Source organism: Artibeus jamaicensis, unplaced genomic scaffold (genome assembly GCF_021234435.1).
Source record: "Artibeus jamaicensis isolate MK-2021 breed Jamaican fruit bat unplaced genomic scaffold, CSHL_Jam_final scaffold_286, whole genome shotgun sequence".
NCBI classification, from domain to species: Eukaryota; Metazoa; Chordata; class Mammalia; order Chiroptera; family Phyllostomidae; genus Artibeus; species Artibeus jamaicensis.
In genome coordinates, this window is record NW_026522034.1 from 2,566,961 (window position 1) to 2,817,987 (window position 251,027).

At 45.8% G+C, this 251,027-nt stretch overlaps 7 protein-coding genes, 1 long non-coding RNA gene, 1 other non-coding gene and 4 pseudogenes across 18 annotated transcripts; 8 read left to right on the top strand and 5 right to left on the bottom strand.

Annotated features, from left to right (window-relative positions):
- Positions 1 to 2,041: 2,041 nt before the first annotated feature.
- On the bottom strand, positions 2,042 to 5,304 carry ODF3L1 (outer dense fiber of sperm tails 3 like 1). The gene is made up of 4 exons (XM_037130904.2): positions 5,184 to 5,304; positions 4,092 to 4,202; positions 3,070 to 3,183; positions 2,042 to 2,523 (listed from the first exon to the last, which is right to left on the bottom strand). The coding sequence occupies exons 1-4, from the start codon at positions 5,302 to 5,304 to the stop codon at positions 2,042 to 2,044; spliced, it is 828 nt and encodes a 275-aa protein (XP_036986799.2).
- Positions 5,305 to 14,706: 9,402 nt separating this feature from the next.
- CSPG4 (chondroitin sulfate proteoglycan 4) lies at positions 14,707 to 65,893 on the top strand. 2 transcript variants are annotated; one of them, XM_037131128.2, is made up of 11 exons: positions 14,707 to 14,872; positions 34,348 to 34,511; positions 36,124 to 39,660; positions 40,787 to 41,269; positions 41,607 to 41,783; positions 43,399 to 43,597; positions 43,691 to 43,825; positions 43,937 to 44,103; positions 59,134 to 59,317; positions 59,614 to 60,501; positions 64,024 to 65,893. In XM_037131128.2, the coding sequence occupies exons 1-11, from the start codon at positions 14,785 to 14,787 to the stop codon at positions 64,044 to 64,046; spliced, it is 6,045 nt and encodes a 2,014-aa protein (XP_036987023.2). In that variant the 5' UTR covers positions 14,707 to 14,784; the 3' UTR covers positions 64,047 to 65,893. The 2 variants fall into 2 exon arrangements, with proteins under 2 accessions (XP_036987023.2, XP_036987015.2); XM_037131120.2 differs by lacking the exon at positions 64,024 to 65,893 and having other exon boundaries at positions 59,614 to 62,316.
- Positions 65,894 to 72,925: 7,032 nt separating this feature from the next.
- SNX33 (sorting nexin 33) lies at positions 72,926 to 86,373 on the bottom strand. Its single transcript, XM_037131095.2, has 3 exons — positions 86,134 to 86,373; positions 83,741 to 85,827; positions 72,926 to 77,960 (listed from the first exon to the last, which is right to left on the bottom strand). Exons 2-3 carry the CDS (start codon positions 85,206 to 85,208, stop codon positions 77,707 to 77,709), a joined length of 1,722 nt encoding a protein of 573 aa, XP_036986990.2. The 5' UTR covers positions 85,209 to 85,827; positions 86,134 to 86,373; the 3' UTR covers positions 72,926 to 77,706.
- A 100-nt stretch (positions 86,374 to 86,473) lies between these two features.
- LOC119038586 (uncharacterized) lies at positions 86,474 to 91,887 on the top strand. 2 transcript variants are annotated; one of them, XR_008390010.1, is made up of 3 exons: positions 86,474 to 86,835; positions 87,683 to 87,780; positions 89,730 to 91,887. It is a non-coding gene; the product is annotated as an uncharacterized LOC119038586 (long non-coding RNA). The 2 variants fall into 2 exon arrangements; XR_005080441.2 differs by lacking the exon at positions 89,730 to 91,887 and having other exon boundaries at positions 86,481 to 86,835; positions 87,683 to 87,847.
- Positions 91,888 to 92,182: 295 nt separating this feature from the next.
- Positions 92,183 to 92,316, bottom strand: LOC119038721 (uncharacterized; annotated as a pseudogene).
- A 1,182-nt stretch (positions 92,317 to 93,498) lies between these two features.
- Positions 93,499 to 94,634, top strand: IMP3 (IMP U3 small nucleolar ribonucleoprotein 3). Its single transcript, XM_037163864.2, has one exon. It carries the CDS (start codon positions 93,583 to 93,585, stop codon positions 94,135 to 94,137), a length of 555 nt encoding a protein of 184 aa, XP_037019759.2. The 5' UTR covers positions 93,499 to 93,582; the 3' UTR covers positions 94,138 to 94,634.
- A 4,964-nt stretch (positions 94,635 to 99,598) lies between these two features.
- On the top strand, positions 99,599 to 147,559 carry SNUPN (snurportin 1). Of its 7 annotated transcripts, XM_053656789.1 has the most exons (10): positions 105,316 to 105,399; positions 107,843 to 108,005; positions 110,444 to 110,591; positions 120,264 to 120,368; positions 120,896 to 120,992; positions 126,630 to 126,727; positions 139,139 to 139,228; positions 140,729 to 140,809; positions 141,807 to 141,874; positions 142,216 to 142,303. In XM_053656789.1, exons 1-10 carry the CDS (start codon positions 105,396 to 105,398, stop codon positions 142,217 to 142,219), a joined length of 858 nt encoding a protein of 285 aa, XP_053512764.1. In that variant the 5' UTR covers positions 105,316 to 105,395; the 3' UTR covers positions 142,220 to 142,303. The 7 variants fall into 7 exon arrangements, with proteins under 7 accessions (XP_036986953.2, XP_036986946.2, XP_036986951.2 ...); XM_037131058.2 differs by lacking the exons at positions 105,316 to 105,399; positions 141,807 to 141,874 and adding an exon at positions 99,599 to 99,680 and having other exon boundaries at positions 142,216 to 147,559; XM_037131051.2 differs by lacking the exons at positions 105,316 to 105,399; positions 141,807 to 141,874 and adding an exon at positions 104,938 to 105,032 and having other exon boundaries at positions 142,216 to 147,559.
- On the top strand, positions 135,395 to 135,498 carry LOC119038772 (U6 spliceosomal RNA). Its single transcript, XR_005080484.1, has one exon. It is a non-coding gene; the product is annotated as a U6 spliceosomal RNA (small nuclear RNA).
- On the top strand, positions 137,929 to 139,096 carry LOC119038553 (60S ribosomal protein L14-like; annotated as a pseudogene).
- LOC119038546 (rRNA-processing protein FCF1 homolog) lies at positions 142,534 to 153,420 on the top strand. Its single transcript, XM_053656790.1, is given in 2 exon segments — positions 142,534 to 142,618; positions 147,840 to 153,420. A coding segment is annotated over 1 exon segment (708 nt). The 5' UTR covers positions 142,534 to 142,618; positions 147,840 to 149,037; the 3' UTR covers positions 149,746 to 153,420.
- A 147-nt stretch (positions 153,421 to 153,567) lies between these two features.
- PTPN9 (protein tyrosine phosphatase non-receptor type 9) lies at positions 153,568 to 238,903 on the top strand. Of its 2 annotated transcripts, none has more exons than XM_037131025.2 (13): positions 153,568 to 154,056; positions 179,949 to 180,092; positions 183,936 to 184,025; positions 184,753 to 184,877; positions 191,129 to 191,234; positions 204,067 to 204,177; positions 206,120 to 206,448; positions 223,606 to 223,699; positions 228,355 to 228,421; positions 234,262 to 234,340; positions 235,493 to 235,643; positions 236,060 to 236,077; positions 237,018 to 237,189. In XM_037131025.2, the coding sequence occupies exons 1-13, from the start codon at positions 153,994 to 153,996 to the stop codon at positions 237,099 to 237,101; spliced, it is 1,461 nt and encodes a 486-aa protein (XP_036986920.1). In that variant the 5' UTR covers positions 153,568 to 153,993; the 3' UTR covers positions 237,102 to 237,189. The 2 variants fall into 2 exon arrangements, with proteins under 2 accessions (XP_036986920.1, XP_036986912.1); XM_037131017.2 differs by having other exon boundaries at positions 153,569 to 154,056; positions 236,060 to 236,267; positions 237,018 to 238,903.
- Positions 187,895 to 187,992, bottom strand: LOC119038749 (uncharacterized; annotated as a pseudogene).
- Positions 212,239 to 213,629, bottom strand: LOC119038710 (STE20-related kinase adapter protein beta-like; annotated as a pseudogene).
- Positions 238,904 to 251,027: the final 12,124 nt, after the last annotated feature.

Here is a 251,027-nt window from a genome sequence, read left to right on the forward strand (position 1 = left end):
CCAGCCACACCGCCCACAGGCCACCCCACTCACAGTCCTCCTCTTGTCAGGACCTCCAAGAAGGGCTCTGTTATTTGCAGAGTAATTAAATGTTGATCTTTATTCTGGAGGTTAAATAGGGCAGAGGGACACAGGAGCAAGAGGGAGAATGAAGGAAAGGAGAAAAGTAAGCCAGAGGTAAGCAGAGAGACTTGGAAGGAGAGGAGCCAGATAGAAGACTGTGGACAGAGAGGGAAGAGAGAGGAGAAGCCAGAACAGAACTCTCTGCCTGCGGGGAGCTTGGAGATGCAGCTGCTGACCCCGACCAGGAATCTAGGGACACATGCCCTCCAACCAGCTCCCCTGACCCCGAGGACGAAGACCTGGAGGGCTGGGTGGCAGGAGATCCTGCTCTAGTCAACCCCATCCTTGGGCAGCTCCTTAGTGGGCATCTTTGAGTGCTGGGTCTGGCTTATCTTGGTGGGCAGGGCCATGTGCACCCCATCTAGAGATATGACCCTAGTCTGGAGGGCTGGGAGCTAGCCAGCAGCAACTCTAACTGCAGGGCTGGGAATCACATTATAGCTCCTTCCTGAGCACAGAAACCCTCCTGGCAGAGGGAGAGTAGGAGTCATTCTCTTGGTCTGTCTACATAATTCTCCAGGGCACTGGGCAGTGTGAGTGAGCTTGGGTGGACACAGGCACATGCATGAGATAAGGGGGTGTCTGGGGGGAAAGGGGCATGCATGCGTGGTAGCAACAGGTGTTTGTAGTGTATGCTGTGGTGTCTAAGTGTGTGTTGTGTGTCTTTCCCTGTGAGTATAGTGTAAGGCCAGTGTTTGAGTGTGTCTGTTACTGCAGGGTGGGGTCTCTGCCTAGGAATGTGCGTACACACACAGCAAGCATGTACAGAGTGCTGGTATTGTCTCTGTATATATGGGTAAGGGACATGAGTCTGTGTACAACCGCTACCTATGCGCCTATCTGTGGTGCATTACTGCTTCCCTGAAAGCTGGTCCCCAGCTTTGCTGAGTGCCGCCATCCCCCCAGATCCTGTAAGCCAGTGACGACTGGCCCTCCGTGTCTCTCCAGCAATGATAAAGTGACAGAGACCAGCCCCTAGCCAGTGGCAAGGAGGGTTACATGACTATAGCTTTACCACCCAGCTGTGGCAGGGGTGACCCATGGAGTGAACCCCCTGGAAAGAAAGGAGAAAGCTCTCGTGGGCACCCTGCCGTACCTTGAGTCTCATCTCCTGAGCCCTGACCCTGCTCTCAGTGAGCCCCAACCCTGCCCACCCCATGAACCCTGACCCTGCTCACATGCTGAGCCTTGACCCTGCTCACATGTAGATAGATCCCCAACCTGCTCACAGGCTGAGTCTCAACACTGCTCACACTGAGCCCCGACCTGGCTCACATCCTAAATGAGGACCTTTATTCAGAGTCAGGCATTAATATGTCACATGGCCTAAGTTATTTTCCTAGCTCTGCACCTCAGTTTTCTCGTTTTTCCACCGGCAGTCCTTTGGAGGGGTTGAGCGTTAAATCAGAAAACCCTTATTCGATGGTGGTGCCCTATGGCTCCTCTGACCCAGAAGAGCATCGGCTGCTGCCACCAGCCTGCCCCCACTCCTACCCAACACTTTCAGACCCAGCATCACTAATTTTTGCAGCCTTCGTAATGGCATTGTCAGCAAAATGACATCTTTCTAATCTGCTGTAAAACAGATGGATCCCTAAGTTTACTCACTCACTCCCTATCACGCAGGCCCAGCCCAGTCTTGTTGAAGAGTGTGGAACACAGGACAGACACCATACCCCAGATAGGGGCTCCTGCCATGCACCCCAGTCTCCCCACCCCTCATTCAGAGCTGGGCCCAAAGGAAGCAGTCATGAACATTTGCAAAGGAATAAATCAATAAAAATATTTAATACCTTCTATGTGCTAAATACAGCAGGCACCAGCCCTGCTACTCAAAACCATGGTCAGTTGGTCAATTGGGTATAGAAAATATCATCTGTGGGGAGAACTGGGTGAGTGCAGCACAGCCTGAGGGGACTCAGTCGTGAATGTCAATGACCAGCGAGCACAGGTGGGGTGAGTGTTTGACACCCATGGTGAAAGCCGGTGTGCAGGGCTTGTGTACTGTGACCTGCTGGACATCATGGGAACCTGGGCCAGGCTGAGGTGTTCGGTCCACTGGGTAGGCAAAGCGCTTGGCCATGCTGTAGATGGGGCTGCGGTTCTGGTAGACAGATGGCTCAGGTCGGGCATACATGGCTGGCCCAGGACCTCCTGCCACGTTTTTCTTGTAGAACCAGTTCTGGTCTGTGGAGGCAAAACTATAGCAAGGAGCAGCTCGGCTGATGGGGTTCTTGGGCCCCAGCAAGCGTGGCAGGTGGTAGCTGTTGGGAGCTGGATTGGGGTCCATCACTCTGTATGGGCACCGCTGGCTGAAAGTGTACTGCGGAGCCCTGCGCTCCCCAGGAGGGCGGGTCTTCTCCAAGTAGTAGTGGCAGGAGGCTGGGATGGCGGTCTGGCCTGAAAGTGGGTGAAGGTGGGGAGCTGAGGCCTTGATCAACCTGATGGGACTTCCCTAGAGCCTCCTTAGCTTGGGAAGGGACCCAACAAAGTCTGCACAGGGCTATGGGCGAGGTGGAGGGACTTAGACCATCCTGACATCAGAATGTGACACTGTTGTCATAATATAAAAACCCCAAGTATCAGCAGAACATCACCCTTGGGCTACCAGCATTCTGACATTATCCCTGCGACAGCACCAAGGAAACGCCCTAAAATCACCACAGCCCACGAGCTCACTGGTACGGCAATACTGCTGCCCCAACATGAGCCCCATTTCTATCGTAACAATCACCCTGTGACATACATGTGGAATGGTGGCTTCAAGACAGTAAGTGCTGTGACACAGACATGGTGACATTGGTGTCTTGATGCGACATTGCAGGGAGATGCCAGCATCCACAGACACACCTAGAGAGGGAAGCTATGGCCCTTTGTCCCTGCTCAGGTCCTAAGCACCTCCACCCTTCCACCTCCCGACAAGCCCCATCCCCTCTCCCATCTTACACAGGTTAGAGAAGCGCTCGTCCATGGGTACTTGCGAGCAGCTGGACATTCCAAACCGAGTTATTTTAGGATCCAAGAAATAACAAGGTCCAGGGCTGCATGTGTCTGTGATCCCTGCAGGGCAGCCAAGGAACTCAGTCAGCAACAGAGGCTGCCCCAGAGTGAGCCTGGACTAGGCCCAGGCGAGACCCTCCTCCCCAAGAGAAGAGCTAAGGGTTCCCTTTTGATAACTTGGGATCTTGGGTGTTTGGGGAACTTTGATTTTCTCATCTGTAAAATGGGACTTTTAACATCCTCAAGAGCTTGCTTAGAAGGACAGATGAACTAACAGGTGCACAGCAGCTTGGTTCGCAGGTCAGGGATCGGTGTCAAGGGCCATAATAGGCACAGTGGCTATTGTTAGGGTTAGAAAGGGTCCCAGACTCAGCCAGGGTTTCCCTTGCTGAGGTGGGTACGTCACCCCAAAGGAGGGACCTAGCAAGCACCCTAGATCTCAGACCTCACATACCTACCCCTGCCCAGCTTTCCCTTTCACTGGCCTTGGCCAGGAGCCTCAGCTCTTCTGTGGCTCTCTGCTCCCACCCTTTCAGGAGGTTCTAAGCCACCCAGGAAGGCTTGGGGGCTGCCATCCCTACACTCTTTCCCCATCCCCAGCTATTCCTACTCAGCTGCTATGGCGGGTGCACCCATAGTAGCCAGGACTGAAGGGCCCCAGCCAGTGACCAGACAGAAGAAGCCCCCGATCTGCCAGCTGGACAGTGACAGCATTCCTTTCCAGCCCCCTCAGGTGGTCGAGTTGGGAGACACCCACATAGTCACCTCTGTGGTGGGGCGGGTCACTGGGAATCTCCGCTGACTTCCTTCTGGACCCAGCAGGTCACCTTGTTGTCCAGCTCAGGGCAGGCCCAGGTTCCCAGGGGCATACGACTACAGATAATGGTCCCTTTCCTCTCACTGCCACCCCCAAACAGGCAACAGTAATAACCCTCTACCCAGGGGAGGACGGGGGTGGGGGCGCTCACACTTCTCCCCGAGCCGCTTGTGCAGGCTGCAGGCTGGCTCCCGGAACCTGGAGCTGTCGTGGCCCAGGTAGCCTATGCAGGATGGCCGCAGGTATTTGGCAGGCCCCGGACCTGTGAGGACAGACCACCAGGTCAGAAGCAGGAAGCCCCCAAGACAGTGCAACGTTTGGGTCTTTGCTCCCTTGATGTCACCTTGCCACAAATCCCACCACCAAGCTGCGTCCTTGAGTGACAGGCAGTGCTCCCAGATAAAATGTAGTTTCTCTTGGGCAGGCAATGAATAAGAAGAAAGGAAGTAGTTACAATTAACTGAGAACTTATTCTGTGCCAAGTACCACACTAAGCATTTTATATGGATTATTTCAGTTAAGCCGCCCAACAACTCTGTAAGATAGAGACTACCACTTTCTCCATGTTACACATGAGAAAACTGAGGCTTAGAAATATCAATTTGCCCAAAGTCACACAAGCTGGTAATGTGAAAATTCTCAATCAGCCAATAGAGCCTCGACATTTAATACCATACTAAACCACCTCCCACATAGAGCAACGATCGGTCATTAACAATATAGTAAAAATCAGTGTTTTTTTAGATTTTATTTATTTATTTTTAGTGGGAAAGGGAAGGAGAAATAGGGAGAGAAGCAGCGATGCCAAAGAGAAACATTGGTCAGTTGCCTCCCATATACCCTGATCGGCAATCAAACTGGCAACTTCTTGTTCTACAGGATGATACCCAATCAACTAAACGCCACCAATCAGAGCTAAAAATTAGTATTGCTGCTTTCATTTGAGAATAAGATTCAAGGGGAGTGAGGAAAGCTAGAGCTGAGCTGAAGGCTCCAGTAAATCCCTAGCCTTTTTCCAAAGCTGTGTTCACTCATGCCTCATGCTGCCCTTCTCTCCTACCCACCTCCCCCCGAAAATTCCCAGCTGCTAATCACTCTTGGCAAAGTTCAGCTTGGAGGCACAGACCTTCTGTGGGCCTCATGGAGAGATCGTAGGAGGCAGGGCTGGAAGGCTGGAACGCCTTCAGCAGCCCTGAAGAGAGAGGAACGGGCCCAAGCTCAGGGCAGAGGGTTCTGCTCTCACCTTTGATCATTGACATGATCGTAGGGGTCTGCTTTACCTCCTCCCATGAGGGCACCTGCGCCTTCTTTTCTGGGTGCTGCCCACTGCACACAGAGTTCTTGGACCCCTTGGGCAGTTTCATGGCTAGGGCCAAGGAAGGGGCAATAGCAGCCACTGAGACATCTAAGCAGCAGACGAGGAACTGGACTTGCGTGGGCCCTGTTCCAGGTGCCCCTGCTCAAGCCCCTGTGTCCACAGTCTCCCCCACTTCAGAGGTGGTCTGGGGACTGAGAAGGAAGACAGTACTCCAGCCTGAGCAGCTGAGACCATCTAGGGTGCTGCTACCACAGGGCCCAGCAGGCAGGAGCTGGAGATGACATCACTACAGAACTTAGACTGTGAAGCCCAGTGTTTATTTCTGTCTGTTGCCATGGTGCCTGAGCTATGATGTAGGGATTCACTGCTGGCAGATCAGTTGTGGAACCCTGAGAACTTGGCCCCACTGCCCCTTACCCCAACCCAGCTACACAGCCTAAAGGGTCCCCAGGACCCTGACATTGAAGGAAGAGGGAGAGGTGGAGTGACAGGGCCAGCTCTTTACTCCTGGTGGGTATCCTAAGACTGGGGAAAGGTATAGAAAGAATGGGTCAGTCATGGGTCAAGCGTTCCTGCAGCCCACACAGACCCCTAGAGTGGCCCTTTACCCCCTACCCCTCTCGCCTATCTCCCCAGTTTCCCACCTATGACCTCCCTGTACCAAAGTCCATTTTTCCTTGGAAAAGGATCAAGCCAATTATTTCACACTAAGGTATAACTGTCTGATAGCTTCCTAGACTCTAATGGCAAGGCCAGTGTCTGTGGAAATCCATGTCTAGCTCAAGGAATACTTGCCCGCTGCTGGTATTTCGGGCAGAAAATGTATTTCAGGTATTTCAGAAGAAACAAATAAAGGAAGATGGGGGGTGTGCTGAGGCCTTAAGAAACCACTTCCTGTGCCTGTGGTCGGGAGCAGCCCGGGCAGTAGGGAGAGAGAGGAAACACTGAGTGGTAGGGAAGGTACCCAGCTGCCGTATGGCTGATGTGTGAGCCCCAGGGCCGAAGAAACGCCGGAGACTTCTTCATCCCTAAAAGCCCAAGAGTTTGGGGGGCCCAGGGGCCTGCTCGCACCCACCAGTTCATAGCTCAGAAGGGATTTGATGGAAACCAGAAGAGAGGGGTTTCCATCTTGGGAACAGACAACATTTGGCTATAGAGAAGGTGTCTGTCACAGCCCCAGGACATAGATAAGAAAACTGAGAGCCAAAAAAGAGAAGGACTTGCCTAAAGTCTCTCCTCACATCAGTAGCAGAGACAGAACCAAAATGAAACCCCGTGACTCTCTTTGGATCATAGCCTCTCATCCAATGGAGACCCAAATATGCTGTGCTCTCATTCCCACCAGCAGGCACAGTAAGGAGCAGACCAGTCATGCATGCTCAGAACAGCAGGTAGGGGTCCATCCCAACAGCAGCCGACCTGCCCACGCCCCTCACATCCTCCATAGAGGAGCCAAGCCTCTGATTTCCGGAGAGGCGAGGCGAGGCTTGGCAAGGTGGGGACTGGCCCAGCCTCCACTGGCCTGGGGCCACGGGCAGTGCCGCCTCCACACCCCCATCCTTGTCAGATTTTCCTGGAGGAAGCTGTGGGCCCGCTGAGCCAGAGCCCTGATGGTCCCCTCGTGCCAATAAGGGCCAGATGTGGGGCTGGGACCTCCACCATCTTGGTCTGGGGGCAGTTTTCTGGCATTTCAAACGCAGGGAGCCTCTCCGACACTTCCCTCCACCTGCACTACTGCTGCCTGTCCTCCTTGTGCACAGTTCTCCCAGAAAAACCGAGCCGCTCTACACCCCTGCTTCTGCTCCAAATGCTCCCCTCCATCCAGCATTCACAGACACCTAGCTCACCCCGAAGACAGCCACACAACCTTTCCAAAGCTTGTGTCTGTCTCCCATTGCCCTGCCCCTCCGAGTCCAAGGTAGAGAGGGCCCCTTGTCTCCTCAGTACCCACCAGGCAGTGTCTCCTCCCTGTCCAAAGCACCGCTCCTCCAAGGGTTCTGGCATCCGGACTGCCCCTCCTCATCTCCTCAGAGCTGCCATCTGTCCTGGCTCGGCCACCTGGTGGCCCTGGCTCATGGTCTTCTCCCCCATCCCCCAATTCCTGCCATTATCCTTGTGGCTTATGTCTCCCCAGGGACCTGCACCAATCCTTTGGCCTCCCAGTTGCCAGACCCCCTCATCTCCAAATACCTCCTCTCCACTCCCCCTTAGCCGCCCTCCCCCAGCACACCCCGGCCTCCATGCACTCCCATCTGCCTCCCTTGGAACACCAGCCCGCAATCCACCTCACCCGCACTGGTACTTACACACAAACTGCCTGTTACCACAGAGACCCTGTCCCTGACCCTGCACTTTCTCCCCGTCCTTCAGTTTCCTCTTGCCTGCATTACCCTCCTTGCCAACTTTTTTCCTGATTAATCACCAGGACTGCCTTGTCCACCTACACGAGGCAGCTAAACGTTCACGGCCTGTAAACCCTGGACTTGCCTTTGTGCCACTCAACTGCCCGTCTCCACTCCGGTGGGCTGGTTTTCTCCCTCTCCAGACATCATTTCGAGCATGGCTCAGTCCCCTCCTCACGCCTGGCCCTTCCTCCAGCCCCTGCTGTACCTCCTGCTCAGCTGAGAAATGAGAGGCCCCTCCCCACCACACCACCAGTGCCACCGGCTTCCACCGTCGCCGGCTCCCACTTCCCTCTGGGGCTGGGAAGGACCCCCCACACCCCACTACGACTTCACCCGTCTCTCCTGTCTCCTCAAGAGCACTTTGCTCTCCATAGTCCCTTTCTTTGTTTTCACCCTTCATCTGGCCCCTTACTGGCTCATTCTACATACCCTTCGTTCTTCCATCTATCACAGACCAACCCCCCGGCCCCACACACCTCTTTGTCATAGCCTGGATCCCTCTCCTCCAGTCCACAGACAAACTTCCCCAAAGTGGCATTTTCCTGTTGTTCTCGCCTCCCTTTCACACTTTCGCTCTCCGCACGCCCATCGTGTGGGCTGCGTGTGGAAGCTGCTACCAACAGACACTTTCGCCCATACCCACCTAGTTTCTCAGCAGCCCAGAACCAAACTGACTGACCTCCCTCCTCCTTGCAGTACCTCCTCCCAGTTCCAAGATGTTCTGGAGCATCCCCACTATGTCCCCACTATGCCTTCACAAGCTTTCTTCCTGGCTCTTCTTCCTCAGCCTGACCTTTCACTGTTGGCACGTGCTTATTACTTGCAAAGGGATAAACAGGAACTTTACTGGGAGAATCCTGACAGGCACCACCTCCACCGAGTGACCTAAGTTAACATCATCTGCAATGGGACAGAGAGGTGCTGTGCGCCTCCAGAGAGGGCGCGCTCTGGGCTGATGCCTGAGAAGGACACGGCATCTTCTCTGGGCTGTTCCCACCGAAGATGCACAGTCTGAATCCAATTATGAAGAAACCAGATTAAACTAAAATCAAGATTCACTTTACAAAATAACATTTCCACGGGGTAAGGAGCATCCTCCGGGGGGGATGGAGGGATTGAGCGAAAAGGAAAAGAGAGAGAACTCATGGGCAACAGGGTGGTGATTGTCAGGAGGAAGGGGTGGGGAAAGGTGAAGGAGGGTGTAGGAGGATAAATGGGGACGGACAGAGACTTGACTTGGGCTGATGAACACACTATGCAGTGTACAGATGATGTGTTGTGGAGTCCCGCACCTGAGACCTGTATAATTTTGTTAATCAGTGTCACCCCAATAAATTCAATAAAAAGGAAAATATATAAACAGAAAAAAATAGCATTCTTGAAATGTCGCGAAAGATAAAGAAACACCAAAGCACGTTTCCAGATTAATAGTAACCCCAGAGATAGGACAACTAAATGCCACTCAAATTTTCCTTTGCTATCAAGGATGTTATTGGGGAAGTTGGCAGAACTGGAAAAAAGTCTGTGGCTAGTTAAAAGTATTGTACCAATGTTAATTTCCTGATTTTAATCGCTGCACTCAGATTATGAGAAAGAAGGTCCTTTGTTCTTAGAAAATACACACTGATATAGTTAAGGATAAAGGAACATTACACCTGCAATTTACTCTCCAATAGTTCGGGAAAACACATGTATGTACATAGAAAAGAATTTAAACTCTGATGAAATATTAACATTTGGGAAATCTAGGTGAAGAATATGTGAGAAATATTTATAGTGGTCTTGCTAGTTTTCTGTAATTTTGAATTATGCCCAAGAAAGTTAAGAGAGAAAAAAGTTGATACATCACATTTTGGTCCTGGGTCTTCCTCCCATCCACCGCCCACCTTTTGACTGGGTAGTCTCTTCTCCTCTTGTTGCTTCCATACCACTATCTGCACCCCAATAATTCCTGGATACATGCCTCTGACCAAGGCCTTTTTAGGAGTTTTAGACCCACATATCTGACAGCCTGCACGCATCACCTGGGTTTCTCACAAACGTCTCAAAATCAACATGCCCAAAGCTTTTGTCATGAGATGCCCCTGAGCCCGTTTATCTCAATGAATGATGTCACTATCCATCCAAGTGCCCAAGCTATGTCCTAGGCATCTCACTTGTCCTTAATCACTAACAATCATCCAACAATCACTAAATGACATTGGGGAGCCTGTGAGCTCCCAAAGGCAGTTTCTGTCATTTACTCTTATGTCCCAAGCCCCCGGCACATGGTAAGTGCTTGAGAAGTATTGTTGAATGAATGAACGAGCAGATCCATTGCTTGATCAGGGAAACATCACTCTTTCTCAAGGGAGCAGAGTCTTACTTTCTGAGTCCCAGACACATTTTAACTCTGGCTCACTGGACTACCAGTCACAGTTGTACAGGTTTGTATTACTTATCTATTGCTGCATAACAAACTGTCCTCAAAACCTAAGCCATTTCTGTGGGTCAGGAGTTCAGGAGCAGCTTAGCTGGGTGGTTCTGGCTCCAGGTCTCTCAAAAGTGGCAATCAAGGTGTCACAAGTTGGGACTGCAGTCACCTGAAGGTTTGGGTCTGGCAGATCCATTTTCAAGATGGCACTCACATGAATGGTGACTTGATGCTGCCTGTTGGTAAGAGAACTCAGTCCTGTCCACATGGGTCCTCCACAGGCTGCTTAACTCTCCTCAAGTCACTGTGCCTGGCTTCCTCTGGAGCAATCAATCAGAAGAGAGCAAGGCAGAAGCTTCCATGTCTTTTATGGTGTCCCCTTGGAAATCATAGTCCATCATTTCTGCAATGTCCTATTCAATGTGGAAGGTGGCTACACAAGAGCATGAATGCCAGACGGTGAGGACCATCTTAGAGGCTGGCTACCACAGGTTTTTACTGCACAAGGACACCTAGCCACCAGGGTAGAAATCCAAGCTCTGTGTTCTTGTGTAGAGTGGCATACCCACCACTCCCACGGAGGCTGAACACAGCCCTGCCTGCTGGTTCCAGCTGGCTTTTGGTTGTCAGTCTTGCCTCTCCTTAAAGGGACTCACAGGAGTCATGCAGAGAGCAGGACACTGGTATTAACACTTCCCATCAACGTAACCATCAGGCACAGCCCTTCACAGCTTATGAAGTCCTAGCACCTCTGTTGGAAGGTATCATCCAAGCATCGTGGTGGTTCTACAATTTACAGGTGAGGGGAATGGTGCAAAGAGATGCAGTGACTCACCAGAGGCCACACAGAGAGGCTTGGCAGAACCAGACTTCTGGCTTCTAACCCTACATTCTTTCCACTGCCAGGCCCTGCCACCAGCTCAGACTCATGTCCCCTAACACCCACTGAAGCCTCATTCACAATCTTGAGCAGGTATTTTTCATCCTTATGGGAAGACCTCCCCAGCCCTGGACCCTGAACAAGTATATGCACAGATTTTCCATTCAAATGGGAACTGACCATCCCCCCCACCCACCCGATCTGCCCACCAGGCTCTCTCTGCAGAAAGCCAGATCTCTGCTGGTAGCGCACAGCAGGGGTTAACAACATGAGCCAATATTTAGAAATAGTGTAACCCCAGGGGAAGTCAGCTGCAGCCAGCTGGTCTTAGCCACTGTAGCCGCAGCCTTTATGGATATGGTAAGGAAGATGAGTGTCTGTTCCTGGGAACAGAGGCTCTGAGAGGCTTCTCCCACCCCCAGTCTGTCCCCCCAGTAGGGCTTTAGGCATGGCTCAAACCCTGGCCCTGGCCAAGGCAAAGTTCTGCCACCGGCCTTCCGTTCACAGCCAGCTCCCGAGGTCAGCAAACAATTTTTCAGCTCCTAAAGTTTGTAATTGTTGGGAGTAGCTGCCCCACCCCTTCTGCGCCTGGCCCCTGCACTGGAAGTAGCTCCATCAATACCTTTGGCCTAGAGCAGGAGCAAGATCACTCCTAGCAGAGGCCCCTGGTCAGAAGCCCAGGCCCATGAGACTCCAGGGCCACAGAATCAGGGCCAGAAGCCTATGTCCCCTTGCATTATAGTGGCCTGAGCTCTGTGTCCATAGCAGAAGGGCAATTCCCTGACTGCAGGACCTGGGCAGTGGGAGCACACCCGGGCTCAGGTACCATCCCATCCAGGGAACAAGCACCGCCCTTTACCAGCAAACTGGCTTTGGCCACAGGCTCCTTGGGTGGGGCCCAGGCAGCCAGGGCGCAAAACATAGAGGCATTCACAGTGCCAGGCCCTGGCCAAGGCTACTGCCTGAGCGGGCACTCCTCGTCCCAAAGCACCGAGGGTAAGAGTGACCAGGAGGCCCTGGTCAGCTCTACTCAGGGCCAGAACTTCAGGGTCCCTGGGGGCATGCTAAAGAGGCTAGAGAGGGAGCAACTGAGGAGCAGGCAGCAGGCACTGCCCAGTCCCACAGCTTGCTCTGACACAGTGGGAGGTGGTCAGGGACCAGTTCAAAAGCAACGCAGGGTCCCAACTTTCTGCCAGTCTGCCTAGCATGACGCCTCTCCACACTGCTTTGGGGTTTAAATGCTGGAGTGCAGGCTGAGCCAAGGCCAGGTCTGTGTGTGCCAGGGCTCCAGCATCACTCTTCCACTGCAGCCTCAGTCTCCTCGTCAGTGAAAAGGGAACACTGTCTCTAAACACACCACCTCCCAGGGTTGTCAGAAGACCAGGTGAATGTTTTGTAAACTGGGAGACCCAGCAGAGAAGTTGAGTAGCCACCATTTTTCTGGGCCTGTTTCTTTCCCTAGCGAGCAGCAATGTAGGTGGGGCTTTGGGCTAACCCTGACTCCATTCAGAACTGCGGCTGGAGGCTCCACAGTGGACTCCTCATAGGTGAATCTGTGTGCATAGCAATTGGGTAGAAGGCAGAAGATGGAGAGGGGGAAGAATGGCAAGATGGGGTACGTGGAAGACTCTACCTAAGTTTTTGATTCATAAATAAGCAAAGGTCTTCTTCAATCTTTTTGTCATTCCTAAAATTAAAGCTCTATTCCTCTAAACACAATCTTCCCAGCAATCCCCATCCCCATGCCCCAGGCCCAAACTTGGGCAGTAATTAACCCCGAACAAGGACCAGATGCCTTACTGACTCGGGGAGAAGGGAAAAAAGAGACAAGTTGTGGAATCAAAGGTTTTATTGCCACTGAAATCAGCTGACCACAGCCCTGCCCAGGCCTTTTAGGGTGAACTGGACAGGACTTGGCTTAGGTCTGCCAAAATTCTCATAGAACAGCAGTAACTGGCTTCTTCATCCACCCCAGAATGCATTTATTGAGTTCCTACTATAGGCAGCTGCCTCCAAAGAGGGAAGTTCAGCCTTCAAAGGGTTTTCCTTTCTGGGAGGTAAAGAGTGTAAAACCTATGCACACGGATACACAGGAGGATGGGCAGCAGGACTACAGAAAAGGAGAAACCAGGATGAGCATTTTTGAGCACTTGCTTTACACCGGGCCCTAGCCTGGCCCTCGAGGTACATTGAAGCATTTAATCCTCCCAAATCCAATTTTAGAAATGAAGAAACCGAGCCACAGAAACGTAAAGCTACTTGCTCAAGTTTGGACTGCTGAGTATTTAGCCGGATACCGTGCAATTTAGACTCCTCCCTGCCTTGTGGGCGAGTGTAGCACATCTCTCCTTTACAGAGTGGGGAACTGAGGCCCTCCCTGCATGGCAGAGAAGGTCAAGGTGGACAGCTGGAATTTGAAATCAGGTCCGGTGCTCACAACCACCTCACAGACCTCAGCCGCCACACCGGCACAGGAGGAGTGCCGGGCTGGGGGTCAGAGACCTGGCTCCAGCTCTTAGCAGCTGTGGACACTTATTCAAGTCCCATAAGTTCTCTAAGCCTCGGTTTCTTCATCTGAAAATGGGGCTCAATTTTGTTGCAAACTATAAAGTTTGTATGCATAGTGGGGATGTTACTGGTCAAGGGGAGAAGTTGGGGAGAGTGTACTTGGTGAGACTGAGGGTGGGCTGAAGCAGGCAGGTGTGACAGAGAGATTCCTGTAGAAGAAGGGAGAGCACTCCAGGGGTGCTCTGCCCCCCATTCACTGGACATAAAAACTGAGGCCAGGCAATGCTGACGTTGGGGCCAGCAGAGAGCAGGCAGAGCTTCTAGGCCCTGGAAGCTCTGCAATAATACGGCATTTTCTCCTCCTATTTGGGACACGAATGATGTTGTTGCCTGGGAAGGAGCCAAGAGGAGCAGGGCCCCAGCCTGAAGCTGTTAGGTAGGAGCTAAATCCAGGGCCAGATTTCCAGGAGGCAGCCCCAGAAATTCGACCCATCAAATTCAGGAGCCAGGAGGCCTGGAGGCCTGGTACCAACTGGTCAGGGGCCTCATCTCCTCCTGGGGGCCTTGAAAGAGCCACTTCCAGCTCTGAGTTAATTTCCTATTCCATGAAATGGGGGAGGGGTGGTTCTACCCACCTTGCAGGGTTATTTTGAGAAAATGACACCGTGGAATTGAGAATCCTTCCTGCCTTGTGGGTGAGTGTAGAACATCTCTCCTTTACAGACTGGGGAACTGAGGCCCTCCCTGCATGGCAGAGAAAGTCAAGGTTGCAACGCCAGTGAGCACAGAGCCAGTGTAAAACCTCAGGCTGGTGCTTCTCTGCGCAGAGTCCTGAGGAGACCTCAGAGACAAAGAGGCCCCAAAGCAGTGTGTGTAGTGGGGTTCTTCTCCTAGGCCTGCTGTGAGGACCCCTCCACCACCACCACCAACCCTTGCAACAGCAAAAGAAGAGAGAAGTGAGTGGGCTGGCCCAACTCATGTGGGTCCGGTGTCCTCTGGAACTTCGGTCCAAGACTTCAGAGTGAAGCCTGAGTCTGACTGAGCTGTAAGGATCCCCTGACCCCTGCATGGGGAAGAGCAGCCCAGCACGGGCCCTTTAAGAAGGTTGGAGGGGGGCAGGCGGGGAGCCCCGGCCTGATGAAACCGGAGCGCTGGTCTGCTCTGGTCGAGCCGCCTGCTCCGCCCCCCGAGTTAAGTAGGCGGCAGGCACCAGGAGCCCAGCCCACAGCAGAAGAGCCCCGATCTCTCAACTGGAGACTTTGTTGCCCAGGTTCTGGATCCTGCAGGGCTCCTCTCAAGTCCTGCCACCAGCCTGCTGTGATGCATCCAGGCCCTCGGCACCCAACCCTGGCCCCTGCCCTGGCCCTGGCATTGACCTTGGCTATGTTGGCGGAACCAGCATCTGCAGGTAAGTGAGGGGCCTGAGACATCTACCCAGACTGGCAGGAGCTGTGGCAGATTCCTTAAAGAAAAGGGGCAAGAGGGCCCAGAAGTGGCCCCCAGACCAGGAGACGAGGAGGCTGTGCTCCTGCCACCCCAGGCTGGGGTCTCCGGCAGTTCCACCAGGCAAAGACACTCTCCATCTCGGGGTTACACGGGCTCTGGTTTCCTGAGCTTGGCCCCAGAGTGGGATTGCCTAGGCCATGGCTCTGGCCAGGATTGTTCTCCATACCCAGTAGAGCCACCTCAATGACACCTGGGCTCCCTGAGCCCAGCAGGCTTTCTGCAACCACATAGTAGCCAAAGAACACCCACTGAGAAGTACCCCAGCTTCAGCCACCCAGGCCAGGAATGGGGAGTACTGCAAAGCAAGAAATGGGGAGACAGCCACTCTGCCCCACCCTGTGCTGGGTGGGGCACAGACACCTCAGCCTCCACCTCCTCCAGCTGCCTCCCAGCTCTGCTCCTGCTTCTCTTACTCCACTTGTAACCAGGGGAATTTTCTGTCTGGCTTCTTCATCACCACCTTCCTCCTGTCCTCCTCTTCCCCTTCCTGTCTTTCTCTCTCCTCTCTCCTCACTGAGAAAACCTGGTAGGTGACAGACAGGACCACCCACTCTCCAGCCTCCTAGATGCAGGGATGGTGCCCCTCCATATCCTGTGCTCCAGCAGGGGCTTGTCCCCCAGACAGCCCTGGGCAACCTCCCTGTCCCAGGCATTGGTGGCGTCACCAAAGCAGAGACTGAATAATAGTTTGCCTTCCGAAGGGTGCTAGGATATGTCCCCTCTCAGTCACAACGCCAGAAGTCCCACCACTGCAGTATTCTCCCTTTAGTTAAGGCATAGTCTAGTTATTCCATAAGAACCATGGCCTCATGTATCAATTAGTGCTTCAGCCTACAGATTTCGGGACCATCCCCAAGAGCAACTTTGAGCAGAGGAAGGGCTGAGTCTCCCTTCCAAGAGCCCAGGACATGAGAAGGGAAATGAGTCAGGGGAAGACCCCCCCCCAGCACACACTAGCATGAGTCAGAGCCAGATCCCCAGGCTTTCTGCTACCCTTCCCAGGGATCCCATCCTCCAAAATCTCAGGGCCTGGGTGATGGATTGGACCTTTAAGGAGGTGGGAAGAGGGCAACTGAGGTGATTGAGGAGGTCCATTCGTGTAGTTCCCAGCCTCCGGCCAAGGGAAAGATTCCAGTGCCACTACTTCCTTCAGCTTTAACTGAAAGCCCCTCTCAAAATGTCCTCAGCACTGACATCATGAAGGCATCATGCTGGATAATGGGGAGCACACAGAATGCAAAGGCTGAACTTGAATTCATTCAGGAGGCAGAACAGCAAATTAAAAGTCAAACAGCAATTCCTATCATTTCCTTCAAGATCCAGAAAAAAGAGTACAGAGAAGAGAAATGCAGAAGCAAGCTGAGGCGAGACAGAGAGTGACCCTTGGGCTAAGAGTTGGAGGGTGTGAAAAGGTCGGCGCTCCAGGAAGGGTCTCGGGGAGCAGAGGTCCCGAGCATGAGCAAAGAGATGTTGAGCTGTAGGCCTGGCTACAAGGCATATTTTGACCACAAGCCAAGAAAAGCAATTGCATTGGGCACAGAAACCTTAAATGGCAAAATGCAGCCCACTGCCTGCATCCTCTCGAGGAGCCACCAAAGGTTTCAGACAAGAGCTGCATGTGCCAGTGGGACTTTATAATGTCGAACTAACTCCTGCCTTTAGGAAGGACTTGAAAATGGATAGGGGGTGAGTGAGCCGGTACCTTCTCCCTCTCCCAGGCAGAGTGCCCCTCCCCAGACCCATCTCTGTCACCATGCCTGGCCTTGCTCCCTGTCCTGGTCTCTGCAATAGGGGAAGCCCCTGCCTGAGTGTGGAAGTGTGTCTCTCCAAACCACCCATGGACTCCCCTGACCCCAAAGGCCTTCCAGATCTAGGTGCCAGACGGATATATATTAGGCATTCAGGTCATGAGGCCTGAGAGTCAAGCACCCTTGGAAACCATCTAGGCCAACCTTCCAATTGTACATGGAAACCGAGGCCCCAGGGAGGAAGCAAAGTGCTGTAAGTCCCACAGAGGAGCCCAGCTGCTGGGCTTTAAGGGAGTTCCTGACTTGCGTGGGGGCTAGGCTCGGGCCACTCTGACTAGGGATGACAAGTGTGGTATCCAGCCCCTTCAAAGCACTGTGGGAGGCCCTCAGCAGAGTGACAAGCATTGAAGAGACTAGGTCTGAGCTGATGTGGAGAGGCAAATCTGGAGGTCAGAGAAAGCACGGGGCGTGCAGGGCCAGTGGCTCCTGTGTCTCTTCCTCGGCCCGGCATAGCTGACTTTGAAAGGTAGAAGGTGAGGGGCTAAAGTGGTACCTAGAAGGGAGGGTTCCTGTGTACACTGGGTGGGGGGGGGCGCTCTGAACTAACGGGGGTGTCTTAGAGAACATGGGGTGATCAGGTGTAAGGAATTGAACCAGGGCAGACTCTGAGGGTGTTCTGGCATAGGGAGGGAACCAGTGGTGATGGAGACAATCTCTGAGCCACCCACATGCTGCCCTAAGACTCTGGGGCGGGGCAGGGGCCAGGGCCCTTGACCCAGCCCACAAAGACTCTGGAAAAGCTGTTCCAGAACCAAGTATAACTGAGCCCCCAATGTTTACCCGCCGACCTGGGCAGGACAACAAGGGCCTTTCACCACAGCCACCTAGGGGGCCCAGGCCAGGTGGTCCAGGTCACAGGCCATGGCTAGGAGGGAGTAGGTTGTGTGGGGAGCTCTCAGAGGAAGTATATAGGCTCTCTCTGGGAACTGGGCGTGCTGCCCAGGAGGCGGCCAGCAGGGGAGGGCGAGTTGGAAATAACCCTCACATACACACTCACCGCTGCATACAGATGTGGGCCCACACATGCATACAGAGAACCCAGCACACAGCCAACCACACCCACAGACCTGGGGGTGGCTGCTGCCTCCTACCTGGGTGGTACCTGGGTGAGGCAGGTGAGGACAAGAACGATTTGAGCTGCGGCTCCTATTTGGTGCCTGGAGCAAATGAACAACAGCACCTTTGAGTCCAGGACTTGAGCCCACTCCCTCCATGGTCCTCTGCTCCTTCGATTCCTGGCCCTATCCAGCTCCCCTTTGCTTCCAACATGCCTCCAGCCCCAGCATCTGTCCAGTTCTGTAGAGCCAGAATTCTAGAGTTAGGATTCCTTCTTTAGGGACAGGCGTGGGCTGTATTTCAGAAATACTGTATTACCACTATTAATGCATGCGTAGGAGTAAATTTTGAATGAACTGAATTAGTATGAACAATTTTGTACTTGGATATTCTCTGGGGTAGGGGATCCCAGTTCTTCCTGCTTCTCAGGAGAGTCCATGACTGCAACCAGGAGAGAAGGTGCAGCTATGTTATAACAGGGCCCCTACCTTCAGAGATGGCCTGGGGGGAGCGCCAATCACACTGCCGCAGCCTCAGAGCCCTGCACGCCATGAAAATCCTGTTTTACAGTTGAGGAAATGAGGCTCAAGGCCCAGGAGGGGCTAGCCTCAAGTCACTGAGCACACAGACCACGGCACCAACAACAGCTGGCTTTCCAAGTTACAGCCAGGTGGACAGCCACCCACAAGTAACCTCAGGCCCCCAAGCAGGGGAGAGAGACCTCCCCAAGGCCCCTAGATCTCCGTTCTCATCTCCCCATTCCCCTTAAACACCCCCTCACCTCTCCAAATTTTCTCCACTTTCTGAAAGAATAGGTAAATACTCTTCGAGAAAGCCCACTCCTCCTCCAAAAGCTGAAATGGCAGAGAACGCCACACTTGTCTCAGATGCAGGGTAGTGGCTCTGGGGATGTCACAGCAAGGTGACTTGGTGGCATATTTTAGACAGTGGCTTCCTCCCAGTCAGCTCCTGCCCAAGCCCTGCCACTTCCAGCCTGTGAAGGAGCTGGGTCTGCCAGGCCTCCGGCCACTGCTCCTGCTAAATTGTCTCAGTGTATGTCTCTCCCATGGTTTACTCGTCGTGGTGGGTCAGCAAGACCACTTTCCCTCCCAGACCTTACTGCAGAGACTCCCCACCCCAGGCCTGTGCCCCATGGTTCGGAGGGAAACCAGGGCCCGGAGAGGGCCTACCACTCTCTCAGTCACACAGAAAGTCCTCAGCAGAGTAGGGATTGGGCCTCTCTGACCTTTGACCTTATACCCTGGTTTGGGTGTAGTCTTGCCACAGGACCAGCAGCTGCCCAAGGACAGGCCTCCCACCTGCTTTTCTCAGGGGTCTCCACTATCTTGCTGCAGGACTGGGCCCACAAGGGGCACAGAGATCACTGAGCCAACCAGGGGTTTGCAGACCGCCCAAGGCACTCTAAGGCTCTACGTCCATATCTGGGGACATGGAATGCATGTTCCACTCTAATTCATGCAGAGAAGCTCTGCGAGCATATGGTTATAGAAGATTGGGGTTTTGTTTTTGATAAAGTGTTCTATGGCAGGAAGGAAGGAAGGAAGGAAGGAAGGAAGGAAGGAAGGAAGGAAGGAAGGAAGGAAGGAAGGAAGGAAGGAAGGAAGGAAGGAAGGAAGGAAAGAAGGAAGGAAGGAAGGCTTGAAAACCAGTAAATTGCTTTGAGTTAAAACATACTGACAGCAGGGGAGATTCAGGTCAGATACAAAGAAGAACTTCCTGGCTTTCAGAGAATCCAGATCATGCTAGACCAAGGACCCCCTAAAAGCTGTCCTTCCCCAAGTGGAGTCTGGTCTGGGTGCCCAACGGCAAGGAGTAAAACAGTCCCAGCGACCTTCCAGCCAGGCCTACAGGCCCAGCTTATCCTGCCTCGGAGTCCCATTCCTGCCCTCCTAGAGCCAAAAGGAACCTTCCTAAGCATCCAGGTAGGCAAGAGCCTCATAGTACCACCTGCCTGCAAAGGCACCATGGCTGGGCTGGGACCCCTCCCCTGCTTCGTATATCAGCCTCTACATTCCAGGTGATCCTGGGTCCCACAGCCTGACTGATGAACTTGTCATCAGATAATAACCATAACACCTGGAACCCTTCCACCTTTGCCCAACCCATTCCCTGCAACTGGTTTTCATTTTTCCTCCCCACCCTTAGAGGTCCAGCTCCAGCAGCACCACCTCTGGGAGCCTTTCTAACCGTTGATTGCTAAGGCCCACAGCCTGGTCTGCCCTCCTTCTGAGCCCCTGCCCTGCATCTCTACGAGGTTACAGACCTTTCTTCCTCTACCCACACATGGCCTTTGTCTCCTGGTCCATGACTTCCGTCAGTTTGATGCCCAGTGTGCACATACACACACAGTGTGGCTCAGCGCCTAGCGTGCAAGAAGAGTATTCTCCTGCCCCTGAGACAGAAGTTCTGGGAAAAGCCCCCAACTCAGGATACATAGCCCCCAGCTCCACCACCAGAGCAGAGCCTCTGGCCTGAGCCAGCCTGCTCTCTGGGGACTTAGAGGAGGTTGGGGAGAGGAGACCCATTTCCATTCCCACTTAAGAGCAATGCCTCCCCCGGCCCCACCCTCCCCCGACCCCACATTTCAGAACAGGAAACTATAAATATCAGTGGGCCCAGGATGCTGATTCCCATGACATCAGTCCCTTCTTGTCCCTTCCCTCATGCACAGTGACTGAGACCAGCCCAGCTCTCCTGCATTTGAAGGCCAGCCAGGCAGGCCTTGGGCCCAGATACGCACATGCACACACACACACAACACTCTTCCCACCGTGGTCCGGGAAGGAACGAATCACCCTTTTTGGGCATCTCGGAGAAACTAGAAGTAAGCTCCTCTTCCACCCTCAGTTCTGACTCAGGCCCCACCTCCCCCCACTGAGAGTACTCAGCTCTGGGAACCTCCACAGCACGGGGCTGGGGGAGGAAGGAGGCCAAGCACCTAACGGAAGAGAACAGAGTTAGAGAGCCTATGATTTAACTGCAGTCCTATGACTGGATGCATGACCTTGGGCAAGTGACTCAGCCTTTCTGAGCCTGTTTTCTCCTCTCTGAAATGGACCAATAATTCCTACCTCCTCTGTTTGTTAAGCATGAAAGCCCTTTCTTTGCCTGGAGTAAAGGTTTAGTAGGTAACTGCTCCTGAGACTGCTGTCACTCTATTTCCGTCTCCTCCCAGAATGCTGGAAGCCCTCACAAGAGAGGACTTCTGCTTAGGAATCTTTCACAAAGGTTCCAAGGCGGGGATTAGATGTGGTGGCCCTGTGAGAAGGTCTGTGTGGGACAAAGTGACACAGAGGAGAGGAGGTAGTCTTCTAAGGGAGCTGTCAGCCAGCAACTGATAGCCTTCCCAGGACCCTTCAGAAAGGCGGATCGGGAGGGGGATATGCATCTGACAGACCACTGGGCAGAGACCACACACCCCTCCCACTGTGAGGAGAAGCAGAACAGCCCCTCCCAGCTCCTCCCCAAAACCTGACAGTCCCTGGATGGAGATCACTGAGCCGGAGCACAACACAATCAATGTGAGCTGAACAAATGACCAAAGGACACTTGGACCTGACCCAAGAGATGGATGGGGACAAATAGAGGACCAGGCACCAGAACCTCCTACATGATGGGGAGCTTAACCATCTCTCTTGTCCCCATCTGCCCGCCCCTTGGGGCCGCTCTGGAGGTAGGTAGGGGCAGAAGGCCAGGACCGTGCAGTGGTTCAATTGCCCAAGTTCCCATGGGGCTGTTACTACCACTCATTAGGCAGCAGTGGCTGCACAGTGGAAAACAAAACGCAGAATGAAGGAGTGAGGGACTCTCTCTGCTCTGGCCTGTTTGGAGCCCCTGGAGTCAGGGGATGAGTCCCTGGTGATGAGTCAGGTGATGTGTGAGATCAGAGTTGGTAGAGGTAAGGGAAAATGAGTCCCAGGACATAAGAAGCCCAGGCAGGTGCCAGAGGGACGATCTGGATAAGAGTCTGGCCAGGCTCTGGGCCCCCAGCTCAAGATTCACATATGTAAGCATCTCCTGCCTTCAGCACGGTAGGGTCGACCCTTCTCCACTGACCTTTGTGCAGAGCCCGGCTAACTCCCCAGCTGTGTACTCATACAATCCAGGTGCCAGCCACTGGCTGAGGCTCCATTTCTGGGCATCTGGTGCCCACGTACTTCCAGCCGCCCATCTGGAGCCCCGCTGTGCCCCTCTATGGGCTGGTACAGTTGTCCCTCCTTCTCCATGTCTTGGAACATGGAGGACATGTTCCAAGACACCCAGTGGATGCCTAAAACCACAGGTAGTGTCAAACCCTATATATACCATATTTTTTCCTAAGCAGGGACACCTAGTTTTATTGTGCTTCACAGATATTGTGGTTTGTTTGTTTTACAAATTGAAATTTTGTGGAGACCCAGCATCAAACAAATCTATTAGTGTCACTTTTCATATTATGGATAGCATTTTTTAGCAATGAAATATTTTAATTAAGGTATATACACTGTTTTTCTGGACATAATGCTATTGCACACTTAGTAGACTATAATAAAGTGTAAATATAACCTTTATATGCATTGGGAAACCAAAAAATTCCTATACCTCATTCTTTTTGCAATATTTGCTTCATTGTGGTGGTATAGATTCAGACCTTCAATATCTCCAAAGTATGCTTATACATACACACATTTGCACTTAAAGGAAACACTTTATACCTTTTCCTTTTTTAAAAGATTTTATTTATTTATTTTAGAGAGAAGGGAAGGGAGGGAGAAAGAAAGGGAGAGAAACATCAGTCGATTGCCTTTCACAGGCGCCATAACTGGAGACTAAACCCGCAAGCCCGTCATGTGTCCTGACAGGGAATCTCCCATCCACGGAGCCACAGCAGTCAGGCTGGGCCACTAATCGTGCACTGCAGGGCCATTAAGTAAAGTAAGGGTGACGAACACAGCATTCGACCTGATCATCGAGCCAGCTAAGTGACGAGGAGGTGGGGAGCACGTATAGCATGGAGAGGCTGGACCAAGGGATGACTCTTCACCCTACTCAGAATGGTGCATAGTTTAAAACTTATGAATTATTTCTGGAATTTCCATTTAATATTTTTGTATCATGGTGGGCCACAGGTAACTGAAGCCACAGAAAGCAAAACCACAAATAAGGAGAGACTTCTGTACTCAGATGGGAGCCATTCCCTCTCACTGTTGACAGCCCTGGGGCAGGGGAGATGTAGGAACCTGAACCAGCTGTGTAGCTCTTATGTGAGAGACCTAGACTGCTGTGTGGCCTTGGGCAGACTTCTGTCCCTCTCTGGGCCTGTGGGTAGAATCTTCATTCTCCAAGGCCAGCTCTAAAATTCTGAACTCAAGCTTCTTACGAACAGAACAGGGGTCTTTGCTTCTGTCCAGGGAGAGCCAGAGGCTTGTTCTGGGCCACATAGCAGCATGGACTGGGCCTGGGAAGGGGCTGAGAGGCAGCCCAGCCAGCCAGAGCTGCCTGGCGTTGGGAAATCACTTTTCTTTGTGGCACAGGGCCCTGGGGCTCTCCCAGAATAAGACTAGTAGCTCCTCTCCATCCCCAGTTCCCTCTTCCACTCCCTGACTCCAGCCCCACCCTATCAAAAATAAACCCAGACCACCCCACCTTGTACCAGCTAGACCCACCCAACCCCTCCAGAGCCAGCTGAGTCATCGCTTGGAGATGCTTCTTTTTTTAGCTGTCTGAGTCACCAGTTATGGCTTTGGCTCCCTGACACATGCCCCAGGCTGTAGCCCCCAGTGGTCCAGCAGAGGAAGGGGTCAGAAGGGAGGCTGGCAGCAGGTATGAGCTCAGACAGAGAGCCTACTCCTGTCATCCCTCCAGGCCCAGGAACTCACCCCCTAGCAATCCAGAGCCCAGACCTGCCCCGGGCACTCTGATGCTACCCTGCCCCATCTACCCAGGACAGTCCTTCGGGGATCTTGGTGACAAAGCCCAACTGCTTGGCTATGCTTCTACATCATTTCTTTGCCTCCAAATAGGTTTGGGCCTCCCACCCTGAGGTTGCCAGGAACAGAGGGCCTCCAGGTACCGGGCCCTGAGGGGTAGGAGTGGGCATGGCCCAGCTTTCTGAGGGGAAGGCCATGGAGATGCCTGATTCCTGCCCTTCCTCGCTGGATCCAACTCAGACTCTCACCGCTCTGCCCAGAGCACCAGGAGGACTTTCTGTGGGTCAGAGGCCCCATTTCAAACCTTCCCTTGCTCCCTGTATATCCCCCTCCCTCCCACACACAGGGTCAGCTGGCTGCAGACCTCTTCCCCATCCCTGTCTCTCTCTCTCTCTCTCTCTCTGTTAGCACCCCCCCCCTTGTTCTATTCTTCCCTCACCCAGTCCCGGTGGCAGTCCAAAGCGCTCCCTCTACATTGGGCTCCTCCTCAGCTCCTTCTTTGCCTTCCCGTACACATGACACACCTCACCTCCACCCATTCCCACAGGAACTCAGGGCCCCAGGGACCAATCCAGAGAGAAATTTTCCATCCTCCTCACCCAAGTCCCCTCCTTCCCCTGTCCCCAAATGCAGCTACATCCTGTCCCAGGGAATGTCAAGATCCCACAGGCACTTCCTTGGCCACTGAGAATGGGTGGGGTGCGGGTTGGGGAGGGTGTGGGAGGCCCCACCCCCAGCCCCTGTGGAGCCTGCACAGCCTCAGATCCCATCCATCTCCTGTCTGTGGCTATGGCCTCCAGCTATAAATAGGGGCTGTGATTCTATTTTCTTTAAAAATAAGCACCAGACTGTGTCACCACAGGCCCAGAAAAGCACTCCCTGGCTGGGCAGGGTAGGGACATCGTGTCCAATCCCCTGCCCCTGGGCACAGCAGAAAACTGGGAAGAAGCCTTGGAGGTGAGACCGGGTCGGGGAGAGCTAGTCAAGCCCCCAGGTGCAGCCCTTGCCAGCAGTCCACCATGTGGCTGCCCTTCTCACCCCGCTGGGCCCTCCCATCTTCCTTTCCCATCTCCCTTCACCAAGCAGCCCGTCTTGTCCCAAGATTCACAGTGTAAATGGAAAGAGGTAACAGTGACATGAATCCTCAAGCCACAGCTGAGTACCTTTGCATTCCCGATGCAGAGGAGCTCTGGGCTGTGGGGAAGGGAGGGGAGAACTTTCCTGAAGGAGCATGAGGCCATTTCACAGGCAGAGAGGAAAGAAGAGCTGGCCAGGTAAAAGGCCCTGAGCAGAGGTCATAAGCTGGGACCTAACAGGTGTAGATGGAAAACAGACCAAGGGCTGGTGAGGGTGATACATGGGGTATTCGAGGGAGGTGCACAGGAAAGCATGCGGGGCAGGAGCAAGGCCACCCTGCGCCCGACATCAGTGCTGTGCCAGAGGGCAGCCACTGAGGGCTTCTGGGCAAGAGAAGGGTGATGGACTGGTTTCCATTTTAGGTTAACTGTGGCCACTAGGAGCAAAACAAGCCAGAACATTTATTAAGCCAGGCAAGGGATGGTGGCCATCTGCCTTGTGGGACAGCACAGAGGAGCACAAGGGAGACAGAATTTGAAGGAGAATTTAAGGGTAGGATGGGCGGACCATGAGGAGGGAAGAGGAGAACGTCTGAAACAGCTTTTACATTCCTGCCCAGAAGTAGGTGGATGGAGAGGCCTTCACTGGGTGGGGAGTAGGCTCGGGGAGAGATGACACTGACTCTAGCTTGAGATGGGTGGGCTTAAGTTTGAGGGCTCCTGGGGGTGTTCCTGGTATTATAATGTCTAGGGGGCATTGGCAGGTGCCAGAGACAGAGATACGGGGACCAGAGCAAAGAGGCGGTGCCTGAGGCCGGGAAAGAGATGAACCAGGGAGTGTGGCAGGTGGGCATAGCTCGGAGGCGCCGACAGACTGGGGGGTCTGCAGAGTTAGTGGGGGTGCTGGAAAGGAACATGCGCCAAGAGGATTCAGGCCTATGGCGGGGACCTCAGTCTGGGGACCTATGGGGCAAGTGGTTAGCACAGAGGCCACCAGCAAAGACAATGAGGTCACCTGGTCTGCCTTCCCAGGCCACACCTTCCAGCCAGCCTGCCGCCCATACAGGAGCTTCTGCTTTTCCAGTCTGCTGTCAGCTCTGCCGATAGAAAATCATCCATACGGGCCAAAGGCCACCTCCATTTGGTCCTCGGATTCCCTTCGATGCTGATGCTTCCTCTGTCAGCACTTGCGTGTGATTCTGGATGACAGATGTCCTGGGCACAGGACACAGGCTCTGGGCTCTGTCCTCAAGAGCTTCCAGTGTGGCCAGACCTGTGGTCCCTTAGGCCAGAGGTAGCTCTGCTGTAACCACCGTAGTAACCACATCTTTCCACCAGCCAGTTCCCGCTGGGCTGGGTGGGCTGAGCTGGCCAGGGACCAGGCGTTGGTGTCAGTCTCCCTCCCCGGGTCCCTTTCCACAGGTGGCAAAACTGAAGCCAGAGAGAGTATGGCAGCATGTGGCTCTGAGAGTGTGTGTGTGTGCGTGTGCACACACATGTGTGTGTGCATGTATGTTGTGGGTTGGGGGGAAGCTGTGTCCTCTGTCTCCCCCCGGTCTCCTGAACATGGGACCGCTGTCTGTGGGTCATCCTACATCCCTTTCCTGTATTCAGATGGGAGAAGCAAGGCAGAGATAGTGGTGGCTTGTCTAAGGCACAGCCTGTTGAGCGCAAGTCAGGTCAAACTGGTCCAGACCTCTGTCCAGACCAACAGTCATGGCTTCCACTGTCCTCCCATCCCAGTTCACACACTCACTGTCTCCAAGCCCAGTCTGCCAGGCTCAGGGAGGCCCTGAGGCCCCTCTGCAACAACCTGCCCTCAGCTGTTTCTCATAGGAGGGCAGAGCAGAAGGGATTCTGCCGGAGCGGGCGTGGCCCCTCAGGCTCCTGGCAGCGAGCTTCGCACCCTAGATGGAACCCAAACCTCCCACCACTCCAGCCTCTTCTCTGACCTCTGAGATCTCAATGGGCTGGTGGGTCAGGGAGAAATGTTCTTCAGGACTGGCTCACTTATCACTGTTTTCTGGAACGTGCCATCCTCAGCCAGTCCTGGGGAAGGTCCCTCCCTGACACACCAGACCCAAACCCAGACCCTATCCAGCCACGCTGCCAAACCACTCATGGAAAGCCAACGCTTCCCGCTGCCTCACTCCCACCCCCTCCACCCCGCTCCCCACCCGCCTCAACCCTGAAAGAAGGAGGCTTGAGGACAGGAAGGGAAAAAGCGTGTCTTCCCCAGGCGGGGGGCCAGTTCTCACACCCAGGCAGATGTTCCACTTCCAAGTTCCACATAACAACCAACACCCCCTTCTCTGTGCATGCCCTCCCTGAGACCCACAGCATCACACTCCGCACTGCTCTTCAGGCCCTCACGCAAGTAACTGCCCTCCTTGCCTCAGTTTTTACACCTATAAAATGGGAGCAATCTCACAGGGACCCTGCTGGGAGTGGGGGGCTGGGCAGGCCCAATGCCGGGCCAGCTCTCTCGCTCTTCTTTCCAGAACCACTATCTTAGCCTGGTCAACTGAGAGGCCGGACCCATATTTCCTTCAGAGCCAGGAAAGCCAGGGGGAGGAGGATGCGAACGAGGGCCTAGAACTCCTCCTGTATAAGGAGGAAAATACGAGGCGAGGAAAAGCCTCTCTGAACTGCTCCAAGCCACAAAAGTCCCGCCCTTCCATGCCTGGAGCTTGGAAAACAGCAGGCCTCCACAAACACTCCGCTGCTGGCCCTGCTTCCTCCTGCCCCGGCCTTCCAGCCGGAGTGGACTCTGGGCTGCTTCTTCCAGATAAACCTCTCATTTCCACTCTCACATCCTCTGTGCCCCACCTGGTCCCAGGGTAGGGACACAGGGCTGAGAGCCCGGGGCACCAGCCCTGCCCCATCAGCATCTGTGGACCAAGCTCAGCACCCCATCCCACTGGTTCCCTGCTTCCTCTCCAGGGGCACTCGCCTTCCAGAGGGGGTCCCTAAATTGGCCATGTTCCTCAGTGTATGCCCCATGGCATGGGCGGCCTCTAGGCACTTGGTCAGAGGACCAGTAGCTGACGTCAGTGACCAGGGTCAGGAAGCCATCGTTCTGCCCGGTCCTCCTTGGCCTGGCAACCAAATACAAGGCCAAGTACCCTGAGATTGAGTCCTGTGGCTCAGTAGTTCTCAAAGTGAGGAGGGACAGGGCCGCCTTAACCACCACTGAGGTCCTGTAGTGTGGAGAGGCAGAGACAGTGGCCTGCCCACGAGCACAGGAGCCTAGTAGAGCCACTCTCCGCTAGGGCAAGCTGTTGCCTCCCGAGAGGAACAGGAACAGCTGCTGTATCGAGTCCCCTGTGACACTGAACTAATCTGCTGTTGTTCCTATGGCCGGGCCTTGTGGGCGCTGGCACGCCCTGCATTGTGGACTCAATCGGAACCAAGGATGTAGGCAGTGAGCGCTGAGGATCCGCGGGCAGCCAGCCCTGGCGAGAGGTGAGCCATCTTCAGCCTGGCTCTCGCAACCCCGATGTCACCACTGCGGGCAGGTTATGTTGTGCCTTTGGTCTGACATGAAGTCTGTCTTTGTAACTCTGCCCCTTGTTACTGTTGAAGGCAACAGGCATGGGGAAAAGTGAAAGTTTGGGAGAGCCGACCTTTGAACCTTGGCGGTGAGGGGGCTATTAGGACATGCTGAAGGACAGGACATGCTGAAGGACAGGCTGACACCTGAATAGACACAGTGACAGCTTCTCCATTGCCCAGGAGTCCAGATAGAGGTGGCTGGCCAGGAAGGGCCATGGTCCAGTATTCAGAGCACCAAACCCTCCCTTGTCCCGCACTCAAATCTACCACCGCCTACTGTGCAGGGGTGTGGGGTCTGCGCTGCTCTGTGGAACTGAGTCCTCATCCCAGGATGTTTGCTCTCCCAGCTCTGCAGTCAGAGGGGACAGCACAGGGAGAACCAGCCCCACCAGCATGTAAATCAGAGGGAACTTTTCACCCCACTCCTGCCTCCTCAGAGCTTCCCTGGCTTGGGGGACAGAGCACTGGGGATCTGGCATGAGGTCTGGAGAGCCTGGTGACCTTAGGGAGGGCCCAGCTGCAGGGGAAGGGCACCCGGCCCACCCCTGCTCTCACCTAGGGCCACTCACACACACATCTGTGAGGGAAAACAAAGAATCCTTCATCCGTGCTTTGGGCTTCCCAGAACACCCCACCCCTCAGCCCCTCAGATTCCCAGTCAGTGGGACTCTCCCGGTCTCACCCCCTCCTGCCGAGTCTGGAACCAGGATCTGTCATTACTGGTGACAAAAGCTATGGTGCAAGAGTCCACCGTCACCTAGAGCAGGAGCCCCTCCCTCCCCACTGGCCAGTGTCGCCCCGTCTACCCCCTTGACCCGGTCCACAGTAGCACGCACACTGCCCACATCCTGCCTTCTCCATCTCTCACAGGTTTTTCCTCCTCCATCTCTCTCAGGCCCCAGTCTGGACCCTTAAGTTCAGTTTTTGTGGAGGGTCTTTATTTTCCATTCTCAGTTTTAGTATCTTTCCCAGGCTTTCTGTCTTTCCCCAGGTCGGTTCTCCTTCTCTATGCCCATCACTCCACTATCGTATTTGTGAATGAATGAATGAATGAATGAGTGAGTGAATGAATGAATGAATGAATGAATGAATTTACATCATTCCACCCTCTCTTCCCACCCATCTCCCAGCTCCTGCTCCATCCTGGAACCAATGTGTCCCTCCTCAACACACACGTGTCCGGGTCTCCCACCACCCACCCTGACTGTGGGCCCAGGCAATCCCCACATGCCACCCTGCCCAGAAGCTCTGGGCTCCACACTCTCCCTTATAAAGCCAGGCAGCAGCAGACACCAAGGAATGCTGCCGTTGCTCATGACGCATGCTGGCTGCAGGGCTGCTGGCTGCCTCCAGGCCACCAGGAATGCAGTTGGAGCTGGCACGCAGGGATTGACTGCCAGGGAGGGGTGCGCTGGGGCGGAGGTGCCCAGACAGGTGTCAGGGCCAGGACTGCAGGTTTTCTAAGAAGTGGAGGCCAAGTGCCCCACCGCAGGCAGAGCTGTAGAGAACCCTGATGGTGTGGAACCCATCAAGCAGAAAGTGGGGGTGCAGGGCTGACTAGTGGAATCGATCAGCCGGGAAGAGGGGACCCAGGACTGAGGAGGCAAGAAGCCCAAGCCAGGCTCCCTAGACTGTTCTGGAACAAGGGTGATGCTCCCGGCTATAGCCAGGATGGGGCAGAGGGAAGAGGGGAGGCAAAGACAAAGACAGGGGGAGATGAAGAAAAGCACAGGCAGAGACAGGCAGCAGGGCGACTGAGAGGCCAAGACAGAGACAAAGACAGATGGGACAGAGCCAGGGAGACGGTCTGGCTAGCCCTAGGGACCCTGAGGACTCAGAGAGAGAAGGGTCTGCAGCAGCCCCTGGACAAGAAAGCCACCCATGTGTGAGACCCACCCTTAGCTAGCCTGGGGTAGGGACCGCCTGATAAATACATACTCTGCTCCTTGTCCCAAGAACCTGTTGACGGGCAGACAGTTGGGCATCATGATGAAAATAAGCCTCATGTTTGTGGTCCCCCAGGAGCAGGAACGAGGTTCCCATTCATAAACATCCTAGGAGTGCCCCCAGGGAGCCAGAAGAGACCCATGGAACCGTGCTCTGCAAGAGGGAAGCTGGCTTGCTAGGGGCCCATGTGAGAAGGGGGTTGGTAGGGAAGGACACAGGCTCTTTCTGTGTTCCCAGCCCTTGTCTTGGGAACAGGATAGAGCCACCCAACCCTGGACCCAGACAGCAGTGCCCTGTTTGTGGGCAGGAAGGGTGGGATATTATGGGTCTTTTCCACCTTCAGTAAATGTCTCGGATGGATGGGCGCTGAGCAGGAGGGGCAGGAACCTTCCAGAAACACAGAGCTCCTTTCACGGAGCTGGCGCAGCCTAGTCATGGTGGATAGGCACCGAGGGGCAAGACAGGCCTGGGCACAATCACCGCTCTGTCCTGGCAGCTCCCAGCCCACACACGCACACATGCACAAACACACAGCCTTACATAAATCCTAAATACACCCAGCAGCCACCCACACACTTGCACACACATGCAAATACACATCTCTGTAGCCCTGGACACATGTCTTTTTCCAGTCAGAGAAACCCCTACTGGGGGGGGCTCTTCCCACGCCTTCACTTATCCCTAGACCCTGTGGCCATCCTGCTCCCACCATTCAGAAGGACTGGCACCACCCAGGCAGCCCACAACGTGAGCTCTCTGCATACCCATGTGCAGATGCCGGAGGGACCTCCATCACTAATCCCTAGACAGGAGGAGGGAGGAGTGGAAGGGAGTGAGTACTCACTTCACAAAATAGTGAACTGGAGACCTGCACGGAGCCCTTCTCCAGCTGCTGCAGGCCTGAGCTGGTGTTTTGATGAATCATGGGTCTTCTTCACCCAAAAGAGTCCAGGGAAGGTCTCCAGGCAGTGCTAATGCCTCCTCTCTTCCCCCACCACCCAACACCCCACCAGGCCACTAAGCTTGGCTTATGCATGTTACCTTTCCCTCTACTGCTCTGTCTTCAACTTTCCAGAACCTATATATTCCTGGCAGGCTCCCACTTGTCCTTACTACCCATTCTCCTCCCTCTCTGCGCCTCTGCACCCCCCAGGAAGCCCTTGGGGATTGACCCCCTAGTTCATTACTTCTTTTTTTTTTTTTTTGATCCTCACTGGAGTACACACTTAACTAATTTTAGAGAGAGAGGAAAGGAGGGAGAGAGAGATCAATGTGAGAAAGAAACATTGATAGCTCCCAATGGTGAGTGGAACCTGCAACCCAGGCATGTGCCCTGACCAGGAATCAAACCTTCCGCCTTTCAGTTTATGGAACGACGCTCCGACCAACTAAGCCACACTGGCCAGGGCTAGCTCATTACTTCTTTATCCTGCACCCCCTATCCATTCAAAGTCCCTTTCCCACTTCCCTCCCTCCAGGACAGAGATTCTAGGTTCTGGCAACTGCAGCGCCACAGAGACAGTAAGAGGAGCAGAAGAAGGAGACCGGGAAGTAGGGGTGGTGGGGGTGTAGGGGGGACTGTCAGAGTTTCCAAAACCCTGGCCAGCAAGGCCTCAGAAACCTCCGTTGCGGCAGGGTGGAGGGGCTGCCTGGCCTACGCACTCCCGGCATAGCACAAGGCTGCTTGTATGAGTCCTTCCCCGCCTGGTCTCACTGGAAACAGCAGGGCCCAGCCCCTCAATGAGCCCATTCAGACTCCAGCCTTCTGGAAAGTACCTCTACTTCCTGCTGCCCTCCCCCTTAGGCGTGGAGAACCCAGCCAAACTGGCCTGCTCTGAGGGGACTAGAGGCAAGTTGCTCAGTGGTTAGAGCCAGCCAGCTACTTCAGTTCCTGCCTGGTCCAGAGCCCTGACCTTGGCCATGCTCACAAGGTTTATATCCACCTTTAGCAAAAGGAAGCATGGATGGGTATGTGGGCTCAACTCCCATGCAGGACTCACTCCTTATGGGTGGCAGGCAAGGAAATGTTTAGCAACAGCCTCTCTGAGAGACAGGGAGCTCTCACTTGTCACACTGGCCTCTTTCCCTGGTATATTCTCACCAGGCAACATCACCTGGCTCACAAAATCTCTAAAAATTTAGTCAGCTCTTGCCAGTTGCTATGATCTCTGGCCCACCGTGTTGGTGGCCCTGTTCTGCAGGGCCCACATTCCCCACCCTCTGCTCTGTGGCTGCCCTCAGTGTAGTGTGCTGTATTTTGTTCTAAAGAATCAGTGTTCTGCTTAGCTGGGTAGCTCAGTTGGTTATAGCATCATCCTGATACACCAAGGTTGCAGGTTCAGTACCTGGTCAGGGCACATACAAGAATCAACCAATGAGTGTATAAATAAGTGGAACAACAAATCTCTCTCTCTCTCTCTCTCTCTCTCTCTCTCTCCCTCCCTCCCTCTCTTTCTCTTTCTCTCTAAAATCAATGAATAAAATTTACAAATACGAATCAATGTCCTTGCAGATAAGTCGCCCCCATAGGTGCGCCTCACCTGTCAGTCCCCTGGCCGGTCCCTCACCAACACTGAGGTCTGCCGGGCTTGCCAGACCACGAGGCCCAGATGGTTTTTCAGTTCTTATTTGACTCGTTTAGCTTCCAGACTAAGGCTCTGATGTTTCCAACAAGTGCTGGCAATGGAGGTGATTAGAGGGGATTTTGGCCCCACCCAGGGAGGAGCCCCTCAGGTGGTGCTGGCTGCTGTAGGGCGCGCATCCCTCAGACCCTCCGGTGGCTGCCTCTGCAGACACATGTCCACCGATACAGGGTGGCCCAGGACGAGCAGGCATGTGGCTGGTGCCAGATCACCCCTATAAAAGCCATCAGCCTTTATTCACACACACATGGTTTAAGTGAAGCCCAGCAGAGATGAATCATCTCTTTAACCCCTTCCTGTCTGCCCTTCCAAGCCCTGGACATCTGCGGGACAGACTCAAAGTTATATTCGGCCCTAATCGCCACAAAGAAATAGACCAGAAACTGTGGCAGCTGGTTGGAGGACAGGGGAGGCTAACTTTGGGAAAATGCCTGGAAGGAGGTATCAACTTAAAAAACGGAGGTGTCCCTGTACGAGACAAAGGGGACTCTGCGCAGTAACCTTTCTGTCTTGGGAGGCCCACTAGCCTGCCCAGCAGACCTTCAGCATCTCCTAGGCCTTGACTTCAATATCAGACCCAGGCTTGGAGAACCCAGCTGTTGTCATTCCTTGCTTCTTGGCCATGGTGGAAACAATGGGACCGGATCTGATTGCTCATCAGGGACCATTAATAGCTCTATAGCAGGATGCAACATGGAATGATGCAGGAAGTTTTGGCCCATTTGGGGTCCAGCACTGCATATGGCCTCCATCTGGCTTTAGAACCTTTGTTCCTCGGTGGACTCAGGCCAACAAGCTGCCTCTGCCACCCCCCAAAGGCAGCTGGGAGCATGGCCCAAGAGAAAAGCAAGGATGGGTGGGCTGCCTGACACCACCACCACCAGGCCCCAGCCATGGCCCCAGCCCACCTGCAGATGTAGGGCAGAGTATGGAAAGCATGGCCAGAGTGTAAGGAGCACTCAGGAGAAGGAATCTAAGCTGGGGTCATTTGGGTTCTTCTGGAACTCCAGTCCTGCGATCTGTGAACACCAGGCAGGCGATCATGCCAATGATGGTTTCCCTTTGGGCCAGGGAAGGGCCAGACCCAGGATGGAGATTCGGCTGGAGCCCAGGGGAGGAGAGCCATTGTTGGCAGAGGCCCCTGGCCCTAGGAATCTCTGAAGAGGAGACCCAAGTTGCTTGGAATTGCTGGGTCTGGCCTTCAGAGGTAAGATCTACGCTGGGCACCTTACAGCCACATGGAAGAACCATGAGGGTGTGCCAGCATAAAACCCTTCCCTGAAGCCCACCTATCCACTTTGTAGCACCTCCCCTTCCCCAGGCAAGGGCCTGAGACTTGACCAAGACTCCTGCTCTCACACAGCCTCCTTCTTCGGTGAAAACCACCTGGAGGTGTTTGTGGCCACAGTTCTGACCAACATAGACCTACAGCTGCAGTTCTCTACGTCCCAGCCCGAAGCCCTACTTCTTCTGGCAGCAGGCCCAGCCGACCACCTCCTCCTGCAGCTCTACTCTGGACGCCTGCAGGTCAGTGACAGCTCCCTGCTGGACTCTAGCTTTCAATGGCCCCTAGCAAGCTGTGTGACCTTGTGCAAGTTGTTCTCACCTTGGGGTCTCAAGTTCTCTATTGTGAGATGGACCACAGTGTTCCAGAAGCTGTGAGTCCCTCCTGCTCTCCAGCCTCACTTCTCACCACAACTGTAGCTGGCCCTCTGGGTGCTGATAGCACTGATGGCTTTCAATTCCCTGGTTGTCTGTGGTCTGTCACTGCCAGGCCTTTTCTCACTCCACTCCTGCCTGGTGCCTGTCTCACTCACTCCCTGCACCTGCCCCCTCTAGCCTATCCTTGAAGTCTCAGTGTGAACACTCCACCCACCCACCCCCACTGCTAACCTAGGCTCTGTATAACACTGATCATGCCACAACCTTCTCATCTTTCCATTTCATCCTTCAAGTCACCACAAGCTATACTGCAAGGATTCTCTGGCACTCTCTTGAGACTCCCCACTAACCATGAAGGGTTTGAGAACCCAAGGTCTTAGTCTAAGTGAGAGCCATCTGTGTCCACACCCCACTGTGGCCTAGTCATCCACTGGTCCATCTGATGCTGCCATTGTTTCTCACTGTCATAAGGTGTCACTGTTGAACATGCCTGGTACAGCCCGGTGCTTATAACCTTCCTCTCAGTCAGAAACAATGAGGCCACACCCCTACCAAGGGGCTCCATACTTGGACTCCCAAGGTCTCAGTTCTTAATGGTCTGCTATTTCAGCTCCCCAGCTCTGCTACCAACCGTCCTGCCATCTGGTTGGGGGGAGCACTGCACCAGAGTCGGCTCTGGTGTCCCTGTCTTGTAGACAGAACCATGTTCCTCTTCTCCCCCCAAGGATCTCCCCTCACCTCAGGTCAGGGAGCTTTTCTTACTAAACCTCTACCACGCAGAGCCTCTGACTGGGCTCCCCGTCCCTGAACAGTGAGCCTGGCTGTCTCTGGGACTGCCACCCCCACCCCCGCCCCATGTTTGCCCCACTCAGGGCCCTCGGCAGAGAGTTTCCAGGTATCCCAAGGCAATTTTTCTGTCACCGCTCACCCAGAAAAAGGGGGAAGAATAGCCCAAGTTGGTGGGGCTCAGTGCTATTTGGTTTGCCAGCCTGCAAACCAAAAGGTCGCCTGTTTGATTTCTGGCTGGGGCGCATGCCTGGTTTTTGACCAGGTCCCCAGCTGGGGGCATGCAAGAAGCAACGGACTGATGTTTCTCTGGCACATTAACATTTCTCTTCCTCTCTTTTTCCCTCCCATTTCCTCTCTCTAAAAAAATAAAATCCTTTTCAAAAAAAGAAAGAATAAAAAATCCAGGTTGAATGTCTAGGACAGCATCTTCTAGATGTCAGTTCTTTGTGGGCAGGGACTGCATCTGACTCATATTGGGGTCCAGAGCTGTCCAGGCCTCCCAAGGATAACTCTGGGGAGTGTTTATGGAGTGAGGGAAGAGAGCAGGAAGGAGAGAGGGCTGGCAGGAGAAGCCCTTGTCCTAGGCCCTCCTCCGCGGACCCCTAGCATGCCTGGGGACCAACTCTGCTTTTCCAACAGAAGTGATAGACTCACGGTGCTGTCTTCCCCAATCCCTGTCTCTCCTCAGGTCAGACTTGTGCTAGGCCAGGAAGAGCTGAAGCTACAGACGCCGTCAGAGATGCTGCTGAGTGACTCTGTCCTGCACACAGTGGGGCTGAAGGTATCTGACGGCTGGGCCCGGTTGTCAGTAGACGGGCTCCTCAACAGTTCAGCCCCATTCCAGGGGGGCCCTCTGGAGGTCCCCTATGGGCTCTTCGTGGGAGGCACTGGAAGCCTGGGCCTGCCCTATCTAAGGGGAACTAGCCGCCCCCTGAGGGGTTGCCTCCATGTAGCTACCCTCAATGGCCACAGCCTCCTACAGCTACTGACCCCAGACGTGCACGAGGGCTGTGCGGAAGAGTTTTCTGCTGGTGATGAGGTGGCTCTGGGCTTCTCTGGGCCCCACTCACTGGCTGCCTTCCCTGCCTGGAGCACTCAGGTTGAGGGCAACCTGGAGTTCACACTCACCACGAGGAACCAGCAGGCACCCCTGGCCTTCCAGGCAGGGGGCCAGCACGGGGATTTCATCTACTTGGATGTATTTGAGGGCCATCTGCGGGCTGTGGTGGAGAAAGGCCAGGGCACTGTGCTGCTCCACAACAGTGTGCCTGTGGCTGATGGGCAGCCCCATGAGGTCAGTGTCCACATAGATGTTCACCAGCTGGAAATCTCTGTGGACCAGTACCCAACACGTACTTCCAACCGTGGGGTCCTCAACTACCTGGAGCCTCGCGGCCGTCTCCTCCTCGGGGGGCTAGATGCAGACGCATCTCGCCATCTCCAGGAACACCGCCTAGGCCTGGCGCCAGGGGCTGTCAGTGTCTCCCTGGTGGGCTGCATGGAGGACCTCAGCATCAACGGCCAGAGGCAAGGGCTCCGGGAAGCCTTGCTGACTCGTAACATGGTGGCCGGCTGCAAGCCTGAGGAAGACGAATATGAAGAGGACGCTTATGGCCCCTATGAAGTTTTCTCTACTCTGGTACCTGAGGTTTGGCCAGCCATGAAGCTGCCTGAGCCCTGCGTGCCTGAACCTGGGCTGCCTCCTATCTTTGCCAACTTCACCCAACTGCTGACCATCAGCCCCCTGGTGGTGGCTGAGGGTGGCACTGCCTGGCTTGAGTGGCGGCACGTACAACCCACGCTGGACCTGAGGGAGGCTGAGCTGCGCAAATCCCAGGTGCTGTTCAGTGTGAGCCGCGGGCCACGCCACGGCAAGCTAGAGCTGGACATTCCAGGTGCGCAGGCTCGGCAAATGTTCACCCTCCTGGATGTGGTGAACCGCAAGGCCCGCTTCATCCACAGTGGCTCCGAGGACACCGAGGACCAGCTGGTGCTGGAGGTGTCAGTGACGGCTTGGGGACCCGTGCCCTCCTGCCTCCGGAGGGGCCAAACTTACATTCTGCCCATCCAGATAAACCCTGTCAACGACCCACCCCACATCATCTTCCCGCACGGCAGCCTTATGGTGATCCTGGAACACACACAGAAGCCACTGGGGCCTGAGGTTTTCCAGGCCTATGACCCAGACTCCCCCTGTGAGGGCCTTACCTTCCAGCTCCTCAGTGCCCTGGCTAACAGCCCTGTGGAACGCCGAGACCAGCCCGGGGAGCCAGCGACCGAGTTTTCCTGCCGGGAGCTAGAAGCGGGCAGCCTTGTCTATGTCCACCGTGGTGGGCCTGCCCAGGACTTGACATTCCGGGTCAGCGATGGGCTGCAGGCCAGCTCCCCAGCCACACTGAAGGTGGTGGCTGTCCGGCCAGCCATTCAAATTCGCCACAACACGGGGCTGCACCTGGCCCAGGGCTCCGCTGCGCTGGTCTTGCCCTCCAACCTGTCAGTGGAGACAAATGCTGTAGGGCAGGATGTGAGTGTGCTATTCCGAGTCACCGAGGCCCTGCAGTTTGGGGAGCTGCAGAAGCAGGGGGCAGGAGGGGCAGAAGGCACGGAGTGGCGGGCCTCACAGGCCTTCCACCAGAGGGACGTGGAGCAGGGCCGAGTGAGGTACCTGAGCACCGACCCACAGCACCGCATGGAGGACACGGTGGAGAAGCTGGCCCTGGAGGTGCAGGTGGGCCAGGAGATTCTGAGCAATCTGTCCTTCGCAGTGACGGTCCAGAGAGCCACCGTGTGGATGCTGCAGTTGGAGCCACTGCACACTCAGAACACCCAGCAGGAGGCCCTCACCACAGCCCACCTGAGGGCCACCCTGGAGCAGGCAGGGCCAAGCCCCCCCACTTTCCACTATAAGGTGGTTCAGGCCCCCAGGAAGGGAAATCTGCGGCTCCAGGGCACACGGCTGTCGGAAGGTCAGAGCTTCACCCAGGATGACTTGAAGGCTGGTCGGGTGACCTACGGGGCCACAGCACGTGCCTCAGAGGTGGTTGAGGATGTCTTCCATTTCCGTGTCACAGCTCCGCCGCACTTCTCCCCAATCTATGCCTTCCCCATCTATATCGGCGGTGACCCAGATGCTCCCATACTCACCAACGTTCTCCTATCAGTGCCTGAAGGTGGTGAGGCTGTCCTCTCTGCTGACCACCTCTTTGTCAAGAGTCTTAACAGTGCCAGCTATCTCTATGAGGTCATGGAGCAGCCCCGCCATGGGAGGTTGGCATGGCGGGGGGCACAAGATAAGACCACCACAGTGACATCCTTTACCAACGAGGACCTGCTGCATGGCCGGCTGGTGTACCAGCATGATGACTCCGAGACCACGGAAGATGACATCCCGTTTGTGGCTACCCGCCAGGGTGAGGGCAGTGGTGGGATGGCCTGGGAAGAGGTACGTGGTGTCTTCCGAGTGGCCATTCAGCCAGTGAATGACCACGCCCCTGTGCAGACCATCAGCCGCATCTTCCATGTAGCCCGGGGTGGGCGGCGGCTGCTCACTACAGACGACGTGGCTTTCAGCGATGCTGACTCCGGCTTTACTGATGCCCAGCTGGTGCTGACCCGCAAGGACCTCCTCTTTGGCAATATTGTGGCCGTGGATGAGCCCACGCGGCCCATCTACCGCTTCACCCAGGAGGACCTCAGGAAGAGGCGAGTACTATTTGTGCACTCAGGGGCTGACCGTGGCTGGATCCAGCTGCAGGTATCTGACGGGCAGCACCAGGCCACCACACTGCTTGAAGTGCAGGCCTCGGATCCCTACCTCCGCGTGGTCAATGGCTCTAACCTTGTGGTCCCTCAAGGAGGGCAGGGCACGATCAGCACAGCTGTACTCCACCTGGACACGAACCTAGACATCCGCAGTGGGGATGAGGTCCACTATCACGTCACAGCTGGCCCACACTGGGGGCAGCTGCTCCGAGCAGGCCAGCCAGTCACAGCCTTCTTTCATCAGGACCTGTCGGATGGGGCCATTCTCTACAGCCACAATGGCAGCCTCAGCACCCATGACACCCTGGCCTTCTCTGTGGATGCAGGGCCTGTGCACACAGATGCAACCCTGCATGTGACCATTGCCCTAGAAGGGAGACTGGCTCCACTGCACCTGGTTCAGCACAAGAAGGTCTTCATCTTCCAGGGGGAGGCGACTGAGATCAGAAGAAACCACCTGGAGGTAGAGGGCTGGGTGGTGAACAGGAATGCGGGCCTTCCTGCCGTGTGTGCTTGGATGTTCCAGGTGTGCCTGTAGTGGTTTCCGAGTCGGGTGTACACGCACACCTTGCATATGTGTGTTGTGTGCCCGAGGGTTTCTGGGGAATTTGTTGTACATAGAGCTGCCTATGTGTGTGCATTGTGTGCATTGTGTATGTTCCACATGACATGTGCCTATGTGTACATGCTGCAACTAACTGTGCAGATTCCTGGGCCTCACCCAGACCCCAAAATCTCTGAAGTTGAGCCTCAGAATCTGTATTCTACTAACGATAATTTCTCTGAAGAGTTTTCATGGAAACAACTTTGAGGACTGTAGGCCTTGGAGACAGCCTTGGCTGCGCCCAGGCTCCCATTGCCTCAGTTCTTTTCCCAGACCTCGGGCCAGGACTCACGGTCTGGAGAGGGCTGCTGACCCCCCAGAGACTCATGGAGCAACGGTGGGCCTCCCAGCAGGCCCACCAACTTGCTATGTGACCTTAGGCCAGTCTTTTGCCCTCTCTGGGTCCTATGCTCTTGTACTGCTAATTTCTGAGCCCCTTGCAGTTCTGGCTGGCTGGACTTTGAGGCAGAATGTGACTAAACATGTCTGGCATCAGGCTGTCTTTGCCCTGGAGGAAGCAGCATTTGAACCAGGTTTTGAAGAGTCTTCTTGGGTTTCAATAGCAGGGAATGGGGAGAACCGCAGCACAGGCAGAAGAAACAGTCCAGGCAAAGGCACAGAATCAGGAACGTTAATTTGGGGGTGATGATCAGATGAGGGAGCACCCAGCAGCCCCTGGTCTGGGCTGGGTCTGCAAGCTCCGCAGAGCCTAGAGTGTCTGCGGAGTGAAGAATGGAGTGCTGTCTGGTGGTGAGAAGTGGCAATAGCGGGGGTGAGACTTGTGTGTGTGTGTGTGTGTGTGTGTGTGTGTCTGTGTGGGACGACTGTGTGTCCTTGTTCAGACATCAGCGTTTAATGAGATTATAGGTTTGTGTCACTGAATCTGAGGATGTGTGACTGTGTACATCTCAGGGAATGTGTCTCAGAGGCCATGATGGCCCACTTCTGTGCCTCTGGTGAGTCCCCCCGACCCTCTGTTAACCAGGCAGCCCAGGAGGCAGTGCCGCCCGCAGACATTGTGTTCTCAGTGAAGACACCCCCGAGTGCTGGCGACCTGGTAATGTTGTCTCACGCCGCCACTGTGGCCGAGCTGCGCAGCCTGGACCCCGTGCGGAGCTTCTCTCAGGAGGCAGTGGATGCGGGCAGGGTCCTGTACTTGCATTCCCGTCCTGAGGTCTGGAGTGACTCCTTCTCCCTGGATGTGACCTCAGGCCTGGGTGCCACCCTTGAAGGTGTCCACATGGAGCTGGAGGTGCTACCTGCCACCATCCCACTGGAGGCACAGAACTTCAGTGTCCCCGAGGGCGGCTCCTGCACCGTGGCCCCTCCGCTGATCCACATCCCCAGGCCCTACTTCCGCATGCTGCCGGACCTTCGCCTGCGGGTGCTAGAGTCACCCCAGCACGGGATGCTGCAAAGAGAGGGAGACCCTCAAAATGAGACCCTCAGTACCTTCTCTTGGAGAGAGGTATGCTGTCAGGGAAGCACTGGGGGACAGCCCAGTTCTGGGGGCACAGTGGGGGAGCCCTGGGGGTGACCAGTCTGGGGATGTGAGCAGAGAGGAAGCATGGAGCCCACCTTTGCAGAGCACATCTGTTTCAGATGCCTGGGCTCATTCTTTCTTCACTGGACAGGTAGAAAGGACCGTTCCCCATTTCCTTCATCCCTTTATTCCTTTCCTCTGGGAGAGAGCGTTGTCCCCACCTGCAGAAACTGAAGCTCTGAGGGACTCAGCCTCCTCCCCCTCCCAGAGGCAGAGTAGAAAGAGTGCTGACTGTGACTTCTAGCTCCTGGCCGGCCCATAGGTGGAGGAGCTGCTGATCCACTATGTTCATGATGGGAGCGAGACACAGACAGACAGCTTCATCCTGGTGGCTAATGCCTCAGAGATCAACCGCCTGAGCCATCCGGTGGCCTTCGCCATCACCATCCTTCCTGTCAACGACCAGCCCCCAGTCCTCACCACAAACACGGGCCTGCAGGTGAGAGCAATCTAGGACTTCCTCCCGCTTCCCCTCCCGGAGAGAGCCCAATGCACAGCTTCCCCATCTCTGAGTATTCGTTTTCCCCTCCTTAGAATATCCCTATTCTAAGGGATACACTGCTGCATGCCTCACTGGGTTGTCGGGGAGAGAGAAGAGCTATTGCGCTGGAAATGGAACACAGGTGTGAGGCTTTTCCCTCAGACACTTTGGAAGACCTGTAGACAGCCTTACGAATGGCCACACTTGGTCTTTCCAAGACTCACCCTCAACAGGAGGGATTTTCTATGGCTTAGGACCAAACTCCTGAAGAAAGTGTTTTCAAGCCCTTAAGGGCTGACTCCAGGTGCATTCCCCACTTCCACCCTCAGCAAGTAAAGCTCACAGCTTGGTTTCCCAAGCCCCTGCCCCCTACATTAGCCAGCTCCAGCACAGGCACCCTGTAGCCACAGGGCACAGCGGTGGTGTGGCTACCCAGCAGAGGTGAAAGTTGAGGCCCAGACAGATGACAGAACTTCTCCACAGTCTCAAAAGTAGTTATAGGTGGAACAGAAAGAGTGTGGCTTGACCAAGGCCACCCAGCAAGCCAACAGATGGGTAGGACCTTGAATGCTGACTTCTAGGGTGTGGGCTGCAGGTCAGCAGGAGCCTTGGAAGCTTCAAAAAAGGGCTGACAAGCTGTCTGTGACATGAACATTGGGCATTTTGTGGGATAGTATGTGCCGGCCAAGAGCAGCCTGGTGATAGGGAGACCAGCAAGAGCTGTGAGGGCTGAGGGCTGAGGGCTGCCCAAGGACCACGGGCAAGTCAAGCTCTGTGGAAGCTCAGCCACCAGGTGGTGCTATCCACCTTGTTTGCTCCAGGAACCTCTATGCAAAGTGACCCCCCTCCTAGAGCTCTAGCAGGGGTCAGCCTGGGGCTGGGAGAGGGAGCCCTGCATCCCAGAGGGCTCAGTTCTCCAGCTATGGAAGCCCCTCCCCAATACTGCTCCCAAGTTGCTACCTCAGCAGGACAAGTACCAGGGCTCTGGGAACAGATCCTGCCCTGCTGGCAGGTGGGAGGCTGAGGGGCATTCCCCTCCACTCTGAGCATGGGCGGGGGTGGGGAGGGCGTGGGGGGTGCATTTTGCATCCAGCTGTCCCTCACTCACCCTTGGGGGCTGCTAACTGCCTTCATCCCAGTGCTGCTTCAGCTCTTCCTGCCTCCCACCCACTCCCTTACCCGGAAGGGAAGCCCATTTCTAAGTCTCCTAGGCAGGCAAAGTCACTGTCCCCATAGAGTGGCCAGCCCCTGCCCAGCCCCTGCCCAGACTCACTATGGAGGCTCTCAGGGACACCTGCCCTGCCTGAGAGACAACCAGACTGAGCAGTGCTATTGATCGAGCTTGGGGGCCTTTAGGGGTGAGAAGTCTGCGAGGTAAGAGCTGCGAGCTTCCTGAGGTAGAGGCACAGGAGCTGCCCTTGAGGGACAGTCAAGATTAGGGCAGAGGGGAGCAGGGAGCCTGGGTGTGGGGGCCCTGGGACAGCAGGGAAAGGTAAATAGTGTGGGGCACTTTGTGCAGGGGGGGCCAATATGGCCCGGTGGGGGCAGAACCTTCACAGGCCTGTGTCTCCAGATGTGGGAGGGGGCTACTGTGCCCATCCCTACGGCAGCCCTTAGGGGCATAGATGGTGACTCAGAGCCCGAGGACCTGGTCTACAGCATCGAGCAGCCCAGCAATGGACGGGTAGTGCTGAAGGCGGCACAGGGCACCGAGGTGCACAACTTCACACAGACCCAACTGGACAGTGGGCTCGTGCTGTTCTCACACCGAGGTGGGTGCCGAGAAGGGGGGGCCCTATGAGGGCGGGGCACCCCGAGGGTGGGCATGGACAGTGAGACCCAGCTCTATCTACATCTGACCTCAGGGGCCCTGGATGGAGGCTTCCGCTTCAGCCTCTCTGATGGCAGGCACACCTCGCCTGGACACTTCTTCCGAGTGACAGCCCAGAAGCAGCTGCTGCTTTCACTGGAGGGCAGCCAGAGGCTAACTGTCTGCCCAGGTGGGTCTGCCAAGGGCGGGTGGCATGCCGGGGTCAGGGTGCCTCTCCAGCAGCCTCAGGCCTTGCCCTGGCTCCTGGAAAAGTCTGACAGACCCCTTTTGCCTCTCACAGGGTCTGTCCAGCCGCTCAGCAGCGAGAGCCTGAGAGCCAGCTCCAGCACAGGCACCGACCCCCACCACCTACTCTACTGGGTGGTGCAGGGCCCTCAGCTTGGCCGGCTGTTCCACACCCAGAAGGGCAGCAGTGGGGAGAGCCTGGTAAACTTCACTCAGGCCGAGGTAAGGGCCCAACTCCACAGCCACAGCTCAGGTGGCCCACTCTGCCATAGACTCACACGTGGACATGGGTACTGGCTCCAGCATCATTTGCACGCTTCCCTGGGCCTCCTGTGGTCAAGGTCATGCATGCCTTGCCCTCCAGAAGCCACTGAGCCCAAGCACACAGGGCTTACTGTTCCATAGTGAGAGAGAAGTATCACCATAAAAAACATCCAAACCTGTAAGAATTTTTATGAGTTTATTTGAGCCAATCTGACAATTGCCTGGAAGCAAAATCTCAACTGATTAAGAAAATGCTCCATAAAATGGCAGTTATTTTATACAACAGAATCCAAGGGGAAGCTATAGGGGGTTACATAAAATTCACTGATGATAGATTAGGGAGGCGAGGGAAAGCAAAGTAGGGAAAACTCTGGGATTGGATAAAAAGAATAGACACATACTTCTTTTACATAGACCAGTATAAGACACTTAACAGTTAACAATCAACATGGTAGTAAACCCTGGCTGGTTGGCTCAGTGGATTGAGTGCCAGCCTGAGAACCAAAGGGTCACTGGTTCGATTCCCAGCCAGGGCACATGCCTGGATTGCAGGCCAGCACCCCAGTAGGGGGCTTGAGGAAGGCAACCACATATTGATATTTCTCTTCCTCTCTTTCTCTCTTCCCCTCACTCTAAAAATACATAAGATCTTTTAAAAAACAACATGATAATAATAACAATATAATCTTGCTGGAGATTGTGCCCTGAGGGGTCTGGAAAAAGGTATTACTCAGACATTCCAAAGCTATGTTATCATAGGTATGAAAAGACCATAGACAGGCTCAGTCAAGGAGGATACCAGCCTAGGACGTGACTACCTGCCATGACTCGCTTTTAGTTAAGAAATTTTAATTCCAGACCATCCTATGTGGTTACTTTAGGTCTCTGAGTTTGTAAGGTTGCCATGCAAGGTACAGGCCTCCCCTGAGCTTGTCAGGTTTAATATGTGGCCCCCTTTTCGTCCACACATCCCCCTTTTGGTCATACATTAATCCAAAGCATGCATCGACGACCAACCTTTTGGTTGGATAACAGAGTCCCACGGTGTTAGGAAGCCTCATTCCTAGAAGTCTTAGTTTGTCTTGCTGAGCAGTGGACCACTGGGGAGGGGGCAAGACTATAACCCTGGATGGAATTCAAGGCTGCATTTTTCTCAGAAAATGAAAAGCAGATAAATGGGAGGCAGTCAGGTCTTAATAAAGGTCTAATGGGCCTTTATTAAGAAAAACGCTCTGGCCCTGTCTGGGGTGGTTCAGTGGATTGTAAACCAAAAGGTCGCTGGCTTGATTCCCAGTCAGGACACATGCCTGGGTTGCAGGCCAGGTTCCCAGCTGGGGGCGTGCAACAGGCAGCCTATTGATGTATCTCTCGTACACTGATGTCTCTCACCATGTCTTTCTCCCTCCCTTCCCCCTCTCAAGGAAGGAGGGAAGGAGGGAAGGAGGGAAGGAAGGAAGGAAGGAGCTCTAGATCATTTCTAACCTATCGGCTATCCTGACCCAGGTTTTGCTGTCTGTCTCACTTGTCTGTATTTTGCATCTACTATACCATTTTCTTAGTTTGAGGGCACACCATACACCTTTTCAGTTTTCACAATCTGACCATGAGATGGGTTTCTATTTACTATGGCCCATGTCCTTCCCACTGGAAGCACTCAGGTGTTATTATTCATCTGATTCCTCCTAGTTGTGCGATTGGAAGCTGTAACTTTAAGGTTTAATCAGGGCCAAGGCTGTAGACACAATGCTGTAAATTACAATTACCATCTAAAACTCCAGAAGCCAGAAGGACAGTAAGTTTTTTTCTTAAGAGAGAGAAACATTGATTTGGTTCTCCATTTATTTATGCATTCATTTGTTGATTCCTATATGTGCCCTGACGGGGATTGAACCTGCAACTGTAGCATATGGAGACGACACTCTAACCAACACAGCTATCTGACCAGAGCCAAGAGTTTCCTAAGTAAATGTCTGGTTTCTTAGCAGCAGTTATAGAGGGCCGTGTTTTTATAGCCATTTCAGCTTCTATAGTTAGTATTCCTGTTATCAATGAGTTTGGGTCTTTGTCTCCTGGATTAAAATAATTTAGACCAGGGACAATGATAAAAGCAAAGGCAGATATATTGAGGTTCTGCAGAGGGTGAGAACACTGAGATAGGACCTCAAGTTCTGTACCCTAAATGTGGGGCTTAGGGATTTTTATCTTTGGGAACACGGAAGTTGCTGGGGTTAACCAAACAGCGTATGGTTTGGCTGGCTTTTTCCTTTTTAGGAATGCTGGGGTCCCACTGAAGTCCAGGTATGCATCAATAAAGAAAGGCATTCTGGGATTGTGCAAGACTTATTATGGGATGCAGGAAGGGACTTCCCAACCGGGTATTGAGTTTGTCTCTGGGGTTTGTGACTTGGCATTACATCTGAAAAACAAACTTAAAAGAAGTCATGGTAGTTTCTGTCCCATTGTTTTAAGGCTGCCTATTGATGACTATTAGAGTTCCAATAGGGCTTGACTTAATGGAACAATTTTGGGGAACATTTTATTCTACCTGTTTCAGTCCCTGTTGGGTTAGGGGGTAAGTATAGTTCCATAATTAGGTTCTGACATTTATACATAAAATTTATTTATTTCTCTTTCTTTCTTTCTCTCTTTCTTACTGTCTGTCTTTCTTTCTTTCTGAGAAACAAAAGCCAAGTTTATTTCTTCATTTCTTGCACTTAAAATATTTCTCAATGACATCCTTTGCCCGAGACTCGGCAAGAAAGAGTAAATTTCTTTCTTTTTTTTTTTAAAGATTTTATTTATTTATTTTTAGAGGGGAAGGGAAGGAGAAAGGGAAAGAAATATCAATGTATGGTTGCCTCCTGTGTGTCCCCTGCTGGGAACTGGCCCGCAACCCAGGTATGTGCCCTGACTGGGAATCAAACCGCGGTTGCAAGCCCGCACTCAATCTACTGAGCCACACCAGCCAGGGCTAAATTTCTTTCTTAATATTCCTTTTCCACTAACTTTCTACGAAAACAGCTTATTAGGACAAACTACTTCCATTTAACTTCTCTTAAAAATATACACGTCCTTTTCCTTCTCTTTCCAATAGCATTTCTTCTAAATTTCAAAACAGAAACCATAAAAAAAGGTATTATTGATAATACAAAAGTTACTTTACACACCTTCAGCAATTATTAACATCTGGGCTGTACACACAAGGTTTGAGAAAAGCCTAAAGAACAAGTCCAGTTACTATTATTATTACTAATGTTAGCAGGCAGGTAAGAACAATCAAGCAGCCTGACCAGTGTGGCTCAGCCGGGCAGCATCCCACAGAGTGAAAGGCCCCCACTTTGGTCCCCTGTCAGGGCACACGCCTGAGATGCCAGCTTCATCTCCAAGCTCGGGGCACTACGAGGCAACCAATCAATGTTCCTCTCTCATATGTTTCTCTCCTCTCTCTCCCTCCCTTCTCCTCTCTGTTACAATGAATAAATTAAATCTCTTTTTTTACATCAAAGTTCAGCATCGATTTGTAGGTATAGAGGCCTTGTCAGTGTCTTGAGATAGCTGTCTATCTCTGATGTCAAAGGCCCCTCATCCTTGAGAAGTCTTTGATCTTCACGGTAGGTGGAGGCAAGTGTCAGAAACAGGGGAATATGTCTATTCTAGGTTAGGTGTCTGATAAGATTTCTTCCAACAATGTTGGAGAGAGTCTTTAATTAATGTGTTTTCTTTTTCCAAATGGACGAAAGTGTCCTGCTTGTAAGTTGTTGTCTTCGAGGTGTTCATCACTTGGGAGCACACTATGAAATGATTGTTACTAATTGATCAGTCTCTGTAGGCTGATTAATGAGCTGGTGATAATAATGCAGAATGTCTCCTTTCAGAAAAGTTGATTTGCATGTCCCTTCATTCAGACTCCTAGAGTGGCTGATGACTACTTCATAAGGAAAAATGCTATGTTTACCAAAAGTAGATTTCAGGTGGAGGATCAGTATAGGGAGAGCTTTTAGCCAAGGGAGATTAAAAACTTCTGAAAATTACCTAGTTGAGTTTTAATAGTACCATTTGTATGTTCCACCAATCCAAAGAAATGGGGGTGATAAGCACACTGAAAATGATGTAGAATGGGCCACATACTACAAGTGAATTGCATTATTTGCTCAGTAAAATGCATCCCTCAGTCGCAGTAACTCAGAAGGAATTCCCCAACTGGGAATTAATTTTTTCCTAATAACTACTGACCATAAGGCTGTTGCTTTCCTGCAGGGAATGACTGAACCCATACAAATCATAACTAACACATATTCGTATTCATGAAATGACAGCATTTGAATAAAATACAATTACTGTCCCTCAAACGGATCTAGAAAAAGTGGGAAATGTTCTTGAGACCCATGGAATGATTTTCCAGGGTAATTATTAGATATATAAAATCTGCTGTACACCTAATGGGCTGCAGTACCAGTAATGCTATTTACTCCATGACATCATCTTTCAGGACTCTGTTTTAGCTCATGCACATGTTAAGGTACAGGTAATTAAGCCCCAGCTGGTAAGATTGGTTTCTGACCGGGTCCAAGCCATATCTGTTTGCCTGGGACAGAGGTTCCCTCTTTTTGTTCCCATATTCTCTTTTCTTCTGCAGCTGTCCATTGAAATTATACAAGAGAGTCTTTCGTTGGTTTAGTAGAAAGCAAGAAGCAATCTCAGGTTTGGATAATTTGACCGTTTGATGTTGCCGGTCTAGCTGCAGCATCAGCTAAATAACTTCCTTTTGCTTCCATGGTGGCAGTTTGAGAATGTCCTGGAATTTTTGATAATTGCCAATTGTTTTAGTTTCTGTTTGGCACTAATAATTCTGAAGCCTACTTTCCATTCATTATGAGCTGTCCTGAGAAAATTAAGACTTGCTGCTTTAACAATATTCTAAAGTTATGAGCTATGCCAAAGGCATAGCTACTATCGGTGTAAATATTGGCGATTTGATCTTTGGCCAATGGACAAGCCCAAGTTAGAACCATTAATTAGGCTTGTTGGGCAGATCTTATTCAGTTAAAGAAGAATCTTCAATTGTGTCCACCAGGGAAGTTATTGCATATTCAGCTCAGTAATGTCCCTGTTCATCTTTCAAAGATCCATCTGTAAATAAAGTCAGCGTTATCAACAGGTGTTTCCTGTAAACTATTCCTAGGAACAAGAATGTGATCAGTAAACAAAACGCAACTGTGGATGTCTCCATCCTACAAAGAAGGTAGCAAAGTCACTGGGTTAAGACTGTTACATAGAGTTCCAGTTAGGTGCAGAAGGCAAGAGCCAGCCAACTGACAGACCGTCAGTGTGATAAAAATTTAGTGAACATTTACTGGTAACAGAACGGGGAATATCAACAAAGGAGAGCCTATAACTGTCTTTTCTGTTTGTTTGCATAACATGTCTACAGCAGAGGTGGCTGTCATGCAGGGAGGAAGCCATCTGTCTAGTTGCTGACTATCATATCCTGTAGGTCTGTGATGATCACCATGTTTGAGTTTAGACTTCTAAAGTAGTTCCTTCATTTTTATGTATAAAAAGTTATAAAGTTTATAATTCAGGTGTCCCAGAATGGGAGTTGTAACTGATTCTTTAGATTTTACAGGTTGTTTTCCTTCTGGGTTCCACTGAATTAGATCAGGTCAATTTTATTTTGATAAAACATATAAAGGCTGGGACATTACTAAAAAATTGGAATTGTCCTGTCTGGTATGGCTCAGTGTATTGAGCACTGGCCTGCATGAGAACCTACAGGTCACTGGTTCAGTTCCCAGTCAGGGCACATGCCTGGGTTGCGGGCCAGGTCCCCATTTGCGGGCGTGCAAGAAGCAACCAACTGGTATTTCACTCCCTCTTTCTTTCTCCCTCCCATCTCCTCTCTCTAAAAGTAAATAAATAAAATCTACAAAAAAAACTGGAATCCAACTGTGACTATATCCAGTCAAACCCAGGAACTCTCTAAGCTGTTTTTTTTCCCCTGCTGTTCATTTCTTTGTTTTTAGAAGAGGAAAAGATATTATTTCTGAGGTAAACAGAATCAGAACTTGTCCCTTAATATCCTGTGTCCCTTTATAGCAAGTTGTTGTAATAGGTAAATTATGTCCACTTGGGAATCTAGTAATTTCCTGCAGCATAAAAACTGAATCATCTACATATTGGATTAGAGAAGGATCTCTAGGAAATTTAACATCATTTAAATTAGCTTTTCATAAAAATTATTGGTTGATTTTAGGGAGAGGAAGGGAGAGAGAGAAATATTCGTTTTTGTTGTCCTACTTATAATATTTATGCATTCACTGGTTGATTCTTATATGTGCTCTGACCAGGGATCAAACCAGAAACCTTGATGCTTCAGGACAACACTCTTACCAATTAAGCTACCAGACTAGGCTAAATCAGCTTTTAGTATCTAAGACATGAGGTGGGACTCTGCGTATCTTCCTGGAGAATTACTATCCAGGTAAATTTGTAATCTTCCCAGGTGAAAGCAAAGGGGTATTTCTGAGGTTTTGTTGTTGTTGTTGTTGTTGTTGTCTTACAGAAATGCTGTAAAGGTGCTGTGTAAATACTTGCAGTCCACAGGAATAGCTGATAATAGGTTTTATGGGTTAGAAACTATAAGATGTTTGGGAATAACTATTTAAAGCTAGGAGATTCTGTACAGATCTCCATCCTTTCCCACTGATTTTTTTTTTTTTACTAAAAGGATAGAAGAATTACAGGGCTTGTATGCGGAATTATAAGGCCCTTTTAAAAAGTAATCTTGTATTGGGCTTAATTCCAGCTTGTGTATAAATGATATCAGTGACTGGAAAAGTCCTGAAGTTGACCCAGAACATCCTGTACAAATGTTCAGTCTCAAGACTGTATTTCTCCGGTGGAAGTTCTTTTAAAATCATTATCTTTCCAGTTGGTTCAGGATCTGATTTATTTATTTCTAAATACATTTCCCCCTCTGGAAAAAGGATATGTGGGCATCATGGTTTTAAGAAAATCTTACCTATCAGGTGAATTGGGGCAGATTCAATTAGCAAAAATATATTTAATATACTGCCACATAACATTCCCTAGTTGGAGGGGACAGGTTCTGGCTTATTTATTTAGCTTAAAAGATTTTTATTTATTTATTTATTTATTTATTTATTTATTTATTTCCAGGGGTGGGGAGAGAAAGGAAGAGGGAAAGAAACATCAATTGGTAGCCTCTCACATGCGCCCAACTGGGGACCTGGCTCACAATCCAGGCATGTGTCCAGACTGGAATCTAACCCGTGACCCTTTGGTTCACAAGTCAGTGCTAAATCCACTAAGCCACACCAGCCAGAGCCAGGTTCTGATTTAAAAACAGACATTGGTTTATTAGATAGCCCTACCATTTGCACAGAATCTTTATTTCAAGGGAGGAGTCAACTACATTTGGTTTAGTTAAGACAGATAAAACAGGCCCTGGCTGGTATGGCTCAGTAGATTGGATGCCAGCCTATGAACCAATAGGTTGCCAGTTTGATTCCTGGTCAGAGCATATGCCTGAGTTGCTGGCCAGGTCCCCAGTTGGGGGGCACATGAGAGGAAGCCAGTCAATGTTTCTGTCCCTCCCTTTTTTACTTCCTAACCCCTCTCTTTAGAAAATAAATAAATAAATAAATAAAATCTTTAAGAAAAGAGAGAGAGACTTCTGGCAAAGATGGTGGCATAAGTAGATACACTTTGCTTCCTTGCACAACCAAAATAAGGACAAGAACATATTTAAAAACAAAAAATAACCAGAACTGTGAGAAAATCATATGAAAGTCCAACAACCAAGGAGTTAAAAAAGAAACATTCATCCAGAGTGGTAGGAGGGGTGGAGATGGGCAGCTGGGGCAGGGAGGACTCAAGGCGAGGCAGCAGTTGGCGGTCCCACGTTCGACTATGGATAAAGCAGGAGGAACAACTGGGGAGTAAGACAAGCCATGCAACCCAGGGTTCCAGTGCAGGGAAATTAAGCCTGAATAAAGTTTCTAACTAAAAAACCCTGTGGAAGTTGAGAGGGCAGGAGAAACTCCCAGCCTCATAGGAGAGCTCATTGGAGAGACCCACAGGGTTCCAGAACATACACAAACCCACCTACCTGGGAATCAGCACCAGAAGGGCCCAATATGCTTGTGGATAATGGGGCAAATGACTGAAAACCAGCTAAGAGCTGGTGGCATGGTTCCACCAGCAAGTGGCATGGTTCCATCTCAGACCCCTCCCTACACACAGCACCACAATGCAGTGGCCTGGGTTGCCCCGCCCTGGTGAATACCTAAGGCTCCACCCCTTACAAAGTAACAGGTGCCCCAAGCCAAAGAAATATGGCCCAAATGAAAGAACAGATCAAATCTCCAAAAATATAACTAAGTGATGAAGAGAGAGCCAACCTATCTATCACATGCAGAGTTCAAAACACTGGTAATCAGGACTCTCACAGAAATGGTTAACTATGGTTGCAAAATAGAGGAAAAAGTGAAGGCTATGAAAAGTGAAATAAAGAAAAATATACAGGGAACCAACAGTGGAGGGAGGGAAACTGGGACTCAAATCAACAGTTTGGACGAGAAAGAAGAAGTAAACACTCAACCAGAACAGAACAAAGAAACAAGAATTCAAAAATATTAGGAGAGTCTTAGGAACCTCCAGGACGACTTTAAATATTCCAACATCCAAATTATATGGGTGCCAGAAGGAGAAGAGGAAGAGCAAGATATTGAAAACATAATGAATGAGAACTTCCTCATTCTGGCAGAGGAAATAGACTTCCAGCAAGTCCAGAAAGATCGAAGAATTCCAAAGAAGTTGAACCTAAGTAAGCACACACCAAGACACATCATAATTACATTATCCAAGATTAAACATAAGGAGAGGATCTTAAAAGCAGCAAAAGAAAAGGAGACAGTTACCTACAAAGGAGTTCCCATAAGACTATCAGCTGATTTCACAAAAGAAACCTTGTAGGCAAGAAGGGTCTGGAAAGAAGTATTCCTAGTCATGAAATGCAAGGACCTACATCCAAGATTACTCTATCCAGCAAAGCTATCATTTAGAATGGAAGGGCAGATAAAGTGCTTCCCTGATAAGGTCAAGTTAAAGGAGTTCATCATCACCAAGCCCTTATTATATGAAATGTTAAAGGGACTTATCTAAGTAAAAGAAGATAATCAAAAATACAAACAGTAAAATGACAACAAACTCACAACTGTCAGCAGCTGAACCTAAAAACAAACAAACAAACAAAAATGAACTAAGCAAATAACTACAACAGGAACAGAACAACAGAAATGAAGATCACATGGAGGGTTATCCATTGGGGAGGGGTTGGGAGAGGGGGAGAATGTGGGAAAAGGTACAGGGAATAAGAAGCATAAATGGTAGGTACAAAATAGACAAGGGGAGGTTAAGAATAGTATAGGAAATGGAGAAGCCAAAGAACTTCTATGTATGACCCATGGACATGAACTGAGGGAGTGCTGGAAGGATAGAGGGTGCAGGACAGAGGGGAATAAAGTGGAGGAAAAAAATGGGACAACTGTAAGAGCATAATCAATATAATATACTTTAAAAAAAGAAAAAATGATGAAGTAGCCCCCGTATCTATAAGGGCCTTAGTAATTTCCCCTTTTATGGTAATTTCAACTTCTCCTAAATTTATAAGGAGAAGGAGTGAGGCCTTCTCAGTCCTCAGAGAAACCATATACTTGCTCCTCTTTCTTTTCTCTTTCTAACTCCCATTTCAATTTCCTATCATTCTTCTTAAGGTGACCTGGCTTTCTACAGTAAAAACAGTCTTCTATAAGAGTCCCAGAAAACCCTAATTAGTAATTCTTTTGCTTTTGCTCCCAGAAGCTAGTAGGTAGATTCATTGGAATAGGTCAGAATAGCCTCAGGATCACATATTCTAACACTTAAATTAAATTTCTTTGCAAACCCATCAGGGTCCCAGAGAAAATTGGGGAAATCTGTAAGATTTAACATACACAGTTGGATATGTTCCTGAAACTGGCTTTTTTCCAAAGGGGGCTTCTGGAATTCCTGAATTATCCTTGTCTGAATTCCTAGTCTTATTTTCCCCCAGGTCAGTAGAGAGCAGTAGTTGAGAAGATACAGAAGAGCCGGAAGGAAAGGGAGGGGGAGGGCAAGCGTAGCCAAGGCATCTCAGAGAGCAAAGAATATAGTGGAGAACTATAGAAGGGGCAGGAATGGGGTGTTGGCATTTATTAGCTTCAGAAGCCTCCTTTAGTTCAAAGACAGTCTTTAAAATTTCTTATTAACTTTTAAAAAAACAAATATATCTGTCTTCTCCTAGAAGCTTCTAATCTCTAATCAAGATGCTTCCCTTTCATTCCATGTAATTTTAGAACCTGCATTTTCTTTAAGATTTTATTTATTTGTTTTTAGAGAGAGGGGAAGGGAGGAAGAAAGAAAGGGAGAGAAACATCCATAGTTTGCCTCTCGAGGGCCCCAACTGGGGACCTGGCCTGAAATCCAGGCCTGTGCCCCAACCAGGAAATGAACTGGTGACCTTTCAGTTTGCAGGACATTGTGCAACCCACCGAGCAACACCAGTCAGAGCTAGAACCAGCATTTTCTAATTCTGGATGCAAAAAATTAATTCAGGCCCTCCCAAAAAAGTCCCTCCATTTTGGCCATCTTCAATTGATATAATTTCTAGTTAAATCTTCCCATTTCTGTAAGTATTTGCAAATAAAGGCTTCCTATTTCTTTTGTATCTGCAGAAGTGTTAATAGCGGGCTGGAGGCTGGGAGTTTCTGGCCTTGGAGGCATGATTTCCCATGTTAATTTTGTTTTATTTTGGGATCTGAGAGTCTGCACAAATTTCTAGGGATACTGTGTGGTGGGTTGAAGGGTGCTACCTATAGGTTGAGTTCCAAAAGGCTGTCACCTCCTGAGTCATCTCAAACACTCTCATGTGTCTCAGTTTCTCTCATCAGTTGTCCAATGCAGCCAGGAGGACTCCGAGCGTTAGGTAACCAACCTTTATGAGCACATCCCCAGACAAATAAATTTAATTAGAGTGTAATTGGAATTTCTTACAGGGCTCTTACACATCATGAGGTATACTCTCTGACACTTCCGCATAGATTCTTGGTCACCTAAGAATACTCAGAATTTGAGCTGGAAGGTAGAAGTGATTTTATCTCTGGACCTCAGCAAGTTCAGGCTTTCCTTTGTCCAGCAAAAATGGTTTTCGTTCCAATTCTCAGAAAGCAATTGCAAATGAAAAGACCAAGCTAAAAAAAAAAGCCACCTATTTTTCCTATTGTACTGGGTTCTCTCAACCCTTAACCTATAGTTTTACCTCAAGGAATTAAAAAAAAAAAAACCCAGCTCAAATAAAACCAGAGCCTCTTACCTTAAAACAGGAAGGTCTGGAATTCCATGTGAAACTCACCCAAGTTCACCTGATGCAAAATGAGGAGCAGGTGGGACACAATGGGTCCCTGATGGTACCTAAGATGGGGTCTGGGTCTGCAAGGTGGTCCTGGGTGGGCTTCTTTGGAATCCTGTCCCACTGCGCCCAGTAAATATCAACATAAGAAACATCCAAACCTGTAAGAATTTTTATGAATTTATTTGAGCCAAACTGACAATTGCCAGGAAGCAAAATCTCAACTGAGTGAGAAAATGGTCCAGAGAATGGCAGTTATGCACCTTATTTTATACATCAGAATCAAAGGAGAAGCTGTGAGGGGGTTATAAGAAATCCATTGGTAACAGATTAGGGAGGAGGCAGAAAGGAAAGCGGGGGTGGGGGAATCTCTGGGATTGGATAAAAGGTAAAAGGAAGAGGCAGACAACATACTTTTTTTACATTGGGTGGTTATAGGGTAGTTAGCAGTTAACAATGAACGTGATAGTAATAACAATGAGGGCATCCCTGTTTTTTCACTCTGGTAGGAGACTGTGCCCTGAGGAGTCTGGAAAAAAGGTATTACTCAGACATTCCAAAGCTATGTTATCATAGATGCAGAAAAACTATAGACGGGCTCAGTTAAAGTTAAGATTGACCTTTGTCATGGAAGATACCTGCCTAGGACATGACTATCAAGACTCACTTTTAGTTAAGAAGTTTTCATTTCAGACCATCCTGTATGGTTTCTTTTGGTCTCTGACTTTGTAAGACCACCCCGCAGGCATCCCCTGAGTTTGTCAGGTTTAGCATGTGGCCCCTTTTTTGTCCACAGAAGAATGCAGGAGGTCAGGATAAAAAGGGTTCTGACCAGAGATTGGGTCCTGGGACTTGGCTTCCACAAGGAAGCAGCAGTTGGACTGAGGGGCTAGAAAATGTGTACTGGGTGGGGGACACGAGTGGCTGGTGAGGGGAAGCGCATGGTCTAGGGATGGAGTACGAGTTGAAGGCAGCTGTGGGGACTGTGGACAGAGGTATGAGTCTGGGGCTCAGGTCAGGGGCCAGCAAGAAGCAGAGTGGGTCCTGGGAGCTTATGAGTGGATGGAAGGCAGCCAAGTGAGGCTATCAGTGCAGTGGCAGGGTGTGGCAGTCCCAGAGCACAGCAAAAGCTATCAGTCAACACTCAGACTGCAAGGCTGCTGGTATCACAGAGCTCAGTGCTAACTGTACCTACCAGTACCAGCAGCCATCACTTAATGCCCCTTCTAGGGCAGAGCAGGTGAGTAGCTTTCTGGCCTCAGGAAAGGAGGGGCTTTGACAGGGGTGGGAATGGTTTCTTGAGTCTCTCATATTAACAGGCTCCAGGCCTGGGTTCTCTGTTCTCCTATAGCCCTGGCCTCGGCTGTGCCCCCCCTTTCTGTTCTTCCCTACTATTAAATACTCAGCAGGCACATACCACAGCGGGTGGCTACCGTAGCTGTGCACCCTGAGTCCCTGGGAGCCTTTGTCATCAAATGTCCAGGAAGTGGGAGGGATGGACCCAGCCTTTGGATCCCTGCCCCCATCCTACATTGCTTCCCCCACAAACCCCAGCGATTTGAAGGACCACGTTGAGTGGCCATCAGGAGATGCGCCGGCAGTGTCCGGGAGGAAGCTGCATGGCAGAGACCCATCTGCCCTTGGGGAAGGGGCCCAGGCAGGCCTTGCTGGTGTCGGACATCACCACTGACCCATAATATCTGAGCTGGGAGGGATAGGGAACAAGTGCCCCGTTTTGCAGATTAGGAAACTGAGGCTCACAGAGGTCTGGTGAGTTTATTCAGAGCACATGACTAGTAAGAGGCAAAGCCAAGAATGTGCTTTCTGATTGTTAGTCCAAGGTTTCTTTCCCCTGGTGACACTGCTTGCTCCCAGAGCTGTGGGACCCTCTCCACCTTGTCTGTGACTTGCTCCACCCTCACCAGACCCCTCCCACCCAAGATGCTCCTATACCCAGGCATCCAGCCTCCCACCCCCAGCTCCCAGGGGTCTTCATTTCCTTCCTGCCCCCCCTTCAGCCTGAGCCAAAGGTTACAGCTGGCCACCCTTGCAGGCCACATCTGGCTGACAAATGTGTTTTAACTGGCCTGCATATGCACTTAATATTTTTTAATTAATGGTCAACATACAGCCTTTAGGAGATTTCACCAAAATACCTAATTTCCGGTTTCCAGGCCTGTGTTCCCTCTTACAGCAGCCATCTCAGAAGCCGCTGCCCTTCGGCCGGGCTGTGCTCCGCAGTCACCGCAAGCCCGCTCTCCCAGAAGTCTCCGCACCCTCCGTCTCTGTCTCACTATTGCCCAAGGCCTATTTTTCTGAGAGAAGGAAAATAGTTCTGTGTCTTCTAAAAGGAGAAAACAAAAGATAAGCCAAGAGGACACATTTGGATCAGAAGGGGGAAGGAACTTACTTCTTTTAAAAAAAATTTTTTTTAATTTACTTTTAGAGAGAGGAGAAGGGAAGGAGAAAGAGAGAGAGAAACATCAACATGTGGTTGCTTCTTGCTTCCCCCTACTGGGGATCTGGCCTGCAACCCAGACATGTGCCCTGACTGGGGATCGAACCACAATCCTTTGGTTGGCAGGCCCGCACTCAATCCGCTGAGCTACACCAGCCAGGGCAGAACTTACTTCTTTATAGAAATGAAAACAAGGACTATGCACACATGTAGTGAGCAGTAGGTTGGCTGGACTGGAGTTGCTAAAGGCAGTGGTCAGAGGTGAAGTCACAGGGGTAATAGGGTCACAACAGAGTCTCTGCAAGTCAAATGGCAGGCTATTGCACTATCTGAGCAAGAGTTGTATAATCTTACTTTTCAAAAGCTTACTCTAGATTTTGTGTTAAGAACAAACTGTAGGGGAAGGGAGCAGGGTCCAAGGCTGGGCCACAGTTAAAAGGCTACCCCCTTAATCCAGGCAGATATGATGAGGCGTGGGGAGAGGAGAGAGGTCAGGAATGATGCCACAGTTTGGCCTGAGCCTTTGGAAGAACACAGCTGCTGCCTTCCACAGTGGGAGCACAGGGACATGGGCAAATCAGGAGTCCACGTGGCACATGCGGAGTTGGAGATGCCCACTAGACAATCCACTAGGAGCTGCCAAGGACACAGGTGGATATGAGAAGCAAGGGTTTCAGAGAGAGCAGTCCAGGTAGGAGACACTCATAAGGAGGTCATCCACATAGCTGCCATTGAGGACTGAATGAGCACGCAAGGGGCCTGCCTGTCAATGGAGAAGAGCCTCAAGGCCCAGCCATAGATGGTGGGGAGAAGTGGAGGGACCAAGAGAGCCTGTGAAGGAGCAACTACTGAGATAAGAAGAAAACCAAGAGTGGAGTATCTCTTCCTCCTAAGGCTCAAAGAAGAGATTTGCCCACAGCAGCAGAGCTCAGACTTGATACGCCTCTGGCTGTAGAACCTGGGTCTTCACTGCCACATGACGGTCTGGGGAGGTGTCGGAGTGCTCAGTGCCAGCCCGAGAAGGGGCTGCTGGGCACACAGTTCGGACCTGCCTCATCCCAACAGCGGGGGTCTCCCACAGGTGTATGCTGGAAATGTTCTCTATGAGCACGAGATGCCTGCGGAGCCCTTCTGGGAAGCCCACGACACTGTGAAGCTCCGGCTGGTCTCGCCCCCGGCCCCCGATTTGGCCACCACCCTTGCTGTGACTGTGTCTTTTGAGGCTGCCTGTCCCCAGCACTCGAGCCGCCTCTGGAGGAACAAAGGTGAGCAGCATGACAGGCTGACAAAATTAGGGGGACACTGGGAGAGGACCAGAGAGGAGGGGACACAAAGCCAGGGTCAGCCTCAGGACCTGGGATGTTATAGGGAAGGTGGGCAGATGGAGAGGCTTTGAGGTCAGAAGGGAGACATGGCCCTTATTCCTCCTGGGAATTCCTCCGAACCCCATCTTTGGTTAGCCGGTCTGAGGGGGGCAGCAAACCATGCCTTGGGGGCCCCAGTCTGAGGGTCCATGACTCTTCAGTGGACTGGACCTTCCTAGCCTGTGTTCTACCCCCAGGTCTCTGGGTCCTCAAAGGCCAGCGAGCCAAGATCACCAGAGCTGCCCTTGACGCCTCCAACCTTCTGGCCAGTGTCGTGTTGCCGCAGCGCCCAGAGCACGACGTGCTGTTCCAGGTCACACAGTTCCCCGCCCGGGGCCAGCTGCTGCTGTCTGAGGAGCCCCTCCATGCCGGGCACTCCCACTTCCTGCAGTCCCAGCTGGCTGCAGGGCATCTGGTGTACGCCCACAGTGGTGGGGGCACTCAGCCGGATAGCTTCCGCTTCCATGCCCACCTCCAGGGGCCGGCGGGGGCCTCCTTGGTGGGACCTCAAATCTCAGAGGCCTTTGCCATCTCTGTGCAAGATGTGAATGAGCAGCAACCTCGACCACAGGCCTCTATCCCACTCCAGCTCACCCGAGGCTCCCGCACCTCAATCTCCCGGGCCCAGCTGAGTGTGCTGGACCCAGACTCTGCTCCCGAGGAGATCAAGTTCAAGGTACAGCGGGCACCCCACAATGGCTTCCTGAGCCTGGCAGGGACCAGTGCAGGGCCCGTGACCCACTTCACACAAGCCGATGTGGACGCAGGGCGGCTGGCCTTCGTGGCCAATGGGAGCAGTGTGGCAGGCATCTTCCAGCTGAGCGTATCTGACGGAGCCAGTCCACCCCTGCCCATGTCCTTGGTTGTGGATGTCTTGCCATCCACGATTGAGGTACAGCCGCAAGCACCCCTAGAGGTGCCCCAAGCTTTAGGGCGATCCTCACTGAGCCGGCAGCAGCTCCAGGTGGTTTCAGACCGGGAGGAGCCAGATGCCACATACCACCTCACCCAGGGGCCCAAGTATGGGCATCTCCTGGTGGGTGGGCAGCCAGCCACAGCCTTCAGCCAGCTCCAGGTAGACCAAGGTGAGGTGGTCTTTGCTTTTACCAACTTCTCCTCCTCCCACGACCACTTCAGTGTCCTGGCACTGGCCAGGGGTGCCAACACTTCAGCCACAGTGAATGTCACTGTGAGGGCTCTGCTGCATGTGTGGGTGGGTGGGCCATGGCCCCAGGGTGCCACCCTGCGCCTGGACTCCACCATCCTAAATGCAGGTGAGTTGGCCAACCGCACAGACAGTATGCCCCGTTTCCGGCTTCTGGCGGGACCCCGATATGGCCGCTTGGTCCGTGTGCCCTGGGCCAGAACAGAGCCCAGGGACAGCCAGCCTGTGGAGCACTTCACACAGCAAGACCTTGAAGATGGAAGGCTGGGGCTGGAGATATACAGGCCAGAGGGTAGGTCCCCGGGCCCTGCAGGTGACAGTCTCACTCTGGAGCTGTGGGCAAGAGGTGTCCCACCAGCTGTGGTCTCGCTGGACTTTGCCACTGAGCCTTACAACGAGGCCCAACCCTACGGCGTGGCCTTGTTCAGTCTCCCCGAGGCTGCTCGGACAGAAGCAGAGAGGCCAGAGAGCAGCCCTCCAACTGGCGAGCCAGGCCTGGCGGCCTCCAGCCCTGTGCCCACTGTGGCAACAGGGGGCTTCCTGGGCTTCCTCGAGGCCAACATGTTCAGCATCATCATCCCTGTGTGCCTGGTCCTCCTGCTCCTGGCACTCATCTTGCCCCTGCTCTTCTACCTCCGCAAACGCAACAAGACAGGCAAGCACCATGTCCAGGTGCTGGCAGCCAAGCCCCGTAATGGCCTAGCCAGTGATACGGAGACCTTCCGCAAAGTCGACCCCAGCCAAGCCATCCCACTCACAAACTTGACTGGCCAGGGGCCCTCGCCGGGGGGCCATCCTGACCCAGAGCTGCTACAATTCTGCCGGACAGCCAACCCTGCCCTCAAAAATGGCCAGTACTGGGTGTAAGGCCTGGCCTGGGCCCAGACACTGAAGGGCCAGGAACAAGCTTCCTCAGGCTCTGGCCCCATTTCTTCCACGCCCTGGTGCTGAGTGTCCCCAGAGCCGCCGAGACCTGAGGATGCCAGGGGTGGAGGGTGCTGGGAGAAACCTACAGGGGTCTGGGACGGAGTACAGTCAAGAACTGGCATCTCCCCAGCCTGTTCCATGTGGAGAACTACAGGGGCCAAGGGCAGAGGCAGGCTTGGGGAGTCAGTCCCTTGCCCTGGAGCTACTTTGAGCTGTCAAAACCATAGTAACCTCCTACATGGGTGAGGACTCTGGGTCCTGGGTTTGTGACCTTGGGTGAGTCACCTCTGACCCTCTTAAGGATAAGGAGAAGAAAGGAAAGGGAGGGGCAGACAGGGGTTCCTGGCTGTTCCCTCCACACCAGGCCACCCCTTGTCTCTGCCCAAGGGTTAAGAGAAAACTTTTCCCTCTGTTCTTTTAGGGAGATGGTATTCCCCAGAGCAGAGGGCAGAAAGAAAGGGGCCTTTCACTCCCTGGAAGGCATAGCCAGTAGAATATGTTCAGAATGAAAATTTGGTGGGTTGCTCTAGGGACAGGTTTATTTAAGGGGGACTACAAGGAAGCTATTTAACATGGCGCTTAGCTAGCCCACAGTGATGGAGCCCCTGGCAGTGCGAGAAGGAGGCCAGTTCATTTACGGGTTGAGGGCTAAACAAACACGGGTCTGGGGCCCTGCAGAGGGTCAGGCTGGGGAGCATGTGGGGTCCGATGCCACGGACGCTGAGGTGCCTGTGTTCCCCTGACGACTGGAGGGCAGGCAGTTGGGGGCCCTTGGCTCCATGCGGCCTGGATAAACGGTGCTTCAGAGGTTCTGGACAGCCTGTGTGTTGTTTGTCTGACCATGCCCTGGACCCTTGTCCTCACCAACCTGCACACCCTCGACCCTCAACCAGCAGTGTGGCTAGGGCCACAGGAGCCCTGAACTTCTACCTCCTGAGGCCTCCCAAATCTCTGCCCCCTCTTTGTGGGATGAGACCAAGCCCTTTGGTTTAGTAGACATAGGCTAGGCCCTCTCTGATGAACTTAAAGCAAAAAAGGAAACTAAGAAATGTTCAGTGTCCAGCCCTAGATTTTTTAGCCTGAGTTTTGGCCTCCACAGCTCTACCCCTCCCCGCCCACCTCTCAAGAGGTCAGAACAGAAAAAGTGAGGAAAGTGAAGGGAACATGGGGACCCCAAGCCTGGACCCTGGTGCTGACGCGTAGGCTGAGGCACTGCACCCACAGGTGCCTCCCCTCCGCTCACGGGAGACTTTCACAAGGAAGATTTCTGCTGGCCTCTACCCTTCCAACAAGAGGCCCGAGGGGCACTCCTTCTCAAAGGCAGAGGAAGCAGCACGGATTCTGAAAACTCCCTGTGTGTGGTCTGAGAGGTTGTCATTTGGTTAGGAGTGAATTTGAGACACAGTGTCTCCAGGAGGCCCCCTATGAGTTCCCGCGGAGCCACCACCCTCTGGTTCTTTCCCTTTCTCTCCCAGGGTTGCAATGGAGACAGATTGTGGGTCCCAGGGGATAACTCAGGTAAAGTCCCCAGAAGAAGCATGAGAGGTGTCTGAGCTCTGGGGTCGGGGTAGGAGGCAGGTTTCTGAGCACAGTCAGATTGGAGGTAGACTGTCCCAGACAGCCGTTGGCTGTTGACCTGCATCTGGGGAGCAGAGTCACCTCTTCCCTGTGCCTTGATATCTCTAACATCTAACACAGGAACTAGGGCAAAAAAGAAGATCCCCTCTTCTCCACAAGCTGTCCCTGGACCACCCCTCCCTCTCATGCCCTTTACGTCTCAGCATTTGGCTGCCTAGATCCTCTCCACTCTCTCAGAAGGTTCAGGAGGGCCCCTGGAATCCTGGCACGTCACTGATGAAAGGGCCCAGAGGGTCACAGGGAGACAGAGTCGGGGAGGGAAAGGGTCACACTCAGCAAGGCAGCAGTACAGAGACCAGACCCCCAGGCCTAGCCAGCTCTTGATGCCACAGTGAAAAGCTTGCCCTAGAGGGCAGCCGGGAGCCATAGGTGGGGAGGCCCACAGAAATCCTTCCGCAGCCAGAGCTCCAAATTCTGGCCTGACTTCTGGGTCTCCTCAGCACCCTCTAGGCCAGCCTCACATGGGGCCTTTCAAGGGTGTCTACAAGCCGCACCCCATGCTTTGCCCCCGCCTCTCCCAGAAGCCCAGGGCCGGATCCTCAGGGCCCTGATATCTGGGACCAGTCTCCACCCAGAGCAACCAGTTTCCTTGGAAATGTAAGCTGAGACAGGGTGACAGACCTGCGAGGCAGGATCTGGCCTCAGCTTGGATTTCCCCCAGGGGACTGACCCAACCCTCTCCGTTCACACAGGCCAGCCTGCCCTGCCCCCAGCATCTACTCCAGCTCCTCTAAACCTCTGCTGGACAGTGGGCTGGCACCCAAGGCTTCGGGCCAACAGCTCTGCCAGGATCTCGCAAATTTCAGATATCCCCCTGATGCTTAAGGGGGTTGCTATCCACTTTACAAAAGTAATTTATCACCCTCTTCTGTTTAAGAGCCAGCTCCTCCCAGGCACTGAGGATGGAAGCCAACCTGGATACGAGTTATCGGAAATGTCTGGGAGCCTCTGACTCTCATTCTCACATACGCACAGTGTGCACTTGTACAACAGCTGTGCACCTTCAGATCTTCAGACATACAACACAGAGATAAATACCCACCTACATAATACATACTTGTACACACGAACTTTGGGGATATGTGTTTCTTGCCTGTGGCCTTCCCACAGTCCCAGCAACTAGCAGATTGAGCCAAGGGCCAAGATGCCTGCCCATCCAGGGACCCAAGGTGACATCAGCAGATTTGGGAAGTGCCCCACAGTGGGAAAGGTGGCATTGGAGTGAGTGTGGGAAACAGGATCGGGGTTCCAGAGAGATCCCCAGCTCAGGAGCCCTGCCCTGAGCCCACCACTGTAAATGGTTTAATCTCTTAGATGGGAAAGAAAGGGCTCACTTTCAGCCCCTCTCCTCATTCTAGAAGCTGACCCTTTAAGTGCAGTTGTTATTGCCGCTGTGAAACCCACCGAGCTAGAATCACTATCCTCTGATAGGAAGCAGGAGAAATGGTCCCCCACTACCACAACTGCTGACCAATGTGAACTGCGGACATCTTCCTCTGGGCCCTGAATATTCCAGATCTTAAAGGGACGGACATACCTGTGCAGCCCCCCAGAGCTCTCTGGTTGGATCTCCTGTTCCCAGCCATAACATGTGAGGGAGCCCTGACAAGTGGGTGGAGTGGGAGCTCTCTCCACAGTTCCTGGCCCACTGTAGGTCCTTTCAGTTAATGCCGTGTAGTTACTGCTATGATTATTCAGGTGTTGCCAAGCTCATTTCGTGCCAAAACTGCTATGGGAACTGCAGATAGGAATCCCTCCATCCCTTCCTGAAGAGCCCCAGGCCTGCCAGTGAGTACCTAGCACCCCATGACGTATGCCCTAGCCCAGTCGTTGGAGCTGGCGAACGAGGGGGAGCCCAGAGTGAGAGGGCAGCTGGCTCTGTCTGCATCCTTCTCTCTTTAAAAAGTGTGGGCTTCTCCTGGGAAGGGGCAGCCATGCAGCTGCCAAGCCTAGCATGCCCAGCTTACCTCCTGATCACATTTCCATTCTCAGTGCAATGAGATGCATAATTTAACTGATAGCTGCTACCCTCATAAAGGGTGCCAGCTTTTCAGAGGGCACCTGTGGCCTCTAGGATAACTTTGTGGACTTTATAGTGTTCCTTCATGTTTTAGGTGTCCTAAGTGCTCCTAAAGACAGAAGCAGCCCCTGGTTAAATCAAACAGAAGCAGCCCCTGGTTAAATCAATCAGTGGCCAGGAAGGGACTTTTCTACCTGAACACAGCCTCGCTGTGGGCTGGAGGAGCTCCCCGGCTCCTAACCTTGGAACTGCCAACTCTGTTAGCCTGGATCTGGGAGCTAACCCCAAGGCTTCCTTCTGATGGCTGATAAGGTCACAAAGGACTGAAGGGACCAGTCCTGAAGGCCCAAATTCAATGAGTTCTCTAAGTCTTTACTGCTCAAAGTAGGATCTAGGGACCAGCAACACCTGGGAGCTTGCTGGAAATGAGGAATCTCAGGTGCGCCCAGAGTTGCTGAATCACACGCTGCATTGGAACAAACTCCCAGGTACTTAGAGCACAACCAAAGAGCAAAATTGAAGACACACTAAGTCTTCTCCCTCAACCACTGAGGAAACTGAGTCAGAAGAGGCAGGGACCAGGCAAATGTCACACTGAGGCAGCAATTTTCAATCCATTTTTTCATCTCATGGCACATAAACCAATTACTAAAATTCTGCAGCACACCCAAAAATACAATTATTGCCAATCTGACAAAAAAAATAGGTATGGGGAGCAAAGGGGAGAAATCAGGACAACTGTAAGAGTATAATCAATAAAATAAAATTTAAAATATAAGTATCATTTTGATTCATTCACACCAAATAGCTATTGTGTTGGATGTTGTCATTTCTTTATTTGACAATCTAAGGGAAAAGAGGTCAGTGTCCCTGACTAAAGAGTCAGGTTCTGCTTGTTGTAAAAAACTTCTGTGGCACACGGTTGAAACTCGTTGCCCTCAGGCAATCACTCAGCCTGGAAGGAGGTCAGACCTTATGACTCTGTTCCATTGTCTTTCAGTCCACTGGCAATAGATGTTGATTGAACATCGACTAATCTCTCCTCAGCCCTTTGGCTAAGGTCAGGAGTAGTATCTGAACATCTATAACCACCTAACCCTGGGCTCCCCGTCCTTCTCCCCCACAGTCTTTTGAAGTGGCTACATACCCCATATATTGGGGGGGATAGGGTTCTTTTCATAAATTGTTTTATTTTTATTTCTTAAGATTTTATTTACTTATTTTTTAGAGAGGGGAAGGGAAGGAGAAAGAGAGGGCAAGAAATATCAATGTGTGGTTGCCTCTCACGGGCCCCCTACTGGGGAACTGGCCTGCAACCAAGCGTGTGCCCTGACTGGGAATCAAACCAGTGACCCTTTGGTTCTCAGGCCAGCATTCAATCCACTGAGCCACACCAGCCAGGGCTGGGGATAAGGTTCAGGTGTGGGGGTTGCTACTCCAGGGGCCTCCAGTGAGGCAAAGAGGGAAGCAGAGGAGGGTGAGGCCGGAAGCCAGGTCTGATCCAATAGGGAGGGTCTTTAGGAAGAGCCCACTCTCACCCTTACCTCCCAAAGACTGGTCCCTGTGAAGTGCAGCAGCTCCCGACACCCTGCCTTCTGCAACCCAGCTGGGCCTCTCCCCACCTGTCTGGGTCTCACATACAGAGTGAAAGACAAAGAGAGGTGTCCAGGCAAAGTCACCAGTTGGTCACCTGTTTCAGCCACGGCAGAGCAGAGGGCTCAGCAGAGGAAGGGGAGGAGCTGCCTGTTTGTCAGGCCTCCACCAAGCCTGGTCAGGAAGGAGGGGTTGGGCTCCCAAGAGTTCTCTGTCCCACAGAGGGTGGAAGCTAGAGACACTGCTACACTAACTGTCCCTTCTGTCCCCCAGAACAAATATCAGCCATGGCCCCCAGTCTAGGTGCTGCCCTGGTCCTGGCAACCAACTGCCCTCCCCTTCCAGGTTGCTGTGACCCTGGCATGAGTGAAGGTCCTCAGTACCTTTCACAGTAAACATAATTCATTGCTGTGCGCTCCTTCAGGGCAGTACCCAGCCTGGCCCAGGGTCAGGCGCACAGTAGATGTTCAGCAAACATCTCTCACCCCATTATAGCCCCTCCCCCACACAGGCCAAGAAGTCTCTAACCACCAATCCCAACTGGACCTCCTTTCTTGAGCTGCCACTGGTTCTCCTGGCTTCCCTCATTCCCAGGGATGCTGGCCAGGCTCCCAGTTGCTGCTCTGGCTCCCAGATCCCTTTTGGGGCCCAGGCAGAACTGACCCCAGGCCCTAAGTTTCTAAGGAGCCAGTTTAACCTATCCCTTTCAGACTCTTGAGAGCTCACTCCTCTCTCTCTATACACTCACCCATGGCTCCCTCCAACCCAGGCATCCCAAGTCTATCCACGCAGAAACCCATGGGCTTCTGCCACTTTCACCAAATCATACATGAGAGCCCACCACACATAGAATCAAAGTTGATTACATGGGGCAGGAGAAAGAGACAATGTAGAGCCCCCTCCTACTCAGCCTCCTCCTGCCCTACAGCCCATCCTCAGAACCTCCTGTGCCAGCTGATCTAATGACTACAGCCCTCACCTGACATAACCTTCAAGAGCAAGAATCACAGTAGAGTCAAAGGTACCCCGACTGCTACCCACCCAGAAGACCCTGCATGCAATTGGAGGGCTCAGAGTCCCAACCTTATGGGAGTAACTGTCACAACCACACAACATAATTTCTGGAGGCTCAGAGCCCCTCCAGATGCCAAGGACACATCTCTCAGCAGTGGAACTCTGGGCACCAAGAGAGGCATTAGGTAAGTGGGAGTGGGCCAGAAAAACCAGACACGCTGGCCTTGGCAGTGACCTCCAAGAACCAGGGTCTTGTTGCGGAAGGTGGAGCCTGTTCTAAAGGTCACTGAGCAAGCATGCGGGTAGGCACAGCTGGTAGAGTCCTGGAAGTGACTCAGGACAGAAAGGCCCCTTCTGAGTCAACCTTGGTAAAAGGTCACCTTGTGGGCATGGCGTCCAGACAGGCAACTGGGGCAGAGCCCATGAACCCCAAGAAGATTCCAGACCACAGGACCTCAGCCCCTCTGTCCCATGATCTTCCTTGAGAACCTCAGAATCTAGGAACAGAACCCATGACCTAAAGGAGGGAGGGCAGGGCTGGTGACTGTCTCTGCTCAATGAACTCGTGCAAGTCCACCTACCTACTCTAACTCAGGTGGGATCGCTAACCCGAGACAATATGGATCTAAGTCTGGAGGAGCTTGGTGCCTGCTCTCTGCCTAGAGCCCCACCCCCTGACTTTATTTCTGCCCCATTGCCCATCTATACCGGTATCCATACCGAGATGTGGCTAGCAGGAGGTCCCAGACCAGGTCCCACTTCTCCGCTGGAGTTAGGACCTATCAAAACAGAGCAACCGACCAAGACTTCTTTTCAAATGGTCTTTGTTGTGACAGCGCTCTTAGAAGAGCATCATACATAGTAAATGTTGACCATATGATTAGTGTTGTTATAATGGTGGTGATTTTGAATTGCCTATCATATGGGTCTGGCACATTCTAGATGCTTAACAAATGTTCAGAGTTAATGTTCTTGTTCTTATTATAATTTATTACAGCCATCACAATGCCTGGCACATAGTAGGTGCTAAACAAATGCTCAGTCCTCCTGGAAAGTCAACTGCCTGCATTCCCCTTCTGGAAAAGAGCACACTGAGGCATTAGTCTCTGCTGGGTTCTGGGAGGGAGAGTAAGGTGTGCAGCAAGGAGTCAAGTTCTGGGGTAGAAGATAGCAACCCCACTCTGACCTCCCTTTCTCCACCTCTACCCCACTGATTCAGAGGACCATCCCTGAGGTTGGGGGTGGGGAGGGCTGGGACCATATGGCCTACCTTGGAGAAAGAGGGCAGTATGGGATGGGTGGATTCAGGGAGGGCCAGAACACAGGCTTCCTGGAGGAGACAGGGGCTTTGGGGACCAGGCTGAAAGAAGCTGTGAAAGGCCCAATCTGATAGGGAGTGGCTTCCAGGAGTACACCTGGTACTGGACTGGAGGCATGTTCTTCCACCACTGCCCACCTTTCAGGGTCAAATCCTTTAAGATGAAGAAATGGGGGGAGGGACTGCAAAAACCCTGGGCCAGAACTTTGTACTCAGTTGCCCCCAGTCTGAGTGGCCTCCGTTGTCCTACTACCCAGGGGTCATCCTAGAAGCCTCAGGAGTTGGCCAGGAAAGGATATCCCCACCCTGCATACATGCATACCCCGTACCCCACCCAGCTGATGCCAGCAATGGTGGGCTGAGCTCCAGTGCCAGGGAAGAAGGAGGTTGCCCACTCTGCCACCTGGGACAACATAGCCCCCTATTAGCCAGAGAAGGACAGGGAAGGACTCTCTAGGCCACCCCAGCTTCAAGCCAGCCCTCCCGAGGGTGGGGCAGGGTCTGGTGCTTACCCTCTCCTATCCCTTCACACCCGTGCCTTGCTGGGAAGGAAAGGAACGCTCCCCAGAGCAAGTCCTGGGTCCTAGAAGGTGGGAGATGATGTCAGGGCGGAAGCATGCATTCAGAAACCAGTTGCTGTGGCAGCACACGTGCTCCTGGGACTGCCCCATGCAGCTGTGCACAGTCGTGTGCAGGCGTACTCACTGGCTGCAGTGGGCCTGTGCAAACTAGAACCTGAACACACCCTCCTCGGAGACCTGAGACACAGCCTAGCAGGCATCCCCAATCACCTGCTATGAGCCAGATACTGCTCTAGGCACTGAGGACACAAGCGGTGAGCAAGACAGACAAACGAAAACCAACTGCCCTGAAGGCTGCCTCCTAACAAACAGAGACATGTAAAATCTAACTTTTGCACTGAAGTATTTACAGATAAGATTGTGTGATGTCTAGAGTTTGTGGGAAGCAAAGGATCTGGGGGAATAAAATATTGCCCAGGGTTGATAATGTTTGAGTCTGGGGATCCACTGTACTGTATTAGTTTCTCTATTGCTGCATGTTTGAAGCTTTCCGTAATAAAAAGTTAAATACATACACATACATAATTGGCAGTTGGTAATAAGTATAACAAAGAGAAAAAGGCAGGGTGTGGGGACAGACGACTGACTAGAAAGACTCTTTGGATGATCAGGAAGGCTTCTCCAAGGAGATGACATGTAAGCAAAGACCTAAATTAACTGAAGTGTGAACGAAGCAGACACTGGGAGGAAAAACATGCTACACAGAGGGGACAGCAAGTATAAAGGCCCTGAGGCACAAGCAAGCTTGGCTTATGTAAGGAATAGCCAGCCGGTGGGCCTGCAGTTCTGCTTCCACAGTGAGATCAGAGAGAGGCCTTGTGGTCTATGGTAGGAGTTTGGAATCTATGCTGCAAATGGCAGGAAGCCCTGGAGGTTGAAAGCAGGGGAGGGACATAATTTGATTTAGAACATGGTTTTAAAAGGTCACTCTGGCTCCTGTTAGACTGACGTGGAGCAGAAAAGAGAGCAGAGAGCAGCTCGGAGACTGCTGTAACAGTCCAGGCAGGCATATCAGCAGCTGAGGGGCAAGCAGTGAAATGATGAAATGGGTCAGGTTGGGACCCCTTTTTAGGACCTAACAAAGTTTTGCTGGTGGAGAAGATGTGGAGTGTGAGAGAAAGAAGAGCTGAGCATGATTCCAAGGCTGGGCTGGAGCTCTGGGGTGAGAGGTAGCTCATTCAGGCTGGGAAACCTGCGACTTTGGGTGTAACATGCGCCCCACCCCCACCCCCCACCAAGGACTATACAGTCAGGCCCCGGTGCACATAGACACACTCAGCCACCACACAGCTGGATGCACACACTCCAGGGCACCAGGCATAGGCACAGACCCCACCACTCAACATCTGCTGCTTTACTCTCTCCCACATCGAAGCCCCACCGCCATCTTTCCCAGTTCAGCCTTGTCACTCACAGGACATGCCCCCCACCTCCAGTGTTTCTCTATCAACTCTCACTCCTGCCCATTCTGGTTCCTTTAGCAAGGAGGTTCCTGATTCAGATTCTTCTCAGAGACCAGTCTGGCCCCTGACTCCAGGCCCCTCCTCCATGATCAGATCCTATTCTCACACCCCAGCCTGAAGCCATACGGAAGATTATCACTCAAATATTTGCTCAGTGCTCTCTCTGGGCCAAGCCCTGTCTGCCTTTTCACCTTGACTCGAAGGCCCACAGCCACGTTCACCCAGTACCCACCACCTGCCCCCCGACTCTCCTCAGCTCCCAGCACCTCCGCATTCACTCTGCAGGACGGCCACCCCCCACCCTCCTCCCACGGTGGAGCTGCTGCACAGCCCCTCACAGGGCACTCAGAGCCTCTCCATCTGCAGGGACAGGTCAGCAGTAGTTCTCACCTGTCAGGCCGTCACGGAAGACCCTTAGCGTGATGCCCAGCACATAGTAGCTGTTGTGCACTCGAGCCCACCCTTGCTTTACTGGCCTGGGCAGCTTTGAGGGCGCAACACACCTGGGACAGTGGCAGTGCCCACAGTCATGATTTCATGTCCCTATGTAATTGTGATGACCATAACTTGAGCGATGTGGGGAAAAACCGAGTGGTGACTTTGCCTGAGGTCCCCCAGTGAATCCACAGAGGGAGTCCGTAGGGGTAGTCCGTAGGGGTAGTCCCGAGGAGTGAGCCTGCCTCGTAACCCCTGGGCCATGCTGTCCTGTGTGCAGTGGAACACACGACGGCCTGTGGCCCAGTGGGTACTGACAGATAACGTGACAGCCTGGAAGCCCCCCCGAGTCTGCTCTCACGAAGACAGGGTGGCAATACGTGCAAGGCTCAAGGTCTGGGAGTAGGCCTGGTCCCAGGCCCTGCCGTTTACCCTGAATGTGGCCTTGAAGGTCTCACCCAGTCAGTTTTCTCACCTACAAAATGAAGCACCCATATTCTTGGCCTGAACCGCTCTAAGTTTCTGCTCAAAGGCTTATAATCCTCGAGGCTCATTACTAAGTACTTGCTTCGTGCAGGCACTGCCCAGCTGACCCATTTTGTTTATGTAGCTTTTTTTTTTGCTAAAAGCCATCTGCCACTCCTGTTATAAATAGACTCATGGAAGCATGGATTAGTTAAGAAATATCCCTAAAACAAGTATGTACAGGGTAGGATTTGTGCTTGGGCTCGGCCACTTGGGTCCTGCTTCTGGATAGAGCAGGGAAAGAAGCCAGAGAGCTTATTGGTATCTGGGGGGGGGTACATCGTGGCTGTCCGAAGGAGCCGCACACTCCCCCGCCCCACCCAGAGCCCTCCTGCCACTCTGCCAGACCAGAAGTCTCCAGATTCCTTGAGGCTCCAGCCAGCCCTTCTACCTCAGGCCTCAGCTGTTTCCCTCCCAGCACCGGTGGCCCAGGACTGCACAGGCGGCTTCACACCGGCCTGGGACGCTCCAGCACCTGCCTCGTTGGGCTTCATTTCCTGGCCCCTTGTACACAGGGTGGTTATGAAATGCTGACCACCCAGCGTCCATCACAGTGCTGCCTGCACTGGGCTAACAGAGGGCTGCAGCGTCTCTAAGCAGCCTCCAGAACTCCTTGTGCTTGAGCGTGAGATGGGAGCTTTGGATTGATGGCCACAAGTCCAGAAGGGACACTGCCACCCCTGACCCCACAAGGTACAAAGGCAACTGAGAGGGCCAAAGCAGAGAAAGGACGAGCCCCGGAGGCCTCAGGATGGGAATCAAAGCAGGTGGGAAGGCTGCAGGTGAAGGGAGCCGACCAGAGAAAAGGCAAAAAAAAAAAAAAGACAAAATCGAAATTAATAGAGTTTAATTAAATATCCATAAGACAAGACATGGTCGAGTAGCAATGAACCCAACTCAAATAGGTATATATTAATGACTTTTAATGTGGAATGCCAGCAAAATGTCCTGTGTGCCAGAGTGTGGGGCTCGGCCTCCAAAATTCAAAGTGCCAGGGACCTGCCTACGGTCTTCAAATGTGCCACCCCCAAAATGTAGATGCATCCTTCAGGAAAGAAGTGGTCCCCATATGATTTGAGATTAATTTTCTAACATGTGGGGCACTGAAACAGCAAGAAAGGAATTCAGGTTGGTTATAGAAAAATGAAGCGGCGCTCCTCAGACGTTCATCTGTAAGGGAGTCCGAGTCCCTCCGTGCAGTGCCACCGCCACCAGCCTCTTCATCTCTGGGGCCTGGTGGGGCCCACCTACCCTTGAGCCCTTCACATTTCAGCAGCTGGGTTCACCAGCCTTCTCATTCTTTCCCACCTCTGAAGTAGAAATCTGCCACCCCCTCTTCCTTTGAACCTAAACGAGTTAAGGAATGAAGCCAGAGAGCTGGATTCAAGCCTCCTCAGACTCATCGTGTGAGTCTAGGCAGATCCTATCCTCCCTCTGGCCAGGTCGTGGTCTCTTGCCCATGAAATAGAACAATGATGCCCACCTAGCAAGGCTGCTGTAAGGACCAAGGAGGCTGTGGCCTCCCGTGGCCTCCACAGCTGTGTGAGAGACACCGCTTCTTAAACAAACGGGACTGCACTGAGCTTTGACTAACAAAATAAAACCTAAGGAAAAAAAAGGTTTGTGTTAAGCTATGCTGAACCCCAAAGAGGCGTTTCCCAATTGGCCTTCCTGAGCTAAGTCCGGGGAGGTAAATTTTTATTGTTCCCCATGATCTTTTTGCTAGGGCTCACCATCTCTTTCTACCCTTCCCAGTGAGAGAGGTGCCGGAGCTGAATTGGTGGGGCAGCAGGTTTAACGGGGAGAGGCAAGGAACTGAGAAGGCTTGGCTCCTGGAGATCTGAGTCAGCGGGTAGGCAGTCAGGGCGGGCCCAGTCCTTGCATGCTTGGGGAGATGGTGCAGGAATGTTCCTCCAGCCCAAGGCCTGAGCTCTGTCCACTGCATCCTGGCTCCTGTTCTTATGGACACAGCTGCCTCAGCTCTGGTTCAAGAAGTGGGAGACATGCCTGGAGACTTGTTTTGTGGCTTCATCCAGGGGACTTCGGAGGCAGCCTGAACCTATTGACTGGCCTGGGCACGGGCAGCGTGGGGGGAGGCAGGCAAGGCCAGGCCACATAGCCTACAGGGAGCTGAGCGCTAGCTTGAAGCACCCCCATCCCCGAGGAACACTGGGTAATGCAGCTGACTTCCACCAGCCACTAGACCTCAAGTTCCTTGTATGTCCACGAAGAACTGGACATTGTAGTGTCCAGTGATGGATGATCCTAGCTGGCTCCCCCAGAAGGTGGAGCAGATGTGGTCCAGGTACAGCTACACGTGTGTGACACCTTTCCTATGTGCATGTGTGACTTTATGGCAGTATATGTGTATCACCGTATGAGGGTACGACTGTGTGCATGAGATTGTGGAATGGCTGTGAGTGATATAACACAGTTGAGACTGATGCTGTGAATAGATGACATGTGTGGCCGTAGCTGTGAATGTGAGTGTGTGTGGCACTGTAGCTAGGAGTGCAACTGTGAGAGCACATGACCATGCATATGTGTGCATATCGCCAGGTGTGACTTACATGCCTATAGAGGAATTGTGCAGCTGTGTGTAGCTATATGTGCTTTGAGTTGGGCCATAGTGTCTGGGACTGTGTGGATGTGAGGAGGGCTGTGTGGCTGTGTCAGTGGATGGAGGGGCAGTGGTGAGCTGGGCCTGGGACCATGTCTCCCCCCCAGCCCTTGCGCTGCTCCAGATGTGGCACAGTGGTTCACAGCCCTCCTGTGTCCGGGGGACAACAGGATGCAGGGTCTGAGAACCACCTCTCCACCCCACATACAGCCGCAAAACAGACTCCTTCCCTGGACTGTGCCAAGACTGGGTATCAGGGGTCCTAAACCCTCAGGTTTGGTAGTTCTGTCCCAGTAGTTGCCCAGGGCAGAAAGAGAGACCTTTTTTCCACCTGTCTCCGAGCCAAATGGGAGAGGGAACTGGAGGCAGCTTGGCCCAGCTCAGTCTGGAACATGTGCCTGGCATGTAACAGAGGCCAGCCAGCAAACCATGTCACCACCAGGATACTCCCCACATTATTCTCCCAAGGCCAACAGATCTCAAATTCCCCCAACACCCCAACCCACGCATAGACGGAAATCACAGAGAGGGGCTGTGATATTCTCAGCCCCCACCATACATGATATCTCAGCCTAGAGACCTCAGGATACCTAGAGTAGGCCTGGCCAACCCGAGACTTTGCATTCTGGTTCTTCTCCTAGGTCCAACCCCCACTCCCTGAGGAGGAGAGCTGTAGGAGGCAGCCCCTCTCAAGGAAGGGATACGAGAGGGCGGTCCAGGGCAGGAAGCACGAGTGGGGACTTTCCAGGCACTGTGGGTTTAAGAAGAACATTCCCATCCCACCCAGACTGGCCTCAAGAAGGAGCCACCAACCCTCCCCCTCCCCTTGCCCCTTGCTGTGGTCAGGTTTCCCTCTGCAGAGGGGACATGAATGTCAAAGCTAAGAAAAGATTAAGGTAGGAAAGGTCCTCAGAGGAGATGGAAATGAGGGGAGGAGGGCAGGCAGGAAGGAGGGGCAAGGTCCACAGAAAGTCCCAAATCTGACCTAATTTTGACCCAGGATCAAGGGCCCATTCCAGAAGTTCCTGAGGACGTTCTGCCCTGAATAGGGAGCCCTTGCAGCCCGCTCCCCCACTCCACCTGCCCCCAGCTCCTGGGCCCCTGGCCTGGCCAGAGACCCCCTGATGCCTGGACCACAGCTCTCCTCCCTGCACCAAGTCTCCGCTGCCCCAAAAGAGCACCGTGGTTTCACCACACTCCTCTTTCCCACGTGTGCAGATTCCCATTCACGCTCCCTGGGGCAATCCCAAGGGCAGGGCTGGGGTGTCCTCAGTTTCCAACACGGAAGTTACCACACAGCTGGACACCCAGGACTACCTGGGAAATGACCATTTCTAAGCTCCGTCCCCTTCTCCTGGACCGAGGTCTCTTGGGGAGAGGAACCCCACTGATGAGGCTGTCCTGGGACATAGCCTCCCATTCCTCTCTCATGCAACACGTAGCCATAGATAAGAGCAACAGAGCCAACCCCCTGGCAGAAGCCACCGCTGGTGAGATGTGAGTGAGGTCTGGGAAGGGTGTGCATCCAGCTGGGGTCCTTGGCCACCTCCAGATCCCCAGACAGCACCTCCCACCAGCACAGCCCGCCCCTGAGCTGTTGAGGTTCTGGGGCAAATTTTGTGCCTCAGGGACAACTAGTGTTCTATCCTTCCCCCACCTTCATCTTCTCTAGGATCTAAATTAAAAAGTCATGTTTTTTATTATCTTAATTGTAAAAGGTTCATCAGGAAAAAAAAAGAAAAAATATTCAAGCAGCAGCAGCAGCCAGGAATGGCCGTGACCTCCTGGAGGGGCTAGCAGTGGCACTTGTCGGTTCTACCCAACCCGATGCTGGACCAGGCCCTGGCCTGGGGGGTAGGAGTAGCCCCCCTTGAGGATGTAAACAAATGGCCAGGACCCAGGTGGGCACTGCAGTGAGGCTAGCCATGGGTGGGTGGGCTCAGGGTCCCTGGGGTAGTAGGCAGGCCAGCCTATCTTTTCCCCTTGGGTCTCCCACTGTGCACCAGGAAGGATTCCAGGATTCACAGGGTAGAGGACCCCAGGAGCCTGGGGTGAGAGCCTGCTGGAGTGTGAGGAGCTATTGCTTAGTGAACTCAAAAATCTGGTACCTTTTGGATGTCCCCACCAGGAAGACAACAGCAGGGTCCTAGAGTCCATGACTTGTCTTAGCACCTGGAGCCCAGGGGAAAGATGCTGCATGGTCCCTAACCAAGGGCAACAGGGGCTTAGCAGGTGAATGGGGGTCAGGAGGGAGTTGGCCAGCAGCCCATTCCACAAGGGGTGGGGATTGGAGAGGGACAGGGACTGAGATGATGAGGGAACAAGGAAGATCCCTCCCCATCAAGGTAGGGAAGCAAGGTAGGAAAAATGAGGGGGAGAGGAAGGGTATTTTCAGGCCTCTGTACCTTCGCTCATGCTGTACCTCTCTTCTGAATGTCCTATCTACTGCACCCATTTACTACCTGGCAGGTCCTTGTCATTCTTCAAGACATTTCTTGAATGTCACCTGCACCATGGAGTCTTCCCTGATGGGTAAAATGAGTGGTCTCCTCTGTGAGCTTCCAGGGACCCTTATTTACTGTGGGTAATTCCGCACCACCCCCATCTGTTTCTGTGTCTGATCCCCACCTTGACTGGGGACACCTTGAGGGCAAGCATGTCACAGCCCTGGTGTCCAGCATCTGACCCCCGTGTCTGCTGAGTGAACGAGTGGGTGGCAGCCAGGAGAACAAGCTCTGAAGGCTCTAAGGTGGGCTAAGACCCTGGCCTGGCCTCAAGTGACTGACCAGCAGCCCAGGCTTCAGCCTGGAGGGTTCCCGGCCCCATTCTCACCCCTGTTGTGCCCTGACCTCTAAGGAGTAAGAGACTTCCCCAGGAGTAACCGTGACTCTTCCAGAGCCCACCCCCAGCTACTGCTGGTGTGGGAGGTCTGGAAACCAGAGTACATTGCAGTGACCGGGCCGAAGGCAGGGTGGGGCCAGGTACTTGAGATCAGAGGTTGTCGTACATGCGCAGTGTCTTCTCCAGCTGCTGGCCTACCCGCTGGTAGAACAGGATCTGCTGGCGCAGGTAGCTCTGCATCATGTGCTTGAAGTCGAGCTCACGGCGCTGGTGGAAGTGGTTCATCTCGGCTTGCAGGGCGAAGCCCACCACACGGCAGCGCCTGCGAATGCCATCCGCTTCATCCTGCACCATGCGGCCCTCGTCACTCATGCGTTGGCTCTCCTTTACCTTGGCAAAGGCGCCTGGCACAGGCAGAGCAGAGGACAAGGGAGGTTAGGGCTCTGGTCTCCCCAGTATGTTCCCTAAACCCTCCACGAGTCTCCTCAAGGGCAGTCAGCAGCCTTATCAGACAGTACCCTTATCAGCTCCAGCTCCAATACTCCCCCTGGTCCAGCCACTAGGAATCTCTACCAGGATGTCCTCAATCCTCACCCAAATCTGTGGCACTATCAGCAGCCCACACCCAAGTAGTCACAGCTCTGCTTGCTACACTGATTTCTAGGACTAGGATGTCCTAATTCAGCTCAAACATTACCTCCAGAAAGCCCCCCCAGTACCCCCACTGCATTAGGTGCTCTCAGCGCTCCCACAGCTCTTACCACCCTGTGGTTTCTCTAACTGCCTCCCTCTGGGCTGTGAGCTCAATGTTTTCAGCACCCAGAACAAAGCCTAGCCCACAGCAAATCCTGATACATGACCACTGAGCTGATCCAGCCTGTTCCTCACTGGACAACTACAACAGCCTCCCAGGGTCTCCCCACTTCAGTCCCACCCCCTGGGAGGTTTTCTAAAGCAGCTGAAGAGTAGCTAAGCTGGACACCCAAGCCTTCCCTGGCTCCCCTGTGTCTGCAGATCAAGGTCCACACTCATTCATGAGGCCCTCTGGGAGCTGGACCCTGAACCCATTCCACACTGACCCCATGTTCATCAGATTCACCCTGCTCTTTCCTAACTTCACCTCTCTGACCCCTGGATCCCTGTGCTCAATTCAGTGCCTTCCATCAGGTGTACCAGAGCTCCCAAGCACAATGCTTCCCACCCCACCACACTGCTGATTCTGAAACAGAGCCTCAAAGGCCACCTGGAGATTTCCTTTGTGTGTGTCTCCCCCACAGACAGGCTCTGGCCCCTCCTCACTCCAGCTCCCAGGGGACTAGAGGAGGCCTTTGTAATAACCAGGTGACAAATGGAAGGCAAGAGATAAACCTGGGCAGGTGACCCACTTTGGAAGAATCTGAATGAATCAACAAACAACTGGTGAATAGATTCCAGTTCTGAATTAACTGGTACTTGACTAATCCTGCACTGAAGCTAGTGGGGACAGTTGCTAAGAAGGGGGGGCCGTTTGGCAGTGGGTGTAGAGAATCCACTGTGCAGAGAATAAGAAGATGGGAAGGGATGGCACAGTGGGCAGCACCCTCCCAAGTACTTCAAAAGGATCCACTGCACAAAACTAACATGCTCACTGTCCATGCTTCACATTGCTTCTTTAAGGAGGCTTCTCAAGGGTTTTCAAAATGTATTCTTTTTACCCTCAAATTGTTTACTTCATTCAAGATCCATTTCCTAATCATTTATTATATGCCAGGCCCAGGGCTCTAATTCTGGAAATAGCTCTGGAAGCTTTTAGAACCGGCGGCACCCATATTAGTAAACAAGTACATAGCTAATTGGTTAATACTGTCATTTTGAGTGGACAGACTCAAGTTTGGACTGTCTCCAGGGCTGCTCACAGCACTCGTGAGAACCCTGTAGTCACCAGCTCCCAGCCCACTCAGTCCTGTTCCACCCCCATTGCCCAGACCTGAGCAGCAAAAGCAGCATCAGTTCAAAGCCTGCGATGAAGATCAATACAAGACTTCAGAGCAGCAGGCCAGATGCCCTGCCTATCTTCCAGGCCCCTGCCATATAGAGGAAACTGAAGCCATAAGGGAAGAAACTTGCCTAGGGGCTCCCACCTCCTTCCTGCCCCTCACATAGGAGATGCCTGGCCCAGAGGTATCCCTCCACGGCTTGGAGGTAGACATGACTTCCACTGCAGGGTGCCCATACCAGGTCAGCCAGGCGTTCGTGTGGGGCCCCCAGACAATGGACTCAGGGATTTGAGAAAGTCCAAAGGGATAAAGAAGGACTACAAAAAGGAAGGTAGAAAACAACAGGACAAAGAAACTAAAGTTAAGCTTTAGAAAAAGGAACCTACTGGAAGAGGAAACACAAACCAGACTGGATTCCACCTGCCTGAGAAAGTCCAGGGACAGTGAGGGTGGACCTGTACTTGAGAGGGTACTTCTTGCCCATGGCCTTGGAGGAAGGAAAGGCCCCTTTTGTTGATAAGGAGATTAAGGCCCAAAGAATAGAAATGAATCGACTGCAATTGCTAGGTATTCAAAGACAGGCAGACAGGCAAGGAGCCAGGGAGTAAGGGAAAAGGGGAGGCCCCACCCTGATCTCCGTCACCTCTCCACCCTGTGACTCAGATCTGGGGCCTAGACCAGCTAACACGAACATGCCCCAGAAACTGGCTGGGAGTCAGGGCTCTGGCCTGTCCAGCACCCACCCTTCATTCTAATTTGGACTCAACCTGAGAGCCGAGGACCCAGGGAGCCTCCTGCCATGGCAGTTGTCCTATAGGTGGGGTCCCAGAAAGAGGGGAAGGGAGGTTGGAGCTTCTGAGTGCTGGGGTCCAGGCATAGTCCTGCCTTAGTCTTGTCCCGCTTTTTGGAGATTGTCACCATCTGCTCCAGGTTGGGGGCAGGAGTCCTACATCCTGGTCCTCACTGTGTCACCTCTAGCAAGCCACTCTCCTTGCCTGGTCTACAGGTCTCCCAATGTCACAGGGGTCAGGTTGGACTAAATATGATGCTACTAACAACTGCTCACGGCAGAATAATGCTTTAGTTCCCACATCTGAAAAATGGGTAAGAGTACCTTACCCATTTAACTGAGATTAACTGAGGTTTGGCTGAATTAATATTCATAAAGTACTTAGGACAGCAATAAGAGTTCAAGATGCTGCGTGCAGTTGTGTGCAAACTGCTTTTTAGTCACAGCAAGAACCAGCAGGTGGGGTGGTTCATGGAGATAATTCTCTTTGTTTATGGAAGCCTAGGATGGCTGGTAGAGGGAGGGTTAGATGATGGCCCAGAACAGAGGGCCCACCTGACCCAAGGCAGGTGCCTGGCCTGCAAGAGCCACTTTACTTTGGCCAATCTAGAAGCTCCTTGGCCCCTCCATGCATGCTCTGTGATTCTGGGACTGCCTCCAGCCCACCAAGGATTCTAGGTAAGTTAGCGCTAGAGATTAGGCTTAGATAAGCCTCCCTTCCTTCTCCTTCCCCTCTTAGCTCATCTACGCCAGGCGGCCATCCCTGGGGGAGCTCCTTCCCTCATCTGTCAGGCACAGTGGACACAATGCTGTGGAGTCAGACACACCTGGGCTCCAATTTCTGCTCTGCTCAACATCCCACCTCACTGCACCTCCTCTGAAAAATGGAGGGTGCCCATTGGCCTTCCTGGCTTGGATGTGATGAGTCTTAGGATGGAGCCACGGCTCTCAGATGGGAGCCCTAGACAGTCACTGTTTCCCCTTGTTGTCCCAAGGAAACTATTATCAGAGCCCCCTTACGCCCTCAAGACTGCCCTGGTTTGGACTAAGTCCAGGGGCTGGACCAGTGGGCAGACAGGCTGGTGAGCCTCATCTTAGCGTCACCCAGACTCTGTGTCCCATTTCACTAAGGTAAACACTGATGGGAGAGAACTCTCTCAAGGTCACTGTCTCAATGTTTGTCCAAATTCTGGCCTCCTGATCCCATCTAGGCCTCCCATTTCCTTTCTTCCATGGCCTCTCCCACACCCTCACCATATTTCAGATGTCCAGACAAGCTGGACAGAATCTTGAGCACCCACTTTCCCTGCTCCCTTCTCTGAGAAAAGGCTCCAGTGCAGGGCCACCATGGGATCCCTCCTCCTTCCAGCAGGCTATGGGCCTCCAAAACCTGCCCAATCCTGTGTCAGCCAGATTCCAAGCCCCCTCCCTAACTCACCAGAACACAGGCCTAGGAATGGCAGTGCAGAGTCCAGAAGGAGAAAGAATAAGCCCAGAGGGGGCTTGCTTATTGGAGAGGTGGGCTGGACTCTGCCTGAGCTTGAATGCATCATGCCAGAGGACTGTTGGCCACCCATTCTTAGAAACACCTCAAGTGGAAAGTCAGAAATGGCCTCTCTTAGCTCTGTCTCCCTGCCCAAGAGTCAGAAAGGCCAGTCTGGCTTCACTCCCTTCTATTTCAGTACAAGCCTCGGAGCCCTGGGTATGGGGCTGCCTGATGCACCCAGCTCTGCCCTGGGTGAAAGTCCCCAGGCACCCTACAGCAGCGGTTTAGAAGCAGTTTAACCACTGTGCCCCTGCTTCCCCCTCCCACTGCCCTCATAGAAACATGCCACCCAAGGAACTGGTTGAACAGGCTTTCCAAGGCCCTAAGGCTGCAGTGGGTGTGGCTCCTCTTTGAACCAGGGAGACACCTGCCCCAGTGGGCCCCAACCAGCCAGGCCATCTCCCCTGCCCTGTCCCTGCTCAGAGCTAGATCTCAGGCATCACTGTCCTCAGCCAGACCCTCCGAGGTGTCTCCCTCCCCAACCCTGGGCCTATGGGCTGGCTGAGTCTACTTTTTCTTGTTTTATAAATCAGGAAACTAAGCCCCAGAGACAGGAAGGCACTTTCCAGGGGGAAGAGCCAAGACTAGAGCTCAGGGCTCAAGTCTCCTAAAGCTGAAAGAAGAGGGAAGGAGGAGGACAGGAATGAGGAGATGAGAGAAAAGAGAAAGTGAAAGGAGAAAGGAAGCTCGGACCTACCAAGGACGACCTCCTGGTTAAGGAGAGCAGGGCCGGTTCGCACCAGACACTCCTGGATACTGAAGACCACCTGGGGGTGGCTTTTGCTGACCCCCAGGCATAATCCAGAGGTCTGACTCCTGGCCCCACCCAGAGAAAAACTCCCAACCAAGCCAGGCCTGACCTCAAGGCCTAGGGGCCAAGGAGCCAGCCCCACGCCCTACAGTCTTCCTGAGTTACTAAGCAGCCCCAGGGAGGACCACACCTTCTTCTGACATCTGACCTGCTTGTTGTCCCCAGAACTCAGTCACCCGTTAGGTCAGGTTGGCCCCACTCACTGTTCAGGTAAGAAGACAGCTCAGGAAAGGAGAGTTAGATGGGCCGTGAGCCCCTGGTTCCTCCCCAGCCCAGCCTAGGTGCCCCTGGGTAACCCAGGATGAGTCACTTCCCTGGCAGTTCCTTGACAGCCCTGCAGTAACAGAGAGGGGCCCATCCTGTCCCTCCCCTACACAGGGTCTGTGAGAACTGAAAACATGGCCAGGTTTGGGAGGTGGCCAACATGGACGTGTGCTTGGGTAGGCACAGAAAGAAGGGAGAGTCCCAGACGGGCCATGGGCTCCCTGTGCAACCACTCTTCGGTGGACACCACCTTTCATCTGCAAAATGGGGACCAATGACCTTTGGTACACAGATTGGGAACTTGCAGTTAGGACATGCAATGGTGAGAACAGACTTTGAAGGGAGGTGAGCTTGTGACTCAGAGGGAAGATAGGCCACATTGTGCTCACTGTCTGGGTCTATAGCTGTGGAGGCTCTTCGAGGGCAAGGTCCAGGCCCTGGTCATCTCCATGTCCCCAGACCCAACCTGACACCTTGAAGGGTTCATTGTATAATGCAATGATGAGAAAGTGAGACAGAAACAGAAGAAAACAATGAGAAAGGAAGGAAAGGACAACAAGAAGGTAAACAGCAAGCTCCACGAGGACAGAGACCAGATCTATTCACAATAACATCCCTACACCTAGAATAGCACCTGCCACATAGTGGGTGCTCAACACACTTGTTGAATGAATGAACAAGACGAAGACAGAAAGACTCGATGAGCTGTTCCACCTGTGTAGGCCATGTTCACAACCCCACATCCAACAGAGTGCAGACTCACTACAGGTCTCCAGACACGCTGCACTGGCTCTTACCTTTCTGCAGGTGGATGATGTCTGGGAAGTTGGAGAGCAAACCCTGGTAGAGAGACAGCATGTCGAGCATCTGGAAGAGGTCATTCTTGGGCTGCTCAGCAAACATCTCACCAACAGCTTCATAAGTACGGCCCGTATGAGAAATGGCACTGTTGAGGGCCTCAGAGCTAAAGGGGGGGTCTAACTGGAAGGCATGACTGATGGCTTGGAAGGCATTGCCCAGCTTCTGGAACTCTTTGCGGAAGCCCCCTGCATGCTTGCGCACCAGCTCCAGCGCTACAGTGCTGAGCTGCAGGACGCTGTCATCCATCTTCTTGCTGAAGGCCTTGAAGGTATCCACACGATCCTCCACATCCTGCAGGTCCTGGTGCTCCGTGGGGATCTGGAAGGTGAGAAGGAAGCTGGCACCCACCATCTCATCCTTCTCTGCCCGGCGTTTGCCCATCTTCCACTGCTTGTCATCCAGGCAGCTGAGAAAATGCTGGAAGCCTTCATACTGGGATAACACAGGGTGGCTGGTCATGTGGTCCATCCAGAGGATGAGCCGCCGCTTCCGCTTCTCAATAAAGTCCTCCTCAAAGCGGCCTGTGGCCTGCTTCTCTGGCAGGTGGGGCACAGAGATGACAGTGAATTTGTGAAGCAGGCGGTTATAGAGCCAATCAAAGTGCTTGTAACGCCGGTAGACAGGGGAGCTAGCATGGGTGGGCGTGAGCTTGTAGGAGATGTAGCTTTTGATGCCCTTAAATTTGGTCTGTTTGGTGGGTTCCTCCACGGAGCAGGCAAATGGGTGGGGGTTGGCCTTCCACTGGGGGCCACGAGGGCCCATTTCAATGGAGTATGTCTCTGTGATCTTAGCCATCATGGGCACATCACCCAAGATGAAGGCCTCTACTCCAGAGCGCACAAAGCATGAGAAACGGTTGAGGTTGCGTCCCACCACACTACCTCGCTTGGCAGATGCCAGGCTGTCCTGTCTCTCCAGGGGTGGCTTGGGCCGGAAGACCATGTGCTGACTGGGGTAGGCACCAGGGTAGGAGAGGTTGAGTGGGGGGTGCCCATTGGTGCCCAGTCCACCAGCCCGTGGCTCCTCTATTACTGTGCATCCATCGTCCCAGTCATCCCAGTCATCATCATCGTCCTCCTCAAAGCTACCCTGGTTTGACAGGAAGCAACTGCCCCCACTGCTCCCAGGGCTGGCCACACTGGGGCTGTCATACCAGCTCACCTGGGTGCCTGGAGAGCCTGCAGGGCTGCTGGAGTAGTCAGCATGGTTGAAGCTAGTGCCAGAACGGATGATCTCCACATAAGAGGCAGGGAAGAGCCCTGTCTCACCGCGGCTGTTCTGGCCTTGGAGCCAGCCATCTAGTGAGGTCTCACTGAAGATGACCAGGTCCTCACCCTGTTGGATGTTGATTTCCTCCTTGTTCTCACTGTGGAAGTCATAGAGGGCTCGGCCTTTCAGTGCCATGGCTGGGCCAGTGGTAGAGAAAGATGAGGAGAGGGTCCTGCCCAGAACTGAGGTGTCCAGGAAGGTACCAAACCAATGCCTGTCCCAGCAGCTCAGTTTCTCGGTCCCTAAGGCAGGTCTCAGCACCCAGAGATGCTATCCAGTCTCCTACTCTTCAAAGCTGTGCCCATGGCCCAGAAACATCCTTATCAAGTCCCCCAGCACATGCCTGGGGGCAGGGGGACCTCATATCCATAGTCTTCCCCCCTTCCCTTGGCAGCCCCTGAAGGGGAGTCTCTCCCTCCTCCCACTTCCAGAGGAAAAGTCAAGTGACTTGGAGAAATCAGCTCTGAGAGGGCAAGTATTCCACTTTCCACTGGAACAACGTTCTAAAACAAAAGAGAATCGCTCCGAAATGGTTCCAGAATGCCTGCAGCTCTGGCTCCCAGCTCCTTCTGGCTCCTCAGGCCTTGGAAGACTCTGTCACATTCCTCTGAAGTTCTGCTCCTTCCTCCTTCCTACTCCTCTTGGGCCACTGGGTTTTCAAAAATCCAGAAAATCCAAGAAGGGCAATGAGAAAAGCAGTGGCTTCCTGAATCCAGTCCAAGGGTGGATGTGTCCAGCTTCCCAACGAGCCAGACTGGGAAAACAAGGACCGAGGCTTACACAACAGGCGGCCAACTCTCAGACCAGGCAGGCCAAGGGGCCCCTGACCGCTCCAGCGCCCGCTCCTCACCCAAGTGGCCAGCCCCCACCCAAAGGAAGGAAGGGAGCAACGGGGCGCTCAGGCGATTTCTGTCCACCAGTTGAGTGGCCTCTTTTGTTTGCCTAATTATTCAGCAGTTTATGAGCCTGAAGCTGACCCGATCCGAGTCGAGGACCCCGTCCAAAGGTAAGCCACCCAGCGCCCGGCGTACAGAACCCCCGCCCAGTCCTGCACGCATACACTCAACAGGAGTTTGCAGAGTGAGCTCCAGCGAGCAGATGGCGTGGCGGGCCGGTCGGCCTCCTTTCTGTGGGTCCCGCAGTGGGCGGCAGTCTGTGGCCCCTGCGCCCCAGCCCACTCCTCCAGCAATCGCAGACCCTCGGCACAGCCAGCGACTGGCCAGCTCCAAAAAGTAAAAAATAAATAAAATAAAAAAAGTCGATTCCGGGAGGTGGCGTCCTGGAGAAGGAGGAAACAGCCGCGGGGGAGGAGCTGGGCTGGGAGAGGCATGGAGGGAGGGAAAGCAGGCAAACTCACTCCTCTGCGCTCCCGGGCTGCGAGGGGCAGGGCAGGGACGCTGGCTCCGCCCAACCGGCCCTCCTGCCCCTAGCTTACCTCAGTGCAATGGCCCCTCACTCGCTGCGAGATCCGGATTCCAGAAGGAGAAGACTCGGGACTCAGTAGGGGGTGGGGGCTGGGATACCAGCCTCTAAGAACAGCCAGCCCTCGGGGAGAAAAACCTGTCGCCCTGAGGGTCTTGAGCATCTTGAACTCTTTCCTCCCCTGCCAGCCACTGCCACCTCCTCTCTTGCTAGGATCCAGTCACTCTCCCTGCCTTTTCCGTTACGCCAGTGAAGGAGAACTCTGAAAGTTTGCAAAGTGAGGGGCTGCAAGGAGTGTGCCAGAGCGGAACCGCAAGAGGCGATTAAAGAAGGGTGCCTGGTGAGTCACACACGCTCCCCACCTCCGCTCTGGTGGGACTGGGCAGTGGCGGTGCAGCCAGGGATTTTTCTCCGGGTGGGCCCCCAGAGGCAGCAGCACCCTCACAGAAGAAGCCTGGGATAGGGGCTGCTGCGGGTCCTAGTACCCTAGCCAGACAGAGCCAGGAACTGCCTTGGGAAGTTTCCTTCATGGAAGTTTTTTGAGCGACAGAAACAGGCTCAGGCACCACACCTGGTTCCTTGTTGCTTCGTGCAGCAGCGGGGACCGGGTGTTCTGTCTGCCAGCAACTGCAGAAGCGAGGGGAGAGGGGTGGTCAGGGTAGACTTGCAGCAAGAGGCAAGGAGGATTTGACCCTTCACTGACCAGCCCATCCGGAACATTTTGGATACTGACTGCCAGGCACTGTTCAGGGGCCCTGGAATTACAGCACAAGGCAGTCTGGGTTCCTGCTCTGGAGTGTTTACAATTCACCCTCTTGACCTTAATTCGTCCATTCTGTTTCTGTCTCATTCATTCCAATTCATGCACTCAAGGGAACATTAACTAAGTAGCTTTTTCAGTACCAAGACCCTGGGATACAAAGAGGAATAAGACACTGTCCTGACTTTCCAGGTGCTCAGGTGTGTCTGGAGAGGTAGACAGATGCTCCCTACCCAGGGTGACCAGTCCCATGAAATGTGCTACAGATCCCAGCCTGAATGGAGCAAGGAAGTCTTCCTGGAGGAGGAGGCATTGTGAAGCAAAAGCTTCAGTTCCTACTCCCTTCCTGGCCATGCCCTGGAGCCTTACCTACCCCTCTAGCCAGGATTTACTTCCCACTCATTCTCACTCTTCCCACTTGTTGCAGATTAACTGGCAGAAGACAGTACTGCTGAAGGTGGACACCACTGGCCATTTTGAGGGATGTGATTTGCAGGCTTCTGGCTCCAAAACTCAAATTTATTGGTGAATAGATCCAATACCCACCCTGTGCAAGGCTGGCATCTGACCCAAATAAAGTCTTTATTTTTTAGATTTTTAAAATTTATTGACTTTTAGACAGAGGGGAAAGGAAGGAGAAAGAGAGGGAAAGAAACATCAATCTGTGGTTGAAAAAATCTGAATTTTTGCATCAATAGATCGAGGCAGTTTGAGCTGCTCTTTAGGAAGCCCAGGTACCATAAGGTTAGCACTGTGAACCTGGAACCCCCAGGATGGGAAAAGAGAATGGTATGACAAGTCTGTCAACCAAGAAATTGTAAGATCTTATCCCCCTCTGTAGTAGCAGCCTTGATTCTAAGGCCTCAGTTTGGCTTAGTATCTCTATGACCAGAGCATGAATACATGTTTCTCCCAGCTGCTTTGAGATGGCTCTTTTCTGTGATCTCTCTTCTGTTCACAAAGCCTCTCTCCAAGCTAGGCGTAACAATAGCAGCTACTTCCTTAGTGCTTCGCACTGTTGTAAACATTTTATCTTTATTAGCTCACTAAATAACAAATGTGATTTCTGCTCTCACACATCTAGGGTCCTAGTCCAGCCCCATTCCCTTGAAGGGCCCCCAGCCACCACCTTGATGGTCTTTAGTTGGTTCCCAAACACTTTGGTCACACATTTACAGGCCAACGGTCTTTGATTTACTCCCACATCTGCTCTGGGTGGGTTTTTCTAACTCTCGGGAGCCACCTTTATTTCTGAGTTCTTAGGGAAAACTCACTCTTCAGCTTTGCAGACATTTCCAGAGCTTGTATCTTCCATTCCCACCCTTCCAGGGACTCTTCAAGCCTAGGAGTTACAGAGCCTCTGGTCACACATCGCAGGAAACCACTAACCTTTGTGGTTTTCCTATACTCTGCCCATTAGTTTAGGGGAAGTTCCTTTATTACATTCTCTTCACCTTATTGTAATTGGAGTTTGTTCTCTCTTTCCTGCTGGGACTCTGATTCCTGCACAGGAAACAGCATCCATCCCCCCCATCCAGGCATCAAACTTCCTTCCTTAGGAAAGGAGTCAGCAAGGGAAAGCCATGGCCAGGGATTTCCAGGATGACCTATGCAGCCCGGCAGACACACTGGACAATATTACAGTAATGCAGACAAGAGATGAGGAGGGCCTGAAACAGGGCAGGAGTGATGGACTACAGAGAAGGAAATATGGGAGTTTATGGAGGTAGGACAGACAGGCATGTCAATCAACAATATGTGGGTATTAGGGAAGAATCAACCCACAGAGTAAACAAACAAACAAACAAAAAAAGATTGATTCGTCTTCCTCCACAAGCTGCTGCCCCATTTCTCTGCTCACCTTTGCAGCAAAGCTCATGCAAACGGCACCTATACCAACCAGTTGCCTACAATGAAACCCTTTTTCTTCTTAAACCTCTCTAGCCATTCTTTCACCTTCACACTCCACTGAAACTAATCAAGGTCATCAATGACTCACTAGTTATTCTCAGTCCTCCTCTTTCTACTCAATTTATCAGTAGCATTTGACCAATTTGGTAATTCCTTCCCCTTGCATACACTTTCTTCACCTGCCTTGGGGAGACCATATTCTTCTGGTTTCCTTCTACTTGCCTGATTCATCCTCTTCTTTCCAATAATTCTTAACACTAGAGTGACTCCAGTATTGTGGTCCTCTTATCTTTTCTATCCATGTTTACTCCTTTAATGACCTCACTCTGACTCACAGCTTCAAATACCATTCATTTGCCAATAATACCCAATTTCTTTTTAAATTCTCCACCCCAACCTTTTCTTTAAAACTCCAAATTCACATCTTTCTCTTTGACTTCTCTCCTTGGAAATATACACATCTCCAACCCAACATGGCCAAGACTGAATTTCTGATCTTCACCCCCAAACCTGTTCTACTTGGCACCTTTGCCTATGTCATATGATGAGTACTTTTTTTTCAGGTGCTCAGGCCAAAAACTGGAGGCATCCTTGACTTCCCTCATTATCCCGGGACTCCTCTAATCATCATCTCCCTGCTACTGCTCCTGTCCTGGTCCTGGCCACCATCATTCTCACCTGGATCACTGCAACAGCTTCCTAAATGGTTTGTTTCCACCTCTGCCTCCCAACAGTCTGTTCTCAACATGGCATCAGGGTGATCCTTCTAAAACATAAGTTAGATGTCAATCCTCTGCACAAAACTCAGCATGAAAAGTCCTTACAAAGACCAACAAGCTTCTTTATGTGAGTCCCCTTGCCTCCCTGCCTAGCCCACTTTGCTTCAACCAAGATGGTTGTTACACCTTTTCTGACATGCCAGGCACATTCCTGTCTTAAGGCATTTGTACTGTTGCCTCTTCCCCTAGATATGCACATGACTATCTATTAAATACCACTTCAATAAAACCTACCCTGACATGCCCTATTTAAAATTATAGCCCATCTTCACCCCAAGCCCTTCTAAGTCCTGCTGAATTGTTTCAGGTGGTGCCTGCTAACATATAATTTACTTATTTATCATGTTTGGGGAGAAGGAAGTTAGCCAAGAGTCCTGCTGCAGACGTGTTGAACAAGAGCTAGAAGGGAATGAGGCTAGGGGAATATGAAGGGTGGAGATAAAGTGCAAACTGGGAGAAGATATTTGTACCATATATAACTGGTTAAGGATTAATACCCAGGATATATAAAGAACACCTTCAAATTGACCAGGAAAAAAAAAAGCAAGCAATCTATATAAGTTTGTTACTGTAGTTGTTGTAACAAATTACCACAAACTTAATGACTTAAGACAACACAAATTTATTACTTTACAGTACTGGAGATCAAAAATCCAAAGTCACAGGGCTTAAATCAAGGTGTCAGCACAGCTGTGTTCCTTCTGGAGACTTTAGGGAAAAATCCATTTCCTTGCTTTTATGGGTTTACTAGAGGATGACCATATTCCTCTAGTAAGGACCCCTTTCATCTTCAGAGCCAATAATCACATCACTCAGACTTTTGCTTCCATCATCATATCTCTTCTGGTTCTTCAGTCTCTTTCTTTCACTTACTAGGACCCTTGTGATTACAGGGCACCCACCCAAACAATCCAGGATAATTTCATCATTTCCAGATCCTTAATTTAGTCATATCTGCAAAATCCCCTTTGTCATGTAAGGTAACATACTCACTCACAGGTTCTGGGTGGACATCTTTGGGGTGGGGTGGCATTGTTCTACTTATCATACAATCTAATAGAAAAATAGACAAAAGACATGAAAAGACATTCCAAGATGGAGTAAACATATATGAAACCTTTATTCTTCAGGGAAATTAAAACTAAAATCACAATGAAATACCACCACATACTCCTCAAGTTACCAAAAATTTTTAAAAATAATTGAGAACGAGGAACAAAGGACAACACTTTCATTAAATATTTGACAGAATGTAGGAAGTTTGAACATGCACATACTTTACAACTCAGCAATTCTGCTCCAAGATATTAGAAGTTATTGTATGCATATGTGCAACAGAAGACCTACAAGAATGTTACTGCCAGCACTGCTAAAAAAAAAATAGTCCCTCCAGCCCTGGCTAGTGTGGCTCAGTGGACTGAGCGCCAGCCTGTGAACTGAATGATTCCCAGTTCAATTCTCTGTCAGGGCACATGCCTGGGTTGCCACCAGGTCCCCATTTGGTGGCAAACAAGAGGCAGCCAGTCAGTGTTTCTCTCCTTCACTTTCTCCCTCCCTTCTCATCTCTCTGAAAATGAATAAATAACATGGCTTTTTAAAAAAAATAGTCCCTTCAAAAAAACCCAAAAGGAAAAAAGATTAATAAATTGGATAGAGCCAAACAATGAAGTATTATACAGCAGTAAAAAAAACTATAGCTACATATAATTCCATATGGTGTAATTCCTTCTAAGCAACACTTCCCAAATGTTGGTGTATATACAAATTACCTGGGGATCTTGTTAAATGCAGATTCTAATTCTGTAGCTCAGAAATGGGGCATGAAATTCTGCATTTCCAATGAGCTCTCTGCTGGTCCACAAGCTACACTTTATGTGAGAAGGATGCATAGTTAGGGATGCATGTATAATGATAAAACTATTTTTCTTTCTCTCTTTTGTTTTTGCCAGGGTAGATGCTGTCCCCCACTACCAAAAATTATGCAGTGCTGTCCTGGACAGTGTGGCTCAGTTGGTTGGTGCAATGTCCTGTAATCAAAAAGTTGCAGTTTCCATTCCCAGTCAGGGCACTTACGTAGGTTGCGTTTGGATCCAGGTCCCTGCTCATATGATCCTGCTCCAGGCGTGTATGGGAGGCAACCAATGGATGCCTGTCTCTCACACTGATGTTTCTCTCTCTCCCTTCCTCTCTCTCTGAAATCAATGAAAAAAAAATGTCTTCTGTTGAGGATTAAAAAAATTTAAATTATGCAGCCGAGTTTCCCACATTTGGGGAAATTGCTGGGGTCAGCACATCCAGGGTGCCATGGATAAGCCTCGCCGTGGGAAAAACCACCTTCGTGATTATAGTATCTACCCAGCCAGGTAAGTATAAAACTATTTTTCTTTTCTTTTCCATTTAAAAAACATGTTATTTATCTATTTTTAGAGAGATGGGAAGGTAGGGAGAAAGAGAGGTAGAGAAACATTGATGTAAGAGATACATCGATCGGTTGCCTCTCGCACGCCCCCAGATCAAGACCCAGCCAAGCGACCCGGGCGTGTGTCCTGTTGGAAATCGAACCCTGTCTTTCCGTGCGGCACTCAATCTACTGAGCCATACTAGCCAGGGCTAAAACCTTTTTTTAAAACAAAAAATTCAGAATAGATACCTTTACCTCCATTTGGGAGACTGGGCGGGAGACCTGGTGATATTATCTTAAACTGGTTGTTGGGCTTATAAGTATTCATTATACGTTATAACTTACATATGATACGAATTCTATTTACCATATACCAAGTATTATACTTAAAAAAAAACATACAAAAAATGATCAGCGAAGAAGCTAGGTGGCGTCAAAAGCTTGGGCAAATAAAGAGGTTAGTCTTGCAGCCTACACGCAGGTATAGGTTAGAGAAATAACTAGCTGAAAGAGTTACCTTCGTTAACTCAATATTAGGTGTGACCAGATATCCACCCAGTCAAGCAAATTCGTTTGAGTCTGAACTGAAGGGTCAAGACTTGTACCTACTACCCAAGCTTCTCAAACTTGCTGGGTTTTATGAATCAAGTGGCACTCCTGCCAAAATGCAGATTCCCAGGTGGCTCCCATACAGATCCCGATTCTGACCGTGTAGGAAGCGGCCGCAGAACCTGTATTTCACAGGTTCACTGCAGCCCAGCCCCTTTTAGCAGGAAAAAACGTTCCGCCCTCCCGCAAGGTCCTCTACAAAGTTAAAGGAACCTAACGGTCAGCACTGCGTAAACCCAAAGAAACAAGCGCCGTCTTCCCCCTTCCTCGCAACTGGCCTCTTTAGCTCTTATAGGGAGATTATCCTAGGAGTCCCTAAAACACAGCCATCTGAATGACAAAAATCATTAACATACAGAAGACTGGCTCCGGGAAATTTAACTGGGCTCCGCCCTCCCGGCCCCGACCAGATCCGTCTACGCTGGGTCTGGGGAGGGAAGGAAAAAACCGCGAGATATAGTTTGAAGGCGTGGTCCCAATCTGGCCAATGGAAGTCGGGGGCGTGGCCACTCATCTTCCTTTCATTGGCCCAATTGTCCGAGTGGCTCTAGGTACGCGGAGGCGGAAGTCACGCGAAACCCGGAACTTGTGCTCTGCATAGCGTCTAAGGAACCTGCAACCGCTGTCATGGTCCGGAAGCTTAAGTTTCACGAGCAGAAGCTCTTGAAGCAGGTGGACTTTCTGAACTGGGAGGTCACTGACCAAAACCTGCACGAGTTGCGCGTGTTGCGGCGTTATCGGCTGCAGCGGCGTGAGGACTACACGCGTTACAACCAGCTGAGCCGTTCAGTGCGCGAGCTGGCGCGGCGCCTACGCGACTTGCCTGAGCGCGACCCATTTCGCGTGCGCTCCTCCGCAGCGCTGCTGGACAAGTTGTATGCTCTTGGCCTGGTGCCCACGCGCACCTCACTCGAGCTCTGCGACTTCGTCACGGCCTCGTCCTTCTGCCGCCGCCGACTACCCACCGTGCTGCTTAAGCTGCGCATGGCGCAGCACCTCCAGGCTGCCGTGGCCTTCGTGGAGCAGGGCCACGTGCGCGTGGGCCCCGACGTGGTCACCGACCCCGCATTTCTTGTCACCCGCAGCATGGAGGACTTCGTTACCTGGGTTGACTCATCCAAGATCAAACAGCACGTGCTGGAGTACAATGAGGAGCGCGATGACTTTGATCTGGAAGCCTAACGGGTCTTCCCCCGCCACTGCTGCATTTTATAGGTTGGGAAGCTGAGACCTGATGCTGGAGATTCTATAAGGACGCTTTTCCCGAAGTGTGTCAGCCAGTCCTAGCACACTGGAAGCCAAAGGGTACGCCCCTGTTTTCCACGAAATTTTCTTAGCTCTTGGACCATTGATAATTAAATGTGACTTTCTTGAAACAATGGGAAGCAGCTTTGTGCTGCACTGGGGAGTTATTAGTCTCTTGTTCCTTTAACATTGTGAAGTGAAAGCAAAAACTTCGCATCCATCCCTGCTTTCTCCTTATGTCCTAGCGGGACAATTTGGTTCATTTAATTCTAATTTTTGTTGCTGTTCATGATTAAGCTGTGTACTGGTGTAGAGAATTTGGTCTTAAGTTCTTATAAAATGGGTAAGCCTTTAGTGTACAGATTCCCATCCCTTGTTTAAAGGAATGCTTTTTTTAATGCTAATAAATGGTCCAGCTGCTTTGTAAGTGCAAATTTTTGCCTGTTTGATTTTTTTCACATGAGGTCGGATCTACAGGTCTCCTTGGCTCAGGATCCTAGAGAAAAGTAATAGGGTCAGCAGCTGTCTGCCGGTAAGTGAGGCCCTACAACAGGGGTGGCATGTAAGGGTTGCAGGGTGTTTGTTGTACAGGCTGAGCAAATTTGTCATTTTATCAGTCTCCTTTGGAATGAGTGTTTCTGCAGAGCTCTTTCCATAGAACTTCCTGTTGATATTCCAGCCCAATACCATATTAGAGGGCTGAAGTGTTTGCTTACTTAAGGAAATAATTGTCCTGTAGCTTGGCCATCCAGCAGTTAGTAGTGGCCCAGGAGGTTCTTGAAGATGTAGATATTACTGGGAGTGGGAGAGAATTAGAAGAGTAGGGAGACACTTTGTTTTTCACACAAGATTTCTCCAAGGAGAATAAATAGAATGGCCAAACCAGTGGAATGGCTTTTACATGTGCCTCCTCCATATCCCCTGGCATGAGGCAGCTCTTAAAGAAACAATGAAGGGAATGAGGCACAATGAAAGGATGACATTAGCAAATGTGGTTTTAAGTACATTACATATCTTAACCATTTCATCCAATACTCAAGTAGGGAATCCAATTACTGTATTCTCTACTTTTCAGGTGAGGGAACTGAGAGATGGGTCAAATTACCCCAGATTGCATAGCCAATAAGTGGTGGGGCTGGAATCATGCTCCCTTTAAGAAATTCAATGTTGACACTGCTGACACTTAGTATGTGTCAGGTTTTTTTTTTAAGGTCTCAATTAAGCCTCAAATATTAATAAGATGCCCTATATACACATGTATTTGCTACTAAAAATTGAAATAGCTCACCAAGAAATATATTACAGTTCAAATTTTTGAAAACCAGAGAATTTAATTAATACACCCTGCACTAATACTCTAGCCAAACCATGTTTTTTTTAAATATTGTTTCTACACAAGTCACTTGCTTTTAAATCTTGACTTCAGGCTTTTAAAACACAACACTGGAGACCTATTGGTGCGTGCTTCTTTCAGTCAAATGAAAAAAAAAGAAGTGTGTTGAAGTCATTCAAGTACAAACTACAGAGATTCTTTATAAATTATTGGCATCAAGGTAGACAAGAAAAAGACATCACAAAACCTCTATCATAGGTTGTTAAAATACTAATATGCAGCCCTGACTGGTGTGGCTCAGTGTATTGAGTGCTGGCCCGCAAACAGAAAGATTGCCCGTTCGATTCCCAGTCAGGACACATGCCTGGGTTGCTGGCCAGGTCCTCGGTAGGGGGCATGTGAGAGTAATCACACAGTGAAGTTTCTCTCCCTCCCTCTCTTCCCTTCCCTCTAAAATAAATAAAATCTTTTTTAAAATATTGATATGCAGTTTATCCTAGCATAGAGTAGTTTTCCCAAGCTGTTGCATAATGACCTTAAAATTACTAGCAAAAAAAGTACAGGAATGAGGTTTATGACTAAATTGACTCCATGTCATACTTATTCCCCATGCTAATATTATCAGAAGGATCTCCATGATAGAGGCAATAAGGACAGCTACATCTACATTTAAATTTTCTGAATCTTGATTCAATGTCAAGTTTCCTGTGAATTTTGTTTGTTTTTAGAGAGGGAACGTTTATTAAAGCTGGGCACAGTGAAATGAGAAACAGCCTAGGATAGAGAAGCAACAAGAGAGGCCTAGGCAGGGCTGCTTGGCTCTCTAGAAACAATATAGGAAAGAAATGAGCCAAGGTAGAGCTACTGTCAGCTCACAGAAGTCAGACACAAGGGGCTTAGTGAACAGGTTAAGGGGGGTTAGCCCAGAACAAACTGCTGCTGTCCACTGCTCCCTTAGTTGCAAGTCTCATGGAGACCCTTAAGAGTTTAGGAGTTGTACGGAAGGGAAGAAAGACATGGGTATGCTTCCAGGAGGGAGAGCATGCTTGAATGTGTGAGTTCTTGACTCCTTGCAGAAAAGGTTTCAAGATACTAGTCCAGGTGATTTTGAGAGCTTATTGAATCTGGGGTCAGTGAAACAAAGGAAGGGCTTAAGATAGAAGAGACAAGATTGTTGGGAACCGCCCTGCCTGGTTTCAGGAGCTGTAAACCCCACATGGCTAAGGCTGAGTGAGCGACCTTCAGACCACAAGCCACTAAGGAGACAAAGCTTCTCTCCCTGGCAGGAGCACCGCTTCTGATCCTTTTTTCATAACTGGCCCCCAGTGCTTGATCAGTTAGCCAATGACGGGTAAGATTCCCCAAGGGGGGAACTGCCTAAGACAGGCATGAACATGTGGAGGCACCAGGGAAGGACTTGGAGGCTATGGAGAAGGGGTGATGGACCCTCACTCCTCAGCTTTGACAAAGCCTGACTCCCCTGAGTCCCGGAGAAGTCTCTGAAAATTCCTTGACTATCTGCCTCCTCTGCCTGACTTAAGCCTGAAACAAATGACAGAGGGCGGTGTAGCCCTGTGCTGGAAAGGGTGGGCTCCCCAGGTGATCAGGCCTGAGAAAGGATATGAAGCCTGCTTGCTAAGAATGCTCTTAGTTAAATGATAAAGGCCCAAGCAGGAAATGAGTTTGTTTCCCAAGGTTTTGTAGCCTTTTACCTGATGGACCCTGACTCAGAAGAAGCCCCAATAGTTCTTTTTATGCTATCTACTGTTTGATTCTTACTGCCTGACAATGATTAATCAGCTGTACCTGTATTCCTGTGCAAATTAAACCCAATTTAAAAAAGCCTGTCTAGGCAAGGGTCAGCGCGCTCTCTCCTTGAGAGAGTGGCCAAGCTGCTCTGAGGCGCTCCCCTCTTGAGGGAGTAGCCACGTGGTCCCTTTTTCTCCACAGGACTCAGTAGTCCGTGTGAATTTGTCTCATATTTCATCCATGATGCCGCAGGCACCTCAAGCCGGTGCATGCATCACAAGGTAACAGCAACAGAAATGAGCCTAGACTGGGATGCCTACATGCAGGAAAGGAAGTCGTAGTAGCAGAAGTCAGCGGGGCTGCACGGACTGAGGAAACGAAGTTACAGAGGCAAAAGGAGGGCTCTTGGAGACAGATTCAGGGGGTTAGACCAGGATGGGCTGCCACTGTCTGCTGCTCCCCAGGTTGCAAGTCTCCTGGGAACATTTAGAGTTTAGGAGAAAGAAAGCAAAAGTACCTGCCTGAGGAAAAGGGTCTAGGGATGGGTGTGTTCAAGAGAGACTACACACTGGGTCCTTAGTGTTGAGGGTTCTTATCTGTTTGGGTTTTTAAAAGATTTTAGTTATTTCCTTTTAGAAAGAGAAGAAGCGAGGGAGAAAGCAAGAAATAGCAGTGTGTGAGAGATACATCAATTAGTTGCCTCTCACATGCCCCCGACTGGGGATCTGGCCCGCAACCCACGCATGTGCCCTATCTGAGAATCGAACTGGCAACCTCTCAGTTTGAAGTCTGGAACTCAAGCCACGGAGCCATACCAGCCAGGGCTTCTCTGTTTTCCAAAGGCAGGAATTTTAGGGGAGGATTTCAACAATATGCAATAGGTTTCCAGGTGTGCCCTTTAATATGCTGATGCATCAAAACGATCATATAGGGGAGTTTGGGATCATTCTCTGGTCGACTTCACTGCTTTACTTTTATCTTGGATTTGGGTCTAATTGAGCTTCTTTTGTTTTTTATTCCCCTGACTTAATTCGTTCTGGGGTTCAGCTGGTACTAATGGCACCAACGGGGTCTCTGTTATCTAATCTCCTTGACCAGGAGGATTTAATCTACTCACTGAGTGGTTAGGGAGGAGAGTTATAAACCATCTGTTCCTAAGTATCCTTGGTTAGGGAAGATAAGATCTTGTGATTTATTAGCTGGCTATTAATTGCTCAGCCTTATTTAACTATCTTGTCTCAGTTTCCCTCATCCCACTTGCCAAGGAATTTTCCTAGCTCCTTAGTATCCTGCCTCAAGGCAGCAGTCACATCATGGAACAGTCTACTACAGAATGTCATGTCTGATAGGAATGCCTCTGTTTTCCTGGTGTCCTGGAACCAGTCAAATAGGAGCAATGGTGGGAGCTCTGAGCCACACCAATGATGGGATACAGGGTGGGAGCTTTGGGCCCTGTAGCCGGACTTCTGGACAGGCTGGGAACTGAGATCAACCTCATGGGCAGTTAACTGTTTCTGCATGAGGGAACCTTAATAAAGACTCTGGATACCATGGCTCAGTGAGCCTCTATTGGTGGCCGTACTTCACAAATATTGTCACACATTGAAGCTGGGAGAGGTATGCTATCCTACCTATATAGAGGGGTCACAACGGGAGCTCTGCCTATGTGCTTCTCCCCTTGGTCTAATTTGTATCCCTTCTGTTTCTCATAACTATGAGCATAGCAGCTTTTAGTGAGTTTGGGAGTCTTTCTAGTGAATCTCCAAATCTGATAGGTCGGGGAACCCCCTGAACTTAGAAGTGTTGTCCAAAATGGGGACAGCCTTAAATTTTTTTAAAAAATGAAGATAGTCTTGTGTGGATGCTGTAATCTTGTAGTTGGCTAAACTCTCATAACAATTATTTTCTCGGTAATTTTCTTTAAGTCATATTGCTTTTCTTTTTACTTAAGTTCTGTTTAAAAGGAAACTGCCCAAAGAAAAGTTTTAAGGATGTTACACAGTCATGTCTGAGAGTGAAGGCAAGACAAATTGCCTTGATGCCTTTGGACTTAATCAGAAGTCCAAGGTGTTATTAAGGTGTTCTATAATAGTAAAATTACAGAATTTACAGAAGAAAGGTTCTGAAGTCATAGAAGGTGGGCCAACGTGTTTCCCCATAATTAACACCTAGTAGCATCTGCCTGAGGTGAATGATACATTCTACAGGTTATAACTAGAAGCTTTTGAAGTCAGAATATTTCCAAGGAACTTTTTTTTTGTCTCCATCCCTTCTTTAATTTTTTTTCTTTTCTTCTTATTTTTCCCTCCAAGGAACTTCTTGAAGACAAATTAGCCGTGCCATTTCATGAAAACAGGAAAGTGAGTAAGCATAAATCAAACAAGAAAGGACCCTCAAGGTAATATTGATTACTTTAATTTTTATTGTAACCAATAAAAAAGGTACTTCAAGCACTTATCAGTTCTTCTTTTCCTCTTTTTTTTTTTTGAGGTAAAATGCCCATAACATGAAATTTACCATCTTAACCATTTTTAAGTGGCATTATATACATTTACATTCTTGTGCATCATCAGTACCATCAGTCACCAGAACTTTTTCATCCTCCCCAACTGAAGCTCTGTCCCCATTAAACAAACACTCACTCCCGTTCTCACTCCTCCATCCCCTTTCCCCATCCCAATGCTTCTACTTCTGTATGAACTTGACTGTGGTGGTTACTTAAAGAAAAAATCTCTTGCACTTCTCTACCACAACGCTACTTATAGAATACTTCACTTCTGACACTCTGAGCACCAAATGTATGTGTGGGGGTGGGTCACATATCAAGCAATTCTGTCAGATGAGTTGCCTACAATTCACAGCTGAATGTCTGCAATTCAATTCAGTTCCAATACCTGGATATGATGTAAGAGTGATGCAGAGAGGTCTGATCAGATCACTGGAAGGTAGGGAGGGGCTGTAGGAAGAGGTTGCTAAGGCAACAGTAAACAGGACCAGATTGGCTGAAAAACTGAATGCCACAAGAGCCCATGAAATTATGGGTTGAGACAATTTGAAATAAAAGAAGGGCTCTCTCTTTCTGTTGATAAAAACCTTCCATTTGTACAACCGCACTTGCAGTGCTCTCCCAGTTGCTGCGATCCATTAATCACTTATTAAAGCCAATGAGATTTCCAAATTTATTCAGATAATGTTTTTTTCAATTTTTATTTACATTTTAGAGAGAAAAGGAGAGAGAGACAGAGAAACGACTTGCAATCAACCAATGCATTCATTGGTTGATTCTTACATGTGCCCTGACTGGGAATTGAATCCACAAGCTTGGGGCATTGGGATGATGCCCTAACTGACTAAGCTACTCAACCAGGGATGGTGAATTTTGTTTTTAAACAGTATATACCACATTTTAACAAATTTACTTATCTGTCTCTGGACATTGCTGTTGCTTTTTAGCTATTTCAGATAATGCTGCTATGAACATGTACATACAAATATCTGAGTCCCTGCTTTTAATTCTTTTGGGTACATAGGTTTTCTTTCTGTCATTCATTGTCATTTTGTTGTGACATCGACATGGCCTAGAAACTTTTAACTCTTGTTAATGTCACTTAACCTATGGTGAACTTAAGTTTCTTATGCAATTGACCCTTGAACCATATGGGTTTGAACTGCAAGGGTCTGTAGTAGACAGTTAAGAGAGGCATGAGCAAAGCAAGCATGATAGACCAGGTGTAGAAGGTCACCAGTGAGGAAAGCCCTGCATACCTTGCAATGGGCAGAACTGTGAAAACAAGAACTTCACCCCTGGGGCTATCTTTCTTCTCCTAGGGTATCACTGGTCATGCAGTTTAGACCATATCATTGGTCATGTGGTTTGGACTCTCCCCTGACCATATCTTTCCTAGCATGTCACTAGTAATGTGGTAGACTCCCTTAGAGGAGGAACTAGAGGGCTAGAAAATACATATTTTGCCATGTATAATGCACTCCCATATATAATGTGCACCCACGTTTTTATGTGCATTATACATGAAATTATTAGACCCCATTATTATACCCAGGGTATGTAACCATTATACCCAAGTATAATGCACATCCTTGTTTTTCCCTCAAAAATTTGAGCAAAAAAGTATACATCATATATGGCAAAATATGTAGTCTCTTAAGACTCTCACACAAGCCCTTGCCCTTAAGCATTAAGCCCTAGGGACAGTGAGGTTATGACCCACATCAAATATTATTAGGATCAAAGCCTCAGGTCTGGGTCAGTTGACCGCAGAGACACAGTTTTGGTCAAACTAAAGATGACGTATTCCATTGAGATTCTTCCCTGAGACATTTCCTAAGATCCCCACCTTAGAAAGTGGATAAAACCCTCAAGAAGTGCCTTTCCCCACCCCATTCTTTCCCGGGGAGGGTTGGGGGGCACTATCTTTCCCTCTTTCAACTCTCTCAGGCTCTTGCCTTTCTCACTCTTTCCTTCCCCCTGGTGCATTTTCTTTGCCTTTCTTTTTCCTAAGTTCCAAGGGCCCTTCTTTTGCCCCTGTAACTTGTTTCCTGAACCCATGCAGCCCAGCTGGCTCACTTCTTCCAGGCCTCACTTCTGCCTCTGTGACTTTCTGAATAAACTTTTGCTTGTATTTGAGTCTTGGCTCTGAATTCTTTCTTAGCCAGAACTCCAGTACCAACATTGCTGAACTGAGACGTCCAATTGCTGGTAACATTGTAGTGCCATTTGGCTGCTAAGGAGTCCACTTATATGGGGAAATATTTTTCAATAAATATACAGTTAGCTATCTGTATTCGTGGATTTTACATCCGGAATTCAACCTGCTGTGGATTGAAAAAATATTTTTGATTCTATTTGGAATCCTTGGATTTTGAGGGCTCACTTAAGTTATATTAGGCTTATTGTCCTTTCACTGTTCATGTTTTTTAAACTTCTTTTTCTTAGATAAGTCCCTTTAACATTTCATATAATAAGGGCTTAGTGATGATGAACTCCTTGAATTTGATCTTATCTGAGAAGCACTTTATCTGTCCTTCCATTCTAAATGAAAGTTTTGCTGGATAGAGCAATCTTGGTTGTAGGTCTTTGGATTTCATGACTTGGAATACCTCTTTCCAGCCCCTTCTTGCCTGTAAGGTCTCTTTTGAGAAATCAGTTGACAGTCTGATGGGGACTCCTTTGTAGGTGACTGTCCCCTTAGCTCTTGCTGCTTCTAGGATTCTCTCCTTCATTTTAATCTTGGCTAATGTAATGATGATGTGCCTTGGTGTGTTTCTTCTCGCACCTAAAACAAAAGCAAACTAAAAGGACAGCTAGATCAGGAGTGGAAACATAGAAATGAAGATCTCAAGGAGGGTTAGCAACAGGGGAGTGGGAGGAGGAGAAGGGGGGAGAAGGTACAGAAAATAAGTAGCATAGACAGTAGATAGAAAATAGATGGGGGGGGATCAAGAATAGTATGGGAAATATAGAATCTAAAGAACTTGAGACACATGGTCATAAACTAAAGGGGGGGTAATGGTGGGGCCGGGGGGTAGGGTGGAGGGGAATGAAGGGGGGAATAAAACAACTGTAACAGCATAATCAATAAAAAATAAATTTTAAAAAAAGTTATATTAGGCTTAAAGGAAGGGGGAGTGGGGTAGGGTGGGGTTCAGTGTCCCTAATCCCCGCATTGTTCTTAACCTATTGTGTAAGTTAAGTGAGGACTTACTATGTTGACATAAGGAATCTTCAAACCCGTAGAGAATTTTTACAAGAGTTAATTTGGGCAAACTCATGACAACTACAGGGAAGAAGATCTCAAACACTCCCAAGGATGAGATAAAAAATGTGACTACCGACATTGACCTGTCCAATTAGGAATTGATGATCAGATTACTCTGTGAGGTTACATTCCATGACTGGACTTGTCAGTTTTATTATAGAATCCCTTTTTCATACACAAATGTATACTCATAAGTGATCATTATTGGATCATATGGCAATTTTATGTTCAGTTTTTGAGGAACCACTATTTGTTTCCATAGTGGCTGCACCATTTTATATTTCCACCAACAGTGTGCGATGGTTCCAATTTCTGCACGTCCTCACAACATTTTATTTTTTCACTTATTTATTTATTTATTTATTGGGGGTTTTCTTTGGTTTTCTCTTTCACTTTTTTGTCTTCTTTGTTTTCTTTTTTTAAAGGCAGACACATTCTTTAAAGATTTTACTTATTTATTATTTTAGAGAAGGGAAAGAGAAAGAAAGGGAGAGAAACATAAATGTATAATAGATACCTCGATAGGTTGCCTCTCACGTGCCCCCAACTGGGGACCTGGCCCACAACCCAGGCATGTGACCTGGCGGGAGTCAAAGCCAGCAGTCTTTCTGTTCTGGCTGGGCACTCAATCCACTGAGCCACACCAGCCACGTCTGTAGACAATTTTATGTAAGAGTTTATCTGAGCCAAACTGATCACATATGCAGGGATCAAGTTCTCAAATGCTGCTGAGAATAACAGTTTTGCATCTTCTTTTATGCATTTGAAATTAAGAAGGGGATGTAAGGAAGACTGGAGAAAGCAAGGCTGGGATAAATTATAGCATGGTTAAGATTATGCCCTCTCTTGAGAGTTAATATCCCTTTCAAGGCATATTAGTTCTACCATTTCAAAGGTGTGTTAACCTAGATGCTCCAGAACAAGGGACAGAAGTATAACTTCTCTAAAGAATTTATAGGCCTGAGGTATGACTACCCACCATGCCCTGCCCAGTTAGCAATATATGATCAGATCACCCCTGAAAAAGTTACTTTCCATAAACCCCCTTTTTTTGTCCACACCTTGGATTCAAAATGTGCCAACTTTGTATATTTTCTTTCTGTAGGACAATAATATCCAATTTCTAGGTGAGATATTCAGCAAATTCAAATATTTTGCTCAAAAGTTGGTGTGATTTAGTAAAGGTACTTAACCTCTCTGTGCTTGTTTCTACTTCCTTGTGTTTCTTGCAGATTAAGTGAAACAATGCATGTGAGGCAGTGTTTGGTAAATGTAAGCATTCAATAAATGGTATTCCTATTTGTATTTCGCCTCTTATTAATCCTCTCCTGTAGAGGTCGCCTGTAGTTTGATTAGCTCGCCCTGTATCTTGGGCGCCTTCCCCTAGCTTTGTACTGGATGCTCACTACTTAAGCAGGAATCAGCATCCCTGCCTTTGCCTAGCCCCACACCTGATAGGAAATAGCCTCCCAAACCAAACACGAGAGGAAATCAGGTCCGGTTCCGGGGTTGCATCGGCGAACCGGGAGGGGGTGTGAGGGGTGCGGAGAGATAGTCAGGGACCCGGCACCTAGAGGAGCAGGTTGTAGGAGCGCCCTGCAACCTGAGAAGTTCTGGGGCAGGACCACAGCTGGAGGGCTCAGAACGCCCGGGACCAGGTTGGGGCTCCGGCCGTGGGCGCCAGGAGCCCAGGAGCTTGAGCTCCCGGACAAGGAAGCAGGGAGGCCCAGACACTGCACCCGAACGGCAGCAAGGAGCCGAGGATACCTTCAGCCCCCGGAGGCGGAAGTGGCGAAACTGTAAAGAATGCGCGGCGGAAGAAGGGCCGGAAACCTCTAGGCGGGGCGGGTGGGCCGGGACTAGGCGGCCGTCTTTTCCAGGCAATTGATTGGCTGGCTCCTGGCGGCGGCAGCAGCGGCAGCGGCGACGGCAGGCGAAGGCGACTAGGCACTTGGAACTGTCACCTCCGCCGGGTGAGCTCTGGTTCGAGCCTGGGACCCACCAGCTCGATCTGCCCCTCGGTGCCGGCTCTGACTTGCTGCGGCCGGCGCTGCACTCCTAGCCTCCCGAAGTCTCCCCTTCAGAGGCGGAGCCAGCCAGGCCCTCCACTCTTCTGGTCCGGGCGGTGGGGCCGGGGTAAGGGGGAATCCCGCAAGGCCATTACGGCCCCATCCCGAGGGAAAGGCAGTGGCGGAGACAGAAGTTGGAGTGGACAGAAGCTCGGTGAGAGATGCCCAGAGGGCCTCGACCCGGGCTGGAGATGCGCGGCTGGGACCTCGGTGGACGAGTAGGGGGACGCTGGTGTCGCGCGCGGCGCTGGAGCGCAGGGGAGGGGCATGGGTGAGTTGGAAATTTGGGAGTTAGTAGGACGCAGAAGCATCTGGAGCATGGGCTCATCCCGGTTCAGGTGAGAACCCTTGAAGAGGAATGGGTTCACAAAGCAGGAGCCAGCCAAGAATAGTACAGGGAGTACTATGGATACTTCCAATAGTATCCGATAGTACTATTGGATACTTCCAAGTATTAAAAGCTATAATTAAGGATTTTTGTGGTCCTGGGTACAGCAGGAATCCACAGCTTTTATTATGGAAGTGTTCAGACTTATACAGAAGTAGAGAAAAATACAGAAAGTAGCACACCGTTATGGTTTCCAGCTACTCATCATCTAGCCTCAACCACAAATGACCACCCTGGTTGCATTACAAGTGTGTTAAGCCTCAAATCAACAGAGATAATATGTTCATTTCAATGGGTTATGTTTTGCTAGATGAAAAGAGTTCTGGAAATCGATCGCACTAAAATGTGAATGTACTTAATATTACTGAACTGTATACTTAAAGATGATTAAAATGGTAATTTTTGTTTGTTTGGGTTTGGTAGGGTAAAATGGTAAGTTTTATGTCATGACTTTCTAACCACTGTTTTTTTTAAGCTCTTTCCCTTTTTTTTACCTCTTTATTGACTTCATTGGGGTGACACTATTAACAAAATTACACAGGTTTCAGATGCACAGTTCCACAGTACATCATCTGTACACTGTATTGTGTCTTCACCACCCCAGGACAAGTTTCCTTTCATCACCATTTATCCCTCCCTCATACCCTCCTCCACTCCTTTGCAACCACGACACTGTTGTCAGTGTCTGAGTTTTTTCTTTTTTCTTCTTTTTTGCTCAATCCATCCACCCCCTCAACCAGAACCTCCCCATCCCTCAGCTGTCAGCCTGCTCTCTATAAGTGTCTCTATTTTGTTCATCATATGGTATTTGTCTTTCTCTGATTGGCTTATTCCACTTAGCATAATGCTTTCCAGGTCCATCCATGCTGTCCCAAATGGTGTACAGCTGAGTAGTGTTCCATTAACCACAATTTTTAATAAGAGCTCCTTTCAAATAAAAAAATGCAGTGATGAAAATTGAGAAAAAATATCTGATTTCCAATGCACAATGGAAAGTAAGTCATTGCCAAGTAGAGGCCCATGAAGTTGTATTTTTAACTATAGAGGCTCTGGAATGGACCTGTTAGTTGGCAGTTCTCCAAGCAGTGGGACCTGGCCTGAGGTGGGCTTTAAGCACTGTAATGCCCACTAGAACTGAAGGGCTAAGCCAGTGCAGCTTGTGAATCAGACTTCTCTCAAATGTTTTATTTTCTTACCTTCTGAGGCACACCTTTAACTGTTAGGCTAAATTTGCCACCTTATACCTTTAATCACAAGAGAGTGATTGAAGTGTGAATTCACCTCTTTCTCTTCACTTTCATTCTTTAGGATCTACCTGGGTAGTCACTCTCTGATATGACCTCTGCTCTTTGTTCTCCCAAATGTACATCAGTCCTTCACTTTTTTTTATCCTCACTGGAGGACATGGTTATTGATTTTAGAGAGAGGGGAAGGGAGGAAGAGAGACAGAGAGAGAAACACCAATCAGTTGCCTCTCATCTGCGCCCCTACCTGGGACTGAACCTGCACCCCAGGGATGTGCCTTGACTGGGAATTGTACCCTCAACCTTCTGGTTTATGGGAAGACACTCCAACCAACTGAACCATACCAGCCAGGCCAGGGCCCGTCCTTCACGTTTCTGTAGCACATGGTATTAGCCAGTAGAAAGCCTTCCACGTTCTATCATTGTTTTTGTTTCTTTAGCTACCATTTTTCAAGTGAGTCCTACACAGGTAGTCCTGAAACCTTTCTTCTGCCCGTCCCAAACAAATAAAGTAGAAAATGAGAAAGTAACTGCCAGGTGTGGGTTTTTGGCTTCTTTTGTCTTCTTCCAGGGACCCCAGAACCAGTATTTTTCCTGGAGCTAAATCTTCTTAATATGAATTGTAATTTATTAGAGAGTAACAACCAATTGAGTAAACTTTGCACCAGAAAGTTATATTAGTTAATAAGTAATGACTAGTTAGAACTATTAAGGAAAAAAATTAAGTACTTGATCACATCACTGGGTAACAATGATGGTAAGAAGGAATTAATGACATGGTGATGGATGACAATGAGCAAAAGTTAGCTTCAGTCACAGGTGAGTTTGCTTAGTGACTAATGGTTAAATTTATACACTCAGAACTATCAGAAGGAGCATTATTGAAATATCTGCAAGAAATAATGTAATTGCTCAGCTGTAACTCATTGTAGCCTTTAACTTTCATTTTCCCATGAAAAGAGTTAGGATTTTGGATTAAGTGAGGTTTTTTAGGAATGTAGCCATCATGTCACATTATAACTACCTGTACATAGGAGGTAATATGAAATGAATGAACCGTTTTCTTATGTTTTCCTTTGTAGGGAAAATGGAAGAGCTGAGTCAAGCCCTAGCTAGTAGCTTTTCGGTGTCTCAAGACCTGAATAGCACAGCTGCCCCACACCCCCGCCTGTCCCAGTACAAATCCAAGTACAGTACCTTGGAGCAGAGTGAGCGACGCCGCCGGTTATTGGAACTGCAGAAATTGTAAGGGGTGCTTTAACTCCCTGGCTTTTTTTTCTAGGGTGGGCATTATTAACTGTTCAGGAGGTTCTAGGCTTGCTTCTGTAGAACCACCTTCAAAGTAGACCCTTTGTAAGTTTATCATCTTGTCCACAAGGTTGGGAGCAGTAAATCCTGGCAGAGGTAGGTGTCCTTTACACCCAGAGCTTAGGAAAAGATGAGGAAGTTTAAAAGTAAAGTTCAGCTATTTGGTAAAATTTTTCTTTTTTTTACCCTGGCAGCAGGACTGAGCTTTGTAATTTATGGACTTGTGAAAGTCACACCCAGACTTCTACTCCCCACAGTCCCTGTGTAGCTTCTCCCACATTCTGAATCCTGGCAGTGGTGTGGTCTTCCTGTCTGCCTGCAGTCCACATGTTTCTGTGGAGCTCTTGGGAGTTCCAGACAAATAATTCCACAGGGAACCTGAGGACATGTCTTCCATACATGTCATTCTCAGTGTCCAGATGAGCACACAGGGAAAGAGAACAGGATAGAAATGTTTAATGCTGGTCTGCTCTGAATGTAGGGCCTGTCTTTCTATTCTCAGAGCAACATGGGCCTCTTCTGGGTAACCACAAGGAATTGAAAGTCAAGAGCAGCTATTAAGAGCTGTATTTGCCCAGTACAGTATCACTGGGTGTATTTAGCAGAAGTAGTTCCCCTGGCCTCTGGGCTACTTGGAGATTACATTCTCAGATCATCCCCACCACCCCTTTTAATGAAAATTATAATTTATATATTTTGAATTTCGAACTAGGAATACATTTAGTGAATATTTTACCTGTTGCAAAATAATTGGTGAAAAGTCTTCCTCCTAATTCTGTCCCCAGCCATCCAGTTCCTCTCCCATATTATTAGTTTCTTGCGTATCCTTGCAAAGATATTCTCTGCTGTATGAACAAGTGTGTGGCAACCTTTTTTTTTTTTAAACAGAAGTAGAGTGTATGGTACACTGTTCTGCACATTTAGTTAACAGTGGTATTTTGCAGAGGTTTTGTATCAGTTCATAAAGTGCCAGGTATTCCATTGAACGGACAGTTCAATCCAAGCAGTCCCCTACAAACAAGCATCTGGGTAGTTTCCTTCTGTAGTGCTTAAGACAGTGCTTAGGAAATAACCACAGAAACGTACCCTTTTGCACATGTACAAGTATACCAGCTCTCCCTTATTGTTGAAACAAAAGAGCATTGTGCTTGCATATGCTCTCTGGTGTGCACGAACACATGTGTGTGTGAGAAGAAACCAGTTGAGCTGGTCTCATTCCCTCAGTGCTTGATCTCTTGGCCTTAGCATTGAAGAAACCAAGGTTAGGAAGTTATGTGGTATCTACAAATCACTTTGGAACAATTAAATTGTTTTTCTTCCTTGTCTTTTCCTAAACTTTCTACAATGTGTAGGGTTCTTTTTAAAGGTTTTATTTATTTATTTAGAGAGAGGGGAGGGTAGAGAGAAAGAGGGGGAGAGAAACATTGATGTGAGAGAGAAACATTCATTGATTGCCTTCTGCATGTGCCTGCAACCCAGACATGTGCTCTGAGTGGGAATCAAACTGGCGATCTTTTTCTTTGTGGGACGATGCTCAACCAACTGAGCCATACTGGTCAGGGCCAATATATAGTATTTTAAAAAGAGGAAGATAACAATGAAGGGAAAGAAATAAGTAAAAGACATTAAATTATAAACTAAATGTTTTTTTTTTTAAAGTTAGGAGCTAGAGAAAGGTCTGGCTTCTTCTCAGAAAACTGTATAAAGTGAAAAGTCCCCAAAGCTGTCCTTGTTTTAACATCCTCACTGCATCTTAGTAATTCCTCTCTTCAGTCCTTGGCAGCCTTTGGACTAGATATCTGCCAGACAGACAAGTGTCAGCTGTCAGCTGGGTTGGAGGTTGGAGTGAGGTCAGTCTTTCCAGCTAGTGAGCCTTGAAAGTTTCTTTAAATATTTTACTTTGCTCATTCGAAGGAAACTCTGAGGAAGGCTGTGTGTGTTCAGAGTGGGTGTCCTGTTTAGGACCTGCAAGGAGGCGGTCACTGGTTTAGCTTTACAGAGGAAATTCTGTTATCTCTTACTCCCATCAGAATCCCCCAATTTTTCCTGAATTTGGAGCCTTTGAATTTAATCAATGTGTCACATTGTAAGGTGTCTTTCTATAAGACATATAGATCTGTCTGTATAACTTTTCTTTTAAAAAAAAGAATTTTTATTTAGAGAGGGGAAGGGAGGAAGAAGGAGAGGGAGAGAAGTATGACGTGTTAGAGAAACATATATTGGTTGCTTCTCGCACGCCCCCAGCCAGGGACCTGGCCCACATCCCAGGCATGTGTTCTGACTGGGAATTGAACTGGCAAACCTTCGGTTCACAGGCCAGTGCTCAGTCCACTGAACCACATCAGCCAGGGCATGTATGCCTTTTCTTTTTCCAGAAAGCGGTTGGATTATGTGAACCACGCCAGAAGACTGGCTGAAGATGACTGGACAGGGATAGAGAGTGAGGAAGAAGAAGATAAGAAAGATGATGAAGAAATGGACATTGACACTCCCAAGAAGTTACCAAAGCACTATGCTAATCAAGTGAGTATTCCAGAGAAGATTAGGCCTAGCTATTCCCACTCCCTTTACCATGCAGTCAAACCCCACTGAAATAAATGTTGCTATAAAGATAGGAGGAAGAGGAGGCGGAAAAAAGGAATGAGACCTGCAAAGAAAATGCTGATGTTTAGAAAGTTTACAGATGAAGAGAAGAGATGGTTTTCAGTGCCATGTGCTGACCAGGGATCACTGATGAAAACTGAATAGTGGGTTTGGGAACCATTAACGCAGGCTCGCTTCTCATAGACTAATGGATTCCATGCACTTCTTTAGTAGTCATTCCAGCTGTCCTGGATCGGACCTGCCCAGCCCAGCCCAGCCCAGCACAGCACAGCACAGCACACCTAGCCTTTTCCAAGCAGTGGACTAAGATGTCAGCTTTGGATCTTCACATTCACATGGTGGAAGATGGGAGGTAGAGCTGCGTTTGAATATAAGGAGCCTGAGCAGCCATCCCAGGCCATCCAGTTGGCCTGTGTGGGGCTGAGACCATGAAATAACAGATCGCTGTCACAAACTTAACTAAGTGCCCTGTTGGTTCAAGAGAGGAAACTAGTGTGGCTTCTGGCGCCATGGGGGAAGCAGGCAGGGAGATTGTCCATTGCTCTAGGCAGTGTAGGTAATCCAGAAGGCAGGGTAGCGACCTAGTAGGGGCAGGGGTCTACCCTGCTATTGTATACTTCTTTCGGTAACCTAAGTGTCTTGTCACCTGAGAATCCTCTTCTGCCTTTAGAATATGGTTCCTGAGTGCATACCCTCCCATCCATCATCTCTGCTCCAAATACAGCACAGAGAACATCCTCTATGACAGCGTAATGTAGTTCTGTTCAGCAAGCATTGTTGAAGGCCTGTGTTAAGCTAGGCTGTGCTGTGGAGGAGGTAGACATGGGTCAGAAATATTCCTGTACTTCTAGAGTAAGTGTTGGTTATGGTTTTTGCTGTAAGAAAGTGAGGTTAACTTCCAACAGGCAAGAAAGCAGGATTGTGAAATCAGGAGAAAGTTAATAAACAAGGGGCCAGCTTTGAAGCATGGGTAGGACATCCATAGGCAGAAGTGCAGGGCATTCCAGGCAGTAGGAACATTCTGAATAGGAGCCCAGAGGTGGGAGAGGAGTGTATGGTGTGTTCGGGAGCAGTGAGAATGGGACAGCATAGGGTGGAGGGAAGATAGTGTAGAAATACATGCAGAAGTTTCACCTGTGTTTTAGGTCGTGGGGAACCACTGAGAACTTTGAGCCAGGGACAGTTGGGACTTCATGTGATGACACCTACGTCAATGTGTAGAAGGGTCTGGAGAGCAATAGGGAGCTTAGGTTTTCTAAAACGGTCTGATGATGGGCAGAGAAGGTGGGAGGGAAATGAGGTCGTGGGTATAAGAAATGTCAAAATGTTGCCAGGAAGAGTGGACAGAATTTAGCAGTGGGTAGAAGAGGCACTGTGAAAAGCAATTAAAGATTTAAACTCTGAACTGACCTCAAAGCTAGGTTCTTTGTTGACCTTGAGCAAGTGACTTAACCACTCTAAGTCTCTTGGGTTTCTTATCTGTAAAATGGTGCTTGATTCAGGATTATTAGGAGGATTAAATGAGATAGTGTAACATAAATACCCTGTGAGTGTTAGTTGCTGCTACTATTTTTTTAACAGCCATATTGAGATATAATTCACCTACCACAAATTCACACATTTCCGATGTACAATCCAGTGTTTTTTAGTATATTCATAGGGCTGTGCGGCCATCACCGCTAATTCCAGACCATTTTCACCATCCCAGAAGAAACCTCATACCCATTAGCAGTCCATCTCCATTCCTCCTCCCCCCCCCCCCCCCCCCCCCCCCCGGCTCCCGGCAATCACTAATCTCCCTTCTGTTTCTACGGATTTACCTATTCTGTACATTTTATGTAATTGGAATCATAGGAGATGTATCCTTTTGTATCTGGCTTCTTTCACTCAGATAAGTTTTTCTTTTTCTTTTAAAAAATTGCTTAAAGTAAGCCCTGGCTGGTATAGCTCAGTGGATTGAGCGCGGGCCTGCGAACCACACAATAATGGTTCGATTCTCAGTCAGGGCACCTGCCTGGGTTGCAGGCCAGTTCCGGGCAGGGGACTCACAAGAGGCAACCACACACATTGATGTTTCTCTCCCTCCCTCCTTCCCTTCCTCTCTAAAGATAGATAGATAGATAGATAGATAGATAGATAGATAGATAGATAGATAGATAGATAGATAGATAAAATATTTTTTAAATTGCTTAAAGTACATTTTATTGATTATGCTATTTCAGTTACAATTTTTTTCTCCCCTTTCTCCCTTTCCTCCCTGCACCCTGCCCCCCATTCTGCAGCACCCCCTCCATAGTTCATGTCCATGGGTCGTACATGTAAGTTCTTTAGCGTCTACATTTCCCATACTATTCTTAACCTCCCCCTGTCTATTTTGTACCTACCATTTATGCTTCTTTTTCCCTGTACCTTTCACCCCGTTCTTCCCCTGTCCCCACTGATAACCCCCCATGTGATCTCCATTTCTGTGATTCTGTTTCTAGTCTAGTCATTTGTTTAGTTTTTTTTTTTTTAGGTTCAGTTGTTGATAGTTGTCAGTTGTCATTTTACTGTTTATATATCTATTTTTTTTTATTTTATTTATTTATCTTTAAAAGGGAAAGGAAGTAGAGAGGGAGAGAAATGTCAATGTATGGTTGCTTCTCGTGAGTCCCCTACTGGGAACTGGCCTGCAACCCAGGCATGTGCCCTGACAGGGAATCGAACCGCAATCTTTTGGTTCGCAGGCCCGTGCTCAATCCACTGAGCTACACCAGCCAGGGCTATTTTATTGTTCATATTTTTAATCATCTTTTTCTTAGATAAGTCCCTTTAACATTTCATATAACAAGGGGTTGGTGATGATGAACTCCTTTAACTTGAGCTTCTCTGGGAAGCACTATATCTGCCTTTCTATTCTAAATGATAGCTTTGCTGGATAGAGTCATCTTGGAGGTAAGTCCTTGCCTTTCATGACTTCAAATACTTCTTTCCAACCCCTTCTTTCCTGTAAGGTTTCTTTTGAGAAATCAGCTAATGGCCTTATGGGAACTCCTTTGTAGTTAACTGTCTCCTTTCTTCTTGATGCTTTTAAGATTCTGTCCTTATCTTTAATCTTGGGTAATGTAATTTTGATGTGCCAAGGCTTCCTTGAGTCCAACTTCTTTGGGACTCTGAGCTTCCTGGATTTCCTGGAAGTCTGTTTCCTTTGGCAGATTGGGGAAGTTTTCCTTCATTATTTGTTCAGATAAGTTTTCCAATTCTTGCTCTTCCTCTTCTCTTTCTGGCACCCTTATGATTCAGATGTTGGAACTTTTATAGTTGTACTGGAGGTTCCTAAGCCTCTGCTCATTATTATGAATTCTTGTTTCTTCGTTCTGTTCCAGTTGGATGTTTATTTCTTCCTTCTGGTGTAAATTGTTGATTTGAGTCTCAGTTTCCTTCCCTTCACTGTTGGTTCCCTGTATATTTTCCTTTATTTTGCTTTGGATAGCCTTCCTCTCTCCATTTTGCAACCAAGCTCAGTGACTTCTGTGAGCATCCCGATTACCAGTGTTTTGAACTCTGTATGTGATAGGTTGATTCTCTCTTCCTCACTTAGTTCTTTTTCTGGAGTTTTGATCTATTCTTTCATTTGGGACATATTTCTTTGTCTCCATATGCCTGATATGTTATAAGGAGCAGAGCCTTGGGTATTCCGCCAATAGGGCAACCCATGTTGATGCCTTGTGGCACTCTGTGTGGGAGAGGGATCAAAGGGGGAGCAATGCCAGTTGCTCAGCTCTCATCCCACTTTCTATGACTTCCCTTGATTTCCACAAGTGGATTGTGCCCTTTCAGGTGCTGATTCACAGGTATGTGGGTTTAAGTACATTCTAGGACCCCGTGAGCCTCTCCAACGAACTCTCTTGAGGTTTGGAGTTCCTCCCACCACTGCAACCCCCACAGATTTTTTTACAGCCAGAGGTTTTGAGTCTTTAGTTTCCTGCACTGAAACTCTGGGTTTCAGGGACTATCTCACTCCCCATTCATTCCTCCTGGCTTACCTGTACGCAAATGTGGAATAGCCCGCTCAGCCAGCCCATGCCTTACTAGCATAGTCCACTGTTTTGTTGCGTGTCCTCTCTGTCCCACTACCCATCTCTACCCCTCTTACCTGGATGAGGGTTTCCTTAACTCCTTGGTTATCAGAATTCCATACAGTTTGATGTTCTAGCACTTCTGGTTGTTTTTTGTTTTTAAATTGGTTGTTATCTTTCTTTTGGTTGTTTGAGGAAGCAAAGCACTTCTACCTACGCCTCCATCTTGGCCAGAACTCCAGCGTAAGTTTTTCAAAGTTCATCTGTGTTACAGCATGTGTAATTTTTTGTAATCACACTTTGTTTATTCAGCCATCAATTGATGGCCATTTGAGTTGTTTCCACCTTTTGGCTCTTATGGCTTGCTATGAACATTCCTTTACAAGTTTTTGTGTGATCATGTTTTCATTTCTTTTGGGTGTATACCTGGGAGTAGAATTACTCAGACAGATGGGAACCATGCTTAATCTTTTGAAGACGGCCAGAGCGTTTTCCAAAAATGATCGTACCATTTTATATTCTCACCAGTAGTATATGAGAGTTCCAATTTTTCCATGTGTATGTCAATACTTTTGTCTGTCCTTTTAAGTATAGCCATCCTAGTGGATGTGAAATGGTATCTCATGATTTTGATTTGCATTTCCCTAATAACTAAAGATAGTTAGCATCTATTCATGTACTTATTAGCTACTTCTATATCTTTTTTGAAAAATGTGTATCCTTTGCCCACTTTTATTTTTATTTTTTAAAAGATTTTATTCATTTATTTTTTTTAGACCGAAGGGAAGGGAGGGGGAAAGAGAGGAAGAGAAACTTCAATGTGTGGTTGCCTCTTTTGTGCCTTCTACTGGGGGCCTAGCCTGCAGCCCAGGCATGTGCCCTGATTAGGATTCAAACCTGCCACCATTTGGTTCACAGGCTGGCACTCAATCCACTAAGCCACACCACCCAGGGTCTTTTGCCCATTTTTATATTACATTATTTGTCTTTTATTGAGTTATAAGAGTTCTTTATTCTAGATACAAGTCTCTTATCAGATAAGTGATTTACAAGTATTTCCTTCCTCCCATGCTGTGGGTTGTTCGTTCTTTTCTTTCTTTCTTTCTTTCTTTCTTTCTTTCTTTCTTTCTTTCTTTCTTTCTTTCTTTCTTTCTTTCTTTCTTTCTTTCTTTCTTTCTTTTTCCTTCTTCCTTCCTTCCTTCCTTCCTTCCTTCCTTCCTTCCTTCCTTCCTTCCTTTCTCTCCCCCTCCCTCCCTTCCTCCCTCCCTCCCTCCCTCTCTCTCTCTCTCTCTTCCTTCCCTTCCTTCCCTTTTTCCTTCCCTTCCTCTTTCTCATGTAGTCTCTATAGAAAATGTGCCCCGGCAGGGAAACACTGCTAAGAGAAACAGGTCAGAAATAATGTGATGATGAGTCTCACTGGGCCAGATGCTAAAGTATGAATCCATCTTTCTTCTGGGTCTGGGGCTTTAGTCTCCTGTTTCTGTGCACTCTTTACCACTCGTCTTAGGGTTTTAGACATCAAATATATGTTTACCATGTGGCTTTTCTTTTGCCAGTTTTTGAATACTTGAAATTGAACTTTGCAATTTTTTTCCCTCGCCCAAGGACATTTTTTTTCATTGCTTTCTTTTTTATTTTTTAGAGAGAGAAGGAGAGCAAAACATCAATTGGTTGCTTTCCATACATGCTCGGACCAGGAATCCTTCACACCCAGACCTGGGATTGGACCCACAACCTAGGTATATGCCCTGACTAGGAATCGAATCTGCAACCCTTCGGTTATGCAATGATGCTCCAACGAACTGAGCCACATCTGGCCAGGGGAAGCTCCTCCTGCTTTTAAGAGGCCATGTTCAGGTCTTTGTCCACCTGATGGTGTATTTAACTTCATGTTTAGATGGTGTTCCAATTTAGCATTCTTATTATGCCACAGCACTTGTGGTGTTCAAGTTGTAGATACTTTTTCGTCTTTCACCTATTTTTTTAGTAAATTCTGGGGCCTGACATGATGGGAAGTTGTGTGCTCTTGGTCAGAGTGTAAGTAAAGGATTTCAAGACTGGCGGAGGCCCACTCTGGGCCTGTCCTCGCTTGGAGGTCTATTTCTCAGTCTGCTAAAAGTGGCCTGTCTCTAGCAACTGTCCTTCGTTACTGAGGAGAACAGCCATCCCTGTGGCTGACGGCTGCTGAGTCGCACAGCGAGGAGTTGCCTACGCAGGCCTTCGCCACAGCCCGAGCTGCACATTCCCAGCAGGGGATGCCACATCAGACCAGAGGTCCTGGCAGGGGCGTATTACACCTGCTTTATGACATGATTTTCACTTCTGCCTTATGGCCTTAACACACAAACACTTATGTGGAATTAATTTCTTAAGGACAGCTATGTCAAAGTCCTATTTTTGATACAAGTTAAATATAGTTTTAAAAACCTGAAAATAGCCCTGGCTGGTGTGGCTCAGTTGGTTGGAGCATCATCCCATAACTAAGGGGTCATAGTTTGATTCCCTGTCAGGGCACATACGTGGATTACAGGTTAGGTCCCTGGTCCAGGTGCATATAGGAGGCAGCTAATTGATGCATTTCTCTCCCATCACTGTTTCTCTCTCTCCATTTCCTTTCTTCTCTCTCTAAAAGCAATGGGAAAAAATGTCTTCAGGTGAGGATAAAAAATTAAAAATAAAAACCTGAAGATAACAGAAAAGCGACAGGAAGTAGACTGGACGTAGAGGTGACAGCTGTCCCATCTGCCAGCCTCTGAGAGGCGGTTTGTGGCTGAGGTGTTAAGAAAATAGACCTGCTCACACAAGCTGGGTCTGCCCTACTAGCAGCCCTGGATGGAAGGAGACCCCTCAGTATCTCTAAGGCCCAGAATTCAGACTTCCACTTTCTCACTGGGAAACAAACTTGACACATATGTTAAAAGGTATGTGCTGAACACTAGATGCAGATAGAGCACCTTGGTTTCTACTTCTGTGAATGGACATGCCTGGCCACTCAGTAGCCAACTCTGGTGATAGGCGAGGTTTTGGGGTGGTGGGGCTGGCGGGCTGACAACACTCTCCCCCATCCCTCAAACCAGCAACACTCTTCACTTACTCAACACTTGTTTGTTCAAGCCAAACCCATATTGTCTACCAGACGTTGGCTCCTTTTTCCTTTACAGGAATGAATTGTGTGTCCTTCTGAAATCAGTTCTCAACTGTGTGGTTTGCGGAAGGAAGGGAACCTTGAACCTTGTCTCAGCGAGTGAACTTCCTGCAGAAGTGACTGAGTTGTACTACAGGGGATGAGGCTGTGGGCGTCCCACCTTTGGCCAGGCTGGGCATCACATCTGCAGGCACCAGAATAACTGAAGTGGGTGGGCCCCCGCCAGAGCCTGGTCCTGGAGGCCTCGGATCAGCTGTCCAGCTTCTGTCCTCCCCCTGAGCACAATAGCTTATGTAACAAAAAGAAAAATTTAGAGAATTTTATTATTTCTGTGCAAGTAAACTTAAGAATCAACTAAATTTTCTCTTGCCATTAGGTGACTCCTGGGTTCCTTCATCCCCTGGTCACTGGAAGTGCCACAAGTAGATGAGCTTCTGCGGAGGGAACTTCTTTCTGCACAGGGGACACTGTCTTAATGTCACATCACTGGGTTCTTTTCAGTTTTGTTTTTTTTTTAAAGATTCTAAATTTATTTTTAGAGAGAGGGGAAGGGAAGGAGAAAAAGGGAGAGAAACATCAGTGGGTGGTTGCCTGTCACACGCCCCCTACTGGGAACCTGGCCTGCAACCCAGGCGTGTGTCCTGATTGGGAATCGAAGAGCAACCCTTTGGTTCACAGCCCACGCTCAATCCACTGAGCTACACCAGCAAGGGCTTATTTTCTTTTTTTTTTTCTTTCTTTTTAAAGATTTTATTTATTTATCTTTAGAGGAGAAGAGAAGGAGAGAGGGAGAGAAATACAATGTATGGTTGCCTCTCATGCATCCCCTGCTGGGGACTGGCCTGCAACCCAGGCATGTGCCCTGACTGGGAATCGAACTGTAATCTTTTGATTTGCAGGCCCACGCTCAATCCACTGAGCTACACCAGCTGGGGCAGCTCACTTTCTTGATGGTATTGTTGGCAGCACAGATGTTTTAAATTTTGTGTAGTCTAATTTATTTTTTGTCGCTTATGCTTTTAATGTATTTACCACTTTTCTTTAAGGGAGTGTTTTATGCCTGGGGTTTAAGATTTAGTAGCAGAGATCGTGGTGATACAGTTAACAGGGCTACGGAGTGCAGGAAAAGGGATGGTGTTTCAGGGTTGGGAAGTACTTGGGCAACAGAAGGCAGTGAATTTAGTTTTGAATATGCTGAGTCTAAGCTAGAGAGAGAACAAACAGAGAAAGAGGTATCAAATGGCCAGCTTGAAATATACGTGTGGAGGGGACAGGAAGGAAATCTAGATGTGAAAAAGAAAGCAATTGGGAGGCATCCTCTTAGAATGAAGAGTGAAGCTATAGTAGATGATAAAATCCACCCACAAGGGGGCAGTATCTAAGAGAAAAAGCAAAGGGGGGCCTAAAACAGCCTCCTGAAGATTATCTATGCGTTTGGGGGAGTGTACGGAGGAATATTTGGAGGAAAAACAATAGTAGTGTGTCACAGGGACAGGGGGACGTGTGTCAAGGAGGAGGATGTACCTGGTAGCATCACAGGGGGAGTGGAAACAGGAGGATAAGGAGGTGTGTGGAGAGATGCTTGATAGCAAGGAGGTTAGTTGTGGCATTTAGCAGGGCTTGTGGGGGAGCAGTTCTAGATTGAGTGGCAGCGGGCATGAGGGAAGCAGCAATAGTTTGAAAAAAAGGAGAAAGTGGAGTAGCTTAACAAATGCAACAAGTGATAAAAGGTTTTCATTTTTGTTTTTTTAAAGCATAGAGGTTAAGTATTTTGTGGGCTAAGGGGAAGGAGATGACAGATTCGGTGGGGTTAATTGATAGGCCTAAGTTTATATAGATGGGAGGGAATATAAGTGGTGAGTGGAAGTTAACCTTTTCAAATTCATTTCACCACAGCCTCCCCTCACCCCCTTTTTGAGGCTGATTTCCTAACACCCTTTAATATAGTATTTGCGTCATTATAGTTTGGGAAATAAGGATCTAGTTTAAAAGCATTTCAAGGTCAAGGACCTTATTCATCTCTGAGGTATAGTCCTTACAACATAATTATGGTAATGGTAGGTGGGTGGACAAAGAAAAGGAAGAGGGTTCCATCACCTGGATACAGAGGGTGAGGTAGTAAGAATGGGTATGAATTCAGTTAATGAAGGTGAGAATTTCAAGTTCACAGTGAGTGGCCTCCATCCTATCAGTTGAGCAGGAGATGAGCTGACTGCTAAGAATAAGTGGGGTGGAAGTTCCACTGTCAGTCTTTTCTGCCCTCATTCATTAACGTGTATTTTCATTGTAGATGTAGGCTGTGGATTCTTTATTACTGTAAATAGTGGAACAGCACACTCTTGTTGATTTTTTCCCGTTAATTTTTAACACCATATTTTGTATTGCCAGTTGATGCTCTCTGAGTGGTTAATTGACGTCCCTTCAGATTTGGGGCAGGAGTGGATTGTGGTCGTGTGCCCTGTTGGAAAAAGAGCCCTTATTGTGGCCTCCAGGGTGAGTAGCTGCCTCCTTTCTCTATGCCACCTCCCCAGTCTGTAGCAAGAGGGATTCCTTTTTTTTTAAATCCTCACCCAAGGATATATTTATTGATTTGAGAGAGAGAGAGAGGGAGAGGGACAGGGGGGGCAGAGAGAGAGAGAGAGAGAGAGAGAGAAACATCAATGTGAGAGAAACATTGATCAATTGCCTCCCATATAACCCCCAACCGGGTATCAGACCTGCAACCTCTAGGTATGTGCCCTGACTGGGGATCAAACCCACAACCTCTTGGTGTATGGAGTGATGCTCCAACTAATTGTGGGGTTAGTTGGGCTAATTGAACCAGGGCACAAGAGAGATTCTTTGCATTCCATATTCCTCATGTGCCTCAGCAGCTCTGCCTGGCATGAGCACTGAAACACTTTCCTTCAGGAAGATTTTTTGAGAGCCATTTTGGGCTAATAGCTCCCCTGCAGAGTGTGGAAGCAAGCGGGTGAGGAGACCAGAAACCTAATGAGAATGGTATCTTTCTTTCCAAACAGGGTTCTACCAGTGCCTACACCAAGAGTGGTTACTGCGTCAATAAGTTTCCTTCGCTTCTGCCAGGGGGCAACAGGCGAAACTCAACAACAGCAAAAGGTACCTGCATAAAATTCTTTTTTAAAGTTTTTTTAAATATAGTTTATTAATTGTGCTATGAACAACTGTCCCAATTTTCCCCCTTTGCTCCCCTCTGCCTGGTAACCCCCCTTCCTCCAGCAATCCCCTCCTTAGTTCATGTCTGCGGATTGTCCATAGAAGTTCTTTGGCTTCTGCATGTCCTGTACTATTCCTAACCTCCCCCTGTCTACATTGTACCTACCATTTATGCTTCTTATTCCCCGTACCTTCCCTCTCATTCTTCCCCTCTGCATCCCCACTGAAAACTCTCTGTGTGTTGTTCATTTTTTTGGTTCTCTTCCTTTTCTAGTTGTTTGCTTAGTTTTTGTTTTTGTTTTTGTTTTTTAGATTCAGTTGTTGATAGTTACAAATTTGTTGTCATTTTACTGTTTGTGGTTTTTGATCTTCTTTTTCTTAGATAACTCCCTTTAACATTTCATATAACAAGGGCTTAGTGATGATGAACTTCTTTAACTGGACCTTCTCTGAGAAGCACTTTATCTGCCCTTCTATCTAAATGAAAGCTTTGCTGGATAGAGTCATCTTAGATGTAGGTCCTTGCCTTTCATGACTTCGAATACTTCTTTCCAACCCCTTCTTTCCTGTAAGGTTTCCTTTGAGAAATCAGCTGATAGCCTTCTGGGAACTCCTTTGTAGGTAACTGTCTCCTTTCCTCTCGCTGCTTTTAAGATTCTCTCCTTATCTTAAATCTTGGGTAACTTAATGATGATGTGCCTTGGTGTGTTCCTCTTTGGGACTCTCTGAGCTTCCTGGACTTCCTGGTAGTCTTTTTCCTTTGGCAGATTGGGGAAGTTTTCCTTTATTATTTTTTCAAATAAGTTTTCAGTTTCTTGCTGTTGTTCTCCTTCCGGCACCCTTGTAATTTAGATATTGGGACATTTTAGGCTGTCCCAGAGGTTTGTAAGACTTTCTTCACTTTTTTGAATTCATGTTTCTTTTTTTCTGGTTGGATGTTTTTTTCTTTTGTTCCAAATCATCGCTTTGAGTCCTGGTTTCCTTCCTGTCATTGTTGGTTCCCTGAATATTTTGCTTTATTTCATTTTTGGGTATTTCTCATTTGTTCTTTCATTTTTCAACCAAGCTCATTCAGTTCTGTGAGCATTTTGATTACCAGGGCCTTAAATTCCCCATTAGATAGGTTGGGTATCTTCTCATTGCCTAGTTCTCTTTCTGGAGTTTTGCTCTGTTCTTTCATTTGGGCCCTAGTTCTTTGTCTCTGTGCACCTGTCAAGTTGTAAGGGGGGGGGGGGGCCTTAGGTATTCACCAGGGCAGGGCAAGTCTCCTTGCTGTGCTGTGGCGCAGCCTGTGGGGGAGGGGCCAGAGAGGGAACAATGCAGCTGGCCTGCTCATCTCTAGCACACTTTCCAATGGATTCTCGTGTGAGACTGGGGGTTATTCCCACCGCGGCAATTGCAGTAGTCCGCAGTCGACTTTGAGTCTCAGTTTCACCTTCAGTCAGCCCTGCGCACATAGCCTGCCACCTTGCAGCAGTTTTTCTGAGTTGGCTTACATGGTCCATCGCCTTACTGGTTTGGTTGTTCTGGTTGATTTTTTCTTTAATTCTTTGGTGGTTGGAGTTCCATGGAGTTTGATTTTCTGGCGCTTTTGGTTGTTTATTGGTTTTAGATTGATTGCAGTCTTCCTTTTAGTTGTGCAAGGAAGTAAAGGGTTTCTTCTACCTATACCTCCATCCTGGCAGTGATTACCAGTGCTTTGAACTCTGCATCAGATAGGGTGTCTCTCTCCTCAATGCTTAGCTCTTCTTGTGGAGTTTTTATCTTTTCTTTCATTTGGGCCACATATCTTTGGCTTGTCACACCTGTGATGTTGTAAGGGATTGGAGCCTTAGATATTCACTAGGGTGGGGCAACCCTCTTTGCTGGGTTGTGCCACTGTCTGTAGGAGAGGAGTCAGAGAGGGAACAATGCTGCTCACTTGCTCCACTCTAGCCCCTTTCCAAGGAACTCTCCTGTGAGATAGGGAGTTTCTCCCTCTGTCACAACCCCTGCAGCAGTTTACAGCTAGCTCTGAGGCTTTAGTTTCCCGTTCAGCCAGCCCCACTTCACCCATGCCGTCGGCCACCTTGCCATGCGTCCTTTCTGCTCAGCTGCCCATCTGCTGTCTCCGCCCTCCTACTGGTCTTGGTGAATGTTTCTTTAACTCCTTGGTTGTCAGAGTTTTATGCAGTTCGATTTTCTTGCACTTCTGGTTGTTTATTGTTGTTGTTGTTTTTAAGATTCTATTTATTCATTTTTAGAGAAAAGCGAGGAGAAGGAGAATGAGAGGGACAGGATTATCGATGTGTGGTTGCCTCTCGTGCATCCTGTACCAGGGACCTGGCCCGGAATACAGGCCTGTGCCCTGACTGGGAATCGAACTGGTGACCCCTTGGTTCGCAACCTGCACTCAATCCACTGAGCTATACCAGCCAGGGCTGTTTATTGTTTTTAAATTGTTTGTTATCCTTCTTTTGGTTGTGTGAGGAAGTTAATTGTTTCTACTTACACCTCCATCTTGCCGGAACTCTTTTTTTCTAAGCTTTATAATTATTATGTCTTATAATCAGTAAAAGATAGTGTAAGTTGCTCTGTCAGTTGTTTTAAAGTCCAACTTTGAAAGCATACCTTTGAAATTGCATAGACACTGTCCTTCCACTGGACTTAGGCCATCTTCTTCAATGTCTGCCCTCCTCAGCTGCAGAATAGACGCAGCCCAGTGAAGCCTGCTGGGCCAAAATATCCCTGAATGAAAATCAACATGCCTTTCCCATGAACCACCATTATAAGCTGATAGCTGCAGTTGGGGAAAGGTCCCTCAGAATGCTGACTGTTGCCGCGGTCCAGCCGCAGCGGGTCAAGGGGTCCCACAGGTGAGGGTAGGCGTCAGCGCTGGGTAACAGACGACAACACGCCTCAAAGGACAGTGAAGCTCTGTTCCATTTATTGCAAGTACAAGCAGGGTTTTATATTTTCATTTCAGGTAGTGATTAATATTTGCAGTATAACATGATCATTTAAGCAGAAAAAATCAATACAAAGGTAATCAGTAAAAGTACAAAAGTTCCCATAGATTTAGTTAAAGATTATTTTAACTAGGAGAGCCATTAATCAGACAATTAGAAATATCTTATTGTATATTAAAGTTTCTCAGGATTTGGTATAGGGCATAAGGATACGCTAAATTGAGTAGAGAAAATAGGAGATTTATTATAAGGCCCTTGTGATGTCTAACTTAGCTATCTACCTTTTTTTTTGCTTAAAATGTTTTTCTGTGTACTATAAATTCTAGTGACAGTCCCTAGTGACTGTTTAGTTTGTAATAACTAACTAGCTTTTGTTATTTCTTTGCCTGTCTAGTTGATATATATTCTTATTCAAGGTAAAGGAGGGGCTATTCCTATGTTGCAGGGGGCTTTCAAGGGTACTTCTTTTAAGTTTCTCTAGGAGTTCTTTTATAGACATGTTTTGTACTTCGATACCCTCTAAGAAAGTAGTGAGATCATCTGATTTCCTAGAGTATTCTAATTTATCTTGGGTGTTTTTCCAATGATCTGTTATTGATTAAGCTTGAATTCTCAGATTGTTCTGGTTGTTTCCTTGTGCCTATATTCCCTGATGTTCTAGTATGATATTATTATTCTGTTCATTGAGCCGGGAAAGGTCCAGGCCCACTATCTGAATCACTGCCAGGGTATTCATAATGATGAAAGCAAAAAGGGTCATGATCCCCAAAGCAAGCACAATCACAATAGGTATTGCAAGGCCTTCCATGCCACATCCACCAGGTTGGAAACTGCTTCCTTGAAGTCTTACACCCCCTCTCAGGACCTTGTCACGGAGAGAGGGATCCAACAGTGGACGCGGCAGTGGACGTGGCAGACTGTAATGTACAGTAAGCTGTTGCTGGGGCTTCTTTGCCAAATTCCCTTTTCTCCTTTATTGTTATCCTAACCTAACCTAAGCTTTCCCCTCCCACCAGAGCTTATCTGAGGGGACTATATCATGGAGGTTAAATAATTTGCTAATGGTTGTTCAGCAAGGACCCTGGGCTGAACCCTGCTCTCTTCCCTGCCCGCTCAGCTCCCTTTATGGTTCCTCATATCCTCCATACTGAGCTCAGACTTCTCGGTTGACTTTTAGAGCCCCTCACACATTGGCTTTGGTCCACCCATCCTTGTATCTTTTCCCTACTTTCCATATCCATCATTAGCTCTGTTCATCTGGTTTGCCTCCTTACTCCCTACATGTACACAATGTATTCTACCTCTGGGCCTTTGCTCATGCAACTTCAGTAATCTGGCCTGGAATGCCTCCCACCTCCCCTCTGCACTATTGTTTTAATTCTCTTATCACAGAAGACTCTTCATATCACATGTCTTTAATGAAGCATTTCCTGCTTGCTCCAATCCCTCTTTTTTAATGGAATTCCCACTGTTCTCAGTTTGTGCTATATAGTTCATCTCTCTCTCTCTTTAAAAATAAAAAAAAAGATTTTACCATCTACTTTTAGAGAAAGGGGAAGGCAGGGAGAAAGAGAGGGAGAGAAACATTGATCGTTTGCCTCTCCTGTGCCCCCAGCTGACCTGTAACCCAGCCCTGACTGGGATTCGAACTAAGAATCTAACTGGTGACCATTCGATTCCCAGGCCAGTGCTCAATCCACTGAGCCACACAAGCCAGGGTGATCTCTCTCTTTTTAAAAAAATACTACTTTCTTTCTTTCTTTATTTCTTTAGGGAGGAAGAAAGAAAGAGAGAGAAAGAGAAACATCACTGTGTGAGAGAAACACCCGTTGGTTGCTTCCCATGTGTTCCCCAGCCAGGGACTGAACCCAGAACCCACACTTGTGCCCTGACAGGGGATAAACTGGCAGCCCTTTGCTTTGTGAGATGATACTCAACCAGCTAAGCCACACCAGTCAGGGTTATGTAATTCATCTCTTGGTTCTTTCCTCTGTGATCATCTTATCTCCTTAACTGGATTGTAACTTCCTAAAAGGCAGGGACTAACAGCTAATATCCCCATATAACACAGTGCCCTGGATAGGAACTCAAAAATTAGTTGTAGCCCTGATCAGTGTGGCTCAGTTGGTTGGACATTGTCCCACAAAGCAAAGCTCACTGATTTGATAATCAGTCAGGGCAAATGCCTAGGTCGCAGGTTTGGTCTCCAGTTGGGGTCTAAACGAGAGGGAACCCATCAATGTTTCTCTCTCACATCAATGTTTCTCTCCCTCTCTTTCTCCTTCCCCTCCCCTCTCTCTTAAAATAAGTAAATAAAATCTTTAAAAATAGTTGTAAAGTTGATCTTCTCTAAGGTGAGTAAGTGTCCCAACTTATCTAAAGTTCAGAATTTCCACTTGGCTTAAGGGTTGCGTGGATCCCTCTTGTGCTGTGCTGCTCCAGCTCACCCTTCAGGTGCATCATGAAGGGTGCGCTCCCTACTGAATTCTGGTTCCTCAGGGCTGGTGCTTGCTGCAAGCATCAAGGATTGTTGGACTCAGTTCCCAAGCCCTAAGATGCGGCTCCCTAGATTGTGTTGTAGGGACGCTGATTGGAGGGGTACCCTGTAACGACTTTCTGCATTGTGTCCCAGACTACACCATTCTGGACTGCATTTACAGTGAAGCAAAGCAGACCTACTACGTGCTGGATGTGATGTGCTGGCGGGGTCACCCTTTTTATGACTGCCAGGTAAGGATGATAATTCCCTCATGTCTTTTGTTTTCTTCTCTCCTCCTGGAGAAATGGCTCAGTATATAGGTTCTTGGTGTGTAGAAGATATGGTATATAAAGAGCATTACTCAGTGTCTCTTTGAGTGTGTTTAACTTTGCTTTTTTAATCCTCACCCGAGGACATGCTCACTGATTTTAGAGGCGGGGGGGGGAGAGAAACATTGTTGTGAGAAACGTCTATTGCCTCTTATATGTCCCCTGACTGGGACCAAACTCACAGCGTAGGTGTGTGCCCCAACCAAGAATCAAAGCTGGGACCTTTCATTTCAGAGAATAGGATGATGCTCCAACCAACTGAGCCATGCCAGCCAGGGCAAATTAGCTTTGTTTCTTTTTTTTTTTAAAAAGGAGAAACTAAGGGAAGTATAGCAAGTTCTTTTTTTTTTCCCTTACGATTTTATTTATTTATTTTCAGGGAGAGGGAGAGGGAGAGAAAACATCGATATGTGAGAGAAACAGCAGTTAGTTGCATCTTGCACACCCAAAAATAGGGACCTGCCCTGCAACTCAGGCATGTGCCCTGACTGGGAATCAAACCGACAACCTTTCAGATCACAGGCTGACACTCAATCCACTGAGCCACACCAGCCAGGACAAATTCTTGGTGGAAGAAAAGAGAGAAAGAGAACAGAGGGTTGGGCTGGGACTTTGTAGAAGCTGCAGCTGCCTGTCATCCTTTTCAGAGTGTGGGAAGATTGTGGGTGAAGGGGATGCCATGGTACAAAGAAGAGAAGGTAGAGGGTAAGACATCATCCAGTGGGCTCTTGCTACCTCTGCTCCTTCACCAACTAAATCCCGACTCTGAATATGGCAGACCCTTTTTGGTATAACACAAAGCCTTGAATCTCTGAGGCGATAGCTATAGAAGGAGATTTTCCAAGTGAGGAGAGGCCCCAGTATTCTTTCCTCAAGTTTCAAATTTCCCCAACATTTTTCCTCAAATTAGTGATTTATAAGTGACAATGATAGTCATCGTGATGAGGCGAAGTCAGCCCCTCAGGCTCCATTTCTGTTCCCAGTAGTCTGCCAGCATTGTCCCAGTTTTATAGTGGTGGATTTTTATTCTCCCTGTCAATTAGTTTATTGTAGTGGTTCTCAGGGTTATTAGAAATGCAAATTCTCAGGAGTTCCTGTCACCACAGTAGAGTAGGTAAATGCTGTGGTGGCCTCCTGAGTGGCTCCAGGCTCCTTCCGTGACCACATCAAAATTGCAACTGAATTGGAGAATCATCTAAGTAAAAGATGAACCTAACTCCAATAGTAAGGATATACAGAAGCCATATCAAGACTGTTAGGAGAGACACAGATGGGGAACAGGCTGGCTCCACACCCATGAACTGGAGAAATCTCAGCTGCACAAGACCTCCTTAAGAACCAGAGGTCACAGCCCCATACTGCTCACCCCAGCCCTGAGCACTATGCCTGGAAGAGGAGTCTACATAACATCTGGGTATGAAAATCAGTGGGGATTTCATTGATATAGGTGAGACAGAAGGCTACTGGAATACCAGGTGTCCTCTTAAAGGGCCCGTGCACAGACTCTTGCTTGCAAGCCTTCACCCTGGGCTCCAGTGAAGGGACAACGGCTTGGGAGATATCAGAGACATATAGGGAGAAATTGAGTTGTATGGTTTCAGTGTGAGGGCTGGAGGGACAGCCACCATTGTCCCTATGTTGAGCACTCTCCCATACAGCCAAATCAGATTCCCATTAACTTGGTGAACTCTACTTGCTCTATTCTGATGATTCCCTGGACCCCACTCTGCCCACTTCACATAGTGCCAGAGGCTCCGTCAGTGGCCTTGGCCTGAGCTTCAGGTTTTCTTTAAAAATTCTGAAAGGTCTGCTGGCCCAAGGCTGGTGGCAGCTGGCTTCAGTGTACCCTGTGCCTTTTGCTCGCTGAGTGGCTCCAGGCTCAACACTGCTGCAAACTCTGAATCTGCATCAATTGGCACATCATTTGCACCACGCTGGTGACTCCCTGAGATGCCATCTCACCTAACTTGTAGACTACCTGAGCCTCTTTCAGCAGCTAAGCCTTACGAGCAGCTAGCAGGCAGAAATAGGTCTTGGGGTACCCAGAGTCTTTAGCTGAGTGGCCCCAGGTTTGGTACTGGTGGCAGCTGGCCTCACTTCACAGAGTGGCATCTCCCGTGTGTCTCCAGGTGCAACACTGGTAGGTACCAACTGTGATCTCTTTGTAGTTCTGACCAGGTAGCGCTGGGCTGGTCATAAGCAGGGGCTGACCTTGGCCTACACTGGAACCCCTGTTAAGAGTCCCCAGACCCAACACACCTGATGGCTGGCTTCAGACCATGACAGTGTGCCATGCAATGTCATGGTCTTAATTCCCCAAGGAGCACATACAAAGAAAAAGTAGTCTTGGCAGGCATCAGAGCCTGCCGGGGTGATCTTACTCCCTGGGGTCAGCCCCTACAGGAGCTTCTATGTCGTAGTCATGGCCAGTACTCACAGCCATTCAGCTTGATGGTCAACCCCACCCACTGACGTGCCTAAAGTAATCAAGGCTCAACTACAACAGGTGGGCACACACAACCCACAGAATAGACACATCTGGAGTACCCCACTCACGCAACCAGGGAAACTACACCACTGGGCCCCTAGGACACCTACTAGATAAGGCCAGTCTGCCAGTAATGGGAGACGTGGCATACCTAATACATAGAAACAAACACAGAGGCAGCCAAAATGAGGAGACAAAGAAGCATGTCCCAAATGGAAGAAGAGGAGAAAAGTTAGAAACAACTAAAAGAAATGGAGGAAAGCAATCTACCAGATACAGGGTTCAAAACACTGGTTATAAGATGACCAAGTAACTTGGTGAGAACATCAGCAAAGAGATAATAAGCATGAAAAAAGACAGAAATCATAAAAAAGAACCAGTGAGAAATGAATACAATAACTGAAGTGAAGACTACTCTAGAAGAAATCAACAGCAGATTAGATGAAGCAGAGGACGGAATCAGCAATTTAGGAGACAAGTAACAGAAAACACCCAATTAGGATGGCTACTATTTATTTTTTAAAAAATAGCTCTGGCTGGTGTGGCTCAGTGGATTGAGTGCTGGCCTGTGAACTGAAGGGCCACCTGTTCGATTCCCAGTCAGGGCAGATGCCTGGTTTGGGGGCCAGGTCCTAGTTGGGGGTGTGTGAGAGGCAACTAATTGATATTTCTTGCACAGTAATGCTTCCCTTCCCTCCCTCTATTTATCCCTCCTTACTCCTCTCTCTTTAAAAAGAAAAAAAAAAAAAAGGAAGACAGAATCTTAAAATCAGAAATAGAAAAGCAATTACGTAAAAGGGAGCTCCCATAAGACTGTGAGCTGATTTCTTAACAGAAACTTTGCAGGCCCAAAGAGATTGTCACAAAAATGTTCAAAGTGATGAAAAGTAAGGACCTACAATCAACACTACTCTACCCAGCAAAGCTATCATTTGAAATTGAGGAGGGATAAAGAGCTTCCAGAAAGAAAAAGCTGAAGGAGCACCACCAAACCAATATTATAAGAAATGTTAAAGGAACTTTTTTAAGGAGAAGGAGAGCAAAAAGAACAAACAAAAATAACCCTGGTTGGAGTGGTTCAGTGGACTGAGTGCTGGCCTGTGAACCGAAAGGTCACAGGTTTGATTCCCAGTCGGACACATGTCTGCGTTGCAGGCTGGGTCCCTAGTTGGGTGCATGAGTGAGGCAATAGATTGTATGTTTCTTTCCTTTTCTTTCTCCCCACCTTCCCCTCTCTCTAAAAAAAGATAAAACCTTAAAAGACAACAAATATGAATAATAAAATGGCAATAACTGTGTACCTTTTGATAATCATTTTGTACCACATTTTGCTGTGTATAATGCATATCCATGTTTTTGTGCACATTATACATAAGACTGTTAGCCCATTATTATACCAATAGTATGTAGTCATTTTTCCCATGTATAATGCACATTCTTATTCTTCCCTCAAAAATTTGGCAAAAATTACATACTATTACATGGGAAAATATGGTAAATAGATTAAATATTCCAGTCAAAAGACAGGGTACCTGAATGGATAATAAAATAAGACCCATACATATGCTGTCTACAAGAGACCTATTTCAGATCAAAAGACATACAAACTGAAATAAAGAGATAGGAAAAGATACTTCATGCAAAAGAAATGGGTAAGCTGGGGTAGGAATACTTATAGCAGATAAAATAGACTTTAAAACAAAGTGGGTGGATGTGGAAGAGTGTATGGGGGATAAATGGTGGTGGGGAAAAGGCTATCATAAGAGAAAACAAAGGAAATTTCATAATAAAGAGATCAATTCAACAAGAAGAATAACCCTTTTAAACATTTATGTACCCAACATAGGAGCACCTAGGTATATAAGGCAAATATTGATGTACATAAAGAGAAAGATTGACAGAGTTACAATCACAGTATGGGATTTTAACACTCTATCATTATCACAGGATAGATCTTGCAGAAAATCAACAAGGAAACTACGGCCTTAAATAACACATTAGATCAAATTGATTTAATTGATATTTTTGAGCACTTTACCCCAAAGCAGCAGGAAATACATTCTTTTCAAGTGCTCATGGGACATTTTCCAGGATAGACCACATGTTAGTCCACAAAACAGTTCTCAGTAAATGTAAGAAGATTGAGATCATAGCAAGCATCTTTTCCAGCCACAATGGTATGAAACTAGAAATCAAATACAATTTTAAAGATTTTTATTTACTTATTTTTGGAGGGAGAGAAACATCAGTAAATGATTGCCTCTTGGGTGCCCCATACTGGGGAACCTAGCCTGCAGCCCAGGCAAGTGCCTTGAGTGTCAAACTGGCAGCATTTTGGTTTGCAGACTGGTGCTCAATCCACCGAGCCATAACAACCAGGGCTCAAATACAATTATTTTTAAAAAGTGGAAAACATTCAAACACATGAAGGCTAAATAACATTATTAAATAATGAATGCAGCCCTGGCTGGTGTGACTCAGTGGATTGATTCTCAGTGTGTAAACCAAAAGGTTGCTGGTTTGATTCCTGGTCAGGGCAACATGCCTGGGATGTAGGATAGGTCTCTGGTTAGGGGCTTGCAAGAAACAACTTGTTGATCTATCTCTCACACATTGATGTTTCCCTCCCTTTCTTTCCCTCCTCCCTCCACCCTCTCTAAAAATAAATAAATAAAATATTTTAAAATAATAATAAATGCATTAACAATGAGACTAAGGGTTTCCTGGAAAAAAATGAAAATGAACAAACAACCCAAAATCTATGGGACACATTGAAAACAGACCCAAGGGTCAAGATGAAGGTGTAGGTAGATGTACTTTCCTGCTCCCACAACCAAAAGGACAACAACAGATTTAAAAACAAAAAATAACCAGAACAGCCAGAAAAATTGAACTGTATGGAAGTCCAACAACCAAAGAGTTAAAGAAGAAATATTCATCCAGACCAGTAGGAGGGGCAGAGATGGGCAGCCAGTGTGGAGAGGACTCGTAGCAAGGCGGCAGCAGGTGGAATGGACGGTCCCACATTTGTGTGGAGATAAACTGGGAGGAACAACTAGGGAGCTAGACAGACCTGGGAAGCCACGGTCTGTGGTCCCAGTGCAGGGAAATAAAGTCTCTGACTGAAAAAACCTGTGCAAGCTGAGGCAGGAGAAACTCCCAGCCTCACAGAAGAGTTCATTGGAGAGACCTACAGGGTCCTAGAATGTACACAGAACCACCCGCCTGGTATTCAGCACTAGAAGGGCCAAATTTGCTTGTGGGTAGTGAGGAAGTGACTAAAAGCCCACCAAGAGCTGAGCAAGTGTCATTGTTCACGCTTGGACCCCTCCCCCAAATACAGCAACACAACGCAGTGACCTGGGTTGACCCACCCTGGCAAACACCTAAGACTTCTCTCCTTATAATGTACATAACAGGTGTGACGAGAGGAAGCAGTATGGCCCAAATGAAAGAACAGATCAAAGCTCCAAAAATAGAACTAAACGATGAAGAGATAGCCAACCTATCAGATGCAGAGTTCAAAACACTAATAATCAGAATGTTCACAAAAATGGTTGAGTATGGTTGCCAAATAGAGGAAAAAGTGAGTTATGCAAAATGAAATAAAGAAACATATACAGGGAACCAACAGTGAGGGGAAGGAAACTGGGACTCAAATTAACAGTTTGGACCAGAAGGAAGAAGTAAACATTCGACCAGAACAGAATGAAGAAACAATTTTAAAAAATGAGGAGAGGCTTAGGAACCCCTGGACAACTCTAAACATTCCAACATTGAAATCACAGGGGTGCCCGAGGGAGAAAAGAAATAGCAATAAATTGAACACATTTTTGAAAAAATAATGAAGGAGAACTTCCCTAATCTGGCAAAGGAAATAGGCTTCCAGGAAGTCCAGGAAGCCCAGAGGGTCCCAAAGAAGTTGGGCCCAGGGAAATACACATCATAATTACATTACCCAAGATTTAAGATAAGGAGAGAATCTTAAAAGCAGCAAGAGAAAAGGAGACAGTTACCTGCAAAGGAGTTCCCATAAGACTTTCAGCTGAATTCACAAAAGAGACCTTGTAGCCAAGAAGGGGCTGGAAAGAAGTATTCAAAGTTATGAAAGGCAAGGACCTATAAGATAGATTACTCTATCCAGTAAAACTATCTATCATTTAGACTGGAAGGGCAGATAAAGTGCTTCCCAGATAAGGTCAAGTTAAAGGAGTTCATCATCAAGCCTTTATTATATGAAATGTTAGTGGGACTTATATAAGAAAAAAGAAGAAGTTCAAAAATATGGACAGTAAAATTACAACAAACTCACAACTGCCAACAACCAAACCTAAAAAAGAGCAAGAATAAAAATGAACTAAGCAAACAAGAAGAACAGGGACAGAATCACAGAAGTGGAGATCACCTGGAGGTTTATCATCAGGGAGGAGGGGAGAATGGGAGAAAAGGTACAGGGAATAAAAAGCATAAATGGTAGGTAGAAAATAGTGGTGGGGGGGGAGGTTAAGAATAGTGTGGGAAATGGAGAAGCCAAGGAACTTATATATATCATCCATGGATATGAACTAAGTTGGGGGAATGATGGTGGGAGTGGGGTGGAGGGTGGAGGGAAATAAAGGGGAGAAAAAATAGGACAACTGTAATAGCATAATCAATAAAATATATTTTTTTAAAAAGAAAACAGTCCTTAGAGGGAAGTTCATAGCATTATAGACCTACTTCCAGAAGAAAGAAAAATCTCAAACAATCTAACACTTAAACTACAATCTAACACTACACCTAAAGGAACTAGAGCCCTGCCTGGTGTGGCTCAGTGGATTGAGTGCCAGCCTGCGAACCAAATAGTCACTGGTTCGGTTCCATGTCTAGGGCACGTGCCTGGGTTGCAGGCCAGATCCCCAGTTGTGGTTGTGCAAGAGGCTACCACACATTGAGGTTTCCCTCCCTCTCTCTCTCCCTCCCTTCCCCTCTCTAAAAATAAATAAAATGTAAAAATATAAAAGAACTAGATAAAGAACAGCAAACAAAGCCCAGAGTAAGTAGAAGGGGAGGAAATAATAAAGGTCAGAGTGGAAAAACTTGACATAAAGTCTGAAAAAAATATATAAAAGATCAATGAAATCAGGAGATGGTTCTTTGAAAATATAAACAGGTTTGACGAACTTTTTATGGTACTCATCAAGAAACAGAGGACCCAAATAAGTAAAATCAGAAATGAAAAAGAAGTGACAACTGACACCACAGAAATATAAAGGATTATAAGAAAATATTATAATTGTATTCCCAAAATAGGACAATTTGGAAGAAATAGACAGATTTCTAGTAACATGCAATCTTCCAAGAATGTATCAAGAAAAAAACAATATCTCAATAGTCTGATTACTACCAACCAAAATTGATTCAGTAATTAAAAACCTGTCAAGAAGTGAAAACCCCTAGACTGGACGTCTCACGGGTAAATTTTATATACATTTGAAGAAGAATGAAGACCTATCCTACTCAAACTGTTTCAAAAAGTTCAGGAGGAGGGAATGCCCCAACCTCATTTTGTGAGGCCAGCATTACCCTGATTCCAAAGCCTTACAAAGACGTTACAAAAAAGATAATTAGAGACCAATATCTGTAATGAACATAGGTGCAAAAGTCCTCAGCAAAATACTGGCAAACTGAATTCAGTAATACATTAAAAACGTTTTTAAGGACCAAGAGGGATCAAGAGGGATTTATTCCTGGGATGCAAGGTTGCTTCTATATATGCAAATCAGTTAATGTGATCTATCACATAAAAGATAAAAATCTTATGACCATATCAGTAGATGCAGAAATAGCATTTGACAAAATTCAGCACTATTTTAGTATAAAAACTGGGCAAATTGGGAACAAAAGGAACATAACTCAATACAATGAAGTTCATATAGGTATACAAACCCACAGCTAACATCATGCCCAATGGAGAAAAGTTCAAAGTTCTTAAGGTGAGGAACAGGACAAGGATGTCTGTTTTCATTACTTTTATTGAACATAATACTGAAGTCCTAGCCACAGCAGTGAGATGAGAAAATGAAATAAAAACATCTAAATTTCAAAGAAAGAAGTAAAACTTGCTTCCTTCAGCAGTAGATGTACTAAAAATGGAATGATACAGAGGTTAGCATGGCTTCTGGGCAAGGATGACATGCAAATTCCTGACGCAGTCCGTATTTGGGGGATTAAGTACCCATTGGCAGTTACAGAACAGTCATGTGGATGTGGAGTACAACACAGGGAATATAGTCAATAATCTTTTAATAACTATGGTGTCAAATGGGTACTACATATATCAGGGTGATCACTTCTTAAGGTGTTGGGAAAACTGGACAGATACATGTAAAAAAGAAATAGACCACTTTCTTAAACTGTATACAAGAATAAACTCAAAATGAATTAAATATTAAATGTTAGACCCAATACCATAGAAGTCCTAAAAGAAAACATAGGCAGTAAATTTACTCTCTGGCATTGCTGTAAGTAATATTTTTTTCTGATGTATCTCTCTGGACAAGGCAAACAAAATTGAAAATAAAGAAGTGGAACTGTATCAAACTAAAAAGTTTCTGCATAGCAGAGGAAACCAACATCAGAACAGAAAGACAGACCACTGAATGGGAGAACATATTCGCCAATGATACAACCAATAAGGGGTTAATATCCAAAATTTATAACAAATTCATGCAGCTGAACACCAAAAATCAAACAATCCAATTAAAAAATTGGCAGAGGATCTAAATTGACATTTCTTCAAAGAGGACATCCAGATGGCAATAGACATATGAAAAGACACACAATGTCTTTAATCATAGAAGTGCAAATTAAAATCACAATGGGATATCATCTCAGGCCTGTCAGAATGGCTATTATCAATAAATCAACAAATAAGTGTTGGTAAGGATGTGGAGAAAAGGGAACTCTGGAGCGCTGTTAGTTGTATTGCAAATTGGTGCAGCCACTGTGGAAAATAGTATGTGGAGTTTCTTTGAAAAATTAAAAATAGAATTACTTTATTATCCAGCAGTTCTACCTCAGTACTTATCTGAAGAAATCCAAAACACTAGTTCAAAAAGATAGATGTTCATTACAGTGTTATTTACAGTAGCCAAGATATGGAAGTAACCCAGGTGTCCATCAATTGATGATTGGATGAAGGAGAGGTGGCACATGTTATTTGGCCATAAAAAGGAAATCTTATCATTTGTAAGAACTGGGAATGAACTTAGAAGATAATATGCTAAATGAAATAAGTCAGATATGGAAATACAAATAATATACGATTTTTCTTACATATGGAATCTAAAGAACAAAAGTGTGATCACACAGCAGAAACAGACTCAGATACAAAGAACAAACAGATTGTTGTCATATTTGAGGGATTTGGGGGCAGGTTTAAAAATGTGAAACAATTAAGTACAAATTGTCAGTTACAAAATAGTTACGGGGATGTCAGGTATATAGGGAATATAATCAATAATCTTGTAATATGTATGGTGTCAGGTAAGGTAATAGAATTTTCAGGGGGATCACTTCATAAATTATATGAATGTCTAAACACAGTTAAATGCCAGAAGGTAATATAAAATCATGTGGAATTTCAACTGTAATTAAAAAAAAAGAAGCAAATGATCAGACCTGCTGAATCAGAAACTATGGATGTGGCTTATGTTTTAACCAGCCTGCAGGTGATGCAGGCCCAAGTGTGGGAATCATGGGTTATGGCCATGGGCTGTCTCTCTTCATATTCCTCAAAGCTAGGTTGCTTCGTTCTGTTCAGTGGCAGTGCTTCAGAACTCTATCTAACATGTACCTCCTTCTAACATAACTGCCAGGGCTTGAAACGCTGAACACTTTTAAGGATTATCTCATTGAATTCCTTATAACATCTCTATAAAGTTAGTACTGTTATTCCTAATCATATAGATATGTACGTTGAGAGCCACAGATTTAAGTACCTTGCTCAAGTGCAGAGCTAAGCCTAAAACTCAGAAGTTGTAAATTCGGTCCAGAATATATTTTCCTTTAATCGTATTGAAGGAAGTTTCCTAATATGCATTTATAACATATGAATTTGGTACCTAGAACCACCTGTTTGGTTTTTTTTTTTCCCAACAACATTTTGTTATTGCTTTTAGAGGGAGAGGGAGACATTGATTGGTTGCCTTCTCATATGCTCCTCGACCACAGATTGAACCTACAACCTTTTGGTCTATGAGACAGTGCTCCAACCAACAAAGACACACCAGCCAGGGCCCACCAGTGTTTTTATAGTATAGAGAAAAGACTGGCCCTGGCTGGTGCAGCTCAGTGGATTGAGTGCTGGCCTGTGAACTAAAAAGTTTAATTCCCAGTCATGGCACCTGCCTGGCTTGCATTCCAGGTACTTGGTTGGGGGCATACGAGGGGCAGTCGATTGATGTATCTCTTGCACATCAATATTTCTCACCCTCTCTCCCCTCCCCTGTCTCTAAAAATAAATAATTAAAATCTTTAAGAAAAAGAAAAGATATATATTTTTAATTTCCAAAAGCTAAATAATGTAAAGGGAGAAATGATATAGATAAATACAGAAAGGTACATATCAGTAATTCAGAGAATAAAGTAGTTTATGAGAATTTGCAACTATATAGTAGTTTCTAATCCTCAGGATTAAAATAAGACAAAAAATGACCTAATGTGATTTGGAGTTGGAGAGTCCTGATCCCTTAAGTATTTTCTGTGTGTACCTGGACAAGTGACGTAATGTCTCTGAGCCTCCAACTTCTCACCTATAAAATGGAAATGATGATAACACAATTCTCACAGGATGGTTGAAGATTAATGTGATTATGTGTGTAAAGTTCTTAACTTGAGGCTGGACACATAGTAGGTTTTCCATAATAAATGTTGGGTCTACTGCTATTAATAATCCTACTAGATTTTAAGAAAAGGATATTCAAAAAAGAAGAATATTCAGGCCTTCTTCCTTTTCACAGAACCCTGCCAACATGGTGTTCAGGTGCTTCCTGGAAGTTGGTTGGGTGGCCTACGTCTCCTTTGAGCTTCATGCAAAGAAGCTAGTCATGGTTATAGATGTTTGATCAGAGCAGGGCTTTGGTTGATGGATCTTGCACTTAAGTAAGGAGACAAGCTTTGCCTTTCAGATGCATGCAGCTCACTGACTTTATCCGTGAGTTCTCACAAAGTGCCCACCAGAAGTATCTCCAACAACAAGCCTGGCAGAAGGCAGACATCAGTACAAAATGGGCAGCCATGCCATGGACCGAGAAGATTGAAGCTAAAGAAAACAAAGCCCAGATGACTGACTTTGAACATTACAAAGCATGAAGGCAAAGAAAATGAGGAACTGAGTAATCAAGCTTGAAGTTAGGGAGCTTCAGAAGGCAGCTCTCCTGAAAGCTTCTCCCAAAAAACCATGTGCTGCTAAAGGTGTAGCTTCTGCAAACATTCCAGCAAAAAGGTGACTGCTGCAGCCAGAGGCAGCACCTCCAGAAGTTCAAAAAGGTCTGAAATCTCCAGCCCAGAAAGCATCTGCTCTAAAGGCATCTGGCAAGAAAGTATAAGAGTATAGGAAGCTATTATAAAAGTAATAAAGGTTCTTTTTGCATGCTGGTAAATCAAAAGAAAAAGAAAAACTCTTCAAAGATTTTCTAAGTATCTTCCTGACCTTATGGCAGTGTGAAGGAAATGAGGGTAATGATAGAAGGGTTTAAAGGGTCTTAATAAATCAGACTGCTATTTAGAATCGGCTGTTTTTGTTTCTATTATAGTGTGAGATGAGCAGTATTTTATCTTTCTCTTTTCCTTCTCTGTGGCAGACTGATTTCCGATTCTACTGGATGCATTCAAAGTTACCAGAAGAAGAAGGACTGGGAGAGAACACCAAGCTCAATCCTGTAAGGCCTGGGGTGAGGGTTGACGATTTCTTTATGGGATTGGTTTGGATTGGTCTATTATCTAGATATAATCATTATGAATGAAATAATTATTTTTTGAGACAGTACAGCATAATAGGAGGGTTATAGGCTTAATAGTCATCCAGATCTGGATTCTGGTTTTGGCTTTAACGATTACTAGGACAAGTTAAAAACATCATTTGGCCTTAGTTTCTTCATTTGTGTAATAAGGTTTAAAACACCTACTTTTACAGGATTATTCTAAAAACCAAATGATAAAAATATGCATCTCCTAGCACGTCCTACTTATGGTAAGCTCTTAATAAATAGTGGTTGATGTAAAATGCTAATAACTGCTTTTATTAATAAAGTATTTAGAATTCTGGTACCTTGGTTCACTACCGTAGCATGTATCAACAGCACCAAGAGGCCTGGTAGAAAAGACTTCTCTGTCTGAGTATCAGAGTTGCTGATTAGATTTATATTTCTAACAAGTTCCCTAGTGATGCTGAAACTGCTGGTCCATGAACCATATTTTGATATCTGAGCTCAGAGTGACCTCATCTAGTCAGTTCCCTCATTTTACACATGAGAATACAGACTCAGCGAGGGACTGCCTTCCCCAAGGTCACACAGTACAGGATGACAGTCCAAGTGTGTTTGCTATCTGCTCCACGATGAAATACGTGACAGCTGTTTTGAGGGCATTTTACTGGGTAAGCCCTGTAGATTGGTGTTTGCCTGGATTGTTTACCAGCTTTTTAAAGGCAATTGGATAACATCACAATAAACAAGGTCAGTATAGCACTTCCACTGATGTATCAGTAAGGTCCTGGAAACGTGTATTGAGGAAGGAGAACACGGGAGCTGTCCTGAGAGCTCTACACGTACGTATTGTTATCTCACTGTATCCACACAACAACCCTGTTAAGCAGCTACTTAATTATCCCATGTTAAATACCTTTATTATCCCATTTTACAGATGGGAAAAGGGAGGCATATAGAGATTAAATGTTTGGCAGAGCCGGGAGTCAAACCCAGGCAACTGGACTTTAGAATTAGTTGTCCTTATCACTTCGTGATACTGCTTCAGTCTAAAAATCCTGGCTGCTGTGAAAGAAGTTTCACTAGCCCTTTATTAGAAGCAACTGCCAGAGGCCTGAGAGAGTAACATGCAATCCCTAACACTAACACAGGACTGTGCTTCTTCATCCTGACTGCACGTTAAAGTTAAATGGAGAGCTTAAAAAAAGAGAGTGCCTGGGCCTCTCCCAGACTGCTTCAGTGGGAATCTCCGGTTAGGGCCCGGGCATCCGTAATTTTTAAGAGTTCCCCAAATGATTCTCCTGTATTAAGCAAGGTTGAGAACCACTGACCTAGAAATTTAGTGGGTAAATGGAGGGGAGGTGGTTTGGGAGAAAGAGACTGAAAACTTTGATTCTTTGATACCGCTTTCCAGTTGCTGGGACAATATTTGTAATATTTACTAATTTGTTCTAATTTGTATTTTAGTTTAAATTTGTGGGGCTAAAGAATTTTCCTTGTACCCCTGAGAGCCTGTGTGAGGTGCTGTCTATGGATTTCCCTTTTGAGGTAACAAAACCATTGTCTTTATTGTTCCGATGTAATTGCATGACACAGAGAAATGTGGTTACTCAGAGTCTTAAGATACCTTCTGCCTTTGCTGTGTCCAAGCATCAGAAAAGGGCTAAAAACTAATCATTGAGAAGGGATGCACTCACTGCTACCTAAGTCAGAATGCCAGACCTGGAAGGGCCCTGAACAGACAACTCATCTCACTCCCTCATTTTTCAGATGCAGAAACTGAGGCCCGGATTAGGGCAAGGCTTCCATTCCTAGGTTGTTCCTTGTCTCTGCCTGCTGTAAGCCTAAGAACCAGGTCCTTTGTTTGACTGCTATACAGGTTGTAAAGTCTAGAGGGGCTTCTGTGACCACAGGAGTTTGAACTCATAATCCTTCCCTTGCATCTCCAGAAGCTCCTCAATCTTGGGCAGTCTTTTGTCAACCTTAGAAGCTGCAGTTATTCTCTCCAGGCTCACAGGCAAACTTTTCTTTGCCCATCATACCCTTTGCAATTCTGGGTGGTGTATCTTTCCACACTATGCCCCTCTCCTTTCTTGGAGAGTGAATAAAAACTGTATTCTCTTAAATAAAATTTTTTCTAGTCATCCACGAGTTTTTGCTTGAATTGGATATAATTTTACAGAAAGGATCATAACCTTCCTGCATGAGAAAATGGCAAAGGCTGCATTGCCTTCATTTCTGGGAGTCAATTAAGAAGGTGGTAAGAACGTGTCACTTTATTTATAGCATAAGAGCTATAAGGACAAGAAATGCTTTTACAGTGGAGTCGATGACTTCTGGAAAAGAAAATTTGGACTATAGAAGGTCTTCCTGTTGAGAAAAATGGAGTTTCCCAGAACATGGCTCACAAACAATTTCGGGGGAGATTTAGGCAGCCAACAGTGGCTTGGGAAGCATGGCTTCTTGATAGTCAGTTTTCCCTGTGCTCAGTGGTCCAGCATCTCATAGGGGTCTATCCAATTCTCCTGTTTTGATCTCTGTGTAGAACATATACCCCACTATGAGACCTCTGGGCGGTGGAAGTACATGGGATTTGGAGAGAGAAGACCTGGGGTCAGTTGAATTTCTGCTTCACTGTGCGTTTTTAGAGAATCCCCCAGAACTTTGAGCCAGCCCCATCTTGCAAGTACCCTCCTTGTGGGTAAGAGGGTGAAAAAGTGGTAGGAAAACACCCTATAAGTAAGAAAGTGCTATTTATGTTTTTATTTTCTAAAATTTAGTTTTCTAGGCCATTGCTTCATTTAGAGAAATTATATGTTTAAGAAACGAGAGTTCTTTCCTTTGGCAGTGAGCCAGGAATGGGATTGGACCACAAGAGGTGTCCTGTGTATTAGGCTCTCCTGGAAACATGTGGCCTCAGAAGTCATTTTGATCCCTGGTCTCCCTCCTTGTAGGTAGACGGACTTCTCTTCTACCACAAGCAGACCCACTATAGCCCTGGAAGCACTCCTCTGGTGGGCTGGCTGCGCCCGTACATGGTGTCAGATATTCTTGGTATGGCCGTGCCAGCTAGCCCGCTGACCACCAAACCAGAATATGCTAGGCACCAGCTCCAGCAGATTATTGAGCACAAGAGGAGCCAAAAGGAGGGCGTGAGGGAGAAATCCACGCACAAGTCCTTTGACAACGGGCACTACGAGCTGGAGCACCTGTCTACCCCAAAGCCGAAGAACAATCCCCACAGCGCAGACCAGCCTGGGACCCTCATGGAGAACTAAAGAGGGCAGCCTCCTCTGGGAGTCACGGGACAGTGCTTGGTCCCAGAAAGAAGATTGAGGAGGAGGACAGGTACAACAGGTGACTTCATTTTAGAGTGAACTTTTCAAAGCCACTCCACTGGAAACAGCTTAATTCCTGTAAAAAGTGTATCTTGGATCCACAATGTAAATACATGCGATTCTTAAGAAAGAACTGGTCATTTTTTATTTTTTCAAGGGACTTTTTTTTAACAGTTGTACAGATGACTGTATCAGTCTGGAAGGTTGTTTTTGTGGTCTAATAGCCAAGAACTCACCCTGGTCCATGTGGCTCAGTTGGGTGGAGCATTGCTCTGTAACCAAAAAGTTGCTGGTTTGATTCCAAGTCAGGGCACATCCCTAGGATGCAGCTTTAGTATTTGGTTTGGTTGAGTACAGGAGGCAACCAATCAATGTCTGTGTCTATCTGTCTTCCTCTCTCTCTCTCTCTTTCTAAAAGCAATGGGGGAAAATGTTCTCTGGTGAGGGTAAAAAATAAATAAAAATAAAAGCCAAGAACTTGCGACTCAAATTTTGAACTCTCAGGCTCCCTAAACCATGGCCTGTTTCACTCTGGTTTTAGCACTTAAGCGTTCTGCTGAGTGTCCAGTTGCTACTGTTGCTAATGTCATTTTCTAAAAGGTCTTTCCAGGAACTGCAGTTCTTAGTATTTGAATATCTTCCCTCTTCCGAGAAGACAAGTGTGACTTTCTTTGGTTTAGACATTGCCAGAGATAAAAGGCAAATGGTGTTCATTCACTACTTCAACAAACATTTGAGCACCTTCTAGCAAATAAGCCCTTGTGCTAGGCCTCAGTGATGGGAGCTAGAGGGGACCAGTGAGAAAATAAACCCACCAGCATATAGAATGAGTGAAGATGGTGAGCTGACTGCTGTAGTACAGAAAGGCCCATAGAGCCTCCGGTGCTGGAAAGAGCACAGGGAGGTTTCACAGAGGAGATCAGAGCAGGGCTGAGACTCACAGGAGGGACAGCAATGTGCTCTGCAGACAAGGTGGTTAGGAGTCCTCACAGAGGCAGGAATGTACCGTTGCCCTCCTTCAGGGCAGGCAGGGTAGGGCAGGACTTGCTGTGGGACCTGAAGTTGGTTTAGCGTGGCTCAAGCATTATGTAGAATTGGAGGGCTGTGGAAGAGGAAGCTAGAAAGAGATAGGCCTGATTGTGTTATACAGGGGTTTTGAATTTTATGTCATGAATGTAAAGGAGCCTATGAAGTGCTTTGAGCAGACAAGATCCATTCAGATTTATGAACTAGAGCTCTTTGGTAGCTGTTGGAATGGAAGGAAAATGGCATCTGCCCTATGTTCAGGAAACGTCTCATTTCCCATTGGCTGTAATCTGCCCCCACACTGCTTTCCACATTCCTAGCACTTATCTTATTGGACAGAATAATTAACTATTCCACTCCAGCAGCAGTAGTGTCCTGTGGACAAAATCATAGAAGGATCTGGGTTATATGTGTGACGGGTTCTTTTGTGATTAATTCTGGGAACAAATCTTGGCAGAACTTGTGGTTGAGAGGAGCCTAATTATAAATTCAGCACAGCAGCGGACTTGGCCTTCCTGCTGGGCTCTTAGACAACTGCTGAAGCCAACTCTATCAAATCCAAGATGAAGCCCTGCCTGGTGTGGCTTAGTGGACTAGGTGCTATCCTGCAAATGAAGAGGTTGTGGGTTTGATTCCTGTTTGGAGCACATACCTAGGTTGCAGGCCAGGTCCCTGGTTGGAGGCGTGCTAGAGGCAACCGATCAATGTTTCCCTCTTTTTCCCTCCCTTCCCCTCTCTCTAAAATAGGTAAAATATTTTTTAAAAATCCAAAAAGAAGCCTCCTCCCCTACACCCAGTGATATTCCTGCTGCCTGCAGATTTCAGCATGTCTATATCAATAAGCTCTTTCCTAAATTCCAATAGCGTCAATTCTGCTTGTCAGGAAGCTTGTTGTTGGCTGCCTAGATATTATGTCTCTATTTGATCACCTGCCTTCTGAATCTGTAGTGTGTATTCTCAGCAGCTAGCTGTGTCCTTTCAGAAGCAGTGCGTGCTAGCTAGCATCAGTGAGACATGGCTGGGCTCTGCCCAGAAATAACCAGGTCTGGAAGGACTACTTCCCCACAGGACACTCTGGGGACAGAGATACATGAGTCAAAGAATGTATTGGCCAAAATTATTACCATGCACAACTTGATATGTTGAATGGTTACTGGAAGGATGTTTCTCAGAGGAATGCCCCTTCTGTTTTTAACTGAGGAGCTAGTAGTATTGATTACTGAACAAAATGTATGTCCTGGTAATATTTCTTTGTGAAATGCCACCTGTTACAAAGATACTTGTGTTATACGGTGCTGTGATTGGATATTAGTTCTCTGGCCACTCTTCTGAATAGCCCCCAGCCTTTTTTTTTGTGGAATTATCTCTCCCCATGCATTATAGTATGGTGGAGGTATAATTTGGGGTAACTCCCTTCCTTACCCAAGCCATCAGGCTTATGACTCAACTTGGGACAATCACATGCTCCTCACCAAGAAGAATTCATGTCTTGAGCAGAGAAACAAAGGGAGTGATCAGTGGGAATTCATTTATTTGGCCCACCAAGGAGCTGGGAGTGTTTCTTGTTCTTGTTACAAAACCTGTAAACATCCGGTAAATTTCGTCTTATTTAAAGTAGCCAGAATAGATTTCCCGATACCACTGCTCAGCGTGGCCCTGGGTAGCTTGCCTTGACTGGAGGACCAGCTTGGCATATGGTAGCAAGGAACTACGGCAGTAGTTGAGATCACCTATTTTAGCTGAAGTGCTATTGGAACCCATGCACCTAGAAAAGACCAAGCAAAATAAGAAGTCTCGGTTACTTTAATGTTAGCTGAGAAAAGCCATGCTGGACTATATAATGCCTGCACGGAAGAGTTGATGTCAAACAAATCCAGTTGTATTTAGCAACCAGTTATCTCCACTAGTTAACTTCTCACTTACATTTCAGTCCACTGAAATCTGACTTGTTCATCCACTTCAAGTGCTCTCATCAAGGGACTGGTCGACTCCTGTGTTCCAAATCTAAGGGATATTTCCCAGGATTTCTCTTACCTGGCTTTACCTGCCCAGTGTATGCTGATGCCTTCTCTATCTTACTGTTGACACTGTATATGTATCTAACTTATTACCAGACATTTCCTAGCCATCTCAAAGTTAGCATGACCCAAACTGAACTCATTATCCTTCTCCCTTAGTCATGCTCTTCCTGAGATCCTTGTCCCTGTTAATAGTGTTTAGTCACCTTGACTAGGAAACTTTCTCGTGATCTGGCCTTAGTGTATCTGTCTGGTCTCATAAATAACCTTGTCTCTTTTGCTGCCTCCTTTCCCGTGATGCTGCTTTACGTTCTCTGTATACATTTCTTTCATAGTCCCTCTACCCCCTTCCCACCCCCACAGACACTATTCCTCCTCATTTTGATTGCATTGACCTGGTGACTATACCTACTCATCTTTAAAAAACCCCATTCAACAGGTAACTATTTGAAACTTTACCTCTGTAGGCAGAATTAGCCATTTTCATCTTTGTGCCCTCCCCATCCTACTACATGTCTATCAACCAAAGTTAGGGATGGTCCACAAGAACACCACCATTTTGACACTAATTACAAGTTAGGGATAGCCCCCAAGACCAACCCCCAAGACCATTCTTAGGTCTGATAATTCATCAGGATTTACAGAACTTACTGAAAGCTTTTATACATGATAACAGTTTATCATAGTGAAAAGAAACAGATGAAAGTCAGGCAAGAGAAGAAATGCATGGGGCAGAGTCCACAAAAGTTCCAAAGGTGGATTTTCCCATTGTCTTCTCCCAGTGGAGTCATGGACGGCATTAAACTTTCTTGGTAACTACGTGTGACAATAGAATATTACCAGCCAGGGAATATTCCCCTGTGCCTTGGTGTCCACCATCTTTATCCGGGCCTTATGGTAGATCTGTGCAGTGGTCTAGCTGGTAATGTGTGATTTAAAGTCCCTCCCTCCCCCAGTCACATTGCTGGATTTTTGGTAGGGCCAAAGACCCCCAGGTAATCAAAGACACTATTAGTAGGTCATTCCAAGGGCTTTTAGGTTAATTCCCAGGAGCCAAGAGCATAGGCCAACCTTTCTCTTGGCAAAGTTAAATCCTTTATGACACTCTTTCTTAGGTTACAAGCTCCTTCTGGTGAGGGACCTGGTCTTTTTTTTTTTAAGGTTTTTATTTATTTATTTTTAGAGAGGGGAAGGGAGGGAAAAACAGAATCACTGATGAGTGAGAGAAACATCCATCTATTGCCTCTGGCACGACCTCAAGTGGGGACTTGGCCCACAACCCAGGCATGTACCCTGACTTGGAATCAAACAAGTGACCTTTTGGTTTGCGGGCTGCCACTTAATCCACTGAGCCACATCAGCCAGGGCTGGGATCTGGTCTTAATTCATCTTTAGATCCCCAGCGCCTGGCATTTGGCCTGGCACTTACATCAATAAATGTTGATTGAGTAGGTGAAATGATGAGTGGGAATGAGAAGACATTTTGGAGGAGAGCCCCCTCCCCTCTCCCACTGCACAGAGGGGTGACGACCCTGGAGAGAGAAGGCTGATTGGAGGTGTGTGGCTGGCTGCTAAACAGGTGGTTGGATGTGCTGCAGACTGCTAATAACAAGAACTGTATTTAGTTCTGCAGATGTGATTAAAAGTATAGCCTAAAAACTTGGCACTGCGTACACTGGAGGAGGGAAAGAAATAATCTTCTTAGCTACAGACTTCCTTTCTAATAAGGGGATGAGCAAAAACCACTGCACAATATATTTATAAAGCAAATGTATCTTTTGTTTTATGTCTTCTGATACGTAGGGCAGGAGAAGCAGACTGTTTGCTTTGATAAGACGAGGTGGTATTTCAGTCCCATGCTGTCCTGGGATTTTGTGATTATACCTGATCTTTACAGTAAAGGAGAACCAAATGAATTTTTTTTTTAAAGTTTCTTTACCAAGTGCTGAGAGATTTGGTTTAGGGTCTTGATTTGGTTGTGTCTTACCTCCTCCCAACTCCCCGGAGGGCCCACTATCCGATAAAAAGACAGAGGCGGGTGGAAAGGACCTGGGAGAGCTGGAAGGCTGGCAGTTGGGAAGGTGAATTAAGAATGGCCTTCGATAGCAAATATGAAGGAAGTGTACATCTGTTTCTCACATGCATTTCAAGTGATGGTGAGTCTTTTGAAAAGTTGAATTTTCATCTCTTTTGCAGAGGCAGAAAAGTAGCTGGAGGCAGCCTGGGCAACTGGGAGATGAATCTCACCGTTGGCCTAGCCCAGAGGTATTCTCCACTTTTTGAGGGACAGTGTGGGACCGAATGAGGCAAATTTTGAAACCTAGAGATTACTTCTGGCTAGAACTTGACACAGACCATTTGCATTTGTAAGCAAAGTTGCTCCCTCACAGGTGGGCTGGCAGTCTTTCAAGCCTTTTGTCTCTCTGCTTTTGCCTTTCTGGTTTTCTCTGCAGTCAGACTCGGGAAATAAAAGATGAAATTCAAATCTGTCAGTTCTGCTTTTCATTGGCAACTGTAGCAAGAGGAGAACTAGAATCTCACTCAAATAAGGTTCTATCTTTTCTGGCCTCCCCATTAGCACACATAAGTCAAAGTGAGTGAAAGTGATGTAATCTAATTCAGACGGTACCTCTCTGTTATATTGAATGTTTTTCACAAACGACTAAGTATCCAAGGTAACCAAACCTGTTTGTTTGGCATTCTTTGGTAAGAATTGGACTTTGCTACAAAAGGACAGATCCGTTCTTTTCAGCAAACGCCGACTGAACACCTCCAACTGTGTACTGTATATTGTGCTGGTTCTGAAGAGAGAGTAGTAAGACATGGTCCCTGCCCTCAAAGAGCTCATGGTCTAATGGGAGAGACTACCAAGGAAGCAAATAATTATAATTCAGAGTGTTGTATAAACTCTAGACACAAGTATCAGATATAAAATTAACATAGTGTAGGGATTCGGTAGCTGGTGCTGAGAGGAAACCCTTGAGTGCGCCCTTGACCTGTGACCATGCCAATGGCAACTGTCATTCAGTGGCACAGAGAAAAAGAAAAAAAAAACATAGTATAGTGATTAACCTGTGATCTGAGAGTGGTAAGTAGGAATGTCAGATGAGAAAATTATGTGAGGAAAGAGGCAGATCATATTTTAATTTAAAAAAAAAAACAGATAGGTATGGTATGGACCAGCCTCTGCAGTAATGGGGTAAAATGTAATCTACTGTACAATGGGATAAAATTTTTCAACTTCCTTATAGAGCTCACCTTCAGCTATCCTAGTGATTATGGCAAACAAAAAAATTTTCACCGTAAGACATTGGTTAGCAGTATGACCTCTTGACTCTGTCTCTGTTTGTCTTTTGGAAAAAATGGCAATAAGAAACAAGAGTGCGGTGTGATCATGGGGAAGCAAATGAAAACAAGGAAATATTCGACCACGAAGAGAATACTTAGTTTGAGAGATCAGAGGCTGAAAGAAAAGGATAGATTAAAACCTAAAAAGAAAGATCCTAATGCACTCAAGGAAAGAGATGTTCTCCAATACTCTTTCTGCTTATTCTTCCAGTATAACACACAACTGGGCCCAGCTTTCCACATCCTGGTCAATATCAACTTTATCAACTTTCCCTTTAAGGCTAAACTGGTCTTAGTGCAGTCAGTGATGGGCTGTCTCTGTGCCAAGTGTATGCCTTGTATAACTGACTGTGTGGTGGCCGAAACTGAGAAATCGGGGCAGAAGTATCGAGTGGCTCTAAGGATCACTAAAGATCCAAGATTTGAACCATTACCATGCACACACAAAGGAACCTATGCAGATGACTGTTGAGCACAGAGAGTAACTCAGCACAGGTGTCACATTGCCATCACAGGTGACCAGGACCTTAAGCCAAGAATTGGGACAGTCCCTGGAGTTCCCAACATGTACATTTCTAACCACAGGTACAACATTGAGTGGACACCAGATGATTTTGGAGCCCCTCAGTTCTCGTACTTAAAAAACCAAGTTCCTTCCTCTGCTTTTCTTCAACTAACTTTCTCTGTTGCCAGGTTATTAACATGCTACAGAATGAGCTATTGCTGCTCCACTCACCCATTTGCTCTGTTATGAGCTAAGTATGGTTAAATGCACTCACTTTTTTATGTTTTGAAAATGATATTTTGTACCATTTTCATATTTGTTACATCTTTTTATAAATCAGATGACTGCTCCAAAAAAAAAAGAAAGAAAAAATGACAATAGGTACTTTGGTTTTTTTATAGCCAAAGCGCGTCTTATAGCACAATACACGTCTCTTTCATAGGCAGTAGATATTTTGGAGCAATATTTTGAGAGGAGCTTTGGATTTTGAAGTAAAGTTGTTTTGGGGAAAAGGTTATAAAATTCTAATCACAACTTTGGAAGTATCTCTATTCTTAGATAAGAACAGATATAAACTAGGCAGGAGAAAATGGTAAGACAGAGACTTCAGAGTTAAGATGACTGTCTTCATCGATTTAGTCATTGAACACATATTTATGAAGTGCCTGCCTACTAGATACTAGGCTCTGGCCACTAAGGTTCCAGGGGCCAACAGGACAGGTGTGGTTCCTACCTTCCTGGAGCTTACAGTTTCATAGAGCAGGCAGGCACTAGGCTAATGGACAAGTACACAACAACAAGTTGTAATCAGCTCTCTGGTAAAAGATAAGATGGTACTGTGAGAGTAACAAACAGGGAGTCTAATTCAGTTTAGGGAGTAGCCACAGAAGGTCCTCCTGAGGAAGTGACTTCTGAGCTGAGACCTTAAGGATGAGTCAGATTTGTCTGATGAAGAAGATAGGAAGAAGGGGAGGATAAGCTTTCTAGACAGAGATCTGAAACATATGCTTTAAAAGCAAAAAACAAAAATAGAACCCATAACACCCTCTCCCGGTTCCCTCTTTGTAATTTATTTTTGACTTTCAGATTTCAATTGATGTTAGTTATATTAAGTGTATTGGGGAAAACATTGGTTAATAACATTATATAAGTTTCAGGAGTACAACTTTATAATACAACATATGTATACTCTATTGCATGCTCACCACTGGAAGGGTTGTCTCCTTCCTTCGCTTTGTATTTGACGGCTTTCATTCTCTTCTTTCTCCCCCTACCCTCATTAATTTAATAAAAATGTGATTTTTGTCACCTACACTCCCCCAGTCCTACCCTAGCCTTTCTTTAGAGGCTCTACAGCCAAGCATTTAAAAATGCAAGAAGGCTATGTCTATGCATATGGATCTACCTTACACATTTTTTTAATAAAACAAGGATCATAATTTCAGTTATACTATAGTAGTGAGAGTAGATGAATGCAAATTATTTAGAACAGTGTGGCATACGTTAAGGACAGGATAAATGCGAACTTATTATTTCAGTGTGTATGTGTACTATAATTTATTTACTGATTTTCCGATTGATAGGCCATTATGTAATGCTGATTCGTTTGCTATTACAAACCATTTTGCATCTCTAGGGTTTGATTAGCGGGATGATGGTACCATACTTGATTTCCTTGGTTTGAGCCTACAGTTATAGGCAAGACTTTGTATTCTGATTATCCTCAGATTTACCTCTCAGAGCAAATTTGGCCAGCTGCCTTGAGCTTAGTTTGTTATCCACATCTCTCTGCTCAGAAACTTCCAAACATTGTCCTATGGGTTCTGAGAACTGTTCCCTTTCACACCCACGCATTCCCATACACAGCTGTGCTTCTTAAACCACTGCCGAGTTTTCTCACCCAGTTCACTCTGCTAACCTTTTCCCTGTATTAATTTTCCTCACCTGATCCCTGCACTAGGAGTTAGAATGCCTGGGTTAAAGTTTTAGTTCAATACTAATTCGTTAGCTGTGTGACTTTGGACAAATCACTGACCCTTGGTGTACTGAGGTTCACTGGGAAAAACAAATATAGAACTGTCAATAGTGGGTTGAGAGACTCCATTCTCTCCTGTGTCAAACTCAGTGGTTTGTACTACTCAGGTCCTGCCATTTCTTTCTCCAGCCAGTTGCCTCCCGGGGGGAGAAAAAGTATACAGTAATTTCCACATGTAAATAGATGTGTGCACTTCAAACCTGTGTTGTTCAGAGACTTCCGGCCAAGATGGAGATGTAGGTAGACACACTGTGCCTCCTCACACAACCAAAATAAGGACAACAAAAATTTAGAAACAAAAAAACCCAGTACTGACAGCAAATCGAACTGTGTGGAAGTCCGACAACCAAGGAGTTAAAGCAGACACAGTCATCCTGACCGGGAGGAGGGGCGGAGTCAGGCAGCCAGGCAGAGAGGGGTCCCAGCAAAAAAAAAAAGAACCTGTGTTGTTTAGGGTCAACTGTATTGTTACTATTTAAAATTTTTTTGTAAAAGGTTATATATACATCCACATGGAAAACTTACAGTGCTGTTACAACTCAAGAGTTACTCTAAGGAAGGTAGTAACTAAGGTAGGGGCTTTGGGAAGTTGAGAATGTTCTATTTCTTTTTTTTTTTAAGAGGGTTCAAAAGGGAGGGAACCATCAATTGGTCCCCTCTGGTGTGTCCCCAACTGGGGACCTGGCCCACAATCCTGGCATGTGCTCTGATTGAGAATCTCACCAGGGAATCCAACTGGGGACCCTTCAGGTGGCAGACTGGCACTCAACCCACTGAACCACACCAGCCAGGGTAGGAGTGCTCTATTTCTTGATCTGTTTGCTTGTTACATGAATATGTTGAGTTTATGAAAGTTCATCTTGCTGATCAACTTACATTTTCACCTTTTATGTATATGTACTTCAATAAAAAGAAAAAACTTAAAATGTACAAAAGAGCGTATAAGAAAGTTTCCCTATCCCTTCTGATCCTGACTTCCAGTTCCCCTCTTGAGACAACCAGTTACCTTTCTTTTGTCCTCCCAAAGCTTTTGTATATATAAATTTACAAATGTATGGTTTTTTCCTTTATACATATGACAGCATATTATACACAGTATTTGAGTCTTTTTTTTTTTACTTTGTAGTATAGCTCAGGGATCATTCCAAACTCTAACATGTGGACATTGCCCCAGTGCCTGGCAAAGAAATATACTTGTTAAATAAGTAGTATCTTCTGGGAGTAGTATCTCCCAGAGAAGCGCTTGGGTGTAACACAAACTGTAACTTCTGTAAGGGGTGCGAAGTCAATCCAGAGTCAGCCTTATTGGCGCCAAAAGTAAAATAATGACCGAGTACCAGGAGAGTCTTCTCTAACCAAGGGCAAGCACTGAAGTTCCCGTGGCTGTCAGGCAGAAATGAGGCTAGGTCAGAGGCTGCTTTTAAAGTTCCGGAAGAAGCATTTCTTCAGCTGTCTGAAGTCCCTCGGTTAGGTCTCTCCCAAGCTCTCCAGGACTCAGCTCTTTATATTGTTTATTTTTGGTCTGGGATGATGCAGAACAGCGGAGCCCTCTGCCTTCCCTGTGACTCCAAGCGGGCCTAGGCCACGCTGTAAGACCCCACTTGCGGTACCGCCTTATAGCGGAATCAGAGGCTTGAAGAAATTGCGGTATTCTGGATGAGGTTTCTAAGGGTGAGGTTGCTGTAGCGGGAGAACTAAAGTTAGCTACATTGGCAACGAGGTCCGGGATAACGCGGCAGAGCGAGAGCTGGGCGGGGCTGACCGGCTTTCAGTCTGCCACCGACAGGGGCAGGTGCGACGCATTGTCCCTCACGTGCGCCACCGCGGCTACGTGCCCCGCTACAGCTCGTTTCTGAAAGATTGTACTCTTCTTTCCACGGAACTTCGCCTCACAAAAAAACGCACACTCCCGCCTTGCTTTTCCTCCTCCCGCCCTCCTTCCTTCAGCTTGAGTGGCTCCTCTCTGTCGCCCCCTCCCGGACTGTGTCCCAGCCCTGCGGACCCAGCTCGCGGCCCGCCCATTAGCGAATGAGACGCGCAGTTTCTCAATGGAGCTGCGCGGAGCTCGGGTGGTCTCGAGGTCCTGCTGCCTTCCCGTCCTTAGCTGTGGCCTGCGAGGCTTCTGAGTAGCTGCACTGAAGCGACCGCAGTGGCCAGACCAGCAGCCGGCGACCCGTCACGCTCGGGTGGCTGCGGGGCGCCACCACCGAGGCCTCTAACGTTCTTCATTTCCTCCCTACTGCCTCGGAAGACTCTCAGCTCCTATCTGCTGTTTTCCGGGAGAGGAGTGGGAGTAAGCAAAGGAGAAGAGAAAATACACAAGGATTTCCGCTCAGAAGACGGCGACACTCGGGAGCCTTTGGGCGAGAAACGGCGGCGCGGGACCAGCATGCGAGGGCCGTCCGGGGGCTGCTGAGCTAGCGTCGGGGTTCCTGGCGGGTTGTGTCCACCACGGTTGCGGGATGGAGCCGGCGACCGCACCCCAGGCCGACATGGCGCCGGAGCTGACCCCGGAGGAGGAGCAGGTAAGCGGGCGGCAGTGGGCGTGTCGGACCCCGGGACTTGCACGTCCGAGCTCGTGGGGGCATGGCCCCCCCCGCCCCCGCGCCCCTGCCATCTTCCCCCCAGGCCTCCCGGGCCCTAACTTTGCGCAACCCCTTGCCTCCTTAAACAGGTTTTACTTCCTTCCGAGCGAGTTTGTGTTTTTTAGGGCAGGAAGTACCCGGGTTGGGCGGCAGGGCTCCTGCGGGGACCTCCTGCCCACTGGAGAATGCACTAGGTCTCCAGACGAGAGTCCGGGCTCCCCGAAGCCCGGGCCTGGACCGCCCTGTGCCGCAGGCCCGCTGCCCGACTCTGTCTCGTTCCGGTCTCCATCTTTCCGGAGCCTGCGTGCAGCTCCATTGTCCGTTAACTCTTGGGACCGTCATTTCCCAGAAGGAAGTGGTTTGCGGTGTCATTTTGAGGGCTTTGGTACGGGAGAAGCCAGGCCCTCTTGCACATTTTTGCGGAGCAGACAGGGACCACACCTTCCGAGGAAGATGGGACCCTTCCTGGCGTTTCCCTGCCTTTCTTGGCACTGCCCATACCCGGCCTTACAGCCATGAGTTTGATTCCATGTTTTAATAAAAATCTGAAATAAGATGGTCACCCACTTCAAACTCTCCAGACCCTTGTTTCCAAGAACCGTATTTGATAGTGCAGTGTCCAGTGTGAAGACAATCTGGTTTTACAAAGTAATATTGGTTAATGAGCTTAAGGCCTGATTTTTTAAAAGCCCCTTTCTACTCATTTGTAGAGATAACACTTTTCATGTTTGGCTTCAAACTGTAGTCTTGTCTTTTGACACTCTGAGATAAAATCAGCATGAGGGAAAAATGCTGCCATGCTGTACAATCCATGGTAACATTTTGGTAACCGAAATTGAGCGTTAATAAAATGCTAGTCAGGGGCTAGTACAAGCAGGTAGCCAAGGAACCCATCCTGCCAAAATTAAAGAAATACTGTAGTACTAAGGTGTGATGTGTTAGGTTGATTTTAAGAAGTGATCTTATTCACTCGTCTTTTGGAGGGTTAGTCAGATTTGAAGTTTCTATGTTTCTGAGACTTAATGACATCAATATTCCACTATGAAAATGGTATTAGGTTGCAAGTATTAGGAAAGCAAATATTGATAGTATTGATAAAAGTATAGAGAAAGCTTGTTTAGTAAAAATCTTTTACATCAAATGAATGTGATGGGTATTACAAAAACTAGATGGAAACAAAATCAAGGAGTTATGTGGGTTTTTTTAATAACCATCCGTTTTTCTACAAAATACCAAGTTCTCTACTGATATTTCAAAATGTTGAAACACAAACATGAAACCTACGTAGTTTCAAGTATAGTTTCAGTTATTGTAGAGCTTGATGAAATTTCATATTGTACTTTAATATCATGTGTGATTATTCCTGTTAAGTTTCTTAAAATATTTAAATTAAATAGCAAATGCATGTTAGTCTTATCAAATTGTCATCATGGGAAATGACACGTTCATTCCATAATGCCAGCCCTTTGCCAAAACCAATTTTACAACTCATTTGGATTTTATTTCAAAGCTGTGGCAGAATCTTTGTGGAAGTAACTTCATTGTTGGAAAAATCTTGTATTTTTGAGAGTCAGTTTGATTTTTGGAAATAGCAGAAAAATCCTTTGGAACCCGATTTCAAAAGTATAATAGGGGATCAACTGAGTTAAGGCAAAATTGAAATGCATTTAGGTACATTTTGGGGTGTGGGAAATTGCCTTACAGGTGCTTCTGGAGCACACCCCTCCTGAGTGGTACCTATGTCCCATACAGTATTGTGAATCAGACACCCAGTTCTCTTGGACACTGTTCTCTCTCAGCCCCTGTGTATTATATTGATACATCATCAGGTTTTCCTGAATATATCTTAAATTCTTTTTCTTCCACCACTACTACCTTCATCACCCTAGTCCCCAACTGTCATATCCTAACAGAACTTGTTTCCTGCTTGACACATTTGCTTTCCTTAGCTTATTCCTGAAGCCAAAGGCAAACAGCAGATCTGATTGCATCTTTCCTTCAGCTTACCTTTCCCCAAAATAATCATTCATAAAACCCTCAGTGGCCTGTTCACTGCTCTTGGATCATCACAACTCTTGAACGTGCTCTGCAGAAGCCTCAGCCATTGAGTGGTCTAGAGCCCTGGCTAATTCTCAAACTTCCTCTTTGCACCAGGCACAGTCCTTTTGATCGGACCTCTTGCCAGGTGCTACAAGGTCTGGGTACAAACTGCTTTCCTATGTCTGCAAATACTCTCTCTGCTAACTCCCTCATTATTCTTAAAATCTCAGCTTTCACTTTCTCTGGAAGGCCTTCTTTGACATCACCAGTTAGGTTAGATCTGTGTTATTGGCTCTCAGAGTACCATGTACTGTCCTTTACATCAATATTAACAAGCTTACACTCTGCTCAATTTCATGACCAGAAGCTCCATAAAGACTGAAATCGTGTCAGCTTTTCTTCCCCGTCATAAGCACATTGCCTAGCATAATGTCTGGCACTTAATGGACATTCAGGAAATACTTGTGGAATGAATGAAAGTAATTCCGTATGTGGTTTGTACGCAGACAAGTCTCATCTCCTTTTAGAATGGCTTATAAAAATGACATTGTTCATTTTGATATGTATTGAAGGTCATCATTATTATTTTTTAAAGATTTTATTTATTTACTTCTAGAGAGAGGGGAAGGGAGGGAGAGAAACAGTGTGATTGAGTCTTGCTTGCCCTCAACTGGGGACCTGGCTGGCAACCCGGGCATGTGCCCTGACTGGGAATTGAACCGGTGACCTCTCGATTCGCAGGTCAGCACGCAATCCACTGAGCCATGCCAGCCAGGGTCATCATATTACTTCATAGTCTCATTATATGTAACTTTGATGTTTCTTGCTTTTACTTTTTCAGGTCTCAATTATAAAACTTACAGTTGAGTTTCAGGAAAAATTATACTTTGCCTTTAAGGAGTTTGCATGAACAACAGCAGAGTAATAGCAGTAACTGTTTCCGGAGCTCCTGCTTTGAGTAAGGTTCTGTGCCGGGCATTTCACACACAGTTAATCCTCATAAGATTGGAGCTATTACCTCATTTTGCAAATGAGAAAACTCAGACTGAGAGAAGAAAATTGCCCAGGTTACATAGCTAACAAGTGGTAGAGCCATGATTTCCACCCAAGTCTAACTTGTTCTGCCTCCACTACAAATGTTGCCTCTATTATATACTATATAACTTCTCATGAAGCAATTAGCCAATTTACTTAGATGCCTATGTGGATATGTGATAACTAATTTTGTGGGTTTTAATATTGATACATGTGTTTCATTCTGATGATGCTTCTTAAAATATGGTTTAAAAAAGGCAGACAGAGGAAAAAATATGGAAACTTTTAGTGAGACCTATATATTGCCAGCAGAAACATCATACAGTCCGTATAAGAAACTGTGATGAAATTTCTCTTGAAGAAAATTTTGTTCCTTAAGATAGAGCTGGGCCTGACTGGTGTAGCTCAGTGGGTTGAGCGCGGGCCTGCGAATCAAAGGATCGCGGTTCGATTCCCAGTTCAGGCCACGTGCCTGGGTTGCAGGCCAGTTCCCAGTGGGGGATGCACAAGAGGCAACCATACATTGATATCTCTCTCCTCTCCTTCCCTTCCCTTCCCTTCTAATGATAAATAAATAAAATCTTTAAAAAAAAGATAGAGTTGGCAGCTTTCCTTTTTGAGGTGTAGTCAATAAAAATTGTAATTTAAAAAAATATTTATTTATTTTTGGTAGTATATATAAAAAGAGGTGTTTTTTTTCCAATTACAGTTGGTATTATTATGTTAGTTTTGGGCATGTGACATAATGATTAGACATTTATATAACTTACTAAGTGATCCCTCCCGTAAGTCTAGTATCCACCCGGTCCCATATATATTTAGTATATTATTGACTGTATTCTCTATGCTGTACTTTACATTCTTGTGAATCTTGTTTTTAAATATTTTATTTATTTATTTTTAGAGATAGAGGAAGGATAGGAGAAACAAGGAGAGAAACGTCAATGTGTGGTTGCCTCCTATGCACCAGCCTGGGCATGTTTTGTTCTTTATATTCCATGTAGAAGTGAAATCATATGGTATTTTTCCTTCCCAGTTTGACTTATTTCACTCAGCATAACGGCCTCTAGGTCCATCCATGTTATGCACATGGTAAGATTACATTCTTTTTTATGGCTGAGTAATATTCGTATGTATCAGTAATATACATATGTATCATCTTTATCCACTCATCTGTAAATGAACACTTAGCTTGCTTCTGTCGAACATAGGGATGCATATGTCTTTTTTAATTAGTGTTTTAGATTTCTTCAGATACTTTCTGGAATTTCTGGGGGTCATTATGTAGTTCTATCTTTAATTTTTTGAGGAACCTCCATACTGTTTTCCACAGTGGCTACATCAGTTTACCACCAAGAGTGCAAAATGCAATTTTTTATATCTTCTTTTTCTTTAGTATAGGAGAAATAACTATTCTTGGAGCCAAATATGAAGAATATTATCTCTCTGAACTGTAAAAACTTAGGTATTTTTTTAAATTTACTTAATTATTGTTCAAGTACAGTTTTCTGTCTTTTACTCCCATCCCAGCCCCCAAACCTAGGTATTTTTGTGTCAGGAATATATCCTTTTTGATGTCTTTTATTTATTTTTGTAAATATATATTTTTTATTATGCTATTACAATTGTCCATTTTTTTCTCCCCTTTATTCCCTCACACTGCACCCTCCCCACCAGCATTCTCCCCCTTAGTTCATGTCCGTGGGTCGTACATACAACTTCTCTGGCTTCTCCATTTCCCATACTATTCTTAACCTCCCCCTGTACATTTTGTACCTACCATTTATGCTTCTTACTCACTGTACCTTTTTCCCCATTCTCTCCCCTCCCCCTCCCCACTGATAACCCTCCATGTGATCTCCATTTCTGTGATTCTGTTTTTGTTCTAGTCGTTTTCTTAGTTTGTTTTTGTTTTTCTTTTGGTTCAGTTGTCGACAGTTGTGAGTTTGTTGTCATTTTAGTGCTCATATTTTTGATCATCTTTTTCTTAGATAAGTACCTTTAACATTTCATATAATGAGGGGTAGGTGATGATGAACTCCTTTAACTTGATCTTATCTGGGAAGACTTTATCTGCCCTTCCATTCTAAATGATAGCTTTGCTGTGTAGAGTAATCTTGAACGTAGGTCCATGCCTTTTATGGCTTCGAATACTTCTTTCCAGCCCCTTCTTGCCTGCAAGTTTAGGGAAATCAGCTGCTAGTCTTATGGGAACTCCCTGTTAGGTAACTGTCTCCTTTTCTTTTGCTGCTTTTAAGATTCTCTCCTTATGTTTAATCTTGGGTAATGTAATTATGATGTGTGTTGGTGTGTGTTTCCTTGGGTCCAACTTCTTTGAGACTCTGAGCTTCCTGGAAGTCTGTTTCCTTGCTAAATTAGGGAAGTTCTCCTTCATTAGGATTTCTTCCTTTTTTAAAAAAGGATTTTATTTATTTATTTTTAGATAGAGGGTGAGGGAGAAAGAGAGGAAAAGAAACATCAATGTGTGGTTGCCTCTTACACACCTCTCCAGTGGGGACCTGGCCTGCAACCCAAACATGTGCCCTGACTGGGAATTGAACCAGTGACCCTTTAGTTTACAGGCCAGCTCTCAATCCAGTGAGCCACACCAGCCAACGCTCCTTCATCATATTTTCAAATAAGTTTTCAATTTCTTGCTCTTCCTCTTCTTCTGGCACCCCTATAATTCAGATGTTAGAACATTGTTTAAAGTTGTTCTGGAGGTTTCTAAGCCTCTCCTCATTTTTTAAAAATTCTTTTTTAAAAAGACTTTATTTATTTATTTATTTTTAGGCAGAGGAGAAAGAGGGAAAGAAACATCAGAGTGTGGTTGCCTCTCATTCACCCCCCCCCACTGGAGACCTGACCTGACCTGCAACCCAGGCATGTGCCTTGACTAGGAATCAGTCCAGCATCCCTTTGTTTTGCAGGCTGGTGCTCAATCTATGGAGCTACATCACCCAGGGCTAAATTCTTGTTTCTTCATTCTGTTGAAGAAACATTGGTTGAATAAACATTGGTTGGATGTTTATTTCTTCCTTCTGCTCCAAATCGTTGATCTGAGTCCTTGTTTTCTTCCCTTACACAAGAAAGGGAAGGAGAAAGAGAGGGATATACAGCACACCAGCCAGGGCTACTATTGGTTCTTTATATATTTTACTTTATTTCATTTTGCTTAGCCTTCACTTTTTCCTCTATTTTGTACCATATGCAACAATTTCTGTGACCATCCTGATTACCAGTGTTTTGAACTCTGCATCTGATAGGTTAGCTATCTCTTCATCACTTAGTTCTATTTTTTGAGCTTTGATCTGTTCTTTCACTTGGGCCATATTTCTTTGTCTTGGCGCACCTTTTATGTTGTAAAGGGTGGAGCCTTAAGTATTCACCAGGGCAGGGCAACCCAGGTCACTTTTTGTGGCGTTGTATGTTGGGGAGGGGTCAGAGAAGGAACAGTGCCACTTGCTCAGCTCTTAGCTGGCTTTAATCACTTCCCCAGCTACCCACAAGCAAATTGGGTCCTCCTGGTGCTAATTCCTGGGTGGGTACGTTCTAGGACCCCGTGGGTCTCTCCAGTGAACTCTCCTGTGAGATTGGGAGTTTCTCCCGCTGCCGCAATGTCTGCATGTTTTTACAGCCAAAGGTTTTGAGGTTTTCTTTCCCTGTGCTGGAAACCTGGGTTTTGGGGTCTCTCTGGCTCCCCAGTTGTTCCTCCCAGTTTATCCACACGCAAATGTGGAGCCACCCAGTTGCCACCTTGATGAGTATCTTCTCTGCCCTGGCTGCCTGTCTCTGCCGCTCCTGCCAGTCTGACCGTTTCTTCTTTAACTTCTTGGTGGTTGGACTTCCATACAGTTGGGTTTTCTGGCAGTTCTGTGTTTTGTTTTGTTTTTAAATTCGTTGTCCTTCTTTTGGTTGAGAGAGAACACAAAGTATATCTACCTATGCCTCCATCTTGGCCGGAAGTCTGTGTTAATCCTTTTTTGATGTTTAATATGCTGGGGAAGTTTTAAATTTGGTAGTCTGATGGGTAATTTCTAAGTATCAGTAGTAGCCTTTATTCTTACTGTGTTATTAATTATCTTAATTTTACTTTTCCAAAGCATGTACTCACATTTGTAACTTGACCTGAAATTTTACTGAATTTGCTAAATTATAATTCACTTGAGCACTAAAGATAGTTAAAAGTAGTTTATGTCACATGCCTGTGTTCTTATGTTCTATGTCTGTGTAACCTACAGAAAGTTAAGTGAGGTTCCTTATGTTACATGTGTTTGGGCATAAGTTTTGAGTAGAACTCTCTCTTTTTAATAAACCATAGAACAAAAACTCTTAATTAGAATTCTGAGGATATTTGAATTCAGCAGTTATAGTCTTTTAGAATCTTTTGGTTTGACATGGATTTCCCAAGTAGTGATTGATAGGATAGAATATGCTTTCTAAAGTACTTAGGTTTTTATTCATATTATCATTTTAGGCAAAAGATTTTAAATAACTCATATAGTGCTTCTCTCACATTAAAAAAAGTTCAAGAGTTCTTTAAAGTTGCTATAACAAATAATCTACTATTTATTTTCAGAGCATCTAAAGGAAATTTCTGTTTTAGAGTTTATATCATTTGGAGCTTACAGCATCGTAGAAATTGTAGAAGGTTTAACGAACAAGCACATGTAGAGCCTGTGTTCTGATGCTTCCATAGTAAACCCTTAGTGACATCAGCCACTTCTGCGCTGCTGCCTTTAGATAGTGAAAGATGTTAGAGCTAAGGGAGCTCAACACACTTCCAAGGGGGGAAATATTCATATTTCCCCTGAAGACTGTCACTTAGCATGGATTCTTATGAATACCAGAAGCTAGTTATCTTGCAACTTTATAGTGTAGTTTTCAAAAATCTGTCCTCATTCTGTGCTCTGGTTTGTGATCTTAGAATCTTCTAAAGCTAAAAATTAACTTGCAGTAGAGTTAAGAGATTTTTGGCATTTTTTCAAAGGCCAGGGGTTTTGTCCTGATTCTTGTGGCCAAGAACTTCTCTTTTCCCACAGCCTCACATGTCCTGTGCTAAATGTCAGCTGTCTTTCCGGAAGAAGCAATATGTCAAGAATGACGTGATTTATAATGTTAAGTTGAGGTCTCCCAGAGAGGCAAAGGAGAGGAGAGAGGGGTGAAGAATTCTCATTATTTTCATTATTGCCAGTTACTAATGATATTGTAACTAGCAATGAGGTAAAAATCTCATTTGGATGTAAGAATTTTAGTCTTAAAATTTCTGAGCATATCAAGGGTCTTGGACTTTAGTTTTGTGAATGATAAGGAACCTGGAGGTTTTTTCGCAGAAACCTGAACTTAAATACTTATTAATGAATTGAAAAGTAAGACAGACCCTGTTTTAGAATAGAGCTGAACTGTTTTACAGAGGTAACAGTTAAAACTCATTGTAGGGTAGTATTTTTGAGTCTTTCATTTGCTGACTTGTATACTTTTATTGTATTGGAAAAAACATAGTAATGTTGTGATACTTCAAGTTTGTTTTCTAAATATTAAATCCCGTTTTTATAGCAGAATGGCTCGTTTGCTGCAGTGTCAAAACCAGACATCACTCCCCCTAACTCTGATTATTTGTTCAGATACGAAAACCCTCCAGTGTAGTTTCAGCCACTTCACAGCTGTTCTGTCATCTGCCTTGATGTCTCAGACAACTGGGGCTACTTTCTTTTTCCAAACCAATTAATATCACATTTCCTCTTTACATACCTCCAACTCAAGAGCTCCTTGGTTGCTCTTTCTGGCACTGGAATAGTCTTCTCCTACAGTAGGGGCAAGTGTTCCTAGAACAGGTAGTTTAGCCTGTGCTCTTCAGCAGTAGAAGGCCTGTACCTACTAGAGCAAGCATTTTAATATTTGATTTTGAAAGATGCTTGAGAACCTAACTGAGATGGCATGGGGATTGGAACAGTTATAATAGTTCCTACATTTAAAAAATAGTACATTTTTAAACTTATTTATTTTTAGAGAGGGGAGGGGAGGGAGAAAGAGAGGGAAAGAAACATCGATGTGTGAGAAAAGCATTAATTAGTAGCTTCTCCCACACTCCTCAACCAGGGATCAAATCCACAATCCAGGCATGTGCCCTGACTGGAATCAAACTGGTGACCTTTGGCTTTACAGGATGACGTCCAACCAACTGAGCCACACCAATCAAGGCTCAGTTCCCACATTTTAGTTAAAGATGGGTCTTTAGTTAACACATTTAGTGTTCAAATAGGTGCCCTCAGATACTGGTTTCAGTGATTGAGTTCACATACTTTTCAAAGCGCTAATCTAAAACTTAATTATTTTGCAGCATAACCATCACAGAGGACAAAAGAAGTCACTCGCACAGCCTTTGCGAGGGTTCTCAGAAATGGGGCAGTTTAAATGACAGCAGCACACCGCTGTGCCCTGCCATGGAGTGGTAAAAATGGGAAGTGGCGCTTATGCTTTCCCATCCAGACGTTTCTGAGTGTCGCTATGAAGTGTCTTTGTTCTTCCAATGAGTGAGGTGATTTTTTTTTTATTTTAAAAGAGTTTATTTATTTATTTTTAGACAGAGGGGAAGGGAAGGAGAGAAACATCAGTGAGTGGTTGCCTCTCATGGGCCCCCCACTGGGGACCTGGCCCACAACGCATGCATGTGCCCTGCGACTCAGAATCGAACTTAAGACCCTTTGGTTAGCAGGCCGGAGCTCAGTCCGCTGAGCCACACCAGCCAGGGCAAGAGATTTTTTTAAATTGAAAACCATTTTTTTTTAGCCAACCAAATAGTCATTTTCTTCCTTCCTCCCTTTCTTTCTCAAGATCTCATTTATTTATTTTCAGAGAGGGGAAGGAAGGGAGAAAGAGAGAGAGAAACATTGATAGAAGACAGAAGTATCAATTGGTTGCCTCTTGCTCATGCCCTGACTGGGGACTAAACCCACAACCCAGACGTGTCCCCTGACCAGGAATTGAACTGGTGACCCATCGCTTTTTGGAATGATGCCCAAACAACTGAACCACATAGGTCAGGGCAAAAGTCCTTTTCTTCCTGCCCTGGCCAGTGTGGTTCAGTGGATTGAGCGCAGGCCTGTGAAGCAAAGGGTTGCTGGTTCAATTCCCAGTCAGGGCACATGCCTGAGTTGCAGGCCAGGTCCCCGGTAGGGGACACATGAGAGGCAGCCACACATTGATGTTTCTCTTCTACTCTTTCTCCTTCCCTTCCCCTCTCTCTAAAAATAAATAAATAAAATAATTTTTTTAAAAAGAGTCTCTTTCTTCCTTAATTGATATCAAGCTATGGAAATGCTAGCTTTGAAGGTGGTTTTCTGAGAAAATTAGAAGCAAACTGGGAACATGTTTTGAATAAAACTGCCAGGACCACTTGAACTTGAAAACTAGTCAGAGCCTCTGATTCTTGTCATGATGCCCTTATAGTGCTACAAGTATTGGTAAAAAGCCCATATCAAAACTTGTGATGATAATAGTGGCTAAGCATTACCTACCAGGATGACTAATTAAAAAAAGAAAAGAAAAAGTGTTAGCCTTGCTGATGGCTGTGGGAATGTAAAATAGAGCAGCCACTGTGGAAAACAGTTTGTCGGTTTCTCAGAAGATTCAACATAGAATTTCCGTGTGACCCAGCAGTTGCACTCCTAGGTGTATGTCCAAAAGAACTGAAAGCCGGGACTGGAATAGATACTTGCAGGTCCATGTCGTAGCAACATTATTCACGATAGCCGAAAGGTAGAAGCAGCCCAGTGTCTGTGGACAGATGAATAGATAAACAAAATGAGGCGTATATTATTCAAATTTAAAAAGGAATGAAATTTTGCCCTAGCTTAGTGGATTGAGCACTGGCCTGCAGACTGAAAGGTTTCTGGTTCAGTTCCCAGTCAGGGCATGTGCCCGGGTTGAGGGCCAGGTCTCCAGTTGGAGATGTGTGAGAAGCAACTGATCAATGTTTGTCTCCCTCTCTTTTCTTCCCCTACCCTTCAAAATAAGTAAAATATTTGTTAAAAAGAATTCAATTTTAATATATGCTACAATACGGGTGGTCCTTGAAAACATTATGCTTTCTGAAGTAAGCCAGACACAGAAAGACAAGTGTATGATTCCACTATAGGCCAATTCACAGAGACAGAAAGTAGAACATGGGGGGCTAGGGGAACATTTGGGAAGGAGGAGTTATTGTTTCATGGGTACAGTTTCTGTTGGGGGTGATGAAAAATTTGGGGGTATAGATAGTGGTGATGGATACCCAATATTGTGATTATATTTAATACCACTGAATTGTATACTTACAAATTTTTTAAATGATAAGTATTATGTATATTTTACCACGGTAAAAATAATTATGGCTAAATATTATTCTAAGCATGTTACAGGTTTTAATTCATTTAGTGAATAATGCACCTGGTGAGGAAAGGAAAAGAAAATAGGTGTTACTTCCACTTATAGTTTGATAATGTAATTTTATTGATTTTAAGTATATTTTATTGATTATGCTATTACAGTTTTCCCAGTTCTTCCTTTATCCCCCCTGCCCTGCACTCCACAACTGTCCAGCATTCCCACCCCCCTTAGTTCATGGCCATGGGTTATACATATAAGTTCTTTGAATTCTCTGTTTCCTATACCATTTTGATCTCTCCCCATCTATTTTATACCTACCAATTATGCTTCTTCTTCCCTGTACCTCTCTCCACCATTCCTCCTTTTTCCCTCCCCACCAAAAACCTTCCATGTGATATTCATTTCTCTGATTCTGTTCCTATTGTAGCCATTTGCTTAGTTCAATTTTGGGTTGGTTTTTTTTTTTAGGTTCAGTTGTTGATAGTCGTGTTTGTTCTCATTTTACTGTTTGTATTTTTTATCATTTTCTTTTTCTTAGATAAGTCTCTTTAACATTTCATATAATAAGGAGTTGGTGATTGTGGACTCTTTAATTTGACCTTCTCTGGGAAGCACTTTATCTGCCCTTCCATTCTAAATGAAAGCTTTGCTGAATAGAGTAATCTTGGACGTAGGTCCTTGCCTTTCATGACTTCGAATACTTTTTTCCAGCCCTCTTCTTGCCTGCAAGGTTCCCCTTGAGAAATCAGCTAATAACCTTCTGGGAACTCTTTTGTAGGTTCCTTTTCTTTGGCTGCTTTTAAGATTCTCTCCTTATCTTAAATTTTGGGTAACTTAATGATGATGTGCTTTGGTGTGTTCCTCTTTGGGTCTAAGTTCTTTGGGACTCTCTGGGCTTCCTGGGCTTCCTGGACTTCCTAGAAGTCTATTTTTTTTGGCATATTGGGGAAGTTTTCCTTTATTATTTTTTCAAATAAGTTTTCAATTTCTTGTTCATGTTCTTCTCCTGGCACCCCTATAATTTGGATATTGGAATGTTTAAAGTTGTCCCAGAGGTCCCTAAGCTTCTCTTCATTTTTTTCGAATTCTCGTTTCTTCATTCTGTTCCAGTTGGATGTTTATTTCTTCCTTTTGTTCCAGGTCATTGCTTTGAGTCCTGGTTTCCTTCCTGTCACTGTTGGTTCCCTGAATATTTTGCTTTATTTCACTTTGGGTATCTTTCATTTGTTCTTTCATTTTTTGACCAAGCTCAGTCAGTTCTGTGAGCATTTTGATTACCAGGGCCTTAAATTCCCCATTAGATAGGTTGGCTATCTCCTCATCGCTTAGTTCTCTTTCTGGAGTTTTGCTCAGTTTTTTCATTTGGGCCCTAGTTCTTTGTCTCTGTGCACCTGTCAAGTTGTAAGGGGGGCCTTAGGTATTCACCAGGGCAGGGCAACAACTCTCCTTGCTGTGCTGTGGTGCAGCCTGTGGGGGAGGGGCCAGAGAGGGAACAATGTAGCTCCCCTGCTCAGTTCTCGCCCCACTTTCCAAGGAACTGTCATGTAAGACTGGGAGTTCTTCTACTGTGGAAACCCCTGCCATAGTCCCCAGTCAGCTCTGAGTCTTAGTTTCCTGTTCAGCCAGCCCCACCCGCAGGTCTGCCACCTTGCTGCAGGTTCTCTCTGTCTGCCTATCTTATTGGTCTGGTTGGTCTGGTTGACTATTTCTTTGATTCTTTGGTTATTGGAATTCCATGCAGTTTGATTTTCTGGCACTTCTGGTTTTTTATTGTTTTTAGATTTGTTGTTATCCTTCTTTTGGTTGTGCAAGGAAGTGAAGAGTTTCTATCTATGCCTTCATCTTGGCCAAAACTTTCTAATTTTATTGATTTTTAGAGAGAGAGGAACAGAGGGAGAGGGAGACAGGAGCAACATTTAATTTGTTGTTCTACTTATTTATGCGTTTATCGGTTGCTTCTTGTGTGTACCCTGACCAGGGCTTGAACCTGCAACCTTGGCGTACAGGGGACCAGGCTCTAACCAACTGAGCTATTTGGCTAGGGCTCCACTCCTTGTTTGGCTGCTGGATCTCTTACTTAAGTATCATTTCTTGGTTACAGATGTATCTGTCTTAATAATTTATGAGAATGAATTATCATTGGTTTTAAACTGCTGAATATTTCACCTGTGAGACCCAGTTGAGGTCTTCTTTGTAGGAAAATAAAGTGTTTTCTGGGTAGGACAAAACACTGAATGTTATGATTCAAAGGGACTCATGTATAGTATCCCTGCCTCCTGCCCTGCCCCTTTCCTATTATAGTTCTGGGAATGACTTGCAATAGTCAGTCAATAGCAGTGGTTTTCAATGTGTAGTTTCCATACCCGCAACAGCAACAGGAGCATGGCCTGGGAGCTTGTTAAGAATGCAGACATTCGAAGGCCCTGGCCGAGTAGCTCAGTTGGTTAGAGTGTCATCTCAGTATGCCAAGGTTGTGGGTTTGGTTGATCCCTGGTCAGGGCACTTAGAACAAACAATCAACCAATGAATGCATCATAAGTAGTACAATAAAATCAATATTTCTCTTTCTCATTTTTCTCTCCCTTCCTTTCTCCCTAAAATCAATTTTTTAAAAAATGCAGATATTCAAGACCTACCCCAGAGCTACTGAATCAGAAACTCTAGGGTTGAGGTCCAAAAATCTGTATTTTAACAAGCCTCCAAATGCACGCTCAAGTTTGAGAACTGGTGATGCAGGGAATTACTAGGGTGATGCACTGTGTTGGTCAGGGAACCATCTATTGGGTTGGCCAAAAAATTCATTTGCTTTTTTCCATGAGATGGCTCTAGTAGCGCTTAGTTGTCTTTAATTTCATTCAAAGCAGTTTTGTTAAATTGTATTGTGACAGCTGTCAGATCACCATGCATTTAATAAATATCAAAAGTGGTGAATTTTTGTGCAGCCATTTTAATACTGAAGATGGAAGAAAATACGTAACATTTTTGGCATATTGTGCTTTATTATTTCAGGAAAGGTAAAAACACAACTGAAACACACAAAAAGATTTGTGCAGTGTGGAGAAGGTGCTGTGACTGATCCAATATGTCAAAAGTGGTTTGTGAAGTTTTGTGCTGGAGATTTCTAGCTGGACGATGCTCCATTGTGGGGCAGACCAGTTGAAGTTGGTAATGATCAAATTGAGACATTAATTGAGAACAATCAATGTTATACTATGTGGGAGATAGCTCACATACTCCAGATATCCAAATCAATAAAGTTATTGGTGAAAATTAAAAATGTGTGTTTTATTTTACAGAAAATAAACATATGGACTTTTTGGCCAACCCAATAGAAGTGTAGACAGTCAGGCTTACTTCAGGAAGGGAAGTCTGGATTTACAAATTGGCTTGGGAACTCTAGGTATAGCACTAGTCCGAAATGGATGAAAGCTCTAGGAATCATTTGATTCTAAGAGGACATCTGTGCTGTCCTAAAAAGGGGGAACAGAAATGCAAAGTTTTGTGGTTTTTTAAAAGATTTTATTTACTTATTTTTAGAGGAAGGGAAAGGGACCAGGAAAGGGAGAGAATATCAATGTGCAGTTGCCTGTCATGCACCTGCTTCTGGCCTGCCACCCAGGCATGTGCCCTGACTGGGAATTGAACTGGCAACCCTTTGGTTTGCAGGCCAGTGCTCAATCCACTGAGCCACAGCAGCCAGGGCAGAAAGACAGAGTTCTTAAAGAGTAGCACTACCATGGTTTTTCTAATCCAAAGAAAGAGCAGAGCCTCTATTTACTTGAGAAATAGAAATGGAACCATGATGTTAGCATGGTTGAAAACAGGGTATTGAGACACCCGATGTCCACTGCAGATGGTATCCCTAAAGGGATGTTTGGCTCCAAGGGACTATTGAATGCAAGGACACAGGCGGTTTTGATTCAGTTAGGGAAAACTGCCCACTTTGACAAGGCTATTCCATAGGGAAGCTCATGTTACTCCAGTGTCAGTTGCAGTTCCTGAGAATCTGGAGTTAGGAGTTACCGGAAACATAAGAGTTACCAGATTTTACTCTCTAGGTCCTGCCAGGGAGCTGAACCCAGTTCTAACTGTACTTGAAAAATGGGGCCCTGCTGTGAGGATGGCAGATTGCAGGCAGTTTTTCCAGGTTCCATTCTTGTAGGTTTGCAAATGGCCTGTTAGGTACAATAAACTGATCTACCTGAACTATTTTATGAGCATGAATAGGTTTGGCCCTAAATTTATATCATTTTGAAACAGCTGAAGTCTGAGAGGACAGGCATTGTCTAATGCTGTCTCCTGGCTAGCTGTATCCTTCTGAAGGTGTAATGGAGCTGTGGGTCACAGAGACTTCGAGGGAGAGTTCCAGTTTCTTGGGTATGTGACAGAGACTCAGGATTCATTTACCTAGGGTGAAAGTTGTAGGGCTCAGTCTCTGGAAGAAAGCAGGGGGCCAGTTAAATTTAGTGTAGATTAGATTAGCAGCAGATCTAATCTTCAGGCCAGGACAACAGGTCTGACATGCCAAGTCCTAAAGTTTTGGACTAGAAAGTCATTAAGTCACTCCTCTCAGATCCATTTGACATTGGCAAAATTGAATTTGAGGGGCATGTAGGGAAAGGGAGGGAGAAAGGAGAAGAGGGAGAGAGGGACGTGAAGATGGGGGTGTTGTTAGTGGAATGGAAGCAGTTCGGTTGTGTGAACTGGAGAGAATATAAAGCCAGAAAGGAGCTAGTTACCATGTTTTCTTTTCTTTTTTTAAAAGACATATTATTGATTATGCTATTACAGTTGTCCCATTTTTTTTCTGCCCTTTATTTCCCTCTGCCCTGTACCACTCCTCCCACCAGTATTCTCCATTCCCTCTTATTTCATGTCCATGGGTCTTATATGTAAGTTCCTTGGCTTCTCCATTTCATATACTATTGTTAACCTCCCCCTGTCTATTTTCTACCTACCATTTATGCTTCTTATTCCCTGTACCTTTTCCCCCATTCTCTCCCCTCCTCCCCCCGATAACCCTCTATGTGATCTCTGTTTCTGTGAACCTGTTCCTGTTCTAGTTGGTTGCTTAGTTGTTGTTTTGTTTAGGTTCCGTTGTTGACTGTAGGTTGTATTTGTTGTCATTTTAGTGTTCATAGTTTTGATCATCTTCTTTTTCTTAGATAAGTCCCTTTAACATTTTATATAATAAGAGGTTGGTGATGATGGACTCCTTTAACTTGACCTTATCTGGGAAGCACATTTTATCTGCCCTTCCATTCTAAGTGATAGCTTTGCTGGGTAGAGTAATCTTGGATGTAGTTCCTTGCCTTTCATGACTTTGAATACTTCTTTCCAGCTCCTTCTTGCCTGCAAGTTTTCTTTTGAGCAATCAGCCGAGAGTCTTATAGAAATTCCTTTGTAGGTATCAGTCTCCTTGTCTCTTGCTGCTTTTAAGATTCTCTCCTCTTTAATCTTGGGTAATGTAATTATGATGTGCCTTGGTGTGTGTTTCCTTGGGTTTAACTTCTTTGGGACTGTCTGAGCTTCCTGGACTTCCTGGAAGTCTATTTCCTTTGCCAGATTAGGGAAGTTCTCTTTCATTATTTTTTCAAATACGTTTTCAATTTATTGCTCTACCTCTTTTCCTTCTGGCACCCCCTATGATTCGGTTGTTGGAATGTTTAAAGTTGTTCCGGAGGTTCCTAAGCCTCTCTTCATTTTTTTGAATTCTTGTTTCTTCATTCTGTTCTGGTTGAATATTTGTTTCTTCCTTCTGGTCCAAATCGTTAATTGGAGTTTTGATTTCCTCCCCTTCACTGTTGGCTCCCTGTATATTTTTCCTTTTTTATTTTGCATAGCCTTTACTTTTCCTCTATTTTGAGACCATACTCAACCATTTTTGTGAACATCCTGATTATTAGTGTTTTGAACTGTGCATCTATTAGGTTGGCTATCTCTTCATCGCTTAGTTCTATTTTGGGGGCTTTGATCTTTTCTTTCATTTGGGCCATATGTTTTTGTCTTGACATGTGTGTTATGTTGTAAGGGGAGGAGCCTTAGGTATTCACCAGGGTGGGGCAATCCAGGTTATTGTGTCGTGGCATTGTAATTGAGGGAGGGGTCAGAGAGAGAACAATGCCACTTGCTCAATTCTCAGCTAGCTTTCAGTCATTTCCTCCTCTTCCCACAAGCAAATTTGGCCCTTCTGGTGCCAATTCCAAGGTAGGTGGGCTTGCGTATGTTCTAGGACCCTGTGGGTCTCTCCAGTGAACTCCCCTGTGAGGCTGGGAGTTTCTACTGCCTCCACAACCCCCACAGGTTTTTACAGTCAGAGGATTGAGGCTTTATTTCCTTGCACAGGAACCTTGAAGTTCAGGGTCTTTGTCACTCCCCAGTTGTCCTCCTGATTTATCCACACACAAATGTGGGACCACCCAGTCTGCCAGCCTCTCCTTTGCCTGGTCTGCCAGCTGCAGCCTTGCCACACTGTTCTCCCTGCCCTGGCTGCCCATCTCTGCCCCTCCTACCAGTCTGGATGAGTGTTTCTTCTTTAACTCCTTGTTTGTCAGACTTCATACAGTTCAGTTTTCTGGCAGTTCTGGTTATTTGTTTTTCAATTTGCTTTTGTGCTTCTTTTGGTTGTGCGAAGAGGCAAATTGTATCTTCCTACGCCTTCATCTTGGCCAGAAGTCCTAGTTGCTATGTTTTCAAAGCTTCTCACCTTCTGATCTTTTCTGGACTGATTCTAGTGTGTCAGTGATTTTCTTAAAGTTTAGCAGTCAGAGCTGAAGATAGTATTACAAATGAAGTCTGATAGGCCTCCTGGTTTTGAGCTCGCTTGTTTTGGACGTGGTGCTTCTGTAATGTGCTCTGAATTCACAATAATTTTTAGCATTCTTAGCCAACTGTTGACTCAGATTCAAGTCATTGAATATCTTTTTCCCTATGTGCTTCTGTTAAATTTCATATGGCGCTTCTAAAATTGATTTTCTTGCACTTATTGTCCTTAAACTTCATCTTGTTAGATTTAATGTTTACTACCATTTGTTGAGCTTCATCATGTGCTGAGAATTTTACAAATATTGCCTTTTCTCCCATCTTGCAACAGTTCTGTGGGGCAATTCTCCCATTTTCTGCACGTAGAAATGAAGGCTCAAAGAAGTTAAGTAACTTCTTTGCATTCTAAACAGTAAGTGATAGAACCTGGTATTCAAACCATTGTCTTGTCTCACTCCAAAGCCTCTTGCTTTTGAATACCATTCTAACCTTTTGTTCCATTCTTTTTTTGATCTTTTAGATCTGTATTCTGTTTTAGAATGTATTTCTTTTTTAAAGGTCTTTCTCTTTTGTGATCAGCATCACCCAGTGCCCTTATCTAAGTCATTTATAACAAGGGGACCTGGCCAGGGATGGGTGCAGAGCAAATCAAGGGAAAGAAAGTGGGCTTTAGAGTCAGACTTGGTTGTATCATCACAAGTGTTGTGACTTGGCAAGGTCATTAAGTTGTCTAGGTTTTTATTTCCTCATTTATAAGATATATTAATACCTACAAATGGGCCTGCTGGAAAGGTTGAATGAAACACCTTTGAATGAAAGGTAGATGCAAAGTGCTTGACTCATGCCTCATACTGTGGGCTCTCAATAAACATAATCTATCATCTCCTCCTTTCAAGAATGCCTTTGAAATTTTTTATGTTTTACATCCTTTAAAATCCTCCCCTCCAGGTCCTATTGTTTTGGGTGTGATTGTTTATTGTATCCCACAGGGCTGTCATGTGCCCCACTGAGCAGCACACTTGTGGTCAGGAACTGCACCACAAATTCTGTGTGATTATGAGGGACTTGCTTGTCCTCTGTTTGCCTCGGTTTCATCATATGTAAAATGTAGGTAGTAAGAGTACCTATCATAAAGAGTTATTATGAGCATTAAATCAGTGAATGAAGTCTTTGGAACAGTGCTTGGTAGACAGTGATGTTTAATGCTTGCTAACATGAATGTCTATAAATTACAGGTAACAACTCCTACTTTGTAGGGTTATTATGAGAATTAAATAAGTGTATAAACTGCATAAAATGCCTTGCCAAAATGTAGATCTGTTCTATGCATCAGTGAGTTTCAAACTCCATCATGCATGAGAATCACCTGAGAATCTGGTTAAAATGCAGATTCTTATTCAGCAGGTTTGTGGTGGGGCCTGAGAGTCTGCATTTCTGACAAATTCCTCGGTGGTGCCAGTGCTACACTGTGAAGACTTCACTTTGAGTAGCATTGCTATATATTATATTCCTTTATTTTTCAGTCTAATTGTAGTCTTGAAAGACTTGTTTTCAGTAAATCACACCTGTGCTCACTACTTCCCTTTCTAGAAGCTCAAAGTCCATCTTTTTTAAAAAAAAGAATCCATTGGTCAAGGCTAGGCATGTATGTGTGTGAAAGAAAGACCAGTTGTGCAGTTTACTCAGGATTCAGGCCAAGGTTGCTAGGGACCATGAACTTTTATAGCCCTTAGTAAATGCTTCCTCAGGCTTCGACAGCCTGATCTTCCTTAAAGTTCTACAGCAGATGCTCTTCAGACACCCCCGGAACTCTCAGGACTGTCAGGTTTTACAGGTCTGGGTGCTTGAGCTGGGTTGGAATAGCTAGAGGCTGTACTATTCTGAGCTTCAGTTCTTGATTTCCACAAGACTCATTCTTCCCCTCTTCAAGTTGAAGACTGGACTTGTTGATAGAGAAATGGAAGAAGTAGCAACAGGTCTAGATGGTTCTCACAAAGCCCTTTTGTTCTCCTAAGCTTAATTAACAGGCCTTGGCTCATTCTGAGCTATGACTTTCCTGGCTCTTCGTTTCTTAGGGTGAGAACCATCACTCTATTATCTCTCTCTTTTTTTAAGATTTAATTTATTTATTTTTAGAGAGGGGGAGAAGGGAGGGAGAAAGAGAGGGAGAGAAACATCGACGTGTGATCGATTGCCTCTCGCACGGCCCCTATCTGGGGACCTGGCCTGCAACCCAGGAATGTGCCCTGACTGGGAATCAAACTGGTGACCCTTTGGTTCTCAGTCCACCACTCAGTCTACTGAGCCACATCAGCCAGGGCTCAGTTGTCTTTTTTACTGTGATCTCTTCCTTTGTACATGTTTATCTTTGTTGGTTTTTTTTTAATGTCTGTCTCTTTGGAGAATGTGCAACCATACTAGTCTCTTGACGTTTCCTTTTAAAATTTGAATTGGTATAATTTATAATTGATCGTGTAATTGTGAGAATTTCACTTTTGAGGATTTCTTTGAAAAAAATACCAGCATTGCCCTGGTCAGTGTGGCTCAGCTGGTTGGAACATTGCCCCATTTGTATGTGTTCTAGGACTCTGTGGGTCTCTCCAGTGAACTCTCCTGTGAGGCTGGGAGTTTCTCCCACCACTGCCACTGCAACCCCCACAGGTTTTTACTACCAGATGTTTTGAGTCTTTATTTCCCCTCACTGGAACCCTGGGTTCCACAGTCTGTCTCACTTCCCTGCTGTTCCTCCCAGTTTATCCACTCACAAATGTGGGACCACTCAGTCTGCCAGCCTTTGCCTTGCACTCATCCTCTCTACCCTGGCTGCCCACCTCCGCCCTTCCTACCAGTCTGAATGAATGTTTTTCCTTTAACTCCTTGGGTAGTTCAATTTTCTGGCAGTTCTGGGTTTTTTTTGTTTTTAAATTTGTTGTTACCCTTCTTTTGGTGGTGCAGGGAGGCAAAGTGTATCTACCTACACCTCCGTCTTGCCTGGGAGTTCCTACTTTTTGGGAACTTTTGTCCTTGCTGCTAGGTATTTTTCCTTTCTGTCTGGCTACCCCAGTGCTGATAAAGTCACTTTTGGGGGAAAGAGAAGAAGCAATCTTACGTGCTCATCCCTTTGATTAAAGATCCCTGTTGACTCCTCACGTCTGTAGTCTTGTGTCTAGAAGCTGGAGCACAGGATGCAAGGACCTTCCCAGTGGGGCTCAGCCCCCACATCAGCTCATCTCCCACCACTCTGTGTCACACACTGCTGGACACACTCCCCGGTGATCTCTGTCCTTTCATGACTGCCTGCATACATTTTGTTTTGTCTAACTATAGAATGCTTGTTTCTGCCTGCAAAATTTTTACCTGTCCTTTTCAGGCACTCTGAAAAGATTTTTAAAATTTATTTTTAGACCAAGGGGGAAGGAGAGAGAGGAAGATTGGTTGGGTGCCTCTCATCTGCGCCCCAATTGGAGACCGAACTACCATTCCCCAGGCATGTGACCCGACTGGGAATCAAACCAGCAACCTTTCTTTTGTAGGACGACTCCCAACCAACTGAGCCACACCAGTCAGGACTGAAAAAAATTTTTAAAAAATTGTCCTAGAGAGAGTTCAAGTCCCACAGCACTGTGTTCACTGATCTGCCCTAGAACATATCAAATGATATGATAATAACCTATTAATAAATCTGTCTCCATATTTAAATGACTGTCAGCTGCTCGGCATAGAGTCTCTATCTCTCTAAATTATGTCTCTTCAGCAACTACTGTACGCTTAGCACTGAGTAGGCCCTACACAGATACTTACTTGTAAATGCCTGACTGACTACATAATTGGTTGCCTGAAAGAGCTCTACTGTTCTGTTGCCCTGAAGGGGGAATACTACTGCTGCTGGGCATGACAAGTTGCCAAAAAGGAAATGATTTTCTGAACTAGAACAATATATATTTGAAAGTTTGTCTCTGTCTTCCCCACTCCTCGAGATTGTTTTAGCTGCCAAGTGTTAACCACTATGGTTATTTGGGAGTCTAGATAGATTCAAACCATTGACCTTGAGTTCAGGGGTTTTTTTGGTTTTGTTTTTTTTTTTGGTCAATGACTGATCTTTTGGCTCATTCTTTCTTGTACCAGGAAATACAGTGAATATTTATTTCAGGAATTTTAATTATCCTTTCTGAAGAGTGTATTGCTCATTAATATATTTGAATTGTCTGAAAGCTTTGCTTTTTGTTTTCTGGTAACCAACAGGACCACAGCTTGGTTTGTACTCACTGATTGTGCCAAACCCATGTGTAAACACGAGTGATCTGAATAATTGTCTAGAGAAAGGCTATTTAAGATGAGACCATCCTGCCCTGGCTGGTGTGACTCAGTGGACTGAGCACCAGCCTGTGAACCTAACCGAAAGGTCACCAATTCTATTCCCCCATCAGAACACATGCCTGGGTTCCAGGCCAAGTCCACAGTTGGGAGTGTGTAAGAGGCAACTTATCTTTGTATATCTCACACATTGATGTTTCTCTCCCTCTCCCCACCCCCTTCCCCTCTCCCTAAGAGTAAATAAATAAATGCAATCTTTAAAAAAAAAGATGAGACCATCTTTTCTGACTTTTCAGAGGGATGGGCTGTGGAGGAGGGTAAATCTGAGGAAGGTGGTATATGTGTTTGCGTCAGTAAATGTCACATCCTTGCTTACAGTACACTAGATTCTCCTCAGGCAAGAGCTAGACAGACCAAATCAGGAATTGTTCCCTTGCTTAAAGCCAAGAATAACATCCTGACCAGCAGGGGACAGAGGTCAGTTCAAGGCAATAGCTCTTGGGAGTATAGGACATTAAGAGCCATGAACGAACTGAGTTTGGTAGAAGGAAGCCAACAAAAACATCAAAGGAAGTGTTTGAAACTTGTGTCTGTCTTACTGGGGCATGGCTTACTTATGAAAAATCGTCATAACAGATACGTGATGAATTCATATAACCAATCTTCCGGTCATTTAACTCTCCCGCCTGCATGAAAAATGTATATACATTTTCCCTCTTGCCTGCATGTTGATTTGCCTATTGTTTTTATTAGAAAAAGAGGGAAAGGATGGTATACTAATATTCTGGTGTTTTATTCCACAAGCAACTTCAGAAATTCTCAGGAGAGGGCAGGATTTGAAAGATGATATGTTAATTGAAAAACAAACATCCTTTACAACAGAGGTCCCCCAAATCCAAATCTGGGCTGCGGACTGGTACTGGGTGGGTCTCGGTACCGTGCCTGTTGGGAACCAGGCCACTGAGGGGAGCTCCCCTGAGCTCAGCCTTCTGACCCCCGCCCCCCTCCAGCTCCACCTCCTGTCCCCTCTCCCCCATTCTTCCCCTCTTTGTCTGTGGAAAAACCAGTACCTGGTGCCAAAAAGGTTGGGGGACTGCTCCTTTACCCAGTCTCCTGGGGACCTTCCCAGCTGGCTGAAGTTTTGTTTCTGGGATCTTTCTGTGCCCACTTCTCTTCTTTTTCCATTCAGTTCTTCCTCATTCTGATGCTGGCCGCTTACCCCACTGAGACTGTTCACACTGTTTTCTGAGGAGCATTCTAAGTTTGTCTTGTCTTCTCTAGGATTCATTTTTCTGGCCCTACTTCAGCTGGTTCTGGGCCAAAGTGATAGTCTGAAAGCTTTTCTTCATGGTCTTTATTTCTTGGTTCATTTAATGCATTTTGCCTGATTTGTTTTGCTACTTCTCTCCTTTTCCAGTATTGTAAACTGTTGCCTCAGGCCTCTTAGGTTTTGCTCTAGTTTGTAAAGTGCCTTTTTCCTTCTCTAGAAATTGGGGGATGAATAAGTGAGAGATTGCTAACTCTTCTAGGACCCTAGTTTGCTACTTGTTTAAACACATAGGTGGCAATTTTGATTATACTTGCAAGGTAGGACTTGTTGCCAAGACTCTAAAGTGGGTCATTGCTGTTACCCTTTCTCCCCTTGTTTTTCAATAGAAAATTTAAAGGTAAAGAGAGAAGTGCCTTGTCCATGGACACATAGTAGTAGTGAGACCAGAAAAGAGACCGGCGTTCAGGCTACCTGTGCCTACCAAACCCAATAAGCAATGGCAGCGATTGAATCTTTATAGGCACTTTATTCAGATGGCCAGCAATCTGAGAAGATGATAGGTTCATACCCTAACAGACCATCTTGTCTTCTCTTTCCTGGCCAGACTTTTTGTAACAGGCCGGGGGAGGGGAGTAGAAATAAACAAGGTGAGGCTGAGGGCTTTGAGATTCAGAACCTGCAACATTCCTGTCCCGGGCAGTTAGCTGTTAGCTATTCCCAGGGGCCTGTGGTGGTCTGCCTCTCCCTGGAACACAAAGGTCAGGATGCCTTCATTTGTCCCCAGGCGGTCATCTGTAGCAATGTTCTAAGAGGTCAGCTATTTTCCCAGGAGCCAGGATGGGCCTTATCTGTAGTTTCTGAAACAAAAGCTTTAACATACACATTTCTTGCTAGACTTACAACTTTTTACCTTAAGCTAAAATTTTTCAAGTCTTGAGTCCCCTTTTAGTAGATTGGTTGTAACACCTTTTGAAGCACACCTAATTTTTGTATTCCTTATACTTCTTATCACAGCTATTAACAAATAGTTAATAAATAACACAGTAGTTTAATATATATATTCTAACTGTGTATTGACTGGTTACTTAATTAAATTTCAGATTTCTCATCAAGTTGATCTCACCTTTTAGACCAGTATGTGAGAACAGTTTTGGGGTGGAAGGAACTGAATAGCTCTACAGAAAATTTTTAACAATTTAATTTTTTTGTGCAAAGATTCTCATGTAAATTCTATTTGTAATGAAGAAAAAGAAGGGTAGTACGGCTAGAGTGGAAACTGGTTTAAAATGTAAGGAGGAGTAGGATGAGAGAGGATAAAAGAATATGGGTTAATCAAGAGATAGGAACAAAGAGGCATCTTGCCAGCTTGGTATTAGGCAGTAAAAGTGAGAATTTACCATCCTTCCCCCAATATCAGGCTTTTCACCATGCCTCTCTCCCAGACAGACCATTATCAAAGGACTGTAATGACTCTGGTCACTCATGTCTGGTTTTGGCTGCCATGGGAAGCGTGAGGAGGACCTGTGGGGTCAGTCAGCTAGAAAGAACATTTGTCCTTTTGGTTTGTTAAGTTGTTCGTGGTATTTCTCAAATAATACTCTCAAATAGACTGCTGATTCCAAAACCAAAACCATTTTCTGATTGTTTTGCTGTGCCCAGTTAGCTTGTGGGACCACAGGACCAGCTGAGATTCCTGTATTATTTAGTATGTCGTGCAATAACCCTTCAGAGAGCCCATTTACCTTTTTTTAACCTTAAAAAAAAAACAGACTTTACTTTTGCGTTGGGGCCAGTAGTTTGCATCTCATTTGGGATCCTTTGTCTCCCCCTTCATCTGGCCTCCGTGGGTTGCACGAACAAATTTCACTATTTCTGGTTTTAGATGTCTTTCCAACTCTTGTCTTTACCTGCTCCCTGTAGTCAGCTATGGTTTCAGACTTGCTTGGGGAGAGGGTGATTGATTTTTTTTTTTTTTGCTTTGTTTTTTGACTCAGTAAATATGTTCTCTACTTACTCATTATTCTTTACTATCTTTGTCAAACAGGCCACCAAGCAGTTTCTTGAAGAGATTAACAAGTGGACAGCTCAGTACAACGTTTCCCCTCTCTCTTGGAATGTGGCTGTGAAGTTCCTCATGGCCCGGAAGTTTGACGTGCTCCGTTCCATAGAGTTGTTCCACACCTACAGGGTACGTAGCTCCGGGGTGGACCAGACCTGTGGCAGCTGTACTCTCTTATGTTCCTATTTTCTTTGCCACTCTCTGCACACAGTGGTTCTGCATGTTCTCCCCACTCTCGTTTAAAAAAGAAATACATTGGCTGTTGTGACTCAGTGGATCGAGCACCAGCCTGTGGACCGAAAGATTGCTGATTCGAATCTCAGTCAGGGCACCTGCATGGGGGTGGGCCAGGTCTCCAGTTGGGAGCATGCAAGAGGCAGCCAATTGACATTTCTCTCACACATCGATGTTTCTGTCCCTCCCTTTCTCCCTCCTTTCTTCTCTCTCTAAAAATAATTAAAATTTAAAAAGTGGGTCAGTATTCAAGAGCTCTACCTTTGGGGTCAGAGAGTTTCTGTGAAAACATGTCTCCCTAAATTTTAAAAAAATGCCCTTCTGAGAGAGTCAGGCGGGTAAGAAGCACTAGGACTGGTTTAAGACAAAAGCTCTTTAAGCCTATCTTGTGGGTCATGTTGTTCTGTCTTTATTCATTTATTCAGCAGAAATTTATTGTGTAGTGCTATGCTCCAGGTGTAGAGATCACTATTTAGAAAGACAGAGTAAACAATCGGGTACAGAAAAGTTATGATAGGGCATTAGTGGGTTCTGTGCAAGTCTTTCTGAAGGAAATGACTTCTAAATTAAGATCCTAAAGAATGAGTAGGAATCAAAAAGGTAGAGGAAAAAAGTTCACGAAGGTATGACAGAGGTAGTAGCAAGTTTCCAATACCTTGGGAGAAACTGAGCTAAGCAGAGACACGAGTGGGATGGGGTATGGCAAGAGCTTGAGCAGCAGAGGTAAACAGGGCCAGATAAGGGGGTATCTATCTGCTTTTTCTTAATTTTTAAAATTTAATCTTTATTGTAGTTTTTCCTATTGCCATTTAGTCCCCTTATGCCCGCCTCCCCCCAGCAATCACCACACTGTTGTCCATGTCCACGAGTCTTTTTTCCTTTTTGCTCAGTTCCTCCACCCCCTAACATCCCCAACCCTCACCACTAACTGTCATCTCTCCATCTATGAGTCACTCTCTGTTTTGCTTGTTAGTTCAGTTTGTTCATTAGATCCTAGATACAAGTGAGATCATATGATATTTTTCTTTCTCTGACTGGCTTATTTCACTTAGCATATGTTCTCCAGGTCTATCCATACCGCTTTTTCTTATGGCAGAGAAATTCATTGAAGGTATAAACAACAGAATGACTTCATCAGATTGCATTCTGGAAAGATTTTTCTTACTGTACTTTGGAGAATAGATCAGAATGGTAAGCTAAAGCCCGACAAATTTCAAAAGGCTCTTGTACGCCCTGGCTGGTGCAGCTCAGTGTATTGAGTGCAGGCTGCGAACCAAAGGGTCGCTGATTCAATTCCCAGCCAGGGCACATGGCCGGGTTGTGGGCCAGGTCCCAAGTGGGGGCCACGTGACAGCAACAACACATTGATGTTTCCATCCTTTTCTTTCTGCCTCCCTTCTCCCTCTCTAAAAATAAGTAAATAAAATCTTTTTAAAAAAAATTAGCCCTGGCTGGTGTAGCTCAGTGTATTGAGCGCAGGCCTGCGAACCAGGCAATCGCGGTTCGATTCCCAGTCAGGGCACATACCCGGGTTGCAGGCCGGTTCCCTGCAGGCCAGTTCCCAGCAGGGGATGCATGAAAGGCAACCATACATTGATGTTTCTCTCCCTCTCTCCTTCCCTTCCCCTCTAAAGATAAATAAAAATAAAATCTTAAAAAAAATAAAAATAAAAATACATTAAAAAAAATTATAAAAGGCTCTTGTACTTACTGGAATAGAGATAATTGTGGTGTCTTTAGAAATAATGTCAAGTGGTGATAAATAAAAAGTGGTCTGATTCTATAAGTAAAATCGGTAGGATGGGGTTGCTTAACCTGATGTGTGAGGCAAGAGGAGACCAAGGTTCCAGTTCCGTTCCTTAGATGACAAGGTGCATGTCAGGGATTTTCCCTCCTAGGTGCAGGTATGCAGACAGAGAAGGCCATGAGTTCATTTTGGCCATGTAAAGTTTCAAGTGCCATTAGGATATCTATGTAGACGTGTCCTCTGAGCAGTTGGAATATAAGTCTAGGGTTTAGAAAAGAAATCTGGACTGCAAGTGGAGATTTGGAGTGAACAAAGGAGAGCTGAATGTTGGAACCATGAGAATGGGTGAGGTCATCCTGGGAGAGTGTCTAAGACAAAATCTCTCCTTAGACTTTTTGCTTTCTTTGGTTGAAAAGTCCTTTTAAAAGTTGGATTTAGGTAGGGCATGCACTCTTCTGTGATCCCAGCACTGGCTACTCAAGGTATTTGAATTTGATTTTAGAGACGGACTGGGGAAGACCTGGTTTTGTTTTATTCACCAGCATGTTTCTAGCACTTAGCTCAGTGTATGGCACATCATGGTTATTCTACAAATATTTGCAGAATAAATAAATGAGTCAGCGAATGAGCAAATGAATAATAATTTTTTAAAAGCCCACAAAAGAGACTTAGAAGGAATAGTTGAAGAAATAGCAAAAGCCAGAAAATATTCTCCGTCAAAGATAGAGAATTTCTCAGGAAGAAGGGAATGTGAGTGGTCAACCTTGTCATGTAAAGAAGAACCAAAAATGGCTGCTGGATTCAGTGACAGTCAGGACCGTCTGTAGTTAGACAAAATGAGAATGCAGTAGTAGGCTGAGCCTAAGGGAGCTGAGGGTGAGCTTAAAGAATCTGACCATGGCTCTTCCCCAAAGCAGCCAGAGGTGACCTCTGAAAATAGTTCACTATTCACTTGACCCAGAAAATCCCACAAAGTCATACAGATCAAGAGATTTATATCTTGGTGTTCACTACAAGAACTCATGAAACTGCCCAGGCCATCAAGGGTATGCATATTTGAAAAGCCACCAAGTATGTGAAGGATGCCACTTTACAGAAGCAATGTGCACGTTTCCTTCATTACAACGGTGGATTTGGTAGGTGTGCCCAGGCCAAACAGTGGGGCAGGACACAGGGTCGGTGACCCGAAAAGAATGCTGAATTGTTGCTGCACAAGCTTAAAAGTGCAGTTAATGCTGAACTTAGGGTTTAGATGTAGATTCTCTGGTCATTGAGCACATCCAAGTGAACAAAGCTCCCAAGATGCAGCGCAGAATTAACAGCTCGTGGGCACGTTACCCCACACATGAGCCCTCCCTGCCACACTGAGACGATCCTGCTGAAAAAGAGCAGGTTGTTCCTGAACCAGGAGAGGGGGTTGCATAGAAGAAACCAATATCCCAGAAGAAACCAAAGAAGCAACACCTTATGGCCTGGGAGTAATTTCAGCATAAAATAAGTACTAATAAAGTAAAAAAAAAGAGTGTGACCATGAAGATGAAAAAGATGGAAAAATGAGGTGATGGTAGCTGTCGTTAAGGGTATATTGAGGGAAGAGGAGGGGAAAATAAGGAGAGGTCTGTGCCTGGAAGATACGTGAGAGTACCTGCTTACTGAGAGCTTTGGGTGTATATTTAATATCCTGGCCGATATCTGTGCTACTGCATGTTTAAGAAATTGACCCTGTATGCTAATGATATATAATGGTTGGTCTGCAGGTTTAGGATTCTCACTGCTTCCTAGGGAAGTATTCTACCTAAAGAGCTGATAAGGTGTCATTAGGACAGGAATTCTGATAACACTTAGTTGGCCTGGAAGGGTGTTACAAAGGAGTTTATGGTTCAGTTAGCTGACTTGTAAAATCCCTTATCTCTGAAATTTGGTGATTGCATAAACCTGTTCTGGATATATAGTATTTTCATACTGATTCATCCTGTGTGCTTTATTTTTAGGAAACACGAAGGAAAGAAGGCATTGTGAAGCTGAAACCTCATGAAGAACCTCTTCGTTCTGAGATCCTTAGTGGAAAATTCACCATCTTAGTGAGTCTTCCTGGACCCCTCTTGTAATGTCTCATTATTTCCTTTTTTTTTTTAACAGGAGAAAAATTGAAGTTTTTTTTTTCTTTTTTTTTCCCCCCATTATTTCTTTTCGTAGCTATTGTCCTCTTTGGACTTTTTTGGCTGCATACTGTATCCCGACTCTAGAGCATCTCAACAGTTGGGAGCAAATGTGAAGCAGCTGTGTAATTTGGCATAAAATTATTCTAGTAATAACTGAAACTATTGAGAATTAATTGTATGGTAGATTTAGAAAAGTTTCTTCATTGGTTCGTAAGTTAGTAAAGGCTTTTGGGGTGGGCATATACTCTGTCAGAGGCCCATCCTACCTTATTGAATGTAAGATCTCTTCACTGGAGACCATAGCCTTTCAGGTAAGGATTTATACAGTGGGTGGATTTTATTGTTTTCCGCTGCTATTTGTTTCTTTGGGCATCCTGCCTGGGAAATTAGCTAATCAGCCAGTTTTTTAAAATAATGTGTTTCTTTCCTGTCACCAATATATGGTGGGGGGCAGAGGGTGCAAAAAATCAGGCACAAGATGACATAAACTTTCTTCCCTTTCTGGAGCAACTGATGCAAGCCAGAGAAGTAGTGTCAGTATCTGTTCTGTTTTTATTGGAAAGCTATATCCAGGATATAAGAAGACTTAGTGATTATCGGGATTTTCTGTTTGATTTCTAAATGTTTCTTGTTTTATTTGCTCTAGAATGTTCGGGACCCAACAGGAGCCTCCATCGCCCTCTTCACTGCCAGACTGCATCATCCTCACAAGTCGGTCCAGCATGTGGTACTTCAGGCTCTGTTTTACCTGCTAGACAGAGCTGTGGATAGGTGAGCATGGAGATTATCTTTTAGGTGGGCTGCATCCAGATGGGAAGGGGACAGTTCTTGATTTGGTAAAACTTAGCAGTGCCTTTCCTGTGTCCCTTGGATGTGCCCTGGGCAATGAGTGCTGTGAAAATGACCTATGTCCTTAAAGGCTTGACATATTTCTAGGTACTATTAAGATGGTGGGTTTCCTGTATCTTTACCTGCTTGGCTCTTTTCAGGATTACAGAAGTTGAGAAAGACAATTAAATAGCAGTCCTCAGTGTATTAAGAATTACTTATTGAGAAGACCTGGCCAGGTAACTCAGTTGGTTAGAGCATTGTCCCAGTATAGCAAGGTTGTTGGTTCAATCCCTGGTTAAGGTACATACAGTAATCAACCAGTGAGCCCTGAGTGGTGTGGCTCAGTGGGTTGAGCAGCAGCCTGCAATCTGGGAGGTCACCTGTCAGATTTCTGGTCAGGGCACATGCCTGGGTTGCAGGCCAGGTCCTCAGTTGGGGGCATGCAAGAGAACAAAGTAATGTTTCCCTTTCTTTCTCTCTTCCCCTGTCTCTAAAAATAAATAAAAATTTTTTTAATTAAAAAAAAAAAGAATCAACCAGTGATTGCATAAATAAGTAGAACAACAGCCCTAGCTGGTGTAGCTTAATGGATTGAGTGGCAGCATGTACATCGAAGGGCAGCAGTTCAGTTACCAGTCAGGGCAGGTGCCTGGGTTGCAGGCCAGGGTCCCTGTAGGGGGCGTGTGAAAGGCAACCACACATCGATGTTTCTTTCCCTCTCTTTCTCCCTCTTACCCTCTCTAAAAATAAATAAAATCTTTAAAAAAGAAAAAAAATAAGTGGAACAACAAACTGATGTTTCTTTCCCCCCTCTCTTCTTTCCTTCTCTTCCTCTTTCTTTAAAATCAGTAAGTTAAAAAAAATTTTAAAGAATTAGTTATTGACTGAGAATGAGGAGGAGATGACCTGTGATGGTGGGTTGTTTTTTTTTTTCATTCTTTCCTGGATGTTGATTTTTAAAACCGCCTGGGACTTCAGTTTCTTTGAAATAGGAATAATGCCATTTTGTCATTGAGGATTTTGAGACTCAACATTCAGGAAAGAAGAGTCCAAAGGGATAGAGTTAAGCAAAATCGTCTCTATCAATAGGTACATAAACAAAAAGAACCAGCTCAGGTCATATCTCTTCCCTTTAAGATAAATGGTATTATTATTGTTCTATAGACAAAGAAACTGAAGTCTCAGGAATTTGTGACACTTTTACAGTCATCACATGTTGTTCCAACTAGGTCTAAGATCCTGTTTTTTTTCCATTGGCCAGAGCTATTTGTACCCTGCTGTATTATTTTTCTGTCATACTTTTTTCCCCTTAGACTTGACATTTGCAGATTGTTATTGCTCTGGGTATTATGGGCTGGTCCCCTGGTTTAGGGGTGATATGTGGGGCTGAGACCTGAGATAGTGAGACCGCTATACACAGCATTTGTCAATCGATGCAGTTAGAGGATGGGAATAGCCGAAGGATTGTCTTAGTTGGTGGTCTCTGTCTAGTTAGTTCACTGGTTACTGCCTTGTTAATGTTACCTTCATAGTCCTTAGCTTCTGCTTTTGATGCTTAGTGGGAGATAGGTTTAAACAACACACAGCAATGTTCTGTAAAAAGGAAGTTACTAAAGAGAGGACCAGTGTCTTGGGCCTGGTACTGCACAATCAGAAGTGTGGAATGCCTCAGTTCTCCTTTTCTGTGATTGGTCTTCAGCATAACATCCAAAATATAGGTTCCTTTGAGATGCTACTGCAGCTCAGAAGAATGAATGAACGGTTTCTTTACTGGAAGACTCAGTATTGACCTTCTTTCTTGGGCAACGTAGGGAGTCAGAGGTCTCATACAGGCATGGCCTAGCCAGAGCTCATTCTTTCCAGTGTGAGCATTGGGTCCCACAAGAGTACCTCCCCACAGAAAAACACCATTGAAATTTTTTGTTACATCCATTTCTTACTTAACCATCAGTGACTCCTTGTTATTCAGAGGATACATATAAAATAAATGTGAACCCTTTCTCCAAGCAAAATATTCTCAGTAGTGAGAAGAAATTCTTGTTTTCCCAAATTACCTTAAACCAGGATGGAAAGCCCTTTTCTTCACTGAATCTTGTCCTTTTTACTTTTTTAATTAATTATTTTTTTAAAAGATTTAATTTATTTATTTTTAGAGGAGAAAGGAGGGAGAAAGAGAGAGAAACATTGATCGGTTGGCCTTCACACGCCCCCAACTGAGGACCTGGCCCACAAACCAGTTGTGTGCCCCGACCAGGAATTGAACCAGCAACTTTTTGGTTTGCAGTACGACGTCCAACCCATGAGTCATACCAATCAGGGCCAGTCAGTCTTGCCCTTTTTTAAGGCCTAACTACTGTGACTGGCCTCGTCACCACTCCTCCATCCTGTCATAAATTAAATTCTTCTTACTTTGACTTTATTAGCAGTTTTTGCTACTGCTGATCATTTCGTGTTTAATTATACATGGCCTTATCATGTCATGTATTTTATACTGTTGCTTTTTCCATCTACCAGTAGATTGTAAGCTCTTTGAGGGCAGAGTACCTTGTTTTTAACGTTATATAATGGAAAATTCCCAAATCTTCCTGGGTGGAAATACTATCATAAACTTCCACATACCCATCATCTGTCACCTTCAAAGTGATCTGTAACCAATCTTGTTTCATTGATAGCTCCTCACCTACCCCCTACCCTACCCTTGATTGTTTTGAAACATATGAGGGGCTGTGTTTTAAAGTTAACTGGTGTTCCTAGTAGCATCCAGCTTAGAAATCAAATTCAGGAAGAAGGCAAGTATTCTTACTAGAGAATTAGCTATTATTTTAAACCTCATATTCTATGCCCAGAAAAATGTAAGTACTATTGTATTTTTATTTAAATCACATGCCTTCAGAGGATGAGTAGTTTCTGGGAATATAGAACCTGCATTGTTATACAAGATTGTTGTTTTTTTTTTACACTGCTACATATACAGCTCCTACACCGAAGACATCATATTCAAGGGCAGGAAAGGGCTGCAAAGTGTTTAGTTTACGCCTTTCTTGACACGATTGCTTTTTGAAACTTAAATTCTATTTCCTCTGGTACTGTCTTCTCCTTGTTTCAGTTCCCTGCCACAAGCTGGAGCTGTGAGGGGAAAAGCTATAATTCTTTGAATTTGGCCTTTGATGAGCTGTGGAGAAATGGGAAGTCTCTAGACCCAGATAGTAATCGTATAGCATCTGCGATCTTGGTGAATCATAATCTCTCTGGGGTCATAAAACGGGGTCAGGATTTACCACTGACTACAATACATTAGGGACTATTTGAACCTAAGGCTACTAGAGAAACTTGGGTCTACCTCACAATTAGAGATTTTTTCAAATGCTACTTCATTAGTGGGTGCTTCCGTCTTGGATTTTATTCACAGGAAAAAAGTATAGACGCTTATAGGAGTTCAAAAAAAATTATTGGGTTGGCCATAAAGTCCATTTATTTTTTTCTGTAAAATAAGACACATTTTTTTAGAGATTTTACTTATCTTTAGAGGGGAAGGGAAGGGAAGGAGAAAGGGAGAGAAATATCAATGTGTGGTTGCCTCTTGTGTGTCCCCCGCTGGGAACTGCAACCATGCCCTGACTGGGAATCGAACTGGGATCCCTTATTTCGCAGACCTAATCCAGTCAATCCACTGAGCTACACCAGCCAGGGCAAGAGACATGTTTTTTGATTTCATGAATAACTTTATTGATTTGGATATTTTGAGTATGTCAGCTATCTTCCATATGGTGTTATGCTGATTATTCTCAATTAATGTCTCCATTTGATCACTACCAACTTCAACTGCCCGACTATGGAGCATCACCCAGTGAGAAATCTCCAGCACAAAGCTTTTTAAACCACTTTTGACACGTTTGATTAGTCGCAGCACCTTCTCCATACACTGCACAAATCTTTTTTTTTTCAGTTGTGTTTTTACCTTTCTTGAAATAATAAAGCACAGTATGCCAAAAATGTTGCATATTTTCTTTCATCTTCAATATTAAAATGTCTACACAAAAATTCACCAGTTTTGATAAGTTTTTTTGATGAATGCTGATCTGATAATGGTCACAATACTATCTAACAAAATTGTTTTGAATGACATTAAAGACAAGTTAGCACCACTAGAGCCATCTTAAGGAAACAAACAAACTTTTTGGCCAATCCAATAGTATACAAAATAACATGAGACCCCTAATTTCAGGATTGTGTTTTGTGTGCCAAGACTTCTCAGTTTTAAATACAGTGGTACCTTGGTATTCGGCATCTTCAGAATTAGTCAAATCTGGTACTTGTTGTATTTTGATGAGGATGTTTCAGCACTCAGCGCTTGCTCACCATTCTTCACACTTGCTACAACTTCTATGAGTCACGACACCACCCTGTAATAGAAAACATTTCATCAATAGTTGTGTGCTTGCCACTCGTCAGAATAAATTAACGATGAGTACTGAGGTACCACTGTAAATGTGAAAACTGTTGCTGTCAGCTCCAGATAATCCAGTCAAATAATTTATTCTGTGTACAGAATAAAGCAAATAAGGATCTTGCTTGGTTTAGGGGTAACTTTGAAAAGTCCTTAGGCATTTAGGAGATTGCACTTAGGAATACTTTTCGTATCTGCATGTATTCCTAATTTCAATTTGGGAATAGGCTGACCACCTTTACTTTTGAAGATGTTTTCCAAAAACCTTTTTTAGGTTTTCTTCCTCCAAGTCAAAAGGGACAAATTCACAATCATTAAGCGTAGAGTTCTGTTTTACAGTTCCCCACAGTCCAAAGGATTTTCTAAGTGATAGTTTCCAGTCCACTGTATTACAATTCAATGATCGTTCACGGTGAACCTGTGTTTCACGGACTGTGCTGGGGGCTGTTGGGGATAACGAATGAACAAAACACATTTCCCTCTAGGACAGAATCAGACCACTACACAAAGTTGGCACACTTTAAGAGCCACAATGAAGATCCACAGGAAGATTTACAGGGTTTCAAGAAGGTGAAGGATGGTAGTACCTTTGATTATAATTATTAGGGAGATCTTCGTGGAAGAGGAAACTTTTGAGCTAAACATGGAATGTTATAGAATTTGGATAGACAGATTCAGAGACAGGAAGAAACAGTTCAAATTTTGACAACTTAGATGCTCTGGAACATTCATAACTTACAAGTTTGGTACTTGATAAATGTGGATAAATATGTGTCAGGAAGTAAAGTTCCAATTCCAGTTCTAACATGAGAGGCTTTGCCCCACACCACCACACAGTTTTTCAACACCAGCTCAGTGTTCCACAGTTCACCTCAGTTCTGACACTGTCTACCTAGGTGTCAGGTCTTCCTCAGCTTAAGGGTTTATAGCCCTTTAAGACTGTCTCTTTCCACCCCCTTCAGACAACAATGGCAAGTTTAGGTTGTCACCACTGCTTCTGACCAACAGTCTGTCAATCAGAGGTTCTAACCTCTCCTTTCTTGGGTTTGATGAATTTGCTAGAATGGCTCACAGGATTCAGAGAAACATTTTACTTACTAGGTTAGCAGTTTATGATATGCCCAGAGACAGCCAGGTGGATGGATGGGATATAGTGCAAGGTGTGGGGAAAGAGCATGGAGTTTCCACAGTCTCTCTGAGAGGGCCATTCTCCCAACACTTCAACACGTTCACCAACCACTGGAAGCTCTCCAAACCCTGTTGTACTGAGTTTTTATGGAAGCCTCATTACTTAGGCATGATTGATTAAATCATTAGCCATTGGTGACTGAATCAGTCTCTAGCCTCTCACTCACCCCTCCTGCCCAAGTGGGGATGTGGGTAGTACTGAAAGCAGCAACCCTCTAATCAAGTGGTTGGTTCTCCTGGCAACCATCTTCATCCTAGGTGACTTCAGGGCATTCCAGCAGTCACCTCATTAACATAACAGACACCTTTATTGAGATCTTCCCTTAAGAAATTCCAGGAATTTTCAGGGTCAAAGACTAAATACATAGTTCTTATTACAAGTCACAGTGTCACAACAAGCACAGCAGATACCAAAGATAAATCATCTTTCTTTAAGACCAGTGTTTAGGGAGGTGGTTATTTTGGTCCCAGATGTGTCCCATGTTTTGCCCTAGGCTTTCCGCCGGCCTCATTCATGTGATTACTTAAATATTTTTGTTCAATGGTTGGTTTACAGCTTTGAAACTCAGAGGAATGGACTGGTGTTTATCTATGACATGTGCGGTTCTAATTATGCCAACTTTGAGCTGGATCTTGGCAAGAAAGTCCTAAACTTGCTAAAGGTAAGGCTGCGACAGGGTCTTCTCAACTGTCCTACAGTGGTTAGGAGACCTTTCTCTATTCTTTGGGAGACTTATAAATTATGTAAACTTTAGACATTGTGTTCTGTTTGAAGGTCACCTGTAAGTGAAGACTAATACCTGCTTCTTCAGAACAAGAAATGGTCTTACAAGTAAAGTGGAAAGAATTTAAATAAGAATGTACAGGAACATTCTGAATCATCCTGGAGTTTTACAGAATAAGAGTAAATGAAGGCCTAGGAAGGCCAGTGTCCTTGAAAAATGTCACCTAGCCAGTGACTTTCAGACTTTTTAAACATAATCTAGTCAGAAATATGTTTTACGTTATGACTTAGTCCACAAAAGTATTTGTACACTTAAACATATATGTAGAGTTGCATACATAAATAAGGTTCTTAATCTCTCATCCCAAGCTATTAGGTCCAGGGGTGTTTTTTAATGTTTTGAACTTTAGATTTCATTAATTAATTTATTTTTAGAGAAAGGGTAAAGGAGGGAGAAAGAGAGGGAGAGAAACACTGTGTGAGAGGCACAGTAATGGTTGCCTTTTGTATGCCCCCAACTGGAGACCTGGTGCCAGGCATGCACCCTGACTGGGAATTGAACCAGCAACCTTTAAGTTTAAGGCCAGCACTCAATTCACTGAGGCATAGCATCAGGGCTCAACTTTAAAGGATAATATGTGTGCCACTCTATAATCTAACATTAATATTTCTGCAATGGGATGTATTATTCTTAATGAGTGGAGAAGAATAAGGGCTATAAATGGCCTAGGGCAGTTCAGGTTAGATATTGCTGCCCTGTGAATTTTGCACCAAACTTACAAAAGAAACTTAAGGTTTTCAGAGTTGTTTAAATTTCAGAATCTGAATAAGGGTGTGTATATCTGTGTGTACATGTTTATAAAACAAAAAAAGTTACACAAAGTAAGCTTTATCCTTACTATGGGCAGTCACTTTGATTATTCCCTTCTAGTTCATATTTTAAAAATATTAGTCATGACCTATAAAATTAATTTCAGAACCCACTGAGTGACAACAGGGAGAGAGGAAGGGAGTGGGGGGAGAGAGAAACATCTACGGGTTGCCCAGAGTACGTGCCCTGACCAGGGATCAAACCAGACGATACTCCAAACAACTGAACCACCCAGCCAGGGCTAGAGATGTTTATTTACTATTACAGCTTTACAATAGAAAGTATATAAATAAAGTATTATACCGCATGCTGTTTTCTGGAACTCACTAATCATTATTTTATTAAAATTACTCTTGTAGCATGTAGCTGTGACTCATTTCTTTTATTAATGGTTGAAGGACTGTTACCTTTTAATTCCTCATCCATTGGTGAATGTATCAGATTATTCATCTACTCTTGTACTGATGGTTGCTTGGATTGTTTCCTGATTTTTGCTATTATTAACAGTGCTTCTGTGAATAGTTTTATACTTATCTTCAGTGCATTTGTTTCTCGACCATTTTTATTCATTATTACCTCACAGAGGAGCCTGTTGAAGACATCCCTACCTCTCACCCCCAGTTCTTTTAATGAAAGTCTAACACCACAGACGTGTTGTATATATCATGATGTACTGAATGCGTATCTGTGGTTTATGCATAAAAAGAGTATGATGTTTTTGCCCATTCTCCACTCTCCTTAAAACTAATTTCATCCCTTTGGGGATGGTACCATTCCCCCCACTGGGAATGCATGTTCATACACCTGGTAGAATTACTGGGTGATAAGGTCGTGAAGATTCAGCTTCATAAAATACTGTAAATGGTTGTATCCACCTGCCATGTGTAAAATTTTCATTGGTCCACCTCCTCTTCAACACTTAGTGATGTTAGACTTGCTAATGTTTTCCCAATCAGGTGGGACAAAATGGCATCTTGTACAACTTGCATTCCTCATGGTAATGAGATTATCTCTTTATACCTTTATTGGCCATGTTTTCTTTTTCTGCAAAATGCCTGCTTGTAGTGTTTACCCAGTTTCCTATTGGTTTGTCCATTTATGTAGTTTTTTATATATTACTACTAATCCATTTATATATCCGTATGTATTAATATATACTGTCTTAGTTTATAGCTTGTGTTTTCACTTAAGTCTTTTTAACTAAAAGAAGTTCTTAACTTTAATATGGTTAAATGTGTCTGAATTTTTTTGTTTGTTTCATGTATTTGCATCTTAAATTCTTTCATATTCCAAAGTCAGGAAAAATATATTAACTATTTTTTTACTGCTTTACCACTGATTACATATGTATTAATTTTTTAGTTGATTTTTTATTGTGGTGAAATATACATAATAAAAATTACCATTTTAGCAATTTTTAGTGTACAGTTCAGTGATGTGAAGTACATTCACAGTGCAACCATCACCACTGTCCATTTTCAGAACAGTTTTTTCATCCCAAAGAAAAGTTCTGTATCCATTAAACAATGTCTTTTAATAACCTCAGCCCCCTGAGTCTCTGGCCCAACCCCCAGCCTCTGGTAATTTGCCTTTTCTAGGTCCTCATTGAAGTAGAATCACACAATGTTTATCCTTTTATGTGCATTTTATTTTACGTAGCATAATGTTTTCAAGATTAATTTATATTGCAGCATATATTGGAATTTCATTCCTTTTTAAGGCTGAATAATGTATCATTGTATATGTGTACAACATTTTGTTTATCCAGTCACCTGTCCATAGACATTTGGGTTGTTTCCACCTGTTGGCTGTTGTGAATAATGCTGCTGTGGACATTGGTGTACAAAGTATCCGTCTGAGTCTCTGATATCAATTCTTTTGCACATACACTAGAAGTGGAATTGTTGGCTCATGTGGTAATTCTACATGTAACATTTTGAGGAGCTATTTTCTTTTTTTTTATTATATTTTATTGAGTATGCTATTACAGTTGTCTCGATTTTTTCCCCTTTTGCTCCCCTCCATCTAGCATCCCCTATTTCTGCAGGCAATCCCCACACCTTGGTTATGTCCATTGATCATACATATAAATTCTTTGGCTACTCCATTTCCTATACCTCCTTTATATCTTCATGGCTATTCTGTAACAACCTATTTGTACTTCTTAATCCCCTCACCTCTTCACTCCTTTCCCCATAACCCCCACCCACCTGGCAACCATCAAAATGCTTTCTCTATCCATGATTCTGTCCTTGTTCTTCTTGTTTGCTTAGCTTGTTTTTTAGATACAATTGTTGATAGTTTTGTATTTTTGCCCTTTCATTGTTCATAGTTTTAATCTTCTTTTTCTTGAATAAGTCCATTTACCATTTCATATACTGCTGGTTTGGTGACGATGAACTCCTTTAGTTTTCTCTTATCTGGGAACCTCTTTATTTGCACTGCAATTCTAAATGATAACTTTTCTGGGTAGAGCAGTCTTGGCCATAGGTCCCTGCTTTTCATGACTTTGAATATTTCTCGCCAGTCCCTTCTAGCCTGCAGTTTCTTTTGAGAAATCAGCTGACAGTCTTATGGAGACTCTGCTGTAGGTAACTAACTGCTTTTCTCTTGCTGCTTTTAAGATTCTCTATCTTTAACCTTTGGCATTTTAATTATGATGTGTATTGGAGTGGGCCTCTTTGCATCCATCTTGTGTGGGACTCTGTGCTTCCTGGACTTGCATGTCTGTTCCTATACCAAGTTAGGGAAATTTTCTTACATTATTTTTTCATATAGATTTCCAATTTCTTGCTCTTTCTCTTCTCCTTTTGGCAGCCCTATGATGCAAATGTTGGACCTCTTGGAGTGACAACTTTTTCTTTTTTCTCCTTATTGTTCTGATTGGTTGTTTTTTGCTTCCTTATGTTCCAAATCATTGATTGATTTTTGGCTTCATCCACTCTACTGTTGTTTCCCTGTAAATTATTCTTTATTTCAATAAGTGTATCCTTCATTTCTGACTGGATCTTTTTATGCTGTTGAATTCCTCACTAAGTTTCTTGAGCATCCTTATAACCAGTGTTTCAAACTCGGCATCTGATAGATTGCTTCTCTCTGTTTTGTTTAGCTCTTTTTCTGGAGTTTTGATCTATTCTTTCATTTGGGCCATGTTTCTTTGTCTCCTCATTTTGGCAGCCTCCCTGGGTTTGTTTCTATGTATTAGGAGAGCTGCTTTGATTCCATATCTTGGTGGTGTGGCCTAATTTATTAGGTGGTCTATAGGGTCCCATGGCACAGCTTCCCCTATCACCCAAGCTGGGTACTAGAGGTGCACCTTCTGTGTGGGCTGAGTATACTCTCCTTTTGTAGTTGAGCCTTGGTTGCCATTGATAGATCGATGGGAGGGATTTACCCTGGCCAATGAGCTGTAAGGATTGGCTGTGACCACTTACCACCAACCTCCACCCTCTGTGGAGGATCAGCTATGCAGGGTTAGGGTGGTGGTGCTCCACTGTGGTCTGTAGCTGTCCACTAGGTGGGCTGGCCCTGGTGTTTCCCTGATGGTGCAGGCCAATTTCAGCCCCCACCTGTGTTTTGCCTAGGGCCACCGAGCCTGAGCTATAAAGCAATCTGAGGTGGCTGCTGCTTGTGTTGGGCTTGGAGATTCCTAGGCAAAGCCAAACTATGAATCTAGGCTGGCTGCTGCTGTATGCCTGTCCTGGGGCTCAGGGAGGCCAGCTGTTGCTTATTTGCTTATTCTGTAGGAAGTTGTACAGTATGAGCCAACCCAGCCATTCGTATGGAAAAGCAGCTTGGGTGGACTGGAATTTCAGCCAGGTTGATGGAATTTCAGATTTGGCGCCAGGTTGCCAGCTCTGTGAGGGGAAGATTTAGAAAAGGAACAGTGGCCTCTGCTCACCTTAATGCCAGTCTCTTGCCATATGCCACTGGTGCCTTTTAAGCTGCTCCCTGGTACTGGAGCTCAGAGGGAGTGAGTCTGAGTAGGTGAGTTCATGTGTGGGTTCTTTAAGAGGAACTGCTTGGGGCCCTGTCAGTTTCTTCTACCAACTCAATCCCTGCTGGTTTTTGCAGCCAGAACTTGTGGGGACTTATCTTCCTGGCATTGGAACCCTGGTGTGGGGAGTCTGGTGTGGGTCTGGGACTCTTGGCTCCCAAGTTATCCCTCCCAAATCTTTATTCACCACATATGGGTGTGGGACGAGCCCATTGTGTCTGTGCCCCTCCTACCAGCCTGGATGGATGTGGTTTCTTAAATTCCTAGTTGTCAGACTTCCATTCACCTCGATTTTTGATGGTTCTGATGGTTGTTCTGTATTTTAGTTGTAATTTTCATGTGGTCATGTGAAGAAGTGAGCCATGTCTGCCTATGCCACCATCTTGACTGGAAGTCTGTTTTCTTTAAAAAAAGGTTAACATTTTGTTTTTAATAACCTTATATGTCTAGAATTGATTTTTTGAGGGCTGTTTGTTTCTAGTTTATGGAGTTGATTTTACAGTATGGTACAAGATGTAGGAATCTGATTTTTCTTCCCCAATGTAGATAGCTATTTTTCCCCAGTTTTACATATCACATGGTCTCTCCTTTTCACAACTTAGACTCTCAGTTTTAACAAAGTCACAATAACCTGGTAAGTTAATATACTATAGACAATTCAGTTAACCATCTAACTTCCTGTGTTGTTCAGATTGTCTAAGTAATGCTTTTGTGATTATTTTAGCTTTTTAAAATTATTTTTAAAATGATACTTCTAAGACTTGGGTTATTTAGCTAACGATTATGAATATTCTTATATCTCTTCTATACATCACTAGGTTACCCTCAATACAAGTGGAAAAAAACACATTGTCATCAACAAGTATAAGTTATCTGTTTCCTTGAACCATCCCAGTACTGGACTCTAATTTTTCTATATTTTTAAAGTTAGCCCTGGCTCATATAGCTCAGTGAATTGAGTGCAGGCCTGCAAACTAAAGGGTCACTGGTTCAGTTCCCAGTCAGGGCACAGGCCTGGATTGCAGGCCAGATCCCCAGTAGGGGGCACTGGAGAAGCAACCACACATTGATGTTTCTCTCCCTCTCATTCTCCTTCCCTTCCCCTCTTTCAAAAATAAATAAGTAAATAAAATCTTTTTTAGAAAAGTAAAGTTAGAAGTTCTAACATAACCTCTTTTTTTTGTTTGTGCAAACCCCTTTAAGTTGTGTCCTTTTTCTTTTCCAATTTCTTATGCAGTTTGTGTGTCCTTCGTTATTTTGAACCAAAATAGATGTTCTGCTGTTTTTGCTATGTAAATTAAAACAGGCTGCAATAAAAGTCCTATTGCTTTACAATCTGTATATCATGGTCTTCTTAGTGACTTAGTTGCTCTGTCATTGTGAACAGACAGAATTTTAAATACAATCCCCTACCATCTTCATTCTTGTGCAAGTTGTAAATAGAAGTTTATCTTTAATGAACAGTCTCATACTTCAGATTTCTATTAAGCATGATTTAATTTCCAGCAGTTACTGTGATGAGGAGTTAGGTCAAAATATGACACTGGAATAAAAATAATAATCTTTTACATCTTAAGTTGCTCTGGGTAGATTTTAGCATCTTCATAAATTTCATAAAACTAGTTCTCATTTTAAACTTTAAAATGTCATAATCCCTATCGTTGTCCTCATCTGTATTCTTAACTTTAATTATTAACATCATCCCCACCCACCCCCCCCCCCCCCCCCTTCTCTTGTTCCTCAAAATCCCTCCCCATTTTTTAATTAATTAATATCTCACCTGAGGACATTTTTTTCATTGCTTTTAGAGAGAGAGAGGAAGGGATAGAGGAAAGGGAGAGAGAAAAACACTGATGTGAGAGAGAAGCATTGATGGTTGCTTCCTGTATACGCCCGGACTGTAGACCGAACCCATAACCTGAGTATGTGCCCTGACCGGGAATGGAACTCGCAACCTTTCGGTTATGGGACACTACTCCAACTGACTGAGCCTCACTAGCCAGGGCATTAATTATTATTTTAGATGAATCATTTTAAACCAGACTTCACCCCTGAAGGAAAAAATCTTTATTTTTCTGATTATGAAATGCATGGGTGAAACACATGGCTAAAAAATACAGGTCTAAAAATTCATTGATGCAGACATTTATAAAGCAATAATTATTCTTACTGAGTGCTTTACATCCTTTTCTAAGCTGTTTTCATGCTTTAAAATAAATTTAATCCTGCCCTGGCTGGTGTAGCTCAGTGGATTGAGTGCGGTAGCCAATTTTTACTTAACAGTATTATGTTCTTCATCTTTCTATGTCAGAACATATAGCTGTTACTCATATTTTCTTCACTTTTTAAAAAATCTTTTTTTCAGACTTTATTTATATTTAGAGGGTAAGGGAAGGAGAGAGGGAAAGAAATATCAATGTGTGGTTGCCTCTCGTGTGTCCCCTGCTGGGAACTGGTCTGCAACCCAGGCTTGTACCCTGACTGGGAATCAAACCTCGATCCTTTGGTTCACAGGCCCATGCTCAATCCACTGAGCTACACCAGCCAGGGCTATTTTCTTCACTTAAAAAAAAAAGTTTTATTTATTTATTTTTAGAGAGAGAGGAAGGGAGGGAGAGAAATGTCAGTGTGTGGTTGCCACTTATGTGCCCCCCACTGGGGACCTGGCCCACAACCCAGGCAGGTGCCCCAACTGGGAACTGAATCAGTGACCCTTAGGTTCCACAGGCTGACACTCAGTCCACTGAGCCACACCAGCCAGGGCTGCTTCACTTTCTTTAATGGCTGCAGATATTCGAAGCAGAAAAATGAAGTGCATGCCTTTTTTTAAGGGTGGGTGGTTATTCTAAAGGCTTCAGTGAACACCACTTTACATAAGTTTTGCATATTTGACCAATCATTTCTTCAGGGTAAATTGCTGTAAGTAAATTTGTACAGTCTAAGAGTACCTATATTTGAAATTTTGATAAATATTGCCAAATAACTCTCAAAACTTAGTTCAAATTTACACTATTAGTACCTTTTTTCACTAGTCTCATCAACATTGATTTTATCATTCAGATTTTAATCATATTCATGTTTTTTTAAGATTTTATTTTTTTATTTTCAGAGAGAGGGGAAGTGAGGGACAGAAACTTCAATGTGATAAAGAAATATCTATTGGTTGCCTCTCACATGCTCCCAACTGGGGACCTGACCTGCAACCAAGGCATATGCCCTGACCAGAATAGAACTGGCAACCTTTAGGTTCACAGGCCAGTGCTCAATCCACTGAGCCACACATGCCAGGGCTAATTATTTTTAAAAACTTTTTATATGCTTTACCCGTTTTTCTATTGAAGTATTTCTCTTACTGATTTATAAGACCTGTTATTAGGAATATCATCAAGGTCTTTGCTATTGTGGCTCCGTTGGAGTGTTCTTCCACACACGGGAAGGTTGCAGGTTTGATCTCTGATCAGGGCAAGTACGGGAGACAAGCAATCGATGTTTCTTCTCTCTCTCTCTCCCCCCCCTGCCCTCCCTCTGTAAAATCAATAAACATACTATTAAAAAAATTTTTTTAAGGATATTATTAAGTACATGTTACCAGCATTTTTTGCAGTGTATGATTTGTTCAACTTTATGGTGTCTGTTGTCATACTATTTTTTTTATTTTTCATCATAATTTTTATATGCTATACTATACCTATTATATTTAACTATGTATCATTTATATTTGGTATATAATATAGGTAAAATAATTTGCTATCAAGTAGTTGTACTAGCAACATTTACTAATTAGTAGATTTTTCCTACTCATTTAGGATAATACCTTTATCTAGCCAGGTAGGCTAATATATGCACTGTTTCATTTACTGCAGCCTTATAATAAAGTTTAATATCTTCTAGGTCAAGCTTTCTCGTAATCTTTTATTGCTAAGTAGTTTTAACTGTTTTACAGGTACTTTATATATACTTTCAATGTATTTGTATTTAAGTTTTCATGATATATATAACATGCATACTTAAAATGAAGTTTACAGCTAGTTACCTTAATTATGAAAACAATTTAAGGAAAAGTCTCTGAGTTCCCTCCCTCAGCCACCCAAGAGCCATTCCCCAGAGGTAGCTTTTTCAAAATTATAAATCTGATTGAAAGTTTTTTAAAAATTTTGTTATCTTTAGATTAGATGAACTTTAGAGTCATTTAGTCAAATTTTATGAAATAAAACACTTTGGGATTTTATTTGAATATAATGAATTAGTAAATTAATTTAGGGAGGATTGACATCATTATAGTATTTTAGTCTCCCATTCAGAAATGCTAAGCTTTTTTAAGTCTTTTTTGTTATGTCATTCAATAAAGTTTTAGTTATTTATCTTGCATGTTTTTCACATTTCTAAAAATATATACATACATTTATAAAACACAGCATACATCAAGGATAAATCATTTTTTTTCTAAGATCAGTGAGTTACAGGGAGCGAGAGAGATGAGCAGATAAGGGTGTGTGTGTGTGTGTGTGTGTGTGTGTACAACTGCTGTTGTAACTCAGGTGTTCACCACTATACTTTTATGCTTATAATTTATAGGGGGCTTATTTTTTTATATTTATAGTTTACAGTTTAAAATACTATTACAATTAGAAAAAATTGATCGTAGAAAATGTTGGACAACTCAGAATAATATGCATTTAGAAGAAACATTACCTTCAATACTATCGTACAGAAATAACCAATTTACATTTTTGTATATGGCACTTCTAGAAGTTTTATAATACAGTCTATAATTATGTTTATATAATTTTTATACACAATAAGCTCCATCATCTTTTTTTGAATAATTGTAATTGCTGAATATTAGTCTATCCTGTATTTACTGAAAATTATTTAACTATTTCTATGTTGTTGGATTTTTAAATTTTTTATAATAAACATTTTTTTAGCATTTTTATATCCATATATTGTTTGCACATTAAATTGTTTGAAGTGAAATTCTAGAAGTAGAACTACTGGAATAAAGACTATAAGCATTTTAAATAAGGTTGTAAAAAATAAAAATAATACAAAGTACTATAGAAAATAAAATGTAAAGAATAGAATTAAAATTACTCATGATCCCACTTACAAGAGGTAAACTATTTCGCTTTTGATATCACTTTTTTTTTACAGATTTTATTTATTTATCTTTAGAGCGGAAGGGATGGAGAGAGGGAGAGAAACATTAATGTGTGGTTGCCTCTCATGTGTCCCTTGCTGGGAACTGGCCTGTAGGGAACCGGCCTGCAACCCAGGCATGTGCCCTGACTGGGAATCGAACCGCGATCCTTTGATTTGCAGGCCCATGCTCAATCCACTGAGCTACACCAGCCAGGGCCTGATATCATTTTTATAATTTTTTTTCTGTAAAAATGTGTAATTTTTTATCCTTTTGGTTGTGCAAGGAAGCAAAGCATATCTACCTATACCTCCATCTTTGGGCTGGAAGCCTAAAAAAAATCTTTGAAATCTTGATTTTAAATTAAGCAATCTTACTAAGAGATATACCATTTTTGTTAACCACTACCCATTTTCAGACATATATTATTTACAGTTTTAAAGTATTATTATTATTATTTTAGATTTTATTTATTTATCTTTAGAGGGGAAAGGAAGGAGAGAAGGAGAGAACTATCAATGTATTGGTTGCCTCTCATGTGTCCCCTGCTGGGAACTGGCCTGCAGCCCAGGCATGTGCCCTGACTGGGAATCGAACCACGATCTTTTGGTTTGCAGGCCTGCACTCAATCCACTGAGCTATACCAGCCAGGGCTTAAAAGTATTATTTTTAACTGTCAAAAATAAAAGTATAGCCCTGGCCAGGCGGCTCAGTTGGTTGGAGCATCACCCTGTCTGCCAGCAGGTTGTGGGTTGGGTTCCTAGTTGGGGCACATACCTTGGTTGTGTGTTCCCCGGATGAGATATGGAGGGGGGTGTCAATGGATGTTTTTCCATCACATTGGTGTTTCTCTCTCTCTCTCTCCCTTCTTCTCTCTCTAAAAAATTAATAGACATATTCTTGGGTGAGGATTAAAAAATGAAAGTTTAGTAAACATTTTTACGTATAAATCTTTGTATTTCTCATTATTTCCTTAGAATAGTCTCAAAAATGGAATTACCTAATCAGAGGATACACATTTTTAAAGCCATATATACTTCCAGATACCTTCTAGAAGGTGTTACTAAGTTACATCAGCAGTATGTGTGTGTGCCAAAAAGTCATTTTACACAACCAGGTCTAAGTCTGTATCTCTTTGCCCTGAAAGCAGAGGTAATGGCTTCCACTTTCTATTGATCAGTTTGTGGAAACAAAGCTATTTCTTGAGACTGGTTTTTGATCTGTCTGTTAAAGGGGCCTTGGCCATATATATTTAGGCCCTGAAAATAAATTGTTGCATTTTTCAGGGAAGAGAGGTGAAAGGTAATTTTTCAGACTTTAGTGAAGAGACCTTTGGAGAATTTTGTTCTGGATGCTGTATATTCTCTATAGGGAATGTCTGCAGGCCCCAAAATTCATAGAACTGAAGAGTACCCATAGAGTGATGTCAAATTAAGACTCAGCCTTTCGAAAAAGAAGAGGGACAGTGTGGTAGAAGATATTTAGCTGTAGTTTCCTCTTTTATTTTTTTTATTTCCTCGGGAACAATTTCTTCTCCATTAGGTTGCCAATATTACATGGTATCTCTGCCTGTGAGAAGGGCCGAGGTGTTGAGAAACTAAAAGAAACCTAGGGCTTTGGGTTACGAAGTCATTGTTTTTCATTCTTATGCCTTGTGCAGATAGATCATCTCCTTTTCTTCTGGACCTCATTTGCACCTGGGCCCACTAGATTGTATTTATCAATTAAATAAATGAATACATAAATAGACGAAGAGTTCAGTAAAAAAAAATTTTAAATACACAGGTACCAGAATACAAGTAAAATTATGAGAAGTGTTTCTTTCATATTCAGTTCATTCATGATCTAATTTTTCCTTAAAGTTTTAATAAGCACAACTTAAGGATGCACACATATCAGAGACCCCCCCCCCACACACACACAAACGGAATTATCTTCTGGAGGGCAGGCCCCTTCAGGACAGGCTGCTTCTTTCTAGGTGAGTGATCTGGGAAGCCATCTGTGTCTCTATACCTACTATTGTTTTGTTGTGAGAGCTTGTTTGGCTTCAGTGAATTTTTGTTGAAGACTCTTTCAACACATCTGCCCATTTCATGATGGGTGGCTTACAAGCACACCTGCCCACACTGCGCTTTGTTCAGCAGTTTTTGACCAAAAACAGCATGATCCCTGTGCCCCACCCTCCCTGTTCACTGGAGCTCACCCATACCAACCTTTGACATTTTTTGTTTCCCTGATGAAAAAATTTCTCCAAGGGAAACAGTTTGCAGATGTGGAAGAGGTGAAACAAACAAAAAAGAAGCACTAAAAGGCATCAAAATCGATGTGTTCAAAAACTGTTTTGAGCATTGGAAAACAACGTTTCAGTAGGTGTATTGCATCAAATGAGGAGTACTTTAAAGGTGACCGAAGTTTAAATATGTAAGAATAAACACAAGTTTTTATAAATAAATTCATTTGGGGGGGTCCTCCATTGTATGCTGATAAGAAAAGTCAGAATAGTTTTTGATCTAGAAAGCTTATATCTACAAGAATATAACATCATTACTTTTAAAGGTAATCGGCTTTTAATTTCGTTTAAACTACTTTTTCTCTAGCTACTCAAGTGAAACCTGAATTAGGCTGCAGACTCGCACTGCTGGGTAAGAATGGAGGGAAGCCCAGAAAACCTATACCTTGGGCCTAAATAGTCACAGGTTCCTTTAGGCTCTATTGCAGTGCCCAGATCCGTATCTTGAAATCCTCGAATGTGTTCTCCACAGGGAGCATTTCCAGCTCGTTTGAAGAAAGTGCTGATTGTGGGAGCCCCCATATGGTTCCGAGTGCCCTATTCCATTATCAGCCTCCTCCTGAAGGACAAAGTCCGTGAGAGGGTAAGGCAAGCTAGCTTTATTTTATTTGGAGGTGGATAGATTCCCATTCCTGCTGTTGAAACCTGCCAATTAATTTTCTGCCTTCAAAAACCGTCCTGCTGTCTCGTCTGCTAGAGCACTTTCTGCTTCTGTCAGTACATTCATGTGTCTTCTCTGCTTTGTTCTTTCTCAGCTCAGCGTAGGCTGGCTCTCCCACTGTACTACCAGTTCCTTCGAGTCAGGAACTGGACAGACTTTACATTGAGTACACCCCCATCATAGCAGTTTGCATCAAAATGGTACTGAAGGAATGTATCCCATGGGTATCTTAGTGATAGCTACTACCAAAATATAGCCTGTTGCTATAACAGGCCTTTAATATTTAACAACATGTAATATAATTGCATTAGTCGAACTGGTGTTTGAGTTTGTTCAACTGGAAATACCACTCAGTCCTTTGACCACCACACGGGGCGGAGGAGAGTCTCTCACTCCGTCTCTACTTATATTCCAGGCATTTTCTTTTAAAACAGCTTGTTGCTTCCTAACTTCAGAAGTGTTATCTAAAATTATCTTAATTTTGTTATCATCCCCTGAATGTTCCAGGACTGAAAGATTATGGTTTTACTCATTCACTTCTACCATTGAAACAAAGGGCATCTGAAACATTGAACCATAGGAGAAGATAATAAAGTTGTGAAATATCAGAGATTTTTGTAGCAAAGGCTTTTATGAGGTTATGTGAATAATAATGCAGATATAGCTGGGGTAGATAATGCCTTTACAGCTGGGGTGACTTGAGGTTGAGAGGAGAAACCGAAGATGTTTGGTTCTGTGGAACTGCTTAGGGACCTAGTGACTCAGAGTAGGGGAGATCTTCCTTAATAAAACTCTTTGAGAAGACTCCTTAGGCAAGTCCTTGCACTTTTATATACAAACATGAATGCATATATAGACTCAAAATATATTAAACACCTTTACAGTAAAAGCTCTGGGCCCTAGGAATGAGAAGTTGATCGAGACAGTCCTTACCTCGAAGGCGCTTGTGGTTCTCATAGGGGACCCAGATAGACGAGTGCAGAGAACTGTGGTTCTGCAGGAGCATGGAGGAGAACATTGCCTGGGCAGATGGGCTTCTCGTGCTGTAAGCTGTCCTTAAAGAGGCCAAGGAAGGAAGGAGGGCATTTCAGGAAGAGGCAACAACAAGAGAGATCAGCACCTTCATTCCTCATGGATTTCGATAACAACCATCTAGGCTAATATGGTCCAGTATAGCTGTGTTCCAGCAGAGAGCAGAATTAGGTATTACTATGACTTCTCTAGCATTTTCCCTGGACTACTCTTGAGTTTGGGTGGCTGGTCTTATCTTAGTTTCATAGAAACCTATCTTTGAGAACACCCATACCAATCTGTGAGTAAAGCAAAATCTAAGAGACGTAGTATAAAGTTGACAAAAATAATCACTACCTATGCATTATTGGTAGTCAAAAGGTGAACACCTGCCTCAAATGTTACTGGGACGCCTTGCTAATAGTATAAAATAATACCTTTGTTCACTTTACCTTCCTTTCAGAAGGTATATAACAGAACCCCTAATTCTAGGAGTGAATTTGATACACATTATGGGAATTGTCTGAGAAATTCGTAAGACTTCAATCTCAGTACTGTCTACTTTGACAACTATATCAAGTATTTCAGGCCATCTCATCCTATTCTCCAAACCTAATATTATTTTATATTAGTTTTAGGTGTACAGCACAGTGGTTAAACAGTCATTATTTACAGTGTGATCCCACCCTCCCCCCAATATTTCAAGTACCCATCTGACACCATACAGCACTATTACAATAGCACTGACTGCATTCTCTGTGCTGTACTTTACATCTCTGAAGCACATCTGCTCTTTATCTTCACTATGTCTTTTTGCCTCCACATACTCACATGGTTATTTCCGGCCTTCCAGATCCAGATATTGAAGACCTCTGAGGTCGCCCAGCACCTGCCCAGAGAGTGCCTTCCAGAAAACCTGGGTGGGTTCGTCAAAATGGATCTCACCACGTGGAATTTCCAGTTCCTACCGCAGATGAATGGCCACCCAGATCCCTTCGATGAGATCATCCTGCTCTCCCTCCCTCCTGCTTTAGACTGGGACTCGGTACATGTTCCAGGTCCCCATGCCATGACCATTCAAGAGCTGATGAATTATGTTAGCACCAGGCAGAAGCAGGGGATATATGAGGAGTATGAAGACATTCGTCGTGAGAACCCTGTTGGCACTTTCCATTGTTCCATGTAAGTAGGAAAAGTGGGTCCAACTACTGTGCTCTGGCAGGTGCTGGCAACAGCTCCTGCACTTCAGGGCCCGTGTTGGGGAGCATCACTCTCACTTCGGTGATGGTTTCTTTCCCCCAGGAAGAGGAATGTTCTCCTTTGATGCTTGTTGCCAACATTCTATACTCTGAAATTTCTGATGATCTTTGGTAACAAAAGAGGAACCCCGTAATAATGAACACATTGTCTTCATTAATATCTTCCTGAAATGCAGGTATTTTTAGGAAAAACCCCAAAGTGTAGGCTCTCTGTTCCTGTCCTTAGTGTGATCTCTGGTCCTTTCATTTAAGCACTTTCTCTCTAGAGTATTTGTAGTATAACATTACTCTCTGAGGGAGGGGTACAACTTCAGAATAATTCGTAGGAGCATTTCATATATTGTTTCCCAGAAATTGTTGTCAATTTTGGCTCAGATACTTTTTTAAAAGTATATTTTATTGATTATTCTATTACAGTTGTCCCATATTTTTTCTCCCCTTTATCTTCCTCCACCCTGCACCCCTCCTCCCTCCAGCATTCCCTCCCTTAGTTCATGTTCATGGGTTGTACATCTAAGTTCTTTGGCTTGTCTGTTTCCTATACTGTTTTAACCTCTCCTGTCGATTTTGTATTTACCATTTATGCTTCTTATTCCCTGTACCTTTTTCCCCGTTCTTTCCCCTCCCCTTCCCCACTGATAACCCTACATGTGATCTCCATTTCTGTGATTCTATTCCTGTTCTAGTTGTTTGTCCTGTTAATTTGTTTTTGTTTTAGGTTTAGTTGTTGATAGTTGGGTTTGTTGTCATTTTACTGTTCATATTTTTGATCATCTTCTTTTTCATAGATAAGTCCCTTTAACATTTCATATAATAAGGGGTTGATGATAATGAACTCCTTTAACTTGACCTTATCTGGGAAGCACTTTATCTGCCCTTCTACTCTAAGAAGGGTAGAGTAATCTTGGAGGTAGGTCCATGCCTTTTATGGCTTTGAATGCTTCTTTCCAGACCCTTCTTGCCTGAAAGTTTAGAGAAATCATCTGCTGTTCTTATGGAAACTCCTTGTTAGGTAACTATCTCCTTTTCTCTTGCTGCTTTTAAGATTCTCTCCTTATGTTTAATCTTGGGTAATTTAACTATGATGTGTGTTGGTGTGTGTTTCCTTGGGTCCAACTTCTTTGTGACTCTCTGAGCTTCCTGGACTTGCATGTTTATTTCCTTCACCAGATTGGAGAAGTTTTCCTTCACTATTTTTTCAAATAAGTTTTCCAATTCTTGTTCTTCCTCTTCTCCTTTGGCACCCCTATGATTTGGATATTGGAACGTTTAAAGTTGTCTCAGAGTTTCCTAAGCCTTTACTCATTTTTTTTTTTGAGTTCTTGTTTCTTCATTCTGTTCTGGTCGAATGTTTATTTCTTCCTCCTGTTCCAAATTGTTGATTTGAGTCCTGGTTTCCTTCCCTTCACTGTTAGTTCCCTGTATATGTTTTTTTTTTTATTTCACTTTGCATAGCCTTCACTTTTTCCTTTATTTTTGTATCCATGCTCATTCGTTTCTCTGAACATTCTGACTACCAGTGTTTGAACTCCGCATCTGATAGGTTCACTCTTTTCTCATTGCTTAGTTCTTTTTCTGGAGTTTTGATCTGTTCTTTTATTTGGGCCATACTTCTTTGTCTCAGCACACCGGTTATGTTGAAAGGGGCTGAGCCATAGGTATTGACTACGATGGGTCAACCTGGGTCTCTGCATTGTGGTGCTGATGTGGGGGAGGGGTCAGAGAGGGAACAGTGCTGCTTGCTCCGCTCTGGCCCCACTTTCAGTCACTTCGCCTGCTACCCACAAGTGAATTGGGCCCTTCTGGTGCTGATTCCCAGGTGTGTGTGTTTGTGTATGTTATAGGACCTCATGGGTTCCTCCAACAGACTCTCTTGTGAGACTGGGAGTTTCTCCTACCACCACAACCCCCACAGAATTTTACAGCCAGAGGTTTTGAGGCTCCAGTTTCCCACACTGGAACCCTGGCTTGCGTGGTCTGTGTTGCTTTCCAGTTGTCCCTCCCGGTTTCTCCGCACATGAAAGTGGACCACCTGGTCTGCCAGCTGCCTCCTTGCCACATGTCCTCTTCATCCCAGCTTCCCATCTCCACCCCTCCTACCAGTCTGGATGAATGTTTCTGCTTCAACTCCTTGGTTGTCAGACTTCTATACAGTTTGATTTTCTGGCAGTTGTTTGTTTTTTGTTTTTAAATTGGTTGTTGTCCTTCTTTTGGTTGTGTGAGGAAGCACAGTGTATCTACCTATGCCTCCCTCTTGACCAGAAGTCTCAAATACATTGTTATAAAAATTCTCTACAGGGTTAGACATTCTTAGGTCAACATATATTATGACTTCCTGGGAAGAAGGGAGAGGCAGCTAGTAGTTTTAATAATAGTTGAATTCAAGGTAAACAAGTAGCTGAATCTATTTCCACATGAGTGTCTCTTCTCAATATGCTCAAAAGGAAAGCTGTTTGGAGTTTTCCCTCATAAAGCTGCAGCCACATCTCTAGATGCCATATTAAGTCAAAGTAACTTCATACAATTACGTCACAACACAGTACTCCCCTCTGTTTTCTACCAAAGAACTAGCTGCACATATTATATACTTGAAATTCTAAATTTCCATCTTTCTCTTATCATTTATCTTCATCTAACAAGTCATAACTGTGGACATTCCCACGTGCTGCAAAGAATCGGCCTTGTCACAGCAATTCTCTCGTCTGTGGTATTTCTTTTCTCCCCTGGGCCTGATTTCTGGCTACCCTAATAGCAGCCTCATAACATGCTACATGGACATTAACCCTACACATCTAATGCTGTTTTTCATATTCTCTCACCACATATTTTTCATATTCTCTCCATCTTTGCTTTCAAGCAGCATATAGCACATCTTTTCAAGAAAAAACCCTTTGCACTGAATGATAAACTGACAGAATGCAGTACCTCAAGTTGTCCCACTTCTGTGTGAGGATTCAAAATTTTATTTTATTTTTTCAATTCAATAAATCATTTTAAAAAATATTTTATTTATTTATCTTTAGAGGGGAAGGGAAGGAGAGAGGGAGAGAAACATCAATGTATGGTTGCCTCTCATGCGCCCCCTGCTGGGAACTGGCCTGCAACCCAGGCATGTGCCCTGACTAGGAATCGAACCATGATCCTATGGTTCATAGGCCTGCGCTCAATCCACTGAGCTATGCCAGCCAGGGCCAATTCAATAAATCTTTATTGAGCTCCCATAGGTGCATGAATTTAGGATCTATAATTACATAAGTAGAAGAGTGTTACTTTAGCCCCTATAAAAAAAGCAAACCAGAACTTCATTATATATTTCAAGTGAGTCATTTAATGAGAATGAGGCTCAGTTTGATATTACCATAAGCGTTAACATAAGAAAACGGAAAAGTATAAACATTCTCACTGCTACCAGAAAAGAGTTTGATGCCAGGATAAACTAACCTGTTGGTCTAACAATAGCTGATCAACAAAGGTAGAGAATCTGGATGAAAAAAATGTACTTAGAAACACTGTCCTTTGAGGGCTCCTTGCCCTGAGGGCAGCAAAATAGTGAAAGAATTTAATGGTTCAAAAACTATATCGAGAGTATAAAAAGAAGACTTAGGCACAGCTTTGGGGAAAAAAATTGAGACTAGGTGACACTAAATGTAGCTGGATTACAAATTCTAAAGTTTCCCTGGAATTGCAGTAGCACTCTGAGCTGACCGAAGGGGCCACAGACTCATGCTCCTTTGAATAAGTGGTTTTATTTTTCTTTAATATATTTTATTGATTATGCCATTACAGGTGTCCCATTTCCCCTCTTCATTCCCCTCTACCCTGCATACTCCCGTTCCCCCCACTCCCCTCCTTTAGTTCATGTTCATGTGTCACAAGTTCTTTAGCTTCTACGTTTCCCCTACTATTCTTGCCCTCCCCCTGTCTATTTTCTACCCACCATCTATGCTACTTATTCTCTGTACCTTCTCCCCCATTCTGCTCCTCCCACTCCCCTGTTGCTAACCCTCCACGTGATCTCCATTTCTGTGGTTCTGCTCCTGATCTAGCTGTCCTCTTACTTTGCTTTTGTTTTAGGTGTGGTTGTTAATAACTGTGAGTTTGCTGTCCTTTCACTGTTCATATTTTTTATCTTCTTTTTCTTAGATATAGCCCTTTAACATTTCATATAATAAGGGCTTGGTGATGATGAACTCCTTGAACTTGACCTTATATGAGAAGCACTTTATCTGCCCTTCCATTCTAAATGAAAACTTTGCTGGCTAGAGCAATCTTGGATGTAGGTACTTGCCTTTCATGACTTGGAATACTTCTTTCCAGCCCCTTCTTGCCTGTAAGGTCTGTTTTGAGAAATCAGCTGACAGTCTGATGGGAACTCCTTTGTAGGTGACTGTCCCCTCATCTCTTGCTGCTTCTAGAATTCTCTCCTTCATTTGAATCTTGGCTAATGTAATGATGATGTGCCTTGATGTGTTCCTTCTTGGGTCCAACTTCTTTGGGACTCTCTGAGCTTCCTGGACTTCCTGAAAGTTAATTTCCTTTCGCAGATTGGGGAAGTTCTCCTTTATTATTTGTTCAAATAAGTTTTCCACTTATTGGTCTTCCTCTTTCCCTTCTGGTACCCCTATAATTCGGATGTTGGAGCATTTAAAGATGTCCTGAAGCTTCCTAAGTCTCTCCTCATTGTTTTGAATTCTTGTTTCTTCATATTTTTGTTTGGTCATTTCTTTCTTCCATCTGGTCCACTCTATTGATTTGAGTCCCAGTTTTCTTCCCATCACTGTTGGTTTCCTGTACATTTTCCTTTATTTCATTTATTGTAGTCTTCATTTTTTTTCATTTAATTTGCAAGCAAATTCAACCAATTCTGTGAGCATCCTGATCACCAGTGTTTTAAACTGTGCATTCGATAGGTTGGCTATCTCTTGGTCACTTAGAAGTATTGGCTCTGGGACTTTGAGCTGTTCCTCTGCTTGAGCCATAATGTTTTGGTCTGGTCACACCTGTTACCTATGAGGAGCTCTAGGTGTTCACCAGGGTGGGGCAACCCAGTTGTAACTCTTTATGTGGGGGCGGGGTCAGTGAGGGAGCAGTGGCATTTGTTCTCTCTCTCTCTCTCTCTCTGTCTCTCTCTCTCAGATTTTGGTCCCCTCTGTCGCTTCCCACAAGCAAATTGGGCCCTTTTGGTGCTAGTTCCCAGGTGTGTGGGCTTGTGTACATTCTAGGACCCTATAGGTCTCTCCAACGAACTCTCCTGTGAGTCCGGAAGCCTCTCCCAGCACCTCAGCCCCCGAAAGTTTCTCCAATCGGGGCTTTTAGGCTTTATTTCCAGCTGCTGGGGCCCTGGGTTGTGTGGTCTGTCTCACTGTTCATTCCTTTGCCTGGTTTATCTGTGCTCGAATGTGTGACCACGGTCAGCCAGCTGCCTCACGCTCTCACTGGGTCTGCCAGTTGCCACCCCACACCTGGCATCTGCCAACCGCCACCTGCGCACCTGCGTCCATCTGACCACTTTTTTCTGCCACGACCGACTCCGCCCCTCTTACCAGTCTGGATGAATTGTTCGTTGTTGTCGGACTTCAGTACAGTTCAATTTTCTGTCTGTTTTGGTTGCGTTTTTGTTTCTAAATCTTTGTTGTCCTTACACTTGGATGTGCGAGGAGGCACAGTGTCTCCACCTACACCTACATCTTGGCCGGAAGTGAATAGGGTGGTTTTAAATGATAGATTCTTCAGTGCACCAACTGTATGTTCCAGTATAATTCCAGTATTTGTATCTAGCAATACAGAAGCTAAGCAGCAGGGAGAAAGTGTCAAGTATGTAGGACCTAAAAGGATTTGGCAAGTCTAGAATTTTCCAGTTTGAGTCTTTTTCATCAGGAAAATCACATTCTGGCTTGGTCCAAGGTGATGCTGGACACAGTGCTATTGATGGCTTGTGGTCAGCAGGAGGCAACAGTGAAAGTGTGGACTCCTTGCTCTCTTCTTTCATCTGTTTGAAGAACATATGGGGCAGTAAACTGCTTCCTAATGGCCTTTTCTCAGGTCTTGTTGCAAAGAGAGCTGTACCACACTAAAGAAAGCAGGGGAGAAAGTTTCAGAGGATGGTGTTTGCAATCTGTCAGTATTTACTATGTGAGTTCCACTGGAGACAAACACACTTTCTCTGATCCCAGAGTCTGTATCTGATTGATGATTCTTCATTCTGGATTCTTTCTGAGGGAAAATACTGATTTCCAATGGGCTATAAGAAGGGCCTTTCAGTTACTGTAACAGCATCTGAGTTCTGTGAATATCCTGGAAAGGTACCTGCCCACTGGCCAATTCACATGGTGTAATCCCAATACAGTAAATATCTGACTTTTACATTATATCCATGTAAATCCTATCTCAACAGTTCTGGACTCAGCCACAGCTGCAGTGATGTGCTGAACTGTGGGAAATCATACACATCCCTGTGCCTCTGTCAATGCTTAACCAAACTATGCAGATGGGACAGGCCAGTAAGGGTCACTAGGCCATCACCAGAAACAAGGATATGGTTGGCTTTAAATCTCCTATGAATACAGTCATTTTGGTGCAGCTGGTTCAGCCCTCTCACTGCCCCAAAGAGAGTTTTCTTACTCAAGTTTCAGTCTTTCTTTCAGGAAAGTAAGTCCTCAGTAGTCACCTTGCTGAAGGCTCTCCACAGGCCCTAAATGGAGAAATAATTCAAAGCCGGCTGCCAACAGTGAAAACAGTCCAATAAGTTGTAATGTTGGGGTGCCAGAAAAAGTGGGGTAGAATCACAGCTTTCTATACAGCTTTCAGGTCTTCTTCAGTGCAGTTTTCCAGATTTGTAATGTTTATAGTTGCCAGTGTTCCTGTAGGGGTATGCCACAGATGGACAGAAGTTGTGTTGTCAAATCCTCTTCCTATTTCTACTCGGAGTTCGTAGTGAGAAACGTTGGTGAAACAGATCACTACACTGCGCCTGGTGGATGGAGGCAACCTGGAAAGGGCTGGCTCATCAACCAAGTTTTGCTGGATACAAGTTTCTGACTATTTTTCAGGTCTGAGTGATTGAACTTGTGTTCGTGAAGTGCAGAAACGATTCAGAAAAGACATTGAATTGCTTTAGTTCACAGAGAGTGACAGAAATCCATCTATTGCAGAGAATATTTTTGCTTTATCTTCAAGATGCAGAAGTATCCTACCTGGAGGTAATCCTGGCTAATGCCTCTTCCTAAGGCGGCGTCCCAGGGTAGGAGCCTGGCCTGCTGAGGGTCAGGGAAGGCGCTCAAGGCCCACTCCCAGTGTGGAGTGCAGGAGGCTGGCGCGACCCAGACTGGGGCATTGTGCCAGGAACTCAGCCCTCGTCCCAAGCTATCTCCAAAAATTAATTTAAAAAATATCTTCCTCTCTTGAGATGATCTCTCATAACTCCAGATCTAAAGCCAGGCAGATGTTCTACAGTGCTTTGTGAAAGCATAGAAATAATCCCTAATTTATGAGGAAATGCCTCTGGTTCTGACAAAAACACTTCCAGTTACTACAAGTTGTATTTCAGGTGACCCAGTCTCAGAAATCCTCTATGATTGTGACTCTTAAAGACACCAGCAACAGGCCTTACAGTAAGCTGTTTCTCTAAGCATCTCATTTCCAGAGAAAGACGAATTAGTTGAAATATCTCCCAGAAAAAATACATTTTAACAAGAATAAGGCTTTTTGAAAGAAACACAAGAAATAGAGAAAATTACAATGCTGTATTTTCTCTGATCGCTTTGTATTTTTCTTCACACACTACTCTAGGATGCCTTCAGTTGTACTTTGCAAATGTGGGATTTAGAATCATGAAAGAACTTAGTTTGTGTTGGTGTCCGGGTTGACAACACCAGCAAGAAGAAAGGGACTGTAAATGGCCTCCAAAAAGAGAAAAACAAAACAAAACAAACAAAAACAAAGTAACAGTAAGAGAGAAGCGTTGCCTCTTAGGAATTTCGCCTCATAAGATTTTCCTTCGACCCAAACTGTACGACAAAACCACCTGGTTAGTTTATAACTGGTTAGTTAGCTACTTGATAACTACTGATGGCGGTAGAATATAGCGCATTTCTCTCGCTGCTGCTCTCATTTTATTTTACCATGTTTTTGTGGACTGCAGCAGAAATTATTTTTCTCCAAGTCAAGGTCTGTTTGTGGAAAATTGGGGAGGCTGTGTCAGTGGGTCCCAGGCTTAAATTCCGGCTTAGCCAGAACGCCCTCCGTGACTTCACAAGTTCCTTTCCCCTGTGCACCTCAGCTTTCCTGTGATGTTGGACTCTGATATCCACCTACGTGTCCAGCTTAAATGTTTAAGAAATCCATGATTCTTTCAGTACCTCTTCCCCTCTGTAATTCCTATCTAGTTTAGTCAGTGTCCTATAAAGAAGATGCAGGGAAAGAGTCTTTCAGCAAAAGGAAGGAGGGAAATAATGAGTTAGGAAACAGGTAAAGGAAGTAAGAGAAAAGCAGTTGAGAAAAAAGTTGATAAGCAGATCAAGAATGCAAAGGAAAGTGAAAGAAGAAAAAGAGTGTGTATCAAGTGGGGGTGTTACAGAACAGAGGGCAAGGCCAAAGTGGGGGGCAATTATTGGCCCCACCCACAGATGCCAAAAACCGTTACAGAATACGCACACACAGGACTAAGAGGGTACAATATACTATTCCTGAAAGGACCCCACTGGGTTCAGTTGTCCGTTGCCATACATAGGAAAGATGCCTCTCAATGTCAGAGATTTGTGAAAAGGAAAGGAAATATTTATTTAAAGCTATACAGACTTAAAGTAGTGACCTAACGTCTTCATTAAAATATCAAAGTCCTTTAGGATACCCACAGATGCCCGCAGTGCTTCCTTCTCCCCCTGCCCTAATTCAGGGTACTATGTCTCAGGAAAAGAAGCAAATGTCTGTGATTCAAGTTCCTGAACCATCAGCTGTGTCGCAGTCCAGGCAGGATCTCTAATTAATCCAAAGCCATGTGGCACCTTCTCATGGTCCACTGGCAAGAGTTCTTTCTTCCTTCTTCCAGGCAAAGTTCCTCCTGCTTCCCAGGCCACGTGGCCAAGGGAGCACCCCAAGGCCACATGGTGCTCTTCTACCAAAGCTGCAGGGGTCCCCACTCTGGCCAAAACCACATGCTCCTCTTCTCTCTACCAGAGCTGCAGGGAAGCAGGGGGTCGCCACTCTGCCAAAGCTGAGTGGCGGTTCTCTGCAAAAGCCGCGTGGTGATTCTCTCTACCCAAGCTGCAGTGGTCCCCACTCTGGCAAAGCCACGTGGTTCCCTTTTCTCACATGGCTGCCAGGGTCCCCACTCTGCCAGAAGTGTGTGGCTCCTCAAAGCTTTGCGTGGCTCTCTCCTCAATGGCTGTCAGATCTCAGTTTAAATCCGTGCACCAATCCTCCTCTGCAGCCCCATTTCCAACTCCTCTCACAGTCACTACACCTGCCAGTATTCCTGTCTCATTCCAAGTTTACTGGGCTACCATGGTGAGTCTGGGCAGATGTGGCTCAAGGCGCTGTCACCTGGGGGACCTGCCCCCAACTGGGGGGGAGGAATTCCCTTCCATCCCCCTGGCTCAGAGCATGGCCACAGCTATTTAACATATCTATGAAACCAGTTAAAGGTTATAGATATGTTAAATGACTATGCCAGAGGTTAGCTGCAAAGCTGTTGCTGTACAAAACAGCTCTCAATGGCCCTGCTCCATTTGTCCCTTCCCCCAACTCACACCTGTTGGGGGGTGGAAAGAGGTGAGGACATCCTATATGTCTTTCTAATATTTCCTAGACACCTTGAGTTCTGGACCCCATTCCAAATCCCTATTTGGGGCCTCCCCTCTTGGCTGCACCCTGTTACAGCGGGAGTATTATTTTCTCCCAAATAGCTCTTGTTTTTACCATAGCAGTTCAAAACCCCTATGTGCATCCAGTATTTTTTTCCCAGACAGTTTTTTCCCCTTGTAGTTTTGAATCAGGGGTGTATTGTGGAGCAGGGAGGAACTCTGGGCTACTCTAAGAGGATTCACACTTGTCCTGGGAATTCTTGACTTGCTCTGGGAGCTTCTTCTGTGGGGTCCTGGAGATGTCATTTCTGCTGTGGCCTCCTTCCCTCCCATTAAGAAAACGGGTTTGACATCACCCAAACCAGCTATTTACGTTACAATTAGAGACCACATCCCAGTCCTGTGGAAGGACACCCTAATCTTGTCTCTGTTGAATGAATGAGCCTCCTACATCAGGAGCTAGAACCCAGAACCCTCATCAGCTCCAGGCCTCTATCTTATATCAAGGTCCAGTTAGAGCTACTCACAGAACAAACTCTGCCTTAGAATTTTAGCTGATGAAGTAGATAGCAAGGTACTCACTATTGTCTAGGATGCTCATGGACCAAGAGACTTTTCTCTCCCTTTTTTCATCCCCTTAGACACCGTTTTTCAAAAAGTTTTTAAAATCTTAACTTTTTATTATGAAATAATTGTTAATTCACATAAGAAATGATACAGGGAGATCACATGTACCCTTACCACATTTTTCCCATGGTAATATCTTCTAAAAGTGAAGCAAAATGTTATAATGAGATCCTGACATTGATATAATCCACCAGTCTTATCAGATCTTCCCAGGGAGTGTGTGTGTGTGTGTGTGTGTGTGTGTATGTGTTTAGTTCTATGTAATTTTTATCATACATCTAGGTCTGCGTATTCATCGCCACAGGAAAAGATACAGAAGAATCCCATTACCACAGACTTCTGTCCCACTCCTCCCCATCCCTAACCCCTGCAACCATTAATGTATTCTCCGTTACTATACTTTTATAATTTCAAGGATGTTATTATATAAATGGAAACATGTCATATGTAACCTTTTGGGATTACCTTTTTTTATTCAGTACAAATCACTCAAGATTCACCTAAATTGTCATGTGTTTCAATAGCTGGTTCTATTTTACTTACTACTGAGCAGTTTCATTTGGTTTGATTTGGTTCGGGGGTAGTTTTTTTGTTGTTTTTTTGTGTTTTTTGCGGGAGGGTCTTTAACCATTCACCTGTGAAGGACATATGGGTGGTTTCCAGTTTCTGCTTATTACTAGTAAAGGTGCTATGAGTATTTGTGTCTAGGTTTTGTGTAAACATAAGTTTCCATTTCTCTGAGATAAATGTCCAAGAGTGCAATTGTTAGTCATACGGTAACTATGTGTTTAGATTTCTGAGAAACTGCCTAGCTGTTTTCCAGAGTGGCTGTACCATTCTGAGTACCTGCCAGCAATGTATGAGTGATCCATTTTCTTTGCATCCTCAGCAGCATTCAGTGTGAGTTTTTTATTTTAACTCTTCTGATAGGTGTATAATGACATCCCATTGGGGTTTTAATTTATATTTCCCTAATAGCTAATGCACATCTCTTCATGTACTTATTTGCCATCAGTATATTCTTTTTGTAAAATGTCTCTTGCCTATTTTCTATTTGCATATTTAAAAAACTATTGATATTTGAGAGTTCTTTATTCTAGATACTGATTCTTTGTTGGGTACATAGTTTGGGAATAGTTTCTTCCAATCTGTTCATCATTTAACAGAGTCTCTTACAAAGCAAAAGTTTTTGTTTTGATGAAGTTCTTTTACCTCAGTTTTTCCTTTTATACATCATTATGCTCTTGACACCAAGTTTAAGAGCACTTCACCTAGCCCCAGATTCCAAAGGTTTTCTCCTGCTGTTTTTTCTGTTCTAAAAGTGTTACAGTTTTATGTTTTACATTTAAGTCTTCAATTCATTAATTTCTGTATGATGTATAAGGTTTAGGTTGATTGGAGAAGGGGTGGAGCTATAATTGCTCCATCACCATTTGCTGAAAACAGTATCCTTCCTCTATTGAATTTTCTTTGGAACTTTGTAAAGCATTAGCTGGGCTTATTTGTGTAGGAAGAGGGAATGTTAAAAAATATGGGGAAGTACAGTATAACATGACAAACAACTATGTTCCCATCACCAGAATTATTACTGATAATTTTTAATATTTTCTCACACATGTTTTATCTTTTTTAAAGATTCACTTATTTATTTAAATATTTCTTTATTTATAGACAGAGGGAAAGAAAGGGAGAGACACATTAATGTGCGATTGCCTCTCATGTGCCCCATGCTGGGGACCCAGCCCACAACCCAGGCATGTGTCCTGACTGGGAATTGAACCAGTGACCTTTTGGTTCATAGGCCAGTATTCAATCCACTGAGCCACACCAGCCAGGGTTATCTTTTTTTATTATATGCAAGAAAGTATTGTGAAGTTGAAATACCTCCTAATCCTCACCATAAGTTTTCATTCCCAGAAGCAGCCCCTAGTATGAATATGGCATGTTTCTTTCCAGTCTGTTTTGTTAATACTGTCCCATATATGTTTGTATCTGTGAACAGTGTAGAGTATTATTTCATATCAGTAGTCTTTGTAATTAATTTCTTTGCTTTAATCACTATGTATGCAAATAATGAAAGGTTTTCTTGGGCTCCACCGAGGAAGAAATGCTAATCAGCCACAAAGTTAGGCAGTATAGAGCTTTATTGGGGTTTGTGCACCCGGGCGAGGTTCTCCAGTCTGGAGAGTGGGGCTGGGGAAGTTGCACCCAAGCAGGGAATGTGGCGGGGTTTTATTTTGGTTGGCTCTCTTCGTGGGAGCTGGGGATTGGTCCCCTTTGAACAAAGCGGCAAAGTATCATTGGTGGTTCTCCTCGGGCTCAGGTTGCTATGTGGATAAAGCCCCCCCTTTCAGCTCTCTGGTTTGACTTCAGCCATCTTTTTTGGGTTGTAGTTCAGCTGCCATCTTGTTCTACCCCACCCATCCTAACAAATAATATTTTTCAAAATAGTAGTAAAGAAAAAAATCAGTGACAGAATAAACAGCAATCAGCCTTAACCTCAGTTCTACTCCCCTAGTCATCAATTTTCAACTCCTGTAGCTGTTTCATCTGGTATTTCTTTCATAAGTCTAAATAAAATACTTATATTAATTTTATAGTAAATAAGCATTTAACACTTATACCCTGTCTCCAGTTCCCTTTTGACTGCTTTTCCAATATATGTCACAATTTATTATAAAGTCAGTGTTTACATGATTATGACTGTGAATTTTTTTAATATATTTTATTGATTATGCCATTACAGTTCTATTCCCCCCCCTTCATTCCCCTCCACCCTGCACACCCCTCCCCCATCATTCCCCCCCCTTTAGTTTATGACCACCTGTCTCAAGTTCTTTAGATTCTATATTTCCCCTACTATTCTTGCCCTCTCCCCATCTATTTTCTACCTACCATCTATGCTACTTAGTCTCTGTACCTTCTCCCCCCTTCTCCTCCTCCCACTCCCCTGTTACTAACCCTCCATGTGATCTTCATTGCTATGGTTCTGCTCCTGATCTAGCTGTCCTCTTACTTTGCTTTTGTTTTAGGTGTGGTTGTTAATAACTGTGAGTTTGCTGTCCTTTCACTGTTCATCTTTTTTATCTTCTTTTTCTTAGATATAGCCCTTTAACATTTCATATAATAAGGGCTTGGTGATGATGGACTCCTTTAACTTGACCTTATATGAGAAGCACTTTATCTGCCCTTCCATTCTAAATGAAAGCTTTGCTGGCTAGAGCAATCTTGGATGTAGGTCCTTGCATTTCATGACTTGGAATACTTCTTTCCAGCCCCTTCTTGCCTGTAAGGTCTCTTTTGAGAAATCAGCTGACAGTCTGATGGGAACTCCTTTGTAGGTGACTGTCCCCTCATCTCTTGCTGCTTCTAGAATTCTCTCCTTCATTTGAATCTTGGCTAATGTAATTCTGATGTGCCTTGGTGTGTTCCTTCTTGGGTCCAACTTCTTTGGGACTCTCTGAGCTTCCTGGGCTTCCTGAAAGTTAATTTCCTTTCGCAGATTGGGGAAGTTTTTCTTTATTATTTGTTCAAATAAGTTTTCCACTTACTGCTCTTCCTCTTCCCCTTCTGGTACCCCTATAATTCGGATGTTGGAGCATTTAAAGATGTCCTGGAGGTTCCTAAGTCTCTCCTCATTTTTTTGAATTCTTGTTTCTTCATGTTTTTCTGTTTGGTCATTTTTTTCTTCCTTCTGGTCTGCTCCCTTGATTTGAATCCCAGTTTCCTTTCCAACACTATTGCTTTCCTGTGTATTTCCCTTCATTTCAGTTAGTTTAGCCTTCATATGTTCCTCTAATTTGTGGCTAAATTCAACCAATTCTGTGAGCATCCTGATCACCAGTGTTTTGAACTGTGCCTCTGATAGGTTGGCAATTTCTTACTCTCTTAGATTTATGGGCTCTGGGGCTCTGAATTCTTGAGCCATGTTTTGCTCTGTTCACGCCTGTTACGTATGAGGAGAGGAGCCTTAGTTGTTCACCAGGGTGGGGCCACCCAGGTCATTGATTTGTATGTGGAGGCGGGGTCAGAGAGGGAGCAATAGCAGTCCCCTCCGCTCCTTCCCGTGCTGGGGCCTGCCGGGTCTGTCTCACTGCTCGCTCCTTTGCTGGTTTATCTGTGCTCAATGTGTGACCATGGTCAGCCTGCCGCCTTGCGCCTTCACTGGGTCCACCCATGGCTACCCCACTCGTGGGATTTGCCCTTGGCTGCCTCAGCACCTAGGTCAGAGGATCTTTTTGACCCAACCCACTCCGCTGCTGGCTCCGCCCCTCTTACTAGTCTAGCTGAAGGGTTTGTTGTTATGACTCCCGTTTTGTTCAATTTACTGTGGTTTGGCTGCGTTTTTTGTTGCTAAAACTTTGTCATTTTTAGGCTTGGTTGTGCGAGAAGGCACAATGTTTCCACCTACACCTCCATCTTGGCGGAAGTCCTCCGAATTTTTTTAACCACAGAGCTAAATGGGTTTCTATGACATGACTGAACATACTAAATCTTATTAATTCATTTTTTTGTTCTGGAGTTAGTGGTCTTACATTGTTATTGGCTTTTAGTCTTTTATTTTTCTATTCTATTTTTCCTGTGCTTAATTGTTTAAAATATTACAGTGAGCCCTGGCTAGTGTGGCTCAGTGGATTGAGCAGTGGCCTGCAAGCCAAAGGGTTGCCAGTTCGATTCCCAGTCAGGACACATGCCTGGGTTGCAGGCCAGATCCCCTGTAGCGTAGCGGGTGCGTGAGAGGCAACCACACCCTGATGTTTCTCTCCCTCTGTTTCTCCCTCCCTTCCACTCTCTCTACAAATATATAAATATAATCTTTAAAAATGAAAAAAAATGTCACAATGCTGTGCCTTGTTGGCGTGGGGTCCTTTCTTTTTCATTCATTTTGTTAGGTACTTGAGAGGTCCTTTTACTCTGAAGGATTGTGTTCTTTAGTTCTAGGATTCTGTAACTTTTATTTTTCATTTCTTCTTTCCTTTTATTATGTCAATTCTTTCTGGGATGGTCCTATCAGTCTGGTTGAATTTCCTGGAGCAGGGATTGACAGACTTTTCCCCCTAAGGGCAAGATGGTAAATGCTTAGGCTTATGGGCTGTTACAGTCTTGGTTGGTAGCACCCAACTCTGCCATTATAACGTGAAAGCCGTCACACTAATAGTGCTCAGCTGGGGGGCTCGGCTGTGTTCCAATAAAACCTTTATTTGTAAAAGCAGGTAGCCAAGCCAAAGTTTGCCAAGTCCTATCTAGAATGATTTTCTTATTTTCCAGATTTTTTTCTTCACTTTGACTTTTTGTTCTATATTCTGGGAAATTTCCTCAACTTTCTCTTTAGTTTTTTTCTATTAAAATTCTTATTTTGGATATAATTTTTAATTTCTAGGAGCCTTTCTTCTCTGTTCTTTTTATAGCATTTCTAGTCTTATTTCATGTATGCAATATCTTTTTCTCTTCAAGGTTATTAATTAAAGTCTTTTAATCACAGCCTTGATTAACTCTTTTGTGCTTCCCCACCCCCACCCCCCAAGTATTTCAATTGGTCTCCTTTGTGTTATGTGCTTTCCTAAATTATCTGGAGATCCTTGGCTGTTCACACTTAGGAGTAGGGTCCTAAACACACTTGGAAGCACTATTAGCATGAGTGAGCTTCAAATCAAAATGACCAGCTAGCTTGCGTTGATGTAGTCCAAATGACAGGATTCTTTTATGTGGGGCTGTTCTCTTCCTCCACTCTTTTGCCTGGTAGGGTCCAAGCCTGGATAGGAATTTAAGACAGTGTAGGACAGGAAGAATGGGTATTCTCGCTGCCTGTCCTTCAGATTTGTATTTGTTCCTCTGTTTTAGCCCTCTGCCTCACCTTGCCTCCCAGGGTATGGGGTTTCTAGGGGTGAGTCATTTCGTCTCGCTGTAGATACTTCTGTGGATCCTAGCTTTCCGTAATTGGCCATGTCAGCCAGAATCCTTTTGATTTCTCTCTGCCCAAATGGGTTTAATTCTGTTGGTCTACTTTTGGGTTTGTACTGATTAGTGCTTTTTCTAAAATGTTAATGAGGCGGCTGGATGGAGTGGCATCAAACATGTGTTTTCACCTACTATGTTAAGCTGGAAATTAAGTGATTTATTTTGAAAACCTTTTGGGAAATGAGTAGTAGAAAATTTTATTTTACTTTTTAAAAATTGTATTTATTTTAGAGAGAGGGGAAAGGAGAGAGAGGGGGAGAGAAACATCAACGTGCCAGAGATACATCTGTCAGTTGCCTCTCGCACACCCCCTACTTAGCCTGCAACTCAGGCATGTGCCCCAACTGGGAACCAAACCAGCAACCCTTCAGTTCACAGGCTGGCACTAAGTAAAATGAGCTACACCAGCCAGGACAGTAGTAGAAAATGTTATTTGCAGCTAAATCTTGTTGGTGCTATACCTCTATTTCTCTCTTCCTTTTTTGAATGGAAATATTTCCACAGTAATACATGCTTATCATTAAAAATATTAAATGATATGGAATTACCTAGACTAGTTAATGAAGAGCTCTGTGTAACCACCCCTGACAGTAATTGACACCCACCTTGCACTACCAGTCTTTGTACATAACACATATACACTGCCCCCATTTTTTCTTTCTTTTTATTTGAATTGTTTGTTTCATTTTCTTCAGGTCTCCTGGAAACCTAGAGAAGAACCGCTATGGGGATGTACCCTGCCTGGACCAAACAAGAGTGAAGCTGATAAAACGAAGTGGCCACACTCAGGTAGACTGATAAATGCCATCTTCTCAGGACCACCGAGGGAAATTTAAGAAGCTTACAAAGTGTAGCTTACTAATGTTATAGTTGAAAGAACATGGATTCTAAACTAGAGAGACAATATTTGAGCTGTAGTGTTGCTACAAACCAGTCCATTATTACCATAGGCAAGTTCCTGTATGCCCATCTGGTAGTATTAAGTGGAAATTAAATGAAATGCTTTATGTAAATGCTGATAGCACAAGGTCTGGTATGTTGTAGGTGCCCGATTATGCTCGATTATTTCTCCTTTTACTCCTTAGTTGTGCGGTCCTGGTCATATCATTCATCGTACTGGTGAGTGTATATGCATCAGTCAGTACAAGGCAACTCCAATAATAAATACCTCTGGTTTTTCAATTTAGAAGATTTGAAAAAAGTTTTGGACAGCTAGTGTATAAATAAATATCCAGGGATAGGGATGAAATGGTCAGATGATTTTACTATTTAATGTATTAATTTGGTCATAGCTGTCCATATTAAAAATCACATGTAATAGATGAGTAGAGATATTTAGAGAAAATGTTATTAGACATTTAACATCAGTTCTGGTGTCATCAGTTGTATCTACTTTTTTAAAAAAGATTTTATTTACTCATATTTTAGAGAGAGGAAGGAAGGGAAAAATATAGGGAGAGAAACATTGATGTGCGAGATATACATCATTCGGTTGCCTCTCACATGCCCCAAAACCCAGGCATGTACCCTAACTGGGAATCAAACTGGTAACCTTTAGGTTCACAATCCTCAATGACTCCATTGAGTCATTCTAACGAGGGCTTTTTTTTTTGTAAGTATATTTTGTCGATTATGCTATTACAGTTGTCCCATTCTTTTTTCTCCCCTTTATGCCCCTCAACCCTGTACCTCCCTCTCCTTCCAGTATTTCCCCCCCTTAGTTAATGGGTAGTATATATAAATTATTTGGCTTCTCCATTTCCTATACTATTCTTTTGTTGTTGTTGTTAAATATTTTATTTATTTATTTTAGACAGAGAGGGAGGGAGGGAGGGAGGAAGAGAAGGAGAGAAACATCAATGTGTGGTTGCCTCACATGCACCCCCAACCATAGACCCAACCTGGACATGTGCCCTGACTGGGAAGCGAATAAGTGATCCTTTGATTCACAGGCCAGTGCTCAATCCACTAAGCCACAGCAGCCAGGGCTCTGTACTATTTTCAACCGCCCCCCCCTGTCTATTTTGTACCTACTAATTATGCTTCTTTTCCCCTGTACCTTTCCCACCAATTTTCCTCCCTCCCCCTCTTCACTGATAACCCTCCATATGATCTCCATTCCTGTGAATCTGTTCCTGTTCTAGTTGTTTGCTTAATTTGTTTTTGTTTTTTTAGGTTCAATTATTGATAGTTGTGAGTTTATTGTTATTTTACTGTTCATATTTTTTATCATCTTTTTCTTAGATAGGTCCCTTTAACATTTCATATAATAAGGGCTTGGTAATGATGAACTCCCTTGACTTTATCTGGGAAGCACTTTATCTGCCCTTCCATTCTAAATAATAGCTTTGCTGGATAGAGTAATCTTGGACGTAGGTCCTTGCCTTTCTTGATGTCAAATACTTCTTTCCAGCCCCTTCTTGCCTGCAAGGTTTCTTTTGAGAAATCAGCTGAGAGTCTTATGGGAACTTCTTTGTAGGTAACTGTCTCCTTTTCTCTTGTTGCTTTTAAGATTCTATCCTTATCTTTAATCTTGGATAATGTAATTCTGATGTGCCTTGGTATGTGCTTCCTTGGATCCAACTTCCTTGGAACTGTCTGAGGTTCCTGGACTTTCTAGAAGTCTGTTTCTTTTGCCACATTAGGAAAGTTCTACTTCATTATTTTTTCAAATAAGTTTTCAATTTCTTACTCTTCCTCTTCTCCTTCTCACACCACTATGATTTGGATGTTGGAACATTTAAAGTTGTCCCAGAGGTTCCTAAGACTCTCCTAATTTTTTTGAACTCTCATTTCTTCATTCTGTTCTGGTTGAGTATTTATTTCTTTATTCTGGTCCATGCTGTTGATTTGAGTCCCGGTTTCCTTCTCATCACTGGTGGTTCCCTTTAGATTTTACTTCCTTTCACTTGGCATAGCCTTCACTTTTTACTCTATTTTGCAACCATACTCAACCATTTCTGTAAGCATCCTGATTACCAGTGCTTTGAACTAAGCATCTGATAGGTTGGCTGTCTCTACATTGCTTAGTTCTATTTTTGGAGATTTGATCTTCCTTCATTTGGGCCATATTTCTTTGTCTCAGTGCACCTATTACATTGTAAGGGGAGGAGCCTTAAGTATTCACCAGGAGGGTGGGGCAACCCAGGTCACTGCATTGTGGTGCTGTCAGTGGGGGAGGGGTCAGAGAGGGAACAATGGCACTTGCTTGGCTCTCGGCTGGCTTTCAGTCACCCACTTCATACAAGCAAATTGGGCCCTGCTGGTGCTGATTCCTGGGTGAATGGGTTTATGTATATTCTAGAACCCTGTGGGTCTCTCCAGTGAATTCCTGCGAGGCTGGGAGTTATCTCCTGCTGCCGCAAGTCCCACAGGTTTTTACAGTCAGAGGTTTCGAGGCTTTTTTTCTCTGCTCTGGCACCCTGGGTTGTGCAGTCTGTCTTTCTGCCCATTTGTTCCTCCCGGTTTATCTGAATGTAAATGTGGGACTGCCCTGTCCTCCAGCTGCCTCACCAGCCTCAGTCCTTCAGCCTTCACCTTGCTGTGAGTCCTCTCAGCCCCAGGTGACCATTTCCTCCCCTCCTACCAGTCTGGATGAATGTTTCTTCTTTAACTCCTTGGTTGTTGGACTTCCATACAGTTGGATTTTCTGGCAGTTCTGGTTATTTTTTTGTTTTTAAATTTGTTCATCTTTTGGTTGTGCGAGGAGGCACAGTGTGTCTACCTATGCCTCCATCTTGGCCTGAAGTCTGAAGATCATCACTTGAGTTATAATCCTTCTCATTACTGTAAATATTGGCAGAGGTTTTATTTCCCTAATAAATGGAGAATTAAGATTATTAGTGAATTTTTCACCAGATTTACTCCCGGAATTATAAAGCTGTTAGTCACTGAATATTCAGATCGTAATGGAGACTGGCTAGGTGGCCCATGATGTTGATGGCCCTAGATATGAGGTACAGCTTTCTTCCTTCATAACTCACAGTTTGCCCTCATGTGTTGGCAGCATTGATGGGGAGTCCTCCTGAGTTTCCTAGGCTTGCCTCCCTTTTGGTTCTAAGCTGTAGTCCTGCAAGTCTTAATGGATTCCCCTTTTTGTAAATAATAGCTTTATTGATATATAATTGACATACCATACATTTTACCCATTTAAAGTGTATAATTCAGTGGTTTTTTTAAAAATGTTTTTGCATAGTTGTGCATTCATCACCACAATCAACTTTAGAAAATTTTTATCACCTGAAAAACTCATTTTCCCAAGTAGAAGTCCTATGTCATTTGATAACTGTGTATAACATTCTGAGGTCCCGTCAGGCTCTTCCACAGTAACTGTACCATTTTACATTCCTGCCAGCAATGAGTAAGGGTTTCAAAGTTTCTCCACATGTTTGCCAGACTGTTATCTCTCTCTCTTACCTGCAGTCATCCTACTGGGTGTGAAACAGTATCTCACTGTGGTTTTAACCTGAATTGCCTTGGTGGCTAATGATGTTAAACATCTTGCATGTGCTTGTTGACCATTTGTACATCTTCTTTGGAGAAATGGTTATTTTAAAATAAGTTTTGTTTTTACTATTGAGTTGTGAGATTTCTTTATATAGTCTGGAAACAAATCCGTTATCAAATATATGTATTCTGTGGGCTTTTTCACTTTCTCGATATCATTGGAAGCAGAAAAGTGTTCAATTTCAATGTAGTTCCATTGATCTGTTTTTTTCTGTCATTGCTTATGCTTTGGTATCATATCTAAGAAGGCCATGCCTAACTCAGTGTCAAAAAGATTTAATTAATTTCAAAAGGATTTAATCCTATATATTCTTCTAAGAACTTTTTAGTTTTAGCTCTTACATTACTCCCGTGATCCATTTTGAGTTACCGTATTTGCTGTGCATAATGCGCACCCATGTTTTTGGCCAAAACTTTCAGGAAAAAAATCTTTTGTTTTAATTTTTTAATTTAATTTAATTTATTTTTATTTAGAAACAAAACCTGTTATTATATTCCAGGGTATTATTTTACATACAGATATTGTTATTGCTTTCCAGTATTATACTTTAACACATAAGCATAAAAATAATTTAAAACATTTATATAAATATGAAATTAGTACTACCCATGTACAGTGTACATCCTTATTTTTTCCTCAAAAATCTGGCCAAGGAAGTGCTTGTTATACATGGCAAAATATGGTAGTTTTTACGTATGGTATGAGGAAAGAGTCATCTTGATTTTTTTGTTTGATTTTTTTCTGCATGTGGATATCCAGTTGTTCCAGCAACATTTATGAAAGTGAGGTTTTGAGTTGGCCCTTTTGCTTCTTTTTTCCCCCCCCAACAAGAAGAGACTATCCATACCCTGGGTTTTATTTACCTACCAGTACATCATTTTCCCACCCAGATGGCATATTCTTCACAGCTGCAATGATGTTTCCTTTTTATCATTAGACAGACTACATCAACGCCAGTTTCATGGACGGCTACAAGCAGAAGAATGCTTATATTGGTACACAAGGTAAGTTAGTCCGCCCCTCACAAGTTGGTTTTGAGTCATCCACCTGTGATTCTTATACCAGAGGATAGCATAATTTTTAAAGAAAATGGTTACTTAATGTTATGTTGTGGCCACTATATCTTGGCCTTTCATAAAGATTAGGGGTCATTGAGGAAGGCCATTGAGAAGCATAGTTTCATATAAGATATGTCTGGGAACTCACTGAATAGAAATAAACTGGAGATTTGAACACACAACACCAATACAAGTTTTTGGACTGTGTCTTTTATTGCCAACCCAAAGGGACAGAACATCAGAACTCATTAGCTAGTGAGGTGTTCTTATGGCCAGTAGGAGGCCAGGAGCGGCAGTGGGACTTCCCAGAAATTGAGTCTAATCTGTGAATGGGTGTTGCTGTCCTCAGAGGCTTTGCTGATCCCTGTACAATCACAGGGCACCTCAGCAGTCTTCTGACGTGGATAGTCTATGCTCCATCTGACAGTGGAGTATTGGGCTCCAGGAGGATTGCATGTGGGGTTTTTATAAATGTTGCTGTGGGCTCAGTGCTCCTGACCTGGCCTCTGCCATCTCAAGGAGAATATTGGATCATATTCTAAAAGGGTGAAAAGAAATCACAACACAGGAGGACATAACAGTCCTCCATATGAGCTTAAGGCCTTTCGACCATTGCAGAACATGGCTAGCAAAAGATCCAGTGGATACTTCCTTAACCAAGTCAGTGATCAAACAAGATCATCATTAATGGACGAACATATTAATATGCCTCCTGCCGTGAAACATTGAGAACTGTACCATATAACCTATGTTATATGTTGCCAGTTTTTAAGTCTGAATCTAATTATGAGAAACCAATCAAATCCAGATTCTGGGACATAGAATAAGAAAACTTGCTTAAACTCTCCAACTTTAATGCCATTAAAAAAATTTTAAAAGGTCAGAGAACTGTTATAGATTAAAGGAGACCAAAGAGACATGATAACCAACAGTAATGTGTGATCCATGATTGAAACCTGTGTTTGGAGGATTAAATTGTTAAGGACAAATTATTGGGACAATTGGAGAATATGTCTTAGATAATATTATTATACCCATGTTTAATTGCTTAAGTGAAATAATGGTATTGTTCTGTAGGAGAACTCTTTGTTCTTCTAAATATGTGTTTGAGCATTTATGAGTAAAGTGTCATAATGTCTGATACTTTTTTTCAAATTATAAGAGAAAGTTTATTAAGAAAGTTACACAGGTGGTAGAAGTGAGCCAGCCAGGCTGCAAAGGCTCAGGAAACAAGTTACAGAGGCAGAAGAAAGGGCCCTTGGAGCTCAGGAGAGGGGATGGCAAAGGTAATGCACCCAGGGGAAGAACAGGGGGAGGGAAAGGTGCTGGCGTGCTCCCGAGAGGGAGAGCACGTTGAAATTTATTTTTTTATTTCCTTGACCAAAAATAAAGTGTCTATTTCTGGGAGTTAGAATTACATTTTAAATTTTCTTCTGTTTTTCCTTATTTTTTATTATATTTTTTCAAATAATTGAAACTTACTTTTAAATAATTCACTAAAAAGAAAATACATGTGTATGTCTGCAGCAGTGTCCCCTTATCTGCGGTTTTCAGTTACCCATGCTCTCCTGTGTTTAAAAAATATTAAATGGAAAGTTCCAGAAGTAAACAGTTCATAAGTTTTAAATTGCATGCCATTCCGGGTAGCGTGACGAAATCTAGCATTGTCCCTCTCTGCCCCACCTGGGATGTGAAATCAACCTTCGTGTAGTGAATCCACACTGTTGAAGCTACCTGCCTATTAGTCACGTAGTAGCCATCTCAGTTATCAGACTGACTGTCACAGTATCACAGTGCATATGTGCAAGTCACCCTCACAGTAGCCTGACGCTCTGTCACAATGCCCACATCTTCCGCCTCACATCATCTCATCACGTAGGCACTGTGTCTTCACACACCATCACAAGAAAAGGGTGAGTAGAATACAATTAGGTATTTTCAGACAGACCACATTCACGTAACTCTTACTACAGTATATTATTAAATTATTCAGCTTTATCAGTTATTGTCGTTAAATTCTTACTGTGCCTAATTTATAAATTATGTATCATATATATTGGGAAAAAACATAGCATATAAATATAGGGTTTGGTACTGGTTTTAGGCATTCAGCGGGGGTCTTAAAACGTATCCCCTGCAAATAAAGGGGGACTAGTCTATAGAGATAAGCAAACATTGCAAAACGATAGCTAAAATCGATAGCTTGTGAACTAAAGAATGTACAAATATACTATAGTAGTATTTCAGCTTTTTGTTGGATTCTTTTTTTTTTTTTCCAAAATAAAAGTTGAAGGAGACAAAAGGGAAAAAGGCCTTTGGATTCTTGGTACGTTGTTAATTGGTCTTATGGTCACAGGTTTATTTTTTTTCCCCTAAAAGAGACAACTCCCTCAAAAGGGAGTTCTTTCAAGACCCTAAGAAGAAACAAGAGAACTGTCAGGAAAGATTTTTGGCAGGTGTAGGATATGATGTGATCTGCTTGAGGAAGTAGGGCCTTTGCTGAGGAGGATGGTTTGGTGTGGTTGGGCTTATAGGGAGTAAGGGTTGGCTTTAGGGGGCCTCATAATGCTTCTTACTCCAGGTTTAGAAGGCAAGGGCACTGCTTAGTGTTGGTTCATTATTCAAGAGTTGGGACCTTTAGGCTGGCACTGTAGCCTCTGTCCAGAAGAAACTCCTCCAGGAATATAGGACAGAGGGCTTCTTGAGTCAAACACTGATCACCTTTAGAACATGTTAACACCAGAAGATACGGGCCCTGTGATGTTGGGAAAGCTGGTTTGATTTATCTGGCTAACCTTCTTGACTGTATTTGTAGTATTCTGATTCTTAGTCATCATGTTATTTGTTATAATAATAATATCCTATCTATTAAGAATATGTATGAGATATATAACCTCTAATTATTATAAAGACTCTGCAAGGAAGTTTTATTTTATTAACCTATGAACAAACTGTAGCCCAAAAAACCTTAGGTGATCTTGTATCACACAGCTAGTAAGTGGCTATTAAGCCAGGATTTGAAAGTATGTTTGTTTGGGTCAAAAATCCTAGCAAGGCAAGTCAGTGGATTATTTTACCTATGTCAGCACAAACTGGTGACTTTCTTTCTTCAGAAAAGTATAATGTTAAAAGAGTCTTATCTGGAGACTCTTTTCCTTCCAAATCTCTCATGCCTTTGAGGAAATTATGACCTACTCTGCCTGGCCTGAGTTGGAGTGGTATATGGGTTCTCAGGTGCTCTGATAGGCAACACCAATTTGTCAGCAATTTGAATGTGGAAAGCTAAGGATCTGAGAGATGCTGTGGTGCAGAGCAGTGGGGTGTAGATAAATGGGGGGTCAGAGATGGGGCAAGGGTATTTTTATATTCTTGATGTGCATATTACGGTAATGCATATCCATTAAATGAAGATGAAAATCACTCATAACCCTGAGACACAGCGATAATGTTAACATTTTGCAGCATATCCTTCTAAACCTTTTTCTATTCATATAAATAGGTACAGGCATATAAATAGGTACAGAAAGAGCCTAACAAAATAGGCTCTTTCTATACATTATCTGCTTTTTCACTTGATGGTATCTTGTGCATATCTTTCCAGAGCAAAAAATATAGACCTTATAATACCTATCACCTTACATACTGTTTAAATTTGGGGTATATGATAATTTAATCCTCTTTTGTTAGACATTTAACTTGGTGTCAAGACCTCACACGCTTTTGGAAGTGCCTGCTTCTGCACAAGAGGAAATTCTAGTATCATAAAATGTTAGTGCTTGCTAAAAAGGCTTTAGCAAAAATAGTAGTGAAACTAGCAAACTTCCAGGACAAAAATCAACTCTTGTTACTTCCCTGCTTCCCTGCAACCAGAGGAGGAAAAAGCACTGGGAAACTACGTGGAGTTATCCTGAGTAGTTACTCCCTTGATTAAAAGGGAATTGTTGTATCAAGTATCTTCAGGTCCCACAAATATCTTCAGAGTTACTGCTGAGTGCCCATCCTGTGCAGGTTCTAACACAGAAGAAGAACTTGACACCATGGCACTTGCAGTCACCACCATGTTTGCTGAGATGTGATTAATTCTCACAAAGTAAAATGACTGATATAAGATCACATACATTATATGGTTAAGCTGTTTTGATCCAGCTGTACCATCAAAATCTAAGAGAAGAGGAAACCCTACAGAGAGGAAACCTTCCATGGTGGTCAGAGAAAGTTTCAAGGATGAGACAGCACTTGAAAATGAGTAGAAAATGAACAGCACTGGAGGTGAGAGAGATGGCTTGAGCAAAGGATAGAAGCAGAAGTAAGCATGATGTGTCTATATTGTGATGAAACAATTTTTTAGAAAGATTAAACTGGCAGGGATATGCAAAATAGACGGGAAGGGAGAGTCCTGTTTAGAAAAGTAGACCAAGCCCTGGCTGGTGTGGCTCAGTGAATTGAGTGCCAGCCTACAAACCAAAGGGTCACCAGTTCGATTCCCAGTAAGGGCACATGCCTGGGTTGTGGGCCAGGTCCCCAGTAAGGGTGCACAAAAGGCAACCACACATTGATGTTTCTCTCCCTCTCGCTCTCCCTCCCTTCCCCTCTCTCTAAAAGTAAATAACTAAAGTCTTTTTTAAAAAGAGAAAGAAAAGTAAGCCAAGATAAGAATACAGTAACTCAGACAAAGATGATGTGGTTGGTTCTCACAGTGAAGTTGAGCAGGGAGATCAGGAAGGGGACAAAAGGATAAAAACCACAAACAACTCAAAGGCAAATCTTTAGGACTAAGTAGATAAAGAAAATATGGCCCTGGCTGGTGTGACTTAGTGGATTGAGCGCAGGCCTGCAAACCAAAGGGTTTCTGGTTTGATTCCCAGTCAGGGCACGTGCCTGGGTTGTGGGCCAGGTCCCCAGTAGGGGGCACTCAAGAGACAACCACTTATTGATGTTTCTTTCCCTCTCTATCTCCCTTCCCCTCCCTAAAAATAAATAAAACCTTTAAGAAAAAAAAAGAAAATAGATAAGTTATAGTTGACTCCAATTTTTTAAGACTGAGTTCTTGGCCCTGGCTGGTGTGGCTTAGTGGATTAAGTGCTGGCCTGCAAACTGAAAGGTCCCAGTTCAATTCCCAGTCAGGGCACATGCCTGGGTTACCAGCCAGGTCCCCAGTTGGGGGTGTGCAAGAGGCAACTGATCAGTGTTTCTCTCCCTCTCTTTCTTCCTCCCTTCCCCTCTCTCTAAAAATAATAAATTTTACAAATTTTAAAAAAAAAAAGAAGAAGAAGACCAAGTGATTGAAGAAGGCCACTACTGTTAACAGAGATGGGAAAGTGGAGAGAGAAAGCTAGCTTTGAAGGAGGGGGCTGAAAATATGTTGGGTTTGAGTTGATGATGGGACACAGAAGGAGACAATTCCATAGGCAACTGGGTGCTTATAAGGCTTGGCTTAGATGAGGTGAGAACAGCTAGAGAAATGTACATAGTTGACACTGCCAGTATAGATATGATGACAGCTGAAGTCCTGGTAATAAGGCCCTGAGAGGGTCTGTAAGAGTGCTTCTCAGACTGTACCTGAGGTCCTTGTTAACATGGAGATGTGATTTTTAACATATTCCCACGCTGTATGCTGTGCTGGTGGTTAAAGGAAATAGCAGGATGTAGCGAGAGGAGCAGGGAGCCAGTATCTGTGGTTTGGAGTTAACCAAACCACGGAAGAGCCAAGGAAGGCTCTTTTGGGAGGAAAACAGAAGAGCCAAGGAAGAAGCGCTTCACAGAGTCATGTACTGTGTCTTTTCCAGGACCTCTGGAGAATACCTATCGTGATTTCTGGCTCATGGTATGGGAGCAAAAAGTCTTGGTGATTGTGATGACCACTCGGTGAGTTCACCCTTTTTCTTCCCACCTCTCTGCCCCTACCCTAATACTAAGGATAGGTGATTCAAAAGAGGAATTAGCTCTTAGAAATAGTGAGGATTAGAAAAGCCATGGCCATGAGTTTGAGATGATGTAGGTTCTTGTTTGTTTTGTTTTTTTTCAGTTGACCCAAAGATAACACGAGGTGTGGTGGAGACTGATAGATCTAACTTCTCAAAGCTTTATTCCATGGCTCTGGTGACCCTGTGCCACTTACAGCCTATTCTGAGGCCCTGGCCTTATCCACTAAAGGAAGAATTGGGAGACATGGGGCAATTCACTTTCAATCTGGTCCACGCTTCTTCCAAAGAGCAGCTGTCTTCCTGGCTTCTGACTTACCAGTTCGCCTTTGTTCTCTCTTTCCCTGCTACTTTGACCATTTTCTGCTTCTTTAAGAGGCAGGAAGCTCTTGATGAAAATAATATTTTTGAAATTTTGATATACACACCTGCCAAAACCTCAGGAATTACTATTTCATTAGTATTACCATTACCATTATGATCATTATAACCTATTTCAGATGAGAACAAAAAAATTAGAGTGTTAGCTTATTTTTCTTTTTCATGGCACTATTATAACAACCTTTGATTTGGAGAGGAGGTCATGGAAGAAATACCATCTTGGAGTACTTTGGAGCCACTGAATTGCAGTGAGGTAGACTTCAGACCTTTATACAAACCTCCTGCTGGTATCCTGGGAGCTGTGCCTTTCTTACTCCTGTATTACCCAGGGGCCCTCACTGGGGAAGAGAATGAACAGTGGCTGAGATACAAGGCAGAGAGTTCGATCTGGCCCACCATATTTTCTCTACTGTCTTTCTTTGTCCACTCAGTATTTATCCCAGATATGTGTGGAGTGCCAAGAGGTATCAGGAAAGGGGCAAAATGATAGGATATGTACCAATAAACGTCTTCTAAAGGAGTACCTACCGAGACTTGCACTGTTACATCCATTTAGAATGAAGGTTTTCTTCCTTTTCTGCCAAAAGGCAAGAGTATAAGTTAGAAGCAGTTCAAGAGATGCTGCTGCTGCTAGGAGCACAGCAGGTCCTGGGGGGGCGAGGTTAGTGCTGTGCAGAGGAAGGATGGAGATTTACCTTGCTCTGTGTGTCTTCAGCTTTGAGGAAGGCGGCAGGAGGAAGTGTGGTCAATACTGGCCTTTAGAAAAAGACTCTCGGATCCGATTTGGCTTCCTCACAGTGACCAATCTAGGTGTGGAGAACATGAGCCATTATAAGAAAACAACGCTAGAAATTCATAACACAGAGGTAAATCCAGGTTTCTATTTTCTCACTTTTTTGAAGGTAAAGGAGAACTTTAATGTAAAGAAAGTCTCTAAAAGGAATAGGCAGGATTCCAGGGAGCTTATAAGTGACTTCCATTTTTCTGGGCATAAGATGAAGATACTCAGTTCAGAGCCAATGTAATTACATTGTCTTAACACAACAGGGGCATTATTTAGGAATGAAACTTAGAAAAAGTCTGGATCCTACAAATAGGAATTCCGCCCCTTCCAGACATTAAACCTTTCCTTTGGGTTTGTAGAGAAGCAGTTGTGGGGAAAGTTGAGGGTGGTGGGCAGGAATCTTGGTGGTAGAGATCCCAGGGCATTGAGGACTGGAGGAGCCAAAGGAAGGGGAAACAGAAGTGACCTCACTAATTTCTGCTTCTTTTTCTATCCAAGGAGCGGCAGAAACGCCAGGTGACTCACTTTCAGTTCCTGAGCTGGCCAGATTATGGTGTCCCCTCCTCAGCAGCTTCCCTCATTGACTTCTTAAGAGCAGTCAGGAGCCAGCAGAGGCTGGCCGTCAACAGCATGGGAGCAGACTCCAAAGGGCAGTGCCCTGAGCCACCCATTGTGGTCCACTGTAGTGCAGGCATTGGCAGGACAGGTAATAATGCACCTGATGCAGCTGTCAGAGCCTCTGGAGGCAGTAAGGAAGGTGGAGGAATAACCAAGCTCTTTACTGCCAGATTGAGAGAATTCGATCCATTGGTCCCGAATTGCCATGAAAAATTCTTCCTAAGTGTCCTTTTGGTAACCCTAGTGCTAACTGTGTGTCCAGAATATACGCTTCATAAGCCGAGTCCTCTGGGACTGATGCTTTATACATCTTATTGGCATGATCATATTCTGACCCCATCACTGTCACCTGGGTGTCCAGAGAGCTCAGCTGGGCTGTTGCTTCCTTCTCATCCCTCTCCTTGGAGAGGTCTTCATTGTGTTCTGTGTTCTCCATTCTGCATCCACTTAGCAACTTTATCCTTAAGGGGATGTACATTGCAGGGACTGCTGGCATTTCTCATCAGAGATCCCTGTGGGAGAAGGGTCAAGAAGAGTAGGTTTGCATCAGATCTCTAGGGAGAAATTGTAGAGTCTGAAAATTAGGGCCCAGGTGTGAAAGTGCTATTGTTCTGTCTGGGATTTCACTTTCCCACCTGTTCTTCGTATTTCCTCCAAATACATGACAAGAGGCGTTCTCATTTCTCTGGCCTCCAACACTGTGCCCTCCCCCTTGAATCCTTTCAGGCCTGAGTCCCTTTGCCTTTAAATGCAGTCATTCAGTCCTGCCTGGTTATTTGGTAGAGGGGCAGGGAGAGGAGAGACAGGCTAGATATGACTATTTCCTTTCTCCCTTCAGGTACCTTCTGCTCACTGGACATCTGCCTGGCACAGCTGGAGGAGCTTGGTACCCTTAATGTGTTCCAGACAGTATCCCGCATGAGGACCCAGAGGGCCTTCAGCATCCAGACCCCTGAGCAGTACTACTTTTGCTACAAGGCAATCCTGGAGTTCGCAGAAAGGGAGGGCCTGGTGCCGTCCAGCCACAACCTCCTGGCCATGGAGCGTCAGTAACTGTCCCATGAGCCTCCTACCTGCAGGCCAGCCTTCTTCCTTAAACTATCCTGGACACCACTGAGCCTGTAGGTTGCCATCAGTTACACTGAAGCCATGGACCAACCTCTTTCTTAATGTCTCCCGGTGCACGCAAAGCAGCCTTTCCCTTTGGCAAGATAGATGTTGTGAAACTGTTATTAGAAAGGGCCAGCAACAGTGTGTTCTTAAGTCCTAGCAACTGCCATTGAACTGTGCCTTATTATAACCAAATTGTGGCTATTGATTTTTGCCAGGGGCTCCAAGCAAGGTAAGTGGGAAAGGAAACTCCCTACCTTCTTTCCCAATGCCCTCTCCTTCTGGAGGTCTCTTTCCCATCCCTTCCCTTTGCTAGGATTTGATGGGGAGGTTTGGTGAGCATCCACCTTCCTTCCTAGAAAGCTTGACCAAGTTATATATTCTAAAGAACATCCCGAGTGCCAAGCACGTTTATTCCTAGTGTGTATCCAGTCTTTTCTGTTATTCTGTGTGTGCGTGTGTGTGCACTTATGTGTATGGGTCCATATGTATGTGTGTATATAATATATTATTGTATGTGATAATATGGTCATATTCTATAAATACATATACGCAGAGTTACTCCTTTGTAGAAGTTCCTGGGGCTCCTTGTTGCACTTCAGGTGTTGTGGCTTCTTGTAGCCTACTGTTTATCCTGGACTAGCTGGGTTTGGGGATTATGTCTCCAGTTGTCAAATGACAGAATGGTGGAAGAGGACACAGGCATATCTACTTTCTATGTTCCTGCTACAGGCTTTCATGCTTACATCATGACTCTCTCTCTCCAGGATGCTGTCTGTTGGAGCCAAGAATACTGGTTTGTGGTGACGCTGGTTTAATTCAGCGTGGACTGCCCTTACCTAATGATTTTTCTCCGTTTACTTTGCTGATTTTGGTAATAGACCTCCACTGTGATTTCAGACCCCCTCTTTCCTCTTCCTGTCTCTTTCCTCTTCCTATCCCTTGGGGATTGGAGCCTTGGAGTAGAGATGAACTCACTGAGCAGCCAGAGGCAAGAGCAATTGGTACAATGAATGCCTTAAAAGGAAAGGAAGAGCCCCAAGTATGAGAAAAGAAACTACTATGAGAATCCTTCCCTGGGAGAATTAGCTTGGGACCCCTTTTTCTTTTCTCCAAAAGGTTCCTTTCCTTATGCAGCTTGGCCCTATCTACTCAGAAGCCCATCTTTTTCTGCCTAGTAACCTGACAGACCCTGGAGCTCAAGTTGGAGGGATTCTGTGTCAATAAAAAGTTTTAACTCCTGGCTGGGTGAGGCAGTGCCCTGCAGTTTCTATATCCCCACTCCCCTTCCATGTAACCTGTTCCTATCTGCTCCCAGCCTGATGTGCCAGGTATGGAATTGAGTCCCCAGTGCTCTACATTCCCAAGAAAATTCCAGGAACCCCTAAACCTTCCCCTATCACAGATGAGGTTGGCAACTGATCAGACCTCAATAATTTTATACTGTAATAAGCTCTTGAATGTATATGTTCTTATTTTTACAATCTTTTCATTTTGTATTTAATGTCAATCAACTGAGTCAGATTCAGAAAATAATTGTAAATGTTCATATTCAATATCTTACACCAATAGTTTTGTATTTACATATAAATATACTGACGTGATCAAACCCTTTTAGCTTCATCAATTTAGTAGCAGTGTGGGGCTGGGAAGGTGAGGAGGGAGTCTTAAGAGCTGGTCTGGGAGGGGTGGGGAGGCAGGGAAGGACCCAGGTGTTTAGCATCTGAGTCTTTCAGGTTTGAAAGACTACCTTGCCTGTAGGCCATGACCTTAGCTCTGGGCAGAAACAAGAGACCAACACCAGTTGAGTGCTTGTGGGGTGCCAGTCTCTGTGCGTGGTGCTTCCCCCATCCCCGTCCATTATCTTATGCAAACCTTACAGCACTCCAATGAGAGATTATTCTCCCTTTATTCTATTTCTATATAGATGAGGAAGGTAAGGCCCAGAGGTCTATAGTGATTTGCTGTAAAACTAGAGCTGAAGTTGGTCTGCTTACAAAGCCTGTGGCCTCTTCACTGCATTGCTATCTCAAAGATGAGATGGTGATTTTGTCTTTTGAAACTATAGGGGTTTTTTAATAGCTCTCTTTCAGAGTATAAACAGTTCTCAAAATTCCAGGTAATTGAGCCTAAGCTCATGTTGCATGTAGTAGACTAGAAGGGTGACAGAGTTGGTGACTGATTCTCCTTTGTAGGACCTCCTTGTGTAGGGTCTTTAGATCTGCAGAGTACTGAAAGGGTCATTCTTCCAGGGACAGTCCATACCTGTGGGTACCCTGGGATCTTGAGTCATTTGCATATCTCTCTTAGAATGGAACCAGTAGCTTTATCCACGTAGACTACTACCCATACCGTATAGCTACTCCCTACTGACAGCCTGCCCAGTTGGGACAGTTCTGGCATGGGGTGTATGTAAATATATGGGTATTCTTAATAAATGTGATAGAAGTTAACATTTACTGGATGTTTAGCTGGCCAGGTACTGCTTAAAGTGCTTTCTGTGTATTCATTCACCCTCAGAACAACTTTTTGAGGTAGGTATTGACAAGAAAAAAACTGAAGCACAGGAAAGTTAATTCGCCACTAAGAACCTGGACCATCTGACTCCAAAGTACCTGTTGTTAATGTTAACTCACACTAGGTTCCTTCAAAGGATTTATCTCCTGATCTGCCAACAAATTTTTCCTGAGTTTCTGACTTAAGAGCTGAAGTGTAGAGAAAATTAAGCCAATCCTTTCCCTGGATAATAATCCTTTATTCCCTTGGGGCAAGCAAGCATAATTGGTGAACAGAGATACCTGAAATCTGGGAGATCAGAGATGGTAGAATTTTTTGGTGAAATGTGTAGGAAACAGGAATAAATGATAAAAGTTCTGGAGGAGGTAAACTTGAACTGTCGTTTTTTTGAAGAAGCTATAACCCACTGTTCTGTAAATTCAGGAGCTATGCATAAGCACTTTTTTGAACATCTGATGATTAGCAAGGTTATCATTTGCAAGAGCTCCATAAAGATGCAGGTTCCTGGGTCCCGCCCTGTACATGATACAGTGACAGAATGAACCAGGTTTCGGAAGCACTGTTTTTGTCCACGTCTCTCAGACTCTGGGGAAAGTTAGCAAATTGATGTTTTCCAAACCTGAGAGAAAGGGATCGATAGCCCCATTGCCATAGTTCATCTGTAGCTTTTACCAGTGGGAAGATAATCAATACTCAGTTTTAAAGGAGGTAGAGAGAGGGGAAGACATAGAAGAAGCCCCAGATTTGTTTGGGAATGAAGGCTTTCACAGGAGATTTGGTGGACAAAAAAGCAAGAGAGGGAACCCACAATCAAATGCTGGATTGTCCAGGTGAGAACATAAGATGAAAAAGTGTTCAGGAGAGAGACCATCATGAGCTAACTCAGGCTTCTCCATCTAATTTGATTGCTGTTTTTCACCTAGCATGTACTCCCCCTACAATTGGTCCCTTCACCTGCTAGGATGGAACTCCTGGGATGAAGGGTTACCCAGCATCCTCAGCCTGGAAGGCCCACAATTTCCATGTTACCATTTGCAGATAAATGACAGAATGGGACTGGTTCTTGGGAAATTGGGCTATTTTAGCATTGTAGCTTGAGGAAATGGGACTCCTACCCTTAAAGGCTCCCCATATCTAGGAAGAACCACACATTTTAGAAAACCATAAATCAGAGATATCAAGGAAGGTGGGCTGGCTAGAAAATTAGAAAAGCTTTCCTAGAGTGACTGAGCTCTTTGTTAATTTTGAGATGTCACCACTCAAGTTCTAGCTTCCTTTTGTAAAATAAGGGGCCACATTAGATGCTCCTGCTACAGGCCCTCCAAAGTGTGAATGTCTGCAGAGGAACCAACAGAATCTTCAGGTGAGTCAGCTCCCACTTCCCTATATTCCTTACCCATATGGAAAACAGGTCAGGTATCCTCTGTAACCCATAGACCATTCATCTTTCATGCTGCTCCATGAAGAGTAACTAAGGTGACTCAGAGTCAAGGAATGAAACAACTAAGAGCTCCCAGCCAAGATCACAGATTTGTCTCTGGTCTTGTTTGGTACCCACTCACCACTGTTAGCTTACCAAGGGCAGGAGCTAAAGCTCCCACGCGCTTTAGAACCAGATTTTTTTCTTGGGAAGTATCTGCCCTGTAGTTACCATTACAAAATAGTCCTGAAGATAAAGTGTTTTCAGCTACACTGCAAACTACAGAGAAGACTGGGTCTTCTTCACAAACAAATCTAGCATTCGAATCTGTTGCAGTGTTTCATTTCTCTCTGCCTGCCACCACAGCTTTTATAAAATCCTTCCTTTTGTTTAATCTAAATGCTGCAATTTTTAAAAAGATTTTATTTATTTATTTTTAAGAGAGAGGGGAAGGAAAAGGAGAAAGAGGGAGAGAAACATCAATTTGGTTGCCTTCCATATCCACCCCGACCAGGGACCAAACCCATAACCTAGGTATGTGCCCAGACCTGGAATTGAACCAGCAACCTTTTGTTTTGAGGGAAGTCACCCAACCAACTGAGCCACCAGTCAAGACTACATGCTGTGGTCTTATATACTCATTTTTTTTTTCCTGCTAAGGCCAACATGGCCAAGGAGCAGTGATTTCTTTTCAACACTTTAGGATACTGTGTTCCTGACAGGACCAAGATGAAGATGAAAGTAGGAAAGCAAGACAGTGATACATAGAGAAAAGATGGTCAAAGAGTGCTCCTCCCCCACTCCGGGGTCACTTCCTTCTACTCCTCCCCTGCATCAAAACCTGGCCACTTGTCTAATTAACGGAATTGTCCAAACTTCACGACCAACCAGCTGCGCAGCCAAGCCCAGGTCAGGTAGTTTCTCCTGTAGGGGCTCTCTTTTACTTCCTTGACCTTTAATGAATACCTGTTCTGTGGTCAGCAGCCAATAGACTTAAGAGGTCTGATGTTCAAGGAAGATACTGGGCTGGATATGTGAATTGAGGACTTAGTGACTTAGTTTAGGTGGAAGCTAGGACCCTTGGAAGTATTTGAGAACAGAAGAATGAGGAGGGCAATAAGAGAGGAGACCCTTAGGCGCCACAGACACTTAAGGGGGGATGAAGAAAAGCCTGTGAAAGATTTTGATTAATTGAGGTAACCAAGGACAAGGCCAGGATGTTTTCTCACAGATGTGAGTGGTGGGGAGTGGCTGGGATGAGTGAACACAATTCAGAAATGTAGTTTTACCAGTCTTCTGGCAGAGGGTGGGGGATGGCTAACAGGGAGGAGGCCTGCATGGGAGGTGAAAGAATGGAAACGGCAGTGCAGGCTGTCTCTGCTTCAGCTAAAGCAAGGGCCACCTTTCTTTCGCATATTAGGCCTCTGATTAAGATTTCATTTGAGCCCTGGCTGGTGTAGCTCAGTGGATTGAGCACAGGCCTGTGAACCAGACAATCACAGTTCGATTCCCAGTCAGGGCACATGCCTGGGTTGCAGACCAGTTCCCAGCAGGGGACTCATGAGAGGCAACCACACATTGATGTTTCTCTCCCACTCTTTCTTATTCTCTTCCCCCTCTCTACAAATAAATAAATAAAATATTTTTTTAAAAAAGATTTCATTTGAATAAAGGAAACTGCTGTTTAAAAAAAAGATTGAAAAATTTAAAAAAGATAAAGCCCTGGCCATGTGGCTCATTGGTTGGAACATTGTTCTGTGAACTGAAAGGTTGCCAGTTCGATTCCCAGTCAGGGCACATGCCTAGGTTGCAGGTTTGGTCTGTGTAGGAAGGCAATCAGTGTTTCTCACACTGATGTTCCACTCTTCCCCCCACTTCCTCCTCTTTGTAAAATCAATAAACTTTTTTAAAAGATTAAAAACCACAACTGATACACAATTGGAAATGCTTTAAAAACAAAGATAACTTTACCTATTTTCTAGATTTGGGCTAGAAGTCACCCAAATCTATGCTCAGGGCAAATTAATGCTCAGTGAGGGGAAGGCGTTTCAAGGCAGTGTATAGCAGTCTTAACACCCACTGAAAGATTCCAAGCCTCTGAAGCCACCCAGAAGTCAGAAGTGTGGAATTTGTACACCCTGAACCAACTGGTTTCCAGAGAAATGGAGTTTCTTCACACGGTGGGATTGTTGGATCTTTTGGGCATGTCCTGCCTTCCTCTTACACTGAAGCATCAGGGTGGAACTTTGCATTTGAATGGCCAGGAGAAGTGGGAGTAGCAATTAAGGAGGTCTGAGAACACTTGACGTAATGGTAGACATACTTTGTTATTAATCTTACACCCCCCTGCAATAGATATTTTTATTCTTAGTTTACAGATAAGAAAGTGAAAAAGATTTAAAAAATGACCTGTCAAAGACATCAGGTAGGTAGTAGCTAAACTGGGATTCTGAACAATAACCTGAGCTCTCCCCTGGAATCTGTAGGGTGCTTTTGATTGGGGTGGGGAGCAAGCCTCAGATGCCCCTCATCTGGATATTCCCAAGTTGGTAATGGTTGGTCTATAGCTGGCAAGAGATTCTGTCAGCAGGGTACTGGCACTGACTTCTTTTTGACAAAGTTGTCCCAAATGGAGATGGGGTCCAGCCTCTTGGTGATTGTGAACAAAGAATTAAATGGACCACACAAACAAAGCAATAAGCAAAACAGGCAATAGAAAGTTTCTGGCATCATAACTGATAAATCCTCTAAGAAACAGGAAAAAAACTAAAACCAGGAACACCCACCAGAGCCAATACTGACCATTAAAATATCCAGGGAAATAAGTGGATAACCTAACAATCAGGATCCACTTAATTAGAGAGAGACCAACTCCTTAAATGGCCCCATAACTTCCTGTAACTCAAGTGGTCAGGCAAAAAGACAGGAAAAACCCAGTCCAGTTAAAGAGGAATGTCATGATCTGTTGTATTTACAGTTTTAACATAGTAAACCAAGATAAAGGACCACCTGGCAGAGAGCACATTATTACAGTGTATTAGGGATCATCTCAAAAGTTCCAAATTCTTTCCTTTGCTCCTAGTAGCTAATCCCTTCCCTACTCCCAGCCCTTGGCCTAATTGTCAGGAGATACGAGGAAAAGAAAAAAAGGGATAGGGACTCCGATCATTCAAAAAGTATCAAGAATTGGATTTTACCAATTACAAATTATGTGCAGAAACATGGTCATAACAGAAGTTAAACTAAAATACTTAATTCCAAAGTAAACAGGTATCTTACAAGTTCCAAAGTTAAAATCATCCCAGTTCAAATATTCTCATTTCTTCCAGGAACCAAAGGGACAGTATCTTCAGCCTTGATTCTTGGCTTCAGTGTCCCAAGATAGGGGAGTGGGCCGTCTCTGGCCAAGGAATGGCTCTCTTCTATTGAACAGTTACAGGCTTGATAGGTATTTTACTTAAGCTTTTACACATAGAATTTCCCACAATCCTCCTCATTTCACACTTGGGGAAGGAAATTACAATACTAATTATTATCAGGATGCTGACTGATGGCAGCAGCAGTGTTTCAGGATTTCCTACCACAGGCACCCCAAGGAACTGTGAGCCCTTCTGTGAAAGACAGTGAGTGGGTGTGTATATGAGATGCCTGCGAGACACAGGGTGTTTGAAGGGGTAACAGTTGTTTTGAGTATATGTGAGCAGAAGACACATGCATGTATGTACTTGGATGACAAATCTTGCTTCAAGGAGAATATTTTTGGAAGGGCCAGAAATCATTTAGAAGCCCCAACCTAGATCATAGGCCTTAGTGTGTAAGGAGACAGCACATGGGGGGATGTTGAAAGCTCAGAATTTGGGCCCAATCTTGCTTTGGCTACTTGGGCAAGTCACTCTATTACTCTGAGCATCGGTTTGCTCAGCTACAAAATAGGATAGTAATCCCTAACACACAAAGGAGGCTTCCTGGGAAACAGAACCCAGCTTCTCAATGTGACTTCTCCAGGGAAAGCCCTCACCAGATCCATTCACTGGTTTGCCCTCACTGATAGGGTAGAGGAAAGATAGGTGGGGTAGATGCAACCTTAAGTGCAGCTGGAAAGCATATGTTGCCAAGTCAAATACTTTCCCAAAGGGTCTGGGACTTGCTGTGTTATGCAGATGTTGACATACTGAGTCAGAAACAATTGTTAGACCACTTCCAAGGGGCCTCTCGTGCTGACCGCTATGGTGAGTTAGAGCAGTTGTACTAGAGGAACTCAATCTAGAGGGTGTTCTGGAGGGGGTTTCACCAGGGTGGTGCATTTAGGAAGGTAGGGAGTATCAGAGAAGCCTGGTTCTCTTGAGTGGGATTAATTCCTCTTAGAAGTAAATTCTCCATAAATAATTTTATCCAGAGTATACCATGTATACATGTTTAGAGTGAAATGATTGGGCCTTTGGCCTCGAGAGAAGTTCAGAACCTCACAGGGTATATTAAACAGCATTACATTCGATCTTCATAACAGGGCAAGGATTGCTATATTATCCTCTTTTACAGGATTGGAGGACGATCCACAGATAAGAGTCTAAGTGGGATCTATGGGAGTCAACTTTTAGACTAATTTTCTTTCCACTCTACCACTCTGCCTCATCTCACATTTACACAGTTACCTGTTAATGCCTTCATCTAGGCCACAGCTTACTGGGAAATGGAGCAGGAATCTGATGTGGGGCTTCATATATCAGGTGATCTGTGTTCTGATATAGTAAACCTTGGTCCTCACCCTAGGGAGCCCCTATTCTGAGAGTAAATCTCACCCTCCATGGCCCTGCCAGTTGCTGGACCTCCTACTGAACACACAGTCCTTATCTCCTGGCCTTTTCCCACCACTCGCACACTTACCCTCAAAGATTCTGTCAACCAAGCTACCACCCGGAGTCTAGCCCCCGCTACAACTGTTATGACCCCCTGTCCTTCCCATAACAGTATTCCTATCTGCCCTCCCTAGTGTCAAGCTTCTTTCCCCATCTGACTCTCCCAGCCCCATGGCACTGAATAAGGGAATGGTCCTTAGAGCCTTTCTACTCCAATTTCCGCCCCCTATTTCACAGGGGGAAAACAGGCCCACAGGGAGGAAGGGACTTGCCTGAGGATATACCACCAGTCACTGGCCATGCTAAATCTAGAACCCATTACCTAACCACTAACCTCTCCCTCTTCACACCAGGAGGCCACCAACTCCATTTCCTACATTACACTAGATCACTCAGTTCTCTTAAGGCTTTCTCAAACACATCTCTCTTCTTCTATCCGTGCTTATCTATTGCCACTACCCTGGGTAGGTTCTTACTACATCTTTCCTGAATTGTTGGGGCAGACTAACTGGCAACAGGCCCCCATTATGCTCAAAGGACCCTAAGGCCCTTCACATTCTTCACACACCACGTCATCCACACTACATTTCCTGGGAACCTCAATCAACGAATGATCTTTCTTCCTTACTGTGTGCTCTGGCCTCAGGCTTAGCTCTGTTGAGCACAGGCATGTGAGTTAGCCCCTGCCCTGCAGACACTCCATTTGGTTGAAAGTTATGACAAACACTGCAAATGATTCAAGGAAGAATCGGAGTCAGAGCTTTGACTTGAGGGCTGCATAAAGGTGGGAAAGGCTTTCTGGATTGAGTGGCTTGGAGAGAGCAAAAGAAACCTCTTAGTTTTCCCCACCTACCTCTCCCACCAGGAGACTTTTCCTCTGCAGTCTCCAAACCCAGTATTACAACTATCTTTGTGCCCTCATCTTGCTACCTGTTGGTGGCCCTCACTTAACTCAGCCTCAGAATTCATCCAGGTGCTGGGGTGGAATGTTAAGTATCTAAAACCATACTTCTGGGCTCTGGCTGGTATAGCTCAGTGGATTGAGCGCGGGCCTGCAAACCACATGATTGAGGTTCGATTCCCAGTCAGGGCACAGGCCTAGGTTGCAGGCCAGTTCTCAGCAGGGGACTCATGAGAGGCAACCATACATTGATATTTGTCTCCTTCCCTTCCTCTCTAAAGATAAATAAATAAAATATTTAAAAAATAAAACCATACTTCTGGGTCTGTGGTCCTAGGACCATCATGCTTGCTCATTCTTTTGTGCAATTTTAAGAATTTTAACCAGGTATTAAAGTATTCTGTTCAATCATTCCAACCCTGGTTTTCATGACTACAGCCACACTTGAAGGTCCTTAACAATGTTTTGCATTTACTTCTTTGTGCCCTTTGTTGAAAATGACTTACCCCTCCATTTCTACCTGATTAAATCATTTAAGACCCAACTAAATACCACCTGCTCCATGACTTGCCGTTTTCTTCAGCTAGAACCTACCTGCTCTGAGCACCTATGAGTAATCTGTGCATAAATGTCTGCCTCGCTTTAGCTCTTTCTGTGGCATCTCCTCGGTTGGGTCTGTAGCCCCTGGAGGGTACAGAGTGCACATTTCATCCATTCTTTAAAACCGCACTCAGCAGCAAGTGCGGTAGGAATGTGTTTGCCTAACCCATGGTAGGTGTTCAGACAAGTGCCTGTTGCCTTGAACGCAGGACTTCCCGCTTACACAGTTCATTTAGGCAGGCACCTAACAATAGGCGGGACATGGTTAAGTTACACAGCCAGGAGAGTGGGGACATTCCAGCCAGTCTCTATCGCCTCCCTTACCCAGTTTCAAATGGGGTGCGTGTGTGAAGGAAATGGGGCTGGGCCCTACTAGCTCCTCCTCTGGGCCACCCCTGCGTATCTAGTCCCAGCCTCCTTCCAGCCAGAGGGTCTCAAGAAATTCGATTTGGCGGTGCTGGAAAGAAAGTAGCCTCTGCGGAAAGTGGCCACAGAAGCACCTCCCACGCGCGGCTAGTTTATCTATTTATATTCTTTTGGAGGGAGGGACGTTCAATGAAGACAAGAGGTGGGACGAACGGAGAAGGCGGGCCGAGGGTGATTGACGCGAGCGCCGGGGAGCCAATTGCCGGTGGGGGGCGTTCTCCCCATTCAAGACTCCCCGCCTGGCTCGCAGGGTATGTTAAACAGCTGTTTTTAATTTGGTATCGCCAGTCTTAGGCGTTTGGGGGCTAGTTAGTAGGTTGGTCGATATGGCCGGTCCGCCAAAGGGCAGGCGCCGCGGGCCCCGGGACGGAACTAGGGGAGTCTTAGGGTCCAAGGCAGGCAAGGGGCAGGCCAGGAAGGAGAGCTATTAGCGCCGCCCGCGCACCAGTTTGTTTCCCAGCCAGGCCAGGCTTGTGGGGAGGGGCTAGCCCAGTTAGGGGTCGCCAGCACGCCAGCGTGTTGCCTAGTTTATTTCACCAAGACGTTTTTGGTAGGTTGCAGCGGGGGACTGGGTAAGTGCGGGCAGGAAGGGATCTCCTTTGCTCCTGGAACGCCTTAAAAATTTATTATAAAGAAAAAAGGAGAGATTCTGCACTGTGCCTGGAGCCGGGTCCGGGCTCGGCAGGGGGCGACGGCCTATGCCCTCGAAGCCGGAAAGCTGGAGTTTTGCTAGCGAGCCGGGGCCCACGGCTTCCTCCGCTAACCACGCGGGGCGAGTGCGGCAAGACGCCCCGAGGGTTTCGATTCTGTACGCAAACTGTTGGAGGGGCAGTGGGCGCGCCCCAGCGAGGCGCGGGCGCCGCGGGCTCGCGGTTGTTATGGACTCTTGGGGCGGAGGCAACGCGGGCCCGGCGGGAGGGGCGGCCGGGGACCACGGGACAGAGACCCCACGCCGCTTAGGCGCTCCGAATTCCCAAGCCGTAACAGTGGAACCGGCATTCGGCGCCGGAAGCCGCCAAGGCACGAGCCCACGCCACCTTGGCCAGTGGCTGTAGAAAGCTCCAAGAGCTCCGCCGTTTCGACCGGTGCTTTAGCAGATCCCTCAAACAAGGAGCTACCCTCCTTCCCCGCCCACCCCAAGGCGGCGGCCGAGGGGGCGGGGCGCGGCGTATGAGCGCACCCACGAGGGGGTGGCCTGAAAGGAGCAGTGAAGGTCGGAAACTGGGAAAACAGTATCCACGCTCCGACTCGGGAAAAGGAAATGCATCAGCGGGCGGGGAGGGGCGCGGGGAACGCGCCTGTCAGGCCGGATGGCGGCCGCCTGCTGGTAGGCGGGGCGCCGGTGCGAACCGCTGCCGCTGGGCGGAGCGCCTCCTGGGGAAGAGGCGCAGGGGCTGGTCCACGGAGCGCTGACGCTCTTGCCTCCACTCCTTGGCCTGGCTTGTTTACTATCTACTCCGACAACTGCTGGGGCTCCCGGCGCGAAGCGGTGGAGGGCTGGGGGCGGGGCTTTTTCCTTTTTTCCACCCAGACCTGGCTCCTCCCGAAGGCCCGCCTTCTCTTAGCTGGGTGAGACTTCCCTTTTTTCTTCTCCCTTACGGATTGGATGACCTTCTCCCGAGCTCCGCCTCTCGGACGCTGGGCTGGAGTTTAAGTTCTAGAATTTTTTTTTTTCCTGTAGGGCGGGGGATGGATTCCTGCGGCCTACCGCGAGCGCAAAGTCCCGCCCCTACTCCTGATTGGTGAGACATAGCCCGGCCTCTTGCGTAAAGATCCAGGAGGCCAAAGTCCACTCCTCTTCTCCGCCCCCTTCCCTGGGTAGTGTTCGCGCTCAGCACATGGGTGAGGCTCCTACTGCTCTTTAGAACTGTCTCCCGCCCGGAAGTTCCGGGTTTAGAGCCTTTGGCGAGGCGGGGCGGGGAGAACCGAAGAAACACAATAATTCATTACTCCAAGGCTCGAGATCTGGTAGCCTTTGCGAAGAAGTTAGGGGTCGACGGTGTGAGTGGATTTGGGGGGCTTACTTAGCTCTGGGTGTTCTGCAGGGTTTGAGAGGAGGGAGTGGGATCTGCCTTTCCGGGCCAAGTACTAAAGTTCTGAACCAGCGGCCTGGCTATAGTCCCGCGCCCCTTGACTTCTCAAAGATCGACCTGAGTGAGCTTAAACTTAAGAACGCTGCGGCCGCTGACAGTGTGTTTTCTTTCCAGTGAAAGGCGGCCACTATCCTTAGGTGTATTTGTCTAAAACTCTAAGTAACCTAGGATTGTCCTGGATGCAGAGAAGTCGGGGTTGGCTGAATCCTGCTTGGGTTCGAAGTGGTTGTTGATGTCAGATGGAAGCTCAGTGTGGCACGCAGTCCGAGGTGCCGGGTCAATTCAGTTAACTGTAGCCCTCAGTTCTGCAGAATTGCAGCTTCTTTGAAACTTCCTAAGGGTTTGCCCCGGGGTGCGCTTTCCTAGGTATAACTTATTTTCAGAGCACTGTACTGGGGCAGGGCTTGGCTCTTGGCGAGCCTGCTCCCATTTGTTGGCTGCTCCTGGGGTTCACAGTTAGCTGCCTTGTCCTTCTGACTCGAAGCCATCCTTAGAGTCAGGCCCACCTGTTGCCAGCGCTCATTCCTTGCTATCTTCGCCTGATTGCTTAGGGAGAACACGTTAGGACTTAGGTTCTCTGGGGTCTACCACTAGTGGAGTGGGCTCTCATGGAGTAGCCTTTTTGCTGGAGAAAGCGGGAAAACTCTAGTCCCGCCCCTTCCTCTCCTGACCCGCAGTGAACACCCTCCAAAGGAAGGCCAGCGTGAGTTCTCTGCCTTATTTAATGAATAAATAAAAGCAACCCTATGCACTTCGAGTACTTTGTGTGTTCGAAGCACCGTAACCATAACTGACACAGGGAGAGCCTAGGGACTGCCATTAACTCCATTGTCCAAGGAGGAGGTAAACAGGCATTCTTACAATGTTTTGCCCCCAGTGCTAATTTTTATCCTTTTTCTGAAGTTTGAGTGAAGGTTTATTTATG

Excerpts from the sequence above, each read along its gene's own strand:
- ODF3L1 (XM_037130904.2), bottom strand. The coding sequence starts at position 5,304 with ATGAAACTGCCCAAGGGGTCCAAGAACTCTGTGTGCAGTGGGCAGCAC. Across the intron at positions 4,203-5,183 it reads GATCATGTCAATGATCAAAG|GTCCGGGGCCTGCCAAATAC; the intron begins GTGAGAGCAGAA and ends CTGTCCTCACAG. Across the intron at positions 3,184-4,091 it reads CAAGCGGCTCGGGGAGAAGT|GGATCACAGACACATGCAGC; the intron begins GTGAGCGCCCCC and ends GCTGCCCTGCAG.
- CSPG4 (XM_037131120.2), top strand. The coding sequence starts at position 14,785 with ATGCATCCAGGCCCTCGGCACCCAACCCTGGCCCCTGCCCTGGCCCTG. Across the intron at positions 14,873-34,347 it reads GGCGGAACCAGCATCTGCAG|CCTCCTTCTTCGGTGAAAAC; the intron begins GTAAGTGAGGGG and ends GCTCTCACACAG. Across the intron at positions 41,784-43,398 it reads CCACAAACACGGGCCTGCAG|ATGTGGGAGGGGGCTACTGT; the intron begins GTGAGAGCAATC and ends CTGTGTCTCCAG.
- SNX33 (XM_037131095.2), bottom strand. The coding sequence starts at position 85,208 with ATGGCACTGAAAGGCCGAGCCCTCTATGACTTCCACAGTGAGAACAAG. Across the intron at positions 77,961-83,740 it reads CATCATCCACCTGCAGAAAG|GCGCCTTTGCCAAGGTAAAG; the intron begins GTAAGAGCCAGT and ends TGCCTGTGCCAG.
- IMP3 (XM_037163864.2), top strand. The coding sequence starts at position 93,583 with ATGGTCCGGAAGCTTAAGTTTCACGAGCAGAAGCTCTTGAAGCAGGTG.
- SNUPN (XM_037131047.2), top strand. Across the intron at positions 108,006-110,443 it reads TTATTGGAACTGCAGAAATT|AAAGCGGTTGGATTATGTGA; the intron begins GTAAGGGGTGCT and ends TTCTTTTTCCAG. Across the intron at positions 140,810-142,215 it reads CTATGGATTTCCCTTTTGAG|GTAGACGGACTTCTCTTCTA; the intron begins GTAACAAAACCA and ends CCCTCCTTGTAG.
- PTPN9 (XM_037131017.2), top strand. The coding sequence starts at position 153,994 with ATGGAGCCGGCGACCGCACCCCAGGCCGACATGGCGCCGGAGCTGACC. Across the intron at positions 206,449-223,605 it reads GGCACTTTCCATTGTTCCAT|GTCTCCTGGAAACCTAGAGA; the intron begins GTAAGTAGGAAA and ends CATTTTCTTCAG. Across the intron at positions 228,422-234,261 it reads TGCTTATATTGGTACACAAG|GACCTCTGGAGAATACCTAT; the intron begins GTAAGTTAGTCC and ends TGTCTTTTCCAG.